The sequence below is a fragment of the Myotis yumanensis genome, unplaced genomic scaffold (assembly GCF_028538775.1).
Source record: "Myotis yumanensis isolate MYYU_CA2020_CCGP unplaced genomic scaffold, mMyoYum1.0.hap1 SCAF_12, whole genome shotgun sequence".
In the NCBI taxonomy this organism is placed as follows: domain Eukaryota; kingdom Metazoa; phylum Chordata; class Mammalia; order Chiroptera; family Vespertilionidae; genus Myotis; species Myotis yumanensis.
The window spans coordinates 39,167,502-39,382,617 of NW_027223763.1; the positions used below are offsets into that span (position 1 = coordinate 39,167,502).

At 39.9% G+C, this 215,116-nt stretch overlaps 3 protein-coding genes across 5 annotated transcripts; 2 read left to right on the top strand and 1 right to left on the bottom strand.

Moving 5' to 3' along the window:
- Positions 1-71,402: 71,402 nt before the first annotated feature.
- OSTF1 (osteoclast stimulating factor 1) lies at positions 71,403-128,222 on the bottom strand. The gene is made up of 10 exons (XM_070431480.1): positions 127,978-128,222; positions 100,074-100,120; positions 92,203-92,253; positions 89,282-89,345; positions 87,612-87,665; positions 86,094-86,201; positions 85,081-85,130; positions 81,649-81,727; positions 78,936-79,034; positions 71,403-71,917 (listed from the first exon to the last, which is right to left on the bottom strand). The coding sequence occupies exons 1-10, from the start codon at positions 128,009-128,011 to the stop codon at positions 71,859-71,861; spliced, it is 645 nt and encodes a 214-aa protein (XP_070287581.1). The 5' UTR covers positions 128,012-128,222; the 3' UTR covers positions 71,403-71,858.
- Positions 128,223-128,432: 210 nt separating this feature from the next.
- NMRK1 (nicotinamide riboside kinase 1) lies at positions 128,433-148,782 on the top strand. Of its 2 annotated transcripts, XM_070431481.1 has the most exons (10): positions 128,433-128,689; positions 132,191-132,338; positions 133,562-133,621; positions 134,810-134,900; positions 135,190-135,238; positions 141,643-141,787; positions 141,866-141,937; positions 142,560-142,666; positions 144,902-144,985; positions 147,371-148,782. In XM_070431481.1, the coding sequence occupies exons 2-10, from the start codon at positions 132,193-132,195 to the stop codon at positions 147,406-147,408; spliced, it is 792 nt and encodes a 263-aa protein (XP_070287582.1). In that variant the 5' UTR covers positions 128,433-128,689; positions 132,191-132,192; the 3' UTR covers positions 147,409-148,782. The 2 variants fall into 2 exon arrangements, with proteins under 2 accessions (XP_070287582.1, XP_070287583.1); XM_070431482.1 differs by lacking the exon at positions 132,191-132,338.
- Positions 148,783-160,494: 11,712 nt separating this feature from the next.
- On the top strand, positions 160,495-203,780 carry CARNMT1 (carnosine N-methyltransferase 1). Of its 2 annotated transcripts, none has more exons than XM_070431483.1 (8): positions 160,495-160,890; positions 169,984-170,179; positions 171,245-171,408; positions 185,016-185,156; positions 186,091-186,269; positions 187,802-187,915; positions 199,468-199,571; positions 201,208-203,780. In XM_070431483.1, the coding sequence occupies exons 1-8, from the start codon at positions 160,658-160,660 to the stop codon at positions 201,307-201,309; spliced, it is 1,233 nt and encodes a 410-aa protein (XP_070287584.1). In that variant the 5' UTR covers positions 160,495-160,657; the 3' UTR covers positions 201,310-203,780. The 2 variants fall into 2 exon arrangements, with proteins under 2 accessions (XP_070287584.1, XP_070287585.1); XM_070431484.1 differs by lacking the exon at positions 160,495-160,890 and adding an exon at positions 161,252-161,458.
- Positions 203,781-215,116: the final 11,336 nt, after the last annotated feature.

Consider the following 215,116-nt stretch of genomic DNA (forward strand, 5'->3'; position numbering starts at 1 on the left):
TAAAACTGTTAATAAGTGATTTGTATTTGAAGCCACTCAGTCTGTGGTAATTTGTTAAAGCAGGCCTAAGAAACTAATATATACCCCTATGGTGGGGGCTTTGGCAATATCTAACAAAACTGTATTTGTTTATATTCTTTGATTCAGAAATTCCACATACAGGGAATTTAATACACCTAAGAAACATACATAGATATGAGGTTATTTAATGTTATTTGTCCATCCATAAAATTCTGGATGATTAAAATGTGGTCCATTTAGACAATGAAGCAACTTTAAAAATTCAGCAGTTAAACATAATGACCTCTGTGAAATAATGTGACATCATTTACACAATATTATTAAGAGACCAAAGCAAGTTTCAAGACAGTACTTAGAGTATGCGAACTTTTAAGAAAAATAGGAGAAATAAGAATATAAGTATATATTTAATAATAGTAATGTTGAATTTGCAAAATGAAACAAATAAAAAATAACAACCAGAAAGCAATTAAAATATTACCATATAAGATAGTTGGGAATAGGAACTATATAATTTTTATTTTTTGAATCATGTGAAAGTTTTACATATTTAAAAACTAAAATTAACTCCAAAAGGATGGAATTCATTCTGAAACTCAATTTCAATATTAACAAATTTTGTATCGTCAGTAAAATACCACACAGAATTTTTTAAAAGAATTAATTCAAGTAAATCTTGAACCCAGTATACTGACTGTCACCCCAATGGTAAATGTTATAAAAACAATTTCAACTTCTAAACTTTATTTAGAAGATTTGTTATTGATAGTTATATTCATGTTGATATTTTTTATGTATTATAGGATAAAGCAAATGAATAAATACATTGATATTACTTTCACAGGATTCTCACTAATATGGATTGGAGGGGGAAAAGGAAAGTATTGGACTAAAATTAAAGGAATAAGAATGAACAGGAAACAGTGACCCATACCCACACCATCCCCCTAAAATCCCCCATGCTAGCTCTGTCCATTTGAAAGGGTCTAGAGGTAATGATACCTCAGAACAGCAAGTAACATATCTGGCATATAAATCTGGTGTGTAAATACCATTCACTAGTGAATGATACCAGAAATCCTGTGAGAAGCTTGATTAAACTCCAAGTCTGCAGCAGGAAAAGAGAAATTAAGCCTGCAGTATGATGCTGTAACAGAAAAGAAGTGTTCTGAGGAGTTCCTCTGACTCACTGCCCAGTGAAACAAAAATAACTGATCTAAAGTATCTAAAAGTTGTCCTAAAGGCACACAGCAAATTAAGAAAGCTTTATTCAAAAAAAAGTTACTAAATCCTTGTTAAAAGTGGGAGAGTCTGAGGCATTTAAGACAGGACCAGCTCCCTTCCTTCACCTAACCCCCAATTCAGCTCAACATTCTGGGTGGGGTGCCAAGGCTGGAGGGTTCCCTCTCCATCAGCTGTCAATCGAGAAATATAGTATCTCGCCCACAGGAGCAGGTAATCAGTATTTTCATTCCTTCCAACTCAGTCAGAGGCTAAATTCCCAGTGAATACAGCCAAAAGTTCAGTAAATCCCTTCTTCTACTCAGCACCCACTCCTAGGACAGAGAGATCCCACATGCAGCAAACCAAAAATATTAGGACCCCAAGTATCTCTTGACAGCTTATTCTAGGTTCCAAATAAAAAAACTAAGAATAGAATTATCACAGAGTGTGAAATCTTGGAGGGAAGGCGAAGGAGGGTGGGTGGGTGGGTGGGAAGTAATCAACCAAGAACCTTGTATGCATATATGCATGGCCCATGGACACAGACAAGGTCCGGTGAGGTCCTGGGGGAGAAAGAGAGGCTGGAGGGGGTCAATGCGGGGAGGGGGGGGGGGTCGGGGGAGGGAGGGGAAGGAGACATATGTAATCATTTCAACAATAAACAATTATAAAAGAATAGAGTTACCAAATCAGGAGAAGCAAGCCAAGAAGATCAGAGGATACCAACTCCATCCAGCTCCCAAAATAATGACTCAAACATTTTACCCTAGGGGAGAGGTAGTTCATAAGAACAGAGAGCTCTAAAATTCTCCCCAAAGGAACAGATTTTATTTGAAACAGAGGATGAAGAAATTCAAGCCTAGAGTGCTCTCAAAGCAATAGCTCCTCTTAATTAAGATCAATAAACCAGAGGCCAGCTAGTTCACCAGAAAGAAGCAGGGGGAAAGCTAAGAGCCCTCCTGAGATAAGAAAAAAACCTCAAAGATGGGCCTCAAAAACTACCCAGCTCAAATTTAATTGGATCTGAGTGCGGAGCAAATTACGCCCCGGGGCATTGTCTAAAAGAATAGAGCGATTAAGGGGGCCCAACACCTGTCTGTGATAACAAATGAGGACAACAGTTTAACAGATAGATCAGAAAAAGAGAACATCCCAGAGTGACTGTGCACACATCAAGCAAGAGTAAAACCAAAAGCTTCCCACTACGCGGTATAAAAAATAATCTAGCCAAGTAATTAAACAAATAAACATTCAAACAACAAAAACAGGACCCAGAGGCAGTGAGGAATCATCTAGAGTGGTCTAGTTTTCAACAAAAAATTATAAGGCATGCAAAAAAAACAGAAAACAGTGACCCACACCCACACCCACACCCACACCATCCCCCACAACTCCCTGGTGGGAGGGGAGAAGACAAAAAAAAACAAAAAACAGCCTGTGAGAAGGCCAGATATCAAATTTAACAAAGAGTGAAACTTGCCTTTATAAATATGTTCAAACTACAAAAAGCAACCATATTTCAAGATGTAAAAAGCTATGGTAAAAATGTCTCGTCAAACAGAATAGGCCCTAGTCAGGATAGAGCGTTGGCCTGCAGACGGAAGGGTCTTGGCTTTGATTCTGGTCAAGGGCACATACCTCAGTTTCAGGCTGGATCCCTGCCCTGGTCGGTGTGGGAGGCAACCAATCGATGTGTCTCTTTCACATTGAAGTTTCTCTCTCTCTGTCTCTCTCCCTCCCTTACTCTCTCTAAAAATCAATGGAAAACTATCAGATGAGGATTAACAACAACAACAAAATAGAGAACAGAAATAAAGAGATATAAATTATATTTGTTATAAAGAAAAAAAACAAATGCAAATTCTGGCATTAAAAATACAATAACTGAAATAAAAATTCACTAAAAGGGCTCAACAGTAGATTTGAATGGCAGATCAGATTAACTTGATTGCACCTCATATGAGTACAAACCATATACCTACTTACATGCCCTATATATATTAAAATAAAAATTGAACAGCACACGTAAACTCCTTCTGGAGAGAGGTCACTTTTATCTCTTTGGTCCCAGTGAGGAACCTGGTACTAACACTGTTAGACTTAAGAGTAAATCTAATTTCCTTATTATTTGATAATAAATACTGTAATATAAAGCTTCCTTGATGTCAATGAGGAACATAAGTAGACATGTAATATATTCCATCAAATTTTAAGTCACCATAAACCTGTTTCTCCCACATTTAAAAAATATACTTACTTGCCTCTGCCCAAACTTAGCTTGCAACTTTTCTTATGTAGAGTATGAGCAGCATTTTTCTTGGGGAAAATAGGTATGAATAGTTGCTCTCTCTTCTTCAAATGTTTGACCACAGTTTTTCAACCATTAAGCCATCTTGACATTCACTTGCTATGACCCAACCCCTCTGCTAATCATTGTTATCCATTCACCATTTTAGGGAACAATGTTTCCTTTTCTGAAACCACCCTTTATTCTTTCTCCTGACCTTTGTAATTCTCTTCTCTTTCTTCAACTACCTCCAGCTTCTATTCTGTTTCTCTTTTTCTTTCTGCCCAGCCTACTCTGGTCCCATTCTTTTGCTCCTTTGCACATCATTGAGATCAGATGAACTTGACTTCACTTCATATAAGTTTAAACCATATACCTATATACATGCCCTATTACTCTTTATTGCCCCATTATAGGATAAATTATGTCCCCCAATCCAAATTTATATAATTAAGTCCTAACTACGTGTACCCAAATTTATATAATTAAGTCCTAACTACGTGTACCTCAGAATGTGACTATATGTAAATACAGGATCTTTAAAGAGGTAGTTAAGTTAAAATGAGGTCAGTATAATAGGCCCTAATCCAATATGACTCACAATCTTATAAAGAGACTAGGGGCCCAGTGCACGAATTCATGCACTTTGAAAGGAACTGTGGGCCATGAGGCTGCTCTGGGCTCAGGGACAGGTCTCAACCCATCCTCCGCACCCCCACCCAGCCCCCCCCGCCATGGCCCCTGGTCCTGTCTGCCGACAGCCCCGCTCCCACCGCCACTGCTCCCATGCACTGATGGCACCAGCCCCACTCGCATCCGGTGATGGCACAGAGCTATTGGGGCTGGCGCCAGCAGCAGGAGCGAGCGGAGCCAGTGCCGTCAGCAGGTGCGACCAGCAGCTGCTGCCCTGATCACCCCCCAGGAGCAGGGGGAGGTGGAGAAGCCCCCAGAGGTGATTGGGGCCGGTAGCTGCTGCTCACACCCACTGACAGGGCCAAGCGATCAGACTGGTGCCGGCACCTGCAGTCGGTGCAAGCAGTGGCTCCGGCGCCGGCAGCGGGTGCAAGAGGCAGCTGCTGGCCCTGATCGCCCCTCAGGATCTAGGGGAGGTAGAGAAGCCCTGAGGGACAATTGGGGCCAGCAGCTGCCACTCGCACCCGCTGATGGTGCTGAGCATTCAGGGCCAGCGCCAGGCACTGGCAGCAGGTGTGAGTGGGACCAGCACCAGCAGCAAGTGCATGCACCGGGTGGGACCGTGGCACACAGGGGCAAAAAATTTTCAGTAACCATCAGAGGCTCCCCTGATGACAGCAACTGGCGCCCCGCCTTGGTCTGGCGCCCCCACTCACCTGCTCCACCATCCCACTGTGGCTGATGTCCACCATGTTCTGCGCTCTGCCACCTACTGCCGTCGCCTACCATGTTCCGTGCACGCCCGCTGGTGGTCAGCGCATGTCATAGCAACCAGTTGTTCGGTTGTTCCGCAGTCCCGTCTATTTGCATATTAGGGTTTTATATAGATAGATTAATTAGGACACAGACATGCATGGAGGGAAGACCATGTTATATACAGAGAAGATATACAGAGAAGACAGCCATTTACTAGTAAAAGTCAAGGAGAAAAGCCTCAGAAGAAACCAACCCTGCCAACACTTTGATCTCTGACTTCCACAGTCCAGAAATAGAAGATAAATTTATGTTGTATAAACCACTAAGTCTGTGGTGCTTTCTTATGGCAGCCCCTAGCAAACTAATACTCTCCCCAATCTTAACACATAATAACCTTACTATGCTATCAATATATGGTTGAACTGGCTCATACTACTCTGTCAACTGTTCAATTCTATCCTCACTCTTTTGTTATAGTCCTAGAGCTCTGTACTGAGATCATGAGTCCCAAACCCAAAGGACTTGAGCATATGACCCAATATATATATGTAGCTATCTATCCAATACCATTGAATGAACACCAGAAATTCTATCTCCCCATCCCCAATATTCTCCTCTGGTTCGGTTGCTTCCTTCATGTTAAAGTACGGTATTAAAGACTGAGTTTAAATGCAAATATTACCTAATAAAAGAGTAAGTCATTTGACACATTTTAGTGTGGTTAGAATTAGTCTATCACAGAGTCAGCAAAATTTTGCCTGTGGGCCAAATCCAAATGTCTGTTTTTGCAAAAAAAAAAAAAAAAGTTTTATTGGAGCCATAACCATTCGTGTACATACTGTTTTGGGATGATTTCACGCAATGATGGCAGAGGTGAGTAGTTGCAAAAAGTTTATAGACCCCCTGATCTAGACAACTATAAGTTCCCCAGGTCAGAGGGTATGGAACTTGTTTGGGAATGGGTGATACCAAAGAATCAGCCAAGGATTTCCCTATGAGGAGGGCAGTAACAGACCTACTGAAATTGTTACTTTTTGTTCTAACTTTTGTGACCTTTTCATCTTAATTTAAACTATTTCAGAATGGTTCATTTCTGTCTTTTGACCTTATGTATCATTACCCCCTCCTTCTGTGAAATCAGAATAAAGGTTTGCTTCTCATCATACTTTGTACTTGTGAGCATTACTGTGTGTGTCCACAATGTTTCCTCTGCAGAATTTCTTATCCTTTCAGCCCAGTCTTGCATGGTGTCTCACCAGAATTCTTCTGATTCTACTTTGGAACTCCATAGCACATTCCTTAAGAGCGCTGCAAAGTGCTGACCCCATGTATATGTATATGTGCTTCTCTCCACTACCTAATTGTGCTCTTGAGGAATAGGTACAAACTTTGTGTCCCCTATAAGGGCTTCAATGCTTTTCACATAGTAAGTATGCTAAACGACTGATCACATTTCTGAATGGTGACTCACAAAATGCACGCTTCCAATTGCCCAGATGGTGGTCTGGAAATGCAATGTGCACTAAAGTTGGAAGAGTAGAAAGGTAATTTAATAGAATAACCTGTTTAATAGTTATGCCTTTAATATACAAGCTAATCAAAAGACAATTATAAGACAACTTACTTTCATTTCAAAATAGTGTATGTTTCCTCATTTAGAAATAGTTCAGAAAACTTGTAAAACTTTGTGAACTTTTGTTTTCTATATGTGTTGATTTGGGTTGTCCAAAGGCAGACTCTGTGGAAAGGTTTTAAGTCCAAGTGGTTTATTGGGGGAATAATGGGAAAACAGTAAAGGAGTTGGGAAGTGGAGCAAGTAAAAGGATGCAGAGTCGAGACAGCTAGCACACTGAGTGATTGAAGCTTAATTCTGCTGTGGCAACTCTGAGAGGTAGTATAAATGCCTCAGAATTATTTCACCCAAGGGACAAGGGAGCTAGGGTATCTCTGCACCAACTCCAATCAGTCAGTGATAGAGGGCTGCTCCCAGGGGTATGCTCAATTCCAGGCACTTCCAGTCTGATGTGTGGATGGAAAGCAAAAATAAAATAAAATAAATAAAGCCCTCAGGTAATTAATTGCAGGTATTAGCAGTTGATGAGAGCTGGTGTGCCCTGCAGTGGCATGGCAAGGAGATATGGGCAGAGTGTCAACATCGTCCTCTAGTTTAACTTTGAGTATTTCATAAACACTCATTCATCCATTCATTCAACCAGTAACTACTGTGCCCCCTGTTTATGTCTCAGTCACAGGGTTGGGGGCTGGGAAAGAGTGGTGAGCAAAAGCGGACATCATAGACACTTGATGCAGCCTTCATTCTAGTGGAGAAAGCACATAAACTATCAAACAGGATAATAACAGACTGGGGTGGATAATCTAAAGAAAAGAAACGATAATCTATATATATATATATATATATATATATATAAGGCTAATATGCTAAGTGTCTGTCCAGGTAATGACATCACATAGCAACGCCCAGCTTCCTCTCCCTAGCGACTAGCCTCCTTGGAGTTTCTTAAGCCCAAGAACACAACTTGCTTTATAGCCAGGTGCAAACATTTTACACTGTAACCAAATGTCTGTGAAGCGTTTTCCTGTGCCTCATCTCATTTGATCTTCACAGCAGTCCTGCAGTAGATAGATAGGAGACTCGATGGAATCCTATTTTCTTTCATTAGCCAGAAAATGGAGATTTAGAAAGCTTAGAAACTTGACCCAACTGAAAAGAAGTAAGAAATGGTGGACCTTTAAAATGACTTCAGGTTTTCTCACTGCACAGACTATAGTCAAACACTGATGCAGTTAAATATTTCACCCTTTGTAATCCCTGAATGATCTACAATAATAATCTGCTTCGTGTTGATATTTACTGCTGTGTTGCTGACAATTATCTGAAAGAAAAGTTTGGGTGTTTCACTGGGCTGGAAAAGTTTAGCTAAATCAGAAAGCAGGTCTAATTACACAAGTTTATTCTATATCTATAAAAGGCTAAGTTGACTCATGCATGCATGATACATATAAAGTTCTTGCTGGAGCCAATCGCACACATGTATTTCCATCTTTCACTGTCGATCGTGAATTTGGTTGACACTTCTATTATAGAGAAAGGGCGAATAGCGATATTAAAGTATTTCTTCTAATTAATTTCCTTTCAATGTTCACGAATTCATGCACTGGGCCACTAGTTCTATATAATAAAAGCCTAATATGCTAAGTGTCCAGTCATTCAGTCATCCATTCAATCAATCAAAATGTAATATACTAATGATATGCTAAGGCCGCTCAACCACTCGCTATGATGTGCACTGACCACCAGGGGGCAGACAACTGACCAGTCGACCAGTCGCTATGACGTACACTGACCACCAGGGGGCAGACGCTCCAACCAGTAGGTTAGCTTGCTGCTGGGATCTGGCCAATCGGGACTGAGCAAGATGGGCCAGACACGCCCTGGAGTTCTCCTGCAGTCCCTCTCCAGCTGGCCAACCTCCTGCATCCCTCCCCGGACCCGATCGTGCAACGGTAGGGTCCCTCAGCCTGGCCTGCGCCCTCTCACAATCCGGGACCTCTCGGGGGATGTCAGAGAGCCAGTTTCAGCCCGATCCTGCAGGCCAAGCCAAGGGACCCCACTGGTGCATGAATTCATACATTGGTCCTCTAGTAGAGAATAATCAAGGCAAGAACAAACTTTGATAGTGTGATCAGTAAAGACAGATTCCAAAATAAGGGGGCAAAAACAGACCAAGTAAGAACTAATTTCCTTGTTTCAAAGAAAACTAGTGCAGATCCTTTCTCTATAGGCAAATGGGAGTTTACTGAAAACTCACGCTCCCTGGGTGTTATCATCAGAAGTGAGTAATGATGCTCCCTCCTAGTCTTATCCACTGGGTCCGCTCTAACAAAACTACCATCAATTGAGTGGCTTAACCAACAAACATTTATTTCTCATAGTTCTGGAGCCTGAGAAGTCCAAGATCAGGGCACTGACAAAAATGGTGTTTGGTGAGAGCCTGCTTCCTGGCTCATAGACAGCCATCTTCTCTCACTGTCTCCACATGACAGAAGGGGTGAGGGAGCCCTCTGAGGCTCTTTTATAAGGGCACTAGTCCCATGCATGAGGGCTCAATCCTCATGACCTAATTACCTTCCAAAGTCCCCACCTCTAAATACTGTAACACTGTGGATTAGGTTTCAACATACAAGTTACGGGGAGATACAAACATTCAGTCTACAGCACTCTCCTTCCGCTAATATCCAGTGGGAAAGAAAAACAGTCTCAATCAAAGATGAGAGTAGTAAAATCAATGCAAATATTAAATAGCAAGATAACTGGATAAAGCTCCAGTCAAAAGACATCATAATCCATCCAACACAACCAGTTTCCTATAGACTTCCAACATGGTATCTTTTCAAAAATCTAGGCAGGCCACAACCATCCTCACTACTCCTCTGTGAATGGCATAGCCTACTTCTAAATGTCTTAACTGAGGCTAAAAGCTGATCGCAAGTGAATTAGACCTCACTGAATTTGCCATCCTAGGACACTGAAGTTAACACCCATCATGCTCATCAAACTGAGTCAGCATTCTGAAGATCTGCACAACTACACAGAACTTTAAACAGGTAATTATTGTTGCCTGAAAGATATATCTTCAGTGACCAAGCAGTGACTCATCAGCCAGATTAAACACTACTAAGTTATTAAGAACAATTTTGCCTTAAAAAAAAAACTGTAGCTGACTTGCTGAATAAGCATATTCCTCTTTTATTGGGAGGAAGTAGGGCACTGCTGCAAAAGAAGAGCCCCAGTGATGTTCTCATTCTGACTGGATTAAAAACCAAACTTTATTATTAAAATGGGTCAAGATATGCTGAAAGCATCGAAATTCCTTCTTTCTCAAAAACAGATTTTGTTGTTCTGTGGTTAAAATCTAATTTCTTCCTGAATCCTCAGAGGGTCCCTTTAGTTTTCCCAGTAAGATAGCTAGAAAGTTGGAGGTAGTTTCAAAGTATATATTCCTTTTTTTTTCTTTATTGTTGAAAGTATTACAGATGTCCTTTTTTTTTTCCCATTGACTCCTCCACCCTACCTCTGAGTTCCCTACCCAACCCCCGGCTTTCACCACATTACCAACTGTGTCTATGGGTTATGTATATCCTCCTCCTATATAATAAAAGGCTAATATGCAAATCTACCAAACAGCAGAATGATCGGTCACTATGATGCGCACTGACCACCAGGGGGCAGTTGCTCAACGCAGGAGCTGCCCCCTGGTGGTCAGTGCACTCCCACAGGGGGAGTGCTGCTCAGCCAGAAGCCGGGCTCACCGCTGGCGAGCACAGCAGCAGTGGCGACAGCCTCTCCCACCTCCGCGGCAGCGCTAAGCTGTCAGTCGGACATCCACTGTCTGCCTGGATATTACATATCCATGTTTGGTAACCATCCTCTAAAAAAATCTCCAATGATTCTTATCTCCTAATATTAATGCCCCTGTATAGTTTCCTCCCATGTTGACTAGGACTGACCTGTGTAGCCAATAGAATATTAGGGGAATGACAGTGTGACTTTCAAGGCTGGTTCATAAAAGACATTGCAGTTTCAGGCTTGTTCCCCCTTGGATCACTTGTTCTGGAGCAATCCAGCTATCACATCAGGACACTCACCAGCTCTGTGCGGAGATTTACATGCTGAGGAACTGAGGCCCCCTAATCAGCACTAACCTGCCAACATAATGAGTGAATCACCTTGAATGTAGATCCTCCAGTCCCAGTCTCATCTTCTCTCTCTGAGATAGAATTAGAAAAGCCACTCCTAAATTCCTAACCCACAGAAACTGTGAGAAGATAAAAGTTTATTGTTTAAGCCACTAACTTTTGAGGTACCTTGTCTCTCAGCAATAGAAAACTAATAAAGCATGCAAAATTTTATTCCTTCAACCAACAGTATCAATGCTTGTTTTCTATTAGTATTGAGTTATATGTGTCAATGGTGCAAAGCAGTTTATAATATATTTGGCATATGAATGACATAAAAGTCACATAAGAGTACGAAGATCATAATTGCTTTATCCTGTCCTCAAGGCCTTGTCAGACGACAAAAAGCATTTAGCTTTCATCATCACCAATAAGGGGACTTATTTCCAAACATTTAAAGTCCTGTGAAAATTACTAGGCCCAAAGAATAATATAATATTTACATATCTTTACTATTTTGCACAAAATTCTGCCTCCAACTGTCTAGAGCCGTGGTCGGCAAACCGCAGCTCGCGAGCCACATGCGGCTCTTTGGCCTCTTGAGTGTGAATCTTCCACAAAATACCACCTGCGGGCGCGCACGTACAGTGTGATTGAAACTTCGTGGCCCATGCGTAGAAGTTGGTATTTTGTGGAAGAGCCACATTCAAGGGGCCAAAGAGCCGCATGTGGCTCGAGAGCCGCGGTTTGCCGACCACTGGTCTAGAAGATACCAGTTTAATCAGGTAAGTCATTCACTAGCTGCATGACCTTGGGACAATGAACATTTCTGAAACTCATGTTCCTCTTCTGCAACTTGTAATTCAACTCACATTATACAGAACTGTTGTGAAATCAGGGATATGATACATGACACAAATTACATGCTCTATGAGTAGAAGCAAATACCACCATCACCTCCAAAACCAGCATGAGTTCTTGAGTTAGATAATGCCTTTGCTTTTGAAACTAGCAAAGATCAAATATATTGATAATACTCATTGTCAGTGAAGCTTGATAAATGGTCCTCTTTAACCCACTGTGGCTGGGAATATAATTGGCATAAATATTTCTGAAGGATAATATGTCAAAAAATATAAGAGACAACGCTTTTGACTCAGAAATTCCATATCTAAAAATTTTATCCTAAGGAAACGGTCAGAAAAGCGCCCCAAAGTGCATGTAAAATATATTCTTCACAAAATTGTCCAAAATAATGAAAATTGGGAATAACTTAAAATTCTACCAATAGGGAATTGAGTGCTTTGACCAAAATTGAATCTAACACAAAAGAGAGCCCTGATGTAGGCTGGCTAGTAATGCAAAACTTATGTGACCTGACTTATAAGTTGAGTTGGACAAAGAAACTTGTGGTTAACATTTGATGACCAAATATGTGTTTTTCTTCTTTCCTAACCAAAGACTTATTAAAATAATAGCCAAAAAATAAAAAGGGTATAATATCATAACAGAAAGGAAAATAAGATGACAGCATAAATGGATGAGAGATTTCAACAAATTTCTGGTAGCTATAAGGATGATGTTGAAGCTAGACCATAACGTGCATGAAAACTGTAAGTAGGGAGGGGAAAACCTCTCTGGAAAGTTTCTCGGTTCAGAAACTAAGGGTACAATGAAGTGTGAAAGTAAGAAGTGAATATAAAAACAAGGTGAGTAATTTAAGATCTGTATAAATGTAGTAGCCTCCCTACTCACGAACTACAATTATGGAATGCACCTGGCGAGGTGGCTCAGTTGGTTGGAGCATCCTCCCATACACCAAAAGGTTGCAGGTTCAATTCCCAGTCAGGGCACATACCAAGGTTATGAGTTTGATCCCCAGTTCAGATGCTTTTGGGAGGCAACCAATTGATGTTCTCTCTCACATCAATGTTTCTTTCTCCCTCTCTCCCTTTTTCTCTCTCTTTTTTTCTCTCTCTCACTCCCCCCTTCCTCTCTCTCTAAAATCAATAAACATATCCTCGGGTAAAGATCTTTTAAAAATCATTGATTGCATACTTATAATGGATGAATTTTATGATATATGTTATATCTCAATAAAGCTGTTTTTTTAAACAAAATTCTATATGAGGATGCCATGGACCATATATGAATTATCTAAAATTAGGCACAGTTTTGATTCATTGGTGTAGTGTACAAAAGGAGACTTCACCTTGAAGGAATTATAATCAGAGCACTTTTGTTTAGCAAATTTTACATATCATAAAAATGAAAACATTTTTGTATAATAGTTTTCAATTTTTAGAATCAACCTGGAGACACAGCATGGGAGATTTTACTCATGATTACAAAAAAATATATTCAAGTTATCTCCCTTATGATGTTAAACCATAGGACAGTTCACCAGAGTTGAGACAAATTAAAGAATGGGAAGGGACGTAATGAGCTCATCTTTAAAGAGTGAGATGTTGGGAGTTTGGAGATACAGTTGAAAGTTGAGAGCGCCTGAGATAGTGGTTCAATTCTTGTATTGGAAATTACAAAGGTAACTAATAGATACACTAAAAACAGTGACTTTACCATAAAAAATTAGGAGAACAGGCAATGCTGGCATGATGTATACCTGCCCTCATATATCATTATGAGATCCCAGAGTGACCAATCCTTGAAATTGCCTCAATCCCTGCTCTTTATGAGCTAAAATAGTTGGGGTTTTCCTGGATTTCTGTAGAGTCTTCTACTTCTTTAACTGTCCTCTCTGTCGTTGTTTAGCTTACACTAGTTTTTAAATTTTGTATTCCATTCAATCAAAGGGACACACAGTAAATAAAGTGAAGATGGACATGTTATATGAAGTGATCTAATTAATTTTATTAAGTCTATTTAATGATAAGCCTCAGTATTAGGAAGTCTCCCCAACTGCAGCCACAAAACACCCTCCAATCTTAAAAGTTTATTAGTAATTGATGTGGTATTTGACTTCCATTTGCATTGAACCTTTGTTGCAAATTCTCAATCAATTCAAAAATGGTGGGGAAAAGAGATACTATTTATTCATTGCCATAAAGGTCATATACTAGGTTCCCACTTTTGAAAATATGTGTGTGAGAGCTCACACACAAAAAGACTGGAAACAGATATGCTAACATGCAATCAGTAATTATTGCTGAGTGATAGCACAATGAGCAAGATTTATTTTCTTATTTTATTCTCATGGGTTTCTTGAATTATTTTCCAAAAATTCTGCATTAATGAGAAAAAAATATATTCATTTCCATTTTGGAAATTTAAAAAGCTTGGGCCTCGTATCAGGAAAAGGCATGGTGGCCAAGGGAAGGACAGAGAAGAGGAGCATTTGTTCATCAGCAGCCAACTTAGTTACAACTCTGAAGCATTCTTGTACATATTAGGTAAGACCTTGTGGTGGGGCTAGCCAAGATGCTCTTATATGCTCAAAATCCTTGTACCCAGCAACCCCTGTGCCTGGATTAGTCTCACATACTTCTCTAGCCACAGTGAAAAACTTTTTGGTAACATTTTAGTAGTAAAATCTTTAAAAACTTTAGAGAGGATCGTCATGCTTCAATTCATTATTTGGAGATCAATAAAAAGAACTAGGAATAGCACATAATGTAATCCTACTGCCCTGATGCTAAGTAACGTTGCTTTCTCTTTTCACTGACCAACAATGTGGCTTGCACCCAAACAATCACTGCTTGGGGCCTGAGTTAGAAAATATTCACTTCCTAATTTATGTTCCATCGACTTTTTATAGTGACAGGTATTGATTTTGTTTTGTGCCATCAGATCCAATGCTGCAACCCAATTCAGGGCCAAGATGGTGACTGCAGGTGATCAGCCTTTAATTGTACCAGAGAATCGGAGACAGAAAAATCATTTATTTTGCTTTTGTGGGGTCTTTCATTACAGCCACAGATATTGGGGATTTTCCCAGCTAGCATCAGCCATAGAATGAGACAGGTGAGCTGCCCTGCTTTCCCTGAGTGCCACAACCATGAAACAAACCAAACATTCCCAGAATGACTCATTTGATTAGAGGAGCCAAAAACAGCACTGAGAGCAAAAGAAAAGAACAAGGATCATTTTTCAATAGGGTTACTTTAGGCACGGGGAAAAAAAAAGAAAGGATGGAGGAATGATTGTGGACTTATTATATAAAATAAGATAGACTCAAACATTATTAATATCTTGTTCCAGAGCTGATAACAAGAGTGGCTTGGCTTGGGAAATGTCCTTCTGTTATATATATATTCCTTTATTATTTTCTCTGAGTATTTTCTAAAGAGACTGACTTCATTGTTAGAGCAGAACAATATATGTCAAACCCCACACAATGCGTTCCAAGAGACTGACATTATTCTGTTGGGCTGGAATGCTATTGCATCAGATATACTGGCTAAAGGGAGTATGTGGACCACTTGAACCCTGGTGTTCTTATAATTATAGATGGCTTCTTGTGGTATTGGGATTTTTATAATGAACTCTCATTGCCTTGTTACACACATGTGAAAGCTAAAAGAAAGAATGTGACTTTTGTGCATCCCTGAAAAATAGGAGTAATAAGAGAAACTTAAGTTTCTTAGATTTACATCTGGAACATGAAGAAAAGAAAAATACAGAGGTCACCAATAATGTTGGGTTAGGAATATAAGTGTCTTTGTGTGTCTTAAACACTTTAACTGACTCCCTAAGTCAGTGGTTCTCAACCTTCTGGCCCTTTAAATACAGTTCCTCATGTTGTGACCCAACCATAAAATTATTTTCGTTGCTACTTCATAACTGTAATGTTGCTACTGTTATGAATTGTAATGTAAATCTCTGATATGCAGGATGGTCTAAAAACTTTAGAGAGGATCATCATGCTTCAATTCATTATTTGGAGATCAATAAAAAGACCTAGGAATAGCACATAATGTAATCCTACTGCCCTGATGCTAAGTAACGTTGCTTTCTCTTTTCACCCGCCAAAGGGGTCGCGACCCACAGGTTGAGAACCGCTGCCCTAAGTGATTCCAATGTGCAGCCAAAGCTGCTCAGTATGGTTCTAGGCCAGTCCATCCCAAGTGCCTGAACTGGACTGAGCAGCTGCTCGGAGACAATGATCACCAATATGTCACACATTTAAAAAGAAATACTGTGTTTCCCTAGAGAGAAAATAAGTTCTCAGAAAGCTAGACTGCTCAATCTTTCCTTTTGATAATTTACCAGCACCTAGCTAGGTAAATAATAGGTCCTCCAGAAATATCTGTTGAAATAAGACACTAACTAGGCTTTGCCTGAGGATAGGGTCACTCTGTAACTTAAAATGTAAACAAGATATTCTAGCCCTGGCTGGTTTGGCTCAATGGATAGAGCATCACCCTGCAGACTGAAGGGTCCTGGGTTCGATTCTGATCAAGGGCACATGCCTGGGTTTAGGCTCAATTTCCATTGGGGGGGGGGGGGGCGTGCAGGAGGCAGCCAATCAATGATTCTCTTTCATCATTGATGTTTCTATCTCTCTCTCCCTCTCCCTCTCTGAAATCAATAAAAATATATTTTAAAAAATAATTTTAAAAATAAAATAAACAAGATATTCTCAAAATCCCACCCCCCACACTGGGAAAGGTCCACTGCCTTTAGTAATATTTGTGTAAATGTCCAGGGCATTCACATTAGCAGTCACCTCTGGTGTCAATTTCATGCCCCTGCTAAGCACCTAAGACCGAAGGGATTCCGTTCTACATCACACAACAAACATAAAATCCCATATTAGCCTTTTCTGTTCTTCAAATCCTTTCTGTCACCCTGACAGCAAAACTGTCTAGCTAGTTTTGCCACCTCAGTTAACCTAACTGTCTTGTTGGCTGACGGCTCCCCATCTGTTTACCTCCTCAGCCCCCACCTACTCCCAGCTCCCAGGTCTTTACACTCCCAGGTCTTTCCAGCTGCTAAATAACTTTAAGCCAACTTTGCGCCTACCCATTTAGGTGTTCTACTTAACAGGATGGGTATCTGAATCCTTTTAGCAACACAAACTGACTAGATTACAATTTTTAACAGTTCTCAATTGAGGGTAATGCTGCCCCCTTGCGGGAGGAGGCGAAAGGCTGGAGCTGTATAATGGAACTGTGGTTTCCCCAATATTATGCCTTCAGATTTTAAATCCTCTATCTAAAACACATGATACCCCAAACTTGATTGGGAACTTCAGTACTATTCCACCTTTAGTTAGGACCTTTACATGGATTGCTAAGGTACTACTAAACTTTGAGACCAGCCCATTACATAAAAAGGAAACTTCGGTCATGTGCTAATCCTAGCTGTTTGGTGACTTACTTCAAAACACACTGGGTGACATCTATTTTTAAATAGGTTGTGTGATGACTAAATAGGCATCTGTTTAGTATTTGAAATACACTTATCAGGAATACCACCCTCCAGAGGATTTTAGTAAGAACTTCAAAAATGGTTATTGGAATCAACACCAGATGGCTTGTTTACTAGCATAAGCGTTGTTAGAAATTATTTTTCTTTGGTAAAATAAATGGAAATAAGTGGAATTCAGAATATATTGTGGACTAGGAAGATTGTTAGGGCCTCATCAACCTTTCTTGAACCAGGAGAATAAAATCAACAACCTAAGTACCCTGATCCTTGGGCCGACCCAGAGCTCTCCCTTAATCCTGTGTCCTTCCTACTTCACAGAGGACTGCCATCTGACCCAAATAAAGTCAGCATCTAGTCACCACAATGGTGTTGCATCAGCCTTACAGCGAACCTCTCATTTAAGAGTCTTACAAAAAAAGCCAAAAGTCAGAGAAATAAGGACTTTTCTGAGTTTATAAGGATAGGTAGCATGACTCTTCTGCTAATAGGTTTGGCAGAATTTGGTCTAAGTCTGTTTTCAGTAAAAAATACAACCTAGTAGAAATATCGTGGAGGGAATAGACATATGTGGAATTTTAACAAATGGATCTGGATATTGCTGAACTGTTAAATTAGCTAAGATCAGTTCACAATACAGAGTTGTCCTGTCTCTAAACAGAAAAACTTGAGCAGCACTTTTCAGGAAAGAACTGGCTCCCAATTTAAGAATCATTGACTATTAGTGCCAACCTCATAACCATGGGTTCAGACACTTGCTGAAAATCTCAGGTTCCTGACATTTCTAAAATTTTGGGTACTTCTTTCTCACCACTTCTCAGGGGTTGTTTTGTTTTGTTTTGAAGAACTGCTGAATTCTACATTATTATAGCAGCATCTTTAAGCTGCTCTGTTCAGTCTTTAGTATGCATAAGAATGGGTTCAACAGCTTTATAAAAATGCAGGTTTCAGTCCCAAACTTTATTCCCTGTATTTCACTGTATTTAAGGTGGAACCCAGAAATCTGCATTTTTCAATCACACTTTCAGGGGACTTAAATGTAAATGATCTGGAACTATGGTTGAATAAATACCTTCTAGAATGTTCATTTGGGCTTCATTAGGGGTAGAGAAGTCTAAGGAGTAAAAGTTTAATGAGAATGCTTCTGATTACTTGCACCTGGAAGGAGATTATGTATTAATTTTCAGAGAGTGAAGTGACCATTCAATGCATGAAGCCCTTGGAAGCATTTATTAAATCTAGGATATATTATTTATTGAATACATACATATCTTCTTTCCTTCTAGTATCTCACCTATTTATTCTTGTATCATTGTTTTGCTTAGGGTATTACTTTTCTAAATCCAAACAATAAAATCCATATATTACTTCCTTATAGACATTTGGTTGGGAGATGTTATGAAGGTTTAAATCTAATTGTGTTGTTTCTTTTAAGAAGTGATTCTTAAGAATCAGCCTACATAAAAGTCATCTAGGAAAAAGAGGAATGCTTCCAGAAGTGATGCCTCATCTGTGAAAGCTACAAAAATAACTGGCCTAAGAGAATAATGAGTGCAGTCCATGCCCCAGAACAGACTTAACCCTAAGGGGATCACACAGTACTGGGCCCTGGCACGGAGCACCACATCCCACCCTACAGCAGGAATGTTCTCTTCCATCAGAATCACCTGAGATTGTTGATGTAACACACCCCAGAACAACTGAATTAAAATCCTTAGGGAATAAGTGCCAAATTAGTATTTTAATAAACAAAACAAATTTGATGGTTTTTATTGATACTAACATTTGAAAAAGACCCCTGAAGGGGACTTTTACAATTAGATTCATGCCGTTCACAAAAATCTCTCAGCTAAGTGCCTGGGATAATACCTACGTGCCCTTTTTTTAAAAAAAAAAAAAAGAAGAAGAAGAAAGAAAAAGAGTTTTGATACAGAGAAGTGACACGTAAGCAAAAAGAAATGAAACAAGGGTGAATAGATGTGGATATTAGAGAGAAATGTAGATACACTAGAGGAGGCTCTGAGTCAGGAAGATTTAGAGATTAAACAAGTAATTACCTAAGACAAGGTACTGTGGATAAAAGCACTACACTCTAACTATTATAAAAAGATAATTATGGTATTAAAAATGTCAACTGTGGTTCATTTTATGTATCATAATGAATATTTTGGAAGATATAAATGATTCCACAAAAATATAGATCTATGACAAGCAAAAGAAGTCAATAAGGCAGCTGATGTGCAGAATCAACCATGGGCTGCTTAACAGAAACACACTTGCTAATCACCTAGTACAGTGGTCGGCAAACTGCGGCCCCTTGAGTGTGGCTCTTCCACAAAATACCACGTGCAGGTGTGCACGTACAGTGCGATTGAAACTTCGTGGCCACACTCAAGGGGCCAAAGAGCCGCATGTGGTTCCCGAGCCGCAGTTTGCCGACCACTGACCTAGTATAACAAGCAGCAGGATAAATGCTCTGTTCTGCTGAGGGCCATGAACAAGAATGCAGAAATCCTCTTCTGAATCAAGCAAGATTTCCCATGAGGGAGGAGTTTGCAAAGCACAGTTTAAGCTGGCATGACCGGAAAAGGGTCTTCTAATGAGAACTGGGACTGCAGCAGCATGAATCACCAGGTTGGTTTCTCCAGTTGAGTTCACCCACATGTATTATAGGCAGTAGCTAAGTAGCACAATAGAAAACACAATAGATCATGGATGTTTGTGGAAGGCTCCAGTTGAAAGGAACCTTAGATCAAGCTGAACTTCCTTGTTTTTATAGATAAAAAACCTAGGCAAATAATTTGAACTCTCTGAGCTTTGATGGCACATCAACTCATTTATGCCAAGGCAAGACTGTGGCCCAGATGATGAGACTTCTCATTCAGTGCCCTTTCCTCTATACAACGGCCCAAAATGTGATCACTCTGCTAAGTCGTGATAGAGAATAAAATGTTACATAATGTCTGCCTCAAAACCTTAAAATCAGAATATATAAATTATTCTTAATTTAAGCTTCAATTATTTATTGAATAATTCCTATGTGTGAAATACTTAGATGTTGGAATGAATCCTTTCTTCTAAAAAACCTAGCAAAGATGTTTCATGAGAGCATGGCTATTACGGTGTATCTTCTATTTTATACATGTTGAACTGTTATTGCACATTAAGATAATAAGAGATTCTGACACCACTACTTTACACTTCGCACCTGCTATCTACACTGGGATTGTCACAAGAACTGAAAATGCATTTCTTGAGGATCTCCCTTAGCAACAACACTAAAGATTAAACAAATGAAATGTTTTAAAATTGGGCTGATCTATCAGCTATGACCACTGCTATTGAATAGACTAAAGTTCAGGGAAAAAAGAGGTGACTGAAAGTTTACCTATGTGTCTTTTCAGGGAAGAAACAGGGTCCATTTTTACTCCAGATAATTCTTCTATAATCTCTACTCAATGGGCAATAGTTTTTAAACTGTGAACTGTGTAGAGCCTAAGGGTTCCAGAAAGGTGCTTCTGAATGGATGGTATGTGGGGACAGAGACCTACAAAGTGGGGTTGTGGGAACAGCAAACTCTGGATTAACTGAAACAATTCTTTTATGTATCATATATATTAGGGTCCCATATACACTATCATTTCTCCCCTCCAAAAAAGATATTCCTACAGCTGCTAAAGAAACATCTGAAAACATCGTACTGAAGTTGCTATATACATCAAAAGTTCTGTCTTAGAATGACATATATAGGGAGTCCCAGAAAAAATGTATATACATACTTTGAATAATTAATGTGTTTATTAAAATACATTTCATTTTCAAAACTGAGCTATCAGCTGTTAAAGTGTGTATACATTTTTTGGGACACCCTGTATAACACTTTGCAACCACCAAAGCCTTGATTTACAACTATATTTATTTCAGAGATATTTGCCTTCCTCCTTTATATGTGGATGTATCTTAGATCACAAGAATTTCTAGAACGTTTTCAAGGAGATCAAAACAAAGCCCTAGCTGGTTTGGCTCAGATAGAGTGTCTGCCTGCAGACTGAAGGGTCCCAGGTTCAATTTCTGTCAAGGGCACATGCCCGGTAGGGCGTGCGGGAGGCAGCCGATCAATGATTTTCTCTCATCATTGATGTTTCTCTCTCTCTTTCCCCCTCCCTTCCTCTCTGAAATCAATAAAAATATATTTTTTTGAAGCCTCTGTTTAATCATTGGTTTCTGTGAGGTATATGTGTACACATGGAAGTCCTAGATACCCGTCAGTCATCTTTTATTTCTCTTCTAAAAGCACTCAATAATTTCCTGGATGCTGGTCCCTTGAAACCTATCTTAATTATACCCTCAGTAGTAAGTTTTCTACACAATGGTAATCACATGTCTATAATACTTGTCTAGTGAAAATGTCAAAAGAAACTGTGTGATGTCTATTAGCACCACATAATTAAAGGTCCTGATATATTCTGGGAGGGTCTCTGTGGGGATTTTAACCAGGAGCTCATTGGGCATGCAGCTAGCTGAATAGATTGGCCCTTGCTAAAACTGAATACAACTCCATCACCCTTGAATGGATTAGTGGAACAATAATCAGCAATAAAATGCTACAGGGATCTGAGAAGTTAAATACATGGTAATAGTCATCCCAATAAAACTGTTCTGGCAATGACTAATGAATCACCTCAACTTAATAGGGTCTCCGTCATGCTAGGAAAGCAACAGAAATGGAGCCAAGCCGCACATTAGAAGCTACTTAAAGCCTTTGAAAATTGGTGCCTTCTTAGCTTATATTAGACAAGTTCATCCAACAAACATTTACTGCATGTCTGCCAAATGCCAGGCACTGAGGGAGGTGAGGCCCTCTCTCTGGCTCTGTTCATGTAGTGGTGACGGGTTTTATTTCTTCGCCTTGCTTCAGTCAGTTCCCCCACCTTACAGCCCGTATGTGAGATCTTTCCAGGGTCACTGAGGTTGGCTCCAAAGTTCTCTTCTCAACTCTCCAGCTCTGCTAACTTCTTGGACTTAAAAACCTTTAAGAAAGGATCGGCTTGAGACTCTTCCACTGCTACAACCACAGTCCACAAAGGCCTCATTTAAACATTAACTTTAAGAACACAGGGAGGAAATGCTTTCAGCACCCAAATCAAGAAAATAGAAGGAAGAGCAGAAGACCTTTTCAATCATTTACTTATTTCATAACAAATATTCTGTGAGCATCAACTATGTAGAGGTGCTGCACTGCCTGAGAGAACTCAGTCTAAAGGGGGAGAGAGAGTAAACGAGAGCAATGCTTAACTCAGCTGAAGGGAGGCGCAGGGATTGGCAAAAGAGGAGCAGTCCACACTGAGGAGACATGAGGTACTGAGGATAACTGGGCCAAGACTTGCCAGCCCCCAATCACCATTTGCATTGTGTGCACCAAGCAGATAGAAAGCCAAGGAAGCTTCCATGATATTTCCCCCTCTCTGATTGGCTTCATATTTTTCCACAATACCTTCCAAATGGGAACTTTAAGCACCACAAGATCCCGTTTCCATATTTTCCAGATCCAGAGAGATCAGGACTGACATGAACACTTGGACCTTTTCAGTCACCTTTATGAAAGGTAGAAAAGCCACTCTGAGAAAGCTGAGCTCTGGAGGCTGGAAGGATGATGTTGGGTTCCCTCTAAAGAATCAAAGTCAAAACATAGAGCTTCTGACATCCTAAGATCTTCCTGATCTACTGCCTCTTATTCCCTGCAGCTGCCTCTACTGGGAAGGCTTTGGTTTCTTACTTGACTGCAACATAATCATTTTTATTGAAACCCAAAGTATGTGATGGTCAATGGCCCAGGAGGCCAGCGTGGATAGAAGCTGAACTCCTACAGTTTCTTCACAACTCCTACACAAACACCAACAGGCTCCTCAGCATCACACTTGATGTGAACCCCAACCCTGAATTCCTGGGGTGCAGGGCAGGGAGCACAGAGAGCCATTATTTCCAAATTGAGCTAATGGAGCTCAATAGCAATGTGCGGAATGACAACATGGTCACCTGATAATGTAACACTGAATTCTTCTCTCACAGGCTGAGCACAGCAAGGACATGCTTCCATGCTGGGTGACATAATTGCCCAGTCCCTGAGTGTGTGAGTGAAATGCATTGAACCCAGTAGCCTTTAATGCTCTTCCAACTCCTGAATGCACCTGGGAACTTTTTAAAACTACTAAAGCCCAAGCCACAAAGCTGACCAGTTAAATAAGAATATTTGAGGGATAGTGCCAAAGTGTTTTTATAAAAGCTTCCCAGGTTAATTGAACCACCATAAGCAGCGGTCCAATGGGGATGGACACATGGGCATCAGAGAGGGTCCTCAAGCTTTCGATGCTCTGCCCCCCTTCTCATTAGTTTCTAACAATCCAACACAAGCAACAGCTTTACTGAAATAAAAACCAGGAAGGAAGACTGTTTGCAGCTGAAATCAAGAAGTCTTGCCCCCTTTTGAGAGCCCACAACACCTAACCACGGCAGTGGTAGTACAGCAGAGCAGGCTTAACTTTGGAAGTCAAGACTTAAGATTAAAAGAGAGAATAAAAGAGGGTGGATTCCATCAAAGGATTTTCCCTCTTCTAATCTCTTTAATTTTCTTTCCAGAGATTCTGATTTGACTGTGTTGGGGTGGGACTTCAGAGATACATACTTTTTCAAAACTCACATGGTGATTTTAATGTTTGCTAGGTTTGAGAACCACTAGTCCAAGGTTCTCAAACATTGCTGCATATTAGAGTCACCTGGAAAGCTTTTAGATTAAGAAGTTGTATACATACTAGAGGCCCAGTGCACGTAATTCGTGCATGGGTAGGGTCCCTAGCAGCTGCTGACTGCCGGCCAGGGTGCCTCCCTTCCCCCAGCCCACTGCCGCTGCCAGCCCTGCCCCCTGGTCAAACTCCCAGTTGAACTCCTGGTTGAACTTTTGGTCGAGAGGATAATTTGCATATTAGGCTTTTATTATATAGGATATGCATAAACCATGGACACAAACAATAGTATGGTGAAGGCCTGAGGAGTGGAGCAGGGTATAGGAGGGATAAGGGGGGAAGGAAGACATAGTGATAAGGGGGGAAGGAAGACATATTTTCAACAATAAAGGTAAAAATTTTTAAAAATCCAAATGCCCAGGCCATGCTCCACAGAAACTAAATCAGAATGGCGCCTCAGGGTGGGAGGTACCCAAGCACCAAAACTTTTAGCTCCCAGGGTATTTCCAATGTGCAAGTCCAAATTGAAACCAGTGCTTTATTGTTCCCTGCAGAGGAAAGAACAACAAAGAAGGAAAAATAACTAGATTCTAGGCTCTGCTTTGCCACTAATTTGCATGTGACCTCAGACATGTCACTTTGCTTTTGGGGGCCTCAGTCTTCCCACCTGTAAAATGATATCCAAGATTTACTCCAGCCTTAATGTGAATCCTCTGTGCAAGTTAAAATGCAAATTCCCTCTACCACATGTTGTCTAACCACAGTTCTGAATACATCTACAGCCCTCTCTACTGTTAAAAAGAGGTGGTCACAATCCTGAGCACTGTCTCCAAATCTGGAGGGGATGAGCCTTCCAATTCTTCCCTACCTCTCCAATCAGGTTGAAGATACAATGCAACCATGTCCTCTGTAGAATAACCGTCACCAATAAGTCTGCCCAAGAATCATGGTCATTTTTGCTCTGGGATGGTTTGGCCGTCACACCTGCAGAAAAAGCTGTACTTGATTCCTAGTTTCAGTTCTTTCCCTGGAGCCCAGTGCATCAGACGCATACTGCCTGTTAGCCTAGACATACATCATTAGCTGTGATCAGGGTCCTCAGGACTTGGAACACTCTGCCCATATTGCTTATTTATTTCTAACACTAGTACACTGGCAACATCACTGAAACGAAGGCAGGAAGATCATTAACAACCAAAGAATCTAGCTTCCTCTTGATAACTCACAACTGCAGTGGCCTGGCACAGATATTATGAGGCTGTCAAAAGAGCAGGGTTCAAGCCCCAGCTCTCCCAGATCTGAGGCCTCAGTCTCATCTCTAAAGTAGATATCCGATCTGCTACTTCTCAGAAGGCAAGAATTGGAGGGAGCAACATCAAGGAGAGCATTTTGTAAAACATTATTTCTCTACCTTTTTTTCTCCCTCCTAACACAAGACCTAAAAATTCATTTTTAAATATTTGAATTATTCTAAGCTGTAATATAATTCCCCAACAGAAAGGTCCCATTTGGTATCCCAGACACCAAGTTGCTGTAATCTAACACATAAGAAAGAAGCAGGCCACATGGAGATGCTACCAATTAACACAATACTTAGGAAAGGCAATTAATAAGGAGACAATCACCATTCTCATTTTCAATTCTGTATGAGTGTTAGCTTTTTTTCACAAGGGGAAGTGAAATCATGCAACTAAGGCAGAATCTAAACATAAGACAGGAAATAAAAAGACCTGGGTTGTTGAAAAAAATGAGAATATTCTATGAAGCAAAGGCAACAGCAGAATGATAGAACAATGTTGTCCAGTAAGAAATAAAAATGCCTTTATAATATAACAACAAGAGGCAGGGTTCTTCACTTCTCCTTTGTTCCAGTTCTTCCAAGATCAGGAAGAGCCAATGCATTCAGCTGTTGAATAAATTCAGCTGCTGATCTATAAACCACCAGATTACAGGGAAGGAAATCTTCCCCATATTACAAAAGAGGCCTATTTCTGCATAGGTTATTGAGAAATGATGCAGAGCATAAAAATGATGAAATAGTGACAGGAAAGAAGAGTTCTCTGGAATTATAGATGAAGAAACTGTGATTTAGAAGTTAATCCTTCACAAAGCCAGGGCTTCTCACGCCAGACTCAGCTCTCCTCTCCACACCACAAAGACACTATGGAAGAGGTATTTGCAAGCAAATAAAAATACACCATTTATCTGAAAGTCAGACAACTGTCAATCTCAATATAGTCCAAATATAGAAGTAATAATAGTAATAGTTAATCATATGCTATATTATATATCCTAGATGCCCCTCCAAATAATTATCATATATTGATGCTATTATTTCTCCGTTTTACAAATGACAAAAAAAGAGGCACAGAGATGGTAAGTAGCTGCCTGAAATCACAGAGCTAAGAACTATCACAGCCAAGATAATATTATAAATATAATTATATTATTATTTATATCTTATTGAGATGTTAACTGCTGAGTTTAATCAAGTAATCTAAGTAGACTATGCCCTTGAGGAGGGAAAAGAAATAGCCTATTTATAATAGGCTATTGCCTCCAGATTCGACATGTACAACCATATTTGATAACCACAATTTGATAATGTAAGTGAAGACTGCAGAACTGGGTTGAGGGGGTCAAGTTTGAGTGAGGTTGAATCACATTGCCCAGAGTTTGGGGGCCACAACTTTTTTTCTGAGTTATTTCCTGGAAAAACTCAATTAGTTAAAAAATTAATGCAATATTTCCTGAACTTCTGAGTTAGTTAACTGTGATTCCTACTACTCTCATATAATAACCTACATCAAGACCAATAGATCTGGTTGCAATGGAAACCATGCAAAGGTGAAAATATCACAGACAGAAGAGCAACATGCAACCTTGGAACTAATGAGAAGAGCAAAAAAGGAAAGTCCCCCTGATTTTCTGAGCAGGGTACAAAGGGCTTTGATGGGTAACAACTTCTGGCTTTTTCTTCTCACAGAGTATATAGTTTAGGCATTCTTCTCTGTAGTCTCAAAGCCTAGCACTTAATAACACGTTTTGAATGATTAATTCATTCTAATTTTTAGTTACCAGCATAACTGTTCATTTAAGTTATGTTTTTATATTAACAACTGTCTCAGGAATAAATTTTTTATGTTCATATAACTAAGGCTAGTTTGGTCAGACAGGTTTTGAGCATCTTATATTTCTCATTGTCAAAGGAACAAAACACACCTCATAATTAAAGAGAAACACCAACCAACATCCCCAATAGAGATAAATAACTAGCAAATGCATAAGTTTCTCTTTATGCTTTTATTATGAAGAATAAAGATTTGAGAAGTGAATATATATTATATACATTAAGAATGTCAAACATTTCCTTTCCATTCTATGCTCTAAAATTAACCCCCAAATATCAATGTGCATAAGAAACAGAAGCACAATCTCCATTTTATAAGACATATATACTAGTAACCCAGAGCCAGACTATATTAAGATGGAAAAATCATGGAAGAACAGTAACAACCGTTCAGCCAAGAAACAAGCCAACATAATAAAAATAAATAAATAAGTCAAGAATTAGAGACACCTGGTGCAGAGAGCTGAAAAGAGAGATTATGTGGAAGTCTGTATGAGAAGCAATTTGACCCAGGTCCCTACCCCACACTAATAGATGAACACCCTCCTAATCCCTGCATGAGATGGACAGTACACACTGGGGTAGAATGAACAAAAGAGACTACAGAAGGAGGACACCAGATACAAAAGAGATGCTGAACAAAGCCAGGAACTACTAGGAAAATTGATATGCTGAACAGGGAGTCCTCTCCCAAACCCCTCTTGTCCACTTTCAGAATTCTAGCAATCCAGTCTTTACTCCCCAAACAGTAAATTGGAGAATCTTTTCCTGGTAAAATTGAATCTTTTCCCAGAAAAAAACCTACAGAGTCTGACATGTGAGGATTTTCAACCAAAAAGCTGGATAATCATCTGACTGTCCTAGAGACATATCAGTCAACAATATCAACGCACAGTGGCTTTTAAAAAGTTTTTAGCCATCAATGTGAATGAACAGCCATGGGTCATTCGAGGCAAATGAACAATGCCTCCAACATGAAAGGTAGAGGGAAACAAAGAGATAAGGAAATTTGGGGAAAACAATTTTTTCCAAAATTTTAATTCAGAGAACAGTAAAAGGAACTTTAAGATAAAAATAGCTATATTATCATCAGAGGGAAAAAAGAAGTATTGCATTCATGAAAAAACAAGATGCTATTTTTATAAATGATTAGAAAAAGGGTATATAATTTAGTAATTAAAATATGATAACACAAATAGAAGTTTCAATGAAATAGTGGGAAGGTAAAGCCAAGAAATTCTTCTAGCCCTGGATGGTGTGGATCAGTGGTTAGAGTGTTGGCCCTCACACAGAAGGGTCTCGGATTCGATTCCCAGTCAAGGGCATGCATCTGGGTTGCAATTTGCTCCCCACCACCAGTCAGGGCACATACAGGAGCCAGGCAGTCAACGTGTCTCTCTCACATTGATGTCTCTCACTCTTTTTCTCTTTCTTTCTCTCTTTTTCCTCTTTCTTTCTCTCCTCTCTCTCTCTCTTTCTCCTCTCTCCTCTCTCTCTCTCTCTTTCTCTCTCTCTCTCTCTCTCCCCCCTCTCTCTTTCTCTCTCTTCCTCCTTCCTCCTTCCCTCCCTCCTTCCCACTCTTTCTGAAAAGCAATGGAGCCTGGCCAGTGTAGCTCAGAGGATGAGCGTTGACCAAGAAACCAAGAGGTCAGCAGTTCAATTCCTGGTCAGGGCACATGCCCAGGTTTCAGGCTCGATCCCCAGTAGGGGGCGTGCAGGAGGCACCCAATCAATGATGTTTCTCTCTCATCGACATTTCTATCTCCCTATCCCTCTCACTCTCTCTCTAAAAATAAAAACATATTTTTTAAATCTATAATTTAAAACTGTAATCACAGACTTAACCAAACGATATGAATCAATGGATGAATAAAAAGAAAAAGTTGATAAAGAGCTAAAACTCTCATCTTCCATAATAGGAAGTCAATAAATGTCTAGGATTTAAGACTAAAGAGACAGATATATTATTTGGAAATATGGAGATAAGTACAGAAAATATAAATTAAAAATTAAAGAGGGATACCTCTGGAAAGTAGATCGGCAATGGTCAGAGAAGACAAGTGAAAGCAAAAAAGTAAAGATCTAAAAATAAAATAAAATAGAAGTCTTTTTGGATTTCATAAGCTTTTTAGCATTGTTTAACATTTTAACTACAGGCATGTGCTCTTTTCATGAAAATACAAATTAAATGTTTAAAGACAGCTAATTCCAAGACTTCAATTTAGGTCCTTCATAAGAAATGTAATAATATGAATAAAATCCAAACTCATAATACTTGGAAAACTTAAACACATTTTCCTTTAATTATGAAGACTACTGACACTCTTTTACTTGAAAGAAAACCAATGATTCCTCTTGAATGAGAGAAGTCATGAAATTGCAGCTTCTTAACTGCTGCAGTAAACATCAATCAGCCCGATGATAAGCAAAGTTCTATGTTAACGTTTTTATTATTTTAAAAATAAAATATATTTTAGGGAATTTCTGTACATTTGGAAGACCTCTGAAGCTATCCTATGTTTAGAAAAACTACTAGGATATATCCTTTAGTTACATCAGTGTAAGGTACTTATCCAGTCATTGTTTTTGGAGGAAAAAAATGGGAGGCCACCTTATATCTGAATGTAAAAAGAACTTATTGAGATGTTAACTGCTGAGTTTAATCAAGTAATCTAAGTAGACTATGCCCTTGAGGAGGGAAAAGAAAAAGATGTTCCAAAGGAAAGATTATTATTATTATTACTATTATTAGGCTTTCTATGTCTCCCCTACACACACATACACACACACACAAGACATAATACAATGGCATAGGGTTATTTAAGGCTGGGTGACCCACACTTTGAAAACTGCTGAAGACTACTGAGATCTCAGGCTGGACCAGTGGGTCTATACCAGAACATAATTTGAGGTAGCTGAGGAAGACAGCTGTGCTTGCCTTTGGAGCAAACTGAAAGAAAAGGATGATCTTGGACACAAAAAGTTGATGCTAGAATAGTTCTTGATCTAACATTCTAAGTCATGACTGCAGGATCAGAATTATGGCAGATGGGGCCTCAACCATCATGATGATTCCTACCAAGGACAGAGTCTTGCTCAGTACCCTGAATTACCTGAATTTGGAGGTTACATTGTGTCCCAACAGAAGTAGAAATATCAGCAAAGAAACTGGACTCGGGGGAGAAACCAAGATGGCGGCATAGGTAAACACCGGAGTTTGCTGCCTCGAACAACCACTTCAAAAATACAACTAAAGGACGGAACGGACATCACCCAGAACCACAGGAAGGCTGGCTGAGGAGAGACTCTTCAACTAGAAGGAAAAACAACAGCATTGCGAGGCTTAGAAGAGGCGCAGTGTGGAAAATTTAAAGGTACGGTGGTGCGGCGGTGCGCGCGCAAAGCAGGCTGGTGGCTGAGGGCGTGGTTGTCGTTTTCAATCAGGAGGGAGTCTCAGACTCTGGGCTACAGATCCGGGCAAGTCTCTAGGGACCCAGACTCAAACGGGAGAAGCGGACTGTCTGGCTACGGTCCCTCCGAGGTTTGCAGCGGTTGTGGGGACAGAGAGGCAGAGCCCCTGGAGACGGACTGAGAGCAGCCATAGCTGCTCCCTCCCCCTGCCCTGTTGAGCCCGCCCCGCCCAGGCCCTGCACAGAGCCATTTGCCTATCGCCTCAGGCAAAGGCTGGACTAGCGCCTCCCCAGAGGACTGAAGTTTTCCACACAGCTGATTCCTACAGCCAGTCGGCCTGGTGGTCAAATCCCTCTAGTGTTAACTACAACAATTAAGGCTTGGCTAGAACAAGACTGCGCACAAAGACCACAAGGGGGTGCACCAAGAAAGCATAAAAGATGCGGAGACAAAAAAACATGACAGAAATGGAGGATATGGAGCTAAGAATCGCAATTTTGAGGGCTTGCTATAAACTTGAGCAGAGCCTCACGAAAACTAATGAGACCCTCGATGCTACGATAAAGAAATTAGAAAGTAAGCATACACGGACTGAAATAAAGAATATTATACCCAATAGCAGACCAGAGGAGCACAAGAATCAAACCAAAGATTTGACAAAAAACACCCAACTGGAAAAGCAAAATGAAAAAAGAATCTGAAAGTGTGAAGATAGTGTAAGGAGCCTCTGGGACAGTTTCAAGCGTACCAACATCAGAATAATAGGGGTGCCCGAAGATGAAAGACAGCAAGATATTGAAAACCTATATGAAGAAATAATGGCAGAAAACTTCCCCCACCTGGTGAAAGAAATGGACTTACAGGTCCAAGAAGCGCAGAGAACCCCAAACAAAAGGAATCCAAAGAGGACCACACCAAGACACATCATAATTAAAATGCCAAGAGCAAAAGACAAAGAGAGAATCTTAAAAGCAGCAAGAGAAAGAGACTCAATTACCTACAAGGGAATACCCATACGACTGTCAGCTGATTTCTCAACAGAAACTTTGCAGGCCAGAAGGGAATGGCAAGAAATATTCAAAGTGCTGAATACCAAGAACCTACAACCAAAATTACTTTATCCAGCAAAGCTATCATTCAGAATTGAAGGTCAGATAAAGAGCTTCACAGACAAGGAAAAGCTAAAGGAGTTCATCACCACTAAACCAGTATTATACGAAATACTGAAAGGTATCCTTTAAGAAGAGGAAGAAGAAAAAGGTAAAGATACAAATTGTGAACAACAAACATGCATCTATCAACAAGTGAATCTAAGAATCAAGTGACTAAATAATCTGATGTACAGAATGAACTGGTGATTATAATGAATCAGGGACATAGAAAGGGAATGGACTGACTATTCTTGGGAGGGGAAGGGGAATGGGAGATTCGGGAAGAGACTGGACAAAAATCGTGCACCTATGGATGAGGACAGTGGGTGGGGAGTGAGGGCGGAGGGTGGGGCGGGAACTGGAAGGAGGGGAGTTATGGGGGGGGGGGGGGAAGAGGAACAAATGTAATCTGAACAATAAAAATTTAATAAAAAAAAAAAAAAAAAGAAACTGGACTCTTCAACAGCCTGAACAAACATCTAATTGATGGTGTACTTAAATAATCCATCATTTATAATAATTGAATTATTTTCCATTGAATGAATGTATCATAACTTTTTAATCAGTTCCATGTTAATGAACAATTTGAACATCTTTAATTTTAAAATATAATAGCACTGTAGAAAACATCCATTAAGTCTTTGTACTACCACCCTCATTATCTCTTCCGGAACAGTTACAACGTTTCATAAATGGTATCATTTTGTCTGCTTTTGGCTCTTTCAAAATGATTCTCTACTAAATAATAGCCTATCTAAACCAGTTTCAATATGAAATAATATCCAAATTACAAGCAAGACATAGAACTCTTCATGACCTAGGCTCTGCTGACATTACTTATAATTTTGTTTGGAATGCAATGTTCTTTGTTAATTGGTTTTATAGAGAGAGAAGGAAGAAGGGAGGGAGAGAGAGAGACAGAGACAGAGACAGAGATTTGTTGTCCCACTTATTTATGTATTCATTGGTTGCTCCTTGTATGTGCCCTGACCAGAGATTCAAATCCACAACCTTGGTATATCAGAACAATGCTCTAACCAACTGAGCAACCTGGCCAGGACTGGAATGCAGTATCTTTTTCCAATCTGATTAAAAATTAATATGTTATAGAGGACCCTTGTGAAGCTGGCTTTTAATGATTCTCTCAATGGTTGTTTCTGTCAACCCTGTATGTACTGCCAATCCCAGGTCCAAAGAAGTCTTACAAGTTTTTTATAAAGGCACTCCAAAGCATGGGGCTCTCTTAGGCCTGGAACCCAGGCAGGAGCCCTACTTGCCCCGGTCTAAGGTGAGTATTGGTATTCACATTCTATAACATATGCATTCATTTCACAGTCTTTACATGAACACCTTTTTAAATTTGTGTAGTGAGTCATCAGATGATTCGAGCACAGCTAGATATAAATATCTGCCCAAAATTTGAAATAAAAAATTCTGTTCCTCAAAAATTAAACATATAATTACTAGCTATTCCACTCCAAGGCATATATCCCCCAAAATTGAAAAGAGCTACTCAAACAAGTACAAGTGCATGCATGTTCATAATAGCATTATTCATATTCACAACAGCCAAAAGGTGGAAACAATCCAGATGTGCATCAATGATGAATGGATAAACAAACTGTGGTATATACATACAATTGAGTATTATTCAGCCATAAGAAGGAATGAAATACTGATTCATGCTACAATATGAATGAACCTCAAAAACATCATGTAAATGAATGAAGACATAAAGGGACAAATTTTATGTTATGTGATTTTTTTTACCTCAATTTTAAAAATTTTGGACCCTTAAAATATTTATTCACAACATAGTTAATAATAAGTAGTTATATTTAAACATAAAATCAAGTAAACGATGATAATCATGTTTATAATTATTATTTCCCATAGAACAAAATATCACTGAGAATATACCACAAAATATATATAGTTGGGATAGTGTTCAAAGAAAGGAAATAATGTTGAGGGGAAAAGTTGCTGAAAAGAAAAAAATCTGGGGGAAAAAAAAGACTAAAAAGAAAGGAATTACATTTGTTTCTTAAGAAAATAATCTTTTTATCAAAAAATTTTTATATACCAAGGAAAAGAAACACAGTCCAGGAATTGGCCTTGGAAATTATAGAACAATCAGAAATCCACTTTATAACCAGAACCTTAAATACAAGGGTGGGCAAAGGAGGTTTACAGTTGCACTATGACATTCTTTTGATTTAATAAAGCTATTGTAATAATCATAACCTGCATGTCTTTCCCATATGAAAAACTATAAACCCACTTTGCCCATCTCTGTATATTACCTTACATGGTGGTCCTCAATAAAAATAATAGCTATCTGTTCAACCAACAAATATATTACAACCAAAGATATAAAATTAAGCACAACCTACAAATTTGCTGTGTTCTTTTGTAAGTTGTTCAAAAATATTTTGCTGGAAAGATGAAGCAGCAACATGATTAATTCATGTATGAGTTTAATCTTATTACAGCCATTACCTTCTAAGTGGAGATATAATGCAAACAAGGCTGTATTTCTTTTTGGACTGCTTTTATCCATTCCAGATATTAAAATAATTATTTTAAGCTGTTATAGCCCACAGGCAAAATAAAATAGCAAAGGAACTATAAAACAAAATATATAAGTAGTCAAACTGGGCTTATCACACCCCTGCCAGATAAAGAGGCTGATCATCAGTCAAGAAATAAGCACATTAATCCTGAAGGGAGGAACATTTGCATTTCTATAATGCAAAATTACTCCTGCACTAAAAGATTGTGTTGTCGAAGAAACTTAATGTATTTCTCCCCAAAACAATTTGTTAAAGTACTTCAATCCTGGGATTTCTTTTGCACAAAAATGAAACAAAAATCATCTACTTTCACAGTATAATAAATTTCTTAGGAGTAATTGTTCTTCAACAGAGATAAAAAGCTCAACCATTAATGTACATGATTTTCTAGATATTATTAAAAGCAGTGCAATTACAGTTATGATAATTGATATGGTTCTTACCTGATAATAATCAGGAGTCAAGAGTTTAAAACATAAAGCAGAACATGCTTTGCACTTTTTAAGTCAAGTAAGCGAGCTGAAGGTTGGCTTTGCTATTGCAAACCCTGGACTCTGTCTACCCTAATGGAGGTAGGAATGGGAGAGAGTGTTGCTAAGAAATTCCATGTCCATTCTTCTTTCATTAATACTCTTATCTCCCCCAAAACAGACTATTCTTAGGAAAAGAATGTAATTTTTAGTTATTTGGGCAAATGAGGGTCATACATAACAAGGATAAATTAATTTCACAGTTAATCTCAAATCCCAGTTTCAACACCATTTTATTAGCGTCCTGGGCTTACTTAATAGCTTGACTCAATAGAACCCATAAGATAAACAAGTAATCTTTTAATACATTCAGAGTGATGGCACCTTACAAAAATTATGGAGGCCCTCTCATGGTCCCATAGTGCTGCTTTGAGCCTGCTACTAATGGATCCCCTGATTTGAAGCTCCGTATTCTGCTTTCTGATAGAGAAGCTGATTGACCACAATTTAATTAGACCATTTGGGTTTTCATTTGCTTGGGTATTTATAAACCAAATTCAATGGAGTCTATGCTAAAAAAAAAAAATAAGAATGAAGTTGACACTGAAGAGGGAAGTGTAAGGGAAGGACTAAGAATCTTGACATTGTTCAATCTCCTGGTTCCACTTATCCCTCTGCCCAGTTTCACCTTCCCTATGGCTTGGCTATGCTGAAGGTTGGACTTCTGTCACTTATAATCCAGAGTTTAATTAACACAGGCAGCAACTGTTATTCTTCTAATAATAGTAAGAGGTCCTAAGTAAAACTGGGAGAGCTGAGAATAAACACTCTTTTCCCAATTTCATCTCCTACTTAATAATTTATTCTATCACTTAATTATCTGCTTTAGAATGTTTAATGGAAATCTAAGAATATAAAATATAGTTGATAAATTTTTCCAAAAGATGCTTTTTTCCTACATATTTGGCTTTATCTTGTTGGAGTTCTTCAAAGAGTAAATTTCATCTTGACTTTAGTTCTCATCTCCCTGGTGGAGCATTTATAATAAGCTAATGGTTTTGATGTACATCCAATTCAAGCAACATAATATACTATTATATAGGCTGTTCCATCTGGGAAACACTTACAGATAAAGGAAATGATCTGATTACTTGCTTCATACAAATTGCCGCTCTGAAAATTAGGTTTTCTTTAATGTAGAAAATAAGATCATATTTAATCCTTCTTATCTGGTTTAGCCTTTTTAGATTTCAAGGGACTCCAACTGAATATTGACATTTAGCAAAACACTGTATATGTAATAGAGAAATTTCAGACTATACAAAGAAGAAGAATACATTTATTTTGCCATCTGCATCCAGAGTTATTGTTAAGAGTTGTTTTCAGCCCTAACCGGTTTGGTTCAGTGGATAGAGCGTCGGCCTGCAGACTGAAGGGTCCCGGGTTCGGTTCCGGTCAAGGGCATGTACCTTGGTTGTAGGCACATCCCCAGTAGGTGGTGTGTAGGAGGCAGCTGATCGATGTTTCTCTCTCATCGATGTTTATAACTCTCTATCCTACTCCCTTCCTCTCTGTAAAAAATCAATAAAATATATTTTTTTAAAAAGAGTTGTTTTCAGGGACTTAAGAACCAAAAGAATCAGAGATAAGAATCAAGCACCTTAGTACTTACAAGGAAACACTAAATCCATTCTCACTTTATATAGTCTGAGTAGTACTATTCAGGTAACAGCCAGATTTTCAACAGTAATGTGTTTCATGGAAAGAATGTACTGGGAAATAAACCACCATAAAGAAAAAAATATTATAGCCTATATTCAGGATACCAAAAAAGAACAAAACAAAACAAAAACACACAAATTAATGCCATTGTATACCCCTGTCAGGCATAAGTTGCTTCTGAAATGAAAACCCTGCTATCAACAGCAGTACTTGCCTTTTAAGAATTTAAAGCTGTCTGGGTTTGTACTTTTGATTACCTCTAAAAAATATTTAAGCAAGATGTTTTACAACTTTCAGAAAACTTATTAGAATGCCCATCTGTTTCCTAATTAAAATAAAATATGAAAAGCCAACAAGACTTTGCCTTCTTTGTCAAAAAGTAGTTACTGCTTTGATCCCTAGCCAGAAGAAATCAAGCATTTGTATACATAAATCATCTGAAAGCCCTATCTGTATCCCCTCCACCTTACTCAAAGGTCACTTGCAGAAGTTCCCATGGCTTCCTGCAGCATTTCCTTATTTGAGGGCACTCTCTGATCACACAAGGGAAGAAGGTCACAGACTTGAAGTACCAGGAGGCATATGCTCCAGGAGCAACCCTTAACTAATGAGGGTAAGAGTTGGTGGATAACCTAAAAATCCTCAACACCCATGGTGACATTCAGAGGCTCATTCCATCCCATCTCAAAGGGCAAGACTGATCTTTCCTCCCTTCCCTGTCTCATATCCTCACTCCCTCACAGTGCCTCCTGGAGTCACTTCCCAAAGAATCTACTGGCCCTCAAATCCTTATCTCAGCATGTACTTTGGGGGGAACCTAAACAAAGACCAACTCCAAGCAGGTTGTTTTTACTCACATTGCTCCCTTTCCTTCTTACTGTTATCATCATAATTAGCTAGTTAATGTTAATATAAGAAAGAAAGCAAAGGGAAGCAAGACATTGTAAGCATGGTCACCTTGGACGCTTCAAACAACATTGTTCCTCCAAGGGGATTAACACCTCTCCCTTCCCCCATCAGGTACTGGATTGTTGAGGGGAGAAGGGGATAGGCATGAATTCAGTAGAAATCAGGGATGTGTTTGCTTATCAGTCTAGCCTGGGGAACAATGGATTGGCTAGGAGATGGACCCCATCAGAAGTGCAGGTAATCTTGGAAGGTTAATTGGTTAGTTTAAAGAAGCTCCTGGTTAAAATCTCTAAAGAGTTCCTTCTTGCTCTTGCTCGCCTCTTGCTCTCTCTTGCTCTGTGACCTAAACTCGCCCATATGCTCGCCTGTTCTCTCTCCATAGTCATGTGGCCCATGACTGTGCAGATCCCACACTCAATGGACTGTAACTAGGAACATAAACTAAGCTAGTCAGATGCTAGACAGGACTATACTTCAATACGGAGAAGAAACTATGGCCTTAATTCTGGCCCTACTGAAGACAAGATTGGATTTCACCCATGGCAAGATGGATATGGATGGATGTTGGAGGGGAATCTCTTTAATTTACATCATCAATAAAGCTTTCCACAAAACCCCATCCTCCCAAGGGGCCTCAGGAAATTCTTTTCTTCAAGGTACCCCAAGAACTCTACTTCCACTGATAATAGTACCACTTCCTTCCTACTTTCAACCCCTAAATCATATAAAGAAAGTTGATCTACATAATTCATTTTAAAAAGTTGATCTCTTGTGGAATCTAATGAACAAAATGAACTTATAAGCAAAAAAATAAAAAATAGAGACAGACTCATAGAGAGCATGGTAGCAGCTGTGGGGTTTTGGGGGCTGGGGGTGTGTAAAAAGAGAAGAATGTATAAGGAAGTTATCTAAGGGGATCTATTCAAATTTCTGGATTTAACTTCTCTTATTATTGGTACTAAAATGAAAAAAAAAGATGATGACTGGTCATCAAGGTGGGAATAAAATTATTTTAAAATGTTGACAATTTAGTTCATGGTGGCAGATTTAAAAAGGACCATGAATCTAAGATTCAAATCAATTTCACAGCAAGAGATAAAAAACAAATATTTATGTATTTATTTATTGCCGCTCTTAAAAAAAAGTTGATCTCTTGTGAAGAGAAAACTAATAATAAACCATCACCTTTGCTATCCAAACACATGCACCCACACAAACACGTTCACACAAATCTGTAAGCCACAGAAAATCACAGTATTCTTCTCATAAATATAGGAAGACTACCCAATTGTATCTGTAAACTGAATTAATGATAAAGGCATTCCTAGACAACCAATACTTCTCATGGATGAACAGATAAGAGAATGAATGAATGCAAAACTGAGCACCTGATTCATGAAAGCAAGATAAAAATTGGAAAGGCCATTAAATCAAACATAAGGATCCAAACAGAAGAGCCCAGCTCCAGCTCCCTCACTTACAATGTAGCAAATACAATGTCACATGACCTCTGTGCTTCAAACTGAATCAAGAGTGCCAGCCATGCCAGCATTAAGAGTTTTGGCCCACAGGCCAGGACAGCTGGACTGTAAATCAAGCTCACTAGTACCTGACACAATATTCGGCAAATCACAATCTTTACTGGAACAAATGTTGGGGTTACACTTGTGCCTTACAGATTATTATTAAGATGAAATGGAAATTTGACCTTGAAAATGTAGTTAAGTTCCATACCCAATGTTATTACCTAAGGACCTTCAGCTATATTTGTTTTCCTTAAAGAAAATAATCCAAACCCTTGGTCTGGTAAATTGTGTTGTTGTTGTTTTCAAAGTAGAAAGTTTTATTCAAAATAAACCCTCAAGTAGAAACTCAACTTACTTATCTTCATTTATTCAATTAACAAATATTTATTGTGTACCCAGCATTGTTCAAAGTACTAGGGACTCAGCAATGAACGCAATAAACACAAAACCCCAAACCTCCTGGAACTTAGAATTTAAAAGTGCTGTGATGAATGGGTATATATGAGCTGGGAGAGGCAAGGGGCTCTTCCCTGGGACTCTTCATTATGCTTAAGAGTCATCTGGAACATTTGTCTAACTGTAGGTACTACCAAACCCCTTTCTTCCAGCATCTGCTTCTGTAGGTCTCAAGAAAGAAAATGAGAATTTTCATCAGGTACTCCAAAGTATCTGATGCAGGTGATACAGACCACACTATGAGAAACACCACCCTAGAGTTTTCCAGGCACAGTTTATAAACTACATGCCTGGAGAATTTCTTTAGGAGCCAGCCTTTCTCTCCCAATTCTCAGGTGGCCACCAATAAACATATTTGATGGATTAAACTAGAACCTGAGAAATTTCTGAAGTTTAATTAGAAGTATACTTTGTGCCCAGCTGGCATGGCTCAGTGGTTGAGTGTCAACCTATGAACCAGAAGGTCACGGTTCGATTCCCGGTCAGGGCATAGGCCCAGGTTGTGGGCTCGATCCCCAGTGGAGGTGTGCAGGAGGCAGCCAATCAATGATTCTCTCTCATCATTGATGTTTCTAACTCTCTCTCCCTTCCTCTCTGAAATAAAAAATAAATAAAAATAAAATAAGTATGCTTTGTGCCAAAGTCACAGCTAAATAAAACAAAGTATTAAACTTCATATCTTAGATCCTAAAAGTATTCATAACAGTAAACTGGGCAAATGAATACTTGTTAGTTGCTCCTCTAAGTTCCTAGAGTGCTTGACACACACCTCTACACACACACATACCCTAAGTATCTATTTCTGCCAGTGTTTCCTATTCTCAAGTAGTTGTTCATTAAATATGAGAATTGTGATTTACATTTGTCTTTATGTCCATGGTGCTACTACAGTACTTGTCATATGGTAGACAGTATATGCTTGTGAACTCCTCAAATAAATGAAACAACTAATGAATAACCAACAAACTCACAAGTAAATAAGCCAGCTTTTCTTGCATTAGTTTTCTCATCTGGCAAATGATCTTTCTACATGATGTCCAACTTCCCTTCTAAATCTCTAAACCTTGAAAGAAGAAAAAGTAGAGAAAACTAGCCAAATATTAATTGCTGCTTCCAAAAAATATGCCCCCCAAAATGACAGAATACTCTTTACCACATGGCTTATAAATCCTGGATTTGGCTACATTTCACATCAATTCTGCAAAAAAAATAGATCTATCAAAGAGAAAGTTTGATGTGCCCTGGCCAGTGTGGCTCAGTTGTTTGGACACAGAAAGATGGTGGGTTGTGGGTTTGATCCCCAGGTGTGGTGCATACAAGAGGCAACTGATCCATCTCTCTCTCTCTCTCTCTCTCTCTCTCTCTCTCTCTCTCTCAGAAATATCAATTAAAAACACGCCCTTGAATGAGGATTTTTTTAAAAATAATAATAGTAAAAAGAAAGCTTGATGTAATGCTGATTATAAGAGTTTGCTTGTCCTCCAACACAAGTTACATCATTTCCACAGCACATCCTTTTTTTACTGGAAAAACTTTTAACCTTTAAAATAATTCCAAGAACTTGATAATAATGACTACTATGAGGATGAGGCACAAAGCCTCCCACTGGTTATTTACTTAGGCATCACTGCCCTCTGCTGGACAGAGTTAGAAGTTTCCACATGAATGTACATAATATTCCAGACTGCCTAGCTAGGAAAGGACTTTTTATTTATTTATTTATTTTTTAAATATATTTTATTGATTTTTTACAGAGAGGAAGGGAGAGAGATAGAGAGTTAGAAACATCGATGAGAGAGAAACATCGCACCCATATAACCATAACTAATGGACATAAGACACTGGGGGGTACGGGAGGGCAGGGGCTTGTCAAGGGCGGGGGGGAAAAAAGGACACTTATGTAATACCCTTTGTAATACTTTAAGCGAAAAATAAAAATAAATTAAAAAAGAGAGAGAAACATCGATCAGCTGCCTCCTGCACATCTCCTACTGGGGATGTGCCCGCAACCCAGGTACATGCCCTTGACCGGAATCGAACCTGGGACCTTTCAGTCCGCAGGCCGACCCTCTATCCACCGAGCCAAACTGGTTCCAGCAGAAAGGACTTTTTAAAAATATTCTTATCTAGTCAAACCTGGGGCTAGGACTAAGGATAAATATTTGGTTTTTCCTTTTACCTAAGGCTCCACAATGGCTTATCACAGCATTGTTACTGATCCTGTCTTTATTCAAAATTGTGATATGTTGTTCACTATGGATTATTATACATTGATTTCAAATTTTAAAATATTACATTAAATATTATTTATTTTGATTATGGAATCTTTTTGTGTATACTTAAATTTTGTACCTGAGATCAGTAACTCATTTGCCTTCCCCCAGTCCTAGCCTTGATCAAATCACCCCTAAAGTCCTTTCTCCAGGTGGTCAGCCATATTTGAACAATTCAGGAACACCTTCCCTCACTAGCTCAAGGTCCACTAACCCAAGGCTTCGACAGGGCTGTGGATCTTTCCTTGCATGACTGCTAGATAAACATCCATCGCCTGCTCTAGACTCTGAGCTCTATGAAGGCGGGAACCATATCTGGTATTAGCTCTAAGCATGGGATTTCCAGCCCCTAACCCAGACCCACCACATTGTAAGCCTCCATAAACGTAAGCTGAATGAAAAAATCAACAAACTCCAAGGGAAAGAAGGAAGAACTGTGTAGCAGACTTTTCCATCTTTGGGCCACTTTATTAGGAAGATCTTACTGTCGAAGAAGGTAATAATAAGAACAATGACAACTGCCATTCAATGATCACTGGCTAAATGTCAGACTTTGTGTGAATTAAAATATGACCTCATTTAACCCACACAACAACCTTATGACACATGTACCTTTATCACCCACATTTCAATAGAAGAAATACAGAAATCAGAAAAAATTTCTTCCTGAGTTTTCATGCTGGTTCTAGAACTTCTCCTCAATAGCACTTTTATAATCACATAAAAATAATTCTAATTCCCACCAAAAAGAAGTGTTACCTATCTGTTAGGTGAAAGGCACAATCGTAAGATCTCAAAAGGATAGAAAGGAAAAGTAGAACACATTTTTCTCTGGAATCTTCAGTCTTCGAATATGAAGAAAATTTATTTATAAAGTATGCAAGTGATAATTTGAAAACATAAGGCTCAATAGAGTTGAAGTCAAAAGAGAAAGTTCAAATGAGAGAACAGTTATAATCTGGTTGGAGAGTCAAGAATCCTTTCATAGGAGATGGCAGCATGTCAAATATGCCTTAAAGGAGAGATAAAATATTAACAGGCAGCATTAAAAGGGAGGAGAGAGGAAGAATAGTTCAGAAAGAGGCAAAAATCCCAGTGCAATAGGAGATGCAGGAGGTGTGTGTGTGTGTGTGTGTGTGTGTGTGTGTGTGTGTGTAAAGGAATCCTCCAGTTTGCCTGCAACACAGAGCACATGTGAAAAACAAAGAGACATAGGGCAATAAGGCAGACTGGAACATACTAATGAGGGCTCCCCATGCCAAGCTAAGGGATCTGTAGTTAAGTATATCTTACTGGAATGAAAGAAAGTTCTTGAACAGAGGAGTGCCATGATACTCAAACCTCTGCCCCCACCAAAAGCCATTGATTCAGGCTTCTGGTAGGTCCTTGGGCCAATAGGAATGCCTCATCCATCATGCCATTACTACTTCTAGGTAGATGAGGGCAGCTCCTGGTTGCAGCTCAGCCAACCAAGGCAATGGTAGAGGCAACAGTGCCCCCCGACACCTTACTGCTCCCCATGGGCCTGTGTTGGAACAACAGAGTAAGTAGTGGGCAGGCCCCTTGGTGGTGGCGAGGTAGACGGAGCTGGGACATGGGTTCTCCAGGTCCCACATGTAGGAGGTGCTAGCATCTGTATGTATACCCAACCCTTACAGCTGCAACAAAGCTAATCAGAAAGTCCTAGGAAGACTTTGATATAGTTCCCTGTGTAGAATCATGGCTCAGAAAAGAACATGATTTAATCAATGACAGTCATATAAATAATTTTTCCCAAAATCAATAAACAACTTGGAAATTATTAGAATTGATTAATGATGTATTGTAGAATTTACAGCACTTGTTTTATGACATTAAGTTTAGTTTAAAGAATAAGAAACACATTTCTCATTTTCTTATGTACTTATTTACATATATAAGCATAGTGGTTGTTGACTATTTAAATATCACTCGGGTTTATAGGCTTCATTTACATGGAGATAGCTAGCTGTCAGGGAGGGCCTGAGCAGTGAGGGTATGCAAAAACAAACCTCCCTCCTAAATGGTGGTCAACCTGACATGAGTATATCCCGGGCCATTACCACTATTTCTTATCCCACTGAGCTCTGTGCTACAATATCTCCAGCGAACTCCCCTAACACAGCATGTTGACATAATGTGGATCAAGTTTGCTTTGTCCTTCAGAGGTGGAACCAACTACAACCAGAATACAACAGCTTTATTAACCAATTAACTTACCTAAAGGTTAGGGAAGATGTACTCATTCATTTTTAAAAGTATTAATTATTGAAGGCTTGCTATGTTCCAGGCACTATGCTAGACTCTGGGGACACTAATGAGTGACAGGTAGTAAAGGACTCTATAGAGGAAGGACACCAACCCAGTATTAAAGGATAGGAAAAGCTTTCCAGAAAAAGTGGTCTCAACACTGACACCTGAAATGTAAGAATAAACATTAGCCAAACTCTGGTACTGAAGGAGAGGAGAGAAGTAAAGAAGGAAAAGAAGGAGGGAGAGAGAACAATAAGTGAAAAGGCCTGGCAGAGAGAGAAAGAGGAAGTGTGGTCCTTCGGGGGAACAGTGGTTGTTTTTAAGGCTGGAGCACTGAGCACTAGATGGGGAGTAGTGAGAGATAAGACTAAGATGACAAGCAAGGCCCAGGTCACAAAGGGCTTTGTGAGCCAATTAAGGATCTGGGCTTTATCATGAAAATAATAAGAGGCATAGAAAAGATTTGAGAAGAGGAATGTGATCATGTTTGCATTTGAGAAAAGCACCTCAGCTGCAGCACAGTGACTAGGTGGGACAGGGGTAGACTGGAAACAGACAAGTAAGGCTACCTGCTGTGGTAAAGAGATGTCCAAAACTAAACTAATGACGGTAAGAGTTGAGAGAAGAGAGTGCTTCAAACACTAGTTATTAGGAAGAACTGAAAGACTTGGAAGATTGACAGATGGTGTTATGAAACGAATGTTTGTGTCCCCCTCAGAATCTCTATGTTAAAATTCTAAACTCCAGTGTGGCTGGATTTGAAGATGGGGCCCCTAGGGAAGTAATTTAGGTTTAAATGAGGTCATGAGGATGGGGCCCAGAAACCGAATTTGCTAGCACCTTGATCTTTGACTTCCCAGCCTAAACAAATGTGAGAAAATACATTTCTGTTGGTTATGCCAGCCAGGATATGATATTTTGTTATAGCAGCCCACACAGGCTAATACAAATAGGTATTCAGGGAAGGGAAGGAGTCAAATGGAACATCCAGGGCTCTAGCCTGGTCCCTGGATGGCTTGGAATTCCAGCCACTGACAGAGAAGCACAGGAGAAACAGGCTTGGGGGGAGGATGCGTTCAGTTCTGGTCAAAGAGCTTTTGAGAGATTATGGACTAACCTTGCACAGATGCCCAGTAAGCGGTCAGATACATAAGTCTAGAGCTGGGGGAGAACGTTACATCAGAGATACAGATTTGGGAATAACATGCATATTGATCATTAAAACCTTAAAAATAAATATTTCTCAGGAAGTATATGAGGATGAATGAAAAGGAAAAGAATAAGAAAAAGAACAGAGGATCTCAGTCAAAAGATGGCCAATATTTAAAGAATGGGGAAAATAAGAGTTCTTAAGAAAGATTAAGAAAAGGAAAAAGAAAGGATGGTGAACAAAGCAAAGGAGGAAATATATCAAGAAGGAGGGCACGAGCAATAGTGTTATATGTTATGTTAGACAGGACAGAGAAGAGATACCTGGGTTTAGCAGCATGAAAGATATTGATGACCTGGAAAAAGGACTTTTGGTGGGGATAGCCAGGGTGCAGAGTGAGGACTGAATTAGCAGAATAAACTGAGAAATTGAAGCAAAACAGCATGAGAAATAAGGTCAATGTATATCTGCAAATTTGTTTACCCTTGAGTTGTAATTTTTTAATAGATGTAAATAATAAGACAGAATTCATTTCTGGAAGGCATAAAGAGATACTTTATTTGTGCAATACTATTTTTTACATTAGGTTATTTGGCAGGTTAGAAATGAAGTCACATTTCAACCTCATGTGGAACTAGATTGGTTTATTTTGTTCAGATTAGGTTTTAATAGAAACAACACCTTATGAATCTCTGAACTTTCAAAACTGTTACTTTTGTTTATTTGTAAGATAACTTAAGACCAAGTATAAACATATTCCGAAACTAGGCCAATTCCAGTAAACTTATCTCTGTGTATTGTAATACTGGTTTTCATTATTGTTATTCAGAGACAATAATATTCTGTACATTATTATAAACAAATTACCTGTATGAACCCAGAACCTTCCTAATCTATTGCTGAGACAGAAATCTCTAGATTATAGGAATAGTCTAAGAAGAAACTAACCCCGTCCCTGTCCCTCACTTTCCTCTTTCTGTCCTTCAATAATCATCCAAATGTGACGAGCCCTAAATCAGCAGTTGGCAAGATCATAGCTAGTGTTACTTTAGATGCCTCTTTTAACCTGTGAGTTTCAATTTCTCTGCAAGAAGTCCTTTCCTGCTCTCAACATATGTGTTGAAGGATTCTGCCACTCTCCTCCTCTCTCCGGATTCTAGAACTTGTCCCATCTAGGACCCAACACCTTCTCTCCTTCCCTCTGATTTTCTTAGGCTCCCCTCAAGTCCAGCCACACATTATCCAGTCTCTATGCAGGAGAAACCAGATCTAAATGCTTATATAGTCTTCCAACTATTTGTCTTTGCCAGGTCTTGATTTCAAAGATACAAAACTTAAAAATCAACTCTTCTTTTATCCACAGTTGGCTCCATACAAGCCCACCTTCAAGGCATGAAGGTGAATCTCATAATATGTCAGACTGACACAGAGATATAATATCCACTGGGGGCAGGGAGAGTTTGGAGTTTGTTTATAACTCCAAATTTTATCTTGCCACTTAAACAGATAAAAGAAAAAAAGAATGAAAGAACAAGGAAAAGGTCCGTTGACTATGATATGAAAATTTAAGGCATCCAACACCCAATACCATAATCAGTAGGGAAATTTTTTGGCATATATCTTTTCAATTTATTATCTATTTATATGCATATATTTCTATTATGCTTATATTTTACCATCTTTTGGTAAAAACTGGCTTCATTTAATTTAATCATTCACATATCCCTTGCATAACAACATTATTTATTTCTGGAAAATCTTGCTAAGTAATAAAACTATAATTTTTAAATTTCCGTTCTTTTTTTAAAATATATTTTTATTGATTTCAGAGAGGAAGGGAGAGGGAGAGAGATAGAAACATCAATGACAAGAGAGAATCACTGATCGGCTGCTTCCTGCAAATCCCACACTGGGAATCAAGCCTGCAACCCAGGCATGTGCCCTGACTGGGAATCGAACCATGACCTCCTGGTTCATAGGTCAACACTCAACCACTAAGCCATGCCAGCCAGGCAAATTTCCATTAATTTTAATGGAAAAAGTTATGATATATTCTATCCCACTCTATGATATCTAAACAATTCTCACATTGCTAACAAAAAAATGAAAGCAAGTCATATGTGCAATAGAAAGTAATATTTAAAAGTATATGAATATGGCTCATACATTGAAATATAATAAAGACTGGTTATTCTCACAAAATGAGAAAGAATCGTCTTGATAGTGGCTATTGGTTGGGAACAGTTGTGATGGAGTCATTCTTTTGGAAGATGAATTCTATATATAACATGTTCTTTACCAACTTTTCAAATTTTGGGGGACACATGGTTATTATTTTGTATTGAAATTAGACTTAGAGATAAGTTATAACACTGAAAATCACTTTTAGGGAAAAATAAAAGATAAATCTGCCAGTCCTAAGTGATTCTAGAAAGAGAACAAAGAGATGCTTTATCTTTAGTGCACTTAATTGGTGAACACACACAAAGCAATCATTTGGAATCACCAAATATGGTGTCCAATTCACTATTTCATATTATTACTTTATTAGAAATTTGTTGAGAAACTTAGTGACTGTTCATTAGCCTACAACCATAATGTTTCCTATAGATATTTATTATTTATTAGGTGAAAAATAATTAGTTTTTTTAAAGAGTTGTCTGAAAAGTGGTATAGCTGTTAAAAAACCATACGGAAAAAATAAAATCACTAAAGGAATGTCATTATACAAAGTAAATCTATATATGAAAACATCATTCCATTCCAGTAAATATGATTCTATAGCAATATTTTAAATGGCTGCATAAATTTCATTATTTAAATATACCATAATTTATTTAAATAATTCCCTATGGTTAGAAATTTAGTTGGATATTTATTTTTCAGATTTCATTGTTAGAAAACAATATTGTAATGAACATTCTTGTGGTTAAGTCTCCTAGGAAGTGCTTTATGTACAAGTATTAGCTTTGACCTGCATGCAGCTAGATCCCAATTCTTTTGTTTCTCAAGTTAGTATTTTTTTTTCTCTTAGCCAAATGAAGAGACTTGGATCACATTCGATTCTGCACAAACACAGAAGCAAACACACAAAGTTTCCCATGAACACACACAGTTTATGTTGATTGCTCAATTCAAATAAATGCAATTCTCACTCTAATGTAATTGACTGACAGTTTATAAAATAATACTTCTTTAGAAACATACCATCAAGATAAAAAAAATGCAGTCTTTGTCCAATTTGCATTGTCCTAATGCAATTAGGTTCTCAACCTGTGGGTCGCGGCCCCTTTGGGGGTTGAACGACCCTTTCACAGGGGTCGCCTAAGACCATCCTGCATATCAGATATTTACATTACGATTCATAACAGTAGCAACATTACATTATGAAGCAGCAACAAAAATTATTTTATGGTTAGGTCACAACATGAGGAACTGTATTTAAAGGGCCAGACAGTTGAGAACCAATGTCCTAATCTAATGGCTTGGACTGGGAATCCCTCCTCAATGATTCAATGACTCAATGCCTGTAGGCCAGAGACTCAGAGTTTCCCAACTTTTCTTTCTTAACCAAGTAGGGGGAAACTGTGTTGTACTCAATAAATAAATAAATAAATAAATAAATAAATAAATAAAATAAGCCTGGCTCTGCCTTTTTCTTTGTCTCTTTATTGACATTCATATAAGTAATTTGAATGGGAAAACTCTGATGAATTATATGGCCACAGTGATCAGTTAACAAATACACACATACATACACACACACACACCCAGGGTAACTGTTTGTACACAAAAGCCAAAATTAACCTGGAGATAAATGTAACTGAAGCAAGACTCCATGGCCTTTGAAAGATACAATCTAGTCTGGATAGAAAAGTAAACTGGATGTGTTTTCATATACAATGAAATGAATGGCTTCAAATCCATATTTCCAATTCAGATGTGACATTTTCCTGATGAAGCACAGGACCTGGCCAAGCAAAATGCTGTGTCATAAACAAATTTTCTGTAGATGCTACCAATCCATCTCAAATCCAACAAGTTCCCATAGCTTCTCTCTCCAGTACTTGATGTAAAATATACAGCATATTTATGTAATTTATCCATCTTGTTCAAGAAGGATAGAGCAAAGTTTAAATAAATTCTGTCAATGAGTACAGAATTAGTGAGGTAAATTGATTTCCCATTTACTATCTCTGGAGTTGATTTCCTTAAAAAAGAGATGTGTTTGGATGTAACCTTCATAAACAGCAAATCAAGGGCCATTTCGCTTTCCTTCCTTCTCTACAAGGACACAGCCAGAGGCAGCAAACCGCTTCCCAGAGACCAAAGTGGAAATGCCAAACAGGTATTTCTACTGCTTAATGGACCCCTGCAGTGTGTAATTTCCACAACCCATAACCCCCCAGAGCAATCACCAGCAACTTCCAGCAACTATCTACTATCTAATATTGTGAGAGCCAGAAGTAGAAAGTGTATCTTTTCCTTCCACTTGTAAACTCTCCTCAAATGCCTAAGAGGAAACCATAGGTAAAGGAGCCTGGGAAATGTAGTTTGTAAGGTTCAGGGACAGTAGTACAGAAGCAACCATGGAAGAGCAAGTGTTCAGCTTGGAGGCAATAAATAACTAACACATTTCTAAAATGAAAAACAGAAGCCCTAGCCGGTTTGGCTCAGTGGATAGAGCATCGGCCTACGGACTGAAGGGTCCCATGTTTGATTCCGGTCAAGGGCACATGCCGGGGTTGTGGGCTCAATCTCCAGTGGGGGGCGTGCAGGAGGCAGCCAGTCAGTAGTTCTCTCTCATCATTGATGTTTCTATCTCTCCCTCTCCCTTCCTCTTTCTGAAATCAATAAAAACATTTTTTAAATAAAATAAAAAACAGAGAAGAAGAAAAAGGTAGGGCATAGGTAAACACCGGAGATTGCTGCCTCGCACAACCACTTCAAAAATACAACTAAAAGATGGAACGGACATCACCCAGAACCACAGGAAGGCTGGCTGAGGGGAAATTCTACAACTAAAAGGAAATACAAAAGCATACCAAGACTCAGAGGAGGCGCAGTGCGGAAAATACAAAGGTGCGGAGGTGCATGCGGAGCGGGCTGGCGGCTGAGGGAGAGGTTGTCTGTTTCAATCCAGAGGGAGTCTCAGGCTCTGAGCTCCAGTTCCGGGCGAGTCTCTGGGGACCCAGACTCAAACGGGAGAAGCGGGACTATCTGGCATCGGTTGGAACTTGAGGGCAGCTTTCTCTCCGAGGTTTGCAGCGGTTGCTGGGACTCTGAGAGGCAGAGCCTCTGGGGACTGGACTGAGAGCAGCCATAACTGCTCACTCCGCCTGCCCTGTTGATCCCCTCGGACCCGCCCTGCCCAAGCCTTGCACAGAGGCGTTTGCAGGATAGCCTTAGGCAAAGGCTAGATTAGCATCTCCCTAGAGGACAGAAGTTCTCCCACTGCAGACACAGCTGATTCTCACAGCCAGTTGGCCTGGAGGTCAAATCCCCCCCAGTGTTACCTACAACAATCAAGGCTTAACTACAACAAGACTGCGCACAAAGACCACAAGGGGGTGCACCAAGAAAGCATAAAAAATGCGGAGACAAAGAAACAGGACACAACTGACAGAAATGGAGGATATAGAGTTCAAAGCCACACTTTTAAGGTCTCTCAAGAACTGTCTAGAAGCCGCCGATAAAATTAGTAAGGCTCTCGAAAAGACTGGTGAGACCACCGATAAATATAGTGAGATCCTCAAGAAATCTAATGAGACCCTCGATGTTGTGATAAAGAACCAACTAGAAATTAAGCATACACTGAATGAAATAAAGAATATTATACAGACTCCCAACAGCAGACCAGAGGAGCGCAAGAATCAAGTCAAAGATGTGAAATGTGAAGAAGCAAAAAACACCCAACCGGAAAAGCAAAATGAAAAAAGAATCCGAAAATACGAAGATAGTGTAAGGAGCCTCTGGGACAGCTTCAAGTGTACCAGTGTCAGAATTATAGGGGTGCCAGAAGATGAGAGAGAGCAAGATACTAAAAACCTATTTGAAGAAATAATGACAGAAAACTTCCCCTACCTGGTGAAAGAAATAGACTTACAAGTCCAGGAAGCACAGAGAACCCCAAACAAAAGGAATCCAAAGAGGACCACACCAAGACACATCATCATTAAAATGCCAAGAGCAAAAGACAAAGAGAGAATCTTAAAAGCAGCAAGAGAAAGAGACTCAGTTACCTACAAGGGAATACCCATACGACTGTCAGCTGATTTCTCAACAGAAACTTTGCAAGCCAGAAGGGAGTGGCAAGAAATATTTAAAGTGATGAATACCAAGAACCTACAACCAAGATTACTTTATCCAGCAAAGCTATCATTCAGAATTGAAGGTCAGATAAAGAGCTTCACAGATAAGGAAAAGCTAAAGGAGTTCATCACCACAAACCAGTATTATATGAAATGCTGAAAGGTATCCTTTAAGAAGAGGAAGAAGAAAAAGGTAAAGATACAAATTATGAACAACAAATACGCATCTATCAACAAGTGAATCTAAGAATCAAGTGAATAAATAACCTGATGAACAGAATGAACTGGTGATTATAATAGAATCAGGGACATAGAAAGGGAGTGGACTGACTATTCTTGGGGGGGAAAGGGGTCTGGGGGATGCGGGAAGAGACTGGACAAAAATCATGCACCTATGGATGAGGACAGTGGATGGGGAGTGAGGGAGCAGGGTGGGGTGGGAACTGGGAGGAGGGGAGTTATGGAGGGGAAAAAGAGGAACAAATGTAATAATCCGAACAATAAAGATTTAATTTTTTAAAAAAAGAAAAAGAAAAAGGTAAAGATACAAATTATGAACAACAAATACACATCTATCAACAAGTGAATCTGAAAATCAAGTGAATAATCTGATGAACAGATGAACTGGTGATTATAATAGAATCAGGGGCATAGAAAGAGAATGGACTGGCTATACTTGCAGGGGAAAGGGGTAGAGGGATGCAGGAAGAGACTGGACAAAAATCGTGCACCTATGGATGAGGACAGTGGATGGGGAGTGAGGGAGGAGGGTCGGGTGGGAACTGGGTGGCGGGGAGTTATGGGGGGGGGAAAGAGGAACAAATGTAATAATCTGAACAATAAAGATTTAATTAATTAAAAAAATAAATTAAAAAAATAAAAAACAGAAGCAGAAAAATAAAATAGAATTAAGGGATTCAGAGGAAACACTGACAATACAGTGGACATTAGCTAAAGCAACTTTTTAAGTAATGACTAACAACTTCAAAAAATAAAAGAAGGTATAACATTCATATAACAGAACAAGATATTTTTAAAATAATGGAACTTTTAAAAAAAGAAAGCATTTTTGAAAATTAAAATTGTGATAACCAAAATTAAAAATAAAAGTTCAAAATAAGATTGGGAAGATTAGGTCAAAAAATGTCTCCCATCAAGTTTTATGGGTTTTCTTTAACTGATAGAAAGTAGAAAAAAGACAGGAAAAATAGAGTATCTTTTTAGGAATTTTGTCATTTGAATAACAGAAATTCCAGAAAAAGAGAACCAAAAAAAAAAAAGTGGAGGGGAAACTATCAAAGATATAACAAGAAAATTTCTCAGAACTGAAGAAAATAAATCTATAGCTTGAAAAGGTCTATAAAACACCCCCAAAATACCAAGCATGTCATTATAAAATGTTAGCACACCAGGAATTAAAAGAAAATCCTAAAAGTTAAAATAGAAAAAAAATAGAGGACATATTAAAAACTTGAGAATAAGAGTATCATCAGACAGTATTCATATCTCCTATGCATTGTTTCTCAAAAAGCTATTGTAGTGTGAATTCCAACCAAAGCAGAAAGCAAACCAAGAAGTCACAAGATACAAAAAAAAAAAAAAAGAAAAGGTTAGGGAAATTTGGAAGACAGTAGTTCCTGGATGGCAGCTCTGCAAACCTAGAGATGAACGAAACCTAGGATGCAGCAGTGGGATAAAACAACTCCTAGAGAGTTGTTTCCATGGTTGGAGAAAAGCAAATAGATTATCTGGTGGTTGTAGTTATACAGAAAGGGCATTTACAATTCTGATAGAATGTTTGGGGAAAATAATGATAGGCACACACAAATTGAAACATATAAAAAGAAACACAGCAATTATAAACTCCAGGAAAAATAACACACAAAAAGTTATCAAAGGAAGTACAGTAATTATATTACACAGTATGATAGTGCTTGAACAATATTTACATAATCAAAATAATGTAAATAGTGAATATTAATCTCATAAAAATGTATAATATGACTATATAAACAGGATGAGAACAGAAGCTAGGATGGGGTTGGTGGGAGCCTTAGTGTTAAGAGACCTCAACTTTTCTAGTAGAAAATCAACAGAATATACTTAAACCTGAAAAACTAAGGAATGTAATTGATGCATGAGGATCCATTTTACAGACAATAAAATGAATACTTTTAAAATTGTAATAGGTTATATACATACTACTGTCAGTGGTGGGATTCCAATCCAAGTCTGTTGTGCTTTTAACTGTTCTATGTGCTGATTCTGCCTTGCTGGCAGTGTTTAAGCTCTAAATTCTGCTCCATAAGATGTGCATTTCTAACACTGCAGCATCCCACCTAATATCAAGTTAGGGATAATACTCAGAACTACTGCAGAAAGAATTGTACCAAACCATTTATTAGCATACTATGCTAATACAAAGAGTAGTACATTCTTTGACTTGCATCCTCTGAGAATGAATTGCAACACTAAGGTCTTCCTACAATTTTTGAAAATCAGTTTAAAATAGATTATTCTCATTTCTGACTATCTAAAATTAAAATAATAATAATTAACTTTTTGTTAATAAATCAGTGTCATTGCTTTTATAGTCTCACAAAAATGCCTTTTTTGTCCTATCAACAGGCTACTTTGGTGGAATTTTAAAGTCTAAAGTAGCAGTTTTTTGCATCTGTAAATTGCAATCACCTAGGAAGTTTTTTAAATTACTGATCCCTAAGTCCCATTACAGACCAATTTAAAAAATCAGGCCCTGGCCGGCATGGTTCAGTAGTTGGAGCATCTGCCTACAGACCAAAGGGTCTCCGGTTTGATGAGGCCAAGGGCATGTACATGGGTTGCAGGTTTGTTCCCCCAACCCGGTCAGGATGCATACAGGAGACAACCAGTCAGTATGCCTCTCTCACAACGATCTATCTTTCTTTCTTCTTTCTTTCCTTCCTCCCTTTCTTCCTTCCTTCCTTCCTTCCTTTCTTCCTTCCTTTCTTCCTTCCTTTCTTTCTTTCTTTTCTTCTTTCTTCTTTCTTTTCTCTCTCTCTCTCTCTCTCTCTCTCTCTCTCTCTCTCACTCTCGCTCTCACTCTCCCTTCCCCCCTACCGCCCCTCCATTCTCTCTAAAAAAAAAAAAAAAATCAATGGAAAAATATCCTTCGGTGAAGATTAACAACAATAAAAATCAGAATTTCTAGGTGTTTTAAAAGTATCCCAGGTGAATGTATAATGTAAAGCCCATGTTGAAAGCCACAAGTCTAGAACATTGATTCTCAAAGCATGGTTCCCAGATCAGCAGTACCAGTATGCCCTGAGAACCTTTAGAAATGCAAATTCTCAGTCCTGACTCAGACCTACTAAATCAGATACCCTGAGAGTGGGGGCCAGCAATCTGTGCTTTAACAACCCCTCAGGTGAGTCTGATGCACACTTGTATCAGTTTCCTAGGGCTCTCATAACAAATTACCAGAAACTGGGTGGCTGCATTCCCTCTGAAGGCTCCTTCTCTTCCATGCCTCTTCCAGCTTCTGGTGGCTGTCGGCATTCCTTGTGGCTTCATCACTATAATCTCTGCCTCCATCTTCACAAGGTCTTCTCCTCTGTGTCTGTCTTCTCCTCTCTGTCTCTTATTAGGACACTTGTCATTGGATTTAGGGACCACCTAGAGATCCTTAACTTAATTACACCTGCAAAGACACCCCTTCCCCTCACATTCATGGGTTCTGGGGACATATCTTTTGGAGGGGCCATCATTCTACCCACTGCAACGCTCCAGTTTTAGAAGCACTGGTAGAAGAAAAATGAATGAGGAAATTCCACATCAAAAGATACTCTTTTTATTTTCTCTTCTTCATAGTCTTGTTCACTCCTTTCTCTTCCTTTATCTATTTTTAAAAATATATTTGTATTGATTTCAGAGAGGAAAGGAGAGGAAGAGGGAGATAGACACATCAATGATGAGAGAGTATCATTGATCTGCTGTCTCCTGCAATCTCCCTACTGAGGACTGAGCCCACAACCCTGGCATGTGCCCTGACCAGGAATTGAACCGTGACCTCTGGATCACAGGTCGATGCTCAACCACTGAGACACACCTGCCGGGCTCCTGTATCTATTTCATTGTTGTGTTTTTCTATTTCCTTTCCAGTATTCAACCATTTTCTCTTTTTCCACATTCCCTAAGAAGGAATCTATACATTATCCCTTGACTCTTCTTACAGATTTGTTCACACTGGAAATTTGCTGTTCTATTTTAGCAGAAAATTCAGGGTATTCTCCCAAATAAAACTGCCTCTCTCAGATGAAATATTAGAAATCATATTGCACATAAAGTGTGATGAAACTGATTTTATAATTAATACTACAGGTAACAAATTCTTTATATAATTTTTAAGAATTCTACTTTTTAACCATGGTAACTAGTGACCTCTCATGGCCAATATAGGAACTGAGAGTTAAAAAAAATAAACATTCTTCTTGCTGATTAAACATATATTGAGCATCTAATGTCTGTCAGACATTGTAGATGTCTGTGAGAAATCTAGACAAACTACACATCCTGCCTTCAGTTATTCAATTTTCTCCCATATTATTTCAGAAATTCCAGAATAATATTTGATCAAAATATTTATTTCACTAGAAAGTCTTTGAATATTATTTCAAGTTCTTTAGGCTAACTATTCAGACTCTCTAAAGAGAAAGATTTTTCTTGCCCAAAGGTAATTGCAGAGCTTCATACTGTATGAAAAATGAAATTTACAACTATAACTCAAATCAGAAACCCTGGGCTGTGAATGAATCATGCATCTTGATATGGAAATTTTAACTCTTTGAAATTTCCTTAACTATAATGTAATATATATCTTTCTTTTGAAAACAAGTAGTTCAAGATAACTAACAGAATATGCATTTCCCTCTCCTTCCTCCCCAAATCCCACTGAGATAATAAAAGAAGTGTAACAGAGAGTTGAATAATGGGAAAGGTGGCATCACTGGACCAAAAGTGAAGTGCTATTTAGATGAAATGTACGTATGGGATAAGTGTATGAAGGATTCATGCAGACATGCAAACATTTGGTTCGTATAGGGTCTTCCAAGAACGATGTTGATATTCACAAGAAGAGATTCTTACAGAAGAAGAGGTAATAGCAGGAAAAGAACTAGGGGGGCTCAGAAGCAGCAGGAAGTTAGAGCAGGCTGTGACCTGAAGATATATGTATTTGGAGATCTCTGGAGAGACGGCGGAGAACACTGGATTTCCAACAGCATATGGGACTAATGTTGAAGCAAGTCTACTAGTTATTAAAGTATCAGGCAACCTCCTAAGGCTGAAGGATATAAGGACACCCACACAACAAATTGCTATGTTTCAAATAGCTAATGTTTGCAAATTAATGTTTTTAAATGAAGGAGAATGTCCTTACTTTCCCTATAATAATATCACCTTCATTAACTTGCATTTACTATATTTCATTGACTGAAAAAGGGGCTAGCCTGAGGGTCATAGGCACTGGCCACCGGGTGTGTTGTACTCACCATCCTATGTGTCACTGTTGGAAAAATAAATCTAGGATAATACATTTCATGGAATTTGCTCCAGGATCCTGTCCTGATGATAAACCTAATTTGTTGTTCACAATCCTCCAGCTGAGGGAGGCTCCACAAAGGTTTGGTCCACATTTACCTAAATGACGAGAATAGAGCATCAAGGAAAAAAGATCACTCTTTCAGTACCCTCAAACCGAAGCCAGCTTATGTTCCTTGTTATGGGCTATAAACTGTGTCCCCTTTCCCCAAAATCCACCTGTTGAAGCCCCAGTACCTCAGGATGTGACTGTATTTGAAGATGGGGTGATTAAAGAGGTGATTAAGTAAAAAAGAGGCTATTGGGTTGGACCCTAATCAAATCTGACTGGTGTTCTTATTAGAAGAGGACATTTGAACAGACACCAGGGATGCACAGGCACAGCATGCAAGGACATGCAAAGACACAGTAAGAGATGGCCATCTACAAGCCAAGGAAAGAGGCCTCAGGAGAAACCAACCCTGCTTGGATTTCTAGCTGCATAGCTATGAGGAAATAAATTTCTATTTTAAAGCCATCTAATCTATGGTATTTTGTTAGGACAGCCCAAGGAAACTAATATATTCCTCAAGATATGATATCTGATTTTTAATTTTTGGTCACCTAAGCTAGGTTTATTCTTATCTTTTTTTCTGCTATTCAAGTTCATGCACCAAAGATCCCCAGAACACATTTGTGATTAAAAAACAAAAAAAGAAAGAAAAGGTAAGATTAGATTTTATTAACTTCCTACAGCAAGGGGTTACACAGACCATGAGAACTTGACACATCTCAAATTAAGGCAGTTAGTGAATGGTGCTTATGCAGTTTGGGGGACTGTGGTTTGTCATCTGGTGGTTTTAGGGCAGAAGATACTACGCAAGGTCTAGGCAGAGATGGGTCAGAATTTGTAAACTAGGTGAGTTACTGGAACAATCGGTGGTTTTTATCTCTAAAAGATACAAGTCCTTATTCAGTTACTATTAGATCAATTTTGTTATTTATCTTGAACACTGGGGTCTGAATGAGCTGGTGTTAAAGGAATCAGCTTTGTTTGTCTTGCATGTCATGGTTTGGTACAGTTATCTGTCTTGCAAGTTATGATATAGTTTTCAAGTTGTGGTTTCTGTCTTACTTCTCAGTACTTAGAGCCTCTTTGTGCTTAAATGAAAGGGATCTCAGATATGATCCAGAGAGCTGATATGGATAAGTCAGCACTATATCAGTAATGAGTGACTATGCTTACTTTCTAGGTAATTCCAAAACTCCTTATCTGTTCACAAACCATCAATATCCTAAGATTAAAAAGACAAAACTTGGCATCTGAAAAACTAAAGGTTCGATACACAAATTTACTTTTTCATGTTAACTGAAATCCAAACAGTAGAATTACATTAACAATTTAGCTCAAAATTAAAATTAGGACTTTAGAATGAGACAGACCTTGATTCAACCAATTCCCATCTCCCAGGTTCATCAGTTGTAGATTTGGGCAAATCATTTAATAGCTATGGGTCAATTTCATCACCATTAAAATGGCATAAATGATCATACTTCCCTCATAGAGTTATTATGAGAATTAAATAAGTTAATGCATGTAGTCTACTTATCTGTTGCTATATAACCAACAACTCAAACTTAGTAGCCTCAAACAATAATTTTATTTTGCTCATGATTTGGTGGGTCAGGAATTTAATAAGGGTTTGGCTAGGCATTCATCTCTGCTGCCCAAAGCATCTGCTAACATGATTCTATTGAGGCTGGACGATCCATTTCCAAAATGGCTATAAGGTAGGAGATCACCTAGATCTGTTGGCCAGAGGCCTCAGTTTCTCTCCAATGGGCCTCTCCACAGCGCTACCTGGGATTCCTCATAGTCAGGCAACTGGGTTCCAAGAGTTCATGAGTTTCACAAAAGCTGGAAAGCCTTGTTTTCACTTAACCTTAAATCCCAGAGAGTCACTTCCACTAGAATTCAATTGGTGAAGCATGTCACAAAGGCCAGCATAGATTCAAGAAAAGAACAAATAACTCCACCTATCACTGGTGGAATGGTAAAGAATTTGTGGTCATCTTGAATCTACTACGCACATAAAATGTTTAACATAATAACCATCATATTCTGTGAGCTATTACAGTCCTTAGAGTTACTACTAATCCAAATGTAGGACACAAGACAGCTTTAGTTTCCTAAAATCAGCATAGGAACATAAACTAAATGTGGTGTTGTTTTTAATTTCCTTATAGAACTTTTGTCATTTTTGTTAACTCCATGTTGCTCAAGGAATGTTTTCCCAGGCCTCTTCAATAATCACAGTCACCACAGATGTTAATGATAGTTTTCCAGATATGTGTGAATCCTAGCAAAACTAGAATTTGTTGAAACAACCCACTGATTGGTAGAACATACTTGCCAATGATATATCTGATAAGGGGTTAATATCCAAAATTTATAAAGAACATATAAAACTCCACAACAAAGAAAACAAATAATCCCATTTGAAAATGGGCAATGGGCACTTCTCCAAAGAGGACATACAGATGGCCAATAGACATGAAAAGATGCTCAATGATCAAAGCACTAATGATCAGAGAAATGCAAATTAAAACCACAATGTGATATCACCTCACATGTGTCAGAATGCCCACCATCAATAAACCAACAAACCACAAGGTTGGGGAGGACGTGGCTCGAATGGAACTCTGGTGCACTGTTGGTGGGAATACAGATGGATGCAGCCACTGTGGCAAAGATGGAGTTACCGCAAGAAGACTAAAAATGGACCTGCCTTATTACCCAAAGATTCCACTTCTGGGAATATATCTGAAGAAATCCCAACATTTATTTGAAAGAATATATGCACCCCAATATTCAATGCAGCATTATTTACAGTAGCCAAGATTTGGAAGCCACCCAAGTGTCCATCAGTAGATCGGTAGATAAAAAAGCTAGGGTACATTTACACAATGGAACACTACTGAGCTGTAAAAAAGGAGGAAATCTTACCTTTTGCAACAGCATGGATGGACCTGGAGAACATTATACTAAGTGAAATAAGCCAGTCAGAGAAAGGCAAGTACCATATGATTTCACTCATATGTGGAATCTAATGAACAAAATAAACTAACAAAAGAGAAACAGACTCATAGATACAGAGAACAGACTGACAGCTGTCAGAGGGTGAGGGGTTGGGGGCTGAGTGAAAAAGATGAAGGGATTAAGAAAAAAAACCTCATAGACACAGACAACAGAATGGTGATTACCAGAGTGAAAGGGGAGGTAGGGAGATTTAGAAGAGGGTAAAGGAGGGATGAATGGTAATAGAAGCAGACTTGACCTGGGGTGGTGAACACAGTACAAAAGAGATTATGTATTATAGGATTATACACCTGAAACCTATATAATTTTATTAACCAGTGTCACCCAAATAAATTCAATAAAAATAAAAAATTTTAATATATAAGTAAAATAAAAATTATTGCTGGCACACCAGTTAAAAATCATTGACTTAATCAATCACACCTATGTAATGATGCCTTCATTTATTTATTTTAAATAATGCTAATAGTAAGAGCACAGATAGTTAAGATGAACGGCTAAGTATTTAAGAGGAGGTTTGTCATTGTATAATTTATGAATTATATCAAAGGACATCATGACCACATTTCTACTAATAAACAAACCTCAGGAATCATGATTTGTCAAAAGACATTTGTTGGGGCAGAGACTATAAACAGGAATTGCCCTGTACCCTGAGTTGAGATGTGTGGTCTGTACACATACATGACCACCCTTGCTCTGCCGATCCCTGACCTCTGCAGTGCTGGTCACCAACTCCTGATATGCTTCATTCCATTTCCAAGGGACACGAATAGCAAAGGCAGTAGCTGAGGTTGGCCCCGGTGTTGTGAGTTTGAGGACTGCCATTTCCACTCCAGGACCCTAGACTCACAAACTTCAGTAGCATTGCGAGGGGTCACCAAGTGGCATAGAGTGCTGGGAAAGTTGACCAGTGTCATTAACGTCTCCTGGAAACCTGAAAATCGCCCTGATATTGTGCTGGGGGGACAGGAAGGATACTGGGAATGACTGAACTCCCTGTCGGAGAAAGAAACGAGCAGGAAAGAACAGATGTCCGTCCACATAAGCCTCCATTTATTTAAAAACAAAAACAACACAAGTGACTGAAGAGATCTGGAGAACGGGGTTGGTGGTGGGGAGGACAGCACACTCAGAGGGCATGAACGCTCCATGCCCCTTCCCCAGTGCCTTGCGCTCTTCCGTCTGGCTGTTAAACATAAGTAAACTGTTTTTCTGGGTTCTGTGAGCCAGTCTAGCAACTTACCAATCCCATGGATAAGGTGTGGGCACACCTGATTATAAACAGCTGGTCAGGAGGACAGGTGACCACCTGGAGATGTGATTGGCCTATGAAGTGGGTCCAGGTGGCGGTCCTGCAGGACTCAGCCCTCAATCTGGGCGGTCCCGGCGCTGACCCCCAGGAGACAGGGTCCGAACTGAACTGAGTTACAGGACACCCGGTCGGTGTCCAGAGAGCTGGCGAGTGGCTTGGTGTGCAAATCCCACAGTGGTGCGGACGTGCGGTCGAGTGTAAACAGAAGGAAGCAGTTTTAGCCTCTAACAAGGCCCATCACATACTCTGCTCGCACACCCAGGTCCCTAAGACCAAGCGGTTGAAACTAGGCCGACCTCACAGTCACCTGGTCACGGATAAAGCACTTACTCTGACACCAGCTCTGGGTCGGGAGGCCTGGGAGGCACACGAAGGAGGAGGACTGTGTCGGGAAGCTCCTGGTGGGAAATGTTGCAGCATCTGGGTGCTCCAAGCCCCTGCGGCAGGAGGCGGGGCGTGGGCGAAGCCGGTCCTGGGGCGACCGGCAGTTAAGATCTCGCGAGGTTACAGCTCGGACCAGAGGGGACACAGAGCACCGTGAGGGCTGAACGGTGGGGCTGGCTGAGACCTGCGTCCCCTTTCCACATGCTGGGTGGGTGGGTGGTGCAGAGCCCACGCTAATCCCTGCATGGAGTCTCCCCACCTCTCTCCCCACCCCCGCACAGGCCGTACTGCCGGATGTTTGCGAAATATTGTGGATGTACAGATGCAGCTCGGTTATCGGTTATCGTCTAGTCCAGTGGTTCTCAACCTTCTGGCCCTTTAAACACAGTTCCTCATGTTGTGACCCAACCATAAAATTATTTCGTTGCTACTGCATAACTGTAATGTTGCTACTGTTATGAATCGTAATGTAAATATGTGATATGCAGGATGGTCTTAGGCAGCCCCTGTGAAAGGGTCGTTCGACCACCAAAGGGGTCGCGACCCACAGGTTGAGAACCGCTGGTCTAGTCTGTAGCAGATATCCGTGCACTTGGGCCTTGGATGTGCAGAAGCAGTGAAGGTTTCCAGAGTAAATGCCCAGGGAGGGGAAAAAGCAGTAAAAGAAACAGGGAAATCATGGGCACAGGAAAAGGTCCAAGCAGATGCGGGAGGTGAGAATCCAGGCACCCTCACCCCCTGACAAAGATGGAAATAAAGGATAATTTGATTTCCTGATTTGCTCTCAGTAGCAAAGAAAGAAAGTACTTACTAAACCTGTAAATAAATGTTCACAGCTTGTCATAATTGCTGAAACAACCCAAATGTTCAACAAACTGTACATTCATGAAATGGAATATTACTTAGCAATAAAAAAGGAAGGAACCATTGATACATGCAACAAACGGATAAATTCAAAGGTAAGTTGAGTGAAAGAAAATCAGTTTCAAAAGATTGATTCCATTTATGTGACATTCTGGGCAAGGCAAAATTACAGGGCTGGAGAACAGATCCATAATTGATAGATGAGTGATTGACAGGATGGAGTTGGGGGAGGGCAGTGGTTCTCAACCTGTGGGTGGCGACCCCTTTGGTGGTTGAACAACCCTTTCACAGGGGCTGCCTAAGACCATCCTGCATATCACATATTTACATTACGATTCATAACAGTAGCAACATTACAGTTATGAAGTAGCAATGAAAATAATTTTATGGTTGGGTCACAACATGAGGAACTGTGTTTAAAGGGCCAGAAGGTTGAGAACCACTGGGGTAGGAGGTCACTATAAAGGGATAACAAAGTTATTTAGGTTGACTGGAACTGTTCTGTATCCTGATTATAGTGGTGGTCGTACAAATCTATATGTGTATTAAAACTCATAAAACTTTACATAGAAAGAGGGGGAAAGTCAAATTACAGGGTAACTTTAAAAAAAAAAATGAACACTCTATACCAGGTTTTATGCTATCTAAGGCCAAAGCAATGAGATAAGGCATGACTATAAACACAAAGTAATCAGAGCACAAACATTTGATATAGGATCACTGCAAAGTAAAAGCAGCCTGTTATAGGGAATTAAAGAGGAGATGGTTTCCAGTTTAAACAAAATGCTTCAAAGCAGAGCTTGCATTGGATCTCAGTTTCAAGAATAAGAGGAAAATGATAATTCCACGTGGAAAATGGTCATTTAGATTTATCATGTCCGTAGCATACAGGAAGGAATGGAACAGAAAGTGCAGAGGGCAGAAACTATGCCTGGTTAGAAGATGAGGAATTTGGGGAGAGCTTGAGCTGGGGTATTGACCATCTAATACAGCAAGTCTTTCTACGGAGCTGCACCCACACCTGCAGGGTACCCTGGAGACCAGGAGAAGGTTGGCATGACCTACTTCTTAATTTTATGCCCAACAATTGAGTTTTTGCCTCATTTACAAATGTGGGTCACAAATTTATCTTCCTTGCTACAATGTTGGCTCTTTCTAATCGTAATTAAGCTGTCTCTTATCTGCAGCTTATTCTCAGGCCTCCAAGATCCCCTTTCCACAGACCCCCTTGTGAATCCAGGCACAGATTTGAGAGGCACCATTTCGGAGTTAGGATTGACAAAACTGGTTTATAAATTGGATATAAAGGATAAAGGAACAGAGGAAAAAAACACTGGTTTAGAGACAACATTCTTAAAGAATGAAATGCAGCTAGTAACTATTTCCTTCATGTCCAACAACTGCACTTAAATATCAGTTTAAATCAGTTTTAGTTTGCTTAAATCAATATTTATAAGTGAAAACAATTTTTCTTTATTACAAATGCATGCAGGGCAATAAGACAGTTTGTGAGCAGGCCATTCCAACTTTAAGTAAAAACTGAAAAGTATTTTAAGTAACCATATGATTTAACCCAATTTTTTTAAAGATAAAATACAGCCAATCCTTTAAGTCACAATTTAAAAATTGTTATTCATGAGGAGAGAATTTTCATGAATTTTATAAAATAGAGTACAAGAAAATAGTATGTGATTGAAGAATTTTTTAAAAAATGAGTGCAGGCATACCCTCATTTTATTGTGCTTCACTTTATTGCACTTCACAAGTATTGCATTTTCTATAAATGGAAGGCAAGACCCTCCACCAACAAAAAAGATTTTGACTTATTTATTGTGACACTCTCTTTATTATGGTGGTCTAGAATAGACCACAATACCTAACAAGGTATGCCTGTATTGATGGCTTTTCTCACAATAAATATATATATGTATATATGTGTACATATATATGTAAAAGAAATAAGAATGACTTATATAGAGAATAAAGTTTGTTATACAGCTTGCAGCAAAAATAAAATTTGATAGTACTGGATATGTATTGTCAGTTTTTGTATTAAGCCACAATTGTATGCAACAGAAGAGCCCCTCAAATATCTAAACACGATGAGATTTTTACTGTTTGTATGAATGTATATGAAATCGTTATTAACACTGCAATAAAGATATTTGCAAACAAGTAAAACAAGCAAGGTACACCAATAAAGATTGAGGAAATGAAACCAGACTTGTATTCTTATTCATCTAAAGTCATTACAAAGTTTACAGATCTCTTGGTTCAAAGGAAAGCATAATAGCCACAAATATTTACTGAAACATTACCTATTTACCAGGGTTTCATTTTTAGGATTCCTCAGTGGTTCTAAATGGCAATATTGCTAAACAAGTACAAAATAGAAACATTCAAAATATTTATTCTTCATCTTAAAAAGAAAGCACCTTATACATAAAAAGGTTTGTGAAAATTTGCTGAATATTCAACAATGTTCATTGCTGACAGATGAAACAGTAGCATGAACACTTATATCCTGTGATTAGACATACTCCACAGAATTGAGTCATCTTGTTGTAGTAACTCAGACACCATAAAAATAAGGGCACAAGAAATTCAATTCCTTTTCATCTAGGATAGCTAAGAAGCCCAGACACAAAACTTGGATAATACACTCAATCATTTCAAGTTTCATTCTGGGTAGCATTTCAGTTTCTTCTCATATTAACCTTTATCGGGAGACAAAAGTAAAAATATATGGTTTTTATTTATATTTATGAATATGTATACTGATTTGAACAGGCCCTTCCCAGTCTCCCTGTGTGTGGCTAAAATGTAGTGAAGAAAAAGAAATGGGAGGGTGGAGAGAGCTGAATATAAAGGACTTGGAAAATCCAATTGGGGGGAGGGGGCGCAGAAATACCTACCAGTGTAAAAATAATCTCTCACACACAGCAACTCAATCTAGACAGAAATACCCATGGCAACTATCTCAAATAGTTGCATCCGATTCCTCATTGGTGATCGGATGTCATTAACTTGCTGTGTTTCTAATAGGAAGACACTTCATGGCCTCAGGCTCCATTTATTAAAAAAGGGGCCTTAGCCAGTTTGGCTCAGTGGATAGGGTGTTGGCCTGTGAACTAAAAGGTCTCAGGTTCGATTCCGGTCAAGGGCACATGCCCGGGTTGAGGGCTCTATCACCAGTGGGGGACTTGCAGGAGGCAGCTGATCCATGATTCTCTCTCATCATGGATGTTTCTATCTTTCTCTCTCCCTCTTCCTTCCTCTCTGAAATCAATAAAAATATTTTTTTTAAAAAGGGGAGAGGGGGAGAGGGGCCAGATACTGAACTGAATAAGTAGCGTCTGATTGTTCAGAAACATTTAGGAACAGTTCTCATATTAGCAGTTATCGTTTTCTTGCTGAAATTTCCTAGTGAGGAATAAATACTTACTGGTTTGTGGTAGCAATAGTGGTATTAATTAATGAATTCACAGTACAGAAGAAACTACTGCTAATAATGCAAAATTGAGAAAGATAAGGCACATTTCCAATTTTAAGAGAGAAAGGCATTTACAAATTTCATACAGTGTCTGTAAGCGGTGGCCAAAATATTAAAAATACGTAGAAAGCATATGACTTATAGAAGAGCAACACCTCCAGCACTGATGAATGCAGATCTAAAGAATAAAAGTAAAAACCTCCCACTATACCGCACCACTTTCACATACTCACCTGGGTCAAAGTAGAAGACCTCCAAGTGGCCTTTCACCCTGAGACCCACCATCTGATCCCTAGTTCTGAGATTAAGAGCAGGGCCTCTCCATGTGGCCTGCTGCAGATGAGGGCTACCACCCGCTGAGAAATTGACACAGCAACCACAGTAGGTTATGCTGTAATCTGAGGTTCTCGAGAGTCCTTGATCGAGGTTCTCTAAAAAATGGATGCAGTAATGACACTTTGAATTCCCATGAGGAGCCAACATCACCTGATCCTCATTGCAGGTACATCAAGGGGACTAAGAGGTCTGGTCAATGTCACAGGGCGCAGAAATGATGGGTGAGGACTGCAGGCCAGGTTTCCCCTGAGCACTGGCTGTCACGGTGACGCTCTCCTTACCTGAGAACTTTTCAGGGCTGTGGATTTCTCTGAAGCTATTTCTAGTTTCAGTCACTGACTGTTCTTTGGCTGATTCTTCATAGAAATCTGTGTCTAAGTAGGCCTTACTTTCATACCTTTTTATACCAGACTTACTCTTGGAATAAAAAGACATTTTCTGTGGCCCCAGGAGTTCCCCGTCTGGAATGGGGAATAAGGAAATATCCCATTTAGTTCTTACTCTATCGCCTTCATGTTCAAAGTTAGTGAAGATTGTATGATACTTAACTTCTAAATGTCATAGATTCTCTATCTCATTGACAATGATTAACTAAATTCTTTTTTTTTTAATATATTTTATTGGTTTTTTGCAGAGAGGAAGGGAGAGGGATAGAGAGTTAGAAACATCGATGAGAGAGACACATCAATCAGCTGCCTCGTGCACACCTCTTACTGGGGATGTGCCCACAACCAAGGTACATGCCCTTGACCGGAATCGAACCTGGGACCTTTCAGTCCGCAGGCCGATGCTCTATCCACTGAGCCAAACCGGTTAGGGCTTAACTAAATTCTTGAAGCTTCTATCTCATAGGAGAAACATATTAAGTTGCAAAGCTTATCTATTGGAATATATGGACTGTTTCTGTTTTGAAAAAATATAAGCAAGATGGCATATCAAATAGCCTTCCAACTTGAAATCGTCCCAGACCAAATATTAAACCCATGGACATCAAACCCATCGAACTACTCCAAAGCAACGATGTAAAATAGAGACAGTGGGAGAGACAGTCTCCTCACCTGAAATTTGTATTTCAATAATAATAATAATAATAATAATAACCACGTTTTTTTCTAGTTATATACCCCTTCTCCATAACTCTCAATAAGTACATTTACATTGAAAATGTAAACACATGTAAACTACCACATGTAAACACACCTAAATGATTGAAAGGAAACATCATTGTCCTCCACTCATTTTGAAAGTATTTTAGAATATCTCACTCTTCACAATAGTGGTGACTTTGAAAAACATTTGTTGACACATCCTTCACACATACACATATATTTGTTTTTAATGAAAACTTCCTCATGGGGGCATATGAGTATAGCCAATATTTATTGAGCAATGACTCTGCTGGGCACTATTCTAAGTTATTTACATAGCTCATTTTATTTCATCCTCTTAAATTTAGGCAGTAGGTGCACTTGCTTCCCCCATTTTAGAGCTAAGGAAGCGAAGTGTTTTAGGTCATCTGCCCAAGGTCATTCAGCAATATCAGCAGAGCCAGACTTGAACCCAGAGTTTCCCTGCAAAGCCCATACACTCTTAGCCACTTCTTGAAGCATTCTCACGATGTCACATCAGAACTATGGGTGATTTTAAAAGGGTCACCATTTCTCCTTTGTTGTTCAGCCTTTTTCCTACTTGTCTCTTCTCCCACTTTCCTTTCTGGTTCTTCTCGGGCTCTCTAACTCCGACCTTTGAACTTTTTTCAGTTGTCTTTTCTAGCCACAGCCAAAACCTGGCCCCATTCCAGCCCCCAGTTGGCAACGGTGCAAGTGAGGCAGAGGTTGAGCCTATTGGGAACCTCAAGCAGATGGCCTGTGGCAGAAAACAACAGAACTGCACGGCAGTGTGAGGTTACCTCCACGTCTACCACGAGCTCCCAGACTTGGAGTAAGACAACATTCTGTGACCCTTCCCAGGGACGCATTTATTTTCAGGGTTATGTGGAAATACGTGAGGAGGTCTCAGACTGTCTGAGGGAAAAGTTGAATTTAGCAATGCAAACTCAGACAAGGTGAACTGCTAGTCTAGCCTTTCTTTCTTTAATGTGTATTTGGTTTCATTTACATGGAAACTTTGAGGGGTACAACCTGCTTCACTAAATATTTCTGCAGGGTTACCAGGAACCAAAAAGTTTTGCCAAAATTTTTCTGGGGGGGGGGGGGGAAGAAAATCCTTAAAAAAAAAGTTCTTAGACTTGCTTCTATAACACATTTAGTTAAATTAGTAGGTATGTTGAATTTATTAGATGCCACATCCAGGGATAGAGATGGAAGAGGAGCTGGTCTATTTCTGCATATTTTTTCTGAGAACGTGGATGGCATCATCTGCTGGTAGCAGTAGGCCGCAGGTACATTGGCTCAGGAGTCAGCCACACCTGCACTTCCACCTTCAAGCATTGTGACCCTAAGCCAGTTACTTAGCTTCTTCAAACCTCAACTTCTCTGTAAAGACACAGGGGCCTTAACGTTCACCACCCCGGTGAACATTTGCTGTAAAGATCAAATGACATCATGTCATCGAAAGTGCCTAGCACAGGAACTGACAGAGAAGGCATTCAATAAATGATAGTTTTATTTAATTTTATGTCATTTTAAGGGAGGGGCAGATGTAAAGGCTTGTTATTTAAAAAATAAGGAGACAGAAACCATAAATTTGTGGTCTGCAATTTTTTCCTTCACTTAAGAAAAATGTTCACCAAGGCTGTATTTTCCGTTAGAATAGGGAGAACAGAGTCTTTTGCAATACCTCTCCCACCAAAACCTCAACGTTCAGTAGTCAGACACTTCGAAGTTGGGCTGCTCAGTGTATGGCTGCTCTGTATATTACTGCTACATACATATTTACAACGTAAAAAATTTCACGGAACAAACACAAAATCAAAGTTAATAGGGAAATGGTGATGATCAGATGTAAATGCTAGGCCCTACAGCCTATTAGAAAAGAAATCATCTGTGACGATGTGAAATACAGAGCTCACAATAAGAAATACCAGTAATTCTGAAGTTCTAGACAATAAAGAACATTTGTGAAGAAAACATACATGGAAAAAGTTATATTTTTCTCTACCCAAAATTATCTGCGATTTCACTTTCAGCATATTTCCAATTTGTTGTGCAAGAAAGAAAAAAAAATAGGGTCACCACTGATTTGGTACATGTTTCCCTTTGGTTAAATAGCCAATCTACTGAAAAAGGAAAAGAGGCCATTTGGGGGCTCACTAAGGAAATACAGAAACTGAGAGCTGTAATTGCATGGCCATCCAACAATAAATAATTTGCAACAGACCAGTCCCATAAAGGAATCTAACATGGGAAACTCTGATAAGAAAAAAAGAATGTTCTTTGCTCAAGGTTACTGGGCTGGTAGCTGAACAAGCACTCGGAGGTACCCTGGCCCAGGGGGCTGAAAGGCATTTTCCTTCTAAAGGATGCAAAGGCTGGGAAGGAGTTCAGGCCACTGTGACTGTCAGAAAGCTCAGGTTACAGCGAAATCTCCAAAGTCATTCCCAGGCATAATCAAAGCCCTCCTCTGCAGGGGCAGAGCAGTGGCAAGTTCCTAGAACCGATTTTTGTTGCTGACTTCAGCATGAAACAATCTCTGAGAAAGTTCAGATCAGCTAGGCTGAATAAGCAAGTAGCAAAAGTAAATTTCACCATGGAGTTTCAACCACAGCTAAATGCATTGGCCTGTTTCACCAAAAAGTCATGCAACCCCCTAAGTCCACCCTTCACTCCTCCAAAAAACTATAGTTGGCCAACTTTCTAGAATTTTCATAGGTTTGAAAATGTTAAAAGCAGTGACAGTGAAGTCCCCACTATTCTTTTCCTCAAATACATAAATAATATATCTACATCAAGCATGGAATATTTTCATAAACACTATCTATATCCATGCATGAATTATCTCTGCCCATGTTTAAAAATTAGGAGTGTTTAGTTGGCATCTTTCCTAATTATCCCAGGCCCACAGTGTACTGGAACAAAAGTTAGAGATTTCCAAAAGCTTTTTGTTATGGTACAAACCCCCTTTTTAAAGAACAAATCCTTAAAGGTTCTGTGAGAACAGATATATTTTCAACAATGATTTCATATCTTCAAATTTATGCTTATGAAGAAATACAAATGTTTACCTCACATTTAATAACATTTGTTTTGAGAATAAAGTATCCTTTTTTGTTAATTTCAGATTTTGTGCTTATCTTTTGCTGTCACTTCTTCCTACTGAAATTGAGTTGGGGCAACTTTTTTAAAGACCTCGAACAGGCTTCTCAGAATACCGTTTCTCAAGGCACCCACAGAGAGAAAAACCAAACAGTCTCAGACAGAGGAAAGCCTTATAGACTAGAGGCAGTTATTCGTTTCCTGAGCTAACCCACTTCCTTCTTCAAACATTTCCTTCTCTTCACCAATATGTTTTTTGAAATGAGTACTGAAGTCTTCTTGCAAAACATAGTCCGAAGCCTAGTGCCTAGAATCAGCCGTGTCATTTTTAATATCATCACAGTAGTGATAAAAACTAGAAGCTCAAATAAAGCGTCACTTCGATAGTAGAGACGGCTCCCTAAAATGTTAATTAGTGTTTTAGCAAAAGAATCCGAATCATGAGAAAACCAATGTGAAAAACTGAAATCCAAAAAATATCATGGCTCCTGGCTACTCTACCATAGAAAACTGGCATCTTCCATAATAAGGAAATCATTTCCTTTTTTAAAAAGAATTTATTGATTGATTTTAGAGAGAGAGAAGGGACAGAAACATCATTTTTGTTGTTCCACTCATTTATGCATTCATTTGTTGCTTCTGAACAGAGGTCGAACCTGCAACCTTTGCATATCGAGACGATGCTCTGACCAACTGAGCTACCTGGCCAAGGCAATCATTTCTTTTCTAACCTTTCAAGCCTTAAACAATGAGCTGCTAGGTTTCTTCATACCAAGAATAACCTTAGAGATAAAACTGAAAGCTTCATTCTCAGTAAAGTTATATATTTTATTAGAAAGGTATCTTTTCAGTGATTATTGTCTTGAATTTAATCAAAGCAGATACAGAAAGTTGAAAGGAGATTTGGCTATTATGATTCTCCTGTGCTAACAAATACAAAATATAATTTAAAAAAATTAATTCAGTCTTTACTTAAATATAAAAAACTTCTTTATTTACCGGCACAGAGTCATACCAGAAAAACAGACAAAAGGAAAAAAAGTCTCTTAAAATGTTTATTTTTGTCAGAATAACTGACAATTTTCTGTTGTCTTTTGGTTTATTATTATAATAAGCATTTCTCCCCTTGAAAAATCCATTCAAAACATCCTTGAGGTAAAGAAATTTAATTTATAAAACCATCCTGATTTTTTTAAAGAAATAAATTCTTAAAATTCCTTTAACTTGATAAATAGCAATAATCTCTTCTTGTTCTATTCTGTTAAACAAAAACTTACTTTATACAGCGAAGAATCCAGTCACTTATTGGCAAACCAAAGGTGAGAACTATTCATTTACATGTTCTACTCAAACACAGTGCAATACTGCCACGTCCCACGTTCGTATGGACATTAAAAAACAAAAACAAAAAACTGTTACCAACACTCTTCTGGCAAAGACAAGGTTTTGGAATGGCAAAAGCAACAGAAGTTTTAGCTCTTAAAGCTTCAGAAAGAAATTAATCTGAGTCATCTTCATCAAGATAATCCTCAGCATTGCTTAATGTTCGAACAGCATCTAAAAAAATAGAGGGAGAAAGCAAAAAAAGAGAAATTAAATACTGCTTGGATTTTGTTTTCATGTTCAAAGCTCCTGACAATTCAACAAACTGTCATCTTTTCTCAGACCCACGGGTTGTTCTTTCCCCAAGGATCTTCTTCAACGTTTGCTTTTCAGCCTAGCTGCTGCCACAGAGGCTGACAAATATACTTGTTTGCACATTCCTTAGACATGCAGAAATGGAAGCACATGGTGCTAAGGTACCATTACTCTATCTCAGACAAAATGCACCACGACCACCGTGGAACACACCAGAAGCCCCTCCCCTGTGACGACTGTGCTTCCAACCTCCCCCAAAGACAAGCGCACACAGGACTTCAGTCAGTCAACAACCAGAGGCCTTACCTGAAGGCAAGGTCACTGGGTAGAAAGATAACTAATGAGGGAGAAAAAGGAAAGAGAATGAAAACACAGAAGCTTCGGTTTCATTGTAGAAAACACTGATGAAGTATCCTCAGAAGCAAAAGACTGAAGTGAAAAATAAAAGTTTTGAAACAGAAAGAGCTGAACATCATCAAATGTAAAATCAACCTTGAACAGGGTTCAGAAGGAAGACTGGGACTTTAATGTTCACCTATTCAACCAGACGGTCAAGTTGTTAGGGGCAAAAATAGAATATTGGGGACTAGCTATAGTTATAAGAAATATTAATCATGCTGCTAACCGTGATTGCCTTGTTCTGATTAAAGAAAGGACATTCTAACCTGGCTGGGAGTTGTACACCCAGGACCCCTGAGTCAACCACGGAGCTGGCAGTCAACCTAGGTCAGTGATGGCGAACCTTTTGAGCTCGGCGTGTCAGCATTTTGAAAAACCCTAACTTAACTCTGGTGCCGTGTCACATATAGAAATTTTTTTGATATTTGCAACCATAGTAAAACAAAGATTTATATTTTTTGATATTTATTTTATATATTTAAATGCCATTTAACAAAGAAAAATCAACCCAAAAAATGAGTTCGAGTGTCACCTCTGACACGCATGTCACAGGTTCGCTATCACTGACCTAGGACCTGCAGTCAACCATGGAATGCAGTCCATTCTCATTCAAGAATTGCCTATTATCATGGAAAGATTAGCAATCTTGTTGCCCAAACAATGGAGTCTCACCCCAGCCCCCATTACCTGCTTCCCATGCCTATAATTCTTACTTGCCCATGTAATATTGCCCTAACCAATATAAGTAGCTGGCTTATGGGGGGTTGCAGAGCAGATTTTTGTGGATGGCCTGCTGCTCTTCCATACTGCCAGGATTACTGGAATAAATGCTCACATATGATTCAACCCTGTCTCTGGTGAATAGGTTCAAGTAGTGACAGGCAGCCCGGACCCATTGGTTGTCCCGTTTCAAAATTTCTATAACAGGTTACACTAGGTATAATTTAAGGGGGATGGGGAGTTGAAATGCACATACAAACACATTGTTAGAGCTCAATAAATATATGTTATAGCACCCAGATCATGGTCTCTAAATACTATATCCCCACTGCTCACTGGAGATATGACTAATTTCAAGTCTGGGGCAGAAAATGTAAGAAAAAAATTTTTTTAAAAATGCACCTGAAACCACTTGTCATGCCACAAAGCAAGGATCCTACCAAAATCAGCATCACTTTAAAATGGTTCAGGATCCAACCTGAAGAGGCCTCCACTAGCCAAAGTTATCCATAAAGATATTAATTACAAAGGATTAAAACACATCAAATATTTCAGCACACACCAAAGGGAATTCATTGGTCCCTTTGGAGACTGATAGGGAATCAGCATTGTTATTTTGAAACTCTTAAAAGAAAGGTAAAAATCAAGCCTTTATTCTGCCTCTGCTAGATGAACTATTTCTCTGGGTAACCAAACAGCTGATGAGAAATTTTTCTTTATAGAATTTGCAAGCTAATAACTGAGGGGAAAAGTGACAGAGTTGGAATATCACCATTTGCAACAGATTAGTGAAATAATGGATCTAAACAATGATCACCAGTGGATGCTAACATCACAGGAAGAGTGACAACCAGATATTATATGCCTCTGTGGGAGGACATGATTTTCTTTATGGAACATTCCTTCCTCTCCCTCTAAGATAGATAGACCTAAATCTAATCAAACATCTAGATCTAACATCATTTTTTTTTTTTTGGATCTAACATCATTTGACAAAAATGCAGAAGACAGTAGAACATGACGCACAACACCACGGGACTACATACTTATAATGTCTACACTGGGAAATTCAAATAAACTAACCCAGTCTCTTTAATAAATATATATTACAAGGCTAAAAACAGGGGAAGAGGAAAGGAAACACTGATTTAAAAAACTGAGAGTTACCTATCAATTACCTAATTTGGACCCTGACTTATACAAAGTGTAAGTAAGTAAACAGATAAGTAAGCAAAGAACAAGTAAGTAGGCATAAGAAAAATGGCAAATTTTGAAAATCACATTTGATAATATTAAGAACTTATTCATTTTAGGTATGTTAATGATATTGTAGCTTTTTGAAGAATCTTTACATGTTTAGGAAGTGACTACTGAGGAAAGGGGAGGGACAAGGAAGAGTCAGAACAAGGGGGGTAGAAACCAATTTATAGGAGAGAAAGATGAAAGAACAAGTGGGTATAGGACAGAGGGGAACTTCCGTGATTTCACTTCCAAACTATTAGAAGTCTCCAGATTGACTATATTCTTCTCCATTCTCCTAAGAGGAGTTCTGGAGACCTGGGAGAAATGTATTTTGTTCTATCCCGCACACAAACTTCGGGACTGGCTACTAACTTGGTAACAGCAGCTTTAAGTAAAAGACAAAGAGACAAACAGCAAAGTTCTTTTCCCTCCTACTTTGCTACTACAATCCTGCCTTTTGTGGTATGTGAGATATTACTTGTCCTTCAGTGGTTACTTCTGCACTTTGTTTTAACCTCGTTTCTCCTGTTAGCAAGAGAAGGATAACCTGCCATGGTGTAAACTCAGACTGAATGGAACTCAAGAGACAGAAATGAGCCAGGCAAATAAATTCTTTTTCCTCCCTTCCTTTCACTGACCTCTCTGAGGCAGTTTCTCTGGAAACTTCTTATCTGGACAAATGCTGAGTCATGAGCTGTATCTCTTCATAGCCTATCTTGGTTCATGCCCAGCATGATAATGTATCACCCAGCAGCACTTCCAATCTCCCCTACCTCATTTCCATTTTTCTTCAGTCTCAGTGCCCTGGACTTACATGTTCCAAATCAAGCATCAGTACTTCGGACAGACAGACAGACAGAGAGACATAAATAACTGGTGGAGGGATAAACACATAACGGACAAACATCACAGAAGTAATGTTAAGGAAAAGACACAAAAAAGTACATACTGCTTTATTCCATTTATATCAAGTTCAAGAACTGGCAAAGCTAATCTATGGTAAGAGAAGTAATGATACTAAGGGAGGCCTCTGGAGGTTGGAAATGTTTTCCATCTTGATCTGGGTTGTGGCAAATAAGTGTACGCACAGTAAAAAAAAAAAAAAATTATCACTTAGCTGTACACTTAGAATTTATGTACTTCACTTACTGTAAATTGTACCCCAATTTTTTTATTAAAAAAAGGATTAAAGGGTTCAACCCTCAAATATGACTCTTACCCCACTCTTGTGTCCTAAAGTTATCCTTCATAGTAATTAAAACAAATGAATTATTTGTTTCCTATCAAAAAAAATCCAAGAAGTGGACAATGACATCAGAATATACCTTGTCCAGCTTAGAGTTCATGCTGGCAATTAGTTACACAGCTCAATATTTAAACTCTCATTCCAACTAGGATCAAAATACAAATTAAAATATTTTACTGGATTGCTGGGGTAGTGAAGCAGAAAAACAAAAAAGAAAGAAAAAGGTAACATGAAAATCAAAATATGAAAATTCCATTCTTGGCTCTGTATGCCAGGCCCCAAGATTACCTCCCTAACAAATCCATTATCCAATCAGTACTTACGTAGGAAAGCATGCTAAAGATACTTGGAGTGAACAGATTAAAAGAGCGCCCATCTCCTAGCCCTATTCTACAAAAACGTCAAAAATGTGAGAGACACAGGAGAGCTGGCCACCTGCCCCTCCCTGGTCCAGCTGCTCACGTCAAGGCTTCCAGGTGCAGCTCTCTAGGGGCTGAGCACATCTGGCATTTCCCTTGTCTATCATGATCAAGCTCACACTATGCACGAGCTTCTGATAACCTTCAGCTCACAAGAAACCTTACCCCTCGGTCAAGGACATTCTGAAGATACCCGCAGAGCAACAGGAAGTCGATGGCAGAGAAAGGAAATTAGGCCAGAGTCCTACTTCCTAACCCAACCCAGGCAGCAAGGAGTCGGATGTCCACCTCAAGTAACAGTCTCTCTCCCGCAGGCTGCACATAGCTGCTCAGCAACAATGCAGCTGGGGAGCACCACTCAGCTGGTAAATACTTTCCCTCTCACTTACCAGAACCTATTTCATCTCTGTAGGAGCAATTACTTTAAAGAAAGGCTTGCTCTGCTGGTGAGCACACATGGCTTAAATAATTAAAGAGTCCCAAACTGCTTAACAGCTTACATTATATATCTGAAGTTAAAAGAAATAAGGATCTGGAACAAACACACATCTGGAATAAAGGACAAAAGGGAACAATAGATTTGAGAGGAGGGCTGTGATGGGAATCCCATAATCGGTCAGGAGGATAATTCTGGGAAGCTCTCTTGGTGAGCCAGGAAGAGAAGGGGACTGTGATATTTCTGATGGGCTGAAACAGGAAACTCGGGGACTGATTTTATTTTGTTGCTTCTGCTAGGAATGGAATATGTATAGAACAACATAAGATTGCCTCTTCTCATAAATGAAAGGATACCTGAGGGAGAAATAAGTTTTCCCAGGGTTGAAAACTTAATGGGAAATCAATTCAAATGATAAAAGCAGAAATCAGTATCTCATTACACAAACTCTGAAAATGATAATACCTTTAAGTTAAAATGAAAACAAATGCAGTTTAGCCTCTATAATAAAGATTTTTCAGAAGTTATATTGTAGTTCTCCACCAAGATTAATCAATCTAAACTTTAAAGCAAGGGTGGGGAATCTTTCTTCTGCCCAGGGCCATTTAGATATTTAAAAATTCATTCATGGACCATACAAAATTATCACCTTAAAAATTAGACTGCTATATTTGGTCAAACATTCAATTAACTCACCCCTAATGCATTGGCAGGGCCAGACTAATGATACATTTTTTTTTTTTTTCAGAGAGGAAGGGAGAAGGAGAAAGAGATAGAAACATCAATGACAAGAGAGAATCATCCAGCAGCTTGCCCCACACTGGGGATCGAGCCGGCAACTGGGGCAGATGCCCCGAATAGGAATTGAACCATGACCTCCTGGTTCATAGGTCGACACTCAACTACTGAGCCACGCCAGCCAGGCCAAACCAATGATTTTGTGGGCCCTAGAAGGCCTGCAGGCCAGACATTCCCCACCCCTGCTCTAAAGCAACACTAAGAAGGGTTGGAATGATGAGTAGCAGTGCTAAAGATTTGGAAAAAACATTATACTGGTTCCTTTAAAAAAAAAAACACAATGAAAAATATGTATTAATTACATACTTCAAAGTGGTATTAAAATGCCAAACATAAAATAGAGTAAGGCTTGAGATGTGAGAAAAAAGAGACGAGAAGTTCCCTCTAACCAAATCATCTCCTACCTTTTTTTTCCTACATCTCTGGGTTTCTCAGGGGCTGATAGGCTAATGATGAATGAAGAGGGGAATCAGAAGAGAAGGATAGGAAGAAGAGTTCAAGGCACACCCTCCAGCATCTCTTTCAGGAATCACATTAGAATGATTCTGGGGGACACATTCAGTAGGCTATGTACTGAGAGGTCAAATAAACATCCGGTCTCTGAATGTTAATCAGGAATGACTGCAATGCTGTTTAACACCTTTCTTTAACATTTTTTCAAAACAACCACACAAGCCTTTCATTTTTTTCAAACCTATTCTCCCACATCAATAGCTATTTTTATCTTTAAGAATATATACCTAAGCTTCATCTTTAAAAACCACCCACAGTACTACAAATAAATGCCAAAATGTTTACAAAATGTAAAATATTTTAATGTATTTTTATTAATTTCAGAGAGGAAGGGAGAAAGAGAAAGAGATAGATAGAAACATCAATGAGGAGAGAGAATCATTGAGCAGCTGCCTCCTACACACCCCTCACTGGGGATGGAGCCCACAACCTAGTCATGTGCCCTGACTAGCAAACGAACCATGATCTCCTGGTTCATAGGTGAACGCTCAACCACTGAGCCACACCAGCTGGGCTAAAATAGTTTACTGATGTTCTCATTTAAAACAAAAACAAAATATAATCATGGAGCTGTTGAATGCTTAAGTTAAAAAATATTTGGAGATATCCACTCATAAAAATGTATCTGAAAAGAAGAGATGGAGACCATGGTTCTCTGAAAAGGACTATAATGGAAAGCAAAGTGATTGGAATTTGATTGTAAGAAACTAAGAAATATACAAAAATTTGTATGTTTAATTTGCCTCTTCAAATTTGTTTGCATGAGGGTACTCTTCTGTGTTGGAGGTTCTGATTTAGACCAAGGATAGACAATCTAACTTCAGAATCACCTGAAGAGTTTATCAAGAAAATTTTTTTTCCTAATACTAAGTTGAGAAATCTTAGTCATGACAGCACCATTGAAAAAGAAGGGTTAAAACCAAATACCTGCCCAGCTGGCGTGGCTCAGTGGTTGAGTGTCAACCTATGAACCAGGAGGTCACGGTTCGATTCCGGGTTAGAGCACATGTCCAGGTTGGGAGCTCAATCCCCAGTGTGGGGCATGCAGGAGGCAGCTGATCAATGATTCTCTCTCATCACTGATGTTTCTATCTATCTCTTTCTCCCCTCCCTTCCCCTCTGAAATCAATAAAAATATATTTTTAAAAAAACAACAACAAATACCTGTTCCCTGTTTCTTTTTCAGGAGAGTTGCGCAGGCAGCATTAGTAGCCATGTCCAGGGCCAGCTTCTTCTCATTGTTTCTTAAATCTGTTCTAGCACCTTTCCCAACACAAGAAACGTAAATTAGATGTTTTTGAACACTGTAGCACAGCAATACTCTTTCCATCAAAACCGATTACTTTTGGCAAAACTAACTGGAGAACTTTTCTGGCTCAGTAGTAAGTTTTTTCAAAGCAGAAAAACTTTCTCAAACCAATAATAGTGTATTTGGCATCTTTAATCACGGAGCTTGTTGCTGCACCTGTGATATTATACACAGTCAAAATATAGCCTTTCCCTTCAAGTCCCTGTAGAATTTGATGTGAATTTTTCAGCGAGGAGCTTATCATCCTCTGGTAAATCCTAAATCAGATCGACCCCACTAGTTACTATGCCTCAGCATGATTGTTTGGAGATTAAATTCAATATGCCCTTTGCCCCTTCTGTTCAAGGTCTTTGGGAAAGATCATGTGGGTTGAGCTTGAGGGGGGGGGATTAATATTTTAGGTCTATAAGTATATTCTCATGTAAATTAGCAAAATAGTAAGATAATAAAACTTATAATTCCCATAACCTATCTTCTACATACTTCTTCCTTGTCTTAATTGTGTTAAAAGTTATATCAGCATTCATGAATACATTCTCATATTAAAGTTTCAAAATACAGAAGTATGCTGACCAAATCCATATGTCCCATTTTATCTCCCAACAAATGCACCCTTCTCCATTTTCTACCTTCTTCAGAGGTAGAAAACCATGCCCCACAAGTAGGCTTCAGTTATCTCCTTCAAGTGCATGGGTGCATTCACAGACATATATGTACATCCACACAAACCCAAACTACATGTATTGGTCTGTCATTTCATTTTTTTAGCTGATGTTTAATTGACATAAAATCATATTAGTTTCAAGTGTACATGATTCAGTATTTATAGATATTGTGAAATGATCACCACAATGTCTAGTTAACATCCTTCACCATTCAATTACAAAAAACTTTTTTTTACGTGATGAGAAGTTTTAAGATCTACTCTTTTAGCAACTTTCAAATATGCAATACAGTATTATTAACTATATCACCATGCTGTGCATTACATCCCCATGACTTATTTTATAACTGGAAGTTTATACCTTTTGACTCCAAGATATTTTTTAACTTAATTTATAATGGTACTACTTCCTTAGTAGCACACATACTTATAACTCAACCTATTTAAATGTTTGTAAGTATTCCATCTTGTGGAGGGACCAAAATTTATTTAATCTCTCCTCTATTGGGGGGCACTTAGCTGTTGTTTCTAATTTTCATGATCGCAAACAATTCTGCCATGAACCTCCTTGAACAACATCTTTGTATGCGTGTGTGTGTGTGTGTGTGTGTGTGTGTATTTCTGAAGGATGGTTTCCTAAAAGTGGTGTTGAAATGTAAGAGTATGTACATATCTAATTCTGCTAGCTCCTGTCAGACTGCTTCCCAAGAAGGCTTTAGCAATTTTCACTTTCTGCCACAATGTGTGAGAGTACCATTCTCTTTGCAAACACAGCCTCTTCAACAAATTAGAGCCATATATGTAATTTTCAATTTTCTAGTGGCCGCATTTTCCAAAAGTGAAATTCATTTAAATAATATACTTTATTTTACCCTGTATATCTGAAATGTTATCACTCCATCATGTAACCATTATAAAAATGATTATGATATTTTACTTTTTTTAATTAAGTCTTCAAAATCTGGGGTGCATTTTAAACCTACAGCACATATCAGTTCACTCTAGCCTTATTTCAGGGGCTCAAGTGTGCATGTGGCCACTGGCTCCGTACTGATAGCACAGCTCTCAGCATAACTTTGCGGGGAGCACAACTAAAGTGGTGTCCAATCTTTTAGAGTTTACTTCATCAATATACTTTACATCAAAAACATTTCCTCTCCTATATGCCAACATTGCTCCAAGGAGCCCTATCGATAGTACGTCCATGTAACAGGGCCTTGGGGCTTAAGCATCTTATATTATAGCCTTCCAGACCAGGGTGTTATGCCTGGTTCGCTGTAAGGGTTAATGAGTATTTGTGGGAAAATGGCTGAATGGACGGTCAGTCCATAATTTCACAGTCCCCTCTGACTTATGTAAAAACAGCGAATTAAGGGATCTTCTCTCATTCTCTATACATCTAACACCTGCTCAGTCAGAGCAGGACACTGCAGCCACAGAAATCTTTCTTAGCTATCAAGACTTTCCTGTGAGAACAGGAGCCTCAGAAACTTTACCCATACAGCTTTCTCAGAGAGGACCTCCTCTGTCTGTTTGTTCTCTCTCTCTCTCTCTCTCTCTCTCTCTCTGTCTCTCTCTCTCACACACACACACACACACACCACAACACCTCTTTCTTCTTCTAAGGTCCTTTAATCCTACAGAAATGTACAATAAATTCTTACTAAAATTAATATATGTAATTTTAAAGCTTACCACAGTTTTAATTTAAAATTAAAAACTTATACAAATCATCGAAATAATTCCATCTTATCATAACAACACTGTGATACAGAGTAGAGGTTAAAAATCCCAGTTTTAAAAAATAAGGAGGCTATTATTTTTCCTATTCTTCCTGCTGGTGTAATTGGATGTAGCCTATTTTTCAGGATAAGCAAAGACCAGGTAAACTCAGCACACTTTACCTTTTGCCAGAAGCAACTCGACAATATCTGCATAACCCTTCCAGGCAGCAGCATGCAAAGCTGTGTCTCCCAACTTGTTCTACGGTGATAAAAAGAGAAAGTAGCTTAATCCCCCCACCTTTTTCACCCAGCCCTCACAACCCCCATCCCCTCTGACAGCTGTCAGTCTGTTTACTATCTATGAGTCTGTTTCTATTTTGTTTGTTCGTTCATTTTGTTCAGTAGATTCCACATGAGTGAAATCATATGATGCCCTGGCTGGTGTGGCTCAGTTGATTGGAGCATCGTTCTGTGCACCAAACGGTTGCCGGTTCAATTCCTGGTCAGGGCGTATACCTAGGTTGTGGGTTTGATCCCCAGTGGAGGCACATACGGGAGGCAACCAGTCGATGTTTCTCTCATCTCTCTCTCTCACTCACTCTTCCTCTCTCTCTCTTTCTCTATCTCTCTCTCCCTCTCTCTCCCTATCCCTTTCTCTAAAATCAGTAAAACATATACTCAGGTGAGGATTTAAAAAAAAAGAAATATAGTACTTGTCTTTCTCTGACTTGCTTATTTCACTTAGCATAACAGGGTGATGAACACACAAAACATTGTACAGATAACGTATTATAGAATTATACACCGGAAACCTATGTAACTTTATTAACCAATGTCATCCCAATAAATTCAATTTAAAAAATTAACAAAGAAAAAAAGTAACATTTTAAAAATAGAGTGTAGACTGAAAACACAGGAATTTAAGCTTACTCTAAGTCAGTGATTTTCAACCTTTTTCAACTCATGGCACACATAAACTAATTATTATAATTCTGCAGAACAGCCAAAAATATATTTTTTGCCAAACCAACAAGAAAAAATAGGTATAACTTTGGTTTACAAAAAAATAATTAATGTAATTACCTATCCTTTTTGCTCCAACATAACTTTTAATTAATTGATTTATTTCTAAAACATCAATTTGTTATTCCACTTATTCATGCATCCATTGGTTAATTCTTGTATGTGTCCTGCCCAGGATTCAACCTGCATTCTTGGCCTATCAGGATGACACTCTAATCAACTGAGCTACCTGGCCTGGGTAAAAGTGACTTTTAAAAAAATCAGGTGCCTATACATGTATATAAGGATTTCTGGTACTAAGAATTAACTAAACAAACACAACCTTATTATACAACGTGACCAGGATATGTCCTATATATTTATGGTTCAAGACAGGGCATTCACACAGGACAGCTACTATTGTGTTGTCTGTGGTCATTTTTTTATTTGACAATCTAAGGGAAAAGAGCTCAGTGCCCCTGACTAAATAGTCAGGTATTGCACGTTTTAAAAATTCTTATAGCACACCATCTGAAAATTACTGCTCTAAGTAAACCTCAAATGAGAAGAAAGTTATAAAATCATATAAAATTCCAAAGAGGGAAAGGAGACTCAAGAGATGGGAGATGAGACATGTAGGGAGATGGAATGGGATGGAGGAAGAGAAACTGCAGTGACAGAACTCAAGCGGAAGCACAAAGGCCTGCAGAGCAAGACACCAGGAGGAAGCCAGCAGACTTCCTTCCACAGAAACCTGGCATGAACTGGGAACTGGAGATGCTTAGAGACACTGGAGCAGGAATGAGGCATGGGGGTGAAAACAAGGCTACTGGGGAAAAGTGTTTATAAGAAGTAACCCCAGAACCCCAGATCACCTGCCTCTCTCCTTGCTGCTAGAGGATTCAGTACAGATGCTAGAATTACCCTGTCAAGAAATTAACCAGAGAGTTTTCTAGCTCATGGACACTAGGTACAAAAGAAGATGGCAATAAGGCCAGGAAATACAACCAGGGGCTAGCTGAAAAACTTAAAACCTGAGCAGTAAGACCGCTCTCCCAGGAAGCTGGAGGTTACTTTTCTGTTGAAGCTGATCAGCCCCACATGTGGAGGAGGGAGGGAGTACTCATCCTGGCACACAGGGACAACCCAACAAAACAGCCAGGACTTCACCACTTCACCCTGTGGAGAAGCCCACCAGACAATAAGCCCCACAAGCACACAGAGCTTCTCATTACACTTAAACATGAAGGGACAAAGACACTAGGTATTTGAGGAAAATCTCCTGTATTTGAAAAAGAACCAAAACAAAAAGTCCAATGAATCTCTGAGGGAAAAGATACAGTACTGTGAATCGCAGGAAATGTTTTCAAAAGCTATAATTAACATCAGAGATATAAGGCAATATTAAATAATGAAACAAGAAATAAAGAACGCCATTTAAAATAACAATCAGAGTAAAAGAAAGAGCTTGGGGTAAACAGAATTTTAAGATTGCCCCCAAGACTCCTGCTCCTGGCACACACCCACTGGATAATTCCCTCCCTTTGAGTCGTGGTCGAGACCAGTAAATATAATAAAATATCACTCCCATAATTAGGTGTCTAATCAGTTGATGTGGAGTTCATCAAAAGGGAGATTATACTGGGTAGGCCTGACCTAATCAGGTGTGCCCTTTCCCAAAAACAGGTATAGTGTCAGAGACACAGTCTGCCACTGGCCTTGAGGAAGAAAGCAAATAGTCATGCTGTGAACTGTCTATAGAGATGAGTGGTCTCGGAAAGCTGAGGTCCACATTACTACCAGTACAAGAAACTCAAGTCTCCTGGCAACCTCAAGAGCTTGGAAAAGGATGTGATCTCCATTTGAGAATCCCACTCTAGCCATACCTATATTCCAACCTATGAGACCTGAGCAGAGAACCCATCTACGTCATTTTGGTCTATAGAAAATACAAGGTAAATGGGTGTTATTTTAGGCTGCTATTTTTGTGGTAATTTGTTACATAGCAATAGAAAAGTTATAAAATAGAAAAGGCAACCAAAATAAAACATGAAGATAAAAGTGAGAAAAATCTTAGAACTAAGAAAATCGGAGGTTCAACCTCAGAGGTCTAACATAGCTACTAATGGGCATTCAGAACCAAAGAACAAAGAAAATGATCAGAGAATGAGCATATGAACTATAAAAGAAATAATACAAGATATTTTTCCAGGCTGAAAAAATTCACCATGGTTATTGGGAAAAGACCCACACTGAAGCCCATCACTGTGAAATTTTAGAACACCAAAGTCAAAGACGCCAATGAAGAGAAAAAGTAGATCACACACAAAAGAATGGGAATCAAAATGGCATCAAACCTCTCAAAAGCAACCCCAGAGAGTAGAATACCATGGAGGCATGCCTGCAAAATTTGGAAAGAAACCATTTACAACCTATAATTCTGTCAACCAAATAATCAGTAGCAAGCTCCCCTCTCTCAGGAATCTACTTGAAGACATGTGATTCATGATATGATTTTCAAGACACTATGATATGATTTTTTCATGCCCATAAGCTGCACAGAAAGAACAAGACAGGTGTGTTAAATGACTTCCATGTAAAGAATCTTACCTGTTGGTCCAGTTCAATGTTTGGTTGAGTAAATAGCATTTCTACTATATCTGAAATTCAAGGAGAAAAAATAATAATTTTTTAAGATTTTTTTAAAAGTCTGATAAAACTAGGCATAATAAGTTTAAAGAAGAGAATTCTTTAGAAGAATCTTCAAGAAAATCCTTACAACAAATTTTTCAAAATATATCTAAATTGAAATCTTAAGACTCTAAAAGGGAGAATTACTTGGGGAATTTTTTTTTCCCCCAAACAATTTGGCTTTTGCATTTTCACATGACATCTATTATAGGAGTATTTTTACATTTGCTATGATACCTAATATTTATATCACTAACTTGTGTTTATTAGCTAAAATAAACTGGGCATCTTTTGGGACACAACCATAAATTTCCCTTTAGCTATGTGCTATTTAATTTGTTGGGTTTTTTTGTTTCTCGTTGTTGTTGGGATTATGTTTTTGGGGTGTAGAGAGAGGTGTAAAGAGAGTAGTTGTGACAGAATGTTGGCCAGTTTGAAATACATCTAGAAATTCCATCTGTCATTATTACGAGGGACTGTAACAGAGAAAGTTACCAACTGACTCACTAACGCAAGCAAATGCTCTTTCTCCTGAATCTAGCAGTTTGCATTAATCTTCAAATGTATATGATCAAAGCATATGTCATGGAAAAAGCTAAGCTAGAGGAGTCCATTCTGCCCCTTTCTTCTGTAAGATTAGATATTGGGGTTTGTTTTTAAATGACTGTTGTTTTCCTGTAACTGTGCCAAGTCTGAGGAAAGGAAGCTTCCATTCTTTCAAGTCAAAGAGGTCCACGTAGGAAGGCTGACTGATGACATTCAACCTACTGTGTTACAAAGAAAGCTTCCAGGATCAGGGTTATTGGCTGATGTTCTAAAGGATTTGAAAAGAATAACCAATTTTTTTTTTCATTTCTGTAAATCTGACTCCCCTAGATAAAGTACATTTTTCAGAAGCACAGACATTTATGGTAACAAACAAAATGGGATACCTTTGTGACCCCCGTGACAAGCCCAGTACAAGGCAGTGCTGCCAGCTTTGTCTAAGCCATTGACACCAACTCGGTTGTCCAGACACTCTCTCAACCAGCTCAAGTTTCCTGGAAAAAAAAATTTACATTTATAAAAACACATGAAAAAGAATTTTGTTTTTTGTTTGGCCTTTAAATCAATTTCTTCCTGCATACATTTCCACTTGCAATGGCTTAATCAGCAAGTCTGAAAATAAGACCTGCTGAGTAATGCATCTATTATGGTATATTTTGACTTCCAGTTTATTAATGGAAAGCATTAACATCAATTTTTAATAGTAGGTTAATGGGAAAAGTTGCCTAAATGGGACTGCTTAAGGTATTTTTACTCTATAAAAAATAGGTATTTTTTCCTTTGTGAATTCCTGAAATTTGGGGGGGGGGGGGGTCAAACCTAAGAAAAAGCAGACACTACCTATATTCTTATTTTAAATGCACTTTCAGTTCTTACAAGAAAAGAAACACTAAATAACCTACTCAGACTTTCTACTCATATATTAAAGCATAATACTGATTTAAAACCCCCTGGCTAATGCCCTAAATATCTAATTTACAAAAAAAAAAGTTTTTAAATGTCAGTTTTGTAGCTCTACTTATGCACAATCCTAGGCCAATAATTTCCTTTTGCATATTCAGATTTCAAAACGACCTAAAATAGAATAAAAGAATCCTTGCAAACACTCCCCATGCAGGGTTTCTCAACAGTAGACTTATTGACATTTGAGGTTGGAGAATTCTTTGTTATCGGTGCTGTCCTGTAGCCTATAGTATATTCAGCAACATCCCCAGCCTCTACCCAAAAGGTGCCAGTGGTATTCCCCTAGTCATGGCAGTCAAAATGTCTCCAGATATTGCCTAATGTTCTAGGGTGTGGAGGGAGGGAATTACCCTCAGTGGAAAACTACTGATCTACAGGATAAAGCCTCCTGTACAAGGCCCATCCCATTGCTCCCTCCTTCCCTGATTCCACCCTTATCACACACACCATCAATACTCTCCCAAATGCCATACCTCCAAGAAGCCCCCACCCTCCTGCCCTCCTGTTACTCATTCTGGCCTCTGGAGCCTGTTTAACTCAAACACGCTTCCATTGCCGTACATATCACACCATCTTGTTCTGTCACACACCTCTCTCTCTTTCCAGACTTTAACCTCTGGGAGTCACAGACCATTCCTTTCCACTTGCCACTGAGCACGGAGTATATAGGCACTCAAAAGTGTGAGTGACTGACAATTTAAAATCAAAATTACACATATCTCTCTAGGATGACAGAAGGCAGAACAGAGACTGCCTCTGGGGGAATCAGGGATTTAACTAGAACGGGAACTCTCTGGGATGATAGAAACATTCTAGATCTTGGATCTTGATCTTGGTATTGGTTACATGGCTGTACACATTTGTCAAAAGTCACCAAACTGTATAATTAAAATCTGTGTGTCACTGTTCTGCATATCTCAGTCGAAAAGAATCACACCTACCTCTTTTTGCAGCTTCATGCAATGGATTGTCAATGGATTCCGCCTGCTCAGCCACTAGACGGGAAAGATAAAGTATAAACCCAGCGTTGAGAGAGGCACCCAAATGGTTCACTAAAGCCTTCACAGTCCCCCAGCTCCCACAGAGCCAGGGCCTTCTGCAATCCAGCTTCCCTTACTGAGAGTGTGTGAGGCGGAGGGGGGTGGGGAGAGCAGAATAGCAGAAAATCTAAATGATGTTTCCCGCTTTAAAAGAAGCTGAATTATGTGTTCAGTGAAACCAAGCTAAGCAATAACACAATAACAGAGCAATTAACTGCAAGTATAAACAAAACAAACAGATCCATGGCCTGCATACCAGTTTATTCCAGTATTTAATAAACAAATTCAGTCACAAAAATACAAAAGAAAGACTTTGATGTTCATTTTTACGTTCTGAAAAAGCACGCTCTATGACGACGGCTGAAAATCATTGTTTCCAGTGTGTGTGTATGGGGGGAGGAGGGAGAGAGGAAAATATTTTGCTTCCTGTATTTAGAAAGGGCAATGAGTACACCTACCTGCCTCCAAGGAAGGTGTGTTCACTGCTATCCTAGAATCGGCAGGGGTGACAAGACTATTGTTCCAGTGAAACTTCAGACACACGCCCTCCCTCCATAAAGGGCTGGAACTGGATACTCCCTTGGCTACCAGGGATCCAGGGCCACATTTTACACTCTCAGTGTCTATGAACATTTTACACCATCGGGAATCAGGTATATTTGAGATTTTCAAGGTTAGAGAAATGGAGAAATGTTTACAGTCTTTTTAAATCCAGGACAGTATCGCCCTAAAACCAGGGCAGGTGGGGCCTCTGTGTTGGGCCCCAAGCCTCAGCCCTCCCCCTCCCACTAGGAGCTTTCAAGTGCCTTCCTTGAAATTTTCTAAAGTCCCCTTCCAGTGCTTAGAACTGGTGCCTGATACCAGCCCCATTGGCCTAAGGATGCATCCAATGCTAAAGTCAAAAGGAACCTTAGATGTGATTTAAATAGACCCTCTCATCGTACAGATAAGGGAACAGTCCCAGAGGTAGCAGTTCAGTGCCTTCAGTAAGATGCCTGGTTATTAGGAAGTGGAAGGAAAAGTATTAGAACCCAGGACCCTTATTTATCAATCCTGGGCTCTATTGACTTTGCTGATTTCTAGGAAACTCTGCTTTCTCCTCCCTCCAACTACAAGTGTGTTCAGAGCAGGGGCCACATCTCTCTGGTCAAGCTGCCCAACCCGCCCCTGAAAGGCATCTGATGAACATCACTGCCCCCAAAATGAATTAACAAGGCAGGGTTACTTCATCAGGAAAGAAAGGGCTAGTCTAAGAAACCATCCGTGAGATGTAGTTTAACAGCAAAAAAAAAAAGTTCTAAGAGTTGAATGAAGTAAAACGTGTGTTTCCGTGGAAACCCTGGTCCTTTCAAGAATGCTACAATGCCTTTTCTTAAGCCAATGAGTCAAGGCTCAAGCACTTCTACTGTCCATGACCATTTTATTAACAGGAGGCTTACGGAGAAGAAAAGGTCCTACACTGACAGTGACTCCATTGATTTCTCAGCCAGAGCAACAAGCAGAAAGGCCTCAGGAACCAGAGAACTGGAAGTGCACAGAGCATACCAAAGAGCAGCCCCGGCCATGCTTACCATAGTTGCTTGGAATTAGTCCAGTCCTGCCTTTGGAGGTGCCTTTCCACCAACTGGTATCACTCTGAGGAAAGAAGAGTTTTAAGTGGTACCAAATCCAGTGTACATTCAATCACTTTTAACACCATTGGACTCTCATGGAGCGTACCAGCCCTACAAAATGCCCATCGGCCCTGCTCACAATCATCAAGCTTCCTCACTTCCTAGTTACGGGTGTCCATTCATCTTATCACTAAATTACAAATATTCACACATCTGTCTGCAACAAATTAAACACATTTCATCACAGAGCCTCAACAATCAAACAGATCAAACCAAGATAATACGAATGAAAAGAAAAAAATTACATTTGGTTTATACAGACTACGTATAGAATTTTTTTGTCCAGACTAATTTTTATTAGCATCAAGACTTTTTGTTTGTTTTCTAAAGATCTTTTTATTTCACCTTTATTTTTGAGATAAATTTTTATTACAGAATAATCCAAACCTATACAAAAGTAGAAAAAACACTAAATGAACCTACATGAACCCATTTTCAACCACATGAATTATTTACTTATGGACAACATTGCTTCATATACACCCCCACCTATAACTTTCCTCCCCTTCAGATTAACTTGAAATAAATTCTAGACAACATATTATTTCAATATCTGCAAATATTTCAATATGTATCTCTGAAAGATAAGGACTTCTCAGACATAATTATAACATTATCACAGATTCAAATTGTTTCAACAATTTCTTAGTATCATCAAATATCTAAATCAATACTTAAATTTTCCAGTTGTTCCATAACTTGGAATCCAAATAAGAGCCAAACAATAGGATTGATTGATTTGCCTCTTAAGTTTCTTTTATTCTATAGGTTCCCCCTTCATTTGTTTTTTTTACTCCTTCACAGTCTACTTGTTGAAAAAAAAAAAAATCATCCATTTGTTTTGTAGTTTCCAACAGCCTAGATTTTGCGTGTTGAATTCCTGTGTTAGCAAAAATGTGTTTTTCTGTTCCCTGAATTGCCTCTAAATTGTTCATTAGTTTTAGAGGCTTAATTAGATTCAATTTTTTTTTTTTTTTTTTTTGGCAAGACTATTTCATCTTGATCTCTCTCATCGAAAGACACACAATGTCTGGTGATCTCTCCTTTTGGAATGTTAGTAACCACTGAAGAGCATTATCTGGATCCATTATTTCATAGGGGTTGCAAAAAGGATGACATTCTAATTCCATCATTCCCACATCATTTAAATAACTAGACTACCTCTTTAAAGAGAAACTCTCCCTCATCAACTCCCAGGCTCTCCAGAGATGAAATTCATGAAAAAAAAAGGCAGAATAAATGCTGATTATTTACCGTAACAGATGTCAGAATAAAAAGTTGGTTCCCTCACATCCCCTCAGGGTGTCTGATAATGTTTATTTTGATATATCATTAGGAATTCATAATTTAAGCATAGTAAATGTGTTTCAATCCTTGGGAATTGCTACTCTAATTGACTGTTCAAGTTGTCCTGTCTTTGGCTAGTGGCAGCCTCTCCAACATAGTTCCTGTGTCTTTCTAACGTGACCCTAGGTCAGTGATGGCAAACCTTTTGAGCTCGGTGTGTCAGCATTTTGAAAAACCCTAACTCTGGTGCCGTGTCACATATAGAAATTTTTTGATATTTGCAACCATAGTAAAACAAAGATTTATATTTTTGATATTTATTTTATATATTTAAATGCCATTTAACAAAGAAAAATCAACCAAAAAAATGAGTTCGCGTGTCACCTCTGACACGCGTGCCATAGGTTCGCAATCACTGCCCAAGGTAGTCTTGGTAGCTTCCTGGCATTCTAAAAACAAGAAGTTAGGGATTATCTTGTACCTTAACTGCCCCAGACCTGGTACCAACAAAAGAGCCTTGATCCTTTTAATGGGAAACAATATAGAATTATTAGTTGGTTATTTTTTTTTCTAGGCCTTTTCAAAGTACAGAGCAGGAGATAATGTCTTGTTTCATTTTAGGTAAAATATGTTCTATTCAAATGCAGAGCTACAGGGTTTTTACTTACCCTCGTTGATCTTACATCCATATATTCTTTCTTGCAGGCTAAAAATCCCAGTTTTCAACATCACTGACCTAATGACTCATTTGCTCCAAAATACACATGCAACTCTCTCAGAATAGTGATACTAACAATCTCCAACAAAATCATGCTTAAAAATAATTTACAATATTTTTTGGCAGTTCTTTTTGTCCTTCATCCATCTTCTACTAGAGATGTCAGTCCAACTGCTGAGTTTTAAAGTCACTTGGAATAGATCCTCTATGTGTGGTTATTACAATGAAGTTCACTTGATTCGGGCTGCTTTTAATTTTCAGGGATTGCCTTTTACCAATTTAATTGTATGACTATGAAAAAGTTTACATGATTCCAAAGTGAGATCTCCAAAATAAAGTATAATTTTTAAAAAGTCTATCTTCCATCTATGTTCCCTCTACTCTATTTTCCTCCCCCACCCACAGAAGAAACTATTTTTCAAATTTTATTTTACGACTCCTCCTTTGACTTTTTATTACAAATTGAAGAAAACAGATTTATGTATATCCTCTCACGTTTTCTTAGATAAGTGATGGCCTGCTATCCACATTTGTTCATCTTGCTTTTTTCACTTAAATTACTCCACAGTACGGGTATTCCTTACTCTTTGTAGCTTCATCATACTTCAATTCAGAGGTTTATTCAACTATTTTCTTGTTTTTTGACATATGGGGTATTTTTAATCATATGCTATTATAAACTGTGCTAAAATGAATAGACTTGAGCATCTGTATTTCTAGATAGAAACACATTTAAATAATGTTATGGCTATACAAAATAGTCTTATACATCTTTAATTCATACATGGGATGACAAAATTTTAGCTGGGCTTACCATGTCAGTAATGTAGATAATATCACCTTCCTCAAAGTACAATTCATCTGGCTAAAAGAAAAAAAAATGTTTTTAAGTTTGACTCCATGTGATAGTTTCATGAATTAGAATATGATTATGATAATTATATAGATTCCATATAGTAAAGTATTCAATGTGGTTTTAAATTACATAAACTATTTCACAAAACATTATTAACAAATTGGCACATGTATTGAAGCTGAATTTTTCCCATTTGAACTTCAAGGAACTATAACAAATAAAGATTCCCCAAATACACACATCATATTCTTCCACAATGAAAGGAGGGCATTTTATATAAAAATAGAATGTTAAATAAAACTTCTTTCTTATAGAAACTCCAAAAGGTGATACATATTTCTTTATCTATCTATCTATCTATCTATCTATATATATATATATATATATATATATATATATGCCTAAGTGGCCGTTACAACTGGTCGACCTCTTGACCACTCGCTATGACGAGCACTGACCACCAAGGGCCAGACACTCAACACAGGAGCTGCTCCCTGGTGGTCAATGCACTCCCACAGCAGGAGGACCGCTCAGCCAGAAGCCAGGCTCATGACTGGTGAGCACAGCTGCTGCAGCGGCAGACAGGTGCAGCGGGGCCAGGATGAGCGGGAGCAGCATGATGCCCGCCCCTAGCCGGGCACCTGTCGCTTCGCGCACTGCTCCAGGAAACTTAGTCACTCCAAAAAAAATATATGTTAAATATATGTGAAAATGTAGCTTTTTTTGGAGTGACTAAGTTTCCTGGAGCAGTGTGCGAAGCGACAGGTGCCCGGCTAGGGGATGTCGGACTGCTGGTTTCAGGCTGGCCTGTGGGGATCGGGCCGAAACCGGCTCTCCGACATCCCCCGAGGAGTCCCGGATTGCGAGAGGGCGCAGGCCAAGCTGAGGGACCCCCACCAGTGCACGAACCCATGCACCAGGCCTCTAGTAAAAGAATAAATGTCTAGAATTAAAACCATGACAAATGACTAGAAGCTTGGCTCTTTCCTAAATGATTAGGCATCAATACTTAAACACTTTCATATCAACATCCACTAAATGCTTTGAGAAAACTATTATCCTATCTCTTTATGTTCAGAGAGAATGAACATTTTATATGTGAGAATAGTTAATACACAATTCAACCATGAAAGATATGGAGCTGATAGATATGACCATAAGCAGGTAAGGGATTAGTTGATTACAGTTAGTATGTGCTCTGGCCCATACCAGCCAAATGTCTGACACACTCTCTGAACAAATCCAGGCACTTTAATTAAACACCTTCTTTTTCCCATTAGTAGATAACACTTATCAGCATGACCTTATGAGTAAATAGGACGGTGTATTCAGAGGGAGTTTCAGATATTGAGAAATGTTTACATTGTCATGTTGACTGAAAAATGTAGGGCACAAAATTTCACACAGGGTAAGGTCACAATAATGTATGAAATAAGTATTTTCAAATATTTCTACTTTTATTACTTTCATAATTTTAGTTGTAAAAATACTTTATTCATAAGAGGCTTTGGTATTTCCTATTATAGTTATTCTTCCATATAAATAAAATCTATGCTAGCAAAACAAATTATTTCATCCATTTCTTTTTCCATTTGTTCATCTCCTTTCTCAGTCACTGACCAGGGTGACTGAGAGAGGAGATGACTTTGCACTAGCAATTTATTTAGTATCAAAGCTGATCTATATCATTGTTATAACTATTTCCTCCTAATATAAATGAAGACTATAACAGCTACATCATGCTTTAAACAACCACAGTACATGAATATTTACATGCATTATGAATTCAAATATCAAAATTAGCAATTAATGATAACAAAAAAATGGCTAAGTTCCTTTAAAAGGTAACTTTCTGAAGCATTTGTTGCATTTACACTTTTATTTACAGAGACTATACTTACACATAGCACAAGCTATGCAAAATTAATTGAAACTATGTAGACTTGATGATACACATTTTAATATTATTTGAAATGGGCATTTAGGAGGAAAAAACAAAGCCTGCCCCCTAAGATTTTCTCTAACTCTTCTCTAAAATGTTCTGATGATCTATGATCGATATGACTACCAATATGTGATGGACATAGAAAGTGATTAGGGAAACAAACTATTTCCTTTTGTATTTCCCTCTCAGAGAAGCTGGAAAGGGGACTCACTTACCATCATAGAAAGCATCCCAACTAGACATAGCAGCCGCCCCATAACAGTAAGGTTGGCCTTACTGGCAACACCATTTGACTATCTCTCCTTCAGATGACAGTAAGAGATGGGAGAAGAGAATGAAATAGGATATAAGAAAGTATGGAAAACAGAATATATGTGAAAATGTAGCTTTTTTTGGAGTGACTAAGTTTCCTGGAGTTTTGAAAGAGCTCAATGCCTTGAAGAGATCTTTCTGGTCTTAGATCCATCTTATTCTGTACTTCTCTAAGTGCTAACTCTACCCCCTTGTGTCTAAAAGTGAGTCCTCCTCAATCAGTGCTTTCACTGAAATTAAGGAGTCATCTCTGCCTTCAGTTTTGGTCTCCTTCTAAAAACGTGAAAGCCAAATCTGCCTAAATTTTCTCATTTAATAAGATCATTCACCCTTGGAAGCAAAAGGCACATTTTGAAAAAGTATCATACAACAAATACCTCAACAAAAACAAAGTGTACACACACACACACACACACAACCGCGTGCACGCAACCCCTGCATTTAGTCTTTCCCACACAAAAAAGGAATAAAGCCCAGAAGAATGGAAAATAAGTGCTTAATGGGTAGGGGGTTTCCTTTTGGGGTGATGAAAATGTTTTGGAACTAGACAGAGATGATGGCTGACAACACTGTGAATGTATTAAACTTGAGAGTGGTTAAATTTTTTTTTTTTAAGAAGTCAGTCTGGTTGTAAGTGTGACTGGAGTCCAGCAGTACTTCCTTTTTCGGCAGAACTCACTTACTGGTTGTGGTATAGACTGACCTTTGTTTGGGTGCTCAGGGATTCCTTTATTGTGTGCATTCTTTTCCCTCCATCACCATGTATCCCCTCTATGCCTTCTTCCATCTAAAGTGGTCAATTTTATGTAATGAAAATTTTACCTCAATTGTTTAAAAGGCAATAAAAGCCTAGAACAATTAAAACTCTTAATGTCTTTTAAGTAATTCTTGTCCTGCGTGGTTTGGTTAAGTGGCACCTGGAAAATGTCACTAAGTACGGTCATTTTGCTACTTCTCAGCTTTCTTTCGGTTTGGTTTTTAAATTAATGGCTGCTATTCAACAGCAATGTCTACCACAAGCCACATATTAGGTCAGACGTGTTTTTTAACTGAGGCAATAAGCAGGCGGCCGATTTCAGTCAGGTGTAAGAAGGCCTCACTATTTTTTTCATCTTGAGAAAGGAGAGTGGGTGGCTTATTTTCTTTTTAATCAATAGTTCCCAGACACACAATGCTACTTACTACCCATAAAATATCTTCTCCCAAAAAAACTAGCAGCAGCTTGTCCTGAACATAGCTAAGGAGGTGGTCTACCAAGTTCTTTAGACTGTTGATGGCAGTACAGACCAACAGTCGCCAACCTTTCAGACCTCACGGACCAGCAGTGGTCCGTGGACCACCGGTTGGCGACCGCTGGTATAGACAATAAGGTAATTTCATGATTTTAGAAATCAGATTTTACCTGTAATAGTCACACTTTCCATTAAGAAACCACTTACAGGACACTTAATGTAAATTGTTCAATGAGGATCTATTTTAAATTCCTGGCATCATATTCATGGAACAGAAATAGGAAGATAGTGACATAGTCAAGTAAGCATTTCTCTATTTCCAGCTTGTTCTTTGGTTTTTACCCACATTCCTCCTTTTTCTCCCCTTGAAGAACCACAAGATATCAGGACAAGTAAATTGTTGGCCATTGCAACGTTACAGTGATGGGTACAACTTGGTAATATATATTCTCATTCCTGTTCCATATATTCTTGGTAACATATAATTCCCAAGGTATTAATTTTGTTGGTTTATGCAAATATATATTTTATTTTAAAAAATTTAGAACACTGTGAGGTACTTTTGACATTTTTCAGATTTGTCAATGCAGAGCCTCAAAAGTTAATAAAAAGGAAAAAAATCAAATTGAGACATATATTTTATTTAACAATTTATAGTACTATTTTGTCCCAGGAATTGGGTGGACACTTACAAATACAGTGGGGCCTTGACTTATGAGTGTCCCGACTAACAAGTTGAGATATAAGCTTTCTCTCGTTAGATTTTTTGCATTGAGTTGATAGAGTAATTTGAGTTAACGAGCTCCTTAACGAGCTCCTGAACGAGCTCGGTCTCGGAACGAATTAAACTCGTAAGTCAAGGCCCCACTGTATTAACTAATTTAATCCTCACCAGGGACATTACCAGGTGGGTGCTACTCTTATTGCCACATTATAGATAAGAAACATATCCAAGGCCACAGACCAGGTACATGGTAGACCCCAGACTTGAACCAAGACAGTAAAATTCTTGAGTCCCTGCTCTTCGCTACCACTTATGCTTTCTCTCATTCGGAAGGGTCCTGCATACCCATTATTGGTCATCATGGTGTCATGACCTGGTTAAAAGGCAGTGGCTGTCCTAACCGGTTTGGCTCAGTAGATAGAGCATCAGCCTGCAGACTGAAAGGTCTCAGGTTCGATTCCAGTCAAGGGCACATGCTTGGGTTGCCAGCTCAATCCCCAGTGTGTGTGTGTGGGGGGGGGGGCGGGGGGGGGGGGCGGGTTTGCAGGAGGCAGTGATCAATGATTCTTTCATCATTGATGTTTCTATCTCTCTCTCCCTCTCCCTTCCACTCTGAAATAATATATATATATAGTCAGTGGCCATGAAAAATATGTTTCCCTTCACCCCCACCTCCACATAATGCATTACGACAAAACCAACAGCAGCACCTTGTACTTGCAAAGCATACTTAACCTAATTTTATTCTCACAACAACCTCTTAGAGCAAGGCTGGTCATGAGCATTATCTCCATTTCACAACCAAGCTTAGAGAGGTTGAAGAACTTGCCACAAGTCACGCAGTGTGAGTGGCAGGGCTGGGCTCCTACTTCAGCTTTTGGAATCCCATTCCAGGGCTCCTTCTTGTACATTTAATGCTATAAACCTAGCAAAGCCCAGCAAACATTATGTGATAGTGCAGGGCACTGCCAGTTTCTCTTTGGAACTCCATATTATACCCCAGCACACAGGAAATGCTGTTCTTTCTCTATCAGCATGGTTTTACACTGGTCTGTCAAGTCCATCCAGTTCTCTGTATGACACGTTATTGCACTGGAGGTTTGGTAAGAAATAGGAACCAAACAGGACTGGGTGGTGCCAGAACTACCTTGCTTTTGAGCAAGATAGGGGGAAAATGGGTTAGTAGGAAGAACTGGGAGTCACATGCTGTCCAGTGTTCTACCTGTTCAGTGGATCACCAAGAGTGGAGTTGGGCATTGCTGTACCTATCTCCTCAGGGTTGAACAGTAGCTAAAAACAGGGCCCAGAGCTCTCTGGGGTGCTGCACAGGTCAGCAATGGTCGCATAGATTCCAGATCAGCTCTTCCATCTTGCCTGGTCCCAGTGACTCTAAGGCAGTGGTTCTCAACCTTCCTAATGCCGAGACACTTTAATACAGTTCCTCGTGTTGTGGTGACCCCCAATTTCATTGTTACAAATTGAACATAATTAAAGCATAGTGATTAATCACAAAAACAATATGTAATTATATATGTGTTTTCCGATGGTCTTAGGCAACCCCTGTGAAAGGGTCGTTCGACCCCCAAAGGGGTCGTAACCCACAGGTTGAGAACCGCTGCTCTAAGGAGACCAGGTCAGTTTAGAATGTACGCACCAGAGAAGATGGGTATTGGTCATGGGAGAGAAAGACCAAACTAAGCTTCCAGCATTGTCCAACAAGAATTCTCATTGAGAAAAAGAATGCATAACTAAGCTAGTTCTTGGGTGATACTCAAAATATTGAACAGGCACTTAACCAGTCAGGAAGGTCCATGGGAGCTAGAGGCTACCTTTAACATTTGGACTGAGGGCAGGTGGAAAGGGGCTGAGTGTGGGGGCAGCAGAGTGTGGGGTAGTCATTACTGAACACCCAGTACATAAGGATGAATTAGCAACATTGCTCTGCAGCCTAGAATCCTTGAGACCAGGGATATTAAAGAATACAATGACATTTGAACTACAGAATATTAAAAAAGCTAATAAGCAATGCCTATTATCTCCTGTGCATTCAATAATAACAAAGATAAAGAGTAGTGGAGACACTCCATCTGGAATAGAACCGAAGGTGAATTAAAGTAACTAATATATCAACTAACCAAACATATTTGTTAAATGTCAGTGAGAAAGGACAAAGGGGATGATGAGCAGATACTAGAGGGAGAGAGGAGAAACAGTGATGTCACTTCACGTCTCAAATGAGTAAATGCAGGTTGCTTTATACAGTTAGGATGACTGCCTCCCTCCCCCCACTCCTATCTACCCCAGGGGTCATGCAGCCTCAGAGAGAGAGGTCAATGAGAATAGGTTTCCTTCTTCATTTCTTTCGCCTCTGCATCCTAACTGTCTGGACTCCCTGCTTCCATTCTTACTCTCCTAGATGGTTGTCCACTTCTCAGCATGATTCTTCTAAAACGTAGCTATCTAATCACCCTTGATCTCAAATCCTTCAATTGCTTCCCACCTACTCAGGGCAAAATCCAAACACAACCCACAAGACCCTACAGGACCCAGTATCCCTGAACTTGTCATACCTCCCTCTCCCTTGTTCACAACTTTCCTAGCCCCATTGTCCTCCCTGCTGTTTCTAGAACCCACCAAGCATTCTTTTTTGCACCAGCTATTCCTTCTGCTCCTTCACTTCCTTCAGGTTTCTACTCAAATGTCACCCTAGGCCCTGGCCAGGTAGCTCAGTTGTTTAGAGCATCATCCCAATACTCCAAGGTTATGGGTTCAATCCCCTGTCAGGATACATACAAGAATCAACCAATGATTGTGTAAATAAGTGGAAAAACAAATCAATGTTTCTCTTTCTCTCTCAAATCAATAAATTTAAAAAAAAAAATTAATGTCACCTCTATAGAAAGGCCATCCTTAAACACCCTATTGAAAGTAACACTCCTCCTCCCTTAACTGTTTGCCCCTTCCCCTCCTTATTTTCCTTCATAGCACTTACCAGGCCCTGACAGTTATATTCATTTGTCTGCTTACTGTCTGTCTCTCCCCACTGGGAGGTGAGCTCCCTGAGACAGTCCTTTCTGTTGTCACTACACTAGCCCCAAGGTCTGCACCAGTTTCTGGCACATAATAGGTGCTCACTAACCCATGGGTGGAGAGATGGATTTATGGATGTTTGCCAGAAGCTATAACAATGAGAAATACATACATCAGAGACAAAAAATTTGCTGTGGGCAGTTCGCAGAAGGTGCCATTATAGGTAGTCTGAGGTAGCAGGTCAAAGGGAAAATCAGTTAACAAGAGAGTCAACGGAAGGATGACTAAGACAGGGTCACATGCTTGTTATGCAGGTCACTTGGTGATTTTAAAGCGAGTGGTTGCACCTCATGGAGAGAAGCAGCTCAAGATGGACTATATGACCTTGAGACAGAAGGACATGCAGATCAACAGAGGGGCTTGGCTTTCACACCTCTGGGCTGCAAGGGGAGTGACCGAACATCCATTCTTGTGAATGATTTATGGCTAACCAACAACAGGCAGCCCATTTAGGCCAGACGAAGTATCTAAATGCAACCACCTTAGGTTTTTATGCCAATTTTAAAGTTAAAAACTGAATACTTACAGTTCTGGGTTCAAACGTATAAAGAGCTCTGAACACTTTAACTTGCCCTAAAAGAGAGGCGGAAAAACAACATGATCAATTCTTTCATTTCTAGACTATTCATTATATTCTTCAGAATTCCCTAATTCAAAGTCCATGGGAAAAAATTCATTTTGGAATTAAGTGCTTTGTCTGCATAGGAGGCATTTTTTTTAGACATTTGTTAAATGAAAGCATGAATAAGCACACACCTCTGAGGTGATTTTGCTTTCTCCTTTCAAACAACAGGAGCTACATAATTATCTGTACTTACCTTCTGTCCTATACAGAGCCCTTCCAACACTAAGATCTAAGTTTAATACTGGAAAGGTGAGCATTTAACATAAAAAGATATTTAACATGACAATAGACAATGGTTTAATAGTCTTAAGCCCATGGTGTAGAATTTTATTTTCCCCCAAAAAAGAAACTACCATTGAGAAAAAAAGTAGGTGTTGGAGAAATCTGTGCATCCATTAAGTCCCAAAACAACGTACAATAGCTAAGCAAAGAGGAGGTCATGCTCATGAAAGCTGCCCTCCATTCTGCCAAGATCTCTCTCTCTCTTTACATGTCCCTTTGCTGCATCTCCATTATCCCGTGTCTGAGAAGAACTGATCTGCTGGCCTGTCTTATTTAAAGGCAGAGGAACTCTGACTTTTTCAATTTCTTGGCACCTACCTGACATACACACAGTATGAACTTAATGAATGCTTGCTAAATGAATATGTAAGTAAGAGAACACATCCACACAGGGTAAGAAAAAAAACTAAAGATAGCAAACAAAAACAGGTCTTTTATGAGATAAATAAATTTAGAAGGGATATCAAAATAGAAGAACTACCTATTTAAAAAGTGATAACAGTTCGGTGTGAGCACTGGGAGCACCGTTGGAGACGACATCTATCACAGGAGCATCGTGCAGAATGGTGGCCTCCAAGGCGGGACACAGGAAGACTACTTCAGAAATTATGCACATTTTTACCTTCTTTTTCACATGTCTTATAACGTGACAGCACAATAGGATACATGTGCAAGTTATAAGTACATTTCTATTTATTGGAAGAGAGTAGTCAATCTTTTCGCTGCTAGAATGGAAGCATTACGAGGACAGGTGTTTTTGTTTTATGAATGAGATATCCAAATACCTAGCACAGTGCCTAGAACATAGAATGACTAAAGAATGGATGAATAAAGGAATGGAAACGTGCTCAAAAGAAGTCTGAAAACCAGTCATTTAGAACAGCACTGTCCTATATAACTACACAATGATGGAAAAGTCCTACTTCTGTGCTAGTCACACATAGCTACTGATGATGTGAAATGTGATGAGAGTGACTGAGGAACTTATTTTTAAACATCATTTAATTCTAATTAAGTTAAATTGCCACACATGGCTGGTGGCTAGCATATTGAACCATACAGGTTTAGAACATCAGAAGATGGGAAATGACGGAATGTCCATTCAGAGGGGTCTATGTTAATCAATCCTGACTCATCCACACAATAGAGTCATTAAGAAAGAAGGATCTGCAGACCTGGACATAAAAAAGAGCCTACAAAACATTCAGTGACATTATGCCAAGTACCATCCTGTTTATGTTGACAACACACACACACACACCCCTTAACAGAGAGAACCAAGTATGAGGAACCTTCACATTCTACTTTACATGTATTGTTTATATTCATTACACATAGCATGTATTACTTTTACAATCAAATAAAGCTGTAAAGATACTTTCCTGGGGGTTAAGGGGGCATCATTCTTTCTTCTAAATGCCCTAATGATACTATTTATCAATTAATGTTGGGATGTTAGCCTCTTGTGGATCCCTTTTAATCTACATATTTTAAAAGTTCAGATCCCTGCTACTTAGTGTGCTGCAATGAAATAAATTTTTGCAATCTGAATTCTAGTGCCACTTCTTTCCTGTTCTACTAAGGGGAGGGTTATAGGCAGAAGAAAAGGTGAAAAATATTTTTGTTTGGAGTTTGCTTTTTTAACCACACCCACAAGCCTGCCAAAGGGAAGAAGGAGTTGCCAGGAGAAATATTTTCTGCTGACCTGACTGTCTCTCTGAGAGGGAAGACTGGTTATCTTGATTACTTCGAACTTTCCAAAGAGAAGTTACACAGGGAAGCAGTCAAATTAATGAAAACAGAACTTTCTGGTTTCTTTGAGGGAATGACAGCAAAGGGTTGTACTTTGGCTAATTTTGAAAACAAGGGTCCATGGCAATTTAATAGCATAGATAAAATTCAATATAAAGAACCTGAAAAAACATTTCAGGTTGTGACTAATCCATTGATCTTTGTAATTGTATCTTTTGTGATTGTCTTAACTGTTCACAACTAAAAGGAAGTGGGGGATTTATTTTCATTTTGATTTACATTGAACATGAGGCAACTATCTTTAGGCCAGAGATTTTCAACATTTTTTATCTTATGGCACACATAAACAAATTACTAAAATCTTGTGGCACACCAAAAAATATATTTTTAGCCAATCTGACAAAAATAAATAAATAAAAGGTATAATTTTGATTCATTCACACCAGACGGCTATCGTTGCAATGGCTGTTGTCATTTTTTTATTTGATAATCTAAGGGAAAAGACGTCAGTGTGCCTGACTAAACAGTCATGTATTGCATGCTTTAAAAATTCTTGGAAATCACTGCTTTAGGCTGTTATACAAGGGAGCATTCTGTGTAATGCTGTAGAAATACTACCACATATAATACGATCCTATTTATTGATTAACTAGAGGCCTGGTGCATGAAATTTGTGCACTCAGGGGGAGTCCCTCAGTGCGCCCCCTCACAGTCAGGGAGCCCTCAGGGGATGTCCGACTGCTGCAGAGGCGGGAACGGCTCCCACCACCATTGCACTCGCCCAGCTCAGGGCTTCTGGCTCAGCAGAGCTCCCCCTGTAGGAGTGCCCCCTGGTGGTCAGTGCACATCATAGTGAGCAGTTGAGCAGCCTTAGCATATCATTAGCATATTACTTTGATAGGTTGAACAGCTGACTGGACACTTAGCATATTAGGCTTTTATTATATAGGATGTTGGGATGTTAGCCTCTTGTGGATCCCTTTTAACCTACTTACTTTAAAAGTTCTGGACCTTAATTTATTCTATTCTCAGACCTGAGTCAAGTAGAAATGGAAGAATGCAAAAGAAATAGCCAGAGGATATGAAAGAATTGCATAAAAAACAAAGTTTCATGATTACAGTTTACTAACCTTGGATGAGTCTCTCAAGAGAATAATAATTAAGAATACTTAATACAGTGATCATTTTTACATCATATTTAATTCAACTGTGACTAATGTTCTATACAGGTTTAAACAAAGTATTGAAAGGAAGAAATCAGGGTACTATGTCTTCCTATAGTGTTTACCCTTGCAGACATCTAAAAAATAATAATAAACATACTAATCACCAAAATTGGTACTGATCAATTCCAATTTTATTTAAAGAAAGCAGATTCACAAATGCGAAATAGTTCTTATATATGCAGGGAGGCTAACTTCGATGCCTTATTCGGGCAACTTCCATCTTCATCATTTTCTCATGGAAGTCTGGTTACACACAACAAAGAGAGAAAGTAGAGCTGGGAAGACTGCATGGATTACCTGAAATCACCCTGGAATTCACCCTGAATGAGATTGGAAAGAAACTCGATCTTTTGTCTGATGTTTTACGTGGATCTCACATGAAGTAGCATGCGAATGGTATTAAGGATTTCAGCAAGGCTGGTTTCCTGAGGTTAGCAAGATAAGTAAACACCCACAGCTGCGGGCCCCTGTTGGTTTTTCACTCTGCTGGCTTCTCACCTTCCCAGGCACACCCTTTCCATTTCTTTGCAACCCCGCCCTGTCCCCATAGAGAAGGGCTGAGTCCACCAGTCATGAGCCAAACACTATTTTCTTCTGCTCCGGACTTCAGTAAACTAATCCTTATCCACCGTGGTTGAGGCAGGTAGATGGAAGGGGATCTGCACAGGGCCTTGTACAGAGAAAGGGTAAGAGAATTTTCTGTTTCTGAGGTTTGCAGAGTATGTATTGCTGTATCTCTAAGACCCTGAAATAACACTTAGAACTTGGGGCTTATAAACTCAAACATAAAATTTCTACTCTACTTTATTCTCTGTTGGTGAAGGAGTGGAAAAGCTTGTAGAGTAAGCCTCTAAGACAGAATTAAAATGGGACTGCTTACTACAATGAACAGACATATAATAAACAGCAAGAGGAATGAGTTTTCAACATCAGAACTTAGTGATCTAGAACAGCTTGGCTCTTTCACTGATGTTCTACAAATCTGGGAAGCACGAGCCATCTAAAACTTCATTTAGAATGGCTATGGTAACTACTACATACCCACCTATGATGGTTAAAACTGAAAATATGGACAATGTTAAGTGTTAAGAATCCTGAATAACTGGAATTCTCAAACACAACTGGTGGGTGTGTAAACTGGTACAACAATTACAGGAAAGTATTTAGTAATTCATATTTTGTGTTAACATGCCTTTGAGCTCTTAAATTGCATTTTTGGGAAAGAAACATAACTAGAAAACCTTCATTGCATCTTCTGTAAGGCTAAATACTTCATACAAAGATGACCCTCCCAGGACAGTGTCACTACCCGCAGAATACATTAAGTCTCAACATTTTTAAACTGCAAATCATAACCTGTACATTATATATATATATATATACACACATATACATATATATACATATATATACATATATAATATACATATACATATATAATATACATATACATATATATGTATATAATATACACATACATATATATAATATACATATACATTATATATATAATATACATATATATATTATATATAATTGTGAAGCTAACTTAGTAGCTTTAAAAAATATTAAGTAGAACTGAAAAGACCAGAGCACACTGTACACAACAGAAGTAATAAGAGTTCTGTGAAATTTTTGTTTCATTGGGATAGATGGATATTTATTTTAGAAATAAACACATTTTGTTTGGCATCATGCCAAATGGCCAAATATTGAAATCAGTATGTGCCAAAGCCAAATGTTGCCTTTACGGAATGAACTATTGAGAAACAAGAATAAATCTGAAATTTTATTCAAAAAAATAATTATGATTACAATCTTAGCATTAAAGATTCTGATAGACCCATTTTTAAAATTTGATATAAAAGGGCAAAAACCATAATTCCTTGGCACTATCAACTGCAGCCAGATGAGACTGGTATAAAATTAGGTCTGTGGAGCCCGGCCCGTGTTGTTCAGTGGTTGAACACTGACCCATGCATCAAGAGATTACCGACTCGATTCCAAGTCAGGGCACATGCCTACATTTTGGCTCAATGCCCAGTAGGGAGCATGCAGGTGGCAGCCAATCGATGTCCTTCTCTATATATCCCTTTCCCTTCCTCTCTCTAAAATCAAATATATATATATATATATATATATATATATATATATATATATATATTCCATTTTTTAAAAGGTGTTAAATAAATAAATAAAATGAGGTCCGTGGAAAAGCAAGCTAGTTTGGTGCTAGCCCTCCAGCTTAGCTGTTGCCTGTGGTCATGTTACCACCAAGTTAGTAAGCTTTCCTTCCTCCCTAATAGAAAACAACTGAAGTCAAGACTTGGCCTCCTGTTTATCTCTGTGCTGGAAGATTTGCTTAATCATAATGATGCAATTTCACTGAAGGCAATCCCACAAATGACACATTGGTTTCCCCAAAATTATTAGCAATTGCACTCTCGCAACATTAATTCCCAATCTATACCTATAATCCATACTATTTATATGATAATTTTGGACATATAAAATTCACAGCCTCCATAATCATCATTATTTATAGCAATATTTTACTCTCTAATAATAAATGTACATTTAAACTTTCAATTGACTGAGGGAATTTTCATATATAAAGCACAAAAGGGAACATTTGGGATAAGTCACATTTAGAGTATTTAACCTGTTTTTCACAGTGAATATGAAGATAATAAATCTAGTCCTAGCTGGGTGCTCAGTGGTTAGAGTGTCTGCCCACAGGCCAAAGGGTCTCAGGTTCAATTCCCAGTCAAGGGCATGTGGTACATTGGTTGCAGGTAGATCCACGGCCTGGGCCAGGTAGCATTCAGGAGGCAATCAATCAATGTGCCTCTCTTACTTTGATGTTTCTCTCTCTCTCTCTTCCTCTCTTCTACTCTCTCTAAAGGATCAATGGGAGAAATATCCTCAGGTGAGGATAAAAAAAAAAGATAATAATACATCCAAATGGCATGTCTTGCTTGCATTACTGGGGCCACTACACTGGTTAGACAGGAAAGTTACCAATGCAATTTCAATCCTTGTTCTAATGCAAGTCTAGGTGTGCCAAAAGGACACTAAAGCAGGCATTGCACCATTTGGCCAAAGCTGAACGGCAGATTTAGGAAGAAATTTGAGGCTAAAATAAACTTCTGTTTATCCCTATAATGCTGTGTGTGTGTGTGTGTGTGTGTGTGTGTGTTTTCCAGGTCATTAAAATATCTTACTGATGATCAAGGTCAAAAAAAAATTGAAAGCCACTGCTCTAGACTACCTGATCAAATTAGGATTTGCTACAAGACACTCTTAAGAAAAAGTAATATTTCCTCCACTTTGTGAATTTTAAAATTCAGCTAGCATATAAATAACTAGAGGCTGATGCACAAAATTTGTGCAAGAGTAGGCCTTCCTTCCCCTGGCTGCCGGTTCTGGCTTCCTTCTGGCACCCAGGACCTGGGGTTCCCTCCAGCACTCGGGACCCAGGCTTCCCTTGCAGCCCCGGCTTTTGTCCGGAAGGTCGTCCGGAAGGACATCCAGAAGGACAGCTGGTCTAATTAGCATATTACACTTTTATTATTATAGATAATATTCTCCCATCTCCTCCCAAAACAGATAATTTATAACCACCATTAGAGTTTTCAAAAAGAAAGAAGAGTAAGAAAATTATATGAACAAGGGAGAATCATGAAAAAATAAGTATTTACCATATACATATAGTTATCACAGTTGTCTAAGAGAACACAGGGAGTATTAACTTCTTAATGTACATCCTGTGTGTATGAAAAAAATGTGTCACCACCTCTTAATATTCTCCGGGTAAGTAAAAGTATGAATATCATTTCTACGAGGCATATTTAAATTATTCCTTTAAACATGCACAATGAAACAGGATGTTTTCTGCTCAAAAGCAAAACAGGAGGAGTCTATGTGATGGTATCCAAGAGTCAAGGCCATCATTTGATTGCTGGAATGAAAGGAAACAGCTGTGCTCTGTTGGGCCAACACAAGACTCCCCTGAGCTTCGTGGAGTGCAAACGCCCACAAATGAGGTGGTTAGCTCAGAACAGGCTTCTTGGTCATGATCTCTATTCATGTCATTCCACAAAAGCCCACTGCTCTTGGAAATAAAACAGAGAGGCTGTGGTCCTTGCAAAGAAAAATCATCATGTGAGCACAGCAATGTCTGAGAGTTTCCAATACAAAGAATAAGTTTCTTCCCCTCCTCCTCTTGGACTAATTAAATCAAATTAAATGAATTCTAGTTGCATATCTATCTTTAAAGGATATAACTAATTTTTTAAAAAGGCTATGAACATAAAATTTTCATCTCTCCTTACTCCACCACCACCTCTTCCCTGCAGCTTCACTTAATAAAATCAAAAAACAACACCCCCCCCTCGAAAAAAAAAAGAAACTAAAGAATTTGAAACGTGTCTTGATTTCAGCTGCAGGAATGGCAGACTCATTAAAAACAGTAGCCAGTGTGTTTTCTGACAAGAGGGTTCTGTTGATTAACAGTGTGCCTTTCTTATCCATTTTTCCTTTGCTTACTCTTTTCAGTGCCTTTCAGCAAACTTGGTTACTTTTACATCCTGAGAGGTCATAACTGCTGGTTATTTTTATTTCTTCTCCACAGTAGAACATAAAAGCCCCAAAGAGCAGGGTTCAACATTTCAAATGACATGCTCGGTGCCATGTGTGTCTGCACATTGGAGAGGGGGCAAGGGCCCCTAAAGACCTTTCATCCCAAGAAGAACTTTGTCCAAAGTCAGTTTGAGGAGACTGTGGGGATGAATGGAGGAAAATTCTTTATTTCAATCCTTGGAATTTAACTAAAACAAGGCTACGCTGGTCATGTCACCTTCTGCAAAAGGCTCAGGTGAGCCCATGACAGCAATGCCTGTTTTTGTACAACCAGTGAGAGGCTAAGAATAGTTTTGCATTTATAAATGGTTGGGGTGGGAAGTTAGGAAAATCAAAATAATAATAATGGCCAGGCCAGAGTGGCTCAATTGTTGAGGGTCAACCTATGAACCAGGAGGTCACAGTTAGATTCTCGGTCAGGGCACATGCCCGGGTTGTCGGTTCAGTTGCCGGCTGGCACTGATCAATGTTTCTGATCTTTCTCTCTCTCTCTCTCTCTCTCTCTCTCTCTCTCTCTCTCTCCCTCTCTCTCTCTCTTTCTCTCTCTCTCCCCCCCTTCCTTCCTTTCTCTCTAAAATATTTTTTAAAAGCATTTTTTTTTAAGTAAACTCTAATCCAAAACAAAATTACCCTTCTATGCTCACGTTTATGACTTACCAAGCACTGACTTGCAACCACTCATTTAATCCTCAAAACAACCCTGGGATGTAAATGCTTTATTAGCCCTATTTTACAGCTGAAGAAACTGAGTTAGAGAGGGTAAGTACCTAGTCCAGGGGTGCACAACTAGGAAGGAGGAGATAGGGTGTAAACCCAAGCCCAGGCTCCAGGGCTCATGCTCTCAACAGCCTGGAAGTGGCTCAGAAAAATCTGAGCTTTTAATGCTGGCACCCCGGCATTAAATGAGACTAAACAAATTAACATACATAAAGTATTGAGTGCAGCTCCTGAGGTGGTGTATGTGCCCGTGTTAGCTATCATTAAATACTACAAATTTTTACCTTTTTGGGGGGTTTATTCCTTGGGTCTTTATCCATACTGGCAAAATCCTATTCCTGTATATTAGGAAATCCTATCTAATAAAAGACAAAAAGGGTAATTAACCGTACCTCTGCTACGCTTCCCATTGGCTAATCAGGGCGATATGCAAATTAACTGCCAACAAAGATGGCGGCCGGCAGCCACACAGCTGAAGCGAGCAGGAGGCTCGCTTGCTCCAGTGATGGAGGAAGCCAAGGTCCCCCGCCTGCCGCGGCCCAGCTCTGAGCCCGAAAGCAACAATGTTTCAATTATAGAAGCTAAACAAACCCCAGATACCTGCTTTCAGCAGGCCGTGGCCACAGAGCTGGGAGCGCCAGTGACGGCAACAAAGTTTCAATTATAGACGGTAAATCTCAGAATAAAAAAAAAAGAAAAAAAGGAGAGGCTGGGAGTTTCAGTTGCTGGCCAGCCTGAAAACGGCCCTCAGCCCCTCACCCAGACTGGCCAGGCACCCCAGTGGGGACCCCCACCCTAAAGGGGGTGTGGCCAGCCTGAAAACACCCATCAGCCCCTCATCCAAGCTGGCCAGGCACCCCAGTGGGGACCCCCACCCTGAAGGGAGTGTGACCAGCTGCAAACAGCCATCAGCCCCTCACCCAGGCTGGCCAGGCACCCCAGCAGGACCCCCACCCTGATCCGGGACACCCTTCAAGGCAAACTAGCTGTTCCCCACCCGTGCACCAGGCCTCTATCCTATATAGTAAAAGGGTAATATGCAAACTGACCCTAACAACAGAAAGACTGGGGATGACTGGTCACTATGACACACACTGACCACCAGGGGGCAGACGCTCAATGCAGGAGCTGCCCTCTGGTGGTCAGTGGGCTCCCATAGGGGGAGCTCAGCTCAGCCACAAGCCAGGCTGATGGCTGCCAGTACAGCGGTGGTGGTGGGAGCCTCTCCTGCGTCCTCAGCAGCGCTAAGGATGTCTGACTGCAGCTTAGGTCTGCTCCCAGCTGGCAAGTGGACATCCCCCGAGGGCTGCTGGGCTTCCAGAGGGATGTCTGATTGCCATCTTAGGCCCAATCCCTCAGGGAGCGGGCCTAAGCCAGCCGGTGGTCATCCCCGGAGGGGTCCCAGACTGCAAGAGGGCACAGGCCAGGCCGAGGGACCCCCCCCCGCCCCAGTGCACAAATTTCTGTGCACCAGGCCTCTAGTTTATTTATAATATGCCAGCAGAGGAATCTTAATGCTTTTGTTACACAAACAAAGCGTAACATCTAGTATTATATCCCTCAGTGTCTATTAAAGAATTAAATGTGAGTTTTAAGTGGTCATTTTTGAAAACTGGAGCTATTATCTTTAGTCAGCTCAGGCTGCCTTAACAAAAGGCTACATACTGGGTGTTTTCAACAGCATTTATTTCTCACAGTTCTAGAGGCTGGGAAGTCCAAGATCAAAGTACTAGCCACCTCAGTTTCTGGTGGTAAGTCTCTTCCTGGCTCGCAGATGGCTACCTTCTCACCTTGTGCTCACATGGCCTTTTCTGCACACATACACACACCTCACTTCCTCTTCTCATAAAGCCACTGATCCCATTACGCAAGCCCCATCCTCATGACCTAACCTAACCCTAATTACCTTCCCAAGGCCCCATCTCCAAATACCATCACATTGTGGGTTAGGACTCCAGTATATGAATAAAACATTCAGTCCATAACAACTATGAATACAGAATAATTTTTTTAAAAAACACAGAAAAGCATGAACATGTAAATGTATACATATGCTGGAATATAGGCTACCACAATAAGAGTAAAAATGAGCTTTTTGGAGATATGCTTATGTTTTACTATTATGTAAAAACTAGAGGCCCAGTGCACAGATTTGTGCACAGGTGGGATCCCTCAGCCTGGCCTGTGCCCTCTCGCAACCCGTTCGGCAGTCTGACATCCCCCAAGGGATGTAGCAGTGCCGAAGCAGCAGGAGGCTGGAGAGAATGGAGAGGCTCCCACCACCACAGCTGCGCTTGCCAGCCATGAGCCTGGCTTCTGGCTGAGTGACGCTCCCACTGTGGAAGCGCACTGACCACCAGGGGGCAGCTCCTGCATTGTGTGTCTGCCCCCTGGTGGTCAGTGCGCGTCATAGCGATCAGTCACTCCAGTAGTTCCAGTCAATCAGTCACTTAGGCTTTTACATATATATAGATGGTTGGTGGTATAATATATATACAATCAACTATGTAAAACAAAAATATGCATAGAAGAAAAACCGGAAGGAAAAACATATCAGAATATTAATAGTTACCTCTAGGCAGTAGAACTATGAGTCAGGTTTATTTTCTTGTTTATTTTCCTAAATTGTCTATAAAGAATAACAATTCCGCCAAAACCGGTTTGGCTCAGTGGATAGAGCGTCGGCCTGCGGACTGAAAGGTCCCAGGTTCGATTCCGGTCAAGGGCATGTACCTGGGTTGCAGGCACATCCCCAGTGGGAGATGTGCAGGAGGCAGCTGATCGATGTCTCTCTCATCGATGTTTCTAACTCTCTATCTCTCTCCCTTCCTCTCTGTAAAAAATCAATAAAATATATTTAAAAAAAAAAAAAAAAGAATAACAATTCCATATATAAACAGGAAAACATATTCTTTTAATGCCCTATTGAAGGGCAACTTAAGTTATTTTTACTTTATTTATCAGCAGAGTATTTTAATGTCTTTTTTTGTCCTCTTTGTCTCCCTGATCTGACCACCAAAAAAATGGTGAAGAGATAAGTAACTGCAATGCCAAGTTCATAAAAGTGTGACTTGTGCTGGCTGGAGAGGAGGTGACATCTACTTTGATTCTGGAAGTAACAGGAGTTATCTTTTCCAGAGGGGTAGGGACAGGTTGGGGCAGACCCAGACTACAGAGCAGTGTATAGGCAGAAGAGCTGGAGGTCAGAAGGGCTGCCTATGAACGTCGACAAGATCAGTATGGCTGGAACCTGGTAGGAGAATGTGGGGACAGAGCACAGACAGGCTAGAGGTTTCTCAATATTTCTGAGACCCACATTAGGAAATACATTGCACATCAGGAACCAGGAAACACATATATATATATATATACACTCTCATAAAACTGAAAAAAATTTCACCAAAACTTCGAGTGATTCTCTCTGATATTTTTTTTTATTGATTTTGAGAGAGAGAGAGGCATCGATTTGTTGTCCCACTTATTTATGTATTCATTGGTTGATTCTTGTATGTACCCTGACAGGGCTCAATTTTACAGTTGGAGCACTGGAACAATGCTCTAACCCAGTGGTCAGCAAACTCATTAGTCAACAGAGCCAAATATCAACAGTACAACAATTGAAATTTCTTTTGAGAGCCAAATTTTTTAAACTTAAACTATATAATTAGGTACATTGTTATTAACTTAATTAGGGTACTCCTAAGGCTTAGGAAGAGCCACACTCAAGGGGCCAAAGAGCCGTATGTGGCTCTCGACCCGCAGTTTGCCTACCATGGCTCTAACCAACTAAGCTACCCAGTCAGGGCTCTCTCTGATATCTTTGATATTTTCTGTTCTGTTCTATTCTACTGTCTTCTTCTTTTCTTCTCTCTCTCTCTTTCTCTCTCTCTCTCTTTCTCTTTCTCTCTCTCTTCTCCTCCCCCCCCCTCTCTCCCTCTCTCTCTCTCTCCCTCTCTCTCTCTCCTAAGTGCTAAATGATAGTCACAACTAACTATACTGACTTCATGACCTACTACTGGGTCACCACTCACAATCTGAAAAAAACACCAGGCTGGAGCATTTAATACATTAATGTGTATAACCAATGTTTAGAAATCAAATAGAAAATTTTCAGATTTAGATATCTGGTGCTCTTGGCAAGTAATAGAATGCTCTCCGGATATATTAAAAATGGCCTTGGAAATTATTTTTATTTCAAGAGAAGTTTTTAATTTGAACAAATAATAAATGGACAAGCTTAAACTTCAGACTTCATGAATGCCCGATTTTTAAGAAAATTATTAATGCACTTAGGAAATAAAAATTTCCTAATAATAATAAAACGGCCTTGGTCTTAAGCCTCTATAAAAACACATGGTAGCACGATGATAAAAAAAAATGTCTCCTTTATTGAAAGCAGAAGCCCTTTCAAACCTGATATAAGGACCAAGATATACACTGTGTCTACGGAAAACAAAAGCGAATCTCTAGAGACACTGAACTGAACTTAAGCTACATCCAGGTGCTCACGCGAAACTTACCTGACGAACACAGAAGGGCCAAATCTATAGTGGAGGGCATTTTACAATTTCCAGTTAGTATTAGAACTCTTGTATAACAGCACAAACACTGGATGTGTAAGAAATATTACCAAACACACAGGAAAAGGTAATTAGAGAGCAAAGAATAAGTAACAACTGAAACTGAGCCCCTCTCAGTTTAGAAAACAAGGAGTCCAATCTGCTTCTGTGGCACCTGCAAGAGACTCCGCCAAAGTCCATTTCCAAAAACAGGAAAGTGGACTCAGAAAGGACACCTGTAGGAAGCCAATGAGATGTCTAAGACATTCATTTCTTCCAAGATCATCTATTTAACAGCCTTGAACCTAGAAATGGCTCCCCTGATAGCATCTTCTCTCAAAAGTGCTTCCTCAAAAGGCTTACAGGGCTCCTAAGGCCCGCGGTCCTTCCATGAACGCGGTGAGCTTTGCCTGGTGGCCTTGGAAATGTTGGACGTGACACCTGGGCCATTACAGAGCCAGAACTGGCATCTCGCTGAAGGCTCCGCCCGGAAAGCGTGGGCAGGGGGATGACCCAGGTGATGAATCCCTTCTCCAGCTTGTCTAGTTCTGAGAGCCAAGAGTGCTTACGGAAAGGCAGGCGAGACAGCAGTCTGCAGGGCCCGAGGAGGCCCAAGAAGTTGTGGAGGTCCAAAAAGAGTCACCGCCAAGTTGGGCCTCTGTGGTATACAGATTGTTTTGAGCTAAAGGTAACTTTAAGCCGCAGGCTCAGCAGAAACTTTTGCCCCCCACTCTTAACTGCCTAGGTTACAGTGATGGCGAACCTTTGAGCTCGGCGTGTCAGCATTTTGAAAAACCCTAACTTAACTCTGGCGCCTTGTCACATATAGAAATTTTTTGATATTTGCAACCATAGTAAAACAAAGACTTATATTTTTGATATTTATTTTATATATTTAAATGCCATTTAACAAAGAAAAATCAACCAAATAAATGAGTTCGCGTGTCACCTCTGACACGCGTGTCAGAGGCTCGCCATCACTGGGCTAGAAGAATTTGAATTCGAGGTCTTTCCCTTAAGAGATGATCAGTGATCATCTTTTCAAGCCAGCTCTATGATAGGGCAAACTTTTATGCTCTAAGCAGCTGCTCTTATCACCCTGCAACGACCCTTTTTAGGCCCCGCGGTGCATGACCTCACCCCTAACGCAGAACTTCTTATAGACCTCAGTCCCTCTTTCTGCGTAAACCTCGCCTGCATGTGGAATCACTGACTCATATGCGGGGTTCCCATACATATGTGTATGTATTAAATTTCGTTATATTCTCTTGCAAGTCTGTCTCGTGTCTATTTGACCCCACAGAGTCCAAGTGACTCCCAGAAAAGGTCAAAGAAATGTTCAGGCCCGAGCCGGTTTGGCTCAGTGGATAGAACATCAGCCAGAAGACTGAAGGGCCTCAGGTTTGATTCCGGTCAAGGGCACGTACCTCAGTTGCAGTCTCAGGCTCGATCCCCCACCCCAGGCAGGGCACCTGCAGGAGGCAACCAATTGATGTGTCTCTCTCACATCGATGTTTCTCTCTCTGTGTCTCTCCCCGTCCCTTCTACTCTCTCTAAAAATCAATGGAATGTCCTCGGGTGAGGATTAACAACAACAAAAAAGAAATGTTCAGGTATTTTCCCAAACCAGATCGTATTTGGGGAGAGGAAGGAGGGGTCCAGGAGAATAAAGTCCCTAAAGAATGATAGAGAAGTCCCTAGAATTTCCCTAGAGAATGACAAAGGTCAGACAAATGAAAAGCTATGGTTTTCTGGGCTGTAGTTCAAATAGGGTAATTACAGGACCATTCTTTTGAGAATGTCCTCTCCAGTCAAGGACTGGGCATAGGTGAAGGTTGCGTACCTAGATTCAGTGACTAACTCAGCTACTCCTAGCCCCAAGGCACCTTTCACACTCATGCCTGAGGCTGTAATTTGCTCATGATTTTAACTCTTTCTCATTAACAGACATCCAGAAGATCATTTCTCTCTATGAAATGGGGTCATGAGTCAGGAAGGCAGGGGACTGAAACACTGGAATTTGCCCTTACACTTCTATGAATATTCCTGGTCCCCTCCCAAACCCTTGAGCCTGCAGAACTATTTGCTGTTTATGAGGTGGATGAGTTGACAGAGAAAAAATAACCTCTCTGCCCACAGGGACAGAAGCAGGGAAACACACTCTCTGCCCCGGCAGTGGCTTTCCACCAACACTCAGCGGTATCTAAATTGCAGGCTTTTATAATAATTACCAGGAATTTGCCCTCCTTCAGTACCCACTGTCCAGCGGCATAAGTAACCTGTCTTCTCTTGTCATCTGTCCTAACAAATTGCAGTTCTTTATGGCCTGAAGTGTATTTAGTGGAAAATTAATACTCAAGAGCACTAACATAGTTTTTAACTACAACAGAATTTTTTTTTTGGTTTAAGTTCTAAAGTTTTAGCAATAAAATTTATACCCATCAGGACAATTCTATGTTCTTAAAACTGTCATTATATCGGAATCCCTATAAGTATAGAAATGTTAGTTTCTTTTTTGAAAAAGAGGCTTTGGTTTCTTGTGTAAGAACTACGTTAACGGAGCGAAGGGTGGGCTGAGAACAACTTTCTCAGAGGAAGACTCGCTGTTTCTCTTCCAGAGAGGAGCACTGAAAACCTTCTTCCTGGAATAAGGCCATGGCCATTTCTATAAAGCAAGGTCTGAATTAGAATCCATGGCTCAGAACTGTTACCTCCAAAGTAGACAGAAAAAAAAAATGTCAGAGAAAGGAGGATTCTGAACAATATTTTGAACAGAATTAATTTCTGAACATTAGCTAAAGATATATCCTTAGCTCTAAAACCTATGGAGTTTATGTTATCAAGTCATCAAGAGCTTTATACATTTAAGTCCTCAATGTCTCAGGCCATTCATGAATGCCCACAGTTTGCAAGTGTCTCCTTGGCTGTGCCTGTAGGGTCCAGACACGTTTCTGCAGGGCCACCCTGATGTTCTCTTCCACTACCAGTGGTCGGCAAACTGCGGCTCGGCAAACCGCGGCTCGCGAGCCACATGCGGCTCTTTGGCCCCTTGAGTGTGGCTCTTCCACAAAATACCGGCTCTTCCACAAAATACCGACTTCTGCGCATGGGCCACGAAGTTTCAATCGCACTGTACGTGCGCGCCTGCACGTGGTATTTTGTGGAAGAGCCACACTCAAGGGGCCAAAGAGCCGCATGTGGCTCGAGAGCTGCGGTTTGCCGATCACGGCACTAGGCAGCTACAAAAACAAAAATAAAAAAACAAAACAAAAACCCTCGACTGCCCTATCCAACCAGAGCCCAGGTGAAATCAGATTAGACCTGTTTATGAACATGCTATGTCCTCTTCCCATCCTTTCTCCCCTCTGCCTAGTTGTCATGGAAATCTGGACGGATGAAAGCCCGTAAGGTATTGAATCCCTCCATGTGTTTGCATTCACATAACACTGAGCATGGGGAGTAGCAGGAAGAAAGGGAGCAACAAACATGGTACAGGTTTCTACAAGAAGCACAGGATAAAATTAAGTAGAAATTTGGGGAGTTCTTTGAAAAACCAGTGTAAGGCAACGAAAATTTAGTATCAGGTTTAGAATCAAGTGAAGAAACAGGCCCAGAATGGTCTAGGTAGGTAGGTAGGTAGGTACTGGCTTATCAAGGTGACCTAGCAAGTTAATTAAAAAACTGAGGCTAGCCCTGGCCTGGTGGCTCAGTTGGTTGGAGCACCTGGTACATGGAAAAGGTGGTGAGTTCAGGGATTGAGCCTGCAGCTGACGTATGTGCCCTTGACCGGAATCAAACCAGAAACCCTTCAGTCCACAGGCCAGCACTCTATCCACTGAGCCAAACTGACTAGGGCTCGATGTTTTGTTTTTTGTTTGTTTCTTTCTCTCTCCCTTCCTCTTTCTCTGGAAATCAGTAAAAACATATCCTCGGGTGAGGATTAAAAAAGAATTTGAGACCAGAATTTCACCCCAAAGCTAATGCTCATTTCCCATTACTATATTCTGCCTCTTCCTCCAAATGAAAGCCTAGTCCCTAGAATATCCACTCTATTAGCCTGTCTTTATGCCTAAAGTCCTATTAAAGAGGACAGTGGTCCCCCTTATGCACAGGGGTTAAGTTCCAAGACTCCCAGTGGATACGTGAAAACACAGATAGTACCAAGCCCTATACATATACTATTTTTTCCCTACAAATACATACCTTTTCACAGGAAGGAAGCACTTGTCTTTGGTATATCCAAATTGTCAGCATCCTTACTCTTGTGCTTTGGGGCCATTATTAAGTAAAATGAGGGCTACTTGAACAGGAGCGCTGTGATACCGACACACTCCATCTACCAAGACGGCTACTACAGGACTGACAGGTAATAGTAGTAACTGGGAAAAGGGACGATTCATGTCAGATGGGATGGTATGAGACTTTATCACACTACTCAGAAGGAGATGAGATTTAAAATTTATGAATTGTTTATTTCTGGAATTTCCCACTTAATGTTTTTAGACCGAAGTTGAGTGCAGGTAACTGAAACCATGGGAAGCAAAGCCATGGATAAGGGGGACTACGGTAGTTCAACTGAAAAGGGAATTCCTTCCAGGAATCTTGTTTTCAGCTCACCTTATTTTTAAATCAAACGCCTTTGGGAAGGGAATCATGATAAATCCATGATGGGTTTAACACAGAAGGTGGATTTGTTCCTCAGATGTGAAGTGGTGAGTTACTTCATTCTCAGAGCCCCATGGAATTGAAATGAGAGGAAACCAAGTCCCAGATGATGTCAGTGAAGAAGACCAGGACGGTCCTGACTTAGATACTGCTGTAAGGCTCTCTGGGCACGTGGCCCTGGTCCCTTAAGGTGCCATCATCAGAGCTCAAACAACTGGCTATGGTATGCGGGTCTGCCTAAGGTTAGGTCTGAAGAAGCAAAGACACCTAAGGGGAAATCCATCGAAGACTAGCCACAGACCCAGGCCAATCGAGGGTCAGAGTATATCTGAAAGGCCCAGGTGTGTCAGTAAGATGATATGGGGCATGTGTCCAAGCAGGAGAAAAGCAGGCCAATGACAAGGCTTCAGGACAGGCAAAGCAGCAGATACCCCAGTGCCAGTCAATAAGAGAGTGCCACACACGTCAAGGCGTCAGAAAGATGCAGTACCAACCAAGAATCTGGAAATGGGCAGGAGCCCACTGTGGAGAACAGAACTCCTACCACACCTCTGAAGGCCCGATATTTAGATATACAATTGCTCCTAGAGAGTGGGAAGGCATGAGGCGAAGATCAGAAGCATGTGGATGGGACAGGCTTCCTAAAAGAGGATGTGGACAGTCACCACAAGCAGTGACTCCTGCTTCATATTTCAACTTAACACAGGCCCCGGTTCTTTGGCCGCTGCTGGGGTGCCTTAGATTTAGAACCTGAGTACAGAGGAATGAAAGAGAATGATTTATTCTTAAACAGAAAAATAAGGCTGAAAACAATCTCTTTGGCACACCATTCAGAAAAAAAACTTTGGAGGGGATGGTTTCTGTTGTAACATTTCACAGCCAGTTTCCATGCCTGAAAAACAAGTGAGAATACCTTCAGGGTAGGTCCTCCCAGGGCTACTGCTGAACTTACACTGACTCATCAAACAACGGGTCCCCAAAGCAGAAAACCCTGTACACCCGGGGAGGCAACATTTTATTATTATTTTTTTTTTTTTAGAGTCATTTGGAATCCGGTTTTCAAGCAAGGCATTATGAGGCTCTGTGGATACTTCCAAATCCGGAATCTGAGACCTGCCAACTGTGCCAACAGGCTAGAAGGGCTTCTCTCAGCCTAGCCGCCCTCAGCCATGCTCAGAGAGACTGCGAATGGAGGGGTCCTTCCCCCAAGTATGGACTGGGTCAGGAGGTTCATAGAAGACACAGCCACACCAGAACACTCTCCATTGAAGTCATTGCTTTGTCTCATGCAAATAAGTTGATTCAAGTCTTTTCTCCTAGACGAGGGAGGGAATCCTGAAATAGAACCAATGAGTTTCTCAGAACCAAACAAAATCCCTGGAGTGTCAGGCTGCCAGGAAGACTCCCTAGAGTGGCCCCTGTAGCAGTATTAACTGAGTTTTTCCCTAGGGTCTTCCTTCATTTGAATTCGGGCTGCTGGGAAATCAGGAGCACTAACCTAGGAAAGAACCACACTGAATGTATTCTTTGGTCCCAGGAATATAAAACCAAAGTCACTTACCAAATTCTAAGGGATGCCAATGAACTTTAAAATCCCACGCTAATCAAAATGCACAAACACTAAACTATCCCACACCTCTTACCACAAGAGAAAGTTGAGGGATTTTCCTTGTGACTCTCTAAAATTTCTACAGATGCCCAAATGTCAAGTGGGAAATGACTGGCGGCAAGAATGAATAAAAAATGAGGTGGCCACAGCAGCCCCACCAATGACTTGTGTAAGTGATCTAAATCTGTGGCCCTCTTTAACCCACGCTGCAAACTAAACACCCACAGCTATCGTTAACCCTCTGACAAACAGATACGCAGATATGCAGAGGGCTGACATGCAGACATTTAAATTCTCCATTCCTGTGTAGCACAAATTCTAGTTTTCCTCTGACTGCTATGCCAGACGAATGACTTTCTCTTTAATTCGGAGCAAATTTCTCCAATCCACCGTTCCATGTGTGCACAGCAAGTCTCCCTGGCTTCTCTGAGAGATGGGAAAGCTCAGCCCCCGTGGAGTCAGGTGAACGTGGATAGGAGGACATATCAAGTTATTTCATTTCTGCCCGAGTCAAACGACTTTCCCCATTTTTTTTTATTTTTTATTTTGTCTACCAAACTCTTCCTCAGCATTCGAGACCCTGCTTAAATTTCCCCTTCTCTGTGACTGCGTTCTCAGCTTCTTCAAGCTCCTTGCCTTGCACTTCCCAGGTCTCTGGTCATACTTTGATGCTATCTCTTACGACATGCTTTGGAACTTTTCTGTTTAAGGCAAGCGCACACATTTTTGGTAGGAAGGTCCGTTGGTACAACCTCCTTGGAGAGCATTTTGGAAATGTCTATGAAAATGACAAGCCACGTGCCTTCGAACAATACACCAACCCCTCTGTCAGGACTTTCTCCTGTAGATTTATTCACCAGGTAAAGCAACAAGACTGTTATATCACAGTTATAACAAAAGAATGGAAACAATCTAATGCTCACTAATACAGGTCTGGTTAAATAAATACAATAGAATACCATGTGGTTGTTCAAAAAGAACTAGGAAGCTCTCTTTATACTGATACCTAAAAATTCCCCCCAAACTCCTGTAATTTGTTTGATAGAGAATCTTCCCCCAGCCCAGCTTTACTGAAATATGATTGACAAATTTATAGAGAATCTTGACTTAGCTCGCATCAGCCCACTGAAAGTGCCAAGTGCATCTCTCTCTCCCTCTCTCTCTCTCTCTCTCTCTGATGTATTTCGTTTTCCCCTGGGCAATAAACAAGGGAGCACACTTTGGCATGGTTTTCATTGGACATGAGATATGAGGTAAAGGAGATTAAAATCTGCCACTCAGAATTATGCCACTTTGGTATAAGGATTATTTTGAGCTGAAGGCAGGTGAGTAAAAGCAGACACTGAAAGGACTCTATATTCCAAGCACGTCAAACTCCAAGGCTAACACGGGCCAAATAAATAAGGTTTAAGTTTATGTGGGCTGCAAAAAAACAAAAGCTTCAATTTTCATAGAAATCTAGGTTTATTTTGATAGAGACATGCTGGATACAAAGGGCTGAAATAAATGAGTCATCATTAACATAAAATAATAGAACATTTTAATAAAAATTAATTTTTTTTCTTGAACATTAACTTACCAGACACTGAATTACTGCACAAATAAGCGTAACGCAAATAAACCTATTTTTCTTGTTCTCCAAAAGCAAAATATTTCCTGTAGCGCACACCAAACAAGTCAGTACAAGACTAATGACGTGGCAATCGGCTGCTAAAATATTCGCTGCTAGTATTAGTGAAGAGAAATGGTGCGCCTGCACATATGGCGCCTAAGGGAAATAAATGCAACATGATTATAGTAATCAGTCATTAGCGAACATTGTAGTTCGTTATTAATAATTATGTATAACAGGATATTGTAAAAATTAAGTTATGAAATTTTTATTAAAACATTTCTTATATGCCATTATATTCGTTGGGCCACAAAAATATTCATTGTGGGCCACATGCAGCCCGTGAGCCACGAGTTTGATATGCTTGCTTTATCCTCTCCCTATCGGCCTAAAAGCAGGGCATAAATTCCCCTTGTGAAGGTAGCCCTCCCAACATGTCCCCTTACAAGAAAGAGGAAAACAACCCTTATCACTGGAGTTGGAAATGGCACCTAAATGAGTCTGTATAAACAAACTTACTAAAATGACCCTTATCTTTCATTAGTTTCCCCATATATTTACCTTCCCACAGTTTATTCCCCATAGAAGCCTGACCCTCTTGTTCTTTGTCTAGTCACTTCTCCACACTTAATCACTGTTTGTTTCAATGATGTGTGAGCGTCTAAGACTAACCACTTCTTTGGGTTTTTCACTTCTTTTCTGTATATTCCCATCCTATCTAATAAAAGAGAAACATGGTAATTAGCCATACCTCCGCTACCCTTCCCATTGGCTAATCAGCATATCCTTATGCAAATTAACTGCCAGCCAAGATGGCGGCTGGCAGCCAGGCAGCTGACGCGAACAGGGAGGTTTGCTTGCTCCAGTGACAGAGGAAGCCAGGTTCCCCGCCTGCTGCTGCCGGCCTCTGAGCTTGCAGTTTGAAACATTGTTACAAATATAGAAGCTAAACAAAACCCCAGAAACCTGCTTTAGTCAGCCAGGCATCAGCCAGCAGGATCGCAACACTGTTTCAAATACAGAAGGTAAACAAAGGCCAGAAACCTGCTTTCAGCAGCGGAGGCCTCATAGCTGGAGCCAAGCCTCAGAGCTAAAGCTGGCCCAGAATTTAAAAAAAAGAAAAAAAGGAGCAGTTGGGAGCTTCAGTCACCTGCCAGCCTGAAAACAGCCCTCAGCCCCTCACCCAGGCTGACCAGGCACCCCAGTGGGGACCCCCACCCTGAAGGGGGTGTGACCAGATGCAAACAGCCATCATCCCCTCACCCAGGCTGGCCAGACACCCCAGTGGGGACCCCCACCCTGATCCAGGACACCCTTCAGGGCAAACCAGCTGGCCCCCACCCGTGCACCAGGCCTCTATCCTATATAGTAAAAGGGTAATATGCCTCCCAGCACCGGGATCAGCGGAGCCGCGAGGCCTCCTGGCCCCTGGAGCAGCGTGACAGGGGGCAGCACCCAAACCCCCTGATCGCCCTGCGGCTCTGTGTGTGACAGGGGCGGGGCCACAACCTCCCTATCCGCCCTGCTCTGTTCATGACAGGGGAAGGCGCCCCAACCCCCTGATCAGCCCTGCTCTGTGCCTGATAGGGGGGAGATCCCCAACCCCCTGATCACCCTGCGGCTCTGTGTGTGACAGGGTGTGGCGCCCCAACCCCCTGATCGGCCCTGCGGCTCTGTGTGTGACAAAGTGCAGCGCTCCAACCACCCCCCCCCACACACACACACACAGGCCCTGCTCTGTGTGTGATGGGGTAGAGCCATAACCTCCCCATCGGCCCTGCCCTGAGTGTGACAGGGTGCGGCGCCCCAACCCCCTGATCCACCCTGCTCTGTGGATGATAGAGGGTGGCTCCCCAACCCCCTGATCTGCCCTGCTCTGTGTGTGACAGGGGGCAGTGCCCCAACTCCCCTATTGGCCCTACTCTGTGAGTGACAGGGGGGAGCTCCCCAACCCCCTGATGGGCCCTGCTCTGTGCGTGACAGGGTACAGAGCCCCAACCCCCTGATTGGCCCTGCTCTGTGTGTGGCAGGGGGTGGTGCCACAACCTCCCCATCGACCCTGCCTTGAGTGTGACAGGGGCGGTGCCTCAACCCCCCAATTGGCCCTACCCTGAGCGTGACTAGGGGTGGCATCGCAACCTCCCGATCCGCCCTGCTCTGTGCATGACAGGGGGCAGCGCCCCAACTCCCCAGTCGGCCCTGCTCTGAGCCTGACCAGGGGCTGCACCTAGGGATTGGGCCTGCCTTCTGCCACCCAAGAGCGGGCCTAAGCCAGCAGGTCATTATCTCCCGAGGGGTCCCAGACTGCGAGAGGGCACAGGCTGGGCTGAGGGACCCCCTCTCCCCCCCGCCCCGAGTGCACAAATTTTTGTGCACCGGGCCTCTAGTCTATATATATAAAAGCCTAATATGCAAAGTGGCCCCTCGGGAGTTCAACCGACCGGGAAGCTTAATCGCTCGCTATGATGTGCATTGACCACCAGTGGGCGGCGCAGAACAAAGGAAGGCCCCGACAGGCAGTCGAGGAAGGGAGGCCCTGGTCAGCAGCTGGCAGCCGCTAGGGACCCTACCCATGCACAAATTTCGTGCACTGGGCCTCTGGTGTACATATCAAATTAAAAACAAAATAAATTTGTATGCATTTTTCTTCTGTTAATCTGTTTTTTTCTCAGTTTAATTCACAGGACCCAGACATAGAACCTAAGAGGGTAGAGGAAATATTTTTCCTCCCTTACAGAGGCGTGTCAGAAAAACTAGTTACTAATCACAGTGGGAATGTTAACACAAAAGGGAGGGGACCCCCACTATTTTCAGAAGTAGTGCTGATGAACAGTGCCTCCAGTCTTTGCTTCTTTATGGTGAAGCTACAAGATGTACCCAACCACAGTCTCCCTCACCTTCTTCCAGACAAAGACTTTACTATGTATCAAGACTTTTTATGTATGTCATGCATAAAAAGTTTATTTGCTATGCAGGTACAAAGAAATAAAAGATTATTCTATTCTCAAAAAGTATCTAATAGTCTAATACAGACCTATTGAAAGAGGAGTTATACAAAGCAACTATAAAAAATACAATTGCCTAAGTTAGTAAGGATGGTTGTCCAACAAAACCTCGTCCAATCTAACAGAATCCTCACAGGTTTCTCCGAGCAAAATGCAGAGACTCCAGTTAAGGCTTATGTTCCATTCCTGGGTCAAACCAACCACTATCTAGCTTTGAGGCCTCAAATAGTTTTCTTAACCTCGCCAAGTCCTACTTCATCCATAAAATGGGGATATTAGGATCTACCTTTTAGGGAAGTTAAAATAATCAAATGAGATGGGGCATTTAAAGTTCTTGGCACAGTTCCTGATACTTAGGAATAAATGTTAACTATTACCACCACCACCACCATCATCACCATCATCATCATCACCCTGTCATTTTCAAGGCGTTTCTCAAACTTTACAATGGAGCACCCCTGACATTCATTTATTAAGAGGGAAAAAATTATATGAGAGTTCAGATGGTTTTGGATGAAGACCTTTTTCCTCTCAATGGTGTTATATAAGCAGCATATGTGTGACATCTTTGAAGTTTGTTTTTTACTGTGTATACAAAAGAACCCAAAACATTGGCATCTGCTTCTTCAATGTCCCATAAATTTATTTTCAGAAGACATGTGAAATATTTATGCTGCTTTACTTCCACTATCAAAATCAATAAGCCATTTTAAAGAAATGGTCAAGGTCAGACCTCAGGCTTCCCGCTACAGTGGAGGGTCATCAAACCTGCTTTGAATGCAAGGATTGTAGCCACATCTCATTCAATATCCTTTGGCCCATTTTACATCAAGTCTCAGAATAAAGTCTCTTTAAAAAAAAAAAAGGCTTTGTGAGAACATAAGTTGTTTTCTCCACTCCGAAGAGCCAGACCAGTTTACCCTATTTAACTGCAAGGCTCCAGAGGGTGGCTGAAAGGAACAGAAATGCCACATGTGTGTAAAACAGTAGAAGGTAAAGAGGATTCTATAAGGAATGAGCTAAACCATAAAACTGTGACACATGTTAGCCAATGGAGTACCATAGTGACACATCTAACAATTAGAAGGTAGAGTTTTGATAAAAGACCTGGGATGGCCAACAGTGACCCTAAAGGAATAAAAAAACACCAGTAAACAAGGAAAGGTTAAAATGTGACAGAATTGATTTTTCAAGCAGAGGGTAGGTGATACCACAGAGACTATAGGAAACATGGCAACCAACAGCAAGGCACTTAAAATGGAATCTGATTCTGCTCTGGGAATGACTGTTCATATTTTCTTTATCGAATGAAATGGATTTGAAAAAGAAAAAAATAAACTGGGGAATAACAGTGCTTATCACTAGATAAGTAGGGATGGTTTTTATATGTTTGTTATTTTCTAAAGGTTCTATAATAAAAATATTACTTTTATTTTTAATTACAAGACTTTTTTAAACAAAATGGACAAATCAGCCATTCACTTGTAGGAACAACCTAAAATTAATCTGAGCATATGTAAATCTCCCCCATTAGACTCAAGACCCTCATGAGTGAGAACCTATGTCATTGTTCCTTGGAACTCCGGTGTCTAACACGGGGCCTATGTATATTAAGAAGTGCTTTTGGCAAATGAATTTTGATTGTGGACAAAATCCCAAACCAGGTGACCCCTGGTATAGCCTCAGGAAGGAAATTAAGGAAATGCACAAAGAAATTAAGTAGCAGGGTTTTCCCACAAGCAGCTGACCAGCATTTGTCTGGGCAGCCTCCTTTCCAAAAAGGTCCCTTTATGGGGTATTGCCAATCAACTTGATAGATACATTAGCCCACATTATAGCTTAATGTTTCTTATTACTAAAATTTTCCATTAAGTCCTTTGTCCTCTCTCGCTTAGCTGTCCTCCTTCTCATATTGCCTATGAATTGAGCCACGCTGTTCTGCCCGGTTCTTGCTTTTGAGAAAGCTAGAGGGACCCTATTTCTATGGTGACTTTATTTGAGTTTGGATGTCATTTATAAATGTGTGAGGAATTCAAGCTGTCTCTAAACAACAGTCATTTTCAACCATTTGCTTTCTGGTTTGCTCAAGAGGAGAAAGCAGTGATATTACACAACAAAAATGATTCCTGGCAGTTTATCCCCAACTGGTAACACTATGGTCCTTAAACCACACCCATGTGTGCATAAATGCACACTCGTGCACACACACATACACATCACATTCAATGTCCCTCCAGCTGCAGCAAAGATATCACTTAATGTCTAAAGATATTTTTAAAAACCCTCATGAATAGCTTCTCAAGACATTCTTTATAATAAAGTACAGTACTTCATTTAGCTATCAAATAATAACTATGCTTTGTTGAATACTTGAGGTCATGATTCACAACTGAGTTTAGAAAGTGGCCACCTCCTACATATTCACTTAAAATGCAAATTCCTCATTAGATTCTACATCTAAAGAAGCACAGAGCCCAATGATAGCCAAGCCCCATCTTTGCTCACAGCAGAGCCAAAGTCCCAGAAACTTTTTCCATACCCAGCCCACCAAAATTTAAGTCCTCAGTGAATCACTATTCCATATGTGTGAGTTTGTACACAATTTTCAAATAAAATGACTTGAAACTGACAATGTATGTGGGCAAAGAAAGAAAACTGAATAATCATGCAAGTTGTAGTGCTTCACTAAAGTTTAGAAAAAAATCAAGAAAAAATTAATCACGGAAACTCTATGCCTTCCAACCAAGGTTACTTTGAAATGTAAAGTGAATTGATATCTTTCATCAGTCTATGCTATACCGAAGTTCCATGAGATTGGGAGGAAAAAACCTGAGTATGTCAGAGCTATTTATTTTCCGTTTCCTACGTTTCCCATAATTACCTACCAAATGAATGTGGGAGAGTTTGTTATGCAGAATTGATCTGAAATACATCAGTCCCTTTTAAATTCTCTTTTCTCCCTATAGCAGAAAATATCCTAGAATGGAGTCAAAAATGAACCAGGACTATGGGCCAAGAACAGGGCTTTGGGTAATTTAGTAATCTCGCACTCTCCAGTGCAGAAGCCAAACCACTGGGGAGCGGAGTCAAAGGACTCGCAGGGCACAATAAAGTGACGCTTCCCAATGGTTACAGCCGAGATAGCTCTGCCGCAGCCCAGACTGTTCTCGCCATGAACCCGAGTTCAAGTTTTCTAAATGTTTTTCCCAAGATCCCGAGATCAATTTCAAACGCTGTTCCTCTCAAAAGTCCCAAAGGAGACTCGCTCACCCACCCCACCCTGCAAGCAGCGTACTTCCTGTTCTCTAGGGCCGGTCAAGAACTCTAACTTGACAGTGACACACACTGAAAAAAAAAAAAAAAAGGAAGTGGCTACAAGACCATTTCAAGACATTTACTTAATTTCTTTTGAAAAGGGAGATCCATCTCCCTGTCCACCTGGAAAGTTTCAATGGGACGAAGCCATCACACCCGCTTGAAAGTCGCAGAGAATGTCCATGTTGTAAAACCGAGGGCGACACCACTTTTAAAATACACTTTTTTAAAAAATCTTCGAAATCCTCTTGCTATCCAAAACGATCCCTCCCCTTTCGCGAACGCAACCGAGCTAGCAAACTCCTCTCCTGGTGGGTCGCATCTCGAGAGCGAGGGTCCGGGCCGGGTCTGCCCGGCCAAGTGGCAGAGGAAGCTTGCAGGGCACCGAGGCGGTCGGGGGACCCGGCGAGCACCTCCCTTACCTGGTTTGACCGGTTTGGGTGGCGGCTTCGCCATCTCGCTTCCTGGAGCAGCTGATCCTGAAGACGACGCACGAAAAGCCCAAGGAACGCCCCGCCAGCCGGCGCTCGGTCAACCAAAGCTCCTGGTGGTCGGGTCTGCAGCTATGCGCCTTCGAGGACCTGCGCCCACCCTCGGCGGCAGGACTAGCGGACGCAGGCAGAGGGGCTCGGCGCAGTCCCTGCCCCGCCCCGCGGCCGCCCAGCCGTCCAGAGCGCGCGGCCAGGCTGACGAGGAAGTGGCCGCCGCCTCGCCGAGCGCTCATTGGCTCCCGGGCTGGCAGCTGCGGCGCGGCGGCGGGGGCGCGGCGGCGGGGGCGCGGGAGCGCGGGCGGCGGAGCCAGCCGGAGTCTAGCCAGGGCGCTGCCGGCGCGCGCCCCCGACGAGATAGGGCTGGACCCGCAGGGGCGCGCGCAGAACCACGCTCGCCGGAGCCCGGCCCCGCCCTACGGGGTCTGCCGCGGGCGTCCCGCGGGGTGGGCTGATCCCTCCGTTAATGACCTGTACCTGGGCCGCCTCTGACCCGGGAGGGGCGCAGTGGGAGGAGCGCAGGGGCAGGGGCAAGGGCAAGGGCAAGGGCCTCTGGGTGAGCGAGCTGTGGGCTTGCGGAGGGTTAGTGACCGGCGCGCCGGGCCATCGCCTCTGCCGCGTTGCCGGGGAGGACTAGAAAGTCCGGGTGAGTACCTGCCTGACCCCGCCGCGCCGCGCAGACTCGCCCCGTGGGGCCTAGAAGTGTTTACAGAGTGTTTCCTCTGCTGGAGCCCGAACCTAGATGCGACTTGCAAGTCCCGTTGGGCCTCTGACCCCCTCGACGGGCCGATACGTAGCCTGCCACGTGTACTCGTGCTGACTTAGTGCTTTAACGCCCCGTAATAATCCTTAAAATGGGAGTCTGCCTCCCACAGACCGTCCAGATGGTGGGGGGAGGCACCCGGGACAAGACCAGGTCGTGATCCCCACGGAGGAGGTCTTGTATCCTCCGGCATTGGGGTTGACTAACTACCGCCCCCTGCCTCCTGTTATCGTAGGGCCTGCTAACCAAGAACGGTTTTTACATTTTTATATGGCTGGAAAGAGGTCACAAGAATATTTTGTGGCACGTGAAAATAATATAATTCACATTCCAATGTTCAGGAAGTGTTAGGGACACAGCCACGCTCAGTTGCTTATGTATCATCTGTGGCCGCTCTCACTTCATAGGAGCTGCGCGCAAAGTCGGAAACATTCTCTGTGTAGCTAGCACTTTGCAAACGTGTGCCCACCCATCACCTAGCAAACTGAATCGCCAATGGGAGCAAGGGCTGGAGCACACACGAAATGCAGCGTTTATAAGTTCGAAACAGCACAGTCAGTATTATACACCAACTGTGTGTTTGGGGAAAGAAAAATGGAAAAGAAAGAGAACCTTTCTACATAAGACTCTAATGAAGTAAAATGAAGTTTCGAAACTTACACCAGGGGTTAGTGAAAGGTGGAGTGATTCCAAGGGAAAGGGAAATCTTTTGCATATTCAGAAACTTGAGCCAAATTGCTCTTTTCAATACGTGAAAAAGCAGAACACTTCTTTAGCATATTGTCATTGGTCTGCCAAACAGTTTGTGTTAGGGAGTTATTATTTTCATATTATTTGCTGATTCTGCACATGCCACCTCTGACTATTTTGCAGTTTGGAATCCAAAATGTACCAACTTGAGTAGTGAAATAAATGAAATATTATAAGCACCAGCTATGAAAAAAAAAGGACTCAACAATATATTTTACTTAGGGTAGAAGGAAGTAGTTAAAATTACTTATTTTGGGTTTGCTCATGGATATCTTTGTCGCTTCTCCTACCCCTATGCAAATGCTCTGTGCTGCTGAGGAAAGCTTTGCACTTATTGGGAGAATAAAGCACGTTAATATCCCATGAGATGGGGTGGTGATTATATTCCTAGTAATCGGATGCCCTGCGTTGATGAGGCTGGAAAATCCAAATGGTTGTCTCTCTGGAGACATTCAGTGATTAACAGTGTGTAGTTGATCAAATTTGTTTGCTTCATGGAGGCTGCTGCTGTGTATACATACAGTATTTAGAGACTGGCAACTCTTGATTGAAAGCTTTTGAAATGTGATTTTAAAATAGTTCTTAAAGAGGGCTACAGGCAGTGAAATAACAGAACCTGGTGTTGAGGTGGACAGTGCCAGGCCTGAACTTAGGAATCACCAGAAGCTACCCTGTGCATCCAACACTGTCTGAAATAAATGGCTTCTGGGATTTCTACACCCCCTACCACCCCAGCTACTCATCCCAGCCAGAGGTCTTGCTTCTGCTGCTTCCAGTTCCCCACCCTTCCCACCACATTGTCATCTGTTGGTTGCTAATGGACTGTACTCAACATTTGCCCAAGCACTGACTTGGACAGGCTAAGACTATTAACTAATATAGAACCGAGGGTTCCTGTTTTGGTAAAAACTTGCGTTGGACTGGGGGAGTTCCCTCCTGAGCCCAAGAGAATTTATAATAGTAGGTTCTTGACTCTCTCTCTCACTCCTAGTTTCTGAATTGCTAGAGCTTCCGCCCAAATAATCCCCTCAAGCCTGTTTCCAGGGCCACAACCACACTCATTACTTACATGCTATGTAATTGATACAGTAACCTAATGTGTATGCACAGGTGTGGCAAGAAGCACAGGGGACCAGTAGTCCTTGCCATGTAGTGTGCAGAGAAAATATACACCCATCAATAATACATCAAGAAAAAGGACATTAATTATACATGAGCCTCACAAGCCAGCGCATGTGCACCATTTTTTCTTTGCTCTTGGTAATAAAGTGCTTTTTAGCAGCTTGGAAAGAGGTCTGGTTTTGTTTCTCACTTTTCCAAAACATACTACCTTGGGCAAGTCACTGCATTTTCTGGGCCAGTTTCAACTATAAAATGAAGGGGTGGACTAAGTGAACTCCCTAAGCCAGTGGTCAGCAAACTGTGGCTCACGAGCCACGTGCGGCTCTTTGGCCCCTTGAGTGTGGCTCTTCCACAAAATACCAACTTCTGCGCATGGGCCAGGAAGTTTCAATTGCACTGTATGTGCGCGCCCGCACGTGGTATTTTGTGGAAGAGCCACACTCAAGGGGCCAAAGAGCCGGATGTGGCTTGCGAGCCGCAGTTTGCCAACCACTGCCCTAAGCCATCCTTTCACACGAGAAAGGACATTTATCAACAAAAAAGTAGGAAAGGTACCCTCTCAAGATAAAGGGCAGCCTTCTCTATCCCCACCCCTCCAAAAAAATAGTTGCCACCCTTGCACTGACATATTAAAAATAAGAATAGGGTAAAACTAAACCCAAAAGAAAAATTATGTGGGCAAAAAAAGGGGCCACATACTAAACCTGACCAGCTCAAGGGAGGCCTGTGTGGCGGGCCTTACACACAGAGACTGAAAGGAACCATACAGGATGGTCAGAACATAAATATTCCTGCCTCAAAGCTAGTCATGGCAGGTGTCACATCCTCGGCCTGGACCTTCCTTGACAAAGGTTCGGTTTTTACCTTAAGTAAGTCTGTCTGTTGTCTTTTTGCATCTAAGATAACAAACCCTTGGAATGTCAGTGTAATCTCCTTTTTCCAGACCCCACAGAGTATAACCTCACACCAGGGCATGGGACCACACCACCCCTCACTGTTATCTTGTTCCCCAAATACCATCCCTGTGTGCTGTGAATGTTCATTATTAACTCTCCTGTACCCACCAGTGTAAAAGAAGTGTCTCTCTGTTTTGTTCTTTATCCAATCTCAGGGATTTCCCGTTTTGCTTTATCCCACCTCCCTATCACCAATGAATTTCATGTAACCCCCCTTCTGTCTCTTCCTTTGTTTTTAATGTATAAAATAAGCAGCAAAACTACCACTCTCCAGAGCATTTTTTCAATCCGTTGAGATTTGGCTTCCCAGCAATTGTCAGTTTGGCTCAAATGAACTCATAAAAAAAAAAGTCTACAGATTTGGACGTTTCTTACATAGACAATTACAGCATAAAAATTCACGGTACTCATTGTCTGTAATTGGTCCCTTGACACGCTTGGTCAATTTGGGTGGGATATATATTCAATAATGCAACTCCTGGTGAAACTCAGATGTCCCACGTGTTCTGTTACTGTATTTTTGGAATAGTCATTATTGAATTCTTGTCTCACATAGGCATGTTAATGAAAGTGGGACCGAACCTTAAGCTATTGCTCTCAGTTTGGAATATTCTGGGTAAACTGAGCAGACGCCAAGGAGCAACCATCCCTCTGCACCAGGCTCTTCTCCCCACCACCTCTCCCCAGGGGACATCTGGACACAGGTCAGAGATAGGAACCGGGGAGGCTGCTGGGAACCCCCAGCTCAGGGGCCACTCCCCAGGAACAGCACAGCTTAGATTCCTGACCAGCCAAGCAAAGCAGTCAGGGATAAAGAGCAGCTTTCTAAGGCTCCCTCCACTGACCTTTCCCTTTTCACGTAAAAAGGTGAAACTGGCCCATGGGAGGGACTGCTGTGATGAGCCTTAGATGGCCATGTGTGAAACTGCCCTCCAGCCCCTAGACCAGGGGTCAACAAACCAGGGTCTTGTGCCTAAAACCTGGCCCTCTGCTTCAACATTTGCCATCAGTTTTCTGATAGGGAGCACAAACTTGCAAATCCAGTAAGGGAAATGTTATCCAAAAAAAGAAAAGAAAAGAATTCCATTCTTTTCATTAGTAGACATGTATTACCCAAAAACAGATGTACTCGATTATTATTATGTCTTGACTGTTATCAAAAACATAGTGGAAATTTGTTTTCTCTCTCATATAAATACCTACAAAATAACCTGGATTTTGCCTCTTTACCCACAAAGCCTCTAACATTTACTGCCTGTCCCATTTCTGAAAAAAAGTTATCTACCCTAGCCTCAGACCTAGGCTTTTGGGTGGGGAAATAGTGCCCTTAACGCAGAGGGTGCAGAGGGGAAAGAGAGAGACAGAGAAGCTCTGTGATTCCCTCCGTGGGGAAAATGGATCACGTCCAAGTGATTGAATCCAGCAGGTAAAAGGCGACCTGGCTGAGGGGCCGGGTATAAAACTGTAGGGTGCTCTGCAACCTCGCAGCTCTTCCACAGCCTTGAAAACACACCTTCAAGGGTATCCGCTTTGTCACGGGCCCTTTCAGCTCCCTTGACTTGGGCACACAGGCGCTGAGCACGCACCATCTGTGGGCAGTTAGCAGGAGAGTGTGGCCGAGAGAAGCCAGCACAGGCATACCTCGTTTTACCGTGCTTTACGGACGTTGCGTCTGTTTTTTTTTACAAATTGAAGTCAAGACCCTCCACCAGCAAAAAGATTATGACTACCTTTATTACAGCGTGGTCTGGAACTGAACCCACAGTATCTCCAGGGTATGCCTGTACCGTGTGAAGCTCCTCCACAGAATGTGGATAGTCCAGGGCTGTGCCATCTTTCCCCTCAGCTGGCCCTCCCAGAGTAGGACTCTTTCTTTTACCTCTTCAGACATCTAAATGATAAGCATTCAATTTTTTTTTTATTTCAGGAAATTTCAGAAGACATTTTCAAAGCTAATTATGAAAACATTTGTCATTGGGATTGGTGGGTGAGTAATTTTGCTACACACAGGTCAAGACACTCAGGATGCCCAAAGGGTGTTTTCATGTGGACGTGATGGGGGAAGGAGAAGCAGTGAGGATTCCCGAGTCCTGGATAACAGGCCAGTATCAAATGTAAAATGGAGCCCTGGCTGCATAAATGCCAACAGGAGGCGGGAGAGTTTCCTTGTAAACAGAAAAACAGGAGAGTCAATAAGCTACTTTATCATTTATTTTCTATACCAAAGGCAAGGCCTGATCAGATGCTATTTAGGTCCAGGATGGTTTCATTCTCCAGATGGCTGCTCCCTCAGTGTGACGTCGGAGAGAAGCTATCATTTCTTTTCTGTTACGCCCAGCTTTGGACATATGGAATATGGAACCACCTCACTTGGCTGGTGCGATCAGCTAAAATGGACCTCCCACCTGTCCCCAAAGTGGAAAGTGATCAGGGGAAAAGGCGACATTGCAGAGGGAGAGGTGAATTCATGATAGGTGGGCTTATAATAAGCCACTCCTCCATTTTTCTCCACTGTGCATTGAAAAAGAATCTCGATGACCAAATGCAGTTTTATATATTTGCATTAAAATGTACTGCTCATATTCTGTGTTGCATATAAACCCTGTGAATGTTTCACTATAGACAAAAAAAATTCTTTTGTTTCCAACACAATAGCTGTATTTAGTCTTGGTATTACCCAGTTCACTTGCCCAGTAGTTAGTTACTTTTCTCCTCAATCCTTCCCAGCTTATTTCTTTTTTTGAGAATATATTTTTATTGATTTCAGAGAGGAAAGGGAGAGAGAGATAGAAATATCAATAATGAGGGAGAACCATTGATCGGCTGCCTCCTGCATGCTTCCTACTGGGGATCAAGCCCACATCCTGGGCATGTGCCCTGACCGGGAATCAAACCGTGACCTTCTGGTTCATAGGTTGATGCTCAACCACTGAGCAGCACTGGCCATGCCCCAGCTTATTTCTTATAATTTATTGCACAGTCTACTTATGCCTTGGTTTTCTCTACAGAAAAACATTATCTATGAAAGAAATAATTTTTCTTAGATATTAGATATTGTTTTAAATGTTCTTTTTCTAAGATATTTTTAATGTTTTATGTTTTTTAATGTAACTTTCTTCTTGGTACTTTCAGTATTTTTACGACGTTTCTCTCTCTTTTTTTTTTTTTGGTTCAGTGTGACAAATGGTGGGAAGACAACACTGGCTAAAAAATTGCAAAAACATCTCCCAAACTGCAGTGTCATATCTCAGGATGATTTCTTTAAGGTATCTTTAAAACTTCTTAGATAATTTATTTAATACAAAAGAAGTTCTAGTAGCAAAGTTGATTGTATTACATCCAAAAAACCTTTTTTGAGTGATAAAGCTTTTGTAGTGAAGGTAGAGTCAATGCAATAGTGTTACTTATCCACTAGATGGCACCACTATCGCGGCTGTTCTTTGATTTTATTTATCCTCATTCAATGCATTTATTAAAGATTTATCACCTCTTCATTGTATAATTGTATTATTTCTGCATTGCACAGTTTTTATGGGTACTTTATTATTTTTTCAGCCACCATCTGAGATAGAGACAGATAAAAATGGATTTCTGCAGTACGATGGTAAGTAGATGAGCTTGTGAAAATATTACACCCTAATGTTCATTTTCTTTTTCAAACCCAAATATGGTGCTAACTATGAAGACATTCTCATAGTGTGTTTAAATACATATTACTGTACTTTGAATGTGCTTTTGTAAAGGTTTCTGACTTATGTTCAGCTATTTTTATTTATTTATATATACATACATATTTTTCTTGATTTCAGAGAGGAAGGGAGAGAGAGATAGAACATCAGTAATGAGAGAAAATAATTGATCGGCTGCTTCCTGCATGCCCCCTACTGGGGATCGAGCCCACAACCGGGTATGTGCCCTAACCGGGAATCGAACTGTGATCTCCTGGTTCATATGTCGATGTTCAACCACTGAGCCACACCGGCCAGGCTGTTCAACTATTTTTTAAAATGAAATATTTTCCCCAGTTTTATATTTAAAACTGAAAACTTTGGAATGATATAGATTTTTTTCTTCTGCAACTAGGGCAAGGTGGGTACTCCAGTCATCCGTGCCTGGGGAATATATCTACTTCCCTTCCCTACCCGCAGTCTTACCTGGGGCAAACTTAAAGCACTCATCTCTGAGCTTTCCTCTCCAGTGACCACGGTGGTCTGAACAGTTGATTTTTTTTTCTTTTCATTGATCAAAAACCATAATGAATATATTTTAGATGGATTCACATCACTCCTCTACCCAATCTAACACTGCTTTGAAGCCAAAGGATTAAAGTCCATGAGTAAAAGTGTATTTTCCTATAAAGAATGTCATGCTATATCAGTGATGGTGAACCTATGACACGCGTGTCAGAGGTGACACGCAAACTCATTTTTTTGGTTGATTTTTCTTTGTTAAATGGCATTTAAATATATAAAATAAATATCAAAAATATAAGTCTTTGTTTTACTGTGGTTGCAAATATCAAAAAATTTCTATATGTGACACGGCACCAGAGTTAAGTTAGGGTTTTTCAAAATGCTGACACGCCGAGCTCAAAAGGTTCGCCATCACTGTGCTATACCCTAGCCGGTTTGGCTCAGCGGATAGAGCATCGGCCTGCGGACCAAAGGGTCCCTGGTTTGATTCCAGTCAAGGGCACGTACCTTGGTTGCAAGCTCCTGGTCAGGGCTCATACAGGAGGCAACCAATTAATGTGTTTCTCTCACATTGATGTTTCTCTCTCTGTCTTTCCCTCTCTGTTCCACTCTCCCTAAAAATCAATGAAAAAACAAATGTCAGGCTAATAAACTATATTTAATGGTATTATCAACTTTTATAATTAACAAGATAATCATTGAGAGCTTATCCAAACTAGCAACCAAGGAAATTATCTTGAGGAGCCATAAAATATGTTCTTTATTTTTTAACTTTGATAACCTTGGAGGTAAAATGTTGTGTAGTCAGTTCTTACAGACACATGATAGTTTTAAGAGAGGCAAAGTCCTTGAGTTGCTGTCTGTTCATGTGTCTTGAGCTACAGTCAAGATATTTTTTTCTTCTCTTCCCTTCTTCTAAAGGTTAGTAAGGAAGATTATACAAAGTAAGAGTTAAACAAGGAAACATTGTTTTCAACAATTGATGAAGGATTATTCCTAATTTAAATGAGTCCTTACAAACTAATAAGACAAACACTTATATCCCAATTGAAAAAAATGTCCAAGGATGTGAATAAGCTATTGACAGAAGGAAAAGGTTATTGATAATGCGCAATAAAAAATCAACCTCAAAGGTACAGGGACATCCTCCAATCACAGAGCATTGAATTAGAAATTAGAAATCAATAACTAAAGAGGAAGTAAAATCCCAAGTGTTTGCAAAATAATCAGTACCCCTTTTTTTCTGATTTTTAAAAACTTTAACTTTAGCCCTAATCGGTTTGGCTCAGTGAATAGAGCGTCGGCCTACAGACTGAAAGGTCCCAGGTAAGATTCCGGTCAAAGGCATGTACCTTGGTTGTGGGCACATCCCCAGTAGGATGTGTGCAGGAAGCAGCTGATCTATGTTTCTCTCTCATTGATGTTTCTAATTCTATTCCTCTTTGTAAAAAATCAATAAAATATATATATATTTTTTAAAAACTTTATTTTTATTGTTGACACTATTATAGATGTCCCCATTCCCCCCCTTTGCCCACCTCCACCCAGTTCCCACCCCCTTCCCTCTGCCCATCACCACAGTTATCTGTGTCTATCAGTTATGCATATATGTTCTTTGGCTAATCCCTTCACCTTCTTTCATCCAGTTTCCCCCATCCCCCTCCTATCTGACAGTTGTCAGTCTGTTCCATATATCCTTGCCTCAGTAAAAACTTTTCCTAATAAGGGAAAATTTTAAACATATACAAAAGTAGGCAAGCCCTAGCCGGTTTGGCTCAGTGGATAGAGCATTGGCCTGCGAACTGAAAGGTCCCAGATTCGATTCCAGTCAAGGGCACATGCCCAGGTTGTGGGCTCGATCCTCCATGGGGGGCTTTTAGGAGGCAGCTAATCAATGATTCTCTCTCATCTTTGATGTTTCTATCTTTCTCTCCTTCTTCCTTCCTCTCTGAAATCAATAAAAATATAATTTAAAAAAAAAGTAGGCAAGAAAGTATAATGAACTCTCATGAGTTCAACATCCAGCTTTTAAAAATAATGAACTCTTGGCCAATTTTATCTAGACCCTCACTCACTTTCTCCTATATTATTTTGGAGCAAATCCCAGACATCATCCATTTTATCTGAAGCAAAACATTTTTATAGCCCATGACTTAAAGAATAAATCATAATGAAAATTAGAAAAGATTTTTAATTGAGTAATAATGAAAATATATTAATACTAACGGTATTTCTGGTTCCAGCCAAAATGGATTGGCCCCATTCCTAACTATTTCTTCCTCTTACTAAAAACCCTGGATGAAATACAGCAAACAAAGGAAAGACTCTGAAAGATGAAAGGAAGAGAGCAGACTGGCTAGGGACTTCAGGCCTTGAGGAATAACATGGCTGTGAGTTACCAGAGATTTCTTTTTTCCTCTTATGTATTCAAGAAGGGGTGCTGGAGAAGTGTGCAACATGGAACCATCAACAGATACAGACAACAAACAAACAAACCAGGAAACCTATTCCTTAGTCAAAGGACCAAAAAAGGATGTCCCAGCAGAATAGAAAATCATTTTCACAATATCCACCCTACTCAAGCCAAAGGGGAAAAAAAAACAAATCACTTCCCCGTCATGATGTTAGCAGGGCCAAGTGGGGAGCAAGACTTCTGAACCCATCACACTAGTAAGGTGGGGTCAGGTAGCCCTCCATGTCATCCATAGGGATCATATCAGTGGAACAAAACGGTGACTGAACTTCCACCCCGCCCAGCAGCAAAGAGGCAGGATGAGGTAGTGTGAGGTGGTGCTAGTTGTACTCCACACTTTTTTCGCCCAGATAGTCAGCTTCTATCAGCAGAACTCAGTGGAGAGCTGAACTTGACCCTTTGCTGAGCAGCAATGAAGCCACACCAGCACTTTAATTTTCCCTTTCTCCCTTCATGACAATCCCTCCCGAGCTAAGTATCAGTGAGGCCCAGCCAGGAGCCAAACATCCCCTCATCTGGGCAATCTACACCCAAACAGGTGACTACTGCAAAAAAAGATTAAATAGGCTTAAGAACCTCGCAACATAATATCCAACATTTCCAGAACAAGACTGAGTATCACTTGTCATATTGAAAACCAGGCAATTCTCAACTTGAGTGAGAAAAGGCAATCCACAGACACCAACTTCCCTCTCCATATTGAGACAGATGTTGGAATTACCTGACAAAGTGTTTTAAAGCAGTGTTTATTAAAAGGCTTCAGCGGAAAATAAAATAAAAATAAAAGGCTTTAGGGAGAAATTGTGAACATTCTTGCGTCAAGTGAAAACTTAGAAAGCCTCAGTAAAGAAATGCCAAATATAAAAAAGAGCCAAATTGAAAGTTTAAAACTGAAAACAAATAATAACTGAAATTTTAAAACTCACTGGATCAGCTCAACAGAATAAATATGATAGAGGAAAGAATCCGTGAACTACGAAACAAAACAACAGAAATTATTCAATCTGAACAACGGAGAGAAAACAGAATGAAAAGAAATTAACAGAAATATGGACAATAACAAAAGATCTAACATATTATTGGAGTCTAAGAAGGAGAGGAGAAAGAGTGTGGTGCTGCAAAAGTATATGAAGTGCCCTGGTGGGGTAGCTTAATTGGTTAGAGCATTATCCCGATATGCCAAGGTTGCAGGTTCAATCTCTAGTCGGGAAGAAGCAACCAATGAATGCATGAACAACAAATTGATGTTTCTCTCTCTCTCTCTCTCTCTCTCTATCTATCTATCTCTCATCAATTTTTTTTTAAAAAATTAAGTAAAACAAAAGTAATGGTGTAAAACATCTCAAATTTGGCATAAGGCATAAATCTACATATGCAAGAATCTGAGTGATCCCAAAACAGGTTACACAACACTGTTCAAGAAAAAAAAAAAAAAAGCTCTAGCCGTTTTGACTCAGTGGATAGAGCATCGGCCTGCAGACTGAAGGGTCCCTAAGGACTGAAAGTATGCTTGATTCTAGCCAAGGGCATGTATCAGTCTGGGCCTTGATGGGGCAAGTGCAGGAGGCTACCAATCGTTGTGTCTCATATGGATATTTCTCTCTTTCTTTTCCCTCTCCCTTCCACTCTCTCTAAAAATCAATGGAAAAATATTCTCGGGTTAGGATTAAAAATAAAAAACAGCACAACAATAACAACAACAACAAAAAACAGGAAAGGCACAAATTACAAATACCAAAAACAAAAATAATAGCATTACAGATGCTACCTACATTAAAAGGATAAGAGGGTATTATAAACAACTTATGTGAATACATTAGAAAACAAATAAAATTTACTATTTCCCAGAAAAATGTAACTTACCAAGACTAACACCAGAACAAATAGAAAATCTTAGTAGCCGTATATCTTACCTAATAATAGACAAACATGCAAATTGACCATACATTCGCTACACCTTAAGCCACACCCATCAGCCAATCAGAGCGACTATATGCAAATTAACTCAACCAAGATGGCGGCCAGCAGCCACAGAGCTGAAGCGAGCAGGAGGCTTGGTTGCCCCAATGATGGAGGAAGCCAAGCCTCCTGGCCTGCTCTGAGCTCCACTCAAAGCAACAAAGTTTCAATTATAGAAGGTAAATAAAGCCCAGATACCTGCTTCCAGTCGCCATGACCATGGAGCTGGAGCAAATAAAAAAAAAGGAAAAGCTGAGAGCTTCAGTCGGCAGAAAGACTGGGAATGACTGGTCACTATGACACACACTGACTACCAGGGGGCAGACGCTCAATGTAGGAGCTGCCCCCTGGTGGTCAGTGCACTCCCACAGAGGGAGCTCTGCTCAGCCACAAGCCAGGCTGATGGCTGCCAGCACAGCGGTGGTGGCAGGAGCCTCTCCTGCCTCCTCAGCAGCGCTATGGATGTCCGACTGCAGCTCAGGTCTGCTCCCTGCTGGTAAGAGGACATCCCCCGAGGGCTGCCGGGCTGCCAGAGGGATGTCTGACTGCCAGCTTGGGCCTGATCCCCCAGGGAGCAGGCCTAAGCCAGCAGGTGGACATCCTCCGAGGGGTCCCAGACTGCAAGAGGGCATAGGGCGGGCTGAGGGACCCCCGAGTGCACAAATTTTTGTGCACCGGGCCTCTAGTCTATTAAATAAATTAAGGATTAATTAATAAAAACCTCTAAGCCCAGATGACCCAATTCAGTACTTCTGGAGTGAGACTCAGAATTCGCCTTCCTCATAAATTCCCAGGTCATGCTGAGGCTGCTGGTAAAGGTACCAAGAATCATTTTTATAACTGTGAGCTCAGAAAGTATGCTCATGTTAGAGTTTGAAAATGACATATTTGTGTTCTTTGTAAAAGTTCTAATGGTTTTCTTCTTGTTTATCTGTAAGAGCTCTTTATATATTGAAAATATTCGTTCTTTAACAAACACGTTGTAGATATTTTCCTCAGGGTGTCATATATCTTTCAAACTAATTTGTAGATATTTTTTCATCCAAAAATGTTAGACTTTCATGTAGTCAGGGGGTAGTAGAAATTATAAATAAAGCAAGATTCACCATGAGTTTATGATTGTCAAAGCTGCTCATGAGGACATGGAAGTTCATTGTACTTCACTCTCTACTTTTGTATAGGTATCAAACGTCCCATAATAAAAATGTTTCAAACATACCCATCTATCACTATTAGAGTTTAAAAGTGTCTAAAAGATTTGTTACAGGGTTTTTTGGAGGGTAAATAGTGTGTTTAATATATTTAGCAAGCCCGGAATATATTCATATCCTCATCATAACACTTTTTTGGTACTGGCTTCTCATTTTTGTGTGTTGTTTGAAGTGCTTGAAGCGCTTAACATGGAAAAAATGATGTCCACCATTTCTTGCTGGATGCAAAGCTCGAGACACTCTCCGGTATCAACAGAGAGAAACACTGAGGACGTTCCCGTATTAATCATCGAAGGTTTCCTTCTCTTTAATTATAAGTAAGCATCCTCACTCAGATATTGACTTGGAATGAATGGGAGGGAAACCCCTGTGAACTGAATATGCTATTATTTTAGGCCCCTTGAGACTATATGGAATAGAAGATACTTTGTGACCATTCCATATGAAGAATGTAAGAGGAGGAGGAGGTAAGTTTTGAAACTGCCTTTGTAGATGTTGATTCAAAAGACAAAATTTACAAAAAATGAGGACAGCAACATTATTGAGCAATATGTATATGTCATTTTTCAAACAAGAGAAGCCTCAGCTCTTTACATAATAAGGAAAACCTTTTTCCATAAATAATCATCCACGTGAACAAATACAAATTACTTTTCTAAGAAAAGGCCCTGTAGGAGCTATTTGGATGATTTCTCCTAAATCTTTAAATGAAACAATTCCATGTTGATGACTTTAAATTAGTTGGCCTATATTCTGCTATAGCCATAAAGAACACCAATTACTTTAAAGCTCAATCCTGCATATCAGTATTTCATCATTATTTACATTGATATTTGTCTGTTAATTATTTTATTAAAAAAATTGAGGGGGAAAAGATAATATAAATTATAGTGAATTAGAAGATTAATTTTTGGAGGAGCAAGCTAAATTCATTTTACTGTCTTTGTAACTGGCATTGAGTCTGAAATGTATAGTCTTAATCCTGTTTAGATTCGATCTCAGTGATTTTTTTTTTATTATCCTGGCCATTATTATTTTACTTTATTGATGTGTGTTTCTATCAACAAAGTTTCCTACCTGTTTTGACAGCACGAGGGTCTATGAGCCTCCAGACCCTCCAGGGTACTTTGATGGCCACGTGTGGCCCATGTATCTAAAGCACAGACAAGAAATAGAGGACATTGAGTGGGAAATTGGTAAGTGCCTTTCTCCCTCCATGGGAGACCTTTAACCTGTCATTTCCAGAAAGTACAGAAAATTCAAAAGGAATGTTTCTTATGTATGTGTTACATTATAAAGGAAACTGTAAGCTGTAGCACTCTGGGCTCCCGTCTTCCACAACAGGCTCTCCTGGCTTCTGCTTGTCTCTCTATGGCTCTTGTGAATAGCTTGTCAACTTCTAGGTGGTCATTTGTTCAATAAATATGAATTGAATGTTTTCAATGTACAGATATTGAACTGGTATATATCAAGGGAAATAAGGCAGATCCAGTCCATACTCTTATGAGCCAACATTCTACTATTGAAGCAAACGTTAAACTAGCTACATGAGCATGTCCTTTCCAGCTGTGCTGAGTACTGTGACAGCGAGCTCTTAGGGCACTGCCTAAGTCCCAGTGATCCAGCCACATGTCAACTGACAGGGTTAACTGGAGAAAGGGAAGAGTGTTGGGATGGAAGATCACCCCAGTGGGTGTGATACATAGAAAGGCTAGGGGCAGGAAGAAATGATCAGCATCCAGAAGAAGTGGAGAGGGTGTATATGTGGAGAGAAAACCAAGGACAAGAAGTGCTGTTGGTAATACAGGAAAGATCCTAACCCTACAAGGCTATATAGGCCAGTTAAGGGCTTGGGTCATTATCTCAATAAAAGCAGGAAGCCCTCTACAGACAGGTTAGAACGAAGACATGTTAGATATCAGATTCTTATAAGATATCTCTGGCTATGTGGAGGGTGGGTGTAGTGGATGCAATATTGGGCATATGTGCTCAATAGAACTGGATGGTAGTATAGATAGGGTGGGTCCAGGGAATCAAGGTGTCGAGGACCATACCTTGGAACCTGGCAGGTACTGTTTTGGAAAAGAGAAAAAAGTGAAGGAGTTGCAGGTTTGGAAGGTAAGAATGCAAGTCTGTTTGGCATAAGTTAAGATGCCTGAGAGACATAAAGTGGCGATTTGGGGGTAAACATCTGGATCTGTGAGCCCAGGCTCAGAACAGACCTCTGGAATACAGGGCTCAACACGGAGAAACTACAGGAAGCTGAGAGAGAAGGCTCTTGGTTGGAGCAGAAGCAGCAGGACTGATGCACACTTTTCAGAATGAAGGGAGTTGCCCATATTGGGAAAAGCTCCGTGACCTCTTCTTCAGTCAAGTTCAACCCCTTCTCCCCATCCACAGAGCCACTGCGGGGGTTCTAGCCACAACACTTCCTCTTCTCACTGTTTCTCTCTCCCTCTCCATCTAAAACAAAAATCTAACTATGTCCCTGCCTTGCTTGATATCTTCATAGAGTCTCCAGCTCTCCGGTAAAACCCCCACACAGCCAGGCATCGAGGCCTCTAAAGACAAAGGCACAGCCTTGCTCCAGAACCAAAACCTCCTCTCTCCACTGTTTCTGCCTCCCCACATTCTAGGTTTTCCTAACGGTGCATCTTATTAACAGGCAGAATTCTCTCCTACCTCCTACCTCTGCAGGTTTCTGACTAGAAGGCCTTTTCCTTCCTTTAACATACATGACTTCTACTTTTTCTCCAAGACTTACTATGCCAGTTTTATTAAAAATATGTATCTTCTGGGCCCGGCTGGAGTGGCTCAGTGTTTGAGCATTGACCTATGAACAAGAAGGTCACAGCTGATTCCTGGTCAGAGCACATATCTGGGTTGCGGGTTCAATCCCCAGTGGAGGGCATGCAGGAGGCAACTGATCAATGATTGTCTCTCATCATTGATGTTTCTATCTCTCCCTTCCTCTCTGAAATATATATATCTTCTGGGCCTGAAGAATTCTGATTCAGTATACATGTGGGGAGCCCAGACCCTTACATGGTTTAAGAAGCTTCACAGATAGTCTTGATGCATCAGTAAGTGGGATAACTACTCTCTTACATGATTCTTTCAGGGACGCACCTCTTCAGTCCATATACACAATGCCATTTAATTATTTCCCTTTCTTTTTCTCCCATTAAAAAAAAGTAATAATGTTCTTATTAACTAGTGTGCATTTCTCTGTAGTTAACCAAAAATTTTTACCTGTTGTTCCTGGCTATAATGTACTTTGCTCTCTAATGGCTATTCATTTATTTTTATTTTATGGTCCTGGGTTCTTTGGTTAAACCTACTAGTATTTTCAAGAGATATCAGGTGCCAAAGTAAGCATGCTATCTTAATAAGCCTGTTAGCATTTGACTTGTCTCTTTTTCCCTTTTCAGTTTACCTGGATGGAACAAAATCTAAAGAGGACCTCTTTTCACAAGTGTATGAAGATCTAAGACAAGAACTGGCAAAGCAAAAATGTAAGTATTGTCCTAAGGAACAGCTAGGAGTATAGTTCATTACATACCTAAGAATGGCATACCAGAATGCTAATGTAAGAGTGACTTACATTCATTGCTTTGAAGGTAATTCAGAATCAGACTCTGGATGGGTTTAAGGACTTGATCAATTTTTTAAGGGTGAAAATATCCGTCCTTTGTTATACCTCTTAATATTTTGTTATATAGTTTAAATATTTTAGTAGATAGCTGCTATTTCAATAAGACTGAAATGATCCTTTGGCCAAGTGAAGTTAAAATGCTGGTGATTTTGTTTGTTTTAATATGTCTCAGAGCTCCCCTTGTCTTTATTCCTCTCAAAGATTTTTTTCATGAATTTCTGTTTCCCAGATACCTCAAAAGTAAGCATAAGGCTTAAAAAATTATTTACTGAGTGTTTCGTTAAGATTTTTATATTAGACAACACATTTGCAAGTGAGAGAAATCCTCCTACATTTTGCTTAAAGCAAAATCAGTACAGGAGCAGCAGTCACTGACAGACATCATGTCTGTTAGAAGCACTGTCCTCTTAGGTCCAACAGCCCCAGTGGAAAAAGACAGTTTACCCTTTTTCAAGATTGTTCCTGAGTTGATAAATGTTGAAGCTGGGTGTTGGGTACAAGGGGTTTACATATAATTCTCACTGCTTTTGCAAATGTTTAAAAAATTTTAAAGTTTTTTTAAATTTTATTTTTCAAGTACAGGTGACATTCATATTATTTTATATTAGTTTCAGGTGTACAGCATAGTGGTTAGACAATCACATAATGTATAACATGATCCCCTAATATATCAAGTACTCACCTGGCACCATACTTAGTCATTGCAATATTACTGACTATATTTCCTCTGCTGTAGTTTGCAACTCATGACTATTTTGTAACTACCAATTCGTACTTCTTAATCCCTGTGCCTTTTACACCCAGCCTCCCAACCCCACCTTAAACAGTTTTTTTAAAAGCAGTTTTCCATTCTAGCCCAGCTGAAAGTTCCCTCGGAAGACTTTGATTGGTCCTGCTTGGATCACATGACTTTTGCTAAACCAATCACTATGGCCAGGAAGCCAGCATACTCAGACTGCCTAGAACTGGATCATGTACTGATCTTGTAATTGAATATACCCCCTAAGGCAGGGGTCCTCAAACTTTTTAAACAGGGGGCCAGTTCACTGTCCCTCAGACCGTTGGAGGGCCGGACTATAGTTTAAAAAAAAACTATGAACAAATTCCTATGCACACTGCACATATCTTATTTTGAAGTAAAAAAACAAAACGAGAACAAATACAATATTTGTATTTGCATGTGGCCCGCAGGCCGTAGTTTGAGGACCCCTGCCCTAAGGTCTCCTGAATTAAAGGGAGAAATTAAAGGGAAAGCAGAGCAGGAGGTAGAAACCAGAAGAAGAAGGATAACAAAGCATGCTAGGAGAACAAAACTATAGATCTAGCTGCTGTTATATTTGAACTAAAAAGATTTTTATGGCTAACTCATGCAAAATGCAATGACTCAAGACAAGACAGTATGAGTCACTCCAACAGTGAAGAATATTACATGCTTTTTTGGTGAGACACACTGCCATAGTCCAAATATCTTCTCTTAAGAATCAGATTTCCCATGTCCTCAATAAATTCCTATCTGACCAGGGAACTGAGCCCAGCAATGCAGCTTATTGGTCCTACAAGCTCCTAATTTCAGGATCAGCCCTTCATGTAGGAAGGAACCCAACTGAAGAAATTTCAGGACCATTTTTAAATTACTTCTTAGTGGAACTTGTAGTTCTTGCCAGATACGCCTGCCCAACCCTGCCATCTGTTACCTTGATGAAAGGCAGGCCTCCTACAGTGAAGCTCCAGCATGACTGGATAAGGGGGTGTAGGGGGAAAGAAGGGGTGGGGCCACAACATTAGTAACAAAGAAACAGAATTTCCAGAGGATGTGGCCCAGAAATCAGGATTTTAAAAAGATTCCCAGGTGATTCTAATGTGCAGCCAAGGTTGAGAACCACTGTCCTAGAGACTTGTAAGGAAATAATTAACTGCTCCTTTTAAGGCTATCTTGCTTGTGTTCCAGATATTGGATAAAGTTTAAAAAGAAGAAAATACAGGGTGGGCAAAAGTAGGTTTATAGTTGTGAGTACGCGAAACACAGTTTATTCTTGTGTTATTATTTATTAATTACTGGATTGTCCATACGAATAGTTGTAAAGCTACTTTTGCCCACCTCTGTGTGTAACGGACACGTTAGAAGAGAAATAAAATCCAAAACAGATCAGCTTTTCTTACCTTCAAGACCTGTTATTTTTTTTCCAGTTGTATAAGTTACTGTGTTATATTAACCCACCATCTTTCCCATTTCTTCCAACCACAGTGTCCTGCAAAGCCAGCCTGGAGGGATCCTCAGCATAGCCTGCTGTAACCCGCAATTCAGGAAGGAGCTAGTGGGGAGGACTTTCAGATGTTTCATTTGACTACTCTTTAAGTTTCTCATAACATCTCATAAACCTGCTCAACTAATTTTCCACTCTAAGCACATAAAATCATAATTGTGATAAAGTCATAATAATGAATGGGAAACAACAAAGACTGAATTTGATTAATAAGAAACACTAAATGACCAAGGAGAATAAGGATATGAAGTTATATATTTAATTCCATCCTTCTTAAATCCAGACTTTGAAGCGAAATTGAATGATTACCTATTCTCACTATAACAAGGCAGTCTAGTCACCAGCATCATTCAAACCTCCTTTAAGAATGTTTACTTTTATCTCATGATAAAAATATATTAATTATAAAACAAGTTTTAATGTAAAAGTAAAAGGAGAAAAAATAATCACCTATATGTCCACCAGTCAGCAATGTTAACATCTTAATGAGTACACATCCAATGATTTTGCTGTTCACATTCATCTGTCTTTTATATGGTTACATGATTTACATGGTTCATTGTGATGCTTGTTTCTTTTTAAAATTAATATCTAATATTTAAGAAGCTTTATAGAACCATTATATAATGAAACTGAATAAAACTAAATAGCTCTCCCAGTTGAAGAACTGAAGTCTGAGTTCTGTTTTGCTCATTGAAAGTGAATTATAAGGCAACATAGACATCGTAGTGCAGAAGATGTCACATGTCTAATTTCAAATCATAGAAATAAGAAATTGCAAACTAAAAATATAATCAAATGTTTATATTTTTCTTTTTGGCATTTTTCTACATTGGATTTAAAATATAATTTCTAATTATAAAGTAAGAGTAGCATAATAGTTGAAATTGATGTAAGATTATTGAGTCATTTCCCAATTGTTGGATATTTAGTTTTGTACCGGTGTTTCATATTGGCAAATAACATGCTATAAAAGATATCTATGAAGATTGCTGGTTTTCTTCTTTAGTTACACTAAAATTTTACAGAATAGCGCTTAGTCAAAGAGTATAGTCATTTTCACATTTTACATACTTCAAATATTAAATACTAAAAAAGAAAGAACTCATGGACATTGGACAACAGTGTGGTGATTGCGGGGGGGGGCGGGGGGAGAAGAGGTGGATGGAGGTAGAGGAAGTATAGAGAGGATAAATGGTTATGGGGGGATGAAAAAAAGAAACAGAGGCATAGATATATGGAACAGACTGACAGCCATCAGATGAGAGGGGGTGGTGACTGGATGTCAGAAGGCGAAGGGATTAGCCAAAAAACATATATGCATAACCCACAATAACCCATAGACACCGACAACAGTGTGGTGATGGCCAGAGGGAAGGTGGGGTGGGGGCAGGGTGGATGTGGGCAAAGGGGTCGGGGAGGGAGAATGGAGACATTTGTAATAGTGTCAACAATAAAAATAAAGTTAAAACAATTTTTAAAAAGATTAAATACTTGCCCTAACCTGTTTGGCTCACTGGATAGAGCGTCGGCCTGGGGACTGAAGAGTCCCGGGTTTGATTCTGGTCAAGGGCATGTACCTTGATTGCAGGCACATCCCCAGTAGGGGGTGTGCAGGAGGCAGCTGATCGATGCTTCTCTCTCATCGATGTTTCTAACTCTCTATCCCTCTCCCTTCCTCTCTGTATAAAATCAATAAAATATATTTTTTAAAAAAAAGATTAAATACTAAAAAATGTGTGTTTCTCATCCAGCCTGTGTGGCACAGTGGTTGAGCAACCCATGAACCAGGAGGTCATGGTCTGATTCCTGGTCAGGGCACATACCTGGGATGGAGGCTCGATCCCCCATAGGGTGTGTGTAAGAAGCAGCCAATGGAGGATTCTCCTCATCATTCATTTTTCTATCCCTCCCTTTCCCTCTCTGAAATCAATAAAAATATATTTTTTAAAATTATTTTTAAAAATGTGTGTTTCTCCAACATGAGTTATATAATAAGAATGCAGTAGGGCCCAGCCAGCGTGGTTCAGTGGTTGAGTGTGGACCTATGAACTAGGAGGTCATAGTTTGATTCCTGCACATGCCTGGGGCACATGCCTGGGTTGCGGGCTCACTCACCAGTATGGGGTGCGGGAGGCAGCTGATCAGTGATTCTCTCTCATCACTGAAGTTTCTCTCTCTCCCTTCCTCTCTGAAATCAATTAAAAAATATATATTTTCAAAGAATGCAGTAGATTTATCACTGGATTTCTAAGTCAAAGTCACTAAGTATTAAGCTAGGTTTCCTTGGTTTAAGAAAAACCATTAAAGGTAACAATATTTATTTTCCCAACACTCCAACACAAGAATTCTACAGCAGCCGGCCACCCTTTGTGATATTCTTCTGATTCTCCAACTATTTCATTCCTGGAAGTCAAGGATTATTTTACCAATTGCAAATGACACTGGATATCTTAGGATAGGCTTAAATTTACTGCAAGGATTAAAAGAATGAGACTCGGACTCTATTTAGTTCTTGACGGAAAAACCAGCATTTCTGGCTCCAGAATCCCTATAATCTCAACAGCCTTAGAATACTGTTGCTAGTCTGAAGATTTAGTAAAATGAGAATTGAAATTCCCCATTAATTTCTATTACATTTATTCCCAAAGTCTGCAAGTAACAGAATACAAATAGAATGCACTGTATTTTTCCTGGGTGAATTATAACATTAACCAAGAACCTTATTCAAGAACCGTAACCCAGATATAACATGTACTTTAGTACAGTGACAGCTGTTGTTTTGTTTGTTCTGGCACACATGATTATATGTGGAACAATATGTGGAACAATAAATAGTTATCCATGACAGTGGCCAGGAATTTATCTTAATGAGTTATTCTCACTCCAAGGAGTGCATAGATGTAGCATAGCTCACAAACAGTGGGTCAGTTCCTCTAGACCAGTGACTGTGAAACTTTTCTGAATGGGACCCAGTAGGAGGTGTGCAGGAGGCAGCTGATCGATGTTTCTAACTCTCTATCCCTCTCCCTTCCTCTCTGTAAAAAATCAATAAAAATATATTTAAAAAAAAAAAACAGAAATCTATGGCTAAAAAAACAAAACAAAACAAAAAAAAAAAAGCAAAAACCTCAGACACAGACAACAGTGTGGTGATTATCAGAGGGAAAGGGGGTGGGGGAGGTAGAAGAGGATAAAGTGGAGATAAATGGTGACAGAAGGAGACTTGACTTTGAGTGGTGAACACACATTACAAATACAAATGATTATAGAATTGTACACTTGAAACCTATATCATTTTATTAAACAATATCACCCCAATAAATTCAACTTAAAATTTTTTTAAAATATATACTCACAGACACACACACACACACACAAATGTCTCTAGACATTACCAAATGACACTTGGAGGGGAAAATTATCTCCACTTGAAACCAACTGCTGATAGCGATGACAATTAAATTTGTCCCTTAGAGATAATTCAAACTTTTTTCCTTCAGCCACCATAAATGCATTGCTCTCTCCAATTCTCTTTGAACCAGCCACACCACCGTCAGCCAATTACCTCATTAACATGTTAAGTGAATCTTTAACATGTGTTCACTTTATATTTGTATGAGAGTCATGTTTTCAACTTTTTAGAAAATATATTTGGCAATACTTTCTATACATTACTTTACTTAATCCTTCTAACAACTGGATAAATATGAGGCTTTGAGATGTAAAATAAGGACCCAAAGTCCCACTGCTAACACTTAGAACAAGGTTTGGAACCGTCTTCATGTCCCAAATAGTGAACTCTTCACCACCATGCTATACTATCTCATGAAGCTACAGTAAGTCCTAAATCTCTGTTATTAAGACAGATCTCTGTGACCTGGCTTGCTGTGGTCACTGAACTTAGCTTGCAATTATACCCCCACAGCTCTTGGCCACCCAATTTATATATGTACTATAAAAGGGCTTGCATAGCTCAAAATCCAAGAACCAATCAGAGTAGCCTTCTAACTTTGAAACATTCTATGTTCATTTATTATAATATCAACACAACAGCCAGCTGACAGAGTAGTACATGGAATCTGTAGCTACTTAATTCAAAGTGCCATGTCCATTCAACATGTTCCTTGAACTTATCTTTGCGAGTGAGTTGCTGCTATCTCTCTCTCCAGGCAAAAGATAGAATCTTTTGGGATTTGTTTATCCTGGTATTCACTTTTTGTCCCTCTTCATGTTGAAAAAATAAAAAATGGAAGATGTGGTAAAATAAGGCACAAAGGCATCAGGGAGTGTTCTATGCTGAGCTTCACATCTTCTCTGTCTAGGCTAATAATACTAATCAGAGTAGGAAGCATATAAATCTGCATTGGATTCCGTGATTAAATAATCATTTTCCTCAGTTTTGAGTTACCTCTCATAGGAGGTAACTTAGCTTTATGGAAAATACATGCAAGAACCTAGTGTGGCTGGGCTCATCCTGCTCCCTGATGTTCCCTCTGCTCCCACCTCCCCTGTGTTCGGCTCTGCCGTGCCCTACTCTGAAGAAACAGTTGCCATCTCCCCCAACAAGTGGGCAGCTTGGGAAGGAGGGCGGCTTGTGGGAAGGGCAGCAGGAGGCCCCTCTTTGCCCCGTTCTCAGAGAATGCCATGGTTCTGAGCAAGAGGTCTGCGTGGGCCACAGGCTATGACCTATATGCTTATAAAATACCACACCTATGGAGAAAGCCCTTGTGAAAACTAAAATTAAGATACCTCTTGCCCTGGCCTGTGTGGCTCAGTTGGTTGAGTGTCGTCCCATGCACCAGGGGTCTAGGCTTTGATCCACAGATGGGGCAGGTGCGGGAGGCAACCAATTGTGTTTCTCTCTCTCTCCCTCTCCCCTCCCCTCTCTCTAGAGTTAATGGAAAGGGTGTCCTCAGGTGAGGATTAAAAATAAAAATTTTAAAGTAGCTCTTCTTCTGGATGTTATGGAAAAATACCTGTAGTTCTGGTTTGCCTGCAAAACGCTTCTTAGATGCAGGATTTGGTGTCATCGATGAAGACTATAGAGGAAACCTTGGTGTTGTGCTGTTTAATTTTAGCAAAGAAAGTCTAAAGTAGAAAGAATGATCAGATTGCACAGCTTATGTGTGCAAGGATTGTTTGTGCTTTTTTTTAAAATCCAGAAATAGAGGAAGACCAAGTTTGTTTGTTTTTTAATCCAGCAATAGAGGAAGTCTAAGTTTTGGATGATACAAAAAGGGACTAGGGAGGTTTGGGTTCCACCCAAACACATGCAGGAACACAAAGTGCTTCCCATCTTTCATGCCACTGATACTTCCACATCCATGGAAGGTAGGCCAATCCTAGGTATTACCCCACTTGACAACAAAGGAAAATGAGGTGCCAAGATGTTATCTAAGGCCACTCAAATAGTCTGCATTGGATACAGATTTTTAATAAAAATCAAACAATCCTAGAGACTTGGGTTTATTTCAGTATGGATTATAAACTAGGTCTCTTTACCAAGCCAATATACTTTTCTTTGTCCTTCACCCACCCCCACCCCTCTCCACTTTCTTTCTGTTATGCTTATAATGAGGCTTCTAATGAAGTGCTCACCAAAACAAACAAGTAAAGCCAAAACACCATTCTTAGGATACAATAAGTCAGGGTCTGCAATTATAGTGTCCCCTGTCTTTCGGGAAGTCCCATGCTGCCAGAAGATGAAGACTGAATCAAGGACATAGCACATGGAGAAGGCAGCAGCAATAGCTCGACAGGCTAAAAAGTGCAACAGCCAAGTGGAAAGCAGGTGGGACTGTGAGTAGGAAAACGGTTCTCTCCCAGCTCTGATGCTTGACCCTGGGCATGTCATATAACTTCTCTGAGCCCAAGGAAGCCATGCCTCTCTCAGAATTGAAATTGTTAACATCAACCTCATGGTATTTGGTTAAAAGGGTTAATAAATATAAAGCACCCAGTCAAATGCCTGGCACCTGGTGGGTGTTCACTATTATTAGCTCCATCTTTTAGTCCCAACCCTTTTGACTCCATCCTAGAAACCTAAGATTGTTCTTAAGATAAAATAAAATGTTACGAAACCATCTATAAGACTCTAAAGAAGCTCCTCAAATGTTAAAGTGTTATTAAGACAGATCTAAGCCTATTACCGTGAATAGAGGTGAGTCACACATAACCCTTCGGAGTTTTTTAATTAGTATTCTTTCCCCTGTAAGTCTTCCCTTGATACTTATTTGAATCATTTTCACCTCATTAAAAAAAAATGACTGGGTGTGGTGGCACCTATGGCTCTAGGACCTAAAACTCTGTATAAGGATAGGCGTTAGGCTTTGCGACAGTACATCATCTGACCTATGAATACCATCCCACTCCTCCTATTCAAGGACAGACACCTTAATTCCAGCCATAAGTTATATCAAGCTGCTTCTGCCTTCCTGTCTTTGATTGCCCGATCTGGAGAAAACCAACATGTTGTCAGAAGACTCCAGCAGCCCTGTGCAAAAATCCATGTGGCAAAATTGTAGGGTCACCTGCCAACAGCCAGCACCATCTTGCCAGCCAGGTAACTGAGTCACCTCAGGAGTAGGTACGCCAACCCCAGACAAGGCTGTAGAGCAGTGGTTCTCAACCTTCTGGCCCTTTAAATACAGTTCCTCATGTTGTGACCCAACCATAAAATTATTTTCGTTGCTACTTCATAACTGTAATGTTGCTACTGTTATGAATCGTAATGTAATTATCTGATATGCAGGATGGTCTTAGGCGACCGCTGTGAAAGGGTCGTTCGACCGCCAAAGGGGTCACGACCCACAGGTTGAGAACTGCTGCTGTAGAGGACTGAAGCCCAGCTGACACCTTGATTTCAACTTCGGGAGAGACCCTGAGGCAGAACCACCATGTAAGTCACTCCCAAAATCCTGATTCACAGAAACTGTACGAGGAAACTGTTTTAAGCTGCTCAGTTTTGGGTAATTGGGCAATTTGTTACGCAGTAGTAGATAACTAATACACAGCCCACTCAAAATTGTTGGCTGAGGCTGATGTGAGTTGCATTTCTGCCACTCCCAGCGAAAGAAATTCTAAATAATACATCTGCTCCATCAGAATCAATTGGGTTGGGCATTTTTTTTATTTGTTTGTTTAAAGCTCTACAGATGATTATAATGTGCAGCCTAGTTTAAAACAACTTTGTTTTATTATGGAATATTGATATTAACATATAATTATAACCCTACAACTTGAAGTGAACTAAACTCCCCCTTCCCTCCATGATGCACTATGATAGGACCAGCTATTATGTAATGGAAGATTAGATAGGCTTCTCCAACATTAGGGAAACTGAAGGGTCTTTTTCTTTCCTCAATCTCTAACATAGAAATGAGCAAGAAAGATTAATTTTCACTCCTTTACTCTTCAATTTCCATCTTGGCTTCACTGTATGGAGTTACAATCACAGCCAGTTTGTATGAACTATTCCTCGCCATGGGACAATGTGCAATGGATCCCATCACATTCTGTTGCCTGCTGTCCCTTGCCCCTGGATCAGACATACTAACTCATTTATGCAATATTACACAAATATTTTTTAAGTACATATGAAAATTCCCTTTACCCAGACAAAATGACACCATGATGAGATGTTGACACTTCTACCTAGTACTTATTCATTGATATAAACTCAAGATATTGAATTTCCAAACCTGAAACTTGAAAACAAGAGTAAATGAATGGCTAAGCATTTCTTTCTCCCTCTCTATTAGCTTTTCCCCCCCACAAACACTCAAGCAGCTTCCTATAGCAGCTACACACCAGCAAATCATTTTTTAAAATCTTCTTAAGGAATCTGCATTACAAAGATCTTAGCCACCAGTTGGTAATGGAGTCAACCATCTACCTGATATTCTAATCTACACTAATAAAGGACAAACATGCAATTGACCGTACCTTCACTATGCCTTAAACCATGCCCACCAGCCAATCAGAGTGACTATATGCAAATTAACCCAACCAAGATGGCAGCCAGCAGCCACAGAGCTGGAGCAGGCAGGAGGCTTGGTTGCTCCAGTAATGGAGGAAGCCAAGCTTCCCGCCTGCCACGGCCAGCTCTGAGCTCCACTCAAGGCAACAAAGTTTCAATTATAGAAGATAAATAAACCCCAGATACCTGCTGTCAGCCGGCTGTGGCCACAGAGCTGGAGCGAGCAGGAGGTTTGGGTTGCCCCTGGCAATGGAGGAAGCCAAGCTTCCTGCCTGCCCTGGCTGGCTCTGAGCTCCACTCAAGGCTACAAAGTTTCAATTATAGAAGGTAAATAAATCCCAGAATAAAAAAAAAAAAAGAAAAAAGGAGTGGCTGGGAGCTTCCCTCGCCGGGGGGCTTGGCCAGCCTGAAAACGGCCCTCAGCCCCTCACCCAGACTGGTCAGGCACCCCAGTGGGGACCCCCCACCCTGAAGGGGGTGTGGGCAGCCTGCAAACACCCATCAGCCCCTCACCCAGGCTGGCCAGGCACCCCAGTGGGGACCCCCACCCTGAAGGGGGTGTGACCAGCCTGCAAACAGCCATCAACCCCTCACCCAGACTGGCCAGGCACCCCAGTGGAGACCCCCACCCTGATGGGGATGTGACCAGCTGCAAACAGCCAACAGCCCCTCACCCAGGCTGGCCAGGCACCCCATCGGGACCCCCACCCTGATCTGGGACACCGTTCAGGGCAAACCAGCCGGCCCCCACCCGTGCACCAGGCCTCTATCCTATATAATAAAAGGGTAATATGCAAATTGACCCTAACAGCAGAACGACTTGGAATGACTGGTCACTATGACACACACTGACCACCAGGGGGCAGATGCTCAATGCAGGAGCTATCCCCTAGTGGTCAGTGTGTTCCCACATGGGGGAGCTCTGCTCAGCCACAAGCCAGGCTGATGGCTGCCAACACAGCGGTGGTGGCGGAGTCTCTCCCGCCTCCTCAGGAGCACTAAGGATGTCCGACTGCAGCTTAGGTCTGCTCCCTGCTGGTAAATGGACATCCCCCGAGGGCTGCTGGGCTGCCAGAGGGATGTCTGACTGCCAGCTTGGGCCTGATCCCCCAGGGAGTGGGCCTAAGCCAGCAGGTGGACATCCTCCGAGGGGTCCCAGACTGCAAGAGGGCATAGGCCAGGCTGAGGGACGCCCCCGAGTGCACAAATTTTTGTGCACCGGGCCTCTAGTCTACACTAATAAAAGAGAAACATGCAAATTGGTGTGACTCTGCTACACCCACCAGCCAATCAGGATGAGTATGCAAATTAACCCAACAAAGATGGCAGCTAATTTGCATATGCAGGCACGGAGCGAAGACTGAAGACTTAAGAGGCTTGGCTTCTCTGCTGCAGTTGGAGCAAAGGCCTGGGTCCCGAGTGCCGGAGGAAAACCGGTGCCGGCAGCCAGGGGAATGAAGGCCTATTGCACAAATCTCTTTGTGCAACGGGCCTCTAGTATTCTAATAATTATCCTCAGTTCCTCTCTCTTCTCATCTCACTCAGGGAAACAGCCCCCAAATCTTGTTAATTCTACTTCAGAAATCTCATATTCAGACTTTCATCCCCATTCCTGCAGCCACAGCCTTTGTTCAGACTACCTTCACCCTCTGCCTAGCTATTACAACAGCCTCTTCATTGGTGGCTTTGACAGCCTTCCTTTACTCTAGTTCTAGCTGTCAGAGTTATCTTTCCAAAGAGTAAATAGTTTCATGCCATTCCCTTGATTAAAAACATTTATTTGCCTTTACATATCCTCTAACATAAGGACACATCATTTCTGTGGTATTCTAATCAAGAGAAGACACCAGCCAAGCCCAGCTGAGTAGCATCATATGAAAAACAAAAATGGTCACAATATTTTTCCAAAGTGTTAAGATCATGAAAGAAAAAGAAAGACTGAAGAGATATCCCAGGCAGACACATAAAATGAAGGGAGGTGATGACTAAATAGAATGCCAGATCTTAGATTGACTTTTGGAACAATAGAACATTAGTAGGAAAACCTGTGAAATGCATATAAATTCTGTAGCTTAGTTAATGCTACTCTACCAACTTCTTAATTTTGACCATTGTACTATGATTATGCAAGATGTTAACATTAGAAGAAGCATCACACTAGCATCATATGACAAATCATGACTGCTGGACTTCTCACGCTTATTCACAATTTAATAGTCTTACTTGGGATCACATATGATGAGGGAGGTGAGGTACCATAATTCTTCAGTATTTAGAATCTGTAGTAGTCTTTATCTAGCCTAGTGATGGAAATCATAGGATAAAAGAGCAGGCTTCTAGGGTAGGGGTATTGTGGAAGGAGAAACCCAGTCTCCTTATATATTTCTTTGTAATTTTGGATACAACCTTTGTCATATCTTTTGTTGTTGTTGATTCAGAAAGGAAGCGAGAGGGAGAGAGATAGAAACATCAGTGATGAGAGAGAATCATTGATTGGCTGCCTCCTGCAAACCCCCTACTGGGTAGGTGCCCTTGATCTGGGACCCTTCAGTCAGCAGGCTGATAATCTGGCTAAGGCTGTCATCTCTTTTGATTCTTCTCTTCAGTTATCCCCTATATTCAACTCTGTTTTTTCTTCCTTAGAAAATACCATCTGGATTTACCTTAAACTCTTCCTTTCACTATTACTGTCTAGCATAAACCTTTATCACACCATTTTAGAATTATTCGAACAACCTCCTCATCTGATCTTCCTGATAACAGTTTATTCCCTAGCTTTTGTCTGATCAAGAATTCTATAATACTACTTTGATCATATCACACTGCTGCTTCAGAATTAAAATGAATATCCTTGGCTTAGTGATTCACCCAAACTTTTCCAATTTTTAAAGGTTCTAATAATTTTATACCACCTGAATTAGTAAATGCCCCCCCGCCCCCCGCCTACTTCTTCATATGGGTTATAATCAGTTCAGTTTTTGCCTTCCTCTCCACCTGGCTTATGTTATTACTCCCAAACTACACCAAAAATTGTTGTGCTTCCCTGTCCAGAATAGACTTTACCTTTTGGTAACATCACTCAAAATTTCCTTTGGAGACCATTAAACCCTTATCTCAGTCCATGGTTTGGATGGACATGTGACCTAAACCTGGCTCATCAGAGAACCACAGCCCCTTAGTCACAACAATCAGTTCAATGAAGAGCACACAACTCAAGCTGGTCCAATGGGAGTCCTCAGGTGCTTTGAGGACTTTTAGAAAAGAATAGTGCTCTTTTAGCACTACTAGAAATAGCAACTGACAGATTCCTGATGATATAATTTGAGCTTCTAGATTTACCTATGCATGATCTTTTCAGTAATAAGAAACAAATCCTCCCCTCCCCCTTTTGTCTTAAACCAATTTGAAATGATTTACAAAGAGTATTCCCACATCTTTGCCTCTTCAATTAAAGTCATCCTTAGAAATTTAGCTCTATGCCACTTTCAAACCATTCTCCCTTTTCTTAATTCCCATTACAGTTTACTTAATCCATACTACTTTAACACTAAATCTTCTTAATTGTTTAATGTTTTCTAGTTTTGTACCACAAGCTTCTTGAAGGCTTGGATCCTGAATTACATTTCTCTTGTGTTCAGAACACTTTAGAATTTTTCACACTTAAGATGCAGATTGACTGGTAAATTCTTGGATAAGTTACTTTTCTTTAGGAAATCAATGGTTAGAATCTCAAGAATAAATGAAGTCTGGGCAACTTGCTGCTGATCAGAGCTCAGCTCTTTTGGTAATTTAGTTCCCATCTTACTGATTTAAAAACAAAGAGAGCAGGAAAGAGGAAATGATATCAGTGACTATGTTATAAAATCACACTTTTAGGGCATTTGGAGGGGCCTGATAATAACATTAATCATACTTTTAGGGCATTTGGAGGGGCCTGATAATAACTCCCAGTTTTAAAATGTAGGTTTTATTATTTATTCAGGCATGGTGAGACCATGAGATCAGGAGACAGCTGCCCTTGACAAGAGAGTTTGCTTCTTACAAGTACCCAAGAGGAGGGGATGCCACACATGCAGGGCCCCACTGGAAGCACTAGGATCAGCCATGAGGCAGAAAGAGTGAGGGTAAAGCATGGGTACAAGCCTGTATAGTGGTTTCCACAGGAAAGGAAAGGCAAAGCAGAGTACGTGTGTTAGGATTGGCTAGTTGGAATGATTTTAGCAGGATTTGGGGTAGAGACTGTCTCAAATTGGTGCCTGGCCCTGGGTTGATTAGGGAGGGGAATATTGGCTTGGTGTGTAAGAGCCTGAGGAAGGAGGTGGCTGTGGCTTCAGGCTTGGTCAGTTTGCATATGAAAGGTTCTGGGAATTTGTTGCTCTCTCTACGTGTTAGCTAGCCCTGGGCGGGGCAGTCTCTTCCCAGGAGAAGCTTTGGGTGGCAGAGAGTCAAGAATACAGAAAATGAGAAAACATAGTGAATATACTTCTCTATTTCCCACCTAGATGCCAGTGCATTGTGAAGGGCCACGATTAGATGCTAGCTAGTGCCTCGCCAATGGTGAGGCATTGGGGCCCCTGTGCACTTTGGTGGTCTTCCAGAGGCAGGTACCGCTTAGAGTTAGGTTCCTGCCTTTTCCTCTGCTGCCATCGCCAGTCAGGGCCCGACTAGGCTTTTCACAGGTCCCTAGACACGGACAAGATGGTAGTGTTCCTCTCCCCTTATGTAAGTAAAAGGAGAAATTCCTTTAGGAAATGAATTAAAACTTAAATTAGGGAGAATTCAAGACCTTCCTTCTAGACTTTGTGAAATAAAAATTCCGGATAAATTCATCAAAGCTTAACCTGTTGTTCTGCTTTTCCTTCCGCTAGTCCTTTAGCTTCTGGCCTGTTCCACGGTCCAGCAGATGCAGGCTCTTGAACTCCACCCACGAGGCCGCTGGCAGGTGTCAGGCCAGCACCACCCGGGAATTCCTCCATCGCCCCTCCCACCCGGCCCTCTGCCCCGCCCACTGTGCGTGTCGTCGTGACGTCACGCGCCGTCGCCCAAGGTCGGCAGCCAATGAGCGCAGGCGGCCGCGGCTTGCCGTCGTCCCCTCGCCTGGTCTTGCGCGCTGGGTCTGGGAGCCGTGAAGACCCGGCGGAGCATCCCGCGCGGCTGGAGGCCGGAGGCCGGCGGAGGCGGGGCGCACCGCGAGCGGGGGGCGTGACGAGAGGAAGGCCGAACAGCCGCCACCACGCTTTCCTTCGCGGCGAGACGCAAGCGAGCCAGGCTGAGGGCCGCGGCAGCGATGCAGCGACGGCGGCGTCTCTCGCCGCCCGCCTCTCGGCTGCGGGAGGACGGCGGGGGCGGGGGCGGGGGCCGCGACGGGAGCGGGGAGGTGGAAGTGCAGTTCTCCGCCGGGCGTTTGGGCTCGGTCGCGGTGGACTCGGCGGCGGCGGCCACGCGCAGCACGGAGGAGGAGGAGGAGAGGCTCGAGCGCGAGCACTTCTGGAAGATCATCAATGCCTTCCGCTACTACGGGTAAGGAGCCCGCGGCGGACCCCGGCCCGGCCCGGCCCGGCCCGGCCCGTCGGGGCGCCCGCTGCGCCCCCGCGCTCGCCCTCCCCCCTCCCCCGGGCCGCCACGCCTCCGGGATTCCCGGCCCAGGCCGCCTGAGCTGACCTCGGGGTCCCCGAGTCACCTCGCACCGTCCTACCCCCTCTCGGCCCTGCTAACCCGTCTGCTGCTCTTGTCTTCTGACCGCAGGATCAGATTGGCTCTCCTGCCTTCCATCCCACGTGGACGGTCTGGCTTTGAGGCCGGTGGGGGTGATCAGAAAAATGCTGTGACGATTTCAGACAGAAGAGGGTGGTGGTAGATTGTCCAGTGCCGGGCATGATTGTTTGTGTTGCCGATGGTCTCCAAACTGAACACACGCGGAGCCCAAGTTCACCTCCACGTGGGATGCGGCAGGACGCGTTTCCCCAAACTGTGGCCAGTTCCTGTGAGAACAGCCTGAGCTCCCCACCCCACCCCACCCCCTGGCGCCGAGGAAGTGCGAGCACGTTGGTGGGGAGCGATGAGTGATGCGGCTCAGTGTCTTTAGCTGGTGGGTGCAATGAGGTCGGAGGTGGTCCGGGTGTTCTAACATTTGCTAATTAAGGAGGGGCTGGAGAGAAGGCACGGTGAGAGCCACCTTTGCGATCTTTTATTTTGCAAATATGTATCGAATTCTCACGGTGAGCCTGGTGTGGTGGTAGGGCTTTATACTTGGCTAACTTATACTTTTCTTCTAGGTAGATGTTCAACTAAGCTTAGCCACAAAATTTTAATTTCGAGAGCTGAATGGGACTTAAATCAACTGGATTTGTAGGCAAAGAAAAGTATTTTATTCGTGTAAGAGATGAGTCCACTGGGGGACATATTCTGAGTCTGCGGTTGTAATCAAACATGACCTTCCCCGTGAGAAAAAATGGTTTCCCTAGATGGGCTTCTGTGCTTTATGCAAACTTTTTTTATGTTGCTTGACTCTGACCTCCTCAAGGGCAGGGACAGCCTCATTTATTTTTGTGTCAGCAGTGCTTGCCATAGGTTTTTGAAGCTCTATTTTTAACAAATAGGAAATAGTAGCAAAGAAATACATGTCATTCCCAAGTAATCTGTCAATTTGTGAACAGTTGGTAGTCTATTATTATTCTGAATTGAGAAACTCGCTCAATAAAAGCTTAAAGTTGTTTAGAATCTGATTATATTTATGACATGAATTTTTGAAGTTCAAAGATCTTTTTAAAAATATATTTTTTTTATTGATTTCCGAGAGGAAGGGAGAGGGATAAAGAGATAGAAACATCAAGATGAGAGAGAATCATTGATGGGCTGCCTCCTGCATGCCCCTACTGGGGATCAAGCCCGAAACCCAGGCATGTGCCCTTGGCCAGAATCGAACCTGGGACTCTTCAGTCCGCAGGCCAAAGCCCCATCCATTGAGCCAAACCGGTCAGGGCTGAAGTTCAAAGATCTTGATGACATAATTTACTAATTAAACATAAGGATAGGAACCATGGATTGCATTAATTATAGAGCCCAAAAGGAAGTTAGTAGTATGGGGATTTTATTTAGTATGAACAGAGGAAGGAAGGCAGACAACCAGAGGATTGAATTTGATGTAATTATTGTGCCTGGAAGAGCCATACAGGCAGGAGAAGCAGCTGACATTAGATAGTTAAGAGTGGTAGATGCAGTAAAGTTCTGTGCATTTTACTATTAAAAAGTCTAGAAAGAATATTGGGAAATATCTTGGGAATATAATGAACATAATTAAAATGTGGGTGTGTACCCAGTTCTAAAATGTTAGGACTAATTTAGAAATGATATTATAATTAGGTATCAGATGGACCTTTTTGTTGTGGGGGCAGAGGGACTTTGACCTGAATCTAGGAGCCAAGTGTGGCAATATAAAAAAGAGCAATTGTGTGCATGTTTTAGTAGCTGTGATACAGTTTTCTATACTCTCATCCCTCTCCTTTACCAGTTTAATGTGGGATTGAGGAAAACTTCATTTTTTAAAAACAATCCTTTTTATTTGTATGTACTCTCTGATGAAACACTTTATATCTTTAGACTGAAAATAGTATATGATTAAAAATATACTTCTTAAAATATCACTGAAAGGATTAGCGTTACAGAAAGCATCGTGTAGCAGAAAACACTGGATTGTTACATTCCAGCATTTTATGATTTTCTAGAGTTGCGCTGTTTAATACCTTGGCCGCTAATTACATCTGGCTAAATTAAAACTTAAACTAATTAAAACTTAATAAAATTAAAAATGCATTTCCTCAGTCTCAGTAGCCAGAGTTTGGTTTTACTGCTAAATGCCTTTTAATATATATGAGAGTTAGATGAAAGTCATAGGGCAAGAAATGTCTTTTTATTAATGTTTTCTCTTTCCAGTGGCTTCCAATGTTGTGCTTCCTACAGATATTACTTAGATGACATTCTCTAAAAATGACTATAGCATTGTAATGAATAGCAAAAAAATGTTGTTAGCCTTAAAATACTACTCTTGTTATGAATGAAGATACCTAGTTACATGGAAAATATTACAACTGAAAGATCAAAGATCTTGTCAGAATTGGCCAACTCTTGGAAACAGCGGTTAGGTGAGATTTATTTTTTAGAACTGAGATGTAGAGCTCATTTTTACAGGTGAGGGGATAGGCATATGAAGAGATGAGTAACTTGCCTAGGGTTACACAACCAAATTGTGGTAGCGTCTGGCTTGAAATCCAAAATCATTTACTAAAATTTTACCCTTATAAGCAGTGATACTAGTAAGACAATTTTAACCTTGGGTATTTAATAAATATTTTAAATCGATTGAGGCAGACTTTCCTTCTGAAAGGTATGCTTTCCTGTGTGGAATTCTAGAGTTCAACAGGTTCAGAGGGATGGGTCAGTGACCTTGGCCCTCGGCTCACACCCAGCATAAACCCACCCTGATCAAAAGGCCACTGAGTCAGAGTTAGGGTCACTGCCTAGACCAGCCTTCTAGAGAGAGCTGGAGGTAGAGAAACCCTTACAGAAGACAGCCGCTGACTACTTTCTCCCCTTAGCTGCCAAAAGATGTGGCCTCATTATGCTGATTGAGTTCAGAACCAAGGAGAGTCTGAAGGTTATAAAACATTCCTTCAAAGCAAACATGTCAAACTCAGAGGCTAACGGGCCAAATAAATAAGGTTTAAGTTTCTGTGGGCCTCAAAAAACCCCAAAAGCTTCTATTTTCATAGAAACAGGTTTATTTCGATAGAGACATGCTGAATACAAAGGGCTGAAATAAATGAGTCATCATTAACATAAAATAATAGAACATTTAAATAAAAATTAATATTTTTCTTGAACATTAACTTACCAGACACTGAATTACTGCACAAATTAATAAGCGTAATGCAAATGAACCTATTTTTCTTTTTCTCTGAAAGTGAAAGATTTCCTGTAGCACACACTAAACAAGTCAGTCCAAGACTAATGACATGGCAATCGGCTGCTAAAATATTCACTGCTAAAATATTAGTGGAGAGAAGTGGTGTGCCTGCGCGGATGGCACCTAAGGGAAATAAATGCAACACGATTATAGTAATCAGTCATTAGCGAACATTGTAGTTCGTTATTAACAATTATGTATAACAGGATATTGTAAAAATTACAAAATTTTTATTAAAACGCTTCTTACATACCGTTATATTGGCTGGGCCACAAAAATATTAGTTGTGCGCCACATGGGGCCCGCGGGCCACGAGTTTGACATGCTTGCTTTAAAGTAAGGTAGGCAGACTTTTTTTAAAAAAGGCTAGGCAATGAATATTTTAAGCTCTTGGGACTAAGTGGTCTCTGTTACAACTATTCAACTCTGCCCCAGTAGGTGAATAAGTGGGCATGGCTATGATCCAGTAAAACCCTTTTTACCAAAACAGACCAAGTAGCCAGGGGTGGGGAAGCGTGTTTTGCCACCTCTGTCTTAACACACACTCAAAAGAGTTGTCCAACAGACTCAAAAAAGAGCCTGGAGGCTCTGGCTAGAAATAAATGATATTCAAGTGTCCTAGGATTTACAAACTGGAAACACCACTAGGCAAAAACTCGGGGTTTTTTTGAACTCAGGTGTGTTTTGAAAAAAAAAAAGTTAGGAGTTCTTATAGTAAAATGTGCATTTTTGAGAATAATCAGTCCTGTATTCTCTGCACTAGGATTGGTCCTGGGTGTGTCAGGCAGTCTGGATTATGGATGTCAGGTGGTCTTGATACATGAGTCCTTCATTGAGTGATCATGTATAGCCAGGCATTACTGCAGAACTGGAAAATTCAAAATTTTAAGTTCCAGGCTGATTAAAACAACAATAAAATAATTTCCTCAGACCTCAACCTAATTGATTTTAGTAATTTCATAGCTTGACTATATAGTGACTCCATTTTATTTCTTCACTCTATTCCTCATAATATAAGCATTTCCAGAATAGTGAAGCTATCCCCAGTTATAATAGTACAGTAAGGATTGGACTCTTCTCAACTTTGGTAAAACCTCACTTCAAGAGAGTCACTGTGGATGTCTGTTATGGATAGCTAGGCATACCATTAAGTAACCAAGGGTTAAGGGATATGCTACAGCTCATCCCACGCTGTGTACTTACATCACTTCTGTAGCAGGAATTGACAGCAAATATGTTAGGTTCTTCTGACCAATCCATAACTTACTTCAGCTCCCCTGCTATCATGGAAATAAGTAGTCTACATGGAGAACAAAAAGTGGCACCTAGGTTGCCTCACTGAACATTTATTGTTTTTTACATGTGGTGAAATATGGAGGTTAAATAGTGACAAAGATGAGACTTGTATTTTAGAAGAATTCATCTGATGGGGAGGTTAGGTTGGGAACAGCATTCCTAGGTAGCAGGCCTCTTAGTAATCATTGGGAAACATAATGAGGGCCTGAGCTAAAGCATTGGAGAGGGGTATAATTTGCAGATAGTTTTATGAAGTAGAATCAAAAGGATCTTGTGCTTAATTGATTGTGTGGGCTATGAGAAGAGGCATTTTAGGATGACTTGTTAGTTTCCGACTTGAGTATGGTATGCCACTCATCGGTATCAGCCACGTAGGAAAGAGTACAAGTTTTTTTGGTGGGACGTGCTAAATTCATTTAAGATATGTTGACTTTTGAGGTATAGTGAGAGGATGATTGTGGGGCACCCAGTGTCCGGGAATACTAGACATGAAGTACTAAAAGACTACTTAATCTCTTGACGGTAAATTGTAAACTTGCAACTCTGCAACATACCATGCATGGTCTCCTTAAATAGTTCCGTTAGTGTCATACTCTACTGCTGGAAATATAAATTGGTACAATCTTTCTGAAAATCACTTTGTATCAAGAGACTTAAAAGTACTATCCTTTCTGACCTGGTCATTCTTTGGGGAATTTGTGGTGATTTTTTTTTTCTACACTATAGACAGATTTGAACACAAAAATTTATCATATGGGCGAGCGAAAGTATCTAGATGCCCAGTGTTTGGGAAATAGCTAAGTAAATTTTGGTTGCATAAGGTGAAATGATGAACTATCATTGCAGTCATTTGCCATATAGTCATTTGAGAACCTTTTTCTGACCTGGGAAAATTCCTCTAATAAGGATAAAGACTTACAAATGCTTCTAGAACTTGAATATGCATATGGATAATTTGGAGATCTTGTCAAAAGGCAGATTACATTTCAGTAGGTCTGGTGTAAGGCCTGAGATTCTCCATTCCTAACCACTTCCAGATGATCTGCTGTTTTGTCTACCTACCACATTTTCATGAGAAAGGTGCTAAATGACTTTGTCTTAAACACAAAACAGAAATATGCCAACAAGTTAGAAGTGGTTGCCTCTAAAAGAGGGATTTATACTTTAATTAAAAGAATACTTTTACTTTTCTGCATTTTCCATATTTTCATTGTCAACATAATAGTTTTATAAATTATATATGCCTACTATATTTAAGCACTTAATGACTTGGTTTAGTGGCCAGAATTTACTAAATCTCAATGGATGATAGTTTCTGTACTCATCGTCACCACTGTTGTTCATGTTTTTATATATGAGACAGTGGAGGACAGAGAATGGAAGTAACTTGCCAAGGGCCACATAGTAAATAGGGGACATTAGCTGGATTTCAGTCCAGATCTATTTGATTCCAGAGCTCACTATTATACTGACTGGAGAGGGATGAAGCAAAAGAGCAGACATCAGTACAACCAATCACTGTCAATTTGATCTTTTCACATCGCCTCTAACCCCTGAATACCATCACACCTGAGCTCCCAAAAACATGTCTAGGTTTTTGCTTAAGTTTTATAAGAAGCTTCTTCAGAACTTCTTTAAATATTACTGTTCAGAAATTACAGAGTAATTCGGCATAAGGTAAAAATGAGTTGTTTGGATGAATAGAGAAATCCAGGCAACCAAATGAAAATGTATTTTTTAATACTGAGTAAATAAAGAAACATACATGTTTATTTGTTTTTATATGTAAAATGTAAAAAATGGTGCAGTGAACACCATGAATCTACCACCCGGTTTTAAAAAAGAATAATATCTTATCCCTTTCCCCTCAAAGCACATCACTTTCCTGAATTTTTGTTTCCTTGCTTTCCTTGTAGTTTTTCTACACATGTTCAGTTCCTACAATATATTGTTTATTTTTATATAAATTAAATTATACATTAAGTATTTTTCTACAACTTGATTTTTAAGCAAATATTTACATTCCTGAGTTTTATCCATATTGTGTATAGCCATAATTTATTAATTTAACTGCATTTCCTTGTGTGACTATACTGTACTTTGTTTGTTCACTCTTCTGGTGATGGACCTTTAGGTTGTTTCCAGATTTTTAGTTTGTTATATCTAACAGTGCTCTGATGAAGCTTTTTCATGTTTCATTGTGACCATCTGCAGGAATTTCTTGAGTATGTGTCTAGGAGTATAATTGCTAGGTCATGTGGAATGTGCATATTAAGCTTTACTAGGTAATGCTAAATTATTTTCCAAGTAGTTGTACTAATTTATGTACCCACCATCGATCAGTATATAAATATCTAATTATTCCATTATTTACCAACATTTCAGATAGACAGGCTTTTAAATTTTGCCCATCTGATTGAAGTAAAATTCCATTTCACTGTGAGTATAGCATTTAACTTTTAAAAATGATGTTCTTTTCATTTTTTTTCTAAATATATTTTTATTAATTTCAGAGAGGAAGGGAGAGGGAGAGACAGATAGAAAAATTAATGATGAGAGAGAATCACTGATTGATTGCCTCCTGCACGCCCCCACCGGAGATTAAGCCCGCAACCTGGGCATGTGCCCTTGACCAGAATTCAGTCCGAAGAGCCGACTCTCTAACCACTGATCCAAACCAGCTAGGGCATGATGTTCTTTTCAGATTTTATAAATAGGTAGTTCCCAACGTGAAACTTTTAATCCTTACCTGAGAATATGTTTTTCATTGATTCTAGAAAGAGAAGAAGGGGGAGAAGGTAGGGGGGGAGAGGGAGAGAGAGGGGGAGAGAAACGTTGATGGGTTGCCTCATGCACATGTTTCAGGCCCCAATCAGAGCCTGAAACCCTGCTATGTGACCTGACTAGGAATAGAACCCTTGACTCTTTGAGATTGTACTTTAGCCACTGAGGCACACCAGCCAGGACATAGTTCTTTGGAAACTTTAAGAATGCAAAGTGTGAATATTGTCATGTAAGATGCTATGGAATTTCAATTTTTAATTTGTTTACTACTTTTGTGATACATAATCCTATATAATAAAGCCCTAATGTGCAAATCTATTGAACAGCGAACGACTGGTCTCTATGACGCGCACTGACCACCAGATGCTCAATGCAGGAGCTGCCCCTTGGTGGTCAGTGCACTCCCACAAAGGGAGCGCTGCTCAGCCAGAAGCCGGGCTCACAGCTGGCGAGCACACACAGCGGCGGTAGTGGGGAGCCTTTCCCGCCTCCGCTGCAGGCGGGTGGTAAGAAGCGAGGGGTCCCGGACTGCAAGAGGGCGCAGGCTGGGCTGAGAGATCCAGCCCTCCCCCCTACAACACACACACACACACACACACACACACACACAGTGCATGAATTCATGCACTGGGCCTCTAGTATCTTTTATGATATTTTGAAAAATTCAACTTGGTTGGCTCTTAGTTAATTTCAAAACACGTTTTTTATCCTAAAGCAATTTCAGAGCAGCATTCTGTTAACTTGATGGAGGTATCTAAAGCATTCAGCTACTTTTGCTGAACATTTTAAGTTTGAAAATTGAAATCGTAACAATAAACTTATTGTACACTAATTTTCTGTAATATTTTGTCCCCCTCTTCTCATTGGTGTTTATAACTTTTACTGGTTATAAACAGTTTGTCTTTTGTTTGGGTGCTTAGAGAATTTGTACTAAGGTGAAAACATATTAAGACTTTCTAAGTGGATATCCTTTAGGGCAGCGGTTGTCAACCTTTCGGACCTCATGGACCACCAGTGGTCCGCGGACCACTGGTTGGCGACTGCTGCTCCAAAGGTATCCTTAAACCAGCGGTTGCCAACCTTTCGGACCTCACGGACCACCAGTAGTCCACAGACCACTGGTTGGTGACCACTGCTTTAGGGAACCAAAAGATTGTGACAGTACATTATTCAACACTAAAGGCCTGGTGCACGAAATTCGTGCATGGCAGGGGGTGTCCCTCAGCCTGGCCTATGCCCTCTCTCAGTCCTGGAACCCTTGCTCCTTACCACCCGCCTGCTCACTGCTCCTTTCTTAGCGCTGCTGTGGAGGCGGGAAAGCCTGGCTTTTGGCTGAGCGGCGCTCCCCCAGTGGGAGCACACTGACCACCAGGGGGCAGCTCCTGCATTGAGCGCCTGCCCCCTGGTGGTCAGTGCACGTCATAGCGACCAATCATTCTGCCATAAAGGTCTCTTAGGCTTTTATTATGTAGATTATAAGGGAATAATTGTACAGAAAGACAACCTTAAAATAAGATTGGCCTCTGCTGAGAATTTTTTTGCGAATTTAAAAAACACCTTTTATGTTTTAGCACCAGTATGCATGAGCGAGTGAACCGAACAGAAAGACAATTTCGATCACTTCCAGCTAATCAACAGAAACTCCTTCCTCAGTTTCTTCTCCACTTGGACAAGATCCGGAAATGCATTGATCATAATCAAGAAATACTACTGACCATTGTGAATGATTGCATACATATGTTTGAAAATAAAGAATATGGAGAAAATGTATGTGAAATTTGTTCTATTTGTTTTTATTTTAGAGTTTAATCTCAATATTTTGAGGTCTTTATCTTTTTGGATTTCATTTTTATAATTTTGCATTAGTCATTTGCTCTACTTAGAGAATGTTTCCACTTGTATATTCAGTCATTTGATTAGGCTTAATAGAACAGTATGCCAAAAACTGGATTTGTTCACTGACTTTTTTCTTTAAATACTAAGATAATTCTTGGCATTTGGATACACTTTCACAGTGTTCTGGCATATAGAGTAGTGACTTAAATTTTTATAAACTACTTTAGTAGTTATGTAAAATTACTTTCCCTTGCTAAACTCATTGTTCCCAGTATCTTGTATCTATTGATAGTCATCTTTTGTTTATTTTATTTTATTTTATTTTATTTTATTTTCAACCCTCACCCAAGGATATGATTTTCATTGTTTCTAAAGAAAGAGGAAGGCAGGGAGAGAGAGAGAGAAACATCAATCAGCTGCTTCCTGCATGTGCCCCAACAAGGGATTGAACCCACAATCTGGGCATGTGCCCTGGCCAGGAATCAAACCCATGACCCTTTGGTGCACAGGATGATGCTCTAGCTAACAGCCATACTGGCCAGGGCAAGTCATCTTTTAAGAAATGATTTTCACTTATAAAGCACAAGGGACTGGCAGTAATAGAAACTGAAGTCCTCTTTTTTATCCACAGGATAGATACAGTTGGGCCACTCCACTGTGAGCCTCTCCATGCTGCCCCATCAATGACCTGGAAGGACTTTCTTTTCTTTCTTAGAGAATGTTTGATCTCCATAGCAATGCTGGTCCTCTCCTGAGTAAAGCTGCTTAATTATATGGTGGTTTCATGATTAATGGACCATAATCTATTGAGGGTAGAAGTGAGACCACCAAACTTTTCGTTTAGGATCTCAAGCTGCACTCAAACCCTGCTGAGGTGAGAGGCCAGTGATTTATCCACTAAACCATCTATATAGCCTCTTAGTAGCATGTCTACTTAACTATATTCAAGATTGATTACTTTTCTCAGAAACTAATTGATTTCTCTTTTTTAAACAGGGGAATGGGAAGATTATGCCAGCATCTACATTTGACATGGATAAGTTAAAATCCACATTGAAACAGTTTGTGAGAGACTGGTGTGAAAGTGGAAAAGCAGAAAGGGATGCCTGCTACCAGCCAATCATTAAAGAAATTTTAAAAAATTTTCCAAAAGAGAGATGGTAAATAGTATCTTGTTTTTAACCAATTGCTTTAAGATATGTAAGCACTGAGTTTTTCTATGAGGCATTTCACAGTCTTGATTCATTTTTATAGTTACTTGTGCCTGTATTTTTTTCATGTGTGGGTGTGTGGTGGTATATTTGTTCTTGGATGCTTTATGTGAGGTTGCAGTTAACGTGAAAAAATTTTGCTTTAGCACATACTGGAAATTAGAATTTAAATAATGAGAGGGTTAGATTGAATGTTCATTATCAATGCTGTCTTTATCATTTGCTTTATGGCAGAGCAAAAAGCTGCAAACTGTTTTAATTTTCCTCATTATGACATCCTTGTAAGCAAATGAGGGATTGATACCTTATGGCAGATTCTTTACTTTTTTATGTTGAAACCTTGAACAGTCTGAAGCCTATGAGAATAACATATATAAATGTATAAGATAAAATACATAGGATTCCCAAGAAACCAGTTATTTTGAAATACAGTTATCAAAAACTTAAAAAGCTGCTCTTTCTCATGTATTGCATTAAAATCTAGCAGTAAGAATTACTGTATTTTGAAAATACTGAACAGTGCATATGTTAGTTTCAGAATTTCAGTAACTAATATGAAGTGAAAACATGTGATTTCTATTGTTGATAACAGTACAGGTACTCCCAAAACTACTATTTGTTGCCTGCGTTTATAATTGAAAAGTATCAGTTAAAGGTTAATGAAATTAAAGCGTAATTTTTTTCCTATTCCCATCATAGATTCAGTGAATTCTTTCCATAGACCCCTTGGGTCTCTGGATATCAGGTTAGAAACTCCTGATGTAGAGATTATATAAGGAGAACCACTAGATGAAATTCAGTTTTTCATAGATAGGTTCCTTTTCCTCATCTCCTTCCCTTCTTCAGTGAATGACATCTTTAAGAAATTTCAGTGTGTGTGTGTGTCTTCTTTCTTTTAAAGAAAGTTTTTATTTTGAAACTAGAGGCCCAGTTTGCACGACATCAATGCACTGGCGGGGGGGGGGGGGCGGGGCGGTCCCTCTGTTGGAGCGGGCCTAAGCTGCAGTTGGACATCCTTAGCATCCTTAGCATCCTTAGCGCTGCCGCAGAGACAGGAGAGGCTCCCGCCACCACCTCTGTGCTCGCCGGCCATAGCCTGGCTTGTGGCTGAGCGGTGCTCCCCCTGTGGGAGCGCGTTGAGCATCTGCCCCCTGGTCATCAGTGTGCTTAATAGCGACCAGTCGTTCTGCTGTTTGGCCAATTTGCATATTACCCTTTTATTATATAGGATAACTTTAGAATTACAGATGTGATGTATGAATTTGTACAGAGAGCTCTACTCTACCTATATTCATAAATTCTTAACATTTTACATTTGCTTTATTATTTCTTTTTTCTACTTTCCTGCCTCCTACCTTCCCTACTTTATATGTATGTTCTTAAGGACAATGATATTCTCTTAACATAAACACAGTGCAATTATCACATTAAGGAAAATTAACTATGAATACTGTTTTCTAATTTATAGCCTATATTCAAGTTTCATAAATCATCCTGATAATGTCCTTTATAACATTCATTTTTCTGTCCAGTCTAGAATCCAGTCTAGGATATTGTAGTACATTTGATTATAACGTCTTAATCTTTTGTTTGCTTGTTTGTTTGTTTGTCTAGAACATACATTTTATTCTCTTAGAGCTCTAGAGATCAGAAATCTCAAATCAGTTTTTCTGGACTAAAATCAAGGTTTTAGTTGGGCTGACCTGCTTTCCTTTATTCCCTTGGTTCCCTTCCTCCAACTTCAAAACCAATAGCATAGATAGCATCTTGCTTCAGTGCCACATTGCCTTCTCTTGTCTAATGTCCTAGTCTTTAATCTGGAACAGTTCCTTGGCCTTTTGCCTGACTTTATGACACTGACATTTTTGAAGAATACAAGGAAATTATTTTATAAAATTTTCCTGTTTGACATTGATGTTTCTTCATGATGAGATCTAGAATACATGTCCTCTTTGAAAACAATAAAAATTTGTTTCTGCTCCTAGAGGCCTCGCAGTTCTTTTTCACAAATGGCCACTTTATCAAGTTAGCAAGAAAAATCTAGAACAGATAGGCTCTAAATGGAGTCTTTCATAATGTAACATAAAAAAATCACAGGAGTTGCCCTAACCGGTTTGGCTCAGTGGATACAGCGTCGGCCTATGGACTGAAGGGTCCCAGGTTCGATTCCAGCTAAGGGCATGTATCTTGGTTGCCCTTAATGTGATAATTGCACTGTGTTTAATTGGTTTACTTGGTTGCACTGTGTAGGAGGTGTGCAGGAGGCAGCTGATCAATGTTTCTCTCTCATCGATGTTTCTATATGTCTATCCCTCTCCCTTCCTCTCTGTAAAAAAATCAATAAAATATTTTTTTTTAAATCACAGGAGTGATAAGTTGGTTAGAAGCAATTCTATGTCCTGTACACTTTCAAAGGGAGGGGATTATAAAAAGGAGTGAACACCAGGGAGTGGGGTCCACTTTAGTATTTGTCTGCCACAGTTATTGCCACGTACCCTTTAAAGGTTTTGCCTTCCTACTAGCAATTTATGGAAGTGCCTGTTTCTCAACATATTAGTATTTAAACTTTTGCCAGTCTAATGGGTGGGGAATTGTATATTGGCATAATTCTATTTTGTATTTCTCTTATGAGTGAAGTTATCATCTTCATATGTGTAAGGGCCATTTTGTATCTTTTTTTTGTTTTGAGAATTATATATTCATGTCTTTTTTCTCCTCATTTAAAAAAAATTAAGAGAGATGCATATAACAGAAGTAACCGTTTTAAACTCAATAATTCAGTGGCATTAAGTACATTCACAATGTGCCTCCTTCACATCTCTCTAGTTCTAAAACATTTTCATCAACCCCAAATAAATCCTGTACCCATTAAGCAGTTATTCCCCATCCCTTCACCCCACCCCCAACTTTGTCAGCAGTTTGAATATAAGGTGCCTAGATGTGGGTGTCTTTTTTTTTTTAATATATTTTATTGATTTTTTTACAGAGAGGAAGGGAGAGGGATAGAGAGAGTCAGAAACATCGATGAGAGAGAAACATCGATCAGCTGCCTCCTGCACACTCCCTACTGAGTATGTGCCCGCAACCAAGGTACATGCCCTTGACCGGAATCGAACCTGGGACCCTTGAGTCCGCAGGCCGACGCTCTATCTACTGAGCCAAACTGGTTAGGGCCAGATGTGGGTTTCTTTATGTTTATCCTGCTTGGGGTTTGCTTTGCTTCTGGAGGTTTGGATATATATATCACCAAACCAAACATTCTTTGCTCTTGTCTCTTCATGTATTTCTCCTCCCCTTTTCTCTATTTCTTTCTCTTCTGGGACTCCAGTTACATTAAACGTATATTAAACTGTGACATTGTCAGGTTTGGTATGGCCCTTTTTCCATACTGCCCCCTAACTCTTTTTGTATATTACTTTCTATAATTTATATTGACCTTACTTGAACTTGACTGATTCTTTATTATGCCAATCTGTTGATAAACCTCACTGAAAAACTTATTTCTGATACATTAAAAAAAAACATTCTAGCACTTCAGTATATATATATATTTTGGGGGTTCCCAACATGAGGCACACATCCCACGGGGGCAATTTGATTTTTAAGGGGGCCAATTCGATAATGAGTTATTAACAGTGAATTTTTTGCATTTCTTATGATTCTAGGGGCCTCATAGACAGTATATAAATATATGTCGTGACCTATTTATGCATTCAGTGCTCTATTATGTTTTGAAACTTTGCTATTTTTTTAATATCACTTCATATTATTTTTGTTTTAAAACAATTTCTTAGTGCTTTCTTCCTCAGTACTAGTACTTCAACTATCCTTTCATTCTTTTATTTTTCTCTTTTATGGATGCCATGTTCTTTGGAAGCTTGTTTAGACCAACTTAATGGCCTTTTAGGCTTCCTCCATGTGAATAGGAGTTCACTTTTTGAATAAGAATTATATGTCACAGCGGGGAGCATCAGAATTTTAGAGATACTTAGGTGGGGCATAGCCAAAAAAAGGTTGGGAACCACTGATATATTTTGTCATGTGTGTGTATTTTCTCTGTGCTGAAATTTCCTATTTGTACATGTGATCTGCCTTTTCCACTTGATTCTTTAACAGTTTTAATGGTTATTTTAAAATCCCTGTCTGCCAAAACCGGTTTGGCTCAGTGGATAGAGCGTCGGCCTGTGGACTGAAGGGTCCCGGGTTCGATTCCGGTCGGGGGCATGTACCTGGGTTGCGGGCACATCCCCAGTGGGAGATGTGCAGGAGGCAGCTGATCGATGTTTCTCTCTCATCGATGTTTCTAACTCTCTGTCTCTCTTCCTTCCTCTCTGTAAAAAATCAATAAAATATATTTTAAAAAATAAATAAATAAATAAATAAAATAAAATCCCTGTCTGATAATCCTAATATATGTGCTATTTGTGGGTCAGCTCTGTTGAAGCTTCTTCTCACAACAATGAGTTACATTTTTTATTTCTTTGCATGTTTCGTAATTTTTTATTGAATGGCAGACACTGTAAGTAAAGGAACAGTAGAAACTGAAGTAAATAATATTGACAAACAGAAAAAAAGACATTCCCCCCCTTTTTAAAAAAAATAGATTTTATTGATTTTTGACAGAGAGGAAGGGAGAGGGATAGACAGTTAGAAACATCGATGGGAGAGAAACATCGATCAGCTGCCTCCTGCACATCTCCCACTGGGGATGTGCCCACAACCCAGGTACATGCCCTTGACCGGAATCGAACCCGGGACCCTTCAGTCCGCAGGCCGACGCTCTATCCACTGAGCCAAACCGGTTTCGGCAATTTTGGTTATTTATTAGCTCTAGTAGCTTTCTTGTGGATTCTTTGTGATTTTCTACATATAGGATATGTCATCTGTGAATAGAGATAGTTTTTAACTTCTTCCTTTTCCATTAGAAGAATGGCTTTCGCCTCTATTCTTGAATAGAGGTGAAGGGGGCTCCTTATTTTGTTCTTGATCAAGGGAAAGCTTTAGTCTTTCACCGTTGAGTGTGATGTTAGCTGTGAGTTTTCATAAATGCTCTTGATCATATTGAGTTATCCCGTATTCCTACGTCTTGAGGGTTTATGTCATGAAAGGTGCTGCATTTTGTCAATGCCTTTTCTTTGTCAAATGAAATTATTGTGGATTTTTTTCTTCTATTGTGCTATATTACATTGATTGACTTTTCCTTATGATGAAACACCCTTGTATTACTGAGATAAATCCCATTTGGTCATGGTGAATAATTCTTTTTATATATTCTTGGATTCTATTTGCTAAATTTTTTTGAATATTTTTACATCTATATGTATAAGTGATATTGATGGGTTTTTTCTTTTGTGAATTTTTTTCTTGTGATGCCTTTATCTGACTTTGGTATGGGAATAATGCTGGGCCTCACAGAATGAATTAGGAAGTGTTCCCTGCCCTTCAGTATTTTGGGGAGAGTTTGAGAAGAATTGGTGTTTATTATTTTTTAAATGTTCAGTAGAATTCACCAGTGAGACCACCTGGTTTAGAACTTTTCTTTGTTGGGAGGGATCTTTGCCTATTTACCCATGGAATGTTGGGCAACACTGAGGTCTGCTTCTAATTATTCTTTATAAGATATGAAATCTTCCTCATATGACTTGTTTCAAAGACTCGTGGCTTAAGTTGGAATAAACAGCTAAAAATTACAGTTTCTAAAGGCTACCTCTGTTTACTTTAATAAATGGTACAGGTTATTTTGTTATTTTTAACAAATGGTCATTATAAAAATGGTCCTACATGACTTATTCTACAACTATTAGAATTATCTAATTTCTTACATTAGCTTACTTTGCAGTTTTTAAAAATTTTTTATTGATATTTAGAGAGAGAGAGAAAGATCGATGTGAGAACGAAACATCAGTTGGCTGCCCTAACCTAGAATCAAACCAGCAACCATTTGGTGCACAAGATGACACCTAACTGAGCCACACCGAGCAGGGCTCAGTTTTTTTAATATTTTAAGTTTTATGAGCTTTTATAAACATTGTTGCTTCAAAAGGGCATTATATTCTTAAAAGTTTCTAGTTGGTGCTCTCAATGTGTATATTCAGTGCTCTGCACTATAATAGACAATAGCTTAATAGCTTCTGTAAACATAAAGGCCACATATTTCTCAAAATCCAAAATATCTTTGTTTCTGAAATGTAGGTTAAACATTCTTTGAATAGGTAAAACGTTTCACAGGATTCAAAATTTTAAAGGTTTCAAAGGATAGAAAGCCTCTTTTCCATAACTGTTAACTAGCCACTCATTTCCCTTTCTTGGAAGTAATAAATATTATAAAAGTGGACAGGAATTTCTAAATTTTAAAATGAAGGGTGCCAAAATATCTATCAAACTCTTTTGCTATTCTTCAAACTATTGGAAAAATTACACACTTCTTCCTGTATCATTTGTTTTGCATGTTTAATTTAAATTGGTTTCCTCATAGTAGATAAGATGAGCTATCAAAAACCCTTAAAAAAATCAAGCTAATAAAGCACAGTAAAGTCCATATCCATATTAGAGTCATAACTCTTCCATAAAAAGTAAACCCAAAATCCCAGAAAAGAGGCATAATTATAGCCCTTCAAAATCCAGGTTGATTAGATAAATGCTGGTCAAGTTTGGGTCTCAGAGAAATTTCCAGGATCCTGTTTGTGTTACAGCAAGTATTCAAGGTCTTTACACTTGGCTGGATCGACCCAAATTTATGTCAGCTAGCCTTTCGATTGTGTTCTCTTCTTTTTGAAATTTCAATAAAGGCCTTTCTAATTCAGCTGTTTATTAAAGATAATTATTTAAATATGTATAGAATGAACAAATATTTGTATCATTAAAATATTTTTTTCTATGGAAACACATTTGTCTTATCAGTTTGTCTAATTCATTCCTGTTTAGAATTTTTAAATGCCTGGGTCTGCAAGCACAAGCAGCTTTGAAGTAACAGGTTGATCTGTTTGTTATATAAGGAAATGCTATTTTTATTGTGCTGAATACAAAACTCTTCAGTAATTATTCGGTTAAAATTTGAGTGCTATAAAATTTATAGTTGCTGAGGAAAGATTCTTAAATTTGAGTCCTAATTGAAATGGCAAATCACAACCATTTAGACTCATATACTCTTGTATATCCTAAAAACTGCTGGATGAAAATCCTGAAAATAGAGCATCTTGATTTCATTAACTCATTCTATTTTAGAAGAATTTGAAATGATATTTTGTTTGTGGAAGGAAACTCTGATAGGTCTTTACCTTTCAATATATGTCTAACACTCTAGGAAGATACCTGCATACTATTGACTATATTGAATTTATTTTATATAGTTAGGTGTTTGGAAAAAATATGCCGAGCTTTAAAGAAACATTTTCCAGCCTGGCTGGTGTGCTCAGTGGTTGAGTGTGAACCTATGAACCAGGAGGTCACGGTTCGATTCCCACTCAGGGCATATGCCTGGGTTGCAGGCTAGATCCCCCATGGGGAATGTGCAGGAGGCAGCCAGTCAGTGATTCTTTCTCATCATTGATGTTTCTATCTCTCCCTCTCCTTTCCTCTCTGAGATCAATAAAAAAATTTAAAAAAAATTTTTTTAAAGGAACATTTTCCACTTAGATTAAAATAAGGAATATAAGGTATAATTTATGAAAGGATTCTTTTAGGTGAAAGAAAGCATTTTAAAAGAGAAAATGGAGGAAATGTTAACTGCCAAAATATAAAAGTAGCATAGAGACTGAAAATAGATTTATCTCATCCTGAAAGCCCTCTTAGTCCAAAGACATAGAAATCTGAGATTTCAAGCTCATACAATTCAGGCTGGAAGAGGCCAAGGGGGTGGGAGGGAATATTTGTGGTACTTCCAACAATAAAGGTTTTTTTTTTTAAAAGAATTCATGTGCTTACAAATCTACAGTAATAACAATTCAAGACTAATATAGAAAAATAGTGTAAGGAGACAATTCACAGGAAAGAAATACAAGATGCTCTATCTCATAAGAAAATGCAAATGTAAAAATCACTCTAGGATGCCATTTTTCATTGATTTCACTGCAAAGATTTAGAAGTTACATAACTATTTCTGACAGTGTGAGGAAACATGTTGCTGATGAAATAAGTAAAATTTTATGGAGGCAACTTGATAATCAAGAAAAATCACATGCATATCTTGACTCCTATGATTCAAATTTGGAGAAGCTTGCTACAGATATACTTGTGCATGTGGAAAATTATTTATGTCGAGGACATTAGTTTTAATGTTACAATAATAAAAGATGAAACAAAGGGCCAGCTAGTAAATATTTTAACCTTTGCAGGCAATGTGATGTACGGGGACTACTCAGCTCTGTTGTCTTGGGAATACAGCCATACACAATACATAATGAAAGAGCATGACTGGCCTGTGGGTCACAGTTACTGACCCCTGTATTAAATGAAAGAAGCAAAATGAAGAACTTGAAATATGAACTATAACAGAGGTATGAATGAAGTAGTGAAAGCATCGAGAAATTAGTTCAAGCTTTGCCTGGGATATTTAGAAAAGACTTCATAGATAAAGGTGATAATTTAAACTGAGTTTTTATGGGTGTGTAGGTGCTCTAAATATTAAGGTGAGAAAGTGTCTTATGCAGTTGGTGAGAAGTTGTTTGGTTGCTAGGTGGAATTTTTTGGGAGTAAGAGGTAAATTGGGACCATATTTTTGAAGGGGCTAGATATTAATCTGGTTTCTGACTCATTTTCTCCTTTGAATAAAAAATATTTCAACACCTAGCTCTGTTAAACTTTGACATTTTGATATATTAACTTCAAAAAATTTTGTATTTTTTAAAAGAAACATTACATATGCAGTTGAAACTGCCCTCAAATCATATATAAGAGCATATTCTCTCCAGAGATAACATTAATTTGTTACTCTAATCATACCTTCTTATATTAACTAGATGCTCATATACCTCTAAACCAGTTATTTTTCAACCTTTCATCTCATGACACACATAAACAATTACTAAAATTCTGCAGCACGCCAAAATACATATTTTTTGTTGATCTGACAAAAAAAGATATAATTTTGATTCATTCACAGCAGACACCTATTGTGTTGGCTGTTGTCATTTTTATATTTGACAATCTAAGGGAAAAAAAGGTCAGTGTCCCTGCCTAAATAGGTTTTGAATGTTTTAAAATTCTTGCAGCACACCAGTTGAAAATTACTGCCCTAAACAATACAAACATTGTATTGCTCTATATGTTTTAAAAGTTCATATAATGGTTTATGATGTCATTTCACAATTGTTTTTTGCTCAGACTTGGGTTTTTGTGATTTTGCTGTATGGACCAACTGGGTTAACAGAAATATAATGCAAGCCACATGTGTTACTTTAAGATTTCTAGAAGCTACATATAAAGGTAAATAAAAACAGGTGAAGTTAATAATATACTTCATAACCCAGTAAATCTATATGAAAATATTTCAAGTTATAATGAGTATGCAAGATTATTGAGAGTGTTTACATTCCTTTTTAAAACTAAGTGTGAAATCTGGCATTATTTTATGCTTGCAGCACATCTCAGAAATAGCCACATTTTAAGTGTTCACTAGCCAGCTACACGTGATTAGTGGATTTTACTATATAGGACCATGAGTGAATTGCTGTGATTCAAACAGAACTTAACCCTTTTGGTGCTTGAAGGTAGTGCCTGCTACCACCAGGGGTCAGCTATGTGTCATGCTGACACAAGAGGAAGTATTTTGTGTGTTAGAATTTGCTATTCAGCAGCTGCAATGCAAAAAATCATTCTGTGCCCAATAAAGGAACTCTCTCGCAAGAACATTTACTGCTGGTACAATAGTTGAAGCACAAAGGGTGGTGCATATGTGATCCACAGCCTGTTCAGACACGCAAGGCTCTGTTCTGTCCTTACAAATGCACCCTTCTCCATTCTTGCTTGTCTGGAATACACTGTTATCCCACTACTAGAGGCCCAGTGCACAAATTCGTGCATGGGTGGGGTCTGGCCGGCCCATCCCGATGGGGGGAGGGGCTGTGGGCGGTTGGCTGGCTGGCCCCGCCCCCTGGTTGAACTGGTCAAACTCCTGGCTGAGGGGACAGTTTGCATATTTGCTTTTTATTATATAGGATTATCCAGGGGTGTTACATTTATACTAAATATACTGTTTCAAGTCAGCTCACCATAAAGGTCTATACTTAGATTTATATTTCTCTTATTCTCCACAGAAATACCTCCATAGAAATGTCCTAGACTTCATAAGGATCCATAGCAGAAACTGCTTTTTAGAATGCCTTAGTTTCATATGCATTATAATTGGAAGGATGTTTCATTATGCTGTTAATAGCCCTTTTATAAGCACCCAATGAAAAACAATCTAGCTAAGAACAAAGAACGAGGGGATATTCTCTCCATCTCCCCCATTCATTGCTTGATTCTTAATCATTTTTCAATGATTTGTTTTAATGTATATCCTTTTTATATGCCTACAGAAATAAACCCTTTTTTGATATAATACAGGTAATTGGTAGATCTATAATCTCTATTAAGGCTTAAGATAGGGCCTTGCTAGATTCTGCAATCCATGGCTGTTGACAGCCTTTTAATAGCAGTTTTATACAGCAACATTCTGCCTCAAGATGGGGGTAGAGAGTTCTATGGCCCTGATTAGTTAAGGCACATTTCACAATAGCAGCCATAGTTAACTTTCCTTCAGTTAAAACAATTGTTGGTATCATTATTAACAAAAACTTTCCTTAAGGTTAGCAGGGTTTCTAATTTCTGCATTTTTTTCCCTAAGATATTTAAATTGTTTTTTAGAGAGAGAGGAAGGGAGAGGGAAAGAGAAACACTGATGTAAGAACGAAACTTTGATTAGCTCCCTTCTGGGGATGAACCTGCAACCAGGACATGTGCCCTGACCAGGATCAAACGAGTAACCTTTTGGTGCTTGGAATGACACCCAACCACTGAGGCACATGCTATTTTTAATTAACACAATAAAAAGTACTTTTCTTGGTGCTATGAAATTTAGCACTTGTAGATTTGGTTAACTACCACTACCAACAGGGTACAAAACAGTTCCATTATTACCCTTCAAAAAAATTCTCATGTTGCCCAGCTAGTGTAGCTCAGTGGTTGAAGGTCGACCCATGAACCAAGATGTCATTGGTTTAATTCCCGGTCGGGGCACATGCCCAAATTGTGGGCTCGATTCTCATTGAGGAGCATGCAGGAGGCAGTCGATCAATGATGTTTCGTGATGTTTTTCTCATCGATGTTTATCTTTCTCCCTTCCTCTCTCTCTAAAAAAAAAAAAATCAATTAAGAAAACCCCTCATGTTTCCCTTTATAGTGACACACTCTCCCCACCTTTAACCTGTGGTAACTGCTTATCAGTCACAGTTTGTCTTCTTGAGAATATCATATTAAATGGAGTCATACAATATATTTGTCACCTTTTGAAATTGGCTTTTTCACCCAGAATGCCATTGAGACTCATCTGTGTTCTGCATGGTGATGTTTTATGCAGATCATTAGCCATTCAGAAATTATTAGTGATTATTTTTATAAAGATTTAAGTACTCAGTTTACTTCCAAATCCTTTTACTTTCATTACTTTGGTTTTTAAAAAAATTCTTATCTGAAAACAGCCACCCGGGGTGTTTTGATTGGGCAGATGGGAACTAAAAAGAAAATAAGTGTGGAGAGTAAGGGTTTGTGTGGGTGGTAGGGAGTGGAAAATGGGAGGAGAGGCCAGGGTGGGGTTCCATGGTGGAAGGTCCTTTATATAAAGCTTAGCACAGAGTTCTACATCTAGGAGCTTTTCACATTCTAATAAAATTTTGTGTATTTTTGTTAGGTAACCAATATAAGTAGGATTGAGGAGATGCCCTCATTAAAAATTTAAGTGGTGCCTGGCCAGTGTTGCTCAGTGGTTCAGTGTTGACCCATGAACCAGGAGATCATAGGTCCATTGACAGTCAGGGCATATATCCAAGTTAGAGGCTCCATCCCCAGTAGGGGGCTTGCAGGAGGCAGCCCGTCAGTGTTTCTCATTGATGTTTCTATCTCTCCCTCTCTCTGAAATCAATTTTTAAAAAGCATAAAACAAAAACAAATTTAAGTGTTCACGCACATGTACACATGTATAATCTAGAATGAGAAGAAAGCATTCTATTTTATTTTAGTGAAAATTGTTACGTAACACCTTGGAATTAGTTTGTCTATATCAAGGATTAAAGGATGTCTTACTAATCATAATAAGCTTATTTGTCAATAGTCATTTTTAACAAATTTTGGTTTATGCCATATCGTATATGTAAAATTCAACAGTGAAACAAATTAAACTTTGTTAAGGTTTTTATACAAATACATGTTCCATGTGTAAATATTTAAGACTGAATGCCCCTAGGCAAATTCCCATGCTATTGTATTTGTAGACTGAATTTTCAAAAGTTCTTTAGTTCTGTTTGTTTTTTATTTCAAAGTGGGAAATGCAAAGGTTATCATATGGGGCTACTAGTAGCCCTGCTACTGTTTGTACCACACCAAACTAAGGACCATGTAGGTTAAATATAAAAAGAAATACATGGGGCTAGATTTGGAAATTGGATTTGATTTACTAGTATATACTAAGTTTGGGGAATACAGACAAAAGATAAGTTCGCTTTTAACTGCCATGATAGCTGATGATACACATTTTTCTTTGGTTTTCAGTAAGAATACCATTTTAGTTTCCTTAAGGTTACATTTACTTGCCAGGAGTCCTGAGAAAGGTTCTTGCTTTGCTAAGGCAAATTTTTAGCAGTTTGAAAGTGGAATGGTGGATTTTATAACAAAGGATATTTGTGGTAGAGTGATGCAAATAAGTGGAGAGCAGTGTGGTTGTGTTCTTCTGGTTTGGTGTGATATTATTTGCTATTATATATGCTCAATTAGAAGGTAGCTCCCCATTTTCCCCATAAAACTATCCCCCCCCCCACCTTCTAGATTCTTTTAAAGATATACCTGACAGCCCTAGCCAGTGTGGTTCTGTGGTTAGAGTGTTGTCCTGCACAGCAAAACATAAAGGTTCCATTCCTGGCCTGGGATGCGTGTGGGAGGCAGCCAATCAATGTGTCTCAAATAGATGTTTCTCATTCTCCCTCTCTTCCACTCTCTAAAAATTAATGGAAAAATTATCCTCGGTTGAGAATGGGCAAAAAAACACATTAATAATAAAAAATAAAAAAGATATACCTGACATATTAAAAGTTATACTTAATCTATTTAATTACATAAACCATTGTATTACAGAATTTAGAAATGAAATTATGTTTTGTTTACTGTCTCATGATAAAATAATTTTGTTCACCTCTTTGTATGTATTGGGATCCCTTTGGGATAATTTTAATAGTTGTTCAGGTGACAGCTACTAGGGATATGGGGGTCTTCATATCAAATATTTTAGTTGTTAATATGGATCTTTGTCTTTTTTTTCTTTTTCTTTTCTTTAAGGGGTTGGACATAATTGCCTTATTTCATTTCAGGGATCCTTCTAAAGTAAATATTCTGGTACCTGGTGCTGGACTAGGAAGACTGGCCTGGGAAATAGCTATGCTAGGTTATGCTTGTCAAGGAAATGAATGGAGTTTTTTTATGCTCTTTTCTTCCAACTTTGTACTCAACAGGTATTTAATTTACTTTTTGTTAGAAATAGTAATATCTCAGAATCAGATTGACTTACCTATTTTTGAACAATTCTGAATTTGAAGATAAGTACATAGTGTTTAATTATGATATATACCATAAATATTTCTTATATTAAATTGGTTATACAATTGTCACTTTAATCAGTTGTCTAGTTAACAGACGTTTGATCAAGATAGGTTAGTGACTTTAGAAAGTGATGTGGCATTCCATGAAAATGAAATTATTTCTGTGTGAATTTCAGGACTAAGTATGATCCAGGAAGGGGTATTTTCTCATTGTTCCTTAAACTTCTTCACCCTTTTGTTTCTTCAGTATAGTAAGAGTGCAGTATAGTGATCATATCTTTTGTCCTTAAGTTTCTTATTAAATGGCCAAGCAAGCTCACGTGACTGAGTTGGAAAGATCTTTCAGAACTTCTGTGGCCTCTTAGTAAGCAGTGGAAAAGAGTTGTTATTTTTAAAGCCAGAAAAGGTGTGTTAGAGAAAAAAATAAATAGCTGCCTGTTTAAATAATATTTCATTTGGTGGCAGTATGAGTTGGGGGATAATAAGAAGGTACAAGGAAGAAGGTTGTACAAAATAAAATAGGTACCAAACAAAACCCATAACATTAAAAAAACACTTGGACTGGTTTTTACTTGATTTTGAAGTTTGGAAATATATTTGTAAAACTTGGAATGAACAACACATTCATATCTCAGAATTTAATTTTTTTCTGTCTTCATTCATGATTGGTTACTCATCTGCATGTGTATGTGCATTTCCAGATAATTGGATGGGGTATAGTAGTAATACTTTTTAAGCAGTAATTAAATAAGTAAACTTTTAATCAAACAATATACTTTAGTGTTTAAAGTAGATTTTCTTGGTAAAATATTTAGTTTACACTGAATTGTATGTTCATATTTTGCAGATGTTCTGAAATTAATAAATATAAGCTTTATCCCTGGATCCATCAGTTTAGCAATAACCGGAGGTCAGCTGATCAGATTCGACCCATCTTTTTCCCTGATGTTGACCCCCACAGTCTTCCTCCTGGTTCTAATTTTTCTATGACAGCAGGAGATTTTCAGGAGATATACTCAGAATGCAGTAAGTTTAAAGCAAGCATTTTAAAGGTCTACCCATTATTCTAAATTTAATGATCTGATTTTATACTAAGCTAAAGTTCTGGTCATCCATTTTGATGGCAGAATATAAAGTATACTTCATTGACAATTTAAAATAATTTGAAGGTCATGCATTTATAAGGCAATGATGGGAAATATAAAAAAGTATAAGATCCCACAATTAAAAAATTTATAATCTATTGGGTCTATTAATAGAAGCCAACATGTAAACAAAGTTCAAATGAGTAATGGAAGTAGGTTAGTGTGAGAAGGGAGTTCTCTGTGGAGAGGCTGTGACTTGAAGGATAAGGAGGAATGGCATTCCAGGAGGTAGAAGTACATAGATACGAATGAATAAGGTAATTGAGGATGGTAAACAGCCTGCTGGGAGGGAAAGGGAGGTCTATTTGGAGATTAATGGAAATATGGGTAGAGAAGAAGGTTGGTTCCAGACTGTGCAGGACCTTTACAATCAGGCTATGAAGTTTGGAAGAAATTTGTGCTAGCCATTAGAGAAAGGGATAGGTAAGGAGGGGAGGGAGGAGGGGAGTTGACAGTGAAAGAAAGAAGAATGAAATGCTGAGGGGTCAGCAAGTCATTCATTTAACAAATATCTGTTGAACTTGCTAAGTGGCAGGTATGTTCTAGGCACTGGAAAGAGAGCAGTGAGCAAAATAAAGTCCCTGTACATGGGAACTTATATATTCTTAAAGGGAGAGAGAGGCAATAACAAATTAATATTATGAGGAAGGAAACTATGGCAGGAAAGAGGATGATGAGGGTCTGGGGAGGGCCTGCTGTTTTATATAGTTGTCAGGGAAGGTCTTTCTAAGAGCATTACTTAAAAAGTGTATGCATACAGGCTTTCTGAAACCTTTCAGAATTGGTAATTAACATTGGTTGAAAGAAATCAATTTAGAATTCAAATGACTATTATTTCGTCTTCAATGATTTTAAATGAAAGCAGTTAAATAAATTATAGACAAAACATATCATTTGGTAAAGATATATAGCAGTGGTTCTCAACCTTGGCTGCACATTAGAATCACCTGGGAATCTTTTTAAAATCCTGATTTCTGGGCCTCATCCTCCGGAAATTCTGTTTCTTTGTTACTAATGTTGTGGCCTCACCCCATAACAAAGAAACAGAATTTCCAGAGGATGAGGCCCAGAAATCAGGATTTTAAAAAGATTCCCAGGTGATTCTAATGTGCAGCCAAGGTTGAGAACCAGTGATATATAGTGATACAGGTATCAAAAATGATTTCCAAATTGATTACTTTATCAAATTATTAATAAAAACTTAATTGCAAAGTATCTCATAAATGATTATTTAGTTATCTTGACTATAGTAATTGATTGGAAGAGTTTAGCTTCTATATCCCTGCAGTTAAATGAAATATTAATATTCTGTAAGAGGTACCTGGTACATTTATGGAATTAATTAAGAGTTAAAATAACAAAAAAATTTAAAAATAACATTACAAATGTAGTAATTTGATTTTCCTTGAATAGATGCCTGGGACTGTATTGCTACCTGTTTCTTCATAGACACAGCTCACAATGTAATTGATTATATTGACACAATATGGAAAATACTCAAGCCAGGTGGAATTTGGATAAATCTAGGTAAGTTCCTCAGTATTTATTAGGATCTTATGCATTAATCTAGTAGCTATAACTATCCTATATTTGGTAACTTCATGGTACCAAATAGTCACAAAAGTTATAATTATGCTGTATTCAATATAAAACCTCTGCATTTCCCTTTAGACTGCATCCTACTTGATGGTGCAGGTGCAGTTCCTCCAGTCCTAGCTAATTCCTCATAAGTAGTTGGAGCCCTCAAGTTGTATATTTACACTAGGTCAGTCTCACAGCATTCATAATTTCAGAGCACTGATTATTAACTTGATGATAATCATTACCTCATCTTTCCTACCTTCCACTTTATGGAGACAACAGTCCTGTTTTTTCTATTATGAAACACTAGTGGCCCAGTGCACGGAAATTCGTGCATGGGGGGAAGGGGTTCCCTCAGCCCAGCCTACACCCTCTCTAATCAGGGACCCTTTGGGAGATGTCCGACCGCTGGTTTAGGCCCGATCCCACTGCCTCTGCCTCGGCCCCCACCATCATGGCTTTGTCCAGAAGGAAGTCAGACATCCTGAAGATAGCCGGTTGACCTGGTCTAATTAGCATATTACCCTTTTATTAGTATAGATTTGAGGGAAAGCATTTGCCTCTCCTATGGAAACGTCCTCCCAGTGCATATACATACTGGGAAAAGAGTAAGCATAACTTTTATGAATATCATGAGGTTAAAAAAGAATAGAAATATAATTTCACATATGCAGAAAACTTACTGCCTTCTGATGGAAAGTACTGAAAATCAAATGATGAGTATGGCCCTGCTGGCGTGGCTCAGTGATTGATTCTCTCATTATTGATTCTCTTTCATCGTTGATGTTTCTATCTCTCTATCCTTCTCCCTTAAAAATATACATTTTTAAAAAAGTAATAAGCATGACGTGATCCCTTCCATCCAGATTATAAGGAAAACTGCCAGTGTTAGCCTCTTTTTTAATCCTTTTTCTTTAAAATAAAGGGAGAATAATGGTATTATCAAGGTAAATATAATTTTCTTTTTGTGTGTTAAGAGGTTAATATACTACTTAAAAGTCATATATACATTGTTTGAGTCCTTAGCCTTCAGGATTTATTGGTGGGTTCTGTCACCTGCTTTTAAATATATATATATATGTAATATACATATATTATTGATTTCAGAGAGAGGGAGGGAAAGATAGAAATGTCAGTGATGAGAGAGAATCATTGACCAGTTGCCTCCTGCACACCCCCTACTGAGAGCAAATAGCTGTACTCTCTCTCTCTCTCTCTCTCTCTCTCTCTCTCTCTCTATATATATATATATATATATATATATATAAAGCCTAATATGCAAAGTGTCCCCTCGGGAGTTCGATCACTTGCTATAACATGTGCTGACCACCAGGGGGCGGCGCGGACCGAAGGAAGGCCCCGGCCAGCAGCTGGGGAAAGGAGGCCCCAAGGGAGGCCCTGGCCAGCAGCCGCTAGGGACCCTACCTGAGCATGAATTTCATGCACTGGGCTTCTAGTGTAATCATAAAATGAAACAAGTATCTCAAACCTTGGGTCTTCTTTAAAAGAAAACTCTTTCCCAAGGAATAATTGAAAAAAGACATTACCTACTGGGTATTTGTTCACTGTGGATTAGGCATTGTGTGATCTTTACAATGTGTAAACCCATTTCTGTTGGACTCCCAGCATAAAAGCCTAGCTTTCTTGGTAACCTAAACTCTTCAGGATGTGTTCAGTGCCCTTTGTGATCTTTCTTCTGTCTTGTGTCTTGGCTTCTTTTTTTTTTTTAATTAAGGTATAACTGGCATACAACATTATATTAGTTTCAGGTGTGCAACCATGGTTCAGTATTTGTATATATTTTGAAATGAGTTTAGTAAACATCCATTACCATACATAGCTATAACTTTTTTCTTGTGATGAGGACTTTTAACTTAGCAACTTTCAAATATGTATATTAAATATAGTCACTGTGCTATACATTCTATCCCCATGACTTATTTTATAATTGGAAGTTTGTACCCTTTAACTCCTATTACCCATTTTGCCCACCCCCACCTCTGGCAATCATCAGTCTGTTTTCTGTGTCTGTGAACTTGTTCCTTTTTGTTTTTTTAAGATTCCACAGATAAGGAAGATCACATAGTATTTGTCTTTCTGACTTATTTTACTTAGCATAATACTCACAAAACCCATCCATACTGTCCCAAGTGGCAAGATTTCATTCTCTTTTATGGCTGAATAATATTTTATTGTATATACCGCATATACAACGTTTTATCTGCTCATCCATCAGTGAACACTTAGGAACCAAGCTCATCTTGTACTTTCTCTGCCGAGCCTTGAGATCGGCCTTCCCCCACGTATCCCCCTCACCCCCACCAAGGATTCCTGGTTCCTTTTAGTGAGGAATGATGATGAAAATCTAGAATCTATCACTATGATAGTATTACTTCTAGGCCTTTTCAGCAGGTAGGGGTAGGAAATATATGTATGTGTCTGTCTATGTCTATAAAGATCTTGAGTTCATACTGATTAAAACCTTTAGTTCCAAAGCAACACTTGGTATCGAGTATAAGGCTGACAGATAGCTTTCAACATATGGAATAGATCATTTCAATAGCTTTTAGCTTCTGTTTTTGCTGTTGAGAATTCAGCTATCTTAACTGTAGTTTCTTTAAAGGTAATCAATTTTGTTTTATAAGACTTTTTCTTTGTAGTTTTTCAGACTTAATATTATATCTAGGTGTGAATTTTTCTTTTTCAAACCTGTATACAATTTGTTGGGTTATTTGAATCTGTAAATGGACTTCTTTCATCAGTTCTGAAAAATTCTGAGCTTAAAAGGGTCTCTCCTCTTGCCATTTGAGACAAGATTAGCACCAAAATAAGTTAACAGTTACAATTTCTTCATATAACTACTCTGCCTCATTCTTCTTCTTTCCTTTTGAAAATGCAATCAAATGTCTTATGCGCCAAACCACTATGTCCAAATTGGATGCACCACAAATACTTTTCTAAAGCTCTTATTCTAGCTTCCATATATTTTAATCACTTCTTTTTTCTTTTAACTGTCAGGGTGAAAATGGCATCTAGGTTTACCTCTAGTTAACTCTCTGGGTTCCTACTAATTTCTTACTAACTTGCCAAGTATTCTATTTTTTTTTTTTAATTAAATCTTTATTGTTCAGATTACATTTGTTCCTCCTTTTTTCCCCCCCATAACTCTCCTCCTCCCAGTTCCCGCCCCACCCTCCGCCCTCACTCCCCACCCACTGTCCTCATCCATAGGTGCATGATTTTTGTCCAGTCTCTTCCCGCATCTTCCACTCCCCTTTCCCCCCCTAGAATAGTCAGTCCATTCCCTTTCTATGTCCCTGATTCATTATAATCACCAGTTCATTCTGTACATCAGATTATTTATTCACTTGATTCTTAGATTCACTTGTTGATAGATGCATGTTTGTTGTTCATAATTTGTATCTTTACCTTTTTCTTCTTCTTCCTCTTCTTAAAGGATACCTTTCAGCATTTCGTATAATACTGGTTTGGTGGTGATGAACTCCTTTAGCTTTTCCTTATCTGTGAAGCTCTTTATCTGACCTTCAATTCTGAATGATAACTTTGCTGGATAAAGTAATCTTGGTTGTAGGTTCTTGGTATTCATCACTTTGAATATTTTTTGCCATTCCCTTCTGGCCTGCAAAGTTTCTGTTGAGAAATCAGCTGACAGTCGTATGGGTATTACCTTGTACGTAGTTGAGTCTCTTTCTCTTGCTGCTTTCAAGATTCTCTCTTTGTCTTTTGCTCTTGGCATTTTAATTATGATGTGCCTTGGTGTGGTCCTCTTTGGATTCCTTTTGTTTGGGGTTCTCTGTGCTTCTTGGACCTGTAAGTCCATTTCTTTCACCAGGTGGGGGAAGTTTTCTGTCATTATTTCTTCAAATAGGTTTTCAATATCTTGCTGTCTCTCATCTTCTGGTACCCCTATAATTCTGATATTGGTGCGTTTGAAACTGTCCAAGAGGCTCTTTACACTATCTTCGTATTTTCGGATTCTTTTTTCATTTTGCTTTTCCGGTTGGGTGTTTTTTGCTTCTTCGCATTTCAAATCTTTGACTTGATTCTTGCGCTCCTCTGTTCTGCTGTTGGGTGTCTGTATAATATTCTTTATTTCAGTCAGTGAATGCTTAATTTCTAGTTGGTTCTTTATCACAACATCAAGGGTCTCATTAGATTTCTTTTTTTTTTTTTAAATATATTTTATTGATTTTTTTACAGAGAGGAAGGGAGAGGGATAGAGAGTTAGAAACATGGATGAGAGAGAAACATCAATTAGCTGCCTCCTGCACACTCCCCATTGGGGATGTGCCCACAACCAAGGTACATGCCCTTGACTGGAATCGAACCTGGGACCCTTGAGTCCGCAGGCCGATGCTCTATCCACTGAGCCAAACCAGTTAGGGCTCATTAGATTTCTTGAGGCTCTCATCAAGTTTATCGGCAGTTTCTAGAAGATTATTGAGAGACCTTAAAAGTGCGTTTTTTAGCTCTATATCCTCCATTTCTGTCATGTTTCTTTGTCTCTGCATTTTTTATGCTTTCTTGGTGCACCCCCTTGTGGTCTTTGTGCGCATTCTTGTTGTAGTTAAGCCTTAATTGTTGTCGGCAATACTAGGGGTGAATTGACCTCTAGGCTAACTGGCTATGAGAGTCAGCTGTGTCTGCAGTGGGAGAGCTTCTGTGCTGAATCTCTAGGGCGGTGCTAATCTAGCCTTTGCCTGAGGCTCTCCGGCAAATGCCTCTGTGCAGGGCTTGGGCGGGGCGAGTCCCAGGGGATCTACAGGGCGGGCGGAGGGAGCAGTTATGGCTGCTCTCAGTTCCGTCCCCAGCGGCTCTGCAACTGCTGCAAACCTCAGAGAGAAAGCTGCCTTCCCGCTTCTCCCGTTTGAGTCTGGGTCCCTAGAGCCTTGCCCGGATCTGGAGCTCAGAGTCTGAAACTCCCTCCTGATTGAAAACAACCTCGCCCTCCGCCGCCGGCCCGCTCCACATGCACTCCGCACCTTAGTATTTCACCTCTGCACTGCGCCTCCTCTGAGTCTCGGTATGGATTTCTCTTTCCTTCTAGTTGTAGAATCTCTCCTCAGCCAGCCTTCCTGTGGTTCTGGGTGATGTCCGTTCCGTCTTTTAGTTGTATTTTTGAAGTGGTTGTTTGAGGCAGCAAACTCCGGTGTTAACCTATGCCGCCATCTTAGTTCCTGTCTGAACCTCAATTCATATTCTATATTTTTAAGATTTTAAATTTCATACACCAATTTTAATTGTTTTCAGTGGGAGCATTGGTCTGAATAACCTAACCTGCCTTTACAGGAAGTAAAAGTTCCTTTATATTTTTTTTATTTTTATTTTTTTATAATGAAATCTATTTTTTCTTTTTAATTGGAAAGAGAGGAAAAAGTCTTTAAGAGAAAACTACCCAGAAGTGAACTAGACAACATAAATGTCCATGTTATAAACGAGTAAATATAAATGGCCTATGTAAAGGGGAGAAGTGTTTTATCTTCATTACTGGTCACAGTAATATAAATGAGATTCCATTTTCCACCAATTTTATTAGGTAGGTTTTTTAATTTTTACTTAAAATTTAGATAAAATACAGAGAGATAGGGTATGCTTAGATATATTGCTAGTAGGAATATAGTAATAAAGCGTTCTTCAGGAAAAACTATTTGATAACATATGGAAAAATCCTAACTATTCACACATTTGAATAGAGATTGGCAAATTACAGCCTACAGGCCAAATCTGGCCTACAGCACATTTTTGTATGGTCCAGCAGTAGGATTATTTTTCACATTTGTAAAGGTTTGTGGGAGGGGTGGAGATAAAAATAATGATATGTGATTGAGACGGTATGTGCCCACAGAACCTAAAATATTTGCCATCCAGCTTATTACATAATTGCATTCACTATTGCACACCTTTGTTACATTACTTATACTTGTAGAAGTCTGTTAGAGGAACATAATAAGATATGGGCAAAGACTAAAGACTGATTAAGGGACAAACATACTCAGCAAAAACTTAGACTGAACCTATAGTAATGAAATGGGTAAATAGTCATAGGACAGCCATATAATAAAACCATTTTCCATAAATGGTTAAGAAAATAGGGACATGTTTCTAAAGAAGGGTAAGATGCAAAACTAAATATGTGATATCCAAATGGCTCTTACTAATGCATCAAGGAAAAACTGCAAGGAGATACAGTAAGTTTTCAAGCAGTTATCTGTCAGTGTTAGGATTAGAGATGGGTTTGATTTTCATGTTATCTCAGCTTTTTATTATGAACTTACATTATATTTATGGTCAAGGGAAAAAATGTTTCTTTGTTCCTGTTAGGTCAACGAAAAGAATGTGAAAAGACATGAGAGTTGAGAAAATAACTCCTTAAGGAGTAACCCCATGATTTATTCATCTTTATACTAGTGTCGCAGTGCACGGATTCGTGCATATTGAAAGGACATTAATTAGGAGAAGTATTTTAATATCTCTATTTGCATCTTGCTAATGAAAAGAAAATAGGATTCTACCAAGTCTCCTATCTACCTACTCCAGGACTTCTGTGAGGATCAAATGAGATGAGGCATGGGAAAACACTTCACAAACATTTGATTAAACTAAAATGTTTGCATCAGGCTATAAAGCAAGTCGGGTTCCTGGGCTGAAAAACTCCAAGGAGGCTAGTCACTAGGGAGAGGAAGCTGGAGTTGCTACATGACATCATTACCCAGCACCCAGAGCCACTGTTTCTGGGCTAAGCTGTGGGCCGCATTTTGCGCCATAGGGTCTTGGCAGCGTTGGCTGCGATTTGGTGGGGTTTCGCTCCCGGGTGATAGCAGGGCCTGTGTCCCACTTGGGGGAAGCTGAGTGTTGGTTTGTCAGAGCCAGGTCCATGGTGCCTTTTATTCTTAAATGGCCAGTGCGCGTCATGGCTCCTGCGTTGAGCGTCTGCCCCTAGTGGACAGTGCATGTCATAGCTACCGGTCAGACGGACAGACACTTATTAGCCTTTTATATATAGTAGGTCCTCGGGTTACATCAGAGATCCGTTCTTATGGCATGACATAATGCGATTTTCCCCGTAAGTCGGAACCCACCTACATCACTCACATGGAGCACATACACAGCAGTAATGAAGTGAAACAGTAAAAAAAAATTAAAAGAGTACAAAGGGAAACCAAGATGGCGGCATAGGTAAACACCGGAGACTGCTGCCGCAAACAACCACTTCAAAAATACAACTAAAAGACGGAACGGACATCACCCAGAACCACAGGAAGGCTGGCTGAGGAGAGATTCTTCAACTAGAAGGAAAGAGAATAGCATACCGAGGCTCAGAGGAGGCGCAGTGTGGAAAATACAAAGGTACCGAGGTGTGCGTGGAGCCGGCTGGTGGCTGAGGGTGAGGTTGTCGTTTTCAATCAGGAGGGAGTCTCAGACTCTGAGCTCCAGATCCGGGCGAGTCTCTAGGGACTCAGACTCAAACGGGAGAAGCGAGAGTGTCTGGCATCAGTTGGAACATGAGGGCAGCTTTCTCTCCGAGGTTTGCAGTTGGAACGTGAGGGCAGCTTTCTCTCCGAGGTTTGCAGCGGTTGCTGGGGTTCTGAGAAGCAGAGCCTCTGGGAATGGGACTGAGAGCAGCCATAACCGCTCCCTCCGCCCAACCTGTTGATCCCGCCCCGCCCAAGCCCTGCGCAGAGCCATTTGCCGGATAGCCTCAGGCAAAGGCTAGATTAGCACCTCTCCAGAGGACAGAAGTTTTCCCACTGCAGATACAGCTGATTCTCACAGCCAGTTGGCTTGGTGGGCAAATCCCTCTAGTATTAACTACAACAATCAAGGCTTAACTAGAACAAGACTGCGCACAAAGACCACAAGGGGGTGCACCAAGAAAGCATAAAAAATGCGGAGACAAAAAAAAACATGACAGAAATGGAGGATATAGAGCTAAAAAACGCACTTTTAAGGGCTTTCAATAATGTGCTGGAAGCTGCCAATAAACTTGATGAGAGCCTCACGAAATCTAATGAGACCCTCGATGTTGTGATAAAGAACCAACTAGAAATTAAGCGTACACTGACTGAAATAAAGAATATTATACAGACACCCAATAGCAGAACAGAGGAGCGCAAGAATCAAGTCAAAGATTTGAAATGCGAAGAAGCAAAAAACACCCAACCGGAAAAGCAAAATGAAAAAAGAATCCGAAAATACGAAGATAGTGTAAGGAGCTTCTGGGACAGCTTCAAGCACACCAATATCACTATTATAGGGGTGCCAGAAGATGAGAGACAGCAAGATATTGAAAACCTATTTGAAGAAATAATGACAGAAAACTTCCCCCACCTGGTGAAAGAAATGGACTTACAGGTCCAAGAAGCACAGAGAACCCCAAACAAAAGGAATCCAAAGAGGACCACACCAAGACACCTCATAATTAAAATGCCAAGAGCAAAAGACAAAGAGAGAATCTTGAAAGCAGCAAGAGAAAGAGACTCAACTACGTACAAGGGAATACCCATACGACTGTCAGCTGATTTCTCAACAGAAACTTTGCAGGCCAGAAGGGAATGGCAAGAAATATTCAAAGTGCTGAATACCAAGAACCTACAACCAAGATTACTTTATCCAGCAAAGCTATCATTCAGAATTGAAGGTCATTTAAAGAGCTTCACAGATAAGGAAAAGCTAAAGGAGTTCATCACCACCAAACCAGTATTATACGAAATGCTGAAAGGTATCCTTTAAGAAGAGGAAGAAGAAGAAAAAGGTAAAGATACAAATTATGAACAACAAACATGCATCTATCAACAAGTGAATCTAAGAATCAAGTGAATAAATAATCTGATGTACAGAATGAACTGGTGATTATAATGAATCAGGGACATAGAAAGGGAATGCACTGACTATTCTTGGGGGGGGGAGGGGAGTGGGAGATGCGGGAAGAGACTGGACAAAATCGTGCACCTATGGATGAGGACAGTAGGTAGGGAGTGAGGGCGGAGGGTGGGGTGGGAGCTGGAAGGAGGAGAGTTATGGGGGGGGATTAAAAGAAAGATAACAATCCCTGACCTTTCCTTGTGTTCAATAAATAATAAAAAACATAAAGCACATATGTACATATGTCAAAATGACAGAACTTTTTTTTTTTTTTATAAATAAACTAGAGGCCCAGTGCACGGGTTCGTGCACTATTTGGGGTCCCTCAGCCTGGACTGCGCCCTCTTGCAATCCGGGAGCCCTCCAGGGATGTAGCAGTGCATGAAGCAGCAGGCGGTCAGGAAGGAGCCCAAGCCAGGCCAGGCACCATGCCACTCCCAGTCATCTCAGCCCTGCTGCGCCTGCTCCTGCCACTCACCGCTTTGTAGCGCTGCCAGGGAGGTGGGAAAGGCTCTCGCTGCACAGCTGCGCTCACCAGCCGTGAGCCCGGCTTCTGGCTGAGCGGTGCTCCCGCTGTGGGAGTGCACTGACCACCAGGGGGCAGCTCCTGTGTTGAGCATTCTGCCCATTGATGGTCAGTGCACATCATAGCAACTGGTCAACTGGTCGTTCAGTTGTAACAGTCGCTTAGACTTTTATATATATAGATGGGAGACGGCGACGTAACCGCGAAACAACGTACGTCACGTCCGATGTAACCCGAGGACTGTCTGTATATAGATAGATACCCAGTGCCAGGCATTTGCTAGGTGCTTGGTAAATGTTCACTTAAGGAGTGAGTGACTAGATAATAAATATGGAAAACTGCTCAGTCTCAAGGAAATGCATAGCTAAAGCTTGAGATGGAGCTTTCTAGGTAGAACGGAGCATGAGTAGAGGTAAAACATGGCCGGAGTATGTAAGAATTACTGGAATGTTTTCATGTGGATATAGTGAAACAGTATTGTTGGAGGCCTTTAAAATAGAGCAGGAACAGCACACATTTTAGAGCTGGAAAGAGTGCCATGAGGCTCTACGTTCTTATTAAAAGGCTTCAAAGGCCCTGGACTCTGTTGCTAAGTGGTTAGGGCATCAGCCTCTGCACCGAGGTTCGCAGGTTCAATTCCTGGTCAAGGGCTTGTACCTGGATTACAGGTTTATTCCCTGGCCCCAATCAGGGCATGTGTGGAAGGCAACCAATCGATGTGTCTCTCTCACATCAATGTTTCTTCCTCTCTCCCTTCCCCCCCTCTCAATGGAAAAAATATCCTTGGTGCGGGGGCGGGACTTCAAAGGCTTCCCAATGGCCTAGGATACAGCAAGTGCAGGGGCGGGGACTTCAAAGGCTTCCCAATGGCCTAGGATACAGCAAGTGCTCAGTAAATGACTCATGCTACTGACATTTTTACTAGTACTAATAAAACTAACAGGAATTTAAGCTTGATGGAGTAATTTAATTGGGAAATGTATTTTGAAAGACCACTAATATGTAAATTATATGTAGTCACTTTTGTCTAGTTGTTTATATAGGATAGAAAGGGGAGAGAAATAAAAACTTTTTAACCCTAAGTATGTTCTACAGAGTGGTGAGCCTTTTGGGAGCAGAAACTTTGTCCTGTTTGTTATGTTTACCTTCTGTGATTAAGCACATTGTGTGAGGAGTAAAAAAGGGATGGGTGTTGTGAGTTTGTCACGGATTTATAAATAACCCAATGAAAGGTAAGGAGAAGATTGTCTAGATTAGTCCCGAAGTATAACTGTAGAATGATAAATGTTGGCTGGATCAGACTGATGGATTGGGGAAAATTACAGATGAAACGATTGGAAAATTAGATGATAGCTTCTTTTTATTTATTTATGTCTAGTTTCTTGGATATGTAGAATGAGAGAATAGGTTTTAAGAAGTTTGTAATAGCTATCATTTACTTAGTGCCTTTTATATGCTATGTATTTTACATATTATCTCACATTAAAGTCATGTAACAAATGGGGCAGAATTAGTGACTTGCCAATCGGAATTAATTAGTGTTAGAGCTAGGATATGAGCTGTGCATTTTTAAAAAAACAGCTTAGTGTCATCCCTTCATTCCAGATAGCCTTGCCTCCAGCTCTCCTCACTACCCTCTACCCCCAACCACCTGCTGGCTTAAGGATCCCTTTTGCTTTCATGTGATAACCAATTTGTAGCTATCATTTTGCATTTATATATGGAATTATAATTGCAGTCTGCCTTTGGAATTTGGGGACTTATCATTCTCTAATTCAGCTAATCCTTCAGTAACATAAGAGTTACAGGTGTAAGGTCCACGATGTGGAAAATCACAACATAAGGCTGTTATACTAGAGGCACCTACTCCCGTAATATAGGCCCAGCACTCAGATGTCAGTTTTCAGGGGTCGTGGTTTCAGGGCCACGGTTTCAGGGGTCTGGAAACATGTTTTTGGCAAATGTAAATATTCTTTAATTCTTCTTTTTATAAATTACCCAACTTACTCAACTTGGAGCTCAGTCTAACGTAGCTGCTAGTATATGTTTATATTAAAGTAAATTCACTCATAGTATCTTTAAACCATAGGTCCTCTGCTCTACCACTTCGAAAATTTGGCAAATGAACTTTCCATAGAATTGAGCTATGAGGATCTAAAAAACGTTGTTCTGCAGTATGGATTCCAGCTAGAGGTAAGGATGGAATGAAGCATTGCCAAAGCTTAACTTCCAAAGCACACCAAGAATGGTGATATTATGGCATTTACAGGCTTTACCTTTTAACTTCTGTTTTCTCATCCATAAAGTGATAGTTTTTAGAATTATGACGATTTGGGATAATGTGTATGTAAAGGAAAACTATATTCCTGGTATAATCTCCTTTCAATAAATGGTAGCTGGCCATTATCATAATATTGACCTTTGTAGACTGATAATTACCAAGTAGACTAGGCACTGGGGAAGCAAGTGTGGATGGGAAGGCAGGAGCAAGAGGGATATTGTTTACTATATATGCTTACGTACTGTTCAATCTTTCAATCTTTCTTTATTGTGTGCTTTATTATACAACGGGGGTGGGGAACGTCCAGCCCATGGGCCGTATAAGGTCTGTGAAATCATTTGGTCTTGCCCTGCCAAAGCATTAGGGATGAGTTAATTAAATGTTTCACCATATATAGCAGCTAACTTTTAACTTGATAATTTCGTATGGACTATGAATAATGTTATAAATGTCCAAATGGCTCTTAGCAGAAAAAGGATTCCCCACCCTTGTCATATGGTTTTATGATACTTTGACTGTTATGTTTTGGCTATATGTTTATTTAGAAACATCACATTCTTTTAAGATGGCCAGCAGGGGAGGGCAGTTGTGGGCAATCAGGCCAGCAGGGGAGGGCAGTTGGGTGCAACCAGGCTTGTAGGGGAGGGCAGTTGTGGGGGGACCAGGCCTGCAGGGGAGGGCAGTTAGGGGTGACCAGGCCAGCAGGGGAAGGCAGTTGGAGGTGACCAGGCTGGCAGGGGAGGGAAGTTGGGGGTGATCGGGCCAGCAGGGGAGCAGTTAGGCATCGATTGGGCTGGCAGGGGAGTGGTTAGGGGGTGATCAGGCTGGTAGGCAGAAGCGGTTAGGGGCAATCAGGCAGGCAGAAAGGTGAGAGGTTGGGAGCTAGCAGTCCTGGATTGTGAGAGGGATCATAGATTGGTGAGAGTGCAGGCTGGGCTGAGGGACACCCCTTCCCCCCAACCCCCCCCCCCCCCCCGCACGAATTTCATGCACTGGGCCTCTAGTATATATATCTAAAAGCCTAAGCGACTGAACAACGGTTGACCGGTCACTATGACGCACACTGACCACCAGGAGGCAGACACACAATGCAGGAGCTGGCCCCTGGTGATCAGTAGGCTCCCACAGCCAACCTCCCACAGTTGGGCAAGCTCCTGCAGTTCCTCCCCTGGCTGGCCAGCCCCAATCGGCCCTAATCGGGACTGGGCGAGATGGCCCTGATCGCTCCCGATCACTGGCCAGGCCTAGGGATCCCACCCTTGCACAAATTCGTGCACCAGGCCTCTAGTATATTATAGTAGCTTGATAGCTCTGGTGTTAGACTGTGAGAGTGAACCCCAATTCCACCACTTAGTAGAGTGACCTTGAATAACCTGCTCTTTGTAAAGTAGAATTACTAATAGTACCAATCTTATGGTGGTACTTGTATGTAATAATTGAATTAATATCTAGAATATATGTAAAATAGCAACTGCCACTTAAAAGTATTCAATATTTTTAGTGTTATCATCATGGTAGTCATCATCATTATGATTGTTTGCATTGCAGGTGGAAAAAGAATCTGTCTTGTCAACATACACTGTGAATGACCTCTCCATGATGAAATACTACTATGAATGTGTCTTGTTTGTGGTTCGTAAACCACAATAATGGTCTCAAGTGATATCACCAGGAAAAAAGTTTAATAAGAGCAAATCCTGAAATAAACTCAAAATCAACTATCAAATGACAGGACACAACCTCAAATCAGTGGTGCCTTCTTATTCCTAACAAAGTTTAGAAATAGTGTCTATTTTCTTAATATGTCTATTGCTTTTTCAGAAATATACTATGCCATGAATATTTGTACTACACAAGTAAAAATGGAGGAAGGATCTTCAAGTTTACTTTTTCCTTGAAACCCAGAATTGTCTTTCAGTAGAAAAAACTTTATCTCTAATGTTTTCATGAAGCTGTCCGTTCCAAGCTGCCATGCTAATGACTAATAGTATTGAAGTAATAACCTCCTTTTTTTTTTTGTATGTATGTATTGCACATGTTATTTTTAGAAGAGTCTAAGGATCCTCTCATTCATCATCTGGAATTGAGACTTTTATTCACTTGGACCTAAGCAATCTATACATAAAATGTGTGTCTTTTATTATTCTTTTATTCACATCTTTTTTTTTGCTAGCTCAGTTGAACTTAGGGAAGCATCAAACCCTTCATTTTTATGAATTACTGAACTTAAGAGTATCACTGGCCAGTAAAAATGCATTGAAATAACCAAGAAATTAGTAAGTCTTTTGGCCTCACTAAACTGAACACTTTCTGAAAGCATACTCATCATGGATCACTCTGAAATGTATGAAGATCTTAACAATCTGAGTAAAAAAATCCTTTATTAAAGGTACTGTTAGGAAACTGGGGAAATAAGAATAAAATCTGCTCATTTGAAATGATTTCAAACTATAAATGAATACAGTCTGTCAGTGAGATGTTTACAATAATGTCTTTTCTTTAGATTACCTGGATACAAAAGCAAGCATTTTTTTTCATTAAAACAACTATATACTAGTAAAAACTGTCATGATAGTATTAACATGGAGAAATTTTGAGTATGAAATTCAGGGATAAATTACTGTCCATGTCTGTGTCTTCAATATTGTAAGCAGCAGCCATTAATATAATTTCAGATTAACACCAATTTTGTTCCCTGATAGCTAGGGCTGAAACAGTCTATGCTGTTTTAAATTTCTACCTCTAGCAGATCTTTATTGGAGGGAGTTTTCCTTTGTATTTTATGTTAATCATTCTGTTTCCTGTAGTTTGGAAAGTAGAGATGACAAATACAATGTTTTAACCTTTTCTTGGAGAAAAGTATGTCTGAATATTTTTATAGGTAATTGTGATGGCATTAAGCGACCTCTGTGGCAATTTGGATTAGACTTAATCTCAGTAATGTACTGGAAGCATAAATGTCATGTTTTATTAGGAAAACTTACTTGTAAGTTTACACCTTTATATGGTCATTTGGGTTGGGGGAGTCACTACATGATTTGACATCTTACCAATAGGAGCTTTTCTGCATATAGTAAGGGAGCTTTTGTGCCCTTTACACAGTAAAGGAATACATGAAGCTAATTTGACTTGTCGATTTATGGAAGCCTATACCTATTGAGGTTTTTTTGGTTGTTTTGTTTTTAATTATTTCTCTTTTTTGGCAGATGTTCTTTAGTGGGAATTCGCATTTTCTACCACATGAATAAACTTGAAGTAAATTGCTCCCCAAAATTATTATTAAGAAAGAGAATTAAAAGGAACGTAGGTATTTAAAAAATCCACTGAAAGAAATGCATGCTGTTTTTGAGTGTTTTAGAAAAGCTCTTTATTCACTGACTGGTATTCACTTTTTTATGTGTATCAAAACATGACCTTGTTCTTCTCAGAGGCAAAAACAAGTTGACATATGGGTTGGCTTTATTACTTAACACTTATGCTATCAGGTTTTATTCTTTAATAATGTTACTTATATTTATAAATTATAGCTTACATTTTAGTTAATTCTGAAATCAGTTTTGTTTTTTATTTCTCCCTCATATTATGAATATTTTTAATGTTCTACATTGCTTTTTTTTTCTCAGAGCTTTTGCAGTTGATATATTCTAAACTTGAAGATTGTGATATTAATCAGTAATGGAAATGTCACTGGAGGATTTAATTTTGTATTTCTTATATGTAGTCCTACTAAAGTGTGTAAGCCTTAAAAGTTTTTTAATTTTTCTTAAATTAGCTTTATACACAAATGTTTTCATTCATTTCCATAAAGCTGGAGGAGATAGGCCATTCTGCTTACTGGGTTTTTTTGTGTTTTCCATAATCTGACTGAAGTAGTGCAGGTTAGGGTATGTAAAGCAAGTAAGCAAAGTAGGACATGTAAAATATAAAGAGAAGCTGTATAAATCACAGTATAAAATTATGAAGTTTTGGAATTGTAAAATGTACTGTATTTATATGTAATTCTCATTCTAAAAGATGCCACAAAGGCTGAATTGGAAGCTTCATCTCTGCATGAAATTTCCTATATTTTTATGTGTATGATGGACTTGATTTTTCTTGATTAAAGTCTGCCAATTGCTATGAAACAATATTTGCTTGGTTGTTTCCATTTAAATTAGTGGTAACCATAGACATGGCAATTTTAATTAGTTGAGCACATATACTTTTGAACCCTTGGATTAGCTTCTATGTGTGTCTAGAAAGTCAATAATATGTGTAATTGGTCTTTGATTATGCTAGGCCGTATCCTAATTAATCCCAATCTTTGGTTTTGTTAAATAATCGAAAAAGACTATAAAGGAAACCAGTAGAAGAAAGTTCTAGGACCAGCCATTAGAAGAACAAGCACTGGATTTGGCCCTTAGATACTCTGAGCTCATTTTTCGTAGTCTTGGGCAAGGTGATCTGAGTCTGTTTCCTCATCTGTAAGAGAGGATTGATACCATCTATTTCAGAGGGTTTTTTAATGAGGTCATGTGAGTTATATGTGAACATGTGAAAGCATATAGTAGACAATTAAGTATAATTTTAATCTGTGTTGACTGCTGTGTAGTGATAGAAAAAGACTGGTAACAGGACATTAGTTTTAATAATGTTATGGTGACCCTTTGAAAAAAGTTTCAGTGGAATCCCAGGGACATGGGAGTAATCAAAGTTGACATGTATAGTTATTGATTCCAAAAGTTTGGTGGGAATTACAAAGAAATATAATAGGTAATGGGAGAGAGGACACAGGTAAAATTTAATTGAGGGTTACTCTCACTTTACAAACAAGCTAGTACATGCTTCTTACATATGCTAATTTCTCTTAAGCTATTTAGAAGTAGAGTCAGTCAGTCAATCAATGTGTATGTGCATTTCAGTCAACTTGCCTTTCAAAAAGACTACCCATTTACATGCCATCAACAGTGCTTAATAATAATTTAGCATCCATTCCCTGGCCGATACTGGACATTGCTAATCTTTTCACTTCTTGTCAATGTGATAGGAAAAAATTGGGATCTAACTTTAATATTCATTTCTTCAACCATCTGGGAAGTTGAGCAATTTATGTAAGATTAACGGCCAAAGAGTGGTGTCTTAATCTGCCAGTCTGTTGTTTTTCACATGGCAGACGCAACAAGCCATTGGCAACAACGAAAAAATTAGTAAAAATGTAGTGAGGCTTGTCAAGGGGAGAATTAACCATGAGGACTACTTTTGAGTTCTAGCCATTGTGAAGTGCCCACCTCTGCTTTTGGTTTTACAAAGCTGGTACCGAAGCTAAACAGTGATAGCAACCCATTAGACCCCATTAGATTAGCCAATCAGTGGTCTAGGCCCAGGAGTTTAGGGGAGTATCTTTTAGTTAAGAGCCCCATTGAGCCAGCAGCTTTGCTTTCGGTGGCAGAGTGGGGCATAAAGCTTACCCCCAAAGGAGTAGTGCCCCTTTTTCATAGCACCAAAAAGCTGCTAGGGTCAGGCCCGCTATACTCTTGAATGTGCAATTTTTTGTTGTTTTTTTCTTTTAATTAAATCTTTATTGTTGAAAGTATTACATGTGAACCCTCTCCTCACCCCCACTGACCCCTTCTAGCCTGCCCCCACTCCTTGCCCCAGGCCTTCACCACCCTGTTGTCTGTTTGATTTGCAAGGCTTGTTGGCTCCTTTTCACCTTGTTAGGCATCAAGTCCAAGCTGACGCACCCCAAATGGGGATGTCAAACTAGAGTCATAAGGCCTGCACGTGTCATCCATGCAGTTTCAACAAAAGCAGGTTAATAGCTACCTTCTTTGGTACAAAGATGTATTTGGTGACAGTGTCAGGGAGGTGGTGCTATTGCAGAATCTGGCCATGGCCTCTCTGAGTATCTCCGCAGCCATTAAGTCTTTGAAGCTGTGGTTTCCCTTTTTCCTTTTGGGTGTTACATTATTTCTGCTGGACCACCCAGGAGGAGACAGTCCAAGCAGTAGTCCTTGAATGTGACATTCATGGGAAGGAGAAGTGTAGACAGATATCAACTCCATATGCATATATATAATTGTGTATGGTGCTTTAAAAATACTTCCACAAATTCTTTGATACTCTTCTCTTTGGGACAGCCTAATTCTTCTTCCTCTTGAAGTGTAGGTGGTAGTGACTCCCTTCTAATAGACAGACTGTGGTAGAAATGTGTGATTTCTAAGACTGGGTTATAAAAGCAATGCAGCTTCTATTTTTCTCTCAGATCACATGCACTAGAGCCCAGATAAGGATATTCTAATAGCCCTATGGAGAATCCCACATGGTGAAGAACTGAGGCCTCCTCCATAAGAACTGAATGAGCTTGGAAATGGGTCTTCCAGCCCCAGGCAAGCCTTCAGATAACTAAAGCCCCAGCCAACATCTGGACTACAACCACAAGGGCAACTCTGAACCAACCAGCTAAGCTGATGAATTCCTGATCCATAGATTCTAAGAAAATTTTGTTTTAGCCACTAAGTTGTGGGATAATTTGTTACACAACACTGTTCTTGTATGCATCCAAGTTTCCATCTGGCTTCATACTTGCACCTGAAGAACTTTCTTTAATATTTCTTGTATTATGGATCTTACAGCAATAAATTCTCTCAGCTGTTGCTCATCTGAAAAGTCTTTATTTCACCTTTATTTTAAAGGATTTATTCACGGAGAATAGAACTCTAGGTTGACTCTTTAAACATGACACTCCATTGTTTTGGTGAGTACTCTGCTGTAGTTCTTATTTTTGTTCTTCTTAATGTGTTTCTCTTTTCTCTGGCTGCTTTCAAGATTTTATCTTTAGTTTTCATTGGTTTGACCATGATGTATCTAGGTGTGTGTGGTTTGTTTTTGGAATTTATCCTGTTTGTTGGATCTGTGGTTTGATATTTTTTTACTATTTCTCAGAAGTTCTTTGTGATTTATTACCACTTCAAATATGTCCTTTACCCTGTTCTCTCTTGCTTCTACTTTTGGAATTTTTATTACATGTACATTGGATTAGTCATTATAGTCCCACTACTCCTGGATACTCTGTTCTGGTGGTTTCTAGTTTTTTGATATTTCTAGTTATCACTCTCTGTTCCTCTCTCAATTCAAGAAAAACATTAAAAAACAAAAACAAAAACAACAAAAAAACTGAGGTAAATAACATTTATGCCTAGGTATGAATATATGCTTTTCAGGCCAGTATGGGAGGTTGAATCAATCTTGCAAAACTTGAGTCAGGTTTGCCTTTTGTTATTGTTACTTGCAGAGTATCACACTCTTCAAATTTCACCAGCAGGAGCTGTGGTTACTTTGTGCCTAGAGTGGATAACAGATTGCCCTGGTGTTCCTGCTTCATCTCCAGCATTCATATATCTCTGCATAACTTAGCCATAGAGGAATTCTCGCTTTATGCGCCTGCCTCCCCCCAGAAGGATACTACTGCTTCTTGTTAGTCTGTGCTAGGTTCATGATAGTATAGTGGGGGTTATTTTAGTCCAGCCTATGTGCACAGGGGTCTCATAAATGGGCCTTTTGTCAGCATTGCCATCCTCCTCCCCATGTATGTGGTTGGTCTTACGCAGGAATTTCCTGCTCCTCCAGTAGTATCAACGGAGGATGCTAGGCGCCAAATTATCTCCTGCTCCTTCCCCCCAAATGCAGATTTTGCTTCTAGTTTTCCTCCCAGGATCTTGTCCTTGTCCTGGGAGTGAGAAGGTTTCCTACCCCAGACCTAAGGTAGGGTGGGTTTGCTCCTCCTCCCCCACAAGCAATGCCTGCCCCTGAGAGAAGTTTGCTGACCCTCCATCAACAGCTTATGGTTTGCTTACAGAAGAGAATGACCCAGGGAAACAGATGGGCTTTTATGCCTGTCCCTGGGAGCAATAGTTAGACTGTGTATCTACATCTTCCTGGGGGGCTCTCTCCAGTCTCTTGTCCTGCCCTAAATCTTTCTCCTTAGTGCCAAAAGGAAGACAATGAAAAAGGCTTATGAGGGAGTACAAACATCCCTGTGTCTGGGACTCCCAGCTATTGTGAGATGCTAACCCACAATTACCAAGAATGTAAAGTTTTTTCAGATTGCTTTGCAGCTTATAAGCAGCCACTTCTCTGTGCTCTTCCTAATGTGAAAAAGACATGTGTTCCCTCTCCTTGGAGAGGCTTGTCCCTCTTTAAAATTCAGTTTACTGAATTGCTTTGCAACTCCAGTAATGATACATTTTAAAAAATATATGATTTTTAGATTACAAAGAAGCACCGAACAAGGAAGAAAATACAGTTGTTATCAAGCCAGCTACTGCCTTCACAAACAGATATACTCCTCTGGCTACTTGGGGACATCTCTGGAAAGAAGCACTCTGTCTAAAAATAGTCCATCAGAAGGAGAGAGGGAAAATTTATCTACTTGTCACAGTTTGCTCCAGGGGAGATAACTCCCTATGCTTCAAGATTGTGCCATCTGGCTCAAGCTGCTGGTGAGGCCAGGTCCCATGTCTGTGTGGCATTTAAATTGAGGCGTACAACTGCCAGTTTCAGGAATAGTAGCAGAAGACACAAAACTACAGGAAAGTAAAAGAACAATCTATAGCAACAGCAGTAGCCAGAGTATTAATTTTGAACCATTTCCCTGAGGCCCAACTCTCACAGTGACACAGAGTGCTTATGATACCTGGTAGTACATGCCAATGCATTAGAGAAGATCCTTCCGTTTACAAAGCTGTATCCTTTATGATAGATAAACAGTACATGTGCCTAACTCTGCCCTAGAACAGTGGTTGGCAAACTCATTAGTCAACAGAGCCAAATATCAACAGTACAACGATTGAAATTTCTTTTGAGAGCCAAAATTTTTAAACTTAAACTATATAGGTAGGTACATTGTTATTAACTTAATTAGGGTACTCCTAAGCTGGCCTTTGCTGTCCTCAATCTGATTGAGGCATGTTCGCTGAGGTCGACCCCTTCCAACTCTCCCATCCACACTTGTTTCTTATAGAGAAGTGTGGATGGGAGAGTTAGAAGGGGTCGACCTCAGTGAATGTACCTCAAAACAATGTACCTCCCCCGCGCTTCGTCTCCCGTCGCCCGACCGACACCCCCACTTCTAACGCCACTTCTTCAAAATAGACTCGCCCAGGCTGAAAACTGACTTCTGCGCATGGGCCACAAAGTTTCAATCGCACTGTATGTGCGCGCCCACATGTGGTATTTTGTGGAAGAGCCACACTCAAGGGGCCAAAGAGCCGCATGTGGCTCGCAAGCCACAGTTTGCCGACCACTGCCCTAGAAGAAGGTATACTGGACGGTAGACAAACCACCTTTAGCTCCAGAGAGAGAGAATGTCTATCTTCCAAGTCTGTTCACTGAACACAATCCTTGAAAAGATCATTTGGAATAAAGGCAGCCAGAGCCTCTGCTTGCAAGATGTACTGAAATGCAAAAGACCCATGGAAAATTGTCTCCCAACAGAAGATAACAAGCCAGAAATTCTAACTATTGGCCTGTAGTGAGAAACTCCTCACCCACACAAGACACCAGTGACACCAAGATAATCTTAAGTCCAAAGTTATGTTTCATGCCCTCCACCCATATTCCTCAGTATCCCACCCTACTGACTATTGACTATTGATAACAGCATCCTCCCAGGAACAACTGTGCAATACCAAAAGAAACACATACACATATACATGTGTACAATATACATACATATCCTCTCCTTTTCAATATCTTTGTGGCCTATACATATTATTGTGCACCTTGCTTTTCTGACTGTTTTGCTGATTGTTCTATATGCATACACATAAATTTACTTCATTTAGTAAAAGCAACACAGCATTTCACTATTATGTATCTATACACACAGACATACATCATACTTTACTGAAAAGTAACATTTAGGTTATTTTCAATCTTGCCATTCAGCATTGTATTGTGTCCACTATATCTGGAGTATACATTTCTAGAAGTAGAATTACTGAATGTGCATGTGCATTTTAAAAATTTCACATATGGTTCCAGAAGGCTCTCTTAAAAGGTTACACTTTAAATTGAGAAGAGCACCCTGCCAGTGTGAGCATTGACCCATGAACCAGGAGGTCACTGTTTGATCCCCAGTCAGGGCACATACCTGGGTTTTGGGCTCAATCCCCAGTAGGGGGCGCACAGGAAGTAGCCGATCAATGGTTCTCGTCATTGATGTTTCTATCTCTATCCCCCTCCCTTCCTCTCTCTGAAATCAATAAAATAAACAAAATGAGAAGAGTATCTGTTTATATCTTCACCAACATAAACTATTATTAAACATTTTAATTATAGGCAATCTGTATGTTGAAAATTGTACTAAATTCTTATTAAAAATTCAATGTCTGTCCTTTTGGGGGAGGAGGGTGAAGAGCGGGACACTTTACCATCACAGACAGCCTGGGGAAGGACGGAATAAAATGGAGGAAGATAGACCTGATCAGTATCCCAGCCTCACTATTTACTGTGTAGTCTTCACTTCTTTATTTGCTCCACAAATGTTTGTTGATATTCTGTATTGTGTCAGGCACCAGACTTGGTGTTGCACATTAAAAAGGACAGATACAGGGTGCTCTGAGCATATATAATAGTGAGTAAAAGCCTGCCCTGTGAGGCTCAGTGGTTGAGTGTCAACCTATGAACCAGGAGGTCTCGCACGGTTCGATTCCCAGTCAGGGCACATGCCCAGGTTTTTGGCTCAATCCCCAGTAAGAGAACGTGGGAAAAAGCAGGACCCAATGATACTGCACATGCTATCTCCAAGAGATTAAATGTAAATATAGGTTAAAAGTAAATAGATGGAAAAAGATATACTATGGAAATGTTAAGCATAAGAGAGCTGGAATGGCTATTTAAGTATCAAATTAGGACGACTTCAAAATGAATAGCACTGCCTGGCTGGCATGGCTCAGTGGTTGAGCTTCGACCTATGAACCAGGAGGTCAGGGTTCGATTCCGGTCAAGGGCACATGTCGGGTTGTGTGCTCAATCCCAGTAGGGGGCATGCAGGAGGCAGCCAATCAATGATTCCCTCTCATCACTGATGTTTCTTTTTTTTTTTTTTTTCATCACTGATGTTTCTCTCTCTCCCTCTCCCTTCCTCTCTGAAATCAATAAAAAAGTATTTCTTAAAAAAATGAATAGCATTACCATAGAAATATTTCATAAGGAAAAAGAATGAACAGATTAGAGATGTAATAATCATAATATGTGTATGCCTCATAACTAAGCTTTAAAATATACAAATAAAAATTGATGGAACTAAAGGGAGAAACAAAAATCCATTATAAATTGTAGATTTTAACATCCCTTTCTTTGCAATTAATCAAACAGACAAAAAAAAGACATATAAGATCTGAAAAACACCATCAACCACCTTAATCTGAGACATTTATAGAGCACTATGCCCAACACCTGCAGAAAACTATTCTTTTCAAGTGCACATGGTACATGCACCATGATAATTCATATGCTGAGTCATAAAACAAGTCTCAATAAATTTGGAAGGATTAAAATTACTCAGTAGCCCTAGCTGCTGGGGCTCTGCTGGAGAGTCATCTTGTGCACAAAAGGTGACAGATTTGATCCCTGGTTGGGAAGCATGCTGGAGGCAAATGATCAATTTTTCTCATATCAATGACTCTCACATCGATGTTTCTCATCCCTTCTCTCCCCTCCTCTCTCTAAAAATCAATGAAAAATAAAGTGAATTAAATGAGGATGAAATTAAACTAGAAGCCAATAACAAAAAGATATCTAGGCCCTAACCGGTTTGGCTCAGTGGATGGAGCGTCGGCCTGCGGACTGAAAGGTCCCAGGTTCGATTCCGGTCAAGGGCATGTCCTTGGTTGCGGGCACATCCCCAGTGGGGGGTGTGCAGGAGGCAGCTCATTGATGTTTTTCTCTCATCGATGTTTCTAGCTCTCTATCTCTCTCCCTTCCTCTCTGTAAAAAAAAAAAAAAAAAAAAATCAATAAAATATATTTTAAAAAAATATCTAGGAAAACTTCAGATATTTGAAAAATTAACACTTAAATTATTCATAGGTCAAAAAATGACCAGGGACATTAGAAAGTATTTAAAACTGAAAGATAATGAAATACATGTATCAAAATTTGCGGGATGCAGCTAATGCAGTGCTACAGGGAAATTTATAGGTATTTTTGTTGTTAATCCTCACCCAAGGATATTTTTCAATTGATTTTTCCTCCCATTGATTTTTAGGGAGAGTGGAAGAGAGAGGGAAAGACAGACAGAAACATCAATGTGAGAGAAACACATTGATTGGTTGCCTCCTGCAGGAGCCCTGACCAGGACCCAGGCCGGGAGGAGCCTGCAACCAAGGTACAAGCCCTTGACCAGAATTGAACCTGGGACCCTTTGGTCTGTAGGCTGATGCTCTATCCACTGAGCAAAACAGGCTAGGGCAGGAAATTTATAGCTTTAAGTATTTATATTTGAAAAGGAGAAAGGCTAGGGAGGTGGGGGAGGTGGAAGAGGATAGAAGGGGGATAAATGGTAATGGATGGGAGCTTGACTTAGGGTGGTGAACACACAATACAGTGTACAGAATTGTGCAACTGAAACCCCAATAAATTTAATAAAAAAATTTTTTAAAAGTTGAAACAAAAAAAGGCTAAAATCAATGACCTTAGGTTCTACCAGAAGAATCTAGAGAAAGAAGAGCAAAGTAACACAAATTAAGTAGAAATCAATGAAGCAAAAAACAGAAACTCAGAAAACATTATGCCAACAAATTTGAATGACAACTTGAATGAAATGCACACACTCCTTGAAGAAGTGGATTTGGTATTATTTACAACTTGGGGTAAACTAATTTCAAGTTGTACTAACAGGGATTTTTTAAAAAATATATTTTTTTATTGTTTTCAGAGAGGAAGGGAGAGGGAGAAAGAGAAAGAAACATCAACAATGAGAATTACTGCCTCCTGCTGGGGATTGAGCCCATATCTCAGCATGTGCCCTGACCAGGAATCAAACCATGACCTATGGTTCATAGATCGACATCAACCACTGAGCTATGCCGGCCAGGCAACAGGGCTTTTTAAAGAGAGCCTGGAAACAATAACTCAGAAAATGTAAAAAAAAAATAAAAATGGGAGGGGGCACTATTTGCAAAAACTATTAAGTGCCAAGGAATAAACTTAACAAAAGATATATAAATTCCTTGACACTAATGTAATATTGAATGCCAATTGTGTAATTGAAAAATAAAATTTGAAAACCACTATAAAAATAAATTTAAAAGACATATAAATTCTTTGTTAAAAATTATGAAACTTTATTGAGAGACATTTTAAAAGATCTAAATATATACAAAACTATCTACAATTGCAACAACAACAAAAAGTACCTAGGAATAAATATAACTAAGGAGGTAAAAGACGTGGACTCAGAAAATTATAGGATAATGAAGAAAGAAACTGAGGAAGATACAAATAAATGGAAGCATATACTGTGATCATGAATAGGAAGAATTTTAACATCATTAAAATGTCCATACCACCCAAAGCAATATAGATTCAACGCAATTCCTATTAAAATACCAATGGTATATCTCAAAGTTCTAGAACAAATATTCCAAAAATGTATATGGAACCACAAAAAACCCTGAGTAGCCTCAGCAATTTTGAGAAAGAACAAAGCAGTATCATGCTACCTGATGTCAAACTATAATACAAGGCCACAGTAATCAATACAGCATAGTACTGTGTATGTGTTCCTAAATAACATTTTTAGTTTTGCAAATTTACAACAACAGAAAGTAAAAAGTAAAGCAGGTTACATGGCCAGGGAAGGAAGGAGGCATTACAAAAGGGTAAGAGGAAACTTTTGGGGTGATGGATATATGCATTATCTTAGTTGTGGTTATGGTTTCACAGATATATATTCAGCAAGTCAAACACTTTATTCTTTTTTAAATATATTTTTATTGATTTCAGAGAGAAAGGGAGAGGGAAAGATAGAAACATCAATGAGAGAGAATCATTGATCGGCTGCCTCCTGCGCATCCCCCACTGGGAATTGAGCCTACAACCCAATCATGTGCCCTTATCGGGATTTGAACTGTGACCTCCTGGTTCATAGGATGAAGCTCAACCACTGAGCACACTGGCCAGGCAAGTCAAACACTTTAAATATCTGTAGTACATTTTATGTCAATTAGGCCTCAATAAAGCTGTTTAAAAACCCTGTTCATTGGGTTGTCTTTTCACTTTGTTGATGGTTTCCTTAGCTGTGCAAAAGCTTTCTAGTTTAATTTAGTTCTATTTATTTTTTCTGTTATTTCCCTTGCTCAAGGAGATATATCAGAAAAAATATTGCTACAAGAAATGTCTGAGATTTTACTGCCTATGCTTTTTTTTTTAATTTTTGTTTTACTGCTTAAAGTATTACAAAGAGTATTACATATGTCTCCTTTTTTTCCCCCCTTGACCTTCCCCCGGCCTCCCCTACCCGCCAGTGTCTTGTTTCCATTGGTTATGCTTATATGCATGTATACAAGTCCTTCCATTGATCTCTTATCCCCGGCCCCCAACCCTCCCCGGCCTTCCCGCTGTAGTTTGACAGTCTGTTCGATGCTGCTCTGCCTCTGTATCTACTTTGTTCATCAGTTTATAATGGTCTTTATTATCCATAAATGAGTGAGGTCATGTGGTATTTTTGCCTGTTTTCTTCTAGGATTTTTATGGTTTCGTGACTTCCATTTAAGTCTTTAATCCATTTTTAGTTTATTCTTTTGTATGTTGTAAGTAGATGGTCTAGTTTCATTTTTTTTTTGCATGTATCTGTCCAATTTTCCCCAACATCATTTATTGAATAGACTGTCTTTACCCTATTGTATGTTTTTGCCTGCCTTGTCAAATATTAAATGACCATAAAGGTGTGGTTCTATTTCTGGGCTCTGTTTGGGGGCGATGCATTATCTTAATTGTGGTTATGGCCTCACAGATATCTATTCAGCAAGTCAAACACTTTAAATATCTGCAGTATATTTTCTGTCAATTAGGCCTCAATAAAGCTGTTTAAAAACCCCAGCAAAACTAAAAAATGTTATTTAGGAACACATACACAGCTGGATAGATTAAAAAGAAACTCAAAGGAATGATTAATTCAAAATAGTAACTACCTGAAATTGGGGAAAGGGAGGGAAGTGCCAGTAGGCGGCAGTAGGGAGCTTGCCAGGTTCTGGTACTCATTCTGTATCTGAAACTGAGCGCTGGTATGCTACTACCATTCTGTTAACTACGTGTGTCTTATACAACCTTTTAAACAGGTGATACATTTCACAACCTAGAAAAAAAGAGTGGAGAGGACTATAGAGGAAGGAACCTCTATTTGTTAAACTGCACTTCTATCGCTGTGCGGCAGGCTACCCTCAAAACCTTTCAGATAAAACAAAGCGCTTTTA

What these genes read in the sequence shown, in the direction of transcription:
- OSTF1 (XM_070431480.1), bottom strand. Translation starts at nt 128,011, where the DNA reads ATGGCGAAGCCGCCACCCAAACCGGTCAAACCAG. An exon ending in TTGTCACGGGGGTCACAAAG is followed by an intron (nt 85,131 to 86,093) that starts GTATCCCATTTT and finishes CTTGAATTTCAG; the next exon opens with ATATAGTAGAAATGCTATTT. An exon ending in ACATTGAACTGGACCAACAG is followed by an intron (nt 81,728 to 85,080) that starts GTAAGATTCTTT and finishes TTATCACCGTAG; the next exon opens with AACAAGTTGGGAGACACAGC.
- NMRK1 (XM_070431481.1), top strand. Translation starts at nt 132,193, where the DNA reads ATGTTAATGAAAGTGGGACCGAACCTTAAGCTATTGCTCTCAGTTTGG. An exon ending in CAGGGGACATCTGGACACAG is followed by an intron (nt 132,339 to 133,561) that starts GTCAGAGATAGG and finishes TTTTTATTTCAG; the next exon opens with GAAATTTCAGAAGACATTTT. An exon ending in CTCAGGATGATTTCTTTAAG is followed by an intron (nt 134,901 to 135,189) that starts GTATCTTTAAAA and finishes TTATTTTTTCAG; the next exon opens with CCACCATCTGAGATAGAGAC.
- CARNMT1 (XM_070431483.1), top strand. Translation starts at nt 160,658, where the DNA reads ATGCAGCGACGGCGGCGTCTCTCGCCGCCCGCCTCTCGGCTGCGGGAG. An exon ending in AATTTTCCAAAAGAGAGATG is followed by an intron (nt 171,409 to 185,015) that starts GTAAATAGTATC and finishes ATTTCATTTCAG; the next exon opens with GGATCCTTCTAAAGTAAATA. An exon ending in AGTATGGATTCCAGCTAGAG is followed by an intron (nt 199,572 to 201,207) that starts GTAAGGATGGAA and finishes TTTGCATTGCAG; the next exon opens with GTGGAAAAAGAATCTGTCTT.